The sequence below is a fragment of the Musca domestica genome, unplaced genomic scaffold (assembly GCF_030504385.1).
Source record: "Musca domestica strain aabys unplaced genomic scaffold, Musca_domestica.polishedcontigs.V.1.1 10, whole genome shotgun sequence".
In the NCBI taxonomy this organism is placed as follows: Eukaryota; Metazoa; Arthropoda; class Insecta; order Diptera; family Muscidae; genus Musca; species Musca domestica.
The window spans coordinates 18306070-18594427 of record NW_026712115.1 but is presented as its reverse complement, the minus strand read 5'-3'; positions in this window follow the sequence as shown (position 1 = coordinate 18594427).

The window sequence follows — 288358 nt, the reverse complement described above, 5'->3', positions numbered from 1 at the left end:
AGGTCTGCGATGGAAATATTTGGGCCAACTTTCAAGGACTTCTTTATTCCTGTTTTTTAATAACACTCAACTGAAAGATATAGAACTTTTGCGTAATTTTTATACCCACCACCATGAATCACTCTAGCTTCCGAACGAAATAAAGTAAGTTGATAAAAATTTACTTAAATTTGTATTATGTCTGCGGGACTTTTGGTATTGAAAATGGGCCATGTAGGTCCACCTCTTCGTATAGCCCCCATATAACGGTACCTCCCGATATGCGGTATTTTGATAATTTTAGTGAAATTATTTACCGGAAATGTTACAAATTTCGCATTTGTAGTTGGTATTGGCTACTACAAACTATGACAGAAAATTGTCTGTGCAGGTCCACGTCTTCGTATAGCCCCCATATAACGGTTCCTTCCGATATAGGGTATTTTGATGATTTTTGAAGAGACAGAAAATTGTGACAGAAAATTTTATATGTAGGTTCACAGTTTATAACCCCCATGGTACCTCCCTCTATTCGGTATTGTGATGAGTTTAGCAAATTTATAAACAGATTTTTTTTCAAGTTTCGCATTTAAGTATTGTAATGACTTATGACAAAAATTGCCTATGGAAGTCCACGTCGTCGTATAAAAGCTATCGGCTGCTTTCGGCATTTTTAAGATTTTAACAGAATTTTTAACGGTTTTATTTTTTTGAAAATTGCCAAATTTGTACCAACTGGTGGAAAGTATTCAGCAGCGTTTTTACTTATTTTTATTAATAATGCTAGTGGTGAGGCTCAAGAAATTGTCTCGAAGTTTCCTTTGACTCATCGGAGTTTCGAAACAGAGTGAAATGGATTGTATTCCACTTATAATAATCCACGGTTGCTTTTCTACATTTAAAATAATTGGTCGAGGTTTCCGTGTTGAAGCAGGGATTTACTTCACGACTTGAATCTATAAAAAGCGTGATAAATAGTTGTCTTCCGACAATGACAATTTTGTATGCTTCAAAGGATAATTGGGATTCTATGGTGATATTTACATGTTTGCAAAAATTGGCTCATGGTATCAAGATCTGAAAACTAAACAGTCTATTTTATCTTAGAAAGAATTAGATGCATTTTTAATGGAGAGAATAAGAACTTTTCTGTGCTTGCATGGATCGCAAACAAGTCGCCTTTTAGCTTCTTCTCCCGCAAGCAATTCTATTAGGAACAGTTATGTTGATAATTGTGAATAATGGTGTTTCTTTTCTTGTCATGGTGTTGATAGATATGGCATCTTAATCGGAATTCAATTCTGTATGACTTTAGAAAAAATTAAATCTTTCCGCTATTCTACATATTCCGTAGAGCTTCGTAGTCATTATTATACTTGTCATATTGTGACAAGATTTAGATTCTATATTAAGAAATCTCCCAAAAATGTCAGTCACTTCGTATCTGGGGTCATATTTGCATATTGTTTTGTCTGATTCACTATTCGGTGAATCTCGTAGAGTAGATATTTTGATAAGAGCAAATTTGTACCCTGAATTTTTTAAAAATCATACTTTTCATTGAAATCTATCTACTTTTTATTCTTACATTCTTGTTATATCCTTTAACTTTGCTGATATATTTTGAAATTGAGACAGACACCTCCTTTTGTATGTGCGTTAACAAAATATGGATATTCTTCTGAATATTCTTCCTTCAAGAAGTAAATCTATTAACACGGAAATAAATATGGCAGATAAAATTGATTTGATCGAGATTCTGGGATTTGAGAATCAATAGTGATCACTACTGGACAAAATATATAAATGAACAAGTAAAAAAACATTAAGTTCGGCCGGGCCAAACTTTTAATGCCCTCCACCTTAGGGTAAAAGGAACATTAGAAGAAATGTGGCAAAAACCATTAAAATTTTATGCTGATTATGAATATATATACTTTATGGGGTCTAAAACGAATATTTAGGGATGTTACTAACGGAATGACAAAGTTAATATATAGGGTATAAAAACAGTTGGTGTGAAAACTATGTAGAGGTGCTTCTTACAAAAAAGACATGTTAGCATACAAAACAAGTAAGAAATACCCTCCACCATTTGGTACAAATTTGGCAATTTCCAAAAAAAAAAACCGTTAAAAATTCTGTTAAAATCTTAAAATTACCGAATGCTTATTACAATATTTAAATGCGAAACTTGAAGAAAAATCTGTTTATAATGTAGCTAAAATCGTCAAAATACCGAATATGGGGGGTACCGTTATATGGGGGCTATACGAAGACGTGGACCTGCACAGACAATTTTCTGGCATGAGCTAAAGTATCCATTACGAACTTCACATGCGAAATTTGAAACAATCTCTGTAAATAATGTCGCTAAAATCATTAAAATACCGAATATCGGGGGGTACCGTTATATGGGGGCTATATGAAGACGTGGACCTACATGGCTCATTTTTTGACTTTGCATGAAGTATCCATTACGAACTTCAAATACCAAATTTGAAACGATTCCGGTAAACAATGTCGTTAAAATCATCAAAATACCGAATATCGGGGGGTACCGTTATATGGGGGCTATATGAAGACGTGGACCTGCACAGATAATTTTCTGTCTTAGGCTGTAGTATCCATTACGAAATTCAAATACCAAAATTGAAATAATTCCGGTGAATAATGTCGCTAAAATCATCAAAATGCCGAATATCGGGAGGTACCGTTATATGGGGGCTGTATGATAACTTGGACCTACATGGCCCATTTACGAACTTAACCTGCCTACTGAGAAAATATACATGTGTGCAAAATTTTAGCCTTCTATCTCAATTTGTTCGAAAGATAGCGTGATTACAACAGACAGACGGACAGACAAACAGACAGACAGACGGACAGACAGACAGACGGACATGGCTAAATCGTCTAAGAATTTTACGCTGATCAAGAATATATATACTTTGTTGGATCTGACATGAATATTTCGAGGAGTTACAATCGGAATGACAAAATTAATATACCCTCCATTGTATGGTGGAGGGTATAAAAACACAAATGCACAGCAATTTAACCATGGTAAAATTAAGAAGGTCATGCAATCATATGTTTAAAATGTTTTCAAAATTATTCATTTGACAACACAATGCCAAAAATATATTTATAAATCCATTTTGCATACACAAATCAGAGAGATTGGAACCTGCTTTCTTTGCATTGAAATTTGACGAAGTAAATTACAGACAAGTTAAAAAGCAGTAAGTTCAGCCGGGCCGAACTTTTAATACCCTCCACCATTTGCAACGAATTTGGAAATTTTCAAAAAATAAAATCCTTAAAAAATTCTGTTAAAATTTTAAAAATACCGAATATAGCCGTTATATTGGGGTCTATACGACGTGGACATACATATGCATTGTTTGTCATAAGCCATTGCCATATTCAAATTCGAAACTGGACCCGCAGAGACAATACCAAATTTTAAACAATTCCGGTTAATAATGTCGCTAAAATCATCAAAATACCGAACATAGCGAGGTGCCGTTATATGGGGCTATACGAAGACGTGGACCTGCACAGACAATTTTCAGTCTTAGGATGTAGTATCCATTTGGAACTTCAAATACCAAATTTGAAACAATTCCAGTGAATAATGTCGCTGAAATCATCAAAATACTGAATATAGGAAGGTACCGTTATATTGGGGCTATACGAAGACGTGGACCTGCAAAGACAATTTTCTGTCTTAGGGTGTAGTATCCATTTGGAACTTCAAATACCAGATTTGAAACAATTCCCGTGAATAATGTCGCTAAAATCATCAAAATACCGAATATCGGGAGGTACCGTTATATGAGGGCTATACGAAGACATAGACTTTCACAGACAATTTTCTATCTTAGGGTGTAGTATCCATTTGGAACTTCAAATACCAAATTTGAAACAATTCCGGTGAATAACGTCTCTAAAATCATCAAAATACCGAATATAGGGGGGTTACCGTTATATGGGAGCTATATGAAAACGTGGACCTACATGGCCCATTTACGAACTTAACCTGCCTACTGGAAAAATAAACATGTGTGCAAAATTTTAGCCATCTGTCTCAATTCATTCGAAAGATAGCATGATTACAACAGACAGACAGACAGACGAACAGACAGACAGACAGACGGACAGACAAACAGACGGACGGACATCGCTAAATCGACTTAGAATTTTACGCTGATCAATAATAGATATACTTTGTTGGGTCTGACATGAGTATTTCGAGGAGTTACAAACGGAATGACAAAGTTAATATACCCTCCATAGTATGGTGGAGGGTATAAAAATGAAAAGATGGGAATGTTTATTTGAAATGACTTTATTTCCTGATTTTACCATGAATCTAACATTTTCTGTAAAACAAAAATTTGGAATACAATTTAAATTGTAAGTGTATTCCATGTACGCTTTTAATGTTTTATGGTTGCAATGAGAAGAGCCACGGCTCTGGACGTCCTAAAATCACTTTGGTTGCCCGAAGGTGATTCTAACTGGCAATGGACTATAACTCACAAGCCGGCTATTACATTGTTTCCTTCTGTACACCCACATCGATGATCGAAAGTCAGCATAAAATACTTCCCGAAGATGATTGCACTGAATACCGGCATCGAATATCGTCACTGGGATCAACATTGCCTCTGCAATTAACAAGTCATCCTAATATTTCCCTTCCAATTAGTATTTAACATTACTGCGCCCAACGGTATGTCCCTACGACTTTGAGAGACTAACAAACTCTCTCCATCACCAGTACAGTAGAACTAGCAGCCGAATCAGTCTACGAGGAATGAAAATTGAAGAAATAATGAGAAAGAAACCGGTAAAATGGAGAAAAGTAGATTACCATTAGAAAATTTAGATTAATATCAAAACAGGGAGTGAAATACTTATTTCCCTTATATAATTCAAAGAATGTTAGTGACAACAAGTAAAAAAGCTGTAAGTTCGGCCGGGCCGAACTTTTAATACCCTCCACCATTTGGTACAAATTTGGCAATTTCCAAAAAAAAAACAGTTAAAAATTCTGTTAAAATCTTAAAATTACCGAATGCTTATTACAATATTTAAATGCGAAACTTGAAGAAAAATCTGTTTATAATGTAGCTAAAATCGTCAAAATACCGAATATGGGGGGTACCGTTATATGGGGGCTATATGAAGACGTGGACCTACATGGCTCATTTTTTGACTTTGCATGAAGTATCCATTACGAACTTCAAATACCAAATTTGAAACGATTCCGGTAAACAATGTCGTTAAAATCATCAAAATACCGAATATCGGGGGGTACCGTTATATGGGGGCTATATGAAGACGTGGACCTGCACAGATAATTTTCTGTCTTAGGCTGTAGTATCCATTACGAAATTCAAATACCAAAATTGAAATAATTCCGGTGAATAATGTCGCTAAAATCATGAAAATGCCGAATATCGGGAGGTACCGTTATATGGGGGCTGTATGATAACTTGGACCTACATGGCCCATTTACGAACTTAACCTGCCTACTGGAAAAATAAACATGTGTGCAAGATTTTAGCCTTCTATCTCAATTTGTTCGAAAGATAGCGTGATTACAACAGACAGACAAACAGACGGACAGACAGACAGACGGACATTGCTAAATCGACTTAGAATTTTACGCTGATCAAGAATATATATACTTTGTTGGGTCTGACATGAGTATTTCGAGGAGTTACAAACGGAATGACAAAGTTAATATACCCTCCATAGTATGGTGGAGGGTATAAAAACAGAGGGAAACATATTAGTCTTCCGTTTATCAAGGTTCCAAAATGTGTATAAGGATATATTTAAGGCAGATCCACGCAAACATGCATGTTTTTTGCATTAATATATCACGTGTTCAAAGAGGACTTTCTTGCAGTCAAGAGTCGCTCTCGATTTAATGGCACTTTATAGCGTTGAGGACCGGCATATTTATTTACTGGACCTGTCATGCTACTGCAAATGTTTTAACCGTTTTCATTGCAAGAATCTCAAACTGCAAAACGCTGCAATTGTCATTAAACTTTCATGAACGAAGAAAAATCCAACTTTACTCCGAAGTTTTCCACAGAGCTTTCAAAATATGAAGCTGTAATCGATCCAGGTCAATAGAGCGGCGCCGCTGCACCTGCTTTGGCTTCTGGTGATTAACGAAATACTTGGGAGTTTTGGCCAGCTTCGAATAAAGACAGTCGCACACGCGGATGATGAGCTGAGCTGAGTTCTTCCAACAATTTTTCATCTAGTACATTTGTTCTGGGGGACAAAAAGACAAAACTTATACTTTTCACAAAGAAACGGAAAACAGACCTAAATACCTCAAAATGATGAATATCAAGGAGCGCAATAATAAGGACCTCCCTCAGTGCACTCTATTTATGCATGGAATAACTATGGGCTTAGACATGTGGTCTAAGTACACTGGATGTATGTCACAGTGGTCTTACCTGTTCTGACATATGGGTGCCTCGTCTGGCATGCGATTGAGCCAGAACATTCATGTCTAAATTAATAACATGCAAGATCAGTCTCCAACCTCTCTTGGATGTGCTGCAAACCTTCCAGCCATTGGATATTTTAACTTATTTCCAAGCAGCAAGCTCTTCAGGTTATTGCCATGCACAAATTAAAATAAGTTGAAATATATTGGATGAAGGTAATAGAATAAGTTTTTACGTGACCGCCTTGTTCGACCTCAAATGCACATATGTCATTCTATTTGATTGGAAGTCTGGGCTGGTTGCTAACCTCCTCTCCAAGATGAAATGAGGCATCTTTGCAGACGTATTCCGCCCTAACCCAATCATTACACGTTCATGAAAGTTTAATGACAATTGCAGCGTTTTGCAGTTTGAGATTCTTGCAATGAAAACGGTTAAAACATTTGCAGTAGCATGACAGGTCCAGTAAATAAATATGCCGGTCCTCAACGCTATAAAGTGCCATTAAATCGAGAGCGACTCTTGACTGCAAGAAAATCCTCTTTGAACACGTGATATATTAATGCAAAAAACATGCATGTTTGCGTGGATCTGCCTTAAATATGTCCTTATACACATTTTGGAACCTTGATAAACGGAAGACTAATATGTTTCCCTCTGTTTTTATACCCTCCACCATACTCTGGAGGGTACATTAACTTTGTCATTCCGTTTGTAACTCCTCGAAATACTCATGTCAGACCCAACAAAGTATATATATTATTGATCAGCGTAAATTTCTAAGTCGATTTAGCGATGTCCGTCCGTCTGTTTGTCTGTCCGTCTGTCTGTCTGTCTGTTCGTCTGTCTGTCTGTTGTAATCATGCTATCTTTCGAATGAATTGAGATAGATGGCTAAAATTTTGCACACATGTTTATTTTTCCAGTAGGCAGGTTAAGTTCGTAAATGGGCCATGTAGGTCCACGTTTTCATATAGCTCCCATATAACGGTAACCCCCCTATATTCGGTATTTTGATGATTTTAGCGACGTTATTCACCGGAATTGTTACAAATTTGGTATTTGAAGTTCCAAATGGATACTACACCCTAAGACAGAAAATTGTCTTTGCAGGTCCACGTCTTCGGTACCTTCCTATATTCAGTATTTTGATGATTTCAGCGACATTATTCACCGGAATTGTTTCAAATTTGGTATTTGAAGTTCCAAATGGATACTACACCCTAAGACTGAAAATTGTCTGTGCAGCTCCACGTCTTCGTATAGCCCCATATAACGGCACCTCGCTATGTTCGGTATTTTGATGATTTTAGCGACATTATTAACCGGAATTGTTTAAAATTTGGTATTGTCGGTGCGGGTCCAGTTTCGAATTTGAATATGGCAATGGCTTATGACAAACAATGCATATGTATGCCCACGTCGTATAGACCCCAATATAACGGCTATATTCGGTATTTTTAAAATTTTAACAGAATTTTTATGGATTTTATTTTTTGAAAATTTCCAAATTCGTTGCAAATGGTGGAGGGTATTAAAAGTTCGGCCCGGCCGAACTTACTGCTTTTTAACTTGTCTGTAATTTACTTCGTAAAATTTCAATGCAAAGAAAGCAGGTTCCAATCTCTGATTTGTGTATGCAAAATGGATTTATAAATATATTTTTGGCATTGTGTTGTCAAATGAATAATTTTGAAAACATTTTAAACATATGATTGCATGACCTTCTTAATTTTACCATGGTTAAATTGCTGTGCATTTGTGTTTTTATACCCTCCACCATACAATGGAGGGTATATTAATTTTGTCATTCCGATTGTAACTCCTCGAAATATTCATGTCAGATCCAACAAAGTATATATATTCTTGATCAGCGTAAAATTCTAAGACGATTTAGCCATGTCCGTCTGTCTGTCTGTCCGTCTGTCCGTCTGTCTGTCTGTCCGTCTGTCTGTTGTAATCACGCTATCTTTCGAACAAATTGAGATAGAAGGCTAAAATTTTGCACACATGTATATTTTCTCAGTAGGCAGGTTAAGTTCGTAAATGGGCCATGTAGGTCCAAGTTATCATACAGCCCCCATATAACGGTACCTCCCGATATTCCGCATTTTGATGATTTTAGCGACATTATTCACCGGAATTATTTCAATTTTGGTATTTGAATTTCGTAATGGATACTACAGCCTAAGACAGAAAATTATCTGTGCAGGTCCACGTCTTCATATAGCCCCCATATAACGGTACCCCCCGATATTCGGTATTTTGATGATTTTAACGACATTGTTTACCGGAATCGTTTCAAATTTGGTATTTGAAGTTCGTAATGGATACTTCATGCAAAGTCAAAAAATGAGCCATGTAGGTCCACGTCTTCATATAGCCCCCATATAACGGTACCCCCCGATATTCGGTATTTTAATGATTTTAGCGACATTATTTACAGAGATTGTTTCAAATTTCGCATGTGAAGTTCGTAATGGATACTTTAGCTCATGCCAGAAAATTGTCTGTGCAGGTCCACGTCTTCGTATAGCCCCCATATAACGGTACCCCCCATATTCGGTATTTTGACGATTTTAGCTACATTATAAACAGATTTTTCTTCAAGTTTCGCATTTAAATATTGTAATAAGCATTCGATAATTTTAAGATTTTAACAGAATTTTTAACGGTTTTTTTTTTGGAAATTGCCAAATTTGTACAAAATAGTGGAGGGTATTTCTTACTTGTTTTGTATGCTAACATGTCTCTTTTGTAAGAAGCACCTCTACATAGTTTTCACACCAACTGTTTTTATACCCTCCACCTTGGAAAGGAGGGTATATTAACTTTGTCATTCCGTTTGTAACATCCCTAAATATTCGTTTTAGACCCCATAAAGTATATATATTCATAATCAGCATAAAATTCTAAGTCGATTTAACGATGTCCGTCTGTCTGTCTGTCTGTCCGTCTGTCTGTCTGTCTGTTGAAATCACGATACAGCCCACATTATTTGACGTAGAGCTCCAAAATTTAGCACAGCTATTTGCATTGTGTCTAGGATGGTTGGTATTGAAAATGAGATATATCGGTCCACGTTCTGGTATAGTCCCCATATAACGGTACCTCCAGATATTTAGTATTTTAGTTTTTTTTGCCACATTTTTTCACCGATTTGTCTAAAAATTGGTATTTGTGGGTCATAATGGTTTCCAGCTCCGGGGGCGGAACATTGCATGTATAGGTCCACGTTGTGGTATAGCCCCCATATAAATGTACCTCCAGATATTTAGTATTTTAGTTTTTTTTTTGACACATTTTTTCACCGATTTGTCTAAAAATTGGTATTTGTGGGTCATAATGGTTTCCAGCTCCGGTGGCGGAACATTGCATGTATGGGTCCATAATTTGGTATAGTCCCCATATAACGGTACCTCCCGATATTCGGTATTTTGATGATTTATGCCACATTTTTTCACGGATTTGTCCTAAAATTGGTATTTGTTGGTCATAATGGGTTCCAGCTCCGGTGGCGAAACATTGTAATTATAGGTCCACGTTTTGGTATAGCCCCCATATAGCGGTACCTCCCGATATTCGGTAATTTGATGATTTTTGCCACATTTTTTCAGGGATTTTTTCGAAAATTGGTATTTGTTGGTCATAATTGGTTCCAGCTTCGGTGGCGAAACATTGCATGCATGGGTCCATGATTTGATATAGCCCCCATATAACGGTACCTCCCGACATTCGGTATTTTGATGGTTTTTGCCACATTTTTTCACTGATTTGTCTAAAAATTGGTATTTGTGGGTCATAATGGGTTCCAGCTCCGGTGGCGAAACATTGTAATTATAGGTCCACGTTTTGGTATAGCCCCCATATAACGGTACCTCCCCATAATCGGCATTTTAATGGTTTTTGCCACATTTCTTCTAATGTTTCTTTTACCCTAAGGTGGAGGGCATTAAAAGTTTGGCCCGGCCGAACTTAATGTTTTTTTACTTGTTCATTTATATATTTTGTCCAGAAGTGATCACTATTGATTCTCAAATCCCAGAATCTCGATCAAATCAATTTTATCTGCCATATTTATTTCCGTGTTAATAGATTTACTTCTTGAAGGAAGAATATTCAGAAGAATATCCATATTTTGTTAACGCACATACAAAAGGAGGTGTCTGTCTCAATTTCAAAATATATCAGCAAAGTTAAAGGATATAACAAGAATGTAAGAAAAAAAAGTAGATAGATTTCAATGAAAAGTATGATTTTTAAAAAATTCAGGGTACAAATTTGCTCTTATCAAAATATCTACTGGACGAGATTCACCGAATAGTGAATCAGACAAAACAATGTGCAAATATGACCCCAGATACGAAGTGACTGACATTTTTGGGAGATTTCTTGATATAGAATCTAAATCTTGTCACAATATGACAAGTATAATAATGACTACGAAGCTCTACGGGATATGCAGAATTGCGGAAAGATTTAATTTTTTCTAAAGTCATACAGAATTGAATTCCGATTAAGATGCCATATCTATCAACACCATGACAAGAAAAGAAACACCATTATTCACAATTTTCAACATAACTGTTCCCAATAGAATTGCTTGCGGGAGAAGAAGCTAAAAGGCGACTTGTTTGCGATTCATGCAAGCACAGAAAAGTTCTTATTCTCTCCATTAAAAATGCATCTAATTCTTTCTAAGATAAAATAGACTGTTTAGTTTTCACATCTTGCTACCATGAGGCAATTTTTGCAAACATGTAAATATCACCATAGAATCCCAATTATCCTTTGAAGCAAACAAAATTTGTTTATAAATTTGCTAAACTCATCACAATACCGAATAGAGGGAGGTACCATGGGGGTTATAAACTATGAACCTGCATATAAAATTTTCTGTCACAATTTTCTGTCTCTTCAAAAATCATCAAAATACCCTATATCGGAAGGAACCGTTATATGGGGGCTATACGAAGACGTGGACCTGCACAGACAATTTTCTGTCATAGTTTGTAGTAGCCATTACCAACTACAAATGCGAAATTTGTAACATTTCCGGTAAATAATTTCACTAAAATTATCAAAATACCGCATATCGGGAGGTACCGTTATATGGGGGCTATACGAAGAGGTGGACCTACATGGCCCATTTTCAATACCAAAAGTCCTGCAGACATAATACAAATTTAAGTAAATTTTTATCAACTTACTTTATTTCGGAAGCTAGAGTGATTCATGGTGGTGGGTATAAAAATTACACAAAAGTTCGATATCTTTCAGTTGAGTGTTATTAAAAAACAGGAATAAAGAAGTCCTTGAAAGTTGGCCCAAATATTTCCATCGCAGACCTTAATATACCAAAGATTTTTTGCCATACTGAGAAAGTTATCTGCTTTCAGAGGGCCAACAACAAAGCTTTTGTCTATTCAACGATTCGCAAAATCCAAAATGGCAAACTAGATGCCTGGATTCCCACATCCCGAGAAGAGTAGGCCTATGTGTTTAACGGTAGCATCACACGAAAAGTTTTCGGAGAGAATATTTTTGAGGTGCTCAGTTATGGAATCTACTGCACTGCTATTTAAACAACAATATTGGTATTGCCGGTGCGCAATAAATATTGTCTAGTCGATACCTTGTATTTTCTACACATTCGTTGTTACAGTATGCAACGAATAATGTAGAAACAAACCGAAACCAAATCGCCATCTCCAAATAGCATAGTAGATTGACAAACAAACGTAACAAAATCAACAAGTTTATGTTTATAACATTCCAAATGTTTTACAATTACACTTTAAATCACTCTGGTATTTAAACAACAATATTTGTATTGCCGATGTGCAATAAATATTCTCTAGTCGATACCTTATAATTTCTACACATTCGTTGTAACCGTATGCAACGAATAATGTAGAAAAAAACGAAACCAAATCGTCATCACCAAATAGCATAACAGATTGACAAAATTGTCTAAACTCTCTAGTTATCTTCAAAATTTCACGTAGCAAAATCAGTAAGCTTATGTTTATGATATCCCAAATGTTTTGCAATTACGTCGAAACCTTCAACATATTAAACAAGGAATTACGGCAAGAAACCTACAATTATTTTTCTTACAAAGAAAAATTACTATAACAAAAACAAGTTTGCAGTAGTAACGAACAAATTGTAAAATTAGGCAAAATGCTGCCGAAAGTTGCGATTAAAAAAAAAAAAATAAGTGTAAAAGTAGCAAATTTCGGCCCGGCCGAACTTTCAATACGCTATACCATTTGGAAGAAACTTGCAAAATGTAAAATGAAAGAAGTTTAAACACGCCACTCTACTTTAAAAAAAAACGGACGTCTTGCGATACTACAAAAACGTTGACCTCTACATCAAATTATCTGCCGGAAAAGATGGTGCCTATTACAAACCTAAAACGCCATGTTTTAAATAATTCCTGTGAAAAGAAAATACCAAATATTTCGACGTTGTATAGGTACTACTTCAAGCCTTGGACAGTTCTGTGTAAGGAAGCTAATTCGCCAACCCATAAATCTTGCGGTACATTTATCCGTTTCTAAATAATCGCAATGAAATACTGCCAGTATTCTATTCTACTGCCTTCTAAAAGGTGTGCGTATTACAAGAAAAAAATTGTTTTTCTTAATAGATTTGTAAAATACCAGAAGGTTATGCGAACTTCGCAACGGGTAGAGTTCCCAACCTTTATTAAAAAGGTAAGCTTTGCTATAGGTTTGGAGAGAAATGTTGGTAGGTGAGTTTTTTATTTCCTGGAGTTAGGTTTGTAGAAGCAAAGAAATAACGAGTTCGAAGTTCGGGGAAAAATTGTGAGAACTATGAGCCTTTTGTTGTTGTGGTTTGAATGTGTGATGTAAATGATGTATGAATGTGTGATGTGATGTAAAAAGGCACAAGACAGAGTTCACTGATTAAAGAATGCGGATCATTAAAAGGTTTCCGCCATGTATTTTATATATGTATGTGTTCTCAGCATGTAAACGTAAAAGTTTTGATTGCAGGTCAACATAGGAGAGTTTGTTAGACGTCCATTTGATCGCATGATTCCTTCATATCGATGAATAGGTTTAAAGTCAAAAGAGGACTGTTAGAATGCAACTTTTGTTTTTGTGCCAGTAACTTTTAGATGGCAAATTGAGGGGATAAAATAGGTCTTAATAGGGTTTTGTTTCAATACGGTGTCAGCAACATGTAATATTTTGTGCAAAAATTTGATCGTATGTCCTCTAAAAGGAACTCACTGCACTCTCTTTATACAGGGAATAACTATGGGCTTAGACATGTGGTCTAAGTACACCTTCATATCTAAATTAATAACATGCAAGATCAGTCTCCAACCTCTTTTGGATGTGCTGCAAAGCTTCCAGCCATTGGATATTTTAACTTAATTCCAAGCAGCAAGCTCTTTAGGTTATTGCCATGCACAATTTCTAATAAGTTGAAATATATTGGATGAAGGTAATAGAATAAGTTTTTACGTGGCCGCCTTGTTCGACCTTAAATGCACATATGTCATTCTATTTGATTGGAAGTCTGGGCTGGTTGCAAACCTCCTCTCCAAGATGAAATGAGGCGTCTTTGCTGACGTATTCCGCCCTAACCCAATCATTACACGTTCATAAAAGTTTAATGACAATTGCAGCGTTTTGCAATTTGAGATTCTTGCAATGAAGATGGTTAAAACATTTGCAGTAGCATGAAAGGTCCAGTAAATAAATATGCCAGTCCTCAACGCTTTCAAGTAAAGTGCCATTAAATCGAGAGCGACTCTTGACTGCAAGAAAGTCCTCTTTGAACACGTGATATATTAATGCAAAAAACAGGCATGTTTGCGTGGATCTGCCTTATATAAATCCTTATACACAATTTGGAACCTCATTATTTCTTTTCAATTTTCGTTCCTCGTAGACTGGTTCGGCTGCTAGTTCTACTGTACTGGTGATGGAGAGAGTTAGTTAGTCTCTCAAAGCGGTAGGGACATACCGTTGGGCGCTGTAATGTTATGATCAAATACTATTGGGCAGGGAAATATTTGGATGACTTGTTAATTGCAAAGGCAATGTTGATCCCAGTGACGATATTCGATGCCGGTATTCAGTGCAATCATCGTCGGGAAGTATTTTATGCTGACTTTCGATCATCGATGTGGGTGTACAGAATGAAACAATGCAATTGCCGGCTTGTGAATTATAGTCCGTTGTCAGTTAGAATCACCTTCGGGCAACCAAAGTGATTTTAGGACGTCCAGAGCCGTGGAACCATAAAACATTAAAAGCGTCCTTGGAAAACAATTACAATTTAAATTGTATTCCAAATTTTTGTTTCACAGAAAATGTTAGATTCACGGTAAAATCAGGAAATAAAGTCATTTCAAATAAACATTCCCATCTTTTCATTTTCTGTAATTTACTTTGTCAAATTTCAATGCAAAGAAAACAGGTTCCAATCTCTGATTTGTGTATGCGAACTGGATTTACAAATACATTTTTGATATTGTGTCAAATGAATAATTTTGAAAACATTTTAAACATATGATTGAATTGCCTTCTTAAATTTACCATGCTTAAATTGCTCTACATTTGTGTTGTTGTATGCTAACATATCTCTTTTGTAAGAAGCACCTCTACATAGTTTTCACACCAACTGTTTTTCATTTATGTATTTTGTCCAGTAGGGATCACTATTGATTCTCAAATCCCAGAATCTCGATCAAATCAATTTTATCTGCCATATTTATTTCCGTGTTAATAAATTTACTTCTTGAAGGAAGAATATTCAGAAAATTATCCATATTTTGTTAACGCACATACAAAATTATGTGTCTGTCTCAATTTCAAAACATATCAGCAAAGTTAAAGGATGTAACAAGAATATAAGAAAAATAAGTAGATAGATTTCAATGAAAAGTATAAAACTTAACAAAACAATGTGCAAATATGACCCCAGATACGAAGTGACTGAAATTTTTGGGAGATTTCTTGATATAGAATCTATATCCAACTGTTTAGTTTTCACATCTTGCTCCCATAGGGCGTGAATGGCCTCAGACAATTTCTGCAAACATGTAAATATCACCATAGAATCCTAATTATCCTTTGAAGCATACTGTATAATTAAAATTATCCTAAAATATGGAATGTGTTCTTTTTTATTAGAATTTGCTCATCACTTGCGCAAATGCAACTTTGTGTTTTCGCACAAAGTGAGTGATGTCAAATTCTAACGAATGACCAAGGTTTTTCCTCCACTTTGCAACATCTAGCGTACTCGCTGCTTTTTTCTTCCTTACTTTTTTTTACTTACTTGGCTTTGGATATTCGTCCGCAACAAACCACCACCAATTGTAATAAAGGTAAAAATATTGTTTTTCCGAAAAATATTTGAATAAGTTGTTTAAATTATATTTATTAGGAAAACTAAAACCTTTTGTTTTTCTTTATTTTATTTTTATTTTATTGCCTACGCAAACATTGGTCCTTCGAGCCGGATCAGAAAGAATTGTTGCCTAAAAACAACAACAACTATTAGTTCATTTTTTTCTAATAAAGGCTGACTCCGTCAACACATCAAACAACTAAACGCTGTCCATCATCTCCACACTCATCATCCCTCATCTTCATATTATTGATACAATTTTAAGGTGAGTACCGTCAATATAAAAATGAGCATCCGCGAGTTTTTCTTTTTGTATTATTTAAGAAGAGAATATTCCAGTGTTTTACACTTTATCTACGTCCGTCTTACAGCACCGCGGCGCATTGTATTTGTTGTTATTCTCTTCAAGAATAACTACAAAAATAAGAAAAAAAAAATAGAAAAAAAAAATTGAAAAAAACACACTAACAAATATACGGGCTTACCATCAACACTGCTTGCTTGGATATCGTTGATCGTTTGATACTAGCACACATACATACATATCTTGTTAATATACGAGGTCCCCTCTGTAAGTTAATATACGTAGGGTGTGTGGAAAGTTTGTATTAAAAGTTCAATAATTTATATTGTTATAATTTTTAGATTTTTTTTTGTAAAGCGGTAATCATTTTGAAGTTGATTAGTAGGGTCAACTACATTACACCCTACATTCGTCCCGAAAAGCGATTTCGAAAATTTTTGGCGTATATATTAAAATCAAATATACAATTTTTATTTAATTTTTTCTAATTATATTTTGATTTGTTTATAAATTTTGTTGTTGTTGGACTGTAGAGTGAATTCCGTCAAAATTTAGGTATTTTTGAGATTTTTAATTTTTTTTCCGTCAAAATTGAGGTATTTTTGAGATTTTTAATTTTTTTTCTTGAATTTCTGAATTCTTGGGTGTTTACCAAAACATTAAACAAAATCTGGTACTCTGAAAAAATTGTGCCTGTTCTGTAATATACTGGGAAAACATATTTTTTATATTCGACAGAGTTTTGCGAGTTTATTGTATTTTTACATACAATAAGATAAACCGTGGTTGTTTTTAGTACGGTTTTGTATATTCCGATTTTTTGCAATTTGTCTCTTCTTTAATTTTCACATAATACTAAAAGCTTAAAGTTGATAATTATAACGAAATTTTTTCCATAGTTTTTCTTTTTTTTTTGATTTCTTTAAAAAAAGAAACTAATTTTTGACAATTCCATTTCTTTATTCTTTTACTCGGAGCGTTTTTATTGATTGTTATCATGTCGCTTACTCCGTTAGATTTTTTCATCAGAGCTGGAGATTCGCTTATTAAGTTTGAAGCCAATTTCATGTCTCTTCGAGAAGAAGACTTTGCCCTAAAATAGTTCACTCGTTGCGTTTGTGCCCGGAGTTTTTAAAATTATCAATTGAGAATCGTTATTCTGTACTACCACACGCTTTTGCATCGTGAAAGGTCAAATTTCGAAACATCAGTAAGACACACGACTCCGTCCCAGACCCCTGCCAATGTGTCTTCCACAAGATCATCATCAGAACTTAATCCCAATATTCCGACAACTTCATCGGGAATTGCAAGTAGACAGGTTGCTAGGGACAGCAATTATACATATTATACATCATGGTGTCACATATCCAGCTCGCGCCTTAATTGATCCAGCTTTTGAGGCATCATTCATTACTGAAAAAAAATCAGGGTCAACTAGGGATTTCGACCAATTCCACTCTTACTACGATCTCAGGTGTCAATCAGACTTTAACCACTACGTCGAGAAAAGTGTGTTCAATAAATATTGGTTTACCAATCAATGATTCCCTAAAATTGCAATTTACTGCATTGGTAGTCTCCAATATCTCCGATAAGCTGCCATCATTTTCAGTAAGTTCAGACTTCATGTCCCGTCTACCCGATATTCGTCTGGCAGATACACAGTTATTCGACTGTAGATCAGTAGATATGCTGATAGGTGCAGACCTTTATCCCAAAATTATATTACCGGGTACGCATATCAATATCTTAGGTACTTTTGTTGGACAAAATACCATATTTGGTGGATAGTTACAGTCAGTGTACATTTTACGACCGTAGCCTATTCGGACGCAGAAGATGTAGACAAAACTCTCCTTCGGTTTTGGGAAATAGAGGAACCACCAAAGCGGACTATTCTGTGCCCTTCCGATAAGTTTTGTGAAGATAACTACAAATCTACGACCGTCCGGGACTCTGAAGGCAGGTATATTGTCACCCTGCCTGTTAAGCCAGAATATGTAAATCAGACTGCTTTGGGATATTCGCGAACAAATTGTTTCAAACAATTTCTTCGTAACGAGGCTTAACTTTTACGAAAGCCACATATCAAAAAAGTTTACGATGGGAGGGTAAATGAATATTTAAACTTAGATCATATGAATCCAGTTACGACTCCGTCAGCAAGCACGAATGTTTGCTACTTGCCTCATCATCCTGTAATAAATCCTGAGAAACCAACTACAAAGTTTATGGTGGTTTTCAATGCCTCAAGTAAAACTTCAAGTGGTAAAAGTCTTAACGACATTTTGTATGTGGGTCCTACTTTACAGTTAGACCTAGTCCTGCTTATATTAAGCTGGAGGTTATTTAAGTACGTGTTTAATTGTGATATAACACAGTTGTATCGCCAAATTAGGGTTACTTCCAAACACACCCCTCTCCAAAGAATAGTTTGTAGGGATTCGCACGATCAACCTGTTCAAGATTATGAGCTACAGACAGTTACTTTCGGTGCAAATTGTGCTCCATATTTGGCTATACACACATTGTTGCAATTAACTGCTGATACAGAAAAAGAATTTCCTTTAGCTGCGCATATATTTAGAAGGTGTATGTATGTCGATGACGTCCTAGCAGGTTATCACGATTTATCCCTTGCTCAAAAGTCACGTGATGAATCGTTAGCTAAATTTGAATTGAGAAAATGGACATCGAATAATAGCACGATCTAAGAAAATTTGCCAGTTGTATGACACCCAACTTCTTACCTTTGTAGAAGCCAGTAGCTGTAAGCCATTAGGAATTCGATGGAATGCACAAACCAATTTATTCTTTTTCAATGCAGACCCCCTTGTTCAAAAACCTAGTTATACTAAACGAGAAGTGTTATCCTGTATTGCTTAACTTTTTGACCCTGTTGGATGGTTGGGTCCCGTGATAATAGCAGCCAAAATCATAATGCAGCGAATATGCGAATCTGCGACGGCAAGTGAATGGCTAAAGTTTGTTAGAACATATAAGGATATCAATTCCATCCAAATTCCTCGTTGGGTTCGGTATGCCCCAGACTGTCAGGTACAGCTTCACGTTTTTTTCTGATGCCTCAGTAGAGGCATATGCGGGGGTAATATACATACGTATTGTCGCTCCGAATGGGAACGTTTTCACTGATTTGTTTTCTTGTAAGACCAAGGTGGCTCCCCTTAAGTCGATTTCTTTGCCAAGGTAGGAACTCTGTGGGGCAGTTTTAGTGTCCGAGCTTTTAAAATCTATCAATGATATATACTGTTGGACCGATTCCACGATTGTCCTCTCCTGGCTTAAAAAATCTCCTTCAACGTGGACTACATTTGTGGCTAATAGGGTGTGCAGAATACATGAGAACATACGTGAGGGAACATGGTACCACGTTCGGAAGATAATCCAGCGGATTTAGGTAGTCGAGGGCTTTCGCCTGCTGAGTTGGCGATGTCTCAAATTTGGTGGCGTGGTCCTAGATGGCTTAGCGTAGACAGCTCCCATTGGAATCTTTCAGATTTATCCACCCTTGATACCGATTTAGAGATGCGCGCCGTTAAGAGCCATGTAACATTTTTCTCTAACTATACGGATATTTTCACTAAACACGGCGATACGTGTAGTTGGATATGTTTTTCGGTTTTTCTATAAAACACACCCTCTGCATAAAGGCAAGCATAGTTTTGAAGAGAGAACCCTGTCATGTTCTGAAATCAATAGGGTTAAATCACGTTTGGCGTTGTTATCCCAAAAGGTACATTATGCGGAAGAATATAATTGTTTACTTAATAATTCTAAAAGTTCAATCTTGTCGTTAAATCTCTTTTTAGATGAGGTTGGAATTATGAGGTTAAATTGTCGTTTAGTAAGATCCCCTACTCTTTCCTATTCCGAACGACATCCCATCTTGCTGCCGTATCACTGCAAATTTACTCATTTGCTAGTAAATGACGTTCACATAAGGTCCATTCATGGACAAAATCAGCTAATGTTGCGAATTATTCGTAGTGAATATTGGATTCATCGGCTAACGACTTTACTTCGAACTATAATAAGTAGATGTAAACGTAGCTCATTGTATAAAAATCGAGCTTGTACTCAAATTATGGCAGCTCTCCCCCCTTAGAGGACAAGCTTTACCAGGCCAATTGCTACGACCGGTGTAAACTTTGCTGGTCCAATTGAGATCTAATCCTATACTGGTAGGTGCTGTAAGATAACCAAAGTTTTTGTATGCGTTTTCGTACGCTTTTATACAAAAGCTTCAGATTTGTCTACGACAACTTTCCTAGCTGCCTTCTACAGATTTATTTCGCGTAGAGGCTGTCCTAAAACTATGTTTTGTGATAACGGCAACAATTTCGTTGGAGCTTCTAGGAAATTGGAGAAAGATTTAAAAGTTATGTTGGAAGAAAGTCGTGAGCGTGTATGTTCCAAATTGCAATGCCAAGAGGTTTCATGGAATTTCATTGCTGCTGGGGCCCCACATATGGGCGGTCTGTGGGAGGCGGCCGTGAAGAGTTTCAAATTACATTTTAGTAAATATGCTAATAACGCTAAATATACGTTCGAGGAATTATCGACTCTTCTATCGAGAATTGAAGCATGTTTAAATTCTCGACCACTTTGCCCTATGAACGATAGTCCACATTCACAAGTGGCACTTACTCCAGGTCATTTTTTAATAGGCGCTCCGATTCTTGCTCCTCCGGAGCCATTGATAAACGAATCTCCCCTGCATATCGTGAATCGATTTAGAAAAATGAAAGCTTTAACTCAACAATTCTGCCTCCGGTGGAAGGAAGAGTATTTAAAAAATTTACATAAACGTTGCAAATGGAAATTTCCGGAACGCGATATACAGACGGAGTATTTAGTGGTTATTCGTAATGAACAACTACCTCCTACATCGTGGAAACTCGGTCGGGTAATTGACGTTTTTCCGGACGTTGACGGCCACAATCGCGTGGCAGATATTCGCACAGAAAACGGTGTTGTAAGACGACCAATAGTAAAGTTGGTCATTCTGGTCAACCAATAGTTTTTCTCTCCCTTTTTCGCAGAATGGAAAACATGAGCAAGATTGCCGCTACCCACCCCAATATTGAGGACGAACTTTTAATGTCTGATGAGGAGAGGGACCTCCAAAACCAAATGGCTCCTGAAGCTAGCTTGGATACAAAGCCAATTAATAGCGATCAAATGGAGGCCACTCCTATCTGGGAGACTGCACAAAGCCCTCCTGTAGAAAATAGTGCCCTTCTGGCAAATCGAGCCGAAGATACGGAAGCAGCTCCTATCCGGGAGATTGCACTTAAGCCTTCCGTTGAGGTTATTAATTCCGCATCCGCGGTTCAGAATAGGTCGATACCGTCGACCGCTCCGGCATGAAAAAACTCAGGTTCGAGTAGTAGCAATCAACGATGTGCGTTTTGCAATCAGGGCCATTAAATTCGGGACTGCCGTAAGTTCCATAGACTGTTCCATGCAGCGAAGGTTCGAGTCATTGTGTCGAAGCGTTTATGCTCGAATTGTCTTACTGGGAACCACTTTTATAGAAATTGCCCAAGTCCTAGAAGATGTCAAATATGTCAACGGGATCACCATACCCTTATGCATCCTACCAACAATTCCCCAAATCCTGATCTTAGAAATCCAAACGGCAGACAAATTGTTCCTCATTTTTCCGTTCCCAATTCTTCCTCTGAAATGTCTCCCTTCCTTCCCTTTGACAATCCTATCCCCTTGTCCGTTCCTTTGTTTTCTTTTCAACCTACTGTAACATTAGCGCCCACCATTATATTAAATCTTCAATTGGGCAGTAGAAAAATTCCTGTCCGAGCTCTGTTAGATTCTTGCTCGGGGCATAGTAGAATTTGTCATTCTCTTGTGCAGAAACTACAATTGGGTATGGTGCCAATGGGACAGGGAATGTTTTCGCAAATTAAGGTAGAGTCCATGTATGAACGGGCTCAAAACGTAATGCTGTTTGCTCAGGTGATGCTATTACACCACATCGTAAAGCCTTCAGCGTCCGCACCGGAGAGCATTACGCGGGGCTGCAAGTGGCGGATCCGGAGTTTTATAGAGCGGGGCATATAGGTATTGTTCTTGGATCCGATGTTTACCCAAAAATTATAAAGTCTCAAACTTGCTCGAACCCGGCTTTTTCATGGGCCCAGCTTGCCATTTTTGGTCGTGTTATTATGGGCCCTTGAGTATGTTGTCGTAGTTTTAACTTTAAGTCGTATTGGGTCATCCTGACCCAGCTTTAGATGACAACTTTTCGTTGCCTGTGGCTCTCCGAGCCAATAGTATTAAGATAAAATGGATTTATAACGTACGCTCACTATTGACGGTTCTACCCTTGAATTTATTTTACACAGATAAAAATAGCTTATAAGTAGTTCATAAGTTGCAACATCGCTGGATGTTCCAAGGCAGCCGGCAAATATATAATTAAAATTATCCTAAAATATGGAATGTGTTCTTTCTTAGAATTTGCTCATCACTTGCGCTAATGCAACTTTGTGTTTTCGCACAAAGTGAGTGATGTCAAATTCTAACGAATGACTAAGGTTTCTCCGCCACTTTGCAACACCTTACTTACTTGGCTTTGGATATTCGTCCGCAACAAACCACCACCAATTGTTAAATTATATTTATTAGGAAAACTAAAAGCTTTTGTTTTTCTTTATTTTATTGCCTACGCAAACACATACAAAATTGTCATTGTCGGAAGACAACTATTTATCACGCTTTTTATAGATTCAAGCCCTGAAGCATTTTAAATGGGTGTAGAAAAGCAACCATGGATTATTATAAGTGGAATACAATCCATTTCACGCTGTTTCGAAACTCCGATGAGTCAAAGGAAACTTCGAGACAATTTCTCGAGCCTCACCGCTAGCATTATTAATAAAAAAGCCTCGACCAGTTGGTACAAATTTGGCAATTTTCAAAAAAATAAAACCTTTAAAAATTCTATTAAAATCTTAAAAATACCGCAATTAGCCCTATATTAGGTTTTATACGACGACGTGTACTTGCATAGGCAACTTTTGTCATAAGTCATTACAATATTCAAATGCGAAACTTGAAAAAAATCTGTTTATAAATTAGCTAAACTCATCACAATACCGGATATAGGGAGGTACCATGGGGGTTATCAAATGTGCACAGTAAATTTTCTGTCACAATTTTCTGACAATTTTCTGTCACTTCAAATACCAAATTTGAAATAGTTCCGGTAAATAATGTCTCTAAACTCATCAAAATACCCAATATCAGAAGGAACCGTTATATGGGGGCTATACGAAGACGTGGACCTGCACAGACAATTTTCTGTCATAGGTTGTAGTAGCCATTACGAACTACAAATGCGAAATTTGTAACATTTCCGGTAAATAATGTCGCTAAAATTATCAAAATACCGCATATCGGGAGGTACCGTTATATGGGGGCTTTACGAAGATGTGGACCTACATGGCCCATTTTCAATACCAAAGGTCCTGCAGTCATAATGGAAATTTAAGTAAATTTTTATCAACTTACTTTATTTCGTTCGGAAGCTACAGTGATTCATGGTGGTGGGTAAAAAAATTACACATACGTTCGATATCTTTCAGTTGAGTGTTATTAAAAACAGGAATAAAGCAGACCTTGAAAGTTGGCCCAAATATTTCCATCGCAGACCTTAATATACCAAAGATTTTTTGCCATACTGAGAAAGTTATCTGCTTTCAGAGGACCAACAACAAAGCTTTTGTCTATTCTACGATTAGCAAAATCCAAAATCGCAAACTAGATGAGTGAGAGAAGAGTGAGCCTATGTGTTTAACGGTAGCATCACACGAACAGTTTTCGGGCAGAATATTTTTGAGGTGCTCAGTTATAGAATCTACTACACTGCTATTTAAACAACACTCTGGTATTTAAAGAACAATATTTGTATTGCAGATGCGCAATAAATATTCTCTAGTCGATACCTTATACTTTCTACACATTCGTTGTAACCGTATGCAACGAATAATGTAGAAAAAAACGAACCAAATCGTCATCTCCAAATAGCATAACAGATTGACAAATTTGTCTAAACTCTCTAGCTATCTTCAAAATTTCACGTAGCAAAATTTGCAAGCTTATGTTTATGATATCCCAAATGTTTTGCAATTACGTCGAAACCTTCAACATATTCAACAAGGAAATACGGCAAGAAACATACAATTATTTTTCTTACAAAGAAAAGTTACTATAACAAAAACAAGATTCCAGTAGTAACGAACAACTTGTAAAATTAGGCAAAGTTCTGCCGAAAGTTGCGTTTTAGAAAAAAACAAACAAAAGCAAAAGCAGCAAATTTCGGCCCGGCCGAACTTTCAATACGCTATACCATTTGGAAGGAACTTGCAAGATGTAAAATAAAAGAAGTTTAAAAACGCCACTATACTTTGAAAAAAACGGACATCTTGTGATACTACAAAAACGTTGACCTCTACATCAAATTATCTGCCAGAAAAGATGGTGCCTATTACAAACCTAAAACTCCATGTTTTAAATAATTCCTGTGAAAAGAAAATACGAAATATCTTGGCGTTATATATGTACTAGTTCAGGCCATACTGGGAACACAAACTGCAAATTTGTAGCCAATTCGCCGGGCCATAAATCTGGCGCTACATTTATCTTTAAATAAACTAATTTATTTATTTGCAACTAAATGCAAATGAATCGCCCTGCATTATTCGGATGTAAGATGCACAAGAACTCAAAATGTCCAAAAATATTCTTAATATTCTCCCCTGCACTGATTTAATTGTAATTTACCATAAAATATATGATCATAGGTTTCAGTACTAATTTACAGATTGGGCACTGTGTAATATTGTAGTGGAGAGAGACTATGTACTAAAACGGATACGACACTAAAGAAAATTACGTAAATGATAATTGGTCGAAAAGAAGAAACGACAAAGCCACAGAATGTAATGTATGTAAAATCGACAAATGATTTCTTATTAAAAAGATGTTGGTACGATACCCAATAATATAAGTTATCGCTGGTGTGCGTATTACAGCAAAAAGTGTTTGTTCTAAATGGATTTCAATAAAGTGTTAGCTTAAGAAGGTTATGAGAACTTCGCAAGGGGTAGAGTTCCCAAGTTCTAAAAAAGGGAAGTTTTGTTTTAGGTGTGGAGTGAAATTTTGGTTACTGAGTTTTATATTTCCTGGAGTTAGGTTTGCACAAACAAAGAAATTACCAATTGGAAGTTCAGAAACAATTGTGAGAACTACCGGCCTTTTGTTCTTGTGATGTTAAATGTGTGATGTAAATTAAAATTAAAATATTTAAAACAAAAAATTTTGAACTCTAAGTGTAATATTTTTATTGAACCAAAGTTGTTTGACTTGATTTATGTCAAATGTAAAGCAATAACATAACCAACAAACTTTATATACATAAATCTAGCTCAAGTTAGCTCAAGTAAAAAAACCAACATAGTTTAACATTGATTGTTGAACAATTTGTCCACCCGTGGCCAGAGCTGGTCGATGGCACCGGCGAATGTGTAGCCTGTCTTTTTTTTGTCATGATTTGTGGTATATTGGCCATTTCGATAGAGGTCCCAATCAATCAATATAAATATCTGCGCCCAGTTCGAGTTCTATAGCTGAATTACTCCTCGGAAATTGATCGGCTAGGGAATCCGATCAAAGCCATATCATATGGTTTACGTGGGAGGTCATTGGTGAGCATAGCACACACTTCCCGTTGCCATTTGAAGCGTGGTATTCTTGCTGCAACCACAATTTTGACGAATAGAGTATCACAAAATAAGAAGTTGAGAAGATTTAACTCAGCATCTTGGCTAACTGAATTACGAGATACATTTGCGTTGATGCTTCCACGACAAGTGTGTCACATTTCAGACTGATTTGGCACTGTGGGTTTTATGTGAATTGTCGGAATAAATACCTTGGACCAAGCAAATGGCACACTTTGTTTTTTAACCAATTTTAAGTCGCTTTCAAGTCGATTAGAACACGTTGGTTCGGTGGGTTTCTAGCGGTTGAGGTATTTTTGTTGGTTGGTTGGAAGACTTCGATCGATGAGTTTCTTTTTGTTGCTTCTTTTGTTCTTAATCCTTTGGCGAAGTGGAGCAATTTATTATGTCTTTGATTGCAGATTTGACAATTTACAGTAGTTGGCTAACTTGCTCGGGTGTGAGAGCAGGCCAAACAGTTTAAACAGTAAAAATTTTCGCAAACTGCTTCAAATCGCTCATCCGGCCCAAGCCTAAGAAATGTGGGCAAGTTTTAATGGGGTGATCTTGTTTAGAAAGTTAGTCCGAGATTAGAGGGATTAATATAGTTATTGGGAGTCATTTGAGGTTTAAAGATACTGATTTTTTGATATGCCCCTGGATGATAATTATAATAATAGTGATGAACCGATTACGAAGTGTCCAGGAAAGATCACTTGAATCATCATTCGCAGAGCAACGATGTCTATTCGAGACAGAATGGTAGAGAGCTCCTTAAAGGTGAATTTTATGTTGGGGACCATCTTTTAAGGATGCCTTTTAAAGGATTTCACACCGACCTCTCATAGTCTACCCATGTGAGGAGCGCCTGATGGTATAAAGTTCCATTATAGGTTTTGATGGGTATGTTGATAATTGAGGCCACTTTTCAGAAGTCTGAAGTATAAAGTTCTAACTTTAATGAGTATCTCTGCTGCACTTGTTAAGTTGGTTCCATTATCAGAAAATATGTTTGCAGGACATGAAAAATGCAGCTAAGAAAGCTTAAGCTGAGAACTCACTAGTCACATCTAGAAATACGGCTTTCGTAGAAAAGCACACAAATATTCATGCGAAACCCTTTGTAGATAAGCAGACTCGCCCTGTTAAAAAGTTCCGGCAAAATCAACTCCAATATATTCCAGGTAATAATGACATAATGTGATATTGCGTATTTGTTTTTTTTTTATAGAGGGTACTTTATATCACTACTATTGTTATAAGAGGTTTAAGTCTGAAAATCCAGTGCTCTGATTAGGGATTTCCGGCATGTAATTTATATATGTGTGTGCTCAGCAAGTAAACGTAAAAGTTTTGATTGCTGTGGCAACAAAATTGGGTGTCTTTTATTGCATAGAAGAGTTTGTTAGACGTCCTTTTGATCGCATGATTCCTTTATATCGATGAAAAGATTTAAAGTTAAAAGAAGACTGTTAGAATGCAACTTTTGTTTTTGTGCCAGTAACTTGTAATCTTCAGATTGATTCTTTATCTCCCATAAAATCTTGAGAAGACACTTCAGATATAATTTCAGAATGTAGATGAGCTTGCAAAAATAGAGCTACATATGGGGATACAATAGGCTCTTGTTTTAATACGGCGTCTTCAACATGCTAGAATTTGTCGAAAAAATTTGTCATTTTCGAAGCCGTGGGGGTGCATGTCGCATATTGTATTATTGGAGATCTTTGAATGAGCATTCTCCAATTCGCATGACTGGAACTTGATGTTCCGACTTTATCCGTCAGACATACTATTGCCAAGGACGTTGCTTCAAGTGCATGGTGGTTTACAAATCTAGGCGAAATCATCGATTGTTGAATAAGTCCAATAGAGAATGTCATGTCATATCAAATTTAGACTTGGAATTACTGAGGAGGTCAATTGGGCTAATATCGCAGCTCTACACAGTTCCAGTCTCGGGAGTGAGAGCCTTTTTTTAGTGACAATAAGTAAACGAGTATATACTTAATTTTTGTTTCTAGTGTAATAAAAACTCCGTTGGGATGATGGAATTATTGAGAGAACTTCCCTTTTGAGAATGCAGATCTTATTTTGATGTCCGGTCGAGGAAATGGGAAGGAATAGCTAGGTATATTCGGTTTAATACACAAAGTTTTCGTTACCAGGTTTTCAGAAAGATGTAGACAATAATCTGACAGTAGTTTTTCTTTTGGTAGACAACTAACGATACGGAGTAATTTCATGTCAATTTCATGAGATCAAATCCAGCAGTGGATAGTGCACTGCAAATTCCATTTCTTGATGCCTTTTCCCTTTCGATCGTATTTCCTCCTGCTAATATATCGTCAACATACATGTTATTTAGTAACACTTACACGATGTGTTCTTTGCTAGTTGAATTAACGCCCTAAATGTAAAAAACGGGGCGAAACTGACACCAAAGGACATTGTCAGAATTTAAAGCCTTCAATTGAATTGATGATCGAAACCAGATCCATTGATATCGTGCTTTCAAAGGATTCACTAAGATCTGACGGTACATTTTCGTGATGTCAGCGTTATAAAGAAATTTGTAAAATCTGCCATTGTAGTGTGTGAATAATGAGGATCGATCGATTGGATCGTTCCACTGGTCCTCCCAAAATCTAATGAGGAAGATTATCTAACACCACTGTATTAAATAATAAGACATTTTGTAGTGTGCCTGAGTGTATAAAAGTGTATGAGGGTGTTCTAGGATGAAACAGTTGGCTACACGCATTGTTTACACCGGCCTTATTGCTCGCCTTTTCGGGGGGGATCTTGCCACTGTTCATCAACCTTTTTAGCAAACTACAAGCTTTAAATATTTTTATGCGTGCATATCAGATGTAACAAGTTAACTGAGCGACATTAGAAACGAAGGAGAAGAAATCATATACCCATAGTCATAGAAAGAGTAATTAAAGAACAATACATTTTTCTCGCAGCTGGTTTAGCACATGCAAAGGTGTCAATTACATGTATGCCCTCCCTACCTGTTTACCATCAATCCCAAAGACCAACCAAAATAGCAATAGTAAACCCATTTCAGTATCCTACCTAACTACTCCGAACTCCTTACAAATCAAACTTTAAAGATTCATTTACTTCATGATAACAAAATCCACATTTTTATTCAAAATAATTTCCATTTTAGATCTATAAATTATCAACTAAAATAGTACCAACAATGGTCCTGTTCTATGACCGGAAGAAAATAATAACATATAATGTAATATTTAACCGCAACAAATTCATTAACGAATGGTTTGTAAATATAACGATATGAAAATAATACTATTCTTAACTAAATCGAAATTATAATATTTGCAAACTATAAAGGCTTAATAGAAAATCTTAGACTAATATAAATAGGCATAACAATTTCAATTAAAAAAAATCTTCAACATTTAATTTTAATGGCGCCATGGTGTTCTGTACATGAAATTAATTAAAAACCCTTTTAATAATCGTTTTAATGAGGGTAACTATAAAAAATCGGAATTTGCGGAAGGGAAAAAATATCTTTAAATAAATCAGACTAGCAACTTGAAAAAAAGAAAGTAATATTCATGTGTGAATGTGCGATCATGATAATGATCATTTGATCAGCTGATGGTACATTGACCTCTTAAAACAAAGAGACAGCCATTTCAGTGAAATATATATATCGGTATATAATAATGAAATCATATTAAATGTAAATAAATTATATAATAATGATTCTGGTTGTGTAGGCTAGTAAAAGAACATAATTAATAAGAATGTTTTAATCATTTAGTAAAAACCAAACGAACTTTTAGTTAAACAATTGACGACTGTAAAAAAATAGTACTTCTCAAACTTTAATTTTCCATTAACAGAGAACATACGATTTACAGCATGCATTCTGTTATTACAGCCATTAACATTGCCTCTATCAACCAGTATCATAGCAGTCGTGTAAATGTACAGAGGAATCAAACAAACACAAATAGCAGCAGTATATCACCTAAATACTGGTTTAGTTCTTCTCTAAATACTGGTCTAGTTAAAAGTTGCAAAATACTTTAAAGAATTTAAAATATTTCATTAAAATTTCTGGCAACTTAACAACAATAGCAAATTCAGAGAGTAATAACGGGACACTCGCTTACTCTCAAAAGTACATGAACCATTTGTGTCTGTTTATCATGGATATAAGAGATTGACCACTTACTTGTTTTATTGGCGCTGCTCCCACGTTGAAAGGCCTTTCGAGGGGGGGGTGAATGGCTAAAATATCCACAGCAAGCTCCAACCAATCAAAATTTCACACCAAATTATAATCTCATGCAAATTTACACCATTTATCAATGTTTTACATCATTAAATATGATCTTAGACCGATATTGTTTACTTTTCAATTATTTTACTATAATATCTGCACTATAGGATAATGATCGTTATCAACTTTTGCTCTTTTTTTTTTTTTTTTTTAGTTGTCTCTAGGTCTGAACTTTTCTATGCAACCACGATCAATAAAAATAATAAAGACAATTTTTTCTCTCACACCAGGTAGCCAATAAAATTTACACACATGTATAGATATGAAACTAAGTCCGGACTTTTTTTTTAGTAAATATTAAATTGAATAGTAATTATAGATTTTACGCCTTATTTTGGGTACGCGTTATTAAATTTAATATGAACAATTTTCTTTAAAGATTCGCATGCCCTGTGCCTTGAATATTAAACTTGCTTTTATCAAATTTTTTCTTGGCCTTCGACTACCAGCGACCGCTTTACACGAGTTCTGCAAAACACTGATCACTGCTAGCGCACTGTGGCTCCTCATGAGTGCAGAAACAGGTAGGCAAAGAGGCGCAGTGATGTTGACTTAGGGACAAGAGCATTCTAGAAACGCATGTAACAAGAAGTAACAATCGAAAATTAGCACTCGTATATTGCAAAGGTTTTAGGTAAATGATGGGGACTTACCAACACAGTTAGAGAAAAGATCATTTGGAAATGGCAAGAATTAAAACTCCAAAGTCATCAATGATGTATTCAAACTAGGCAAGCAGCAAAAAGCAAAGAAACAAATTCTTGCAACCCAGGAAGAGTGGTGACAGTGGATAAGGAGAAAAAATTTAACACTCCAGAGAAAACCACAACTTCTTATATTTTCGTTAAGCAATGTCAACTTTGATTTTTAATAATCTCATTGAGACCAATCGAAGGATATAACCTTTTTCACCAAAATCCACAATTTTAAGTTTGAAATCTGAGAAAGATGTGTGACGTTGATGCAAACAGTTGCTAGGTTATAACAAAATGACCAGCATGTATACTTCTTAACCTCCTTTTGTAACCTCGCCTATTTTGCTGTACATGGCTGAATTTCCAATACCATCTTAAAATTTTAAAGAAAAATGGCTTCCTTATGAAAATATATACAATTGAACTACACTACACCATCTACCAACTTTGTGCGCATGTGTGAGCAACCCGAGAAAAAAAAGAGAAAGGTAGTGAACGGAATTATGCCTTTCACTTCAACCTGTTAGAGCGGGGAAATTTTAACAGGTTAGATAAATTTTCTGGCGATGTAAATAGGAGTTAAGCCTGTAATCACGCAGAATAGATCGGACTGTATTTATGTATAATTTATATCTTCCACATGAGCTACAACCAAAACCAACGATCCCAACCATTAGGGGTGGATTATTTAATCATATAAAAACAAAATAGAAAAAAATAAATTGACCTGTTCTGGGAGACGAACCTGGGCCGTCATGTTTGTTAGCCGACAACACCTACTCTGGGCTACGAAGAGTGTTGAGATTTGGATGGCTAGACGAACACGTAAACCAACTACACTATGCGGTGAAGTGTGGTTATGCTGGCTAGAGTTCGATTCTATAATTAGAATCTCTCACAAAGAAAAGTAATAAAACCTGTTAAGAATCGATGTAACATGACATGTTAGTTTACACTCAAACATATGTTAAAATTCAACAGATCTGTCCAAACCAAGGTTTTGGGGGTGTTAAAATTAAACAATCAAATGAATAAATGTATTTACAGGTGCCCCTACATATACCCCCCTCCAAGATCAGACTTACTAGACCAAAAGGGATATTAAGGCTGATACCACCTGGAAATACATTTTATTGTCTTATATCCTTAGCATGATAAATGCCAACCAATTTACCTTGGAGATCCTCCAACTCGTAATAACAATTGCCAATTTTGCGTCGGACTCTGCTTTTAATAAAAGTTGGTGCTAATTTCGCGTTATAACCCTTTTCAAAATTACTTTGACTAAAATTCCGCCTGTACACTTCTTGCCCTACACAATACGACACCTGCCTTGATCTTAAATTATACTGTTTCTCATTCCGTTCTTGCTGTTTTCGCATAACTTCAGCAGCCTTTGATCTTACAATGTCGAAGGTATCTTGCCTGTTGAAATTCATCGACCTATCTTCCAAGACACCCAATTTTCTTAGAAGTTGATATGTTGACGCATTGGTAACCATGTGCTGGCCAAAGGTCATAAAATATGGAGAAGTTCCGACAGCAACATGCACAGATGAGCGCAAAGCACAAGCAATATGACTTAACTTCTCATCCCAGTCTTTCTGATCAGGTTTTACGTATGCTTTAATCGCGGCAATAACTGATCTGTTTACCCTTTCAGAAGCATTTGCCTGTGGCGAATGAACTGCGGTGAAAACGTGCGATATCTTATAAAAATCCAGTAAATCATTGAATTTCTTTGCTTTGAATTGGGTACCATTATCGGATATTAAGCTTTCGGGAACCCCAAATACGTGAAAAAGATCTTCTTCCAAATACTTTGTTATTGCATCGGCTGTGAACTTCTTTACTGGTTTAAGGAAGACAAATTTGGAAAAATGGTCCAGGACTATAAATATTCCTATGTTCCCTGATCTGGATCTAGGATAAGGGCCAATAAAATCGACATAGAGGCGTTGGAAAAGTCGATGAGTGGCACCCGTGTCACCAAGTGGAGGTCTCATCACCACATTTGGATGCTTCGTGCTTTTGCAGACTTCGCATGAGTTAATATAACGTTTCACATCGTTAACCAAATTAGGCCAAAACAGATACCTACGAATTTTCTCCAAAGTCTTATTGATGCCACTATGAGCCGACAATGGGTCATCATGGTATTTCCAAAGGACTTCAGGAACCATGTCCTTAGGAATCCATAGCTTCCATGCTAAATCATCTGCCACAGGGTCACCTACCGCATGTTCTGATCTTCTATAGACATATCCATCAATCACTTTCAAGTCAGGAGTTGAACTAACGTTATCTTCTACTCTTTTTACTAAGTTTTTATATTCCTCCGAAGAGAAATGTTCGGATTGTAAGTCAACAAAAACGCCATGTTCGTCCACCACTTCTGACAGACATCCTATTGTGGACAAGTCCTCTGTGTTGGTACGCGAAAGTGCATCCGGAACTATGTTCTGCGACCCCTTTCTGTGCTCTATTCTGAACCGAAACCCTTGAAGTTTTAGAGCCCATCTAGCTAGCCGTGTGCTTAAGTCAGACTGGGACATGAGCCATCTAAGTGAAGCGTGATCGGTAATCACCGTGAACTCATGTCCCTCGACATAAGCTCTGAATTTTTTTATGCAAAGCATTGCTGCTAAGCATTCTTGTTCGGTGACGCTGTAATTCCTTTGGGCTTGGTTGAGTTTCTTAGACATAAATGCAATCGGAAACTCGTCGCCCTCCGGACTTTTTTGCACCAGGACTCCTCCTATTCCTGTCTTACTTGCATCACAATGTATAAAAAACGGTTGTGTGAAATCCGGACTATGCAAGACAGGGGCTGAGCTGAGGATGGACTTTAAATCTTCAAAGGCTTTCTGAGTCTCATCAGACCATTTGAACTTTCGGCTGGTTTTTAACAAATCTGTCAATGGGGTAGAAATAGCAGCATAATTCCGGATGAACTTCCGATACCAACCACACAAACCAAGGAATCTACGAACCTGTTTCACCGACCTTGGTATAGGGAACTCGGTAATTGCCGAAATTTTGTCAGGATCAGTTTGTATCGTTCCATTCCCCACTACGTGTCCTAAATAACGCACTTCGGTCATACAAAACTTGCTTTTTTCCACATTTATCGTAAGTCCAGCCCTTCTGAGACACTTAGCTACTTCCAACAACACCTCCATATGTCTTTCAAACGTTGGCGATACCACTAGCAAATCATCCAGGTAGACCAAAACCTCAGACCTGAGAGACGCCGGAACCACCCTGTCCATTAATCTGCACATCGTTTGGGTTGCATTACATAGCCCAAAAGGCATGACTTTGAAGTGGTAGAGCGGTCTTCCTGGAACTGTGAAGGCGGTCTTACCCTTCGATGATTCGTCTAGCGGTATCTGCCAAAAAGCGTCCTTTAAATCGAGACTAGAGATGAATTCTGCCTTAGGCAAACGACTTAATATTCCATCAATATGCGGAAGTGGGTATGCGTCCCCTTCCGTTACGGAGTTTAATTTCCTACTGTCTAGGCATAAACGGTTTTTACCCGGTTTCCGGTGTAACACCACGGGAGATGACCAAGGGCTTGTTGATTCTTCGATGACCCCCATGTTCAACATACGATCAAGCTCCTCGTAGATAAGTTTCTCGATCGCTGGAGAGACTGGAAAATGTCGTTGTTTTATCGGAATAGCATTCCCGGTGTTTATGGTATGACATATAAGATTTGTTTTACCCAGTCCCTCCTTCGCGAACGAAGGAAACTTCTCTATAACTCCTTGGAGCTGATACTTTTGTTCCATGTTCAACTGTTTTTGGATCAACGGGTTATTGTTCGGTACTGACAATTCTAAGTACGCGATATCTGGCAAAAGAGATGGCGGTAGGAGATTGAACATCTTCCAGAAATCAATTCCCAAAATCAAATCTTGAGAGAGATTGGGTACAATATATATAGTTATGGGGTGACTATTACCTCTAAAGATAATATCGGTAGTGAAGACACCAGCAATGGTTTGTGGTTTACCATCGGCTGTTTTTATAATAGTACTTAATTTTTTATAGGGGCTTGAAGAACCAAGAAACTCAACTGCGGCTTGAGAGCCGAAACATGTTACCGAGGCCCCAGTGTCTAAAAGACCCCTCATAGTCTTTCCTATCAACTCGACTTCGGCATAAGGACGTATGTCACCTGGCCTTTCCAGGATTGAGATATTAAACTTTTTCTTTAATGCTTTTACATCCTTCCAAAATTCTCTAATTCTCTTAGAAGACCGAGTGATTTTGGGTTCGTCATTGAAGATGCGATTTCTAACTTGAATATAATTCTTTAGACGGGTATGTAAGGGTAATATTGGGTGAGGACCTTTGCGATGTGATGCATTTGGAATTAATTCGATATTCTTGATAGGTTTGTCCAGATCTGTCAAATTATTATTAAGAAAATCTGGATATAAATCATAATGTTGTTTTGTGTTGGAAACACGTTTGGAGTCATTATGTGTAGGCCTAGTGATTTTCAGTTTGTCTGTGATGATTGCTGGCAAGTTGTGGGTTTGGGTACACTCTTCGGTGCACTGCTCTGGTAGTTTTTTGAAACTGACTTACACTTGCCACAATTCGGCTTATACACCTGGGGAGTACCGCAGCCATAGCAGAAAACCGTACGGTCTGCCAAGCATTCTTGGTATCTATGCCCAGACCTTCTGCAATTCCAGCAAATAGCCGAAATTTCAGATACTTCTTCATACTGAGGTAAATTTTGATCCATACCTTCAGTCACCTCTAGTTCCGCAGCACGTCTGGAGAAATGATTATTTCTATTACCCGAAACTCCATGCCGACGACCTATATCCTGAAGGAAAAACTCTCTTCGACGACATACCTCTCTTAATTGACCCACAGATTTGATAGTCATATTCAAAATTTCATGTTGAATATCTGGCAGCAAGTTTCTGCGCAATATTTCAACGAGGGTTTTATCATCAAGGGGCGTGGCAAGACGGTCAACTAACTCAATGACCGAATCGTAAAACAGGTCAAATGGTTCATTTGGTTTCTGTTTTCTGTCGCGTATTAACTCTCTAAAATCAATGTCGGTTCTGGAGTCCCGGTACTGTCGACGCAAAGCTTGACAAAGATCAGTCCAGTGAACAGCACGCACAGTACGGTGGAATCTCCAGAACCAATCACTTGCTTTTCCCTCAAAGAGAGCACTCGCACTACGGCAAAGAGTGTCAAAATCCCCATTTAAGGTCTGTCTGGTCAAAGCTTCTACTCGGTAAATAAAGTTGTCAACAGGCAAACTGTTGGAACTCCCATTAAACTTTAATTTCCAGTTTGCAATTATCTGGCTAACTTTGTCTGGACGGGCAGCCAAGTCATTACTTGACATTGGAAAGCTAACCCTAGATCTGTTCAAAGAGTTACCTTCATTGTTTACTTGGTTAAACCCATTAGCACCCTGATCGTCATTTGCAGATGGCAATCCAAGTAGTTGTTCAAGGGTTCTTTGTTCAACATCATATACATGTTGCATACCTTGACTATTTCTGGTTACAACAGGGGATGAGGCATTGCTAACCTGAGGCACATTATTAATGTTGAGACGTGTCAAACTTGCCTGAACACTTTTTTCAACCATAGAAGATATTTGAGCAGAGAGAGTTTGAACAATTACAGCTTGTTGACTATTCATAAGAGAGGACATGATATCCCGAACGCTATCCACGGTAAGGTTTGGTTGGGGGCTTGTGGTTGCAGTTGTAGTCGCACCATTAGAAACATTTGAATTACCGGGTATGTCCTGTCGGACCGAATCTTCAGTTCTGTTGGCATCATAATTCCTTGCTTTAGACGACGATCTGGTTATAATTGATGTTGTAGATTTTTGTGAATTTGAAGGATTAGTAGCCTTACTATCCTTTAAAATCTTTATACCACATACGGGACAATCGGAATGTGTTTTTACATAGTTATTTATACATATTCTGTGAAACGAGTGTCTGCAAACCGTCTCAAATAAACCCGAAGGTTCCTGTATAGGAGAACTGCATATTTTGCAGATAGGTGCGTTCTGAACATCAGCTGCTCCCACAGCTGATAAATTTTCAGAGCTTCTCTCAAGAGGCATTATTCAAATTACAATAACAACAGGAAAAATTTAAATAAAAAAAAGTTATGTCAAAAACTTGGAAAATTATAAAAGAAAAAGTTCGACTTGTTCGGTGTTCGGGAAAGGTAGGATAAAAACTTAAAGCACAGCAAGCGATAAGAAAAATGAAGAAAAAAATTAAAAAAAACAAGGCAAGGTAAGGAAAAAAAAAAAAAGGAGACCATGGATATACTTTCACTATGGTTATAAACATCATCTATAATATTTATAAAATCCAAATAGTGAAAAAAATAGAAATGAAAGTTTTTATATAATCATCAAGGACGAAGCCAGTGCTAGAAGAGTATCCAGGACTGTGTTCATTCGACCTGAAAATTTTTAAAACAACTCCCACCAGACAACAAGGATAGCGCAGGAAAACGTCGATCTTGGTTTTATGTAACCAGCATTTCCGCATTCAAAACATAAAAACTCCAAAGATTCCGTTATCCTAATAGTAAGGGAAACAAAGAAAACACAATGAAGGAAAAGGACAGATGATGAAAGGCTAGATGAAAGAGTATACAAATAAAATCTGGAGCTAAGTGGAAATGCATTGTTTCGTAGAAAAGCTACCCTTTTCCAAATTTAAAGTTAAATTTCTTCCACTCGTGCCCCACGTTGGGCGCCAAAAACTGTAGTGTGCCTGAGTGTATAAAAGTGTATGAGGGTGTTCTAGGATGAAACAGTTGGCTACACGCATTGTTTACACCGGCCTTATTGCTCGCCTTTTCGGGGGGGATCTTGCCACTGTTCATCAACCTTTTTAGCAAACTACAAGCTTTAAATATTTTTATGCGTGCATATCAGATGTAACAAGTTAACTGAGCGACATTAGAAACGAAGGAGAAGAAATCATATACCCATAGTCATAGAAAGAGTAATTAAAGAACAATACATTTTTCTCGCAGCTGGTTTAGCACATGCAAAGGTGTCAATTACATGTATGCCCTCCCTACCTGTTTACCATCAATCCCAAAGACCAACCAAAATAGCAATAGTAAACCCATTTCAGTATCCTACCTAACTACTCCGAACTCCTTACAAATCAAACTTTAAAGATTCATTTACTTCATGATAACAAAATCCACATTTTTATTCAAAATAATTTCCATTTTAGATCTATAAATTATCAACTAAAATAGTACCAACAATGGTCCTGTTCTATGACCGGAAGAAAATAATAACATATAATGTAATATTTAACCGCAACAAATTCATTAACGAATGGTTTGTAAATATAACGATATGAAAATAATACTATTCTTAACTAAATCGAAATTATAATATTTGCAAACTATAAAGGCTTAATAGAAAATCTTAGACTAATATAAATAGGCATAACAATTTCAATTAAAAAAAATCTTCAACATTTAATTTTAATGGCGCCATGGTGTTCTGTACATGAAATTAATTAAAAACCCTTTTAATAATCGTTTTAATGAGGGTAACTATAAAAAATCGGAATTTGCGGAAGGGAAAAAATATCTTTAAATAAATCAGACTAGCAACTTGAAAAAAAGAAAGTAATATTCATGTGTGAATGTGCGATCATGATAATGATCATTTGATCAGCTGATGGTACATTGACCTCTTAAAACAAAGAGACAGCCATTTCAGTGAAATATATATATCGGTATATAATAATGAAATCATATTAAATGTAAATAAATTATATAATAATGATTCTGGTTGTGTAGGCTAGTAAAAGAACATAATTAATAAGAATGTTTTAATCATTTAGTAAAAACCAAACGAACTTTTAGTTAAACAATTGACGACTGTAAAAAAATAGTACTTCTCAAACTTTAATTTTCCATTAACAGAGAACATACGATTTACAGCATGCATTCTGTTATTACAGCCATTAACATTGCCTCTATCAACCAGTATCATAGCAGTCGTGTAAATGTACAGAGGAATCAAACAAACACAAATAGCAGCAGTATATCACCTAAATACTGGTTTAGTTCTTCTCTAAATACTGGTCTAGTTAAAAGTTGCAAAATACTTTAAAGAATTTAAAATATTTCATTAAAATTTCTGGCAACTTAACAACAATAGCAAATTCAGAGAGTAATAACGGGACACTCGCTTACTCTCAAAAGTACATGAACCATTTGTGTCTGTTTATCATGGATATAAGAGATTGACCACTTACTTGTTTTATTGGCGCTGCTCCCACGTTGAAAGGCCTTTCGAGGGGGGGGTGAATGGCTAAAATATCCACAGCAAGCTCCAACCAATCAAAATTTCACACCAAATTATAATCTCATGCAAATTTACACCATTTATCAATGTTTTACATCATTAAATATGATCTTAGACCGATATTGTTTACTTTTCAATTATTTTACTATAATATCTGCACTATAGGATAATGATCGTTATCAACTTTTGCTCTTTTTTTTTTTTTTTTTTAGTTGTCTCTAGGTCTGAACTTTTCTATGCAACCACGATCAATAAAAATAATAAAGACAATTTTTTCTCTCACACCAGGTAGCCAATAAAATTTACACACATGTATAGATATGAAACTAAGTCCGGACTTTTTTTTAGTAAATATTAAATTGAATAGTAATTATAGATTTTACGCCTTATTTTGGGTACGCGTTATTAAATTTAATATGAACAATTTTCTTTAAAGATTCGCATGCCCTGTGCCTTGAATATTAAACTTGCTTTTATCAAATTTTTTCTTGGCCTTCGACTACCAGCGACCGCTTTACACGAGTTCTGCAAAACACTGATCACTGCTAGCGCACTGTGGCTCCTCATGAGTGCAGAAACAGGTAGGCAAAGAGGCGCAGTGATGTTGACTTAGGGACAAGAGCATTCTAGAAACGCATGTAACAAGAAGTAACAATCGAAAATTAGCACTCGTATATTGCAAAGGTTTTAGGTAAATGATGGGGACTTACCAACACAGTTAGAGAAAAGATCATTTGGAAATGGCAAGAATTAAAACTCCAAAGTCATCAATGATGTATTCAAACTAGGCAAGCAGCAAAAAGCAAAGAAACAAATTCTTGCAACCCAGGAAGAGTGGTGACAGTGGATAAGGAGAAAAAATTTAACACTCCAGAGAAAACCACAACTTCTTATATTTTCGTTAAGCAATGTCAACTTTGATTTTTAATAATCTCATTGAGACCAATCGAAGGATATAACCTTTTTCACCAAAATCCACAATTTTAAGTTTGAAATCTGAGAAAGATGTGTGACGTTGATGCAAACAGTTGCTAGGTTATAACAAAATGACCAGCATGTATACTTCTTAACCTCCTTTTGTAACCTCGCCTATTTTGCTGTACATGGCTGAATTTCCAATACCATCTTAAAATTTTAAAGAAAAATGGCTTCCTTATGAAAATATATACAATTGAACTACACTACACCATCTACCAACTTTGTGCGCATGTGTGAGCAACCCGAGAAAAAAAAGAGAAAGGTAGTGAACGGAATTATGCCTTTCACTTCAACCTGTTAGAGCGGGGAAATTTTAACAGGTTAGATAAATTTTCTGGCGATGTAAATAGGAGTTAAGCCTGTAATCACGCAGAATAGATCGGACTGTATTTATGTATAATTTATATCTTCCACATGAGCTACAACCAAAACCAACGATCCCAACCATTAGGGGTGGATTATTTAATCATATAAAAACAAAATAGAAAAAAATAAATTGACCTGTTCTGGGAGACGAACCTGGGCCGTCATGTTTGTTAGCCGACAACACCTACTCTGGGCTACGAAGAGTGTTGAGATTTGGATGGCTAGACGAACACGTAAACCAACTACACTATGCGGTGAAGTGTGGTTATGCTGGCTAGAGTTCGATTCTATAATTAGAATCTCTCACAAAGAAAAGTAATAAAACCTGTTAAGAATCGATGTAACATGACATGTTAGTTTACACTCAAACATATGTTAAAATTCAACAGATCTGTCCAAACCAAGGTTTTGGGGGTGTTAAAATTAAACAATCAAATGAATAAATGTATTTACAGGTGCCCCTACAATTTCTAGTCGATTGGTTCGATCGTTCTACTGGTCCTTCCACAATCTATCATAACACTGTTTTTTGGGTTAACAAAGAACATTGTTAGCGCTTTGGAACCGGTAAATCGGATACGGTTAGGCTGATGTCGAGGCCAATTTGTAAGGCAATTGGTCTACTTTTATTGAACTGAGAATCAGCAATCGAATGATCGCAGTTATCAATTTCCAGCTTACGAGGTGGTAAACTAAAATACAAGGTTTACAAAACAGTCGGCCATACGTTCACTTTAAAGTCAGTATCCAGCCGCGAGCAAATTGTGAAAAACAAGCTTGGTTTCCATAATTGCTGGGTCGAGTCCTGAAACGAGCATCAAATCGCTGGCCGTTTGATTCAACTTCACCTAAGGCTGTGAAACAAAGTCTCTTCCAATTTTGTAGAATTATATTCTCGTCGCGAAGAACAAGTAAAGTAGTGTGATTCGAATTAGTACAAATGTGGACTGTATTGTTATAGTAAGTGCCTTAGCACGTCGTGCATCAAGCTATGATTCGGGGTTGATAAGTGTTTCACTTCTCCTATTTTAACGTGTATAAGTACGGCAGTTAAATCTGAAGTCTTTGAGATTTTTTCTATGTGAATGCGGTCAGTAGTAGTTCTTTCTAGGAACATGGGACAGTTTCTTAACAAATGAAGTTCTTTACAGTGTTGACAGTTGCTCTCTATTATTGAATAAGATCAATGTTGTTTATTCGAAGCGAAGTTATCCATTGGATTTTCAATATTCAACATTAGTTTAGAAAAAATATTTGTTTTGTAGGTGCAGACTGAATATTTCCTACTAATTCGAGTGTTTTAATATTTTTTGTTAGACAATTGTTGATCTTAATTATAATAGCGGATGAAAGATCTCCAAAAATCGAGCAGCTCTTATAACTACCATGAAAAATGTCTGTGTAGCAGGGCGGAAGTTTGATTGAGTAATGTACAGGACTTTCCATCACAGTTTTTTTTTTTCGGTAGACTTAATTGTAATGATGACTATTTTAGCGATAATGATGACTATTAACAGCGTCTTAGAATGATTTAGATGAACTCGCAACGCTTCCAGCGCATGAACATTGTCCTCGGCTATGCTCCCGACTTGTAACTCGTTAGAGAATTTGATAATAAGATTCGTGTTTGTAGCTATAGTTAAAGCGCATCAAAAATTTTAGAATAATATTGAGACTTTCAACATGAAGTTTTCTAAGTATGACAATGTTCGTATGCCCCGATAAGTATGAGTTCTAAGACGGCATCCAATAGTCATATCACGATAGTTACACAAATGTTTGAAATATCTAAAAACGGCAAAGCTTCAAAATAGAAAGGTCGAAAAAACCAAATTCCCTAAATTTCACCACTTACGCCTCATTCGTTGTACAAAAATGCAAATAATTTCAAACGTAGAAAATATGTCCAAAATCTATGGAAATGATCCATTTATTCCATAGCTCCAATCGCAAAGATATCAAAAGGGTCAAAGTTTTTATTGAACGAAAGAGTCCCAAAGCGAAGTTAAAGTTCACACAATGTAGTTAGAAATGTTAATAAAAGCAAAGATGTTCAAAGAATACGAAATAGGTCAAAAACTAGGAAATCTTGTGATTATCCATTTCCCCAAAAAAGTAAGGTCGGTTAGATCTGGGAACTCAGATGTTAAAACGCAAAACATTGAGATTGTACAAAATACTTTGTACATACTTTTGAGTGCGGTTGAGGCGCTGGGAAATTCTAACAATTAACAAGTTAAAAAGCACTAAGTTCCGGCCAGGCCGAACTTTTAATACCCTCCACCATTTGCAACGAATTTGGAAATTTTTAAAAAAATAAAAGTCCTTAAAAAAGTCTGTTAAAATTTTAAAAATACCGAATATAGCCGTTTTATTCGGGTCTATACGACGTAGACATACGTAGGCATTGTTTGTCATAAGCCATTACCATATTCAAATTCGAAACTTGAAATAAACGGTGAATAATGTAGCTAAAATCATCAAAATACGGTATATAAGGAGTTGCCGTTAAATTGGAGCTGTGCAAAGACCTGGACCAGCATAGACAGTTTTCTGTCTATTACGAACTTCAAATACCACATTTCAAACAATTTCGGTTGGTATTGTACCAAAAATCGTCAAAATACCGAATATGTGGAGGTACTGATATATGGGGCCTATACGAAGACCTGGACCCGCACAGACAATTTTCTGTCACAGACTGTAGTATGAATTACGAACTTCAAATACTAATTTTCAAACAATTCCGGTGAATAATGTCGCTAAAATCATCAAAATACCGAATATAGGGAGGTACTGATATACGGGGCCTATACGAAGACCTGGACCCGCACAGACAATTTTCTGTCTTAGGGTGTAGTATCCATTTTGAGCTTCAAGTACCAAATTTGAAACAATTCCCGTGAATAATGTCGTTAAAATCACCAAAATACCGAATATAGGGAGGTACTGATATACGGGGCCTATACGAAGACCTGGACCCGCACAGACAATTTTATGGCACAGACTGTAGTTCCTATAACGAACTTCAAATACCAAATTTGAAACAATTCGCGTGAATAATGTCGTTAAAATCATCAAAATACCGAATATAGGGAGGTACCGTTATATGGGGTCTATATTAAAACGTGGACCTACATGGCCCATTTACGAACTTAACCTGCCGACTGGAAAAATGAATATGTGTGCAAAATTTTAGCCATCTATCTCAATTCATTCGAAAGATAGCGTGATTACAACATACAGACAGACGGACAGACAGACAGACAGACAGACAGACGGACAGACAGACGGACATCGCTAAATCGACTTAGAATTTTACGCTGATCAAGAATATATATACTTTGTTGGGTCTGACATGAGTATTTCGAGGAGTTACAAACGGAATGACAAAGTTAATATACCCTCCATAGTATGGTGGAGGGTATAAAAATGAATATTCCAAAATATCAGTTTCCCAGCTGCGATAAAATATAACATGTGTAGAATTCAGTGATCTTGTGCGCTGTCGCATATGATAATGTGTAAAATAATAAAGGACATGACCCACACACACAGATATCGATGCGCCAGTTGGTAGCCAAGACCAACTGAATGAAGGGACAAGCAGCCATGTAATAAAATAGATAAGAACTATTGCGTGGCTGCGACTAAGTTAAGTTAGATTAGTTTCATTAGTACGTAAGGAACATATGTTTTCGAACCGTCAGATTCTGTCCTTCCTTTCTCACTTTTTCATTGGTCATTCGAGCCTTCACTTTTTACAGTGAAAAGAACAAGCGACCTTTAAGAAATTGTAGGAGTTTTCCCCCGCCAGTGGTATGAGACTCTCTACAAAAAAGTAACTATTCTTCAAAAAAGAGGAGAATTGCTACAAACATGTCCGTTGAGGCATTTTAAATGTAAGACCATAGGGGCACATAGGGTCTTACATTTAAAATAACCGAAGGGACTATTTTGAATAAAAGTCATAGGTGCAACATAAAATTAAACAAGTAAAAAAGCTGTAAGTTCGGCCGGGCCGAACTTTTAATACCCTCCACCATTTGGTACAAATTTGGCAATTTCCAAAAAAAAAAACCGTTAAAAATTCTGTTAAAATCTTAATATTACCGAATGCTTATTACAATATTTAAATGCGAAACTTGAAGAAAAATCTGTTTATAATGTACCCAAAATCGTCAAAATGCCGAATATGGGGGCTATACGAAGACGTGGACCTGCACAGACAATTTTCTGGCATGAGCTAAAGTATCCATTACGAACTTCACATGCGAAATTTGAAACAATCCCTGTAAATAATGTCGCTAAAATCATTAAAATACCGAATATCGGGGGTACCGTTATATGGGGGCTATATGAAGACGTGGACCTACATGGCTCATTTTTTGACTTTGCATGAAGTATCCATTACGAACTTCAAATACCAAATTTGAAACGATTCCGGTAAACAATGTCAAAATCATCAAAATACCGAATATCGGGGGGTACCGTTATATGGGGGCTATATGAAGACGTGGACCAGCACAGATAATTTTCTGTCTTAGGCTGTAGTATCCATTACGAAATTCAAATACCAAAATTGAAATAATTCCGGTGAATAATGTCGCTAAAATCATCAAAATGCCGAATATCGGGAGGTACCGTTATATGGGGGCTGTATGATAACTTGGACCTACATGGCCCATTTACGAACTTAACCTGCCTACTTGAAAAATAAACATGTGTGCAAAATTTTAGCCTTCTATCTCAATTTGTTCAAAAGATAGCGTGATTACAACAGTCAGACAGACAGACGGACAGACAGACGGACATGGCTAAATCGTCTTAGAATTTTACGCTGATCAAGAGTATATATACTTTGTTGGGTCTGACATGAATATTTCGAGGAGTTACAAACGGAATGACAAAATTAATATACCCTCCATAGTATGGTGGAGGGTATAAAAACCATAGGGGCAAAATAAATCAAAAGAAAAGCCATAGGGGCAAAAATTATTAAAAAGAAAAGCCATAGGAGCAAAAATTATTCAAAAGAAAAGCAATAGGGGCAAAAATTAAAAAAGCCATAGGGGCAAAAACAAAAGTGGAAAGCCAAAGGGGCAAAAATAAAAACCAAGGGGGCACAAATTAAAAAGCTATAGGGGTAAAAAATAAAAAAGGAATCTAAAAGGCAAAATATCCCAAAACAAACCCTTTTGAAAAGAGGACAACAATATTCCCAGAATAAAAATATGTTCCCGCCGGCAAGTCCTCACTCGGAGGAAAGTAAGAGCTAATGGAATGGAACATATGCAAAGAGTGTTGCTGAACAATAAGAATTGGAGAAGCCACTGGAAGCAAGGTTTACAACGATGGACGAGTAATACTAAGACGTGGATGAAACCGTCTTTAGAAATGGGGTCATTTTCTGGAGCCTATTACTTAGTATTATCTATATATATCTAAATATGTTTATATATAAATACTTTTTATTTCAAATTGTTCATCACTCATTCTTTAACGTAATAATATAGTCCACTTAATATATATTTTAAAAATAATTGGAACAGCATTCGAACCGTCAGGTTCTATCTTTCCTTTCTCACTTTTTCAGAGATGGTTGGAATTTTGCCTCGTAATATGAATGAATGGCGTACTTGCGTCTTTAATACTTGATTTTTTGTTGTTGGACTCTATTTGGTCACTTAGTATTGAAGGTCGCTGTTGATGAGGGTTTGAATGATGTTAATCGTCTGTTGTTCCGTTAGCAATAACCGTCACTTTTTCCTATTTTAATTATGTTCAATCTCCTTTTAAAGTTTTTGGTAAAGGTCGAACATTTTTCAAATTAAATATGCACACTAGTACATAGTCTTTATTAGATTATTTTGATATTTTGCTTTGTTGTTCTTAGATTGCGTTCATGTTTTTCAGGTCTAACGTTTTACTAACACTCCTTCATTTCTAATTAATTTTTTATGGCACATTATTTAGATATACGCGATTTGGCTCGCGAGGTCGTATGATCATCCAAGGTGTTGATGTCGTTACATATATTTTGTTGGTTTTGTTGTTGTTTTACATTGCTTAATATTTGTGAACCACATTTTGTTCAATAAAAAGTTACACTTTGATTTCGCTGAGTTTAATTTTTAATATTTTAGTTCTAATATTTTTGACATGTCTTATTTTATGTTCGTAAAATTTAAGTTTTATGCAACTTCACTCGTTGAAAAGGTCGCGAATTCCTCTGCTTGTCCGCCTTTTTGGATCACCAAAACAGAATGACATAATATTGTTTCTTGGATTATTTCAAGGGCAACAACACAGAATTAAAAAAGTGTAATGGAAACATAAGTGTCTACGTTGGATGTAAGGAATGATGTTCTGTTGTTGTTCTATGTAGTGAGAGAAATATAACAAACAAAGAGAGGGTGATACAACGAGGTGAAGGTGCATATCAAGAATTTAAAGAAAAAAGGAAATTCATACATTGCCAAATTTTAGTAAAAATAATGTTTATTTATCTAATAGTTACCTCTGAATGTTTTTTGTGATTTGTGCTAAATCTTTCATCACTACTGTATGTTGTCAAGCCAACAGTGAGTAAATGATAGTCTTTCCTCCTAATCCAAGAAACCTGTAAATGTCACAAACAAAAATATATCAGAATAATGTTTTATCGATAAGTTTATTTGTTTTCATAATATGAGCTTCTCCATTTATTAAAATTAAAATCTACAGCCCCGTAAAGTACTTGACTGATATTGAGAGTCGATCGTGTTCGGAATTATGGCCGTATGATTTCGATTGAGTTCGGAATGATGGCCATAATTTCGTACTGGGAATTTTCGCAGACGATATCGTATAAAGTATATCGTAAATTCGTATGCTATGAGCTGATAATGTAGAAAGGCTCAATCACAGGAAGGAATTTTTACATATGTTATGCCAAATTTTCGTATATATATATATAATAGGAAAAACAACAAACAGAAAATAACATTGAAAGAAGATTTAGTTTTGATGTTGACAAAGACCAACCAGTCAAAAAAAATTACGCCATTTGTGAAATTAGTTATGTCAAGGTAAATAAAACCAAGTTCAATACAGAAAAGGATGGAGTCTAATGAAAAAAATCACTCATGAAACATCCGTTTAAAGATTAAAATAAGTCTCTGGAAATGAAGCATAAAGTCCCTGGAAATGAAGAGTAAATAAAGCAAATTGAATTACAAATAAAGAACTAATAAAAAATATTAAAAATATAAATATATTGATTTTTTATTACATAAGGTACAACAAAGCTGCCTGCTAAACACAATTTTTTGTATCGGTGTCTCTATTCCGTCAGAACATACATACAGTTGGTTTACATATGTGCGTGTATTGTATTGAAGAAAAAAAGAAATGGTTTGCAATTATTTCAAATACAGTTACCACATAAATGCAAATATCCACGTTAACGGCCAAAAAAGGTGTATCATTTTGGGATAAAACAATATTGTGCAAAATCGCAATTTTCAGTTCATGTTTTGTGGGTTTTCCTCACTATAATAATTTTACATAAAAAATTAAAATAACAAAGCCAATTGATGTATGTTTAAAAGTATTTTTGACACAATAAGACTCCAATACAGAGTTGCATTTTCTATGAAATTGAGCATCCTTTCTGGTTGAGCACAGTGTGGACCGGTTAAAGCAATTTGCTGTTAGTGGGGGTGGTATACATTACGAACTTAGGATATCGAATCTGATACAGTTCCGGTACAGGATGTAAAATACATGTTAGCCAAATTAAAATGTTATTAACCTACTTCATTTCCTTCTGAAGCTAGTGATTTCCACAGACGGGCAGACAGACAGTAAGACGTGGATAAATCTGAGACTGATCAAAAATGTATGTACTTGATGGGTTCTATAAATGATAATATATTATGAACAGCAAGTCAAAATGCGTAAAGTTCGGTCGGGTCGAAATTTTATTACTATCCACCATGAAACAATGAAACCCTTTAAAAATAAAGTTATATTGATTGAATATTGGGTTCACAAAAGTATTCATAATTCCGTAAAATCGATGGTAACGGTTTCCCACTACAGTAGTTGTTACCTATTGCGAGCTTTAAATACCAAATTTGAAAAAAATGTTAAAAATTTACAGCTTAATGAATGATAAAAGAAATTACGAATCTATTACAGCAATCTTCTGTTATTGAAGACAGATTTTGTTGATTTTAGCGAATTGTTTTAAATTTGGTATTTGTAATGAACAGAAATTTTGTAATATAACAGAAATTAGCGTCACCATATTATCCACATCATTATATGGCTCGATATGACGATAACTTTCTAAAATGGTATTTTAATCATTAGATTTAGAAGATATTGGGGAGAATATTTGCAGGCAAAAACAACGGGAACTGTTGAGGATTGGTAGTTGTTTCTCCGTCTTACATTCTCAGTATTAGCGTCACTGGCAATATAAAGTCACTTACACTGGCGTTTGAATGTTACCATAAATTTTGAACTTGAAGTGAATTCGTATATTATGTAAAGCGGCACAAATCTTAATGAAGTTTGCTATTTTTAGTCAAAATATCTACTCAATTTATCATGTGCAATTCTTCCCAAAATGCTTTCATTATTCCAATCGTTTTTGCTACACATCGAGCCTGCGAATGGATACCATTACAATGAAATTCCCACTCCGATTCCAGAGGATAACCCGAATCACCTATAAAATAAATGCTAATTGTTAAATTTATAAATAATAAACATACCTTCAGGCAGTTACCACCCATTCTCTTTAACTCGACTTTTCTCTTACGGACAAGTCAGGGACGGCACAACCATTTTTTGAATTAATGGCTAAAACACTATATTGTTTGTCAGATACCGAAATTAATAGAAATTTAATAAAAGTTCATCAACGCAGTCGCTAACAATAGAAAGCAATTATAATAATGGACATTTTTAATGTATGTAAAAACCTCCTGGAATATTTATTGGGCTTTGACTTACACCAATTGACAACGTCGAACTCGCAGGTGAAAGGAGAATATCATTGGTTCTGGCAACTCAGGGTTTCGTAACTCTTTTTCAAAGATCTTCCTTGACATTGCCTCTCACTTATTCAAATATGTTCGAAACATGTAATTTCCCCTTTTTATTTAACTTTTAAATTCAATATTTGTTATAAGCGGTAAGATTTCGTTTAAAAACTCAATTTTGATTTTTAAATTAGTTCTTGTGAATTTGTGAATAGTAACAAATTTAAACTATTTTTTGGTCTTTAAGTATGATTTTATTTCAGATTTCGTTAGTAATTTTCTAATTCAATTCACAATATCAAATTTAAGGAGTAAACAACATTAAATTCGGCCGGGCCAAACATTTCATACCCTCCACCTTAAGGTAAAGGAAACATTAGAAGAAATGTGGCAAAAACCATTAAAATGCCGAATATCGGGAGAATCCGTTATATGGGGGCTATACCAAATCGTGGACCTACACATGCAATATTTCGCCAAAGGAGCTAGAACCCATTATGACCTACAAATAACAATTTTTAGACAAATCCGTAAAAAATTTGGCAACAATCATCAAATTACCGAATATCGGGTGGTACCATTATATGTGAGCTATACCAAAACGTGGACCTATAATTACAATGACTCGCCACACGAACTGGGACCCATTATGATCTACAACTATGAATTTTCAGAGAAATTCTTGACCGTTATATGAGGACTATACCAAATCATGGACCCATACATGTAATGTTTTGCTACACGCACAGGGACCCGTTATGACTTACAAATACCATTCAGGAGAGTCCTCTGACAAATAGTGGTTTCAATTAAGCTTGGTCCAGCCAATCGCTACGAAAATAACCGAATTCTTGTAAACGACTTAAAGTCTTATTCAATCTACTGGGTCCGCTTAAAATTTAAAGTGCTCATTAAAGAGGCACATTAATTCTTGCATTTCTGTTCTGAAGACCTACGATATTGATGCTGGAATGCCATTTTCGTTAGTTTTGCTTCAACCATCTGCCTTATTCCATTCTTACTCTTCTGGGTATTCGATCGCGGACAAATACAGTACTGATTCGAATTCAAATCTCAGTCCCCATTTCACTTCTTTTACTAATTCCGAAATACCTCCCACCAGCAGCAAGTTGGGACTCTGCAAAATTATTAGTCTTCCAATCCCTAAGGGAACGAATTGTTCATGATAGTGTGGCATATTCGGATCGTGCGCTCTTTGATTCTGGTTCAGAAGCAATTTTTGTTTCAGAACGTGTGTTTAATACAATTGAACTGCACGGCAAGGGCACTTGTGCCCTAATTTCAGGTATGAACAATTAAAATTCTGTCATTGTATGTAAACAGTACACGTTTGTTCTTTCTTCGCAATTAGATCACAATTTGGAATTATTAATTGCTGTTTTTTCTCTCCCAAGCTTTAAGGAAATCTACAAAGTAATTCTATTTTGACTTCTTGGTTCTAACCCTAACTGCTACAAGAGCTCAATAGCGGGTTAGTTCTCAATAGCATTCTTCAAACTGGTCCAATCTGCAATGTAACTTAGCCATGCTAATCTTGATTTTTAGAGTATTTTGTTTGGTTTTCTATGTTGAATTGAGAGCTTGCATGCAGAAGCAGTTCATTTAGTTCATGCTAAGTTTCAGCCCAGTTGAGGAAGTTCAAGTCCAGTTGAGGAAATTCAAGAATTTTAATTACAGACAGCGACATTTAGTGCCTATTCAGAAACTTATCTGGCGATTCGAGAATTACATCAGTTAGCTGATGAAAGAGTTTCCTAGAGCCATTTCCTTCGCAAATTCATGACATTACGGAGTTCTCGCTGAGGCACACTATATGTTTCCGTTTCCGATTGGTTGCAATTCCGGTCTGATTTTCCGTCCATTAATAAAATTCGAGTTCAGCGATGGATATATTTTACTCTTAACAGCATTATTTAATTTCATGGCTTCTGTGACGCGTTGGAAAGCCCTTTTGCAGCAGCCTTGTACATTCGCATATCCTCTGCAGCATCTGTTTCGACGCACCTTCTATATACTAAGTCGAAAGTAGCTTCATTAAAAACTACAACTCGGCCCATCACGAAATATCGTAATATCCGCCAAAAATTAATACTTTCATTCTTCCATTCTATTTCTGAAATCTAATCCATAACATTGCGTCATATTCGATCCTTTTACGTCAAGTAGAACAACATGTGGCACAAATCGCCACCCCATGCCCGTTCAATTATTATTATATTCGGTATTTTTATGATTTTAGCGACATTATCCACCAGAGTTCGACTTAGAATTTTATGCTGATCATGTCTTTATAAGCATATTGGGATATACGTCAAATATTTAGAGGTAGTAAAAACGGATTGCTCAATTTAATATATCCCTGACCATGGAGAAGGGTATAAAAAACCGATGTAAGATATTTATCATATTTTCCACAGTGAAATTTGTTAAATACTCTTATAAGGAATAAACCCATTTTGGACACGTGTTTATAGCACCAAATCTTAAAATCCCCTCAGTATAAATTTATATAAGATAATTGACAAGACTTAAATTGTTGACCAATGATCGCAAAATACTAGCTATGATACCATATGATTTTAATTTATTTATTTTCGTGGCTTAATATGTCACATTATTTTTTTATATGTGTGTATTCTTCTTAATAATAAAATAATTGTTCGGTAGTGCGATTCTCAAACTAAATTTTTGAATTACCGACGAAAGTCGATAAAATTAATTATTTTATAATTTCGGTTGTTAGGGTTTTACTGTAAACATTCAAAAACTAGGCATCATTGTTATTGTTAAACATACACACACTACCCTCAGCTACACTCTTTCTCACTCACTCAGTCTCCTTCAGTCATTCAGACAAGTCAGTCACAAAGCAAATTGAATTACAAATAAAGAACTAATAAAAATATTAAAAAAATATATATATTGGTTTTTTATTACATAAGGTAGAACAAATCTGCCTGCTAAACACAATTTTTTGTATCGGTGCCTCTATTCCGTCAGAACATACATACAGTTGGTTTACATATGTGCGTGTATTGTATTGAAGAAAAAAAGAAATGGTTTGCAATTATTTCAAATACAGTTATCACATTAATGCAAAAATCCACGTTAACGGCCAAAAAAGGTGTATTATTTTGGGATAAAACAATATTGTGCAAAATCTCAATTTTCCGTTAATGTTTTGTGGGTTTTCCTCACTATGAAAATTTTACATAAAAATTTAAAATAACAAAGCCAATTGATGTATGTTTAAAAGTATTTTTGACACAATAAGACTCCAATACAGAGTTGCATTTTCTATGAAATTGAGCATCCTTTCTGGTTGAGCAATGTGTGGACCGGTTAAAGCAATTTGCTGTTAGTGGGGGTGGTATACATTACGAACTTAGGATATCGAATCTGATACAGTTAAATACATGTTAGCCAAATTTTATTAACCTACTTCATTTCCTTCTGAAGCTAGTTGATGGGTTCTATAAATGATAATATATTATGAATAGCAAGACAAATTGCGTAAAGTTCGATCGGGTCGAAATTTTATTACTATCCACCACGAAACAATGAAACCCTTTAAAAATAAAGTTATATTGATTGAATATTGGGTTCACAAAAGTATTCATAATTCCGTAAAATCGATGGTAACGGTTTCCCACTACAGTAATACAATACCAAATTTGAAAAAAATTTTAAAAATGTGAATAAAATACCAAATTTACAGCTTAATGAATGATAAAAGAAATTACGAATCTATTACAGCAATCTTCTGTCATTGAAGACAGATTTTGTTGATTTTAGCGAAGTAATTCACCGGAATTGTTTTAAATTTGGTATTTGTAATGAACAGAAATTTTGTAATATAACAGAAATTAGCGTCACCATATTATCCACATCATTATATGGCTCGATATGACGATAACTTTCTAAAATGGTATTTTAATCATTGGATTTAGAAGATATTGGGGAGAATATTTGCAGGCAAAAACAACGGGAACTGTTGAGGATTGGTAGTTGTTTCTCCGTCTTACATTCTCAGTATTAGCGTCACTGGCAATATAAAGTCACTTACACTGGCGTTTGAATGTTACCATAAATTTTGAACTTGAAGTGAATTCGTATATTATGTAAAGCGGCACAAATCTTAATGAAGTTTGCTATTTTTAGTCAAAATATCTACTCAATTCCCAAAATGCTTTCATTATTCCAATCGTTTTTGCTACACATCGAGCCTGCGAATGGAAATTCCCATTCCGATTCCAGAGGATAACCCGAATCACCTATAAAATAAATGCTAATTGTTAAATTTATAAATAATAAACACACCTTCAGGAAGTTACCACCCATTCTCTTTAACTCGACTTTTCTCCTACGGACAAGTCAGGGACGGCACTATATTGTTGGTCAGATACCGAAATTAATAGAAATTTAATAAAAGTTTATCAACACAGTCGCTAACAAAAGAAAGCAATTATAATAATGGACATTTTTAATGTATGTAAAAACCTCCTAGAATATTTGTTGGGCTTTGACTTACACCAATTGTCAATGTCGAACTCGCAGGTGAAAGGAGAATATCATTGCTTCTGGCAACTCAGGGTTTCGTAACTCTTTTTCAAAGATCTTCCTTGACATTGCCTCTCACTTATTCAAATATGTTCGAAACATGTAATTTCCCCTTTTTATTTAACTTTTAAATTCAATATTTGTTATAAGCGGTAAGATTTCGTTTAAAAACTCAATTTTGATTTTTAAATTAGTTTTTGTGAATTTATGAATAGTAACAAATTTAAACTGTTTTTTGGTCTTTAAGTATGATTTCATTTCAGATTTCGTTGGTAATTTTCTAATTCAATTCACAATATCAAATTTAAGAAGTAAACAACATTAAATTCAGCCGGGCCAAACTTTTAATACCCTCCACCTTAGGGTAAAGGAAACATTAGAAGAAATATGGCAAAAACCATTAAAATGCCGAATATCGGGAGAAACCGTTATATGGGGGCTATACCAAATCGTGGACCTACACATGCAATATTTCGCCAAAGAAGCTAGAACCCATTATGACCAACAAATACCAATTTTCAGACAAATCCGTAAAAAAATGTGGCAACAATCATCAAATTACCGAATATCGGGTGGTACCATTATATGTGAGCTATACCAAAACGTGGACCTATAATTACAATGACTCGCCACACGAACTGGGACCCATTATGATCTACAACTATAAATTTTCAGAGAAATATTGGGAGGTACCGTTATATGGGGACTATACCAAATCATGGACCCATACATGTAATGTTTTGCTACACGCACAGGGACCCGTTATGACCTACAAATACCAATTTTCAGACAGATCCGTGAAAAAATGTGGCATAAACCATCGAAAGACCGAATATCGGGAGGTACCGTTATATGGGGACTATACCAGAACGTGGACCGATATATCTCATTTTCAATACCAACCATACAAATTGCTCTGCTAAATTTTGGCGCTCTACGTCAAATAATGTGGGCTGTATCGTGATTTCAACAGACAGACGAATAGATAGATTGACGGATAACGTAAAATCGACTTAGAATTTTATGCTGATTATGATTCCTGATTCGATTCCTTTATCTAGCCGCCATGATCGTGGTTTCTTCTTCTTCTATTCTTTTAATATATGTTCACATTGAGGAAATACCGTTTATATGGACGAAAATCACGTCCGAATACGAAACGAATATTCGAGATTGTGAGACCGAGAGCAATGAAGACGAAGAGCTGGGTGACGAAGATACGAGTTCTGAACTAGAAACGATTTGTGCTAAGTATACGACAACTAAAAAATTATTTAACTTTATCCACAAGACCAAAGACGAAGTAATATAGATCATTCAGGAGAGTCCTCTGGCAAATAGTGGTTTCAATCAAGTTCTGAAGACCTACGATATTGATGCTGGGATGCCATTTCCATTAGTTTTGCTTCAACCATCTGCCTTATTCCATTCTTACTCTTCTGGGCATTCGATCGCGGACAAATACAGTATACTACAGTGTTCATTCCCGAGATGCGCAAAGTGATAAAGCTTGAAAATTACGGCAAAGTCTCAACTTCTTTTTAAAAACACATTCCGTAATAAATTGTCCTACAAACAGAACTGGCATATATACAATGAGCACAGATAAACTTTTTCTACTTTCTTCTTCAGCAGGACTGATTCGAATTCAAATCTCAGTCCCCATTTCACTTCTTTTACTAATTCCGAAATACCGCCCACCAGCAGCAAGTTGGGACTCTGCAAAATTATTAGTCTTCCAATCCTCAGGGGAACGAATTGTTCATGATAGTGTGGCATATTCGGATCGTGCGCTCTTTGATTCTGGTTCAGAAGCAATTTTTGTTTCAGAACGTTTGTTTAATACAATTGAACTGCACTGCAAGGGCACTTGTGCCCTAATTTCAGGTATGAACAATTAAAATTCTGCCATTGTATGTAAACAGTACACGTTTGTTCTTTCTTCGCAATTAGATCACAATTTGGAATTATTAATTGCTGTTTTTTCTCTCCCAAGCTTTAAGGAAATCTACAAAGTAATTCTATTTTGACTTCTTGGTTCTAACCCTAACTGCTACAAGAGCTCAATAGCGGGTTAGTTCTCAATAGCATTCTTCAAACTGGTCCAATCTGCAATGTAACTTAGCCATGCTAATCTTGATTTTTAGAGTATTTTGTTTGGTTTTCTATGTTGAATTGAGAGCTTGCATGCAGAAGCAGTTCATTTAGTTCATCTAGATCATGCTAAGTTTCAGCCCAGTTAAGGAAGTTCAAGTCCAGTTGAGGAAATTCAAGAATTTTAATTACATACAGCGACATTTAGTGCCTATTCAGAAACTTATCTGGCGATTCGAGAATTACATCAGTTAGCTGATGAAAGAGTTTCCTAGAGTCATTTCCTTCGCAAATTCATGACATTACGGAGTTCTCGCTGAGGCACACTATATGTTTCCGTTTCCGATTGGTTGCAATTCCGGTCTGATTTTCCGTCCATTAATAAAATTCGAGTTCAGCGATGGATATATTTTACTCTTAACAGCATTATTTAATTTCATGGCTTCTGTGACGCGTTGGAAAGCCCTTTTGCAGCAGCCTTGTACATTCGCATATCCTCTGCAGCATCTGTTTCGACGCACCTTCTATATACCAAGTCGAAAGGAGTTTCATTAAAAACTACAACTCGGCCCATCACGAAATATCGTAATATCCACCAAAAATTAATACTTTCATTCTTCCATTCTATTTCTGAAATCTAATCGATAACATTCCGTCATATTCGGTCCTTTTACGTCAAGTAGAACAACATGTGGCACAAATCGCCACCCCATGCCCGGTCAATTATTATTATATTCGGTATTTTTATGATTTTAGCGACATTATCCACCGGAGTTCGACTTAGAATTTTATGCTGATCATGTCTTTATAAGCATATTGGGATATACGTCAAATATTTAGAGGTAGTAAAAACGGATTGCTCAATTTAATATACCCCTGACCATGGAGAAGGGTATAAAAAACCGATGTAAGATATTTATCATATTTTCCACAGTGGAATTTGTTAAATACTCTTATAAGGAATAAACCCATTTTGGAAACGTGTTTATAGCACCAAATCTTAAAATCCCCTCAGTATAAATTTATATACGAAAATTGACAAGACTTAAATTGTTGACCAATGATCGCAAAATACTAGCTATGATACCATATGATTTTAATTAATTTATTTTTTTATATGTGTGTATTCTTCTTAATAATAAAATAATTGTTCGGTAGTGCGATTCTCAAACTAAATTTTTGAATTACCGATGAAAGTCGATAAAATTAAATTTTTTATAATTTCGGTTGTTAGGGTTTTACTATAAATATTCAAAAACTAGGCATCATTGTTATTGTTAAACATACACACACACTACCCTCAGCTACACTCTTTCTCACTCACTCAGTCTCCTTCAGTCATTCAGACAAGTCAGTCACAAAGCAAATTGAATTACAAATAAAGAACTAATAAAAAATATTAAAAAAATATATATATTGGTTTTTTATTACATAAGGTAGAACAAATCTGCCTGCTAAACACAATTTTTTGTATCGGTGCCTCTATTCCGTCAGAACATACATACAGTTGGTTTACATATGTGCGTGTATTGTATTGAAGAAAAAAAGAAATGGTTTGCAATTATTTCAAATACAGTTATCATATTAATGCAAATATCCACGTTAACAGCCAAAAAAGGTGTATTATTTTGGGATAAAACAATATTGTGCAAAATCTCAATTTTCCGTTAATGTTTTGTGGGTTTTCCTCACTATGAAAATTTTACATAAAAAATTAAAATAACAAAGCCAATTGATGTATGTTTAAAAGTATTTTTGACACAATAAGACTCCAATACAGAGTTGCATTTTCTATGAAATTGAGCATCCTTTCTGGTTGAGCAATGTGTGGACCGGTTAAAGCAATTTGCTGTTAGTGGGGGTGGTATACATTACGAACTTAGGATATCGAATCTGATACAGTTAAATACATGTTAGCCAAATTTTATTAACCTACTTCCTTTTCTTTCTGAAGCTAGTGATTTACTTGATGGGTTCTATAAATGATAATATATTATGAATAGCAAGACAAAATGCGTAAGGTTCGATCAGGTCGAAATTTTATTACTATCCACCATGAAACAATGAAACCCTTTAAAAATAAAGTTATATTGATTGAATATTGGGTTCACAAAAGTATTCATAATTCCGTAAAATCGATGGTAACGGTTTCCCACTACAGTAATACAATACCAAATTTGAAAAAAATTTTAAAAATGTGAATAAAATACCAAATTTACAGCTCAATGAATGATAAAAGAAATTACGAATCTATTACAGCAATCTTCTGTCATTGAAGACAGATTTTGTTGATTTTAGCGAAGTAATTCACCGGAATTGTTTTAAATTTGGTATTTGTAATGAACAGAAATTTTGTAATATAACAGAAATTAGCGTCACCATATTATCCACATCATTATATGGCTCGATATGACGATAACTTTCTAAAATGGTATTTTAATCATTGGATTTAGAAGATATTGGGGAGAATATTTGCAGGCAAAAACAACGGGAACTGTTGAGGATTGGTAGTTGTTTCTCCGTCTTACATTCTCAGTATTAGCGTCACTGGCAATATAAAGTCACTTACACTGGCGTTTGAATGTTACCATAAATTTTGAACTTGAAGTGAATTCGTATATTATGTAAAGCGGTACAAATCTTAATGAAGTTTGCTATTTTTAGTCAAAATATCTACTCAATTTATCATGTGCAATTCTTCCCAAAATGCTTTCATTATTCCAATCGTTTTTGCTACACATCGAGCCTGCGAATGGAAATTCCCATTCCGATTCCAGAGGATAACCCGAATCACCTATAAAATAAATGCTAATTGTTAAATTTATAAATAATAAACATACCTTCAGGAAGTTACCACCCATTCTCTTTAACTCTACTTTTCTCCTACGGACAAGTCAGAGGCGGCACTATATTGTTGGTCAGATACCGAAATTAATAGAAATTTAATAAAAGTTCATCAACACAGTCGCTAACAAAAGAAAGCAATTATAATAATGGACATTTTTAATGTATGTAAAAACCTCCTAGAATATTTGTTGGGCTTTGACTTACACCAATTGTCAATGTCGAACTCGCAGGTGAAAGGAGAATATCATTGCTTCTGGCAACTCAGGGTTTCGTAGCTCTTTTTCAAAGATCTTCCTTGACATTGCCTCTCACTTATTCAAATATGTTCGAAACATGTAATTTCCCCTTTTTATTTAACTTTTAAATTCAATATTTGTTATAAGCGGTAAGATTTCGTTTAAAAACTCAATTTTGATTTTTAAATTAGTTCTTGTGAATTTGTGAATAGTAACAAATTTAAACTGTTTTTTGGTCTTTAAGTATGATTTCATTTCAGATTTCGTTAGTAATTTTCTAATTCAATTCACAATATCAAATTTAAGAAGTAAACAACATTAAATTCGGCCGGGCCAAACTTTTAATACCCTCCACCTTAGGGTAAAGGAAACATTAGAAGAAATATGGCAAAAACCATTAAAATGCCGAATATCGGGAGAAACCGTTATATGGGGGCTATACCAAATCGTGGACCTACACATGCAATATTTCGCCAAAGGAGCTAGAACCCATTATGACCAACAAATACCAATTTTCAGACAAATCCGTAAAAAAATGTGGCAACAATCATCAAATTACCGAATATCGGGAGGTACCATTATATGTGAGCTATACCAAAACGTGGACCTATAATTACAATGACTCGCCACACGAACTGGGACCCATTATGATCTACAACTATAAATTTTCAGAGAAATATTGGGAGGTACCGTTATATGGGGACTATACCAAATCATGGACCCATACATGTAATGTTTTGCTACACGCACAGGGACCCGTTATGACTTACAAATACCAATTTTCAGACAAATCCGTGAAAAAATGTGGCATAAACCATCGAAAGACCGAATATCGGGAGGTACCGTTATATGGGGACTATACCAGAACGTGGACCGATATATCTCATTTTCAATACCAACCATACAAATTGCTCTGCTAAATTTTGGCGCTCTACGTCAAATAATGTAGGCTGTATCGTGATTTCAACAGACAGACGAATAGATAGACTGACGGATAACGTTAAATCGACTTAGAATTTTATGCTGATTATGATTCCTGATTCGATTCCTTCATCTAGCCGCCATGATCGTGGTTTTTTCTTCTTCTATTCTTTTAATATATGTTCACATTGAGGAAATACCGTTTATATGGACGAAAATCACGTCCGAATACAAAACGAATATTCGAGATTGTGAGACCGAGAGCAGTGAAGACGAAGAGCTGGGTGACGAAGATACGAATTCTGAACTAGAAACGATTTGTGCTAAGTATACGACAACTAAAAAATTATTTAACTTTATCCACAAGACCAAAGACGAAGTAATATAGATCATTCAGGAGAGTCCTCTGGCAAATAGTGGTTTCAATCAAGTTCTGAAGACCTACGATATTGATGCTGGGATGCCATTTCCATTAGTTTTGCTTCAACCATCTGCCTTATTCCATTCTTACTCTTCTGGGCATTCGATCGCGGACAAATACAGTATACTACAGTGTTCATTCCCGAGATGCGCAAAGTGATAAAGCTTGAAAATTACGGCAAAGTCTCAACTTCTTTTTAAAAACACATTCCGTAATAAATTGTCCTACAAACAGAACTGGCATATATACAATGAGCACAGATAAACTTTTTCTACTTTCTTCTTCAGCAGGACTGATTCGAATTCAAATCTCAGTCCCCATTTCACTTCTTTTACTAATTCCGAAATACCGCCCACCAGCAGCAAGTTGGGACTCTGCAAAATTATTAGTCTTCCAATCCTCAGGGGAACGAATTGTTCATGATAGTGTGGCATATTCGGATCGTGCGCTCTTTGATTCTGGTTCAGAAGCAATTTTTGTTTCAGAACGTTTGTTTAATACAATTGAACTGCACTGCAAGGGCACTTGTGCCCTAATTTCAGGTATGAACAATTAAAATTCTGCCATTGTATGTAAACAGTACACGTTTGTTCTTTCTTCGCAATTAGATCACAATTTGGAATTATTAATTGCTGTTTTTTCTCTCCCAAGCTTTAAGGAAATCTACAAAGTAATTCTATTTTGACTTCTTGGTTCTAACCCTAACTGCTACAAGAGCTCAATAGCGGGTTAGTTCTCAATAGCATTCTTCAAACTGGTCCAATCTGCAATGTAACTTAGCCATGCTAATCTTGATTTTTAGAGTATTTTGTTTGGTTTTCTATGTTGAATTGAGAGCTTGCATGCAGAAGCAGTTCATTTAGTTCATGCTAAGTTTCAGCCCAGTTGAGGAAGTTCAAGTTCAGTTGAGGAAATTCAAGAATTTTAATTACATACAGCGACATTTAGTGCCTATTCAGAAACTTATCTGGCGATTCGAGAATTACATCAGTTAGCTGATGAAAGAGTTTCCTAGAGCCATTTCCTTCGCAAATTCATGACATTACGGAGTTCTCGCTGAGGCACACTATATGTTTCCGTTTTCCGATTGGTCCATTAATAAAATTCGAGTTCAGCGATGGATATATTTTACTCTTACCAGCATTATTTAATTTCATGGCTTCTGTGACGCGTTGGAAAGCCCTTTTGCAGCAGCCTTGTACATTCGCATATCCTCTGCAGCATCTGTTTCGACGCACCTTCTATATACCAAGTCGAAAGGAGCTTCATTAAAAACTACAACTCGGCCCATCACGAAATTGCTTAATATCCGCCAAAAATTAATACTTTCATTCTTCCATTTTATTTCTGAAATCTAATCCATAACATTCCGTCATATTCGGTCCTTTTACGTCAAGTAGAACAACATGTGGCACAAATCGCCACCCCATGCCCGGTCAATTATTATTATATTCGGTATTTTTATGATTTTAGCGACATTATCCACCGGAGTTCGACTTAGAATTTTATGCTGATCATGTCTTTATAAGCATATTGGGATATACGTCAAATATTTAGAGGTAGTAAAAACGGATTGCTCAATTTAATATATCCCTGACCATGGAGAAGGGTATAAAAAACCGATGTAAGATATTTATCATATTTTCCACAGTGAAATTTGTTAAATACTCTTATAACAATAAACCCATTTTGGACACGTGTTTATAGCACCAAATCTTAAAATCCCCTCAGTATAAATTTATATAAGAAAATTGACAAGACTTAAATTGTTGACCAATGATCACAAAATACTAGCTATGATACCATATGATTTTAATTAATTTATTTTTTTATATGTGTGTATTCTTCTTAATAATAAAATAATTGTTCGGTAGTGCGATTCTCAAACTAAATTTTTGAATTACCGACGAAAGTCGATAAAATTAAATTTTTTATAATTTCGGTTGTTAGGGTTTTACTGTAAACATTCAAAAACTAGGCATCATTGTTATTGTTAAACATACACACACACTACCCTCAGCTACACTCTTTCTCACTCACTCAGTCTCCTTCAGTCATTCAGACAAGTCAGTCACTGCACAGCATAATTGTATTACACTCCAAGTAGTTACGCGCTACATAATATTTGTAACGTATTTTAGTTGCAGAAATAACCAGAATAAATCTTGCTTAAGTTTGTTAATTTATGAACAAGCCTTTTATTAAAAACGTAAAAGCGCAACTAAATCTTTTACACAGTGTAAGAGTACAATATCGGTAATTATCGATATATTCTGTTAAATTTTATTGCTTCTTGTACATATATTTGACAATCTGAAATACATTTATTAATCTATAAAAGTAGCAGGCTTACTTACTAAGTCCTTGCCATGATAAGGAGGCTATGACACGGTGAACATCGTCACCTCCACAGTCGCGATTTTTTTATGGAGAAATAAACAACCAAATCGTTGTGAAAGAAACATTGACACCGGACATGGTAGGATATTATTTATAATGTGGGTGGGAACAACTCAATGTTGAATTACCGCGACGTGGTATACGAGAGTATATAAAGACAGAACGGACAGTTGTCTGCCCTCCTTGAAAAGGCCAAGATCCAGAGGTTCAGGGAAGAAAGTGTTCCTTTTCCTCCCTCTGATGAGGAATTAGACGTTAAAGTCATATCCCTATCACAAAGAGTCGAATCGCACCAAAAAACCACATAGAATATTCCTTCTAGCATTGAAGCGTTGATATGCAATCGGTACCAATAAGATTAACAGTGGAAGGTGATCTTGCGGCTAATGCACCTACCACTACTGTCAAAGTTTTCTCTTGAGAATGCACTCTTCACGCTCCTTTCTGTCCTCGGGAAAAAGACTGATCGGCCTGTGGCAAACCCTCTGATAAGGGTCCTGTGGGTGTCAGCAACGTTCTGGCTGATCGAAAGACAGCTTCCACTGTCGTAAGAGCGACGGTAACAATGAGGACCCATAAAGAACGCACGAGGCACAAAGCAAACGCTTTCTGATCTCGGGAAAATGTCGGTCTGTGAGCATACTTTCTGATGAGGTTCCCGTGCATGTCAGCCACATTTCGGCTGATGGAAAAACAACTTCCACTGTATATACCTAAACTTCCACTGTATATACCTAAACTTCCACTGTATATACCATATATATGTCACTTGATTTTCGGTGTTTTAGAGGTACGAGCTGTAGTTCTGTGTCGCAATGTCAAATGCTATATTAAATGCTATTAATATACCTGAATTTTACTTTGTAATTTATATTTTAGACAAACAGCTAATGTTAACTTTCTTTCAGAGAATGTTTGTAGTAGGAATTCAATATAGTAAAAGCTCTACATAACGGTAAGTCAAAATTGCCAACATTTCCTCTGGATGTGGCCTGATAATTAGAGGATGATAATGATTCCAGAGTTTATTTTTATTAATTCAAGGTAGGCATGGTTGGTGCCGAACACAAAAAAATAGAGTTTTTATTTTTACTCCAAGCTTGAAAATTTGAAAAATCGATTGGAGCTTCCCATTACTTTTGGAGGGTTGAGACGTTGCATTAAGGTATTTATCGGTGTTAGTGGTCAGGTATCAACAGATACGTGAGGGCAAACTGCGCCATTGCAGTATGAAGAAAGAAGCATCAGCCACTAAGTATCATGCAGAATAATCTGCAAAACTGCCAAACTTCATCTATTCCACATAATGGCTGAAGTTTACATCAACTAGTGTAGGAACCTTATATTTATAAAAATAAGGTGACTGCGCTGGGGAATGGACATATATCGAAGAGGAAGGATTACGGCGTTAAAAATAGAGACGATCTCCGGGGGTCTTAATTTTCATCCTCCTATATCTGCGTTCAACAAAGACACCAGTGTCATAAAGTAGGTTCATATTTGATTTTATTTCCAAATATAAACTCAAAATATGTAGCAATTACAATGAGGCGACTTTCAGAACAAGGGCAGGTAGGAGGTCTTCTCACCTATACTAACAGGAATGAATCGCTCATAGTGCCTAATCGGAAGATAAAATTCCAGATCTCTGTATATTGTATTGTAAGACCTAACAGAAACCCTAGCCTGAATGCCAGCAACTTCTTTAACAAATGCAGCGTATTCCAGGCAGAAATCTTTGCTAACAAAAAAAATAACAATATATCTGCTGGAAAAAGTGAACTGAATGATACAGTGATAATATGCATAAATCCATTATACCATTATAATTTATGGCAGTTTTACGTTGTGGAAATGTACTGGAAAACCTAACTATTTCATTAAGCATTGTGGAGTTTCAGGTCATTGGTAAAACCACCATTGTGTCTCTTCTTCCGAGCGATGTCTAAAGATTTCTGTCATAGGTTGAACCTTCAGGTTCAGGACCTTCAAATACGAAATTAAAAACATCGTTAAATAATGTCGCTACTATCATCAAAATACCGAAAAAAGCGGAGGTACTGTTATATGGGGCTATACGAAAACGTAGACCGACATGACCTATTTACGAACTTAACCTGCCTTCAGACAGACATCGCTAAATCGACATAGACTTTTACGCTAATCAAGAATATATACGCTTTACATAAGTATTTCGAGGAGTTGCAAACGACTTCTAACTTTGTCATTAATATATCCTCTATAGTACGGTTTTAATTTAATTTTATTAAAATTGTAATAGATCACCATTTTTTGCACAAATTACCTATTTGATTACTACTTGGAAGACAAATGTCCCTTATGACAAGACTACTGGTATCCTCAACGTTTTCCAGGGTTTATTTCTTTAAATTTTTGGAGAAACGTGGGTAAAAAAGAATGTGTGTTGTTATCACTACACCTAACTTTTCCTACAAAAATATTTTTCCCTTTTACCAAAATTGCACATAATAAGATTGTTGAATTTCTGGTTGTAATTTTTATCCCAATGTTTTCTAAATAAAAACAACATTGGGAAACACCATATTTCCAGAGACATGGTTTTGTTATCAGTTATCTTATTTATGGAATTAAGGAATCTTAGGTCAACAATTTTGTATTCCTACGACATGGGCTTTGTCTAAGTCCTAGTTAATGATTATTAACTTATTAAAAAATCAAATTTGCATTTCCTATTGTGGAAGTTCCAGCCATTACGACAACATATGAATATAAAATATGTTCATAACAATGTCGAACGAAACTGAATCCGAAAAAATTAAATTATGTACAGAATAAGTAACCAAAGGCTTTTTTCATGGGGGCCGTCCATGTGATACTCTACAACACTATAATATATTGTTTGTATAATTTCACTTTGAAGATATTCGTCGAGGCGAGAATTTCATGTGTTTGTCATATCTGTAATTTTTTTTCGAAATACATATATAGTCCCTAAGCCAAATATGTATAAATGTGTATACATATTAAAATAGCATTGATCTAATAAGTATTCATTAAGAGCAAGAGCTTTTACAACGTCCACGATTAGAGTCCACGAATTCTTGCTTGTTTGCTGTGTTAGCTAGAGAACCTTTCCTACAAACAAGCAAACGAAGAATGAACAATTCTTATACGCTCAGCAGAGAGCGTTCAGTCACAAAAACGACCATTCTAAAAGCAAACTTGACGAAGAAATGCTCATCAGCTTGTCCGTTGTATTTGTATTCTAATTAGACTAATTAGTCATTCAAGTATGGCAATGCAAGAAAGCAAATAATATAGTTACTTTACGTTAAGATATGCGTTACAAATGTATTAATTCAAATATAATTATACTTAAAACGAATGTTCTGCAACATACTCCCCCTTTGACGTGCGGGATCTCGTCTCGAGTAGCGCGTCAACATCTTCAACTTCAGAATCATTGGAACTTCTTGAGCCTGTCTTTCTTTCACATCGGATAAATTGGCTTTGGAGTAACAGCTGAGTTGGTACCCTTATACATAGTCAAGGCTGAAGCATGATATGTACCAAGCGGTATATTCAAATTATCGGGTGATGAAACTTCATACGTTGATGAACCAATTTTGCCGGTAAGGACCATCACGATTGGGTACAAACTTTTAAGTAAGGTTCTTTGATGTGCTGCTCACAACGTGAGTGTTAACGAAAACTTCCATACCAACATCGAAATCTGGCTGAGGCCTTCTTTTCTGGTCAACATAGGCTTTGTTCTTGCATTGAAACTTCAATTCTTTTTATTTGGCATCTTTAAGGAGTTTTACGATTGTTTTCAAATACGAAAATATCTCTGGGACAAAGTTTCCTGATTCGACGATAGATCCGACGTCATGTTGTACATTATCTAAAGGTTAGAAAGGATTGCGTGTAACCAGTGCTTTGGCATTTCGACGAATTCATGGCAAAAAAAAATGGCTAGTAAACAATGGTGCCACTCATCATGGTGCTCTGGAACAATAATTGCTAAGTGGCATTTTAGATCTCGGTTCTTACGTTCGACATCTGTATCTGAATCTGTAGTCCCATCTGAATCTGTAGTCCCCATCTGACAAGACGTCCCGTTGGCGAATTAATGCTTAAAAGCTACTTCAATGGTTGATGATCCGTCAGGAGTCTTAATTCCCCACCATCAATGTAGCCTCGGAAATTATTACAAGCCTAAACCATGGCTTAGGTTTCTCTTTCGGTGGTAGAGTTATTACGCTCAGCACTATTCAAAAGTCGACTACCATATTCGATCGGATGCCCGATCAACCCACCCCCTGGAGTAAAACTGCTCCCAGAGCGTATGCACTAGCATCTGATTGTATAGCAAATCACATATTATATATCGCTTGTCTTAAAATTGAAGGGGTCGTCAAAGCCTTTTCCAATGAATCAAAAGCATGTTGTTCAGTTTCTCCCCACTTCCACTCAGTTATTTTCTTGGTTAAATTGGTCAACAGTCTTGCAATCTCGGCATATCCGTTGATAGATCTGCTGTAACATGTTTGAATGAAGGATATCAGTTCCTTAACATTTTTAGGGTCTTTGCGCTCCACAATCGCCTGTATCTTTCCAGGATCGACTCCTATGCCCTCAGGCGTTAAAATATGTCCAAGGAATTTCACGCTTGAGCAACAAAATTTACATTACTGGTTATTCACCCGAAGATTGAATAAATTCAATCTCTCCAAGACTAATCTGAGGTCATCTAAATGAAAATATTGATTGAAAGTATCGGAGTAGATGATGATATCGTCTAAATAAGCTAGGATGCATATGTTCGGAAGTCCAACTTTAAATCGGTTATTCAGCCGTTGGAAGGTGGCTGAGCCACTTACACCTGGTAATAGCCACTATAAAATCGTCATATACCTGGTGTTTTTGCGGCGTGAAGTAAATCTTCAATGCGAGGTAGTGGATATCTTTCTGGTATAGTTATGGCATTAAGTTTTCTATAGTCCACACAAACCCGAACCGAGTCATTACTTTTAGGAACCATAACCACAGGCGAGGCCCAGGCGGAGTTACATTCCTCTATTATGTCATTTTCCAACATGGTCTCAATTTCTCGCTTTAACTCGCATATTTTCGCAACAGACAAGGCTGTGAGAAAATAGGTTCATGCGTACCTGTATCTATTTTGTAAACAGCATATGGTGTAGGTAGGTAGGTTTAGCAGCAAAAACTTCTTTCCACCAATAACGTTTTAATTTCTTGTTTCTCGTTCTCACTAAGATTTACGCTGTCGGAGCTCTTTATAATCTTGTACTCGAAGAAATAAAGTACAAACATCGATTCGATATCTTCCTGGTTCGAATTTGAGGTACTTGGGAATAATGAATTCTGCTTGGTTCTTTCTGGAGTAACCACGTCTAGCGGTATATCATCTCTGAATATAGACTGAATAGAATGAGGTGAATAATCATTTTGATGGTAATCTGGGCCATACGATTCAAACTCAGACACGAAATTTTGGCAAACTCTCTTTGGAGTGATGAATTTGGACTCAACATGTTCAATTACAACGCCCGTTGCTTTACGCTTGGTTTGCGAATTTACCACTGTAATCGTTTCCACCAAATTCAATTCCAATGGCCATTCTTCATTAGTTTTTTCCTCTGAAAAGATCAAAAATTTGATGTCAAACATTCTGCCGTCTATGCCAATTTCACATGTCGTCGTAAAGAACTTTCGCATTCAACCATCGGCCAGCACAGTTTTGCAATCTACTGTTTCAAACTTGCAACCTCTTAACTACATAATGCGCTTCAAATTGGAACTTGCGATGCTTGATTCGGCTCCAGTGTCGAAATAAGCCTGACCAGGCACACCAAAAAGCTTTAGATTGACAATAGGAATATCTTGGCCAACACACATGCCAAGGAAATTGGAACCAACCACCATAGAAGACGTAGTTTTAACCTTCTTACTGCAATTAGGACAATTAGAACGAACGTAGCCTGGAGCGTTGCATCCATAACAGGCAATCTTAGGCTTGATCAATGCTAACTCTGCTTCAGATGTTGCCTTGCAACCTCATTTTGCTTCTTATAACAGTTTTCCACTGTGTGCCCCTTCTTACGACAACGTAAACAAAGTTTCGGACCCCTTGAGGACTACTTCCATTACCACCAGTGTTCACCTCGCGTTCACGTATCATATTTTCTGATTCTATTGCATCAGCAAGCAATTCTTCAAAATTCTTTATTTTATGCCGGAAAACTCAGGTTCATCCGGAATTTTATCCAATTGAGAAAAGAGCGATCTCTTTTTGCAAATAAAAGCATCAGTCGGCCAAGAACTTTAAAAATATGCCAAAAACATCAGGTCGTTATTCGGGCCACTCAGTTGGGCGTCAATTTGTAGCAGTGCCTCCACGAATGGGTGCTAATTTGTAGTGGTAGCTACGTTGGACGACAGTTTTGTAGTGGATTATTTTATCGTGGGCTCCAAATAAAGGGAAATCAATTAGCCTTCCGAATGATAACTCCTTAATTGGTAAAGTTTAATGATTACAAAAGTTGTTTTATTTGGAAAATACTGGTTAACTGCCAAACAGTACCAACGAAGAAGGAAAACATACATACTTGCATACATTTATTTAAAAAACTCACAAACAATCGTGCATGCGCAACGGCAATCATCGCTGCCACGTATATACAAGACATTGTTCTATGTGTTAAATAATAATTACAACAAGACATGGGAGAGAAACAACAATAACTGATGCAGGTGCAAATAACACTGCCACACACATACATCACTATTGCTTGCCTCTAATGGCCAACACCAAAACAGCATAGCACAGAGAAACGGCCGCATACAGCAACCACGTATTATCTTGTACTTGTTGTTTTTGTATTTAGCAATAACTATAACAAGAACAAAGCAACATAGCAAAGGGGACGGTTGCGAATAGCTCCCACGTATTCCCTTGTTCTTGTTGATTTGGTACAAATAATAGAAACACAATATAACATCAAGAAAACGGCCACGAATTCTTGCTTGCTTGCTGTGTTAGCTAGAGAACCTTTCTTACGGACCTGCAAACGGAGAATGAACAATTCTTGTCGATGGCGCTTCTTTTATACGCTCAGCAGAGAGCTTTCAAACATAAAATAGAACGATCATTCTAAAAGTACAACTTGACGAAGAATTTCTCATCAGCTTGTTCGTTGTATTTATATCCTCAGCCATATGTCTACAGAGGGTATATATCATTTAATACGGCTCATCGAAATAACGGTTTTAGACCTTAAGTCTCTTTGGACCAAATTCGTTTCAGGACAATTCGAGTCGATCTATCGATGTTCGTACGTCCGCCTGTCTGACTTGTTGGTGCGCACGATAACTCTCGAAGTGAGCATCCGATTTGATCCTAAGTTTGTACATCGTAATATTATTATGAAACTTAGATCAAGTTCGAATATTGAGAAAATCGGTCCACTTCTTCTGGTACCTCCCACATAAAATGTCAAAATTTTCGAACAAAATAATTTATTGCACAGAAAGGGAAAGGATAATCAGTTATTGCTCCAACTTTGCGAATCCTAATATTTTCATCAGTGTTAGGTCAGGTATGAAAATACACAATATCGGTCCACTTCATCAAGTACCTTCCTCACAAAGGTCAAAACTTTGAATAATTACAACTGTTATAAAATTTGATTTAAGAGTTCGGTTGTCTTCAATTTTCACACATCGCAATAATTTTATTGCTTCTGGTACCTACCCCACAAAGGATTGAATTTAAAAAAAAAAACATTTCATCTATTCCTTCTGGTACCTCCCCTACAAAGGGGTCAAATTTTTGAATAACCAATACGTTTGAAAAATCCAAAATCAGCATCAGGTTCTCTGTTCTAATCTGTTGTAAAGATGGGATATATTGGTCCACTCATTCTGGTACCTCCCCCACAAAGGATCAATGAAAGCGAAATAAGCATCCAACTCTTCTAAAATTTCACAAATACAAACCTTTTTTCTAATACAATATCTGTTGTGCAGATGATATAACCTGGCACATCGCAATATTTATATCGTATTAAGTTAGGTCCGATACGAAATGGCCAACATTGGCCCATTCTTTCGGAACCTACTCTATAAGGGGTTAAACATTTGAATAATTATAACAGAAGTCAAAATATTTTTTAATAATCGTACATTGGCGGGGGGTATACATCTGTCGGCAAAACCGACAGGTACTCTTTAACTTGTTTTATATACTAATTAGTCATTCAAGTATGGCAGTGCAAGAAAACAAATAATATGGTTACATTACATTAATATATGAGTTACAAATATATGAATTCAAATATAATTATACTTAAAAACAATGTTGCGCTACAAACGTTTGTTTATTAGTGTAGAACGATGGTAATGGTTACCACGTGGTAAGGCAGGGAATACATATGTTTCGAAAAGAGCCACCAATCCTCACCAGTTCCTTTGTATTTTGTCTGGGATATTTTTGGTTCCTCTTCTATTGAGCGATTATAACAACTCAGCATTTTAATGTGAATAAATCGTTTGTGTCTCGTACCATTGCTCGTTACAGTGACAATGGTAGCGTACCCCGATGACAAGGAAGTGGACGGAAGAAAACAGCAACATCAGCAGAAATGTTTCGAAAAGTAAAGAAGCGACTTGATCGAGACCCGCGTCGCTGTGGCAGAAAAATGGCTCGTTAGCTAAACATATTGCAATATTCCATTCAGCATATATTGAAAAATGAGTCATTCAAATTCAAAAAAGTGCAAGAACTTACACCGCAACAGAAAGAAAATACACTCAAAAGACTAAAGAGTTTCTTCGCTTGGCCGAAAGTGGTGAACTGCCGAATTTGGTTTTCTCCGATGAGAAAACATTCGTTGTCCAACAGTTTGTAAACAAACAAAATGATCGTGTTTACTTGCCAAGGAGGTCAGCTGAAAATGTGTGTGTGCCATAACAGCCGATGGTCGCTCTCCGTTCGTATTATTCGACCGTGGCATCAGAAAATAATGCCGAATATTGTCGCGAAAATATTCTGGGGGGTGTATTAAGGCCTTGGGCACGCAAACATTTTAGCCACAGACCTTGGACATTCCAACAAGACTTAGCAACATCGCACTCAAAACGCACCACCCAAGAATGGTTGCACAATGAGGTTCCTCGCTTCATTTCCAGCGCATAATGGCCCTCACAATCTCCGGATACCAAACCGTTGTGTCTGGAGTATTTTGGAAAGCAAGGTTAGCACTAAGAGAGTAATAAAACATCAAGTTCGGCCGGGCCAAACTTTTAATACCCTCCACCTTAGGTAAAAGAAACATTAGAGCTTATATACTAATTTTTAGACATATTTATGGGAAAATATACCAAAAATCATTAAAATACCGAACATCTGGAAATACGGCTATATGGGACTATACAAAAACGTGGACCTATACATACAATGTTTTGCCACACGAACTAGGACCATTATTATCTACAAATACCAATTTTTTAACAAATCAGTGAAAAAATGTGGCAAAAACCATCAAAATACCGAATATCGGGAGGAACCGTTATATGGGGGCTATACCAACACCTGGACCCATGCATTCTACGTTTCGCCACCGGAGCTGGAACCTATTACGAACAGCAGATTCGAATTTTTAGACAAATCCGTGAAAAAATGTGGCAAAAATAATCAAAATACCGAATATCGGGAGGTATCTTTATATGGGGGTTATAGCAAAGCGTGGACCTATACGTGCAATGTAGCGCCACACGAACTAGGACCCGTGAAACCGTTACCGTTACCGTTATATTGGGACTATATCAAAACGTGGACCGATATATCTCATTTTCAATATTGCTCTGCTGTGTGGGCTGTATCGTGATTTCAACAGACAGACAGACATCGTTAAATCGAATTAGAATTTTATGCCGATTATGAATATATATACATTATGGGGTCTACGACGAATATTTAAGGATATTACATTAAGGATATATAAGGTACCTCCCAATATATATATATATATAATATATATATATATATATATATATATATATATATATATATATATATATATATATATATATATATATATATATATATATATATATATATATATATATATATATATATATATATATATATATATATATATATATATATTCATAATCAGCATAAAATTCTAAGTCGATTTAACGATGTCCGTCTGTCCAGACACAACGGTTTCGTATCCGGAGATTGTGAGGGCCATTATGCGCTGGAAATGAAGCGTGGAACCTCATTGTGCAACCATTCTTGGGTGGTGCGTGCTGAGTGCGATGTTGCTAAGTCTTGTTGGAATGTCCAAGGTCTATGGCTAAAATGTTTGCGTGCCCAAGGCTTTAATACACCCTTCAGAATATTTTTGCGATAATATTCGGCATTTTTTTCTGATGCCACGGTCGAATAATACGAACGGAGAGCGACCATCGGCTGTTATGGCGGCCCACACCATCACACATTTTCATCTGACCTCCTTGGCAAGTAAACACGATCATTTTGTTTGTTTACAAACTGTTGGACAACGAATGTTTTCTCATCGGAGAAAACCAAATTCGGCAGTTCACCACTTTCGGCCAAGCGAAGAAACTCTTTAGTCTTTTGAGTGTATTTTCTTTCTGTTGCGGTGTAAGTTCTTGCACTTTTTTGAATTTGAATGACTCATTTTTCAATATATGCTGAATGGAATATTGCAATATGTTTAGCTAACGAGCCATTTTTCTGCCACAGCGACGCGGGTCTCGATCAAGTCGCTTCTTTACTTTTCGAAACATTTCTGCTGATGTTGCTGTTTTCTTCCGTCCACTTCCTTGTCATCGGGGTACGCTACCATTGTCACTGTAACGAGCAATGGTACGAGACACAAACGATTTATTCACATTAAAATGCTGAGTTGTTATAATCGCTCAATAGAAGAGGAACCAAAAATATCCCAGACAAAATACAAAGGAACTGGTGAGGATTGGTGGCTCTTTTCGAAACATATGTATTCCCTGCCTTACCACGTGGTAACCATTACCATCGTTCTACACTAATAAACAAACGTTTGTAGCGCAACATTGTTTTTAAGTATAATTATATTTGAATTCATATATTTGTAACTCATATTTTAATGTAACGTAACCATATTATTTGTTTTCTTGCACTGCCATACTTGAATGACTAATTAGTATATAAAACAAGTTAAAGAGTACCTGTCGGTTTTGCCGACAGATGTATACCCCCAGCCAATGTACGATTATTAAAAAATATTTTGACTTCTGTTATAATTATTCAAATGTTTAACCCCTTATAGAGTAGGTTCCGAAAGAATGGGCCAATGTTGGCCATTTCGTATCGGACCTAACTTAATACGATATAAATATTGCGATGTGCCAGGTTTGGACTTTATTGGTAACTTCCTTCAGTTTACATGACTTATATGATAATTTTTAGAAAATGTTAACCTACGTGAGCTACCACATATAGTCGATTGAAGCATTCCATTTTCATGCTTCATCTACTACTACTACATATAAAATAGTAGATAAAAGAAAATCGAACATTTATATCCAAATTATGGAAAATCATAAACACCATATTCAGCTCAGGTTTCTGGCAAATTATATCTATATTTAGATATAGCAAGTTGTAAAGAATCGCTGACTTGTTTCGCAAGTTATGTCAAATAAAATTATTGAAAATTGTGACCCTTTGTGAATGATGTACCAGAAGGGTTTCACAGATATATATCATCTGCACAACAGATATTGTATTAGATTAAAGGATTGTATTTGTGAAATTTGAGAAGAGTTGGATGCTTATTTCGCTTTCATTTAACCTTTGTGGGGGAGGTACCAGAATGAGTGGACCAATATATCCCATCTTTACAACAGATTAGAACAGAGAACCTGATGCTGATTTTGGATTTTTCAAACGTATTGGTTATTCAAAACTTTGACCCCTTTGTAGGGGAGGTACCAGAAGGAATAGATGGAGTGTTTTTTTTTTTTTTTTTTGTTTGAAAAATTCGATCCTTTGTGGGGTAGGTAACAGAAGCAATAAAATTATTGCGATGTGTGAAAATTGAAATTGTGAAAAGACAATCGGACTCTTAAATCAAATTTTATAACAGTTGTAATTATTCAAAGTTTTGACCTTTGTGAGGATATAAATAGAACGAACAAGCTGATGGGAAATTCTGCGTCAAGTTGTATGCAAATATATTATGTATTTAAGTAAAATGTTATCAACCTACTTCATTTCGTTCAGAAGCTAGATTTATATATATATATATATATATATATATATATATATATATATATATATATTTATATATATATATATTTATATTTATATATTGGGGGTCTAAAATGTATAGTTCGCGGTGTTACTAACGGAATGACAAACTAAATATACCTTCCAGGGTATATGGTGGAGGGTATAAAAATTAAAAAATAGTATCATCACTAATTGATAAATTAGTTCATGTATTAGAGCTTTGGGATGCAGAATTCTAGGTTAACGTCATGTTATCTGCGGTGACATGATTTATTGTTTGAATATTTGCATCTAAAGTTTAACGAGATATTATTGATGATGTAGGATTCCTTAGTAGAGTTTCTGTTTATGTTTAATTTTGTGTGATGGTTTTTCATACGATATGAACATCTATGCGCACTGAAGCAGTTATTACGAATTTAACTGTCTGACTGACACACATGTTATTGAATCTCGAACAATTTTTGAGTATGTGATTTTTATTTCACATTACACATCTACATTATTAAAAGCGGGTGAAGCTGCTATATTTCTAAGACAATCTGTTGCGGAGCAGCGAAAATGAAAAAGGAAAATAAAACACAAAATATTAGAATTTTTAAATAATAAAAATTGGCTGTTTTATTAAATATTATATTAGTCGAAAAACTAATATAACTTTACCTTTTTACAATGGGTGTTGTGAAACGATGTTGATTGGACGAAGATCCGAAAAACAAGTAAGTTAAAAAGTAGCGAGCAAGCCTAGATGTCACAAGAGAGGCGCGAATTGATCATCTTTGCTCGTTACAATTTGTCATCACTAACTTTGAACGAAAGTTCAAAGTTGAATAAAATGGTATTTGACAAATTGAAGAAAAAGAGCAAAGGGTTGCATTTTTAAAGAAATTAAATTGAAGTTAAATATTACCGCCACCCTTGAAACATCTAGCGATGTTACAACAAAACAAATCTAAACTTATAATAAATTGGAAATACAATTATAATAAATAAGAGGCGTAACCGTCAATTTTGAGCATAAAATTCATTTTATTATTATTATTTTTTTCTTAATTTTTTCAAAAAACAATTGATGGTCGTAGAACCATCGAGACAATTGAAGATTGTCTCCAAAAATCAGCTTGACCATAGAGACAGATGTTGGCTGATCATCTCTGGCGATCCTACAGTGGACAAGTACCCGATATCACCCAACCAAAAATGGTTAATTGAGCCCAGGGGAACCCTGGACTCGAATAAGTCTGTGACTTTATTACCTGCGGGTATACATCAGGCCCAAGAATGAGCCCCACGTGAGCGGACTTATGGAATTCGGGATCTGCCAATTGCATCCCGGCATAATGGTCCTTGAAATAGTCGGGGGCTGATTGCGACGGCGTGACCACATGCCTCAAGGACATACTTTTGAGCTGAAGCTTACTAGCCAGCGTTGAGCATATACGGCTATGTCCAGCACAGGGGTCCAACAGTGCTCTGACTGGTACTTTTCTATCCGGAAGGATAATATTAACCACCATTGTCGGCCCCAGCCTAACAATAGGCTGAATGGACTGTTTAGTCGGAACAACAAAGCACGACGGCTTGGACGAGACCGGACAAGGAGGAGCGGACAATCTCGGTTTAGAGGACTTCTTTGGAACGGACTTTTTCGAAGTGGGTATATGCGACGAGGTGGATGGACGAGACGTGGAATCTTTTTTACCCGAAGGTCGGACATTTCCCTTGGATAGGGGCTTTTTGCCGAGGTGAAGAAGTGTATGGTGGTCACCTTTACACTTCTGACAACGATGTGGACTCAAACATTTTCGGAGGGTATGTGACCTGCCTAAACAATTGGAGCAGAAATGCTCCTGAACCACAAATCGAATCCTTTTTTCGCAGGTCAATTTAAGAAATTCGGGACATTCCCGAAGGACGTGCCTCTGTGTGCACAAAACACATTTAGGTCCCTGTTGTCGAATGGATCTGGCCACTGTGCATTTGCCTTGAGGAGTTTCGGCGGAAGTGGAAGTTTTATTCTCCCGTAGAGGAGCAACCACTCCGCCTGTAGTAGCCACATCTGTCGATTGAGGTTCGTGTACGACGGGTGCAAGCTCCCGTAGAGGAGACGCCGTACCGACGGTCCAGGCAGAGCCTTGGGGAGATGCAGACCTCGCTGGTGCAATCTCCCGTAGAGGAGCAGCGGTGTCTGCACCTGCGGTCGAAAGACCACTGGTTGAGCCCAGGAGCACCTGAGGGGTATCTCCTGCCGTTTGGGACGAAGATCCCGGATTAGGTGTAAGCTCTGCGGTGCTATTCTCCCGTAGAGGAGACGCAGGAGCTTTTAGATCGGCCGTAGAGCCGTTTGATTTGGCTGGCAGTGCCGGTGCAGGTTCCCGTAGGGGAGCGGCAGCATTGCTGACCCCGCGTATGTCGGAGTATTGGGAGCCCAGAGGAATAATGGCATCCTCGACACCTCTCTCTTCATCCGACATTGGGATGTCCTCATCATAATAAGGAAGGGAAGCGGCCATCTGACTCAAATTTTCCATCTGTGAAAAAAGTGGAGATGGCATGGTAGAGAGGTGAACATTTTAATCGTCGTCGGTCAAAATGACCAGCTTAACTACAGGTCGTCTTACGATACCGTTTTCCGTTTTTATATCAGCGACGCGAACGTGACCGTCGATTCCCGGATAAACTTGGACAACGCGACCTAATTTCCACGCTGTGGGAGGTAAATGTTCCTGTCGAAGGACTACTAAATCGTCCGGTTGAATATCGCGTTGCGGAAATTTCCACTTGTAACGATGGTGGAGGCTCTTTAAATATTCTTCTTTCCACCGAAGGCAGAATTGTTGTGAGAGCGCTTTTAATTTTCTATACCGGTTAACGATATCCAATGGAGATTCATTTATTATGGGCTCCGGAGGAGCGAGTATCGGAGATCCTATAAGGAAATGCCCAGGTGTAAGGGCTACCGTAGTGTCAAGACTATCATTCATGGGACAGAGCGGACGAGAATTTAAGCATGCCTCAATTCTTGTTAACAATGTAGAAAACTCTTCAAACGTATATTTGAAATTTTTAGCCATTTTCCTAAAATGAGTTTTAAAGCTTTTAACCGCAGCTTCCCAAAGTCCACCCATATGTGGAGCTCCAGCTGGGTTAAATCTCCATGAAAGCTCTTGATAGGAAAACTTTGATCGGAGTTTATCGCGAATTTCATTTAATGCTTGCTTAAATTCCCGTTCTATCTCTCGAGATGCACCAACGAAGTTAGTGCCGTTGTCCGAGAAGATAGTCTTTGGACATCCACGACGAGATATAAATCTATTAAATGCAGCCAGGAAGGTAGTGGTAGATAAATTCGAGGCTAGCTCTAAATGTATTGCTTTCGTAGAAAAGCACACGAAGACACAGACATACCCCTTTGTAATTTTACAACATCTACCTGTAAAGGATTTAATGTCGAATGGGCCAGCGAAATCGATACCTGTAGAGGTGAAAGGCCTAACCAAAACCGTTCTTTCTGGAGGCAGAGATGCCATAATTTGGGTACAAGTACGCTTCTTTGCTAAAACGCACAATTTGCAATGCCTTATGGTTGACCTAATCAGTGAAGTAGCGCGAGGAATCCAGTACTCCATGCGGAGCATACGGAGCATTAATTGGTTTCCTCCATGAAGCGAATCTACATGAATTTGTTCCAACAACAGTCTTGCGAATTTACTATGATAAGGTAAGAGAATAGGATGCCGTTCAGAATAGGAGAGAGTCGGAGACTGCGATAGGCGTCCATTCAATCTCATTACCACTTCTTTGTCCAGAAATGGATTTAGAGATAAAATAGCACTTTTAGGATTAAGTGGTCGTTTATGAAGTAAGGCATAATATTCCTCTGAATAGTATGCCTTTTGAGCAAGCATAGCAAGACGTAATTTTACGGCTAGGATCTCTGAATTGTTAGGAGCGGAACTCTCATAATGATGTTTACCTCTATGAAAAGAATGCGTATTGTGGAAAAATCGAAAGATATATGCAATGGCGCGAAATGCTCTACCTATGGAAGAAAATCTATTTAAAACATCATCATAGTCTTTGATAAATGTGACATGACTTTTAACAGGGCGAAGTTCGACCTCAGTGTCAACAGAAACATTTTGAATTTCCCAGTTAGAACTATTAAGGCTTAGCCAATGAGGACCGTGCCACCAAATTTGAGAAGAGGCCAACTCCGAAGGAGAAAGCCCCCTGCTACCTAAATCAGCAGGATTGTCTTCAGATCGAACATGAAACCATTTATTTTGCCCAACATTCTCTTGAATGCGACATACCCTATTGGCAACGAAAGTAGACCATGTAGATGGAGTTTTTTGAAGCCAAGAAAGGACGATCGTAGAATCGGTCCAACAAAAGATATGTCAATTTCACTCAAAATACCCTTGACAAGTTCTGATGCTAATACAGCACCGCATAATCCTAAACGAGGTAGGGAAATGGACTTAAGCGGAGCTACTTTTGTTTTGCAAGTCAGCAAATTTGTGAAAATTTTCCCATTTGAAGCAACGACACGAATGAACGCTACCCCCGCGTATGCCTTTTCCGAGGCATCGGAAAAGACATGAAGTTCGACATGACAAAGAGGTGAATATTGGACCCAACGAGGAATGGATATGGAATTAACACCCTGATAAGAAATCACAAATTTTTCCCATTCGCGTTCTGTCGAAGACGGAAGCGAATCGTCCCAACCAATTTTGTCTAGCCAAATACGCTGCATGATGTTTTTTGCTACAACAATTACTGGTCCTAACCATCCTACTGGATCGAAGAGCCTGGCGATGGTTGACAAAACTTCCCGTTTAGTATATTTGGACCGGTGTTCCAGAGGGTTAACACTGAAATAGAAATGGTCCAACTGTTCATTCCAGCGAATGCCCAGCGGTTTTGAACTACTAGCTTCCACGAAAGTGAGAAGCTTAGCATCATATAGGTGATCTAAGGGAAGACAATCTAAAATTTCTCGATTATTGGCTGTCCATTTACGAAGTTCAAACTTCACCACCAATGAGTTGGTCTCTTGATTTTTGCGCTGTCTCCAAATCGTGATAACCGGCCAAGACGTCATCTACATACATGCACTTCCGAAGGATATGTGCAGCTAGCGGAAATTCATTTTCTGTATCATCGGCCAATTGAAGTAAAATCCGAATCGCAAGATAAGGAGCACAGTTTACTCCGAAGGTTACCGTTTGAAGTTCAAAGTCTTGAACCGTTTTGTTGGGAGAATCCCGAAATAAAATTCGTTGGAGAGGTGTATGAGCAGAATCGACCCGAATTTGCCTGTACATTTGCGTTATGTCGCAATTGAATACAAATTGGAAAAGTCTCCATCTTAGAATAAGAAGAACTAGGTCCAACTGAAGAGTTGGACCGACATAGAGAATATCGTTAAGACTATTCCCGTTGGAAGTCTTGTTCGAGGCATTGAAAACCACTCGCAATTTTGTTGTTTGTTTATCCGGATTAATAACCGGATGGTGAGGAAGATAGCAAACTGTAGAGCTTGCTGACGAAGTTGAAACCCGTCTCATGTGGTCTAATCCTAAATATTCCCGGACCACCCCATCGTAAAAAAGAGAAAACAAACACGTAAATTGTTTTAATTTGCTGTTTTCTTAGGAGTGAAGCCTCATTTCGAAAGAATTGTCGTAAGCAATTGGTCCTAGAATGACCAAGTTGGCCTTCGAATTCAGGAATGATAGGAAGTGTGACAATATATCTGCCTTCTGAGTCCCGTCGAGTCGTCTTTTTGAAATTTTCCTCACAGAATTTGTCCGAAGGAGACAAGATAGCGCGTTTTGGAGGTTCTTCCAATTCCCAGAATCGAAGAAGAGTCTTGTTAAGATCTTCTTCCGGAAAGTTGATAGTGGTTGTTAAAACCGTAATTGTAGAATTGGGAATGGGACCAGCAATGATCCAGCCGAAAACAGTTCTCTGTGCCATTAAAGAACCTAAGATGTTCGATTGAATTCCCTGTAAAAGGATTCTAGGATATAAATCAGCGCCTAGTAGAAGGTCAACTGGTCTAGAATCGCAGAAGTTTCTATCTGCCAAACGAATATTTGGCAAACTTGAAATTATGTCACCACCTATTGAAATGGAGGGTAAATTACCAGAAATAGCGGGAACCACTAGAGCTGGGATTTCAAAGAAAATGGATGAGTCGATAGGAGAACCTATGCATAATGAGCACAATTTTCTGGATGTAGTGGAAACACTTTGATTAACGCCAGAAATCGTAGCTTGGGTCGACGTAGTAGAAATACCAAGACGACGTTGCAAATTTTCAGTGATGAAAGACGCTTCAGAAGCTGGGTCGATTAGGGCACGAGCAGGGTATGTGATGCCTTGGTGAATTAGATTCACCATTGCAGTACCCAAAACCACATTTTTGTTTTGCGAAATATGATACACTTGCCGTTTGACAGAGTGGGATATACCTGACGAAGTCGAGGGAATATTTTGATTCGCATTGATGGATTGGTTAGAAGTTGTTGGCGACGGAGTCGCTGCTGGTGTAGAATTTGCGTGATTTGACATCTCACGATGTAAAAGTGTGTGATGTCGCTTATTGCATTTCCCACAATTGTGTTTACTTACACATTTTTTAACTTCATGACCAACCGTCAGACAGTTCAGACAACAATTGAAGCGTTTGAGCACTGAAAAACGACCTTCTATGGATAATTTTTTGAACTCTGGACAAAAACGCAATGGATGAACCAATTTAGGACAGAGAACGCAAGATTTAAATGAAGAAGCGCTTGAAGACACAGAAAGTACGGACTTTGTTAGGTGAGTCCGCACTTTTTTCTCATCCTTTTTTGACGAGTCAATGCCACGAATGTCTCGGAGACAAGTAAGGGTCTGGATCCTTTCCGTAAGAAAACGATCCAAATCCTTCCAATCAGACAAAGTCGACTTGTCTTTGACCGTCTGCTCCCAAAGCGAGACCGTGTGCTTAGGCAATCTTTGAATGCATATGAAGACTAATATGGGATCCCAGTCGTTCGTAGAAACGTCATAGATCGCCATAGCCGAAATGCATCCATTGATTGCTCGTTGTAGATTTTTCAAACCAGCACTGGACTCATTATCGAGAACTGGAAGATCAAAGAGCAATTTCAATTGGTTGTTAACCAAGATTCGGACATTGTCATATGTCTCCTTTAAGGCCTGCCACGCTAAAGCGAAATTTTTGTGTGTCAGCAGAAACTTTGAAATGATGTCTTTGGCTTCTCCACTGTTTTCTTGAGTAAATAACACAATTTTTCAATGTTACTTAGTTGACTGTTGTTGATGTATACCGCAGAGAAAAGATCCCTAAAGGTAGGCCAGGAAAAGAAATCGCCGTTGAAAACATGTATATCGCATGGCGGTAGATTCAGACTATGCATTACATTGTCATTTGAAGCGAAAACTTCAACTGACGGTTCTGTATGGCGCGAAACACCAGACAGAGGTAACATTTCTGAATGAGGAGGAGAAACAACTCTTGGAGTGCTAGTTACATGTAAAACATGTGAATTCGAGCGATGAGACTGCTGGGTACTATTCAAACTTTGGACCAACGAAGGATTAGAATTTTTTTGTAAGGTACGTAATTGGTCCAATTTACGATTTATTGAAGCAATGACGTTTACATATGCCCTATACGCAACGTCATATTTACTTTCTGCAGATGTGATGTCTTCGCTTTCAGCACCTTCAGAAGTTTGTAGATATGTAAGACATTGGTCAAACATTTCCTTCACTTTACTCCACAATTCCCTTGCCTCAGCGGCCTGAACATCAAGGGAATATATGTCCAACTCTTACTCTCGAAGAGAAGTAAAGTTGGTTTCAAATTTTACCAGAGCATCAGTTGCTCTGATAAAGAAATCAAGTGGAGATAGTGGCATTTTGAATTAGAAAGCTGTATGAATCCAGCCAAAGACAAAAAGAAATGAATTTAAAAATCGCAAATCTGAAAATACAAACTTAAAATTGTTAAAACTCAACGAAAATTGAGTGAAATTGTTCAAATTTATATTGAAACAGCACGAAAATGCTTTTATCTGTTAGTGAATGCTAACAAATACAACACCCAACTAGATAAAGAAACTTTTTTTTTAAATTTAAAAAAAAAGTGATGAGAAAATGTAAATAAATTTTCTCGGTAATGAAAATCGAAAAGATGTATCGAATAATACACTCTTGTTTTTATGAGTATTAAAAAAAATACCAAAAACTTGAAGAAGTATTTGCAAATTTGACAAACTTTGTTTCGTTAGGCGTTTCAGTGTATCGAAAAATACAGAGAATTTGATTTGTGTATCGAAATATACACAACAAAATTATTTCCGAAAAGAAATAATTTAAATCCAAAACAAATGGCCAAAAAATTGCAAAAAATCAATAAAAAAAGTAATTTTGTACAATATTTATTACTGACTGTAGGGTGCACGGACTGTAAGATGCACGCTACAGTTCAAAACAATAATTATTTTTTTCCAAAAAGGGCAAAAAATTCAAATAAATATTTAAAAAATTAAAAATATTTAATTTATATTTTTATACTATATAATAATAACAAAATTATTATTAAATATCGAAACGACCGAATATAGGGTGCATCCAATAACGAAATAGTTAATTTCCAACAGAACCGTTAAAACTTTTAAGAAAAAATTAAAATTTTTGAAAAAATATATTTTTTAATTTTGCCCCGAACAGACCTAATAAACAATTTTCACTTTTTGCAATGAACACACCTATTACTGTCACTGATCACTGCTTATGTATTGCACTTTTTATTTAGTTTTCTTCACTAAGAGCGCGTATATTAAGAGTGTAATATTCTTGAAGAGAATTATTACACGAATTAACAAACCGGCACTGTTGGAAATATATGAACAAAACGAATTGCCGACGGACGGACACTTGTAAAAACGACCGTAGTTAAGCACTTTGTTCGTTGTTTTTGTAGTTTAATTTCTATTTCAAAACGAAACACTCGCGGTTTATGCTCACTAAATATACGGTACGTACCTTTTTAGTGATGTATTTGTTTTAAAAATATAAATGAAGGGATGGATAAAGCTGCGAGTGTTTGATGGATGGATGTAGGCACTGGTTGTTGACGAAGTCAAACCTTTGCAAATAAAAAACACAGAGACAGGTTAGTTTTTTTTTTTTTTTGTTGCTGGAAGCACGTATCTCGGCTCGAAGAGACCAAAAATGTTGCGGAGCAGCGAAAATGAAAAAGGAAAATAAAACACAAAATATTAGAATTTTTAAATAATAAAAATTGGCGGTTTTATTAAATATTATATTAGTCGAAAAACTAATATAACTTTACCTTTTTACAATGGGTGTTGTGAAACGATGTTGATTGGACGAAGATCCGAAAAACAAGTAAGTTAAAAAGTAGCGAGCAAGCCTAGATGTCACAAGAGAGGCGCGAATTGATCATCTTTGCTCGTTACAATTTGTCATCACTAACTTTGAACGAAAGTTCAAAGTTGAATAAAATGGTATTTGACAAATTGAAGAAAAAGAGCAAAGGGTTGCATTTTTAAAGAAATTAAATTGAAGTTAAACACAATCTATTCTTTCTAGGACACGATGTCTGTATTTTAGGAAATCCTCCATTTGTGACCATTTAGGTAGCTCTGAATGTGATTCGAGCGATAATTCTCAAAGGGTCTAGATTTCAACATCCTATAAATGGCCGTAAACATATCTCGGAATGTAGGCCATTCTTCATAACTTCCTTAGAAGTCTTGGGTGTCACATGGGGGAACTTTAATACTAATATCCGACACCTCAAATTCGGTATTCAAACTTTTAAACAGAGTAGAGTTTGTCATGTCGCCTCTAGAGTCATTACAACTTTTAGTTTTTCTATTTTTAAATATTTCCAATAAATTGGCTTTTTCGTTTGATAATTTTCTCTGGCGGACTAAAACATATCTCTAGCTTTCAATTTGCAATCTTTGTCGCCTTCGGTAAAATATACACTTTCAAATGCACTGCGTACATTGTGCCAATCTTCATCCATTTATTCTAATTTTGTTTCTATTAAAGAATCCGACAGCTGGTTTTCTGCAATGCTTCCTATTACAATGAAGATTTGCATGATGTTTTCGATATCGTATTTAAATTTTGCATACATTTTAGAAACCATTTTGTGATATTAATTTATATTAGTTATGTAATTTATTATATTCGTTTTTATATAATTGTGATATTTATTGATATTTTAAAATTCACTTCAACTATCAATTTATTTATAAATTTAAAAATAAATGAATAAATAAATAAAATAAATTTTTAAATATATTTGTAGTGTACATATCCTTTTCTCAATTAACGTTCATTTTTCAATCTATAAGAGAAATATTGTTATTATTAACTATTAGATTTATGTATATAGTTGTAGATTTATATGCTTTTTAATTTAGTTTTATTTTTATTTATTTGATCCTATTAATGTTATTGTTAGTTTTAATCATCAATTTGTTTTGTTTTATATTCAATGTATGTACTATGCTTTATGCGTTACGTTACTCGTCGTACAGTAGTCGAACAAGGGCAGCTGAAAGATCGGTCAAAATCTGTTCTGACAAAATTTGTTCTGACAAAAACTGTTCTGACAAAAGCCTGTTTTATTTGTTGTAACTCACGAATGTAATCAAATCAGCCGATTCTTGTTTGTTTGTTTGTTTTTTACTTGTTATACCTACTTTAATTAAAAAACCTATTGAAGGACGACAACAACACTTAATAAATATTTTTCAAAAAAGGCTGCTGCAAGTTTGTATATTTTAGTATCTAAAAAAAATTTCCTATTTTCTTTATTTACATTGTAGCAGTATATCTTGATATCCGGCAAGTAGTTTATACGCGTATCAATTTCAACCGCATGTAGCTGCATCGCCCAATTTATTGATTTTGAATTTCTTAGTTGCTTCTTCCCACCAAATAGACTACAAATTCACAGGCGTACGTCCAGCTCTTTGAATGCTAGGTTTTAATTCTAGTCACAATTAAAGAACACAATAATATAAAATAAATTTGAACTAGCTTACATGTAGTATAATCCAAAAACTGGCTTAATCCCTTTATTGCTGTTTTTTTTTTTATAAAAACAACGTTTGTTTATTAGTGGAGAACGATGGTAATGTTTACCATGGAGAAGGCAGGGAATACCTAGGTTTCGGGAATACCTAGGTTCCTTACCCCATGGTAAACATTACCATCGTTCTCCACTAATAAGAATACTAATACTTCCAACAACAAAATGCTATGGTATCCCAAACAAACACGCCAACACTGTTCTATTAATAGACAAGGCACGGTCGACGAAGGGGTTTTTGTTGTAACAGACAAAAACCAACTTACATGGTTATACTACTACCATAGCATTTTGTTGTTGGAAGTATTAGTATTCTTATTAGTGGAGAACGATGGTAATGTTTGCCATGAGGTAAGGAACCTAGGTATTCCCTGCCTTTCTCCATGGTAAACATTACCATCGTTCTCCACTAATAAACAAACGTTGTTTTTATAAAAAACAACAATAAATGAATTAAGCCAGGTTTTGGATTATACTATATGTAAGCTAGTTCAATTTTATTTTATATTATTGTGTTCTTTAATTGTGACTAGGATTAAAATCTAGCATTCAAAGAGCTGGACGTACATTGAGCCTGTGAATTTGTAGTATATTTAGTGGGAAGAAGCAACTAAGAAATTCAAAATCAATAAATTGGGCGATACAGCTACATGCGGTTGAAATTTAAACGCGTTTAAAATACTTGCCGGATATCAAGATATACTGCTACAATGTAAATAAAGAAAATAGGAGATTTTTTTAGATACTAAAGTATACAAACTTGCAGCAGCCTTTTTTGAAAAATATTTATTAAGTGTTGTTGCGTCCTTTTTTTTAAACAATATACTATTGAACTGTTATTCAATAGGTTTTTTAATTAAAGTAAGTATACCAAGTAAACAAGATAAACCGCAGTAAATTCGGCCGGGCCGCACTTTTAATACCCTCCACCATTTGCCACGAATTTGGAAATTTTCAAAAATAAAATCCTTAAAAAATTCTGTTAAAATTTTAAAAATACCGAATATAGCCGTTATACTGGGGTCTATACGACGTGGACATACATATGCATTGTTTGTCATATGCCATTGCCATATTCAAATTCGAAACTGGACCCGCACCGACAATACCAAATTTTAAACAATTCCGGTTAATAATGTCGCTAAAATCATCAAAATGCCGAACATAGCGAGGTGCCGTTATATGGGGCTATACGAAGACGTGGACCTGCACAGACAATTTTCAGTCTTAGGGTGTAGTATCCATTTGGAACTTCAAATACCAAATTTGAAACAATTCCAGTGAATAATGTCGCTGAAATCATCAAAATACTGAATATAGGAAGGTACCGTTATATTGGGGCTATACGAAGACGTGGACCTGCAAAGACAATTTTCTGTCTTAGGGTGTAGTATCCATTTGGAACTTCAAATACCAAATTTGTAACAATTCCGGTGAATAACGTCGCTAAACTCATCAAAATACCGAATATAGGGGGGTTACCGTTATATGGGAGCTATATGAAAACGTGGACCTACATGGCCCATTTACGAACTTAACCTGCCTACTGGAAAAATAAACATGTGTGCAAAATTTTAGCCATCTGTCTCAATTCATTCGAAAGATAGCATGATTACAACAGACAGACAGACGAACAGACAGACAGACAGACGGACAGACAAACAGACGGACGGACATCGCTATATCGACTTAGAATTTTACGCTGATCAATAATATATATACTTTGTTGGGTCTGACATGAGTATTTCGAGGAGTTACAAACGGAATGACAAAGTTAATATACCCTCCATAGTATGGTGGAGGGTATAAAAATGAAAAGATGGGAATGTTTATTTGAAATGACTTTATTTCCTGATTTTACCATGAATCTAACATTTTCTGTAAAACAAAAATTTGGAATAAAATTTAAATTGTAAGTGTATTCCAAGTACGCTTTTAATGTTTTATGGTTGCAATGAGAAGAGCCACGGCTCTGGACGTCCTAAAATCACTTTGGTTGCCCGAAGGTGATTCTAACTGGCAATGGACTATAACTCACAAGCCGGCTATTACATTGTTTCCTTCTGCACACCCACATCGATGATCGAAAGTCAGCATAAAATACTTCCCGAAGATGATTGCACTGAATACCGGCATCGAATATCGTCACTGGAATCAACATTGCCTCTGCAATTAACAAGTCATCCTAATATTTCCCTTCCAATTAGTATTTAACATTACTGCGCCCACGGGAATGTCCCTACGACTTTGAGAGACTAACAAACTCTCTCCATCACCAGTACAGTAGAACTAGCAGCCGAATCAGTCTACGAGGAATGAAAATTGAAGAAATAATGAGAAAGAAACCGGTAAAATGGAGAAAAGTAGATTACCATTAGAAAATTTAGATTAATATCAAAACAGGGAGTGAAATACTTATTTCCCTTATATAATTCAAAGAATGTTAGTGACAACAAGTAAAAAAGCTGTAAGTTCGGCCGGGCCGAACTTTTAATACCCTCCACCATTTGGTACAAATTTGGCAATTTCCAAAAAAAAAACCGTTAAAAATTCTGTTAAAATCTTAAAATTACCGAATGCTTATTACAATATTTAAATGCGAAACTTGAAGAAAAATCTGTTTATAATGTAGCTAAAATCGTCAAAATACCGAATATGGGGGGTACCGTTATATGGGGGCTATATGAAGACATGGACCTACATGGCTCATTTTTTGACTTTGCATGAAGTATCCATTACGAACTTCAAATACCAAATTTGAAACGATTCCGGTAAACAATGTCGTTAAAATCATCAAAATACCGAATATCGGGGGGTACCGTTATATGGGGGCTATATGAAGACGTGGACCTGCACAGATAATTTTCTGTCTTAGGCTGTAGTATCCATTACGAAATTCAAATACCAAAATTGAAATAATTCCGGTGAATAATGTCGCTAAAATCATCAAAATGCCGAATATCGGGAGGTACCGTTATATGGGGGCTGTATGATAACTTGGACCTACATGGCCCATTTACGAACTTAACCTGCCTACTGGAAAAATAAACATGTGTGCAAGATTTTAGCCTTCTATCTCAATTTGTTCGAAAGATAGCGTGATTACAACAGACAGACAAACAGACGGACAGACAGACAGAGGGACATCGCTAAATCGACTTAGAATTTTACGCTGATCAAGAATATATATACTTTGTTGGGTCTGACATGAGTATTTCGAGGAGATACAAACGGAATGACAAAGTTAATATACCATAGTATGGTGGAGGATATAAGAAACAAACAAACAAACAAGAATCGGCTGATTTGCAATTCATGTTTACGTTTTTAATTTGGCGTCTTTGCTTTTGTTCTTGTTGCCAAATAATCAACAGTTACTTTGAAGAGAAAAACTTTTTTTGTATGTGTATTTGTTGTTGTTTAACACAATTTAAATCAACACATATTCTAACACATACAAAATACCATTTTCACTTTAATGCAACATTTTTGTTGTATTTGTTTTGATTACATTCGTGAGTTACAACAAATAAAACAGGCTTTTGTCAGAACAGATTTTGTCAGAACAGATTTTGACCGATCTGTCAGCTGCCCTTGTTCGACTATTGTACGACGAGTAACGTAACGCATAAAGTATAGTACATACATTGAATATAAAACAAAACAAATAGATGATTAAAACTAACAATAACATTAATAGGATCAAATAAATAAAAATAAAACTAAATTAAACAAGTCAAAAAGTAGTAAGTTCGGCAGGGCCGAACTTTGAATACCCTCCACCATTTGGAACGAATTTGGAAATTTTCAGAAAATAAAATCATTACAACATTCTGTTAAAATTTTAGAAATACCAAATATAGGCATTATATTGAGGTGTATACGATGTAGGCCTACATAGGCATTGTTTGTCATAAGCTATTACCATATTCAAATTCGTAACTTGAAATAAACGGTGAATAATGTTGCTAAAATCATCAAAATATCATATATAGGGAGGTACCGTTATATCGGAGCTGTACGAAGGCCTGGATCTGCACAGACAATTTTCTGTCACAGGCTGTAGCATCCATTACGAACTTCAAATACCACACCTCAAACAATTTCGGTGGGTATTGTACCTAAAATCGTCAAAATACCGAATATAGGGATGTACTGTTATATGAGCCCTATACGAAGACCTGAACCAGCACAGACAATTTTCTGTCACAGGCTGTAGCATCCATTACGAACTTCAAATACCACACCTCAAACAATTTCGGTGGGTATTGTACCTAAAATCGTCAAAATACCGAATATAGGGATGTACTGTTATATGAGCCCTATACGAAGACCTGAACCAGCACAGACAATTTTCTGTCACAGGCTGTAGCATCCATTACGAACTTCAAATACCACACCTCAAACAATTTCGGTGGGTATTGTACCTAAAATCGTCAAAATACCGAATATAGGGATGTACTGTTATATGAGCCCTATACGAAGACCTGAACCAGCATAGATAATTTTCTGTCTTAGGAAGTAGTATTCAATTCGAACTTCAAATACCAAATTTGAAACAATTCCGGTGAATAATGTCGCAACAATCATCAAAATACCGAATATAGGGGGGGGTACCGTTATATAGGGGCTATACGAAGATGTGGACCTGCACAGACAATTTTCTGTCTTAGGGTGAAGTATCCAAATCGAACTTCAAATACCAAATTTGAAACAATTCCGGTGAATAATGTCGCTAAATTCATTAAAATACCGAATATCGGGAGGTACCGTTATATGGAGGCTATATGAAGACGTGGACTTGCACAGATAATTTTCTGTCTTAGGGTGTAGTATCTATTTCGAACATTAAATACCAAATTTGAAACAATTCCGGTGAATAATGTCGTTAAAATCATTAAAATACCGAAAATCGGGAGGTACCGTTATATGGGGGCTATATGAAAACGTGAACCTACAGGGCCCATTTACGAACTTAACCTGCCTACTGGAATACTAAACATGTGTGCAAAATTTTAGCCATCTATCTCAATTCATTCGAAAGATAGCGTGATTACAACAGACAGACAGACGGACAGACAGACAGACGGACATGGCTAAAACATCTTAGAATTTTACGCTGATCAAGAATATATATACTTTCTTGGGTCTGACATGAGTATTTCGAGGAGTTACAAACGGAATGACAAAGTTAATATACCCTCCATAGAATGGTGGAGGGTATAAAAAGCATATAAATCTACAACTATATACATAAATCTAATAGTTAATAATAACAATATTTCTCTTATAGATTGAAAAATAAACGTTAATTGAGAAAAGGATATGTACACTACAAACATATTTAAAAATTTATTTTATTTATTTATTCATTTATTTCTAAATTTATAAATAAATTGATAGTTGAAGTGAATTTTAAAATATCAATAAATATCACAATTATATAAAAACTAATATAATAAATTACATAACTAATATAAATTAATATCACAAAATGGTTTCTAAAATGTATGCAAAATTTAAATACGATATCGAAAATATCATGCAAATCTTCATTGTAATAGGAAGCATTGCAGAAAACCAGCTGTCGGATTCTTTAATAGAAACAAAATTAGAATAAATGGATGAAGATTGGCACAATGTACGCAGTGCATTTGAAAGTGTATATTTTACCGAAGGCGACAAAGATTGCAAATTGAAAGCTAGAGATATGTTTTAGTCCGCCAGAGACAATTATCAAACGAAAAAGCCAATTTATTGGAAATATTTAAAAATAGAAAAACTAAAAGTAGTAATGACTCTAGAGGCGACATGACAAACTCTACTCTGTTTAAAAGTTTGAATACCGAATTTGAGGTGTCGGATATTAGTATTAAAGTTCCCCCATGTGACATCCAAGACTTCTAAGGAAGTTATGAAGAATGGCCTACATTCCGAGATATGTTTACGGCCATTTATAGGAACAATCCTAGACTTACACTAACGCAAAAACCTTATTATCGCTGGTAGAATAGTATATCAGTACCCATTATCTGATCAGGATTTTTCGTTGACATGGGAAGCTTTATCAGTGCGTTACAAAAACATTAGGATACAATTGAAGCTTTTATTCAATCTTTCGACGGCAAAAACTGAAACCTGTAACGAGATCAAGAGAATTCAATATACAGTTAGAGACTGCCTAGCTATATTAAAGGCTCATAAGGTAGAAGTTAACCAATCGGATGCAATGTTAATATATTTGTGTTCAACAAAGCTTCCTGTTGAAATCTAGACCCTTTGGGAATTATCGCTCGAATCACATTTAGAGCTACCTAAATGGTCACAAATGGAGGATTTCCTAAAAAAAAAGAAATCGTGTCCTAGAAAGAATAGATTGTCTTAGACATATAGCATATTCACCTGCTTTTAATAATGTAGATGTGTAATGTGAAAAAAAAAATCACATACTCAAAAATTGTTCGAGATTCAATAACATGTGTGTCAGTCAGAGAGTTAAATTCGTAATAACTGCTTCAGTGCGCATAGATGTTTATATCGTATGAAAAAACATCACACAAAATTAAACATAAACAGAAACTCTACTAAGGAATTTTACATCATCAATAATATCTCGTTAAACTTTAGATGCAAATATTCAAACAATAAATCATGTCAGCGCAGATAACATGACGTTAACCTCGAATTCTGCATCCCAAAGCTCTAAAACATAAACTAATATATCAATTAGTGATGATACTGTTTTGTTACCAACTGCGCTTGTGAAAATCAATTGCAATGATAAAATGTTAACATCAAGAGCTTTATTAGATGCTAGATCTAAACTGTATTTTATAACAAGCAAAATGGTAAATAGATTTTTGGAGTGGAAAAAGTGAAACTAATTTCAATATTAGCGGAATAAATGGTGCAGTAGTTACACAAACTAATAAAATGTGCAACATTACTTTATGTGGAAATGAAAACAATATTGTAGATTTACACGCTTAAGTCATTGAAAACATAACAAAAAGGAATCTTACTGCATCTATTCCCAAGTCAAAGCTAAATGAAATCCGCTATCTAAAACTTGCAGATCTTTTTTTCCATAAAATGAGATTGATATGTTAATAGACAGTGATATATTACCGTCTATCATGTTAAATGGAACCAAAACAAATGTTTTTCAAAATTCTATATAAGGATGGTATACCTATGATCCTATAATTTACTGAAATAGAAATAGGAAACAATAAAATGTTTAAGAAAAAATGTAAAAGAATAGTACCACCCCAACAATGAAGTCATCCATCCATTCTTTTGGGTCTGTATAGTTTTTTTGTATTGTTGTGCGGCACGTTGTTTGTCATCTGCATGTTGTCTTATTAAGTTAAAATCTCTATCATCTTCGTTCATAATATTTTCTCTAATTTGATTTGGAATTTTGCCTTTTTGATTTACACCAAATAACATTACGCTTGGATGCTCGTTAATCATTCTGTGGCAGGAATTGTTTAACGCAAACTCTACTGTTTCTAATGTTTTTACCACGTAATATCAGTTTCTGTGTCTACGAGTTTAGCAATCATTGGACCTAAACTTCTGTTAATCCGTTCTACTTGACCGTTTGCTTGTGGGGATAAGGTTGCTATTTTAATGTGCTGTATGTTATTGTCTTCTAGAAACGTCTTGAAGTCATTGGAAGTAAAACAAGACCCTCTGTCAGAAACAATATCGGAAGTATTCTTGTAATGCATTTATGACTTCTTTAGTGGCGGCAGTTTTAGTAGGGTATAGCATGACAAACTTGGAACAAGCATCAATAACAACAAATATATGTTTTTTAGAGTTGTCTCTATCTACGAGTCCATAATTATCCACGTGTATAATTTCAAAAGGTTTTGTTGGTTTCGGAATGTTGTGTAGAAATTCTTCTACAGGTCCACTTTTAGGAGAAAAAACTGTGCATTTCAAGCAATTTTGGACGTTATTAATGTGGGGAAACCAGTAGGTCTTATTAATCAGCTCTATAACTTTGTTAATTCCGATGTGTCCCATTTCATCGTGGTACTTAAAGAGGATATGGGATTCCATTTGTACGTCTAAAGTAGGAACAAAGACCAAGAAAACTTTGTACGGACCTTACTTTTGGTGGAACAGGGAAATTTTGTATTGCCTCTAAGCCTTTGTCATCAGCACGGATTCCTTAATGATCAATAGTATTATCAAAGTACTTAATTTCGCTTTGCATAAACTCGCACTTGTCTAAACGAAGCTCTAATTTGTTTTGTAACGATCTCAACATAACTTTTTTTAACAATTTTAATTGTTGTTGGAAGTCAATCGTCGCAATCATTATATCATCTAAATATATTAATACGTTTCCCGTTCTAATTAGGTCTTTGAAAAAACTGTTTATAAAAATTGGATAAACTGATGGGGCTTTTTAACACAAAAGGCATACGTACGAACTCACAGTGTGCTAGAGGCGTTATGAACGATGTATATTTAATGGAATCATCACTCATAAAAACGTGATGGAAACCATTTTTTAGATCAAATTTAGTGAACACTTTTTTATTTGCTAAACTTTATGTTGTAACCCTTTCATAATTCCTTTTGATTCTGTAAGTATAAATTTTTTTCCAACTTCAATTTGTCCGCAATTTGTTTTGATGTACTTACTATCAGTTTGTTATCTGACTTTAATTTGTGTCAGTTCTGTTGGTGGGGTTCTGTATCAATTTCAAAACCGAACAACAGTAATTTGCTATTAGTCTGTTCCAAAAAATCCCTTCTCAACAATACTGAGTACTTCATAGAATGTTTATTTTCCACAATAATTATAAGTTGAAAACATTTATTTGATAATTTCAGAAACAACAAGTAAAAAAGCTGTAAGTTCGGCAGGGCCGAACTTTTAATACCCTCCACCATTTGGTACAAATTTGGCAATTTCCAAAAAAAAAAAACCATTAAAAATTCTGTTAAAATCTTAAAAATACCGAATGTTTATACGACGACGTGGGCCTGCATAGGCAACTTTTGTCATAAATTATTACAATATTTAAATGCGGTACCTCCAGATATTCGGTATTTTGATGATTTTAGCGACATTATTCACCGGAATTATTTCAATTTTGGTATTTGAAGTTCGTAATGGATACTACAGCCTAAGACAGAAAATTATCTGTGCAGGTCCACGTGTTCATAAAGCCCCCATATAACGGTACCCCCCGATATTCGGTATTATGACGATTTTAGCGACATTGTTTACCGGAATCGTTTCAAATTTGGTATTTGAAGTTCGTAATGGATACTTCATCTAAAGTCAAAAAATGAGCCATATAGGTCCACGTCTTCATATAGCCCCATAAAACGGTACCCCCCATATTCGGTATTTTAATGATTTTAGCGACATTATTTACAGGGATTGTTTCAAATTTCGCATGTGAAGTTCGTAATGGATACTTCAGCACATGCCAGAAAATTGTCTGTGCAGGTCCACGTCTTCGTATAGCCCCCATATAACGGTACCCCCATATTCGGTATTTTGACCATTTTAGCTACATTTTAAACAGATTTTTTTTCAAGTTTTGCATTTAAATATTGTAATAATTTATGACAAAAGTCAGACACTGTGTGGTCGCTGCCACCACAAGCATAATATGTTCCAGACTGTCATCTTGGTTTACCGCAGTCAGCTGCATAATGGCCAAGGCTGTTACAATTATAACAGCGGACATCTAACTTGGTGGTTGAAGTGGTGCGGTCACTGTGACGCGACTAAGGCAACGGTATAGCTGCCAATGCTTTGCACATCTCCGTCACACTTTTGTATTGCTGTAACATTGTTTGTCGTCGAAGCTGAACGTTTGGTATGCCCGCGATGACATATTTTAATAATTCGTCTTCCTCTAATTTTAGTTTGCTCGCCAAACGGGCTTCAACGTTGCAGTAGTCATTGAATTGTTCGTCAGACTTCTAAAGTTGACGTTCAAATCTTTTTACGCAACTCCAACTTGTTTTCGATGGAACCGAAAACTTGCAGTCACTGTTTCTGTTTCCCACTAGCTTCTTCGCAAACAGAGCACGTAAAATTTCGTCGGTCAACTTGTACATTTGCTGCAAATCTCTCAGGTGCGTTACCCAAAACTCTGCGTGTGTGGCTAACATCATCAAAATACCGAATATCGGGGGGTACAGTTATATGGGGGATATACGATATCGTGGACGTATATAGACAATTCTTTTTGAGGGGGTAAAATGCCTATAAGGGACCCCTATTGTGGAATTTCAGAAAATTCCATTGAAACGTGTGGATAAAATCATCAAAATACCAAATATCGGGGGTAGCGATATGTGGGGGCTATACGATATCGTGGACCTATATAGATAATTCTCTGCTGAGGTATAAAGTACCCACAAGGAACTCCTTGTGTGGATTTTCAGACAATTCCATTGAAAAATGTGGCTAACATCATCAAAATACCGAACATCGGGGGTACCGTTATATGGTGGATATACGACAGTCTGGATCTATGTAGACAAAACTATGTCAGTGGGTAAAGTACTCACAAAGAATTGTTTGTGTATAATTTCAGATAGCTAAAATCATCAAAATACTAAATATCGGGGGTACCGTTATATGGGGGATATACGATACCGTGGACCTATATAGATAATTCTCTTTATGGGATAAAATGCTCACAAGAACCTCCTTTTGCGGATTTTCAGACTGTTTCATTGAAAAATGTGGCTAAAATCATCAAAATACCGAATATCGGGGGCTACCGTTATATGGGACCTATATAGATAATTCGCTTTCAGGGCGTAAAGTGCTTAGAAGGGACTCCTTGTGTGGAATTTCAGACAATTCCATTGCAAAATGTGGCTAAAATCATCAAAATACCGAATATTGGGGGACGGACAGGGCTAAATCGTCTTAGAGTTTTACGCTGAAGAATATACATACTTTGTTATGCCCAAAATGATTATTTCGATTAGTTACTTAATACACTCTCCATACTATGTATGGTGAAGGGTATAAAAATGAATAAAGATATATACTAAAATTGTTCACTAGAGGTGAATGATAATAAATTACAGTAAATGATTTTTTACGACATTTAAATAAGTCACTAGAGGTGGTTACAAAGGCGATCAATTCTCAAAAGTGATCAATTGAAAAACATTGAGAAAAGTCGAACTTCCACTAGGAGTGGTAATTTGTCACTAAAGGTAACTCAAAAAGAAATTTTGAAATAACAAAAAAAAAAAAAAAAAAAAAAAACATGAAGATTAATAGCAATTCTAATGCCCTATTGAGTACGGTACACATTTTTTGCTTTTGAGCATTTCTCTCCAGAAACAAGTTGATCAAATTCAAAAGAGGATTGTTTTTTTCCTTTTTTAGCGAAAAACACTTTTGAGTCCACACACCAGTGCAAGTGCGATTTCCTTATATTTGGCTGAAAAACCACAAGTGGCTATCGTCCGAGAATTCCAGCATTTAAATGTGAATAAATCGAAAATATCTCAAAATTCCATTCGGAAAATATAAAGGGTAAAGTCGTTGAAATTCCAAAAAGTGCAACAGAAAGAAAATGCCTCAAAAGAGTTTCGTTGCTTCGCTTGGCCGAAAGTGGTAAACTTTCGCTGTCTAACAGTTTTTAAACAAATAAAATGATCGTGTTTACTTGCCAAAGAGGACAACTGAAATTGTGCACCTTCGGTTGGCAACCAGAACTCAAGCGCCGGTCATGGTGACGGTGTGGGCCGCCATAACAGCCGGTGGTCACTATCCGCTCGTATTAATCGACCGTGGAATCAGAATAAATGCCGAATATTATCGCGAAAATATTCTGGAGGGTGTATTAAAGCCATGGGCACGTAAACATTTTGGACACAGAGCTTGGACATTCCAACAGGACTCAGCACGCGCCACCCAACAATGGTTACAAAAATTCCAACGCACAATGACCACCAAAATCTCCGCATACCAATCCTTTGGACTATTTTGTCTGAAGTATTTTGGAAAGCAAGGTTAGCACTAACAATTACAAAAGTACCGATCACCACAAACAAATACCTAAACTTTTCAAAAAAACAAAAAAAAAAAAAATAAAAAACACAAAGTGAGTGAGCCCTTATATGTGGTCCATACCAAAAAGGAACCCCATTTAGACAACTCTATACTACAAGGATTGTTATCTATTGCAAGTCTTAAATGCCAAATAAAAAAACAGTAGCTAACAAGGATTATCCAAATACCGAATATTAGTGGGTATATACAAACACACAATGTTAATATATACATACAATGTTCCGTCATCGGACCTGGAACCTTCTATGATCTATATATACCAATTTTTAGACAAATAAAATTCATGTAAAAATCATGAAATTAACGAATAACGTGAGGTACTGTTATATGCAGGCTGTACGAAAATTAGATCCCATTATGACCTATATATGAAAATTTTTAGACAAAATACCGAATATTGGGAGTTAGCGTTGTATGGGGGTAACACGGAAATGTAGACCAATACATACAACATTCCGCCTAAAACCCGCTCTGACCTACATAGACCAATCTTTAGACAAATCCGTGGAAAAATGTTGCGAAAATAATCAAAATACCGAATGCCGGGAGGTACCGTTATATGGCGGCTATACGAAAGCGTGGACCTATATATACAATGTTCCGCCACAGGATATAGAAGCTATACCAAAATGTGGGCCTATACATACAATGTTTTGTCACAGCTAGAACCCGTTGCACCCTACAAATACAAATTTTTAAACAATCTCGTGAAAAACTGTGACAAAAATCACCGAAATACCGAATATGGGGAGGTACCGTTATATGGGAGCTATACCATACTTACAATGAGCTAGAACCAATTATGACCTACATATACCAATTTTAAGACACAATACAAATTGTTAACCATTAAAGGAAATAAACAAAGAAACCCAACTTGAAAAAAACGTTAAGTTTTGGAGAGGATCCATTAAAGGATTTTTCGTCTTTGTCAAAACTTTATCTTATATACGCTTATGCCTTACAATTTTGGCGGACATTCATGCGGAAAAACTAGATGTCATTCTGCAACTCCAAAAATTCTATTTATTTAATACCAAGCTGGTTTCGAATATCGTCCAGCAGTTCTTTGCTAACTTTGAACCCCTTCCTTCATTGTCTTAATTAAAAATTCATTTTTTCCCGTGTGCCACACATGAGCGACATTTGGGACACTATATTTAAATCTTTTTGTAACACACTTGTTAAATTCAATAGTCTATATAGGTACACGTTTTACTATAGCACCCTTATAACGGTACCTTCGGTTCTTCGGTATTTTGGTGATTAAGGCCACATTTTTACAAATTTGTTTGATTGTTTGTTCAAATTTGTTTTTATACCCTACACCACATAGTAGTAAGGACATTACATCTTTCAGCATTTGTTTGTAACATGCAGTTCGTCCGTCCGTCCATGTATTTTTGTTAACATATCCGATTCAGACGAAATTTCGCAAGCAACATTCGACCAAGGCCAAACCCTACTGAAACTGGTGAAAATCCGATCAGATTTAGTTATAGATCCCATATATCTTCAACCGATTTCTGGTTAATTGTGCACCAAATGGCTTATATGAGTCCAAAGGTCCTGTATTTTGCTACATCCCACCGAATTCAGTCAAGAAGCAAGTAAATCAAAATCGGTCCAGAAAAAGCCTTAGCTCCCATCTCTTTTGCCAGATATCAGATAACTCTCTGAAATAATTGTATCAAATTTTGTCAATATCGGTATATATATATATATATATATATATCATCAAAATACCAAATATGGGGGGTACCGATATGTGGGGGCTATACGATATCGTGAACCTATATAGATAATTCTCTGCTGAGGTATAAAGTACCCACAAGGAACTCCTTGTGTGGATTTTCAGACAATTCCATTGAAAAATGTGGCTAACATCATCAAAATACCGAACATCGGGGGTACCGTTATATGGTGGATATACGACAGTCTGGATTTATGTAGACAAAACTATGTCAGTGGGTAAAGTACTCACAAAGAATTGTTTGTGTAGAATTTCAGATAGCTAAAATCATCAAAATACTAAATATCGGGGGTACCGTTATATGGGGGATATACGATACCGTGGACCTATATAGATAATTCTCTTTATGGGATAAAATGCTCACAAGAACCTCCTTTTGCGGATTTTCAGACTGTTTCATTGAAAAATGTGGCTAAAATCATCAAAATACCGAATATTGGGGGCTACCGTTATATGGGACCTATATAGATAATTCGCTTTCAGGGCGTAAAGTGCTTAGAAGGGACTCCTTGTGAGGAATTTCAGACAATTCCATTGCAAAATGTGGCTAAAATCATCAAAATACCGAATATTGGGGGACGGACAGGGCTAAATCGTCTTAGAGTTTTACGCTGAAGAATATATATACTTTGTTATGCCCAAAATGATTATTTCGATTAGTTACTTAATACACTCTCCATACTATGTATGGTGAAGGGTATAAAAATGAATAAAGATATATACTTAAATTGTTCACTAGAGGTGAATGATAATAAATTACAGTAAATGATTTTTTACGACATTTAAATAAGTCACTAGAGGTGGTTACAAAGGCGATCAATTCTCAAAAGTGATCAATTGAAAAACATTGAGAAAAGTCGAACTTCCACTAGTAGTGGTAATTTGTCACTAAAGGTAACTCAAAAAGAAATTATGAAATAACAAAAAAAAAAAAAAAAACATGAAGATTAATAGCATTTCTAATGCCCTATTGAGTACGGTACACATTTTTTGCTTTTGAGCATTTCTCTCCAGAAACAAGTTGATCAAATTCAAAAGAGGATGTTTTTTTTTCCTTTTTCAACCGAAAAACACTTTTGAGTCCACACACCAGTGCAAGTGCGATTTCCTTATATTTGGCTGAAAAACCACAAGTGGCTATCGTCCGAGAATTCCAGCATTTAAATGTGAATAAATCGAAAATATCTCAAAATTCCATTCGGAAAATATAAAGGGTAAAGCCGTTGAAATTCCAAAAAGTGCAACAGAAAGAAAATGCCTCAAAAGAGTTTCGTTGCTTCGCTAGGCCGAAAGTGGTAAACTTTCGCTGTCTAACAGTTTTTAAACAAATAAAATGATCGTGTTTACTTGCCAAAGAGGACAACTGAAATTGTGCACCTTCGGTTGGCAACCAGAACTCAAGCGCCGGTCATGGTGACGGTGTGGGCCGCCATAACAGACGGTGGTCACTCTCCGCTCGTATTAATCGACCGTGGAATCAGAATAAATGCCGAATATTATCGCGAAAATATTCTGGAGGGTGTATTAAAGCCATGGGCACGTAAATATTTTGGACACAGAGCTTGGACATTCCAACAGGACTCAGCACGCGCCACCCAACAATGGTTAAAAAAATTCCAACGCACAATGACCACCAAAATCTCCGCATACCAATCCTTTGGACTATTTTGTCTGAAGTATTTTGGAATGCAAGGTTTGCACTAACAATTACAAAAGTACCGATCACCACAAACAAATACCTAAACTTTTCAAAAAAACAAAAAAAAAAATAAAAAACACAAAGTGAGTGAGCCCTTATATGTGGTCCATACCAAAAAGGAACCCCATTTAGACAACTCTATACTACAAGGATTGTTATCTATTGCAAGTCTTAAATGCCAAATAAAAAAAAACAGTAGCTAACAAGGATTATCCAAATACCGAATATTAGTGGGTATATACAAACACACAATGTTAATATATACATACAATGTTCCGTCATCGGACCTGGAACCTTCTATGATCTATATATACCAATTTTTAGACAAATAAAATTCATGTAAAAATCATGAAATTAACGAATAACGTGAGGTACTGTTATATGCAGGCTGTACGAAAATTAGATCCCATTATGACCTATATATGACAATTTTTAGACAAAATACCGAATATTGGGAGTTAGCGTTGTATGGGGGTAACACGGAAATGTAGACCAATACATACAACATTCCGCCTAAAACCCGCTCTGACCTACATAGACCAATCTTTAGACAAATCCGTGGAAAAATGTTGCGAAAATAATCAAAATACCGAATGCCGGGAGGTACCGTTATATGACGGCTATACGAAAGCGTGGATCTATATATACAATGTTCCGCCACAGGATATAGAAGCTATACCAAAATGTCACAGCTAGAACCCGTTGCACCCTACAAATACAAATTTTTAAACAATCTCGTGAAAAACTGTGACAAAAATCACCGAAATACCGAATATGGGGAGGTACCGTTATATGGGAGCTATACCAAACTTACAATGAGCTAGAACCAATTATGACCTACATATACCAATTTTAAGACACAATACAAATTGTTAACCATTAAAGGAAATAAACAAAGAAACCCAGTTTGAAAAAACCGTTAAGTTTTGGAGAGGATCCATTAAAGGATTTTTCGTCTTTGTCAAAACTTTATCTTATATACGCTTATGCCTTACAATTTTGGCGGACATTCATGCGGAAAAACTAGATGTCATTCTGCAACTCCAAAAATTCTATTTATTTAATACCAAGCTGGTTTCGAATATCGTCCAGCAGTTCTTTGCTAACTTTGAACCACTTCCTTCATTGTCTTAATTAAAAATTCATTTTTTCCCGTGTGCCACACATGAGCGACATTTGGGACACTATATTTAAATCTTTTTGTAACACACTTGTTAAATTCAATAGTCTATATAGGTACACGTTTTACTATAGCACCCTTATAACGGTACCTTCGGTTCTTCGGTATTTTGGTGATTAAGGCCACATTTTTACAAATTTGTTTGATTGTTTGTTCAAATTTGTTTTTATACCCTACACCACATAGTAGTAAGGACATTACATCTTTCAGCATTTGTTTGTAACATGCAGTTCGTCCGTCCGTCCATGTATTTTTGTTAACATATCCGATTCAGACGATTTTTTTTGCATTGATTTGAATTAACTTCTAAGTAAATGAATTAAGTGAAAAGAAAGGCCGAAAGAAAATATCTTTTTGAAAACTAAAACTATAGTTTATATTAAATATCCAATTAAAGTGAAGGTAATTTTTTTATTAAAAAAATACTTGAAACATCTGAATTAATTTTTAAGTGAAGGAAACAGATAAAAATATTTTTTTTAAACTAAATCATAGTTTTTATTGAAAGAATATACTTGGAGCATTTGAATTAATTTTTAAGTGAAAGAAACAGATAAAAATATTTCTTTTTTTTAGAAACTAAATCATAGTTTTTATTGAAAAAATATACTTGAAACATTTGAATTAATTTTTAAATGAATGAAACAGATAAAAATATTTTTTTAAAACTAAATTTTTGAAATATTTGAAGCTATTTTTCTATCATAATGTCAAATCCGGCCGCAAATTTAATTAGACCCCCGGTCATTAATATTTCTAACACGGAAGAACAGAACAGACAAATGCAGGAAACGATCGCCCGGATCTGTGCCGAACAGTGTCAATTGCTATTAGGCAATTTCTTAGTCCTAGTGCAGACATTTCTGGCACAGATCAAATAATCGAGGCACATTATGGGAATGACCTTTCTGACCTGGACAAGGTCCCAGACGTAGTCCGAAGTTTGCGGGAATTTTCGGGAAATGCGACAGAATACAGTTCATGGAAAAAAGTGTAGACAGGATAATGAAACTTTATGAGTCTAAAAAAGGTTCTCCTAAATACTATGCAATTCTGAATGTGGTTAGAAATAAAATTTTAGGGAACGCTGATGCAGCGCTCGAATCTTATAATACCCCCTTTAAGTGGGACTCCATTTCTAAATGTTTAACCCTACATTATGCCGATAAAGGGGTCTTAAAGGGCAAATGTCTATTCACCTAGGTATGAAGGAACCAAGATATCTTCCACAAGCCCATCAACTTTGTTTAAAAATGGAAAAGCAAATAGTTAGAGCTGATTTTGCTAATCGTGGGCAGAAAATCAACAAATCCAAATTTTTACCACCGCGAATTCAACACCGTCCGAATGTCTCTCCCAATTTTTATCCTCAGCCAGCTCACATACCCAATGTTCACCAGAATCCCCAACAGTTTAATAACAGTTTTCATCAAAGGAATTATTATAACCGAATGCCGCAAGGTTAACATTTTGGTAATAATTTTTTTTCAACCCCAAGACCAACCGCTCCAAAACCGCAACCCCGTCCAGAACCCATGGATGTGCTGCCATCTATACGTACTAGATCTGTAAATTACATTAACAGACCCACCAATAATAACCAATTTTCGGGGAAAAGACCATAAGCATACTATAAATCTTCCGAAAATTCAACGTAATTTTCATTTAAACACGGAAGAATCTCAAGATGAGATTGAAGAAAACGAATCTGAGCGACAAAGCTATGAAGATCAAGAACAACTCACAACCGTTTGACGACTACCTTGATAATCAGTATGATATTCAAGAAAACAATGAGCATTCATTGTCTGAAGAATTTTCTGAAATTCATTTTTTAGATTAAGGAAATCGTCTCTACCTTATTTCGAAAGTAGGGCCATTACAGGAAAAATTTTAAGAATTTTAATTGACATAAGAATAAAAATTAAATGATAGTGGATAACAGAATCAAAATACGAATAAAACAGCTCTCATCACAATCAGTGAATACTATTAATATCACGAACGATCACATGACTGACGAACAAAGAATGCAACTCGATAATTTAGTTCAGAAACATAGAAACTTTTTCAGTAATCCCAATGAAAAATTAACGTACACCACATCCGTTGTTGGTGAAATTCAGACAAAAGAAGAAACCCCGATTTATTCCAGATATTATTATTATCCCATGCATCTCAAAGACGAGGTAGAATCGCAAATCACAGAACTTTTGGATCACGGGATAATACGACCTTCACGGTCAGCCTACAACTCTCCTTAACGATGTTACTATCCTGGACAAATATCCGATACCCAATATTAATGAGGTTTTGCCTCAGTTGTCAAAATGTAAATGGTTCTCAGTAATAGACTTAAAAAGTGGATTGGGAAAATTTGTTTCGTCTACATAGACGACATCATCATCTTCTCGAAGGACGACAAATCTCGTTTCGAGAACTTGAACACAACTAGACAAGTGCGAATTCTTTAAACGAGAAGTTGAATTTTTGGGTTTTATTGTTTCTGATTGCGGAATAAAAGCAAATCCAAGCAGGGTAGAAGCCATAAACAATTACCCCATTCCTAAAACGTTAAAGGATCTAAGATCTTTTCTTGGAATGTCCAATTTTTACAGAAGATTCATTTGGGATTATGCTAAGATTTCAAAGCCCCTGACACTGCTTCTGCGAGGGGAGAATGGCAGAGCCTCAAAATTCGCTTCATGTAAAATTAAAATAAATCTTACTGAAGAAGCAATTGATGCATTTCATAAATTGAAAAACGCTCTCATGTCGGAAGACGTTTTGTTAGCGTATCCTGACTTTAATAAAGAATTTCACCTTACCATTGACGCCTCTAGCTACGCTCTTGGCGCAGTACTGTCTCAAGATGACAGACCTATCATTTTTTTGTCTCGTACCCTTCAAAAAGCTGAAGAGCACTATGCGACTAATGAAAAGGAAATGCTCGCAATTGTTTGGGCTTTGAAGGAACCTTGGAATTACTTATATGATTCATCCAAAATGAAAATTTTCACAGACCACCTACCACTTACATATTCATTGAATAATAAAAATTCAAATTATAAATTGAAAAGATGGAAAGCCTTCCTTGAAGATTTCAAATATGAACTTAAATACAAACCTGGAAAAACTAACGTCGTCGCTGACGCTTTATCCAGACATCCAAAAGTTTCAAAAGATTGTCCTAAGAAGGATAGCGATCATTGTACTAAAAATCTCGATCAAAATCATTCACAGGTAAACTCTATTACTTCTACACAACATAGTGACGCACAATTTAATTCAATTTACCGACGTACCGATAAACGCCTCTAAAAATCAGATTATCTTGTCGTCTGAAGGTGAACACCCTTCTTACAACTTTGAAATTGTTTTTCAAACAATCCATCGACATAGAATAAACAAACCAAATATCACAACAGATAATCTCACTGAAATTTTAAAAAAGTATTTGCACCCATCAGTTACGAACTGCATTAAAACAACAGATCATATTCTTGGAAAACTGCAGGAAGTATTTCGTAAAAACTTCTCACGGTATAAAGTAAAATACTCTAGAAAAATAGTAACTGACCTCAAGACCATCGACGAACAAGAAGAAGTAATTATAAATGAACATATCAGAGCACACCGAAACAGCGTGGAAAACAGGATTCAAATATTGTTACAATATTACTTTCCAGAAATGCACTCAAAAATCAAAAAGGTGGTCAAGACTTGCAAAATCTGCAAGGAAAATAAGTATGATAGACACCCGAATAAAATTGAATTGGGAGAAACGCCAATACCACAGTTTCCAGGAGAGATCGTTCATATTGACATATATTTAACGGAAAAGAAACCAATACTTACTGCTATAGATAAATTTTCGAAGTACGCCCAAGTAAAGTTACTCAATTCCAGAGCGGCAGTTGACATTAAAGAGCCACTCAGAGAAATGCTTTTATCTTTCGGTATGCCAAAGATAATTGTAATTGATAACGAAAAACCTTTAACTCAAATGCGATCATTTTTATGCTCGAAAATCAATATAATGTCAAGGTATTTAAAACTCCACCCTATAGCAGTAGCGTGAACGGACAGATTGAAAGATTTCACTCAACCTTGTTAGAGAAAATGCGTTGTTTGAAATCCGAAAACACACATACCAGATTTTCAGAGCTTTTACGCAAGTCAATTTATAAGTATAATAACTCCATTTATTCCACAATCAATAGGAAACCGGTTGAAGCCTTTTTTGGCAGGAGAATATGTACTGACTCCAAAGACATACAGAAGGAACGACAGGAAATTTTACATAAACTTACACAGAAACAGGCCGAGAATTTGAACTACCATAATAAAAAAAGACTCCACCAAAGACCTACGAACCAGGACAGAACATTTTTGTAAAAGAAAATAAAAGGCTAGGGACTAAGTTGAGCAAGACTTACAGAGAAGAGACAGTAAAAGAAAACAAAACATCTACCATCCTAACAGTATCCGGGAAAATTGTTAACAAAAACAACATTCGTAACTGACTTTTTATTTTTTTGATATCAGGACAGTCTTCACATCGACCATCGGTGACGTACAAATATTCGACTACACTAATTCACAAATTGTGACACTGGACGCAGGAATGACAAAATTACAAACCGGAACTTTTAAATTGATTCACGTCATTGATATCGACAAATATCAATCACTAATTGATTGTATGAAAACGACAGTATATAGGAATGTCAGCAGACATTATCTCCGACCTTTCATTATCTATGAATTAATAGAATTACAAGCCTATTTGGACAGACTCAAACCTAGAACCAAAAGGTCTTTGAATTTCATAGGAACAACATGAAAATGGATCGCGGGAAACCCCGATCATGATGACTTTGAGATACTCAAGAAAAAATCTGACGAATTACTTGCCAATAACGATAAACAGATTGTTGTAAATAAATTATCTCTGGAAAAAATAAATAAATAAATAGCAACTACTAACAAAATTTTAAAAGAGGAAAATTTCAATGAAACGCTCGAAGACAAAATGATTGAAACATTGAAAATGAGAATTGATCTCATAAAAACAGAGATTGTAAATGTTCGGTATGCCATACATTGGGCTAAAGTCGGAGTGGTTAACTCATTTATTCTGTCTTCAGATGAAGTGAATATTGTAATAGATATAATAAATAATGAACTAATTCCGTTTGTGAATGTAGAGAAAGTTTTTGAATTTTCCGAGATAAAGATTGCTTCAAATAGAAATTCAATTGTTTACATTATTAGTATTCCTACTACAGAAAACGACTAATAAAACCAGTCAAATTCGGCCAACTAGTTAACAGAATAAAATTCGAAAATGTTATAATTTGTAATAAAATAATTTTCGGTATCTTAAAAAATTGTAAATCCTATAATAATATCACTATTTGTAAGAGAACAGAATTCGAAAAAATTTATGATAACACTTGCTTGGAAAATTTAATAAATAGCAAAGAATCTAACTGCAGTGTCGTTGATAACAGAAATATTCCCACAATAGAGGAAATAACACCAGGAATAATTATTTTAAATCAATTCAATGGAACAGTTCAAGTTAACCAGGAACCTAGAAACCTCTCTGGCACTTATGTGTTAAAATTTTACAACTCCACAATCAAAATATTGGATAAAACTTATAATTTCTTTGAAACAACACATCTACAACCCTTACCCGCAATTCTTCAGCCTAGATTATCCAAACCAAACATCGAAGAAACCATATCTTTGGAAATGGTAAAAGAACTTCAAGTTATAAACACAAAATCCATAGAGCAGCTAACATCAAACCATAAGTGGGGATTTTCAATCAACATTGGTTTGTCTTCAATAGCTATTGTGATTGTTGCGTTTATAATTCTACAAAAATTGCATGCTCCCAGAAAAAGAAAAATGTCATTTCTGCACCCATAATAAAAACAAATTCCGCAACGCACGCATCTCTGCCTGAACTGTCTGAAATAAGATCAGCTGGGGTTAATAGAATCTCTAATATCTCATATTTTTAACCGAACGAGGACGCTCGGCATTTAAGGGAAGGTGTTAACCCATAATTCTTGAACACACACGCCACTGTTGTTAACTCATCATTATCGTTGCACACGCCACTGTGTCAACGAACTAACGTCATATGACAACACCATCCACAAAATATGAAGGTAAAAACAAAATAAAATGTGAAAGACTCTTTAGAATACCTACCATACAAACTTGTTAATGTAAGCATAATTATAAGACCACTGTATGACCATTTTTTTAATAAAGAAATCAGTTTATTAATGAGACTCGACAAAGCTGGTTTGCTTATATAACAAATCGCTTAATATATTCATCTATAAACCAGTACTTAAAATTTTGGCAATATCGGTTTAGATTTTGATAAAGCTGCCATATATATCTTTATCCGATTCCAGAGCGGCAGTTGACGTTAAAGAGCCACTCAGAGAAATGCTTTTATCTTTCGGTATGCCAAAGATAATTGTAATTGATAACGAAAAACCTTTAACTCAAATGCGATCATTTTTATGCTCGAAAATCAATATAATGTCAAGGTATTTAAAACTCCACCCTATAGCAGTAGCGTGAACGGACAGATTGAAAGATTTCACTCAACCTTGTTAGAGAAAATGCGTTGTTTGAAATCCGAAAACACACATACCAGATTTTCAGAGCTTTTACACAAGTCAATTTATAAGTATAATAACTCCATTTATTCCACAATCAATAGGAAACCGGTTGAAGCCTTTTTTGGCAGGAGAATATGTACTGACTCCAAAGACATACAGAAGGAACGACAGGAAATTTTACATAAACTTACACAGAAACAGGCCGAGAATTTGAACTACCATAATAAAAAAAGACTCCACCAAAGACCTACGAACCAGGACAGAACATTTTTGTAAAAGAAAATAAAAGGCTAGGGACTAAGTTGAGCAAGACTTACAGAGAAGAGACAGTAAAAGAAAACAAAACATCTACCATCCTAACAGTATCCGGGAAAATTGTTAACAAAAACAACATTCGTAACTGACTTTTTATTTTTTTGATATCAGGACAGTCTTCACATCGACCATCGGTGACGTACAAATATTCGACTACACTAATTCACAAATTGTGACACTGGACGCAGGAATGACAAAATTACAAACCGGAACTTTTAAATTGATTCACGTCATTGATATCGACAAATATCAATCACTAATTGATTGTATGAAAACGACAGTATATAGGAATGTCAGCAGACATTATCTCCGACCTTTCATTATCTATGAATTAATAGAATTACAAGCCTATTTGGACAGACTCAAACCTAGAACCAAAAGGTCTTTGAATTTCATAGGAACAACATGAAAATGGATCGCGTGAAACCCCGATCATGATGACTTTGAGACACTCAAGAAAAAATCTGACGAATTACTTGCCAATAACGATAAACAGATTGTTGTAAATAAATTATCTCTGGAAAAAATAAATAAATAAATAGCAACTACTAACAAAATTTTAAAAGAGGAAAATTTCAATGAAACGCTCGAAGACAAAATGATTGAAACATTGAAAATGAGAATTGATCTCATAAAAACAGAGATTGTAAATGTTCGGTATGCCATACATTGGGCTAAAGTCGGAGTGGTTAACTCATTTATTCTGTCTTCAGATGAAGTGAATATTGTAATAGATATAATAAATAATGAACTAATTCCGTTTGTGAATGTAGAGAAAGTTTTTGAATTTGCCGAGATAAAGATTGCTTCAAATAGAAATTCAATTGTTTACATTATTAGTATTCCTACTACAGAAAACGACTAATAAAACCAGTCAAATTCGGCCAACTAGTTAACAGAATAAAATTCGAAAATGTTATAATTTGTAATAAAATAATTTTCGGTATCTTAAAAAATTGTAAATCCTATAATAATATCACTATTTGTAAGAGAACAGAATTCGAAAAAATTTATGATAACACTTGCTTGGAAAATTTAATAAATAGCAAAGAATCTAACTGCAGTGTCGTTGATAACAGAAATATTCCCACAATAGAGGAAATAACACCAGGAATAATTATTTTAAATCAATTCAATGGAACAGTTCAAGTTAACCAGGAACCTAGAAACCTCTCTGGCACTTATGTGTTAAAATTTTACAACTCCACAATCAAAATATTGGATAAAACTTATAATTTCTTTGAAACAACACATCTACAACCCTTACCCGCAATTCTTCAGCCTAGATTATCCAAACCAAACATCGAAGAAACCATATCTTTGGAAATGGTAAAAGAACTTCAAGTTATAAACACAAAATCCATAGAGCAGCTAACATCAAACCATAAGTGGGGATTTTCAATCAACATTGGTTTGTCTTCAATAGCTATTGTGATTGTTGCGTTTATAATTCTACAAAAATTGCATGCTCCCAGAAAAAGAAAAATGTCATTTCTGCACCCATAATAAAAACAAATTCCGCAACGCACGCATCTCTGCCTGAACTGTCTGAAATAAGATCAGCTGGGGTTAATAGAATCTCTAATATCTCATATTTTTAACCGAACGAGGACGCTCGGCATTTAAGGGAAGGTGTTAACCCATAATTCTTGAACACACACGCCACTGTTGTTAACTCATCATTATCGTTGCACACGCCACTGTGTCAACGAACTAACGTCATATGACAACACCATCCACAAAATATGAAGGTAAAAACAAAATAAAATGTGAAAGACTCTTTAGAATACCTACCATACAAACTTGTTAATGTAAGCATAATTATAAGACCACTGTATGACCATTTTTTTAATAAAGAAATCAGTTTATTAATGAGACTCGACAAAGCTGGTTTGCTTATATAACAAATCGCTTAATATATTCATCTATAAACCAGTACTTAAAATTTTGGCAATATCGGTTTAGATTTTGATAAAGCTGCCATATATATCTTTATCCGATTCCAGAGCGGCAGTTGACGTTAAAGAGCCACTCAGAGAAATGCTTTTATCTTTCGGTATGCCAAAGATAATTGTAATTGATAACGAAAAACCTTTAACTCAAATGCGATCATTTTTATGCTCGAAAATCAATATAATGTCAAGGTATTTAAAACTCCACCCTATAGCAGTAGCGTGAACGGACAGATTGAAAGATTTCACTCAACCTTGTTAGAGAAAATGCGTTGTTTGAAATCCGAAAACACACATACCAGATTTTCAGAGCTTTTACACAAGTCAATTTATAAGTATAATAACTCCATTTATTCCACAATCAATAGGAAACCGGTTGAAGCCTTTTTTGGCAGGAGAATATGTACTGACTCCAAAGACATACAGAAGGAACGACAGGAAATTTTACATAAACTTACACAGAAACAGGTCGAGAATTTGAACTACCATAATAAAAAAAGACTCCACCAAAGACCTACGAACCAGGACAGAACATTTTTGTAAAAGAAAATAAAAGGCTAGGGACTAAGTTGAGCAAGACTTACAGAGAAGAGACAGTAAAAGAAAACAAAACATCTACCATCCTAACAGTATCCGGGAAAATTGTTAACAAAAACAACATTCGTAACTGACTTTTTATTTTTTTGATATCAGGACAGTCTTCACATCGACCATCGGTGACGTACAAATATTCGACTACACTAATTCACAAATTGTGACACTGGACGCAGGAATGACAAAATTACAAACCGGAACTTTTAAATTGATTCACGTCATTGATATCGACAAATATCAATCACTAATTGATTGTATGAAAACGACAGTATATAGGAATGTCAGCAGACATTATCTCCGACCTTTCATTATCTATGAATTAATAGAATTACAAGCCTATTTGGACAGACTCAAACCTAGAACCAAAAGGTCTTTGAATTTCATAGGAACAACATGAAAATGGATCGCGGGAAACCCCGATCATGATGACTTTGAGACACTCAAGAAAAAATCTGACGAATTACTTGCCAATAACGATAAACAGATTGTTGTAAATAAATTATCTCTGGAAAAAATAAATAAATAAATAGCAACTACTAACAAAATTTTAAAAGAGGAAAATTTCAATGAAACGCTCGAAGACAAAATGATTGAAACATTGAAAATGAGAATTGATCTCATAAAAACAGAGATTGTAAATGTTCGGTATGCCATACATTGGGCTAAAGTCGGAGTGGTTAACTCATTTATTCTGTCTTCAGATGAAGTGAATATTGTAATAGATATAATAAATAATGAACTAATTCCGTTTGTGAATGTAGAGAAAGTTTTTGAATTTGCCGAGATAAAGATTGCTTCAAATAGAAATTCAATTGTTTACATTATTAGTATTCCTACTACAGAAAACGACTAATAAAACCAGTCAAATTCGGCCAACTAGTTAACAGAATAAAATTCGAAAATGTTATAATTTGTAATAAAATAATTTTCGGTATCTTAAAAAATTGTAAATCCTATAATAATATCACTATTTGTAAGAGAACAGAATTCGAAAAAATTTATGATAACACTTGCTTGGAAAATTTAATAAATAGCAAAGAATCTAACTGCAGTGTCGTTGATAACAGAAATATTCCCACAATAGAGGAAATAACACCAGGAATAATTATTTTAAATCAATTCAATGGAACAGTTCAAGTTAACCAGGAACCTAGAAACCTCTCTGGCACTTATGTGTTAAAATTTTACAACTCCACAATCAAAATATTGGATAAAACTTATAATTTCTTTGAAACAACACATCTACAACCCTTACCCGCAATTCTTCAGCCTAGATTATCCAAACCAAACATCGAAGAAACCATATCTTTGGAAATGGTAAAAGAACTTCAAGTTATAAACACAAAATCCATAGAGCAGCTAACATCAAACCATAAGTGGGGATTTTCAATCAACATTGGTTTGTCTTCAATAGCTATTGTGATTGTTGCGTTTATAATTCTACAAAAATTGCATGCTCCCAGAAAAAGAAAAATGTCATTTCTGCACCCATAATAAAAACAAATTCCGCAACGCACGCATCTCTGCCTGAACTGTCTGAAATAAGATCAGCTGGGGTTAATAGAATCTCTAATATCTCATATTTTTAACCGAACGAGGACGCTCGGCATTTATGGGAAGGTGTTAACCCATAATTCTTGAACACACACGCCACTGTTGTTAACTCATCATTATCGTTGCACACGCCACTGTGTCAACGAACTAACGTCATATGACAACACCATCCACAAAATATGAAGGTAAAAACAAAATAAAATGTGAAAGACTCTTTAGAATACCTACCATACAAACTTGTTAATGTAAGCATAATTATAAGACCACTGTATGACCATTTTTTTAATAAAGAAATCAGTTTATTAATGAGACTCGACAAAGCTGGTTTGCTTATATAACAAATCGCTTAATATATTCATCTATAAACCAGTACTTAAAATTTTGGCAATATCGGTTTAGATTTTGATAAAGCTGCCATATATATCTTTATCCGAGATCAGGTTTATTGTGTACCAAATGGCTAATATCAGCCCAAATTAACTGAATTTTGACATTTACGACTGAATTCATCTATAAACCAGTACTTCACATTTTTTGTAAGTCGGTTCAAATATAGCTATAGGTCCCATATGTATGTTTTATCCGATTTGCGTCTTAAATTCACTGACAAGCGTAATATGCATTCCACAACAATGATCTTTGGTACAAGATATCAGATACAGCTCTCAAATAATTTTATCAATTTTTGTCAAGAACGGTTCAGATTTGGATATAGCTCCCATATATATCCTCAACTGATTTTGGCATATCCATCCGAATTTAGTCTAGAAGACAGTACATTAAATTTGGTGAAGAGCCGTTCAGATATAGCTATAGCTCCAATATATATGTTTCATCTTGTTTGATTTTAAAGTCCCTCACGTTCGTAATATACATTCGATAACATCGCAGAAATACCTCTGCCAAATTTTATCAAGATCGGTTCAGATTTGGGTATAGGTCCCATATAAAGCTAATATCAGCCCAAATGGAGTTTCCATTTTGTGCAACTAGGCTCCGATATATATTTTTTATATAATCCTTCTCCAAGTGATATCATGCACTTTATAGCAACTAACTGTTCTAAAGCCAAATGTTGATAGGTGGTATGATCTACTTCAAATAAATTCGTTTGTTACGGGAGCTCTACTAAATATGTAAAGTGGCATAGTATATAGTAGTATAGTAGTCCCCTCTTCTTCTGTTTAAATATGACTGCCTACATTTAAAACAGTCAGAAACAGGACTGGAGCGCTACACGAATGAACAACACAATCTCATTGTCAATTTTTTTACGAAAATGGTGAAAGCACATATAACATTTTATTTTTTACTTAATTTTTTGTTGTTGCAAGATAATCAAGCTTAATACCACTAATTTTCTTTTTATAAAAACAACGCTTGTTTATTAGTGGATAAAGTTGGCAATGTTTACCAGGGGGTAAGGCAGGGAATACCTATGTTTCGGAAAGAGCCACCAATCCCCATCAGTCCCCTTGTTTTCTGTCTAGTATATTGGGGTTCTAGGAGTTTATTTAAAAATAACTGTTTACCCAATTGAGGAGATCGTTAGCTGAATAGAAAAATAATAAAATATTTTTGAATTAAACTAAAATTCTTCTGGGAAATCTTTTAAACTTTACCCCCTGGTAAACATTGCCTTCTTTCTTTACTAGTAAACAAACGTTTTTCTTTTTTTATTCAAAATTATACATTTGAGAACAACTCAAACAAAACAAATCAGATTTGGAAAATTTTTTTCAATAAAGCTATTTTGAATTTTTCATCGTTTTTTGGGAGTGAATTGAACTGAACAAAGAACACAAATTAGCTTGCAGCGAAGACTCCAACAGTCTCCTCCTGAAAAAAACGAGCGATAAGGAATGTTATTCCAAGACTGAAACTTTCAGATTTCAGTAAGGTGAACTAAGGTACCATTGCAGGATCTTCCAATCGCTGCGGTTCAACAACTTTTGAAATTGTAAACGCGAACCTGTAGTAGTACCGATGCCAGCGACTTTTCCGTTTTTCCCAATTTTAAATGGTTTCGGAAAATTTCCACACAACATTTTCTTTCTAAAAACAGTCCCACTGCTATTACAAACACCAGTTTAATTGATAAGTTTCTATACATTTTTAAACTTCGTATATCTTGTATCTTCCTTTATATCTAACAAACTTAATTTTTGTATGGCTGATATTATGTGTCTTATTGATTCGGAAAATCGGTACGGCCGTTTACTTGAAATCTTGGTGGAGTTTTATGTTATTATATATAAGAGCATATGTAATGTACAAGTTAACACAGTCTCTGTCGTCTCATCCTTATATCCCAGACGGAATGGTTGTTTACTAATATCCAGCAGAATGCAATGCAATACTCCACACGAGTAGCAACATCAGCATTCTGACTTCCAATATAATGAAACTCAACACCACACACGAGGCGCAGTGTCAGCGGTTGACATAAATTTAGTTTTTATAAAATGTCTTCGTAGATTAAGTTATTCAGTTTTACAAATAAACTCGAATCAACCAAACGTTCATTCGTTAATTGGCGCCCAACAAGGGAAAACATATGAATTAAAGAATTCTTGCTGGCTTACGGGAAAAATAAAAAACCAAAGTGCTAAGTGTATTAACAAAAAATATTTTTGTCATCTTACGGGACAAAGTAAAAATTGCAAACAGATTAATAACATTATATTTTTGTAGCCTCACACGACAAAAAATAAATACAATCAAAAAATACTTTCGTCATCTTACTAGACAAAGTAATAATTGCAAAAAAAAAAACAAAAAAAATTAAAAATGCAAAGCACAAAAAGCTAAATAAATAAAACATTTTTATCACCGTACGGAACATAACAGGACAAAACAAAAACATACAAGAACTGAGTTTTTTTGACACTCACCGTAAAAAGTGCTGAGCAAAAAAGGACAAATTATTAATAAAATAAATATTTTCGCATTACAATACTTTAAAAATATTCCAAGTTACCAGAGCTTCGAAATAGCCTGGGAAGCGAAATAAAAAGGCAAACAAAAGGAAAAGAAAATTCATCAGAAAAGGAAAAGAAAAGTCACTTCAGAATAGCCTGGGCAGCGAGAAGAAGAAACCAAGGAAACCAGCAAGTCTATCAACCGAACTGCCAGCCTGTCAACGCATTCAGTCAAATACTTAGCTGTAAAATTTATTTAAAATATTACGTTGTAAGTAGAGTGATAAGTTCAATGTAAATTTCAGTTTATTTTGACTAAAAACTAAGTGTGTGCTTGTGAAGGTGACTGAAGATTTCTTTTTTTTCGAAAATTAATGAGTATTGTGGACAAAGAAGTGGACTTATTGATCGAAGGAATAAAAAACATTTCAGTGGTCAGGGAATCTGTAAGAATGTTGGCAGCAGAGCAAATAAGGACTCTGGTGGACTCTGCCATTCAGGCAGCTTTAGCTGTCCAAAGACAGACTTTTGGGAACCAATTGAAACTGCTTGAAAACAGGTTAAATGAAATCGTAGTTTCAACACCAGAGGTTGAAACTTTAAAGAAATATCCATTGTGCCGGGAGTACAATGCGATGAATCATTAGACATTGTAAAATCGTTACCGGACTTTGAGGGCAAGCATGAAACTTACGTTTCATGGCGTCAGGCGGCTCAAAAAGCCTACGAATTTTTTGGGATGATGGCAGCTCGAGGCACTATCAGGCCGTAGCTATCATATAAAATAAAATAAAAGGACCAGCAGATATGATCTTGTCTTCCTTCAATACACTTCTAAACTTCAAGACAATTATTGCCCGTCTCAATTTTACATAAACGTTCGAGTTAGCTCATGAACAAGAATTATCAACAATCCGGCAAGGAAATCTTACACTTCTGGAATATTATGATGAAGTTAAGAAGAAACTTACCTCATTGACTAACAAAACATCGATGACCTACGACAATAGAATTGCCGCTTCACTTAATGAAAAATATAGAATATATGCACTTCGATTATTCATATCAGGTACGAAGAAGGAGTTAAGTAATGTACTGTTCTCGGCTCGACCGACGGCTCTACCTTCCGCATTAGCCAGGAAGTGGAATCTAATAGGGAGAGGTATCTGTTTGCGTCTAATTTCGCCAGATCTCGCGACGGTAAGGGAAGCTTAAGGAATGATCAAGCGACAACTGGATCTTCCTTGGCTGAACCACGAAAAGGCGTAGGTCTGACAACAAAAATCACTTTCACAGAGTCCTGTTGAACCTATGACAAAATATAGAAATCATTAGAGTACGTTCCATCTCCAAGTGGTCAAGGATCAAAGAGACCAAATAGTGGTATATCAAAATTTACTGGGGTGAATCACAAGAGAGTCTATCTTCTGATCAACAATGATCAAAAGCCAGACCAAGACTATCAAACTTTTGCAGACAATGAAGCAAGTGGCATTGATGTTGACGAAGCGGACGAATTTGATCAGATAAGTTTTTTAGAGGTAGTTCAGGTAGAGGTAGTGCTACTGTTCATAGAAAGGACTTTAGCGGGTTAGAGAATAAGATTCTTAATAGACACGGGGGCTTCTAAAAATTACATTAAACCTATAAAATGTTTAAAACATGTGGGTCCGGTAGATAATCAGTTCGAAATTAATTCACGGTTTCACTACGATTGACAAAAACGTGTGGTTAACGTATTTTACACCCATAGCATTTTCTTTATTCTTCCTTCACTGTCAACATTCGACGGGATAATTGGCCTAGACCTGCCCACGCATATTAGACACGGGGGCTTCTAAAAATTACATTAAACCTATAAAATGTTTAAAACATGTGGGTCCGGTAGATAATCAGTTCGAAATTAATTCACGGTTTCACTACGATTGACAAAAATGTGTGGTTAACGTATTTTACACCCATAGCATTTTCTTTATTCTTCCTTCACTGTCAACATTCGACGGGATAATTGGCCTAGACCTGCCTACGCATATTAGTGCTACATTGCTACATTTAACAATAAAGAAACAAAAACTAATTTCGGAATAAAAAAAACTTCAATTCCTAAGATGCGCAACTGTAAATTTCACAAAAATTGAGGACATTCGGGTACCTCAAGGGATATCGAAGAAATTTAAGGAAATTATGCAAAATTTGTCGGAAGTTTTTACAAGCCCCGACGAGACACTTCTATACAATACGAATATCGTGGCCACAATTCGTACTACTACGATTGATCCCACGTATTCCAAGCTCTACCCATACCCAAGGGGTGTGGCGAATTTTGTAAATTCTGAAATAAAGGAATTGTTAAAAAATGGAATAATAAGGCCTCTTAGGTCTCCATGCAATAATCCTATATGGGTTGTTGAAAAGAAGGGAAAAGATAAGCAAGGAAACATAAAAAAATTTCTCGTCATTGACTACAGAAAACTGAATAGTACGGCAGTCCATGATAAATATCCGATTCCAGAGATAAGAGTAATACTAGCAAACCTTGGCAAAGCAGGGTTCTTTACAACTCTAGACCTCAAATCCGGGTTGAATCAAATTACCCTATCAGAACAAGATAGAGAGAAAAATTCATTTTCGGTGGCAAACGGGAAATTCTTTGTAGACATCCCTATGACCTGAAAAATGCTTCTAGCATTTTCGGTGGCAAACGGGAAATACGAACTTTGTAGACATCTCTTTGACATGAAAAATGCTTCTAGCATTTTTCAAAGAGCTTTTGATGATGTTTTGAGAAAACAAATCGGAAAGAAATGTTATGTTTATGTGGTCGATGTTATATCCAACATGAGAGAAATCTCATGTCTCACTTTTTTAAGGAAAGTGTTGAATATCATGGCTTCACCGTTTCTAGGAATGGCATCAAAACGTGCCCAGAAAAAGTGGAGGCGATTCGCAATTACGAGCAGCCCACTATACTCTATAATATCAGGTCAATTCTAGATCTGACAGGTTATTACATATGTTTTTTTAAGGATTTTGCTTCAATAGCAAAACCTCTGTATGACATTTTGAAAGGGGAGAATGTGAAAGTTAGCGCCTCTCAAACAAGGAAAATTAAGATTAATTTGGATGAAAATCAACTGCAAGCTTTCCAAAATTTGAAAGAAACTTTTGCCTCCGAAGATGTCTTACTGTTATAACCTGACTTTAAAAAGCCATTGTATTTGACAAAAGATGCATCGGCATTTGGACTAGGGTCATTATCGTCTCAAAGTGGTGGACCTATAACAATGATTTCCAGATCATTTACCAAAAGGGAGCTAAATGATGCGACTAATGAGCGTGAATTATTAGCTATTGTTTTCCTATAAGAAAATTGAATAATTATCTTTATGGTGTAAGAAACTTGAACATCTTTATGGACCACATACCCCTTACGTTTGCGGTCTCAGACAAAAACACAAACGCCAAGATCAAACGTTAGATGGCCTTTGCTGATGAACATAACGTCAAAATTTTCCACAAACCTGGAAAAGAAAATTACGTCAGATGTATCGATAGTACCCAGTGAGATATATTTGGCTCATACAATGACGCAACTGACAAATCCGTCAACTGTTTCAAGAACCAGATTATACTCCACGAGGCGAACTTTCCTCAAACCAGAAAGTTCATCATTTATTCGGAGAAAGTCCGTCATATTATTGACTTCACTGACAAGGACACTCTAGTTAATGATGTAAAATTAGTAGTCAGCCCAAATGTTGTAAACGCCATTCATCGCGATCTATCTTGCGTGCATTCAGCACGAATTGATAAGTCTTTTTCCAGGAACCAAATTTTGTTTAATATATTTTTGTGTCGTGCACATAGCGCAGCAACGGAAAACGTTAAACATATTCTCTCAGACTATTACTTACCAAACATGGTTAGGATAGCAACCGAAGTTGTGGCAAACTGTATGCGCCAAAGCCAAATACATTAGGCATCCCAGGAAACAGGTGATATGTTCAACACTGTTAACCTACTATGATCGTGAGATGCTGCATATTGATATATATTTTTTTTTTCGTTCGGTCCCAACGCCACTCTTACCCGCCCCTGCCGACCGAGGGGGCCACCTCCCAATACGTAGGGAGCGCGTACACCCCATAGTCCGCACCATGGAGGGTTAGTATTGTAGGGAAACACCAGCTACAGTAAAACATCAGCCGGTTTTAGTAAAAGGATTAGTATTACAAATCACACACAACGAGCAAAAATACAAATCTGGCAGCTCCTAATACTATAATTACAAATTAAGTATTGATATTTTTATTGCATGCAAAGGTTCAGATAGTGATAAATTGTTATAGAGGTTGTTATAAATTTCACATAAAGATCTAAGGGGGTTGCTTAGTTCGTAGTTAGATCTCGCCAAGGAAAGATTTAGCGGTATATAATTACGAGTTATTCTAGACGGAACATTAAACTTTATTTCACTAATTAAAAATTGTGAATCAATTTGACCACGCAAAAGTCGTATTAAAAATATTGCTCTAAGCATTAAACGCCTTCTTTCTAACGATGGAAGGTCTATAAGTTTTAATCGATTTTCATAGGGGGGAGTGCTTCAGACGGATTCCAGGGCAGACCTTTGAGAGCGAATATAATGAATTGTTTTTGAACTGCTTCTATTGAATTAGAGAAACATTTATAAAATGGACTCCACAACACGCAACCATACTCTAATGTAGGTCTAACTAGACTAGTAAACAAGCGTTTAGTTACGTAAGGGTCTTCAAACTCTTTAGACCAGCGCTTAATGAAACCTAGAAGAGACTTTGCTTTATTAACGCTAGATTCAATGTGTAAGTTAAAACGAAGTTTATTGTCCAAAATAACACCAAGATCAATAAATGAGTCTACATTCTCCAATTTGTATGAACCTACGAAGTAATCAAATTGAATATGTCTAGATCTGAATAATGATAATTTTTTGCATTCTTTAAGATTTAGTGACATGCCATTTATACCACACCAATTTACAATGGAATGTAGATCATGTTGTAAGTGTAATGAGCTATTGAGAGAATCTAGATTAATGAACAGCTTAACATCATCTGCAAACATTAGAATTTTGGAAAACCTTACAACTGACGGAAGATCATTGAGATAGAGAACGAATAGTAATGGTCCTAAATGGCTTCCCTGGGGAACACCAGAATGGACTAGAATATTTTTTGAGATGGTATTTGTGAAAGACACCTTTTGAGTACGGTTTTCAAGGTATGATGAAATCCAGTCTAACAATAATGTAGGGAAACCCATTAAATCAAGTTTGTGGAGTAATAAACTATGTACGACAGTGTCAAAAGCTTTACTAAAATCGGTATAAATTGCATCAGTTTGAAATTTATTAGCAAAACCATTATGAACATAGCATGTTAATTCCGTAAGATTAGTTAAAGTTGACCTACCTCTGATGAAACCGTGTTGACACGGTGAAAAAATTGGAGCCAGAAAGTGTGTTAGCCTACGCGAAGCCAAAAATTCAAAAAGTTTAGGTATTGCGCTAAGCTTAGCAATGCCTCTATAATTTTCAATATTGCAACGACTACCAGTTTTATGGAGAGGAATTATATAACTAGATCTCCAAAAATAAGGAAAGTAGCCTAAAGATAAAGAGTAAATAAATAATTTCGTAAGTGGTATGTATAATTCAATTGCACATAATTTAAGAACGTTTGCCGGTACTGCGTCTGGACCTGGGGAGATCGAATTTTTTAAAGTTTTTAAACCATTTAAAACCTCTTCTTCCGTAAGCAAAATTTGGGGCAAAAAATTCAGTCTATTAATGTTAAAGCTGTAATTGCTAGTGGATGTAAATGTTGAATAGCTATTCTGAAAAAAATCTGCGAACATGTTTGCAATATCAGAATCATCGGTAGCCTCTGTGCTGCCGAATTTCATACAGCTAGGGAATTCATGGACTTTTCTTTTAGAATTCACGAAATTATAGAAGTTTTTTGGGTTGCGTTGAAAACTATTTCTAATTCTTTGTAGATATGCCGAATAACATTTTAAATTTTCAGTATTATACTTATTTCGAGCTTTGGAGTAATTGGAGTAGTTTAAGGATGAGTTAAATTTTTTAAATTTCTTAAAAAGTTTACTTTTGTTATTACGTAAACGTCTTAAATATGGAGTAAACCATGGCGAGCCTCCATTTGGCGCGTAATTTGAACTAGGGACTGTTAGTTTAAAGGCTTCATTTAAGATATTATAAAAATCGGAAATACAATAATCAATATCACCTTCGAGACGCCATATTGTATTGGAAAGAGTAGTACGTAACAAATCAATGTTAATTTTGGAAAAGTTAAAGGATATTTTTTTATTGAGTGGTTTGGATGTTATTTGAGTTTTAAGATCAAGAGTTATATTGAGGGTTGGGTGATAATTATCCTCCGGTTCGACAAACGGTGCACATCTACATAATGAAAGGTTAACGGTTGTGGAGAATACTAAATCTAAAATTCTATTCTTGACATTAAAAACATTATTTATTTGGAAAAGTCCTTGGTCAAATATAGCTTCCCAGAATTCGTCCATTCTACTAGCTGAGCCTGCAGACGATACAGGAATATAGTCTATGGAATTTTGTTTAGGGATCCACGATATACTTGGTAAGTTGAAATCACCAAGACAAATAAGATCAAAATTTGCTGACTTTAAACATGAAACATCCTTCAGAAGATTTGAGTGCTTAATGTATATTTCAAAGTCTGAATTTGGAGGAATATAGGAACAAGTTAAAGCAATAAATTTACCACGATATAATAGTTTGATACATATAAATTCTATATTAAGATCTTCAGTGACAACTATTTCAGACGTAATGGAATTATGTACAGCTATTAGAACTCCTCCACCGGTTCTATTTACTCTATCATTTCTATAAACTTCAAATTGGTCAGAAAAGATTTCTGTGTCGTAGATTTCAGGTTTAAGCCAAGTTTCAGTAAATATAAAGACTTTAAAATCAGAACCAAAAGATTTTAAATAAGTTTGACGAAGTTTTGAGTTAAGACCTCTGACATTTTGGTATAACATTTGTAACGAATCAGATTCTATTAGTTTTTTGAAGCTTGCATAGCGTTAGAAGTACGGACAGGATTAAGTGCGTTACGCTTTTCTCTGAATACAAACAAAAACAGTCACAATTTGTTTTAATTATTTTTTAAAATACCGTATTTAAACACTGAACTTCACAATGCACGTATAATTTCGATTATATTAGTAAGAACTGATAGTATTTCACTGCACAAAAAGAACAATAAATAATAATATATCTAAAATTATTTGAACACTATTTTGACACAAATAAAACACAACTAAACACAACAAGAGTTGCCAGACTTTGTTTTCCACTGATATAAAATACTTTCTAACTGTGTGGATAAATTTTCAAAGTTCGCTATAGTACAGACTATACCTTCACGAACCATAGCTGACCTAGAAGGTCCAATATTACAATTGATGAATTTCCTTCCTCATACGAAGAATGTCTACTGCGACATGAACCTTCATTAAAATCCGAGACAATCGGATCCCTATTACGAGACCAATTTGGTGCCAATATTTCCTACGCACCCCCACTTCATAGTACTTCAAATGGGCCGAACCATACACTCAGTGACAAACCAAAGACCGATGGATATAATTCACTGTTCATCGGAAGATGGTAAAAAGAAGGTAAAAGAAAGATTAACTAACGCTCAACTGACATCGCTAGAAAGAAAAAACACCTCTCGACAGAACAGATAATTTAATGTTGGAGACAGAGTGATGGTAAGGAACAATAAACTGTTAGGTAATAAACTAATTTGTTGAAGCAGATCTAGAAACAACTGTCATAATAAAAGGGAGGATAGTCTCCAAGGACCATTTAAGTATTGATATTTTTATTGCATGCAAAGGTTCAGATAGTGATAAATTGTTATAGAGGTTGTTATAAATTTCACATAAAGATCTAAGGGGGTTGCTTAGTTCGTAGTTAGATCTCGCCAAGGAAAGATTTAGCGGTATATAATTACGAGTTATTCTAGACGGAACATTAAACTTTATTTCACTAATTAAAAATTGTGAATCAATTTGACCACGCAAAAGTCGTATTAAAAATATTGCTCTAAGCATTAAACGCCTTCTTTCTAACGATGGAAGGTCTATAAGTTTTAATCGATTTTCATAGGGGGGGGAGTGTTTCAGACAGATTCCAGGGCAGACCTTTGAGAGCGAATATAATGAATTGTTTTTGAACTGCTTCTATTGAATTAGAGTAACATTTATAAAATGGACTCCACAACACGCAACCATACTCTAATGTAGGTCTAACTAGACTAGTAAACAAGCGTTTAGTTACGTAAGGGTCTTCAAACTCTTTAGACCAGCGCTTAATGAAACCTAGAAGAGACTTTGCTTTATTAACGCTAGATTCAATGTGTAAGTTAAAATGAAGTTTATTGTCCAAAGTAACACCAAGATCAATAAATGAGTCCACATTCTCCAATTTGTATGAACCTACGAAGTAATCAGATTGAATATGTCTAGATCTGAATAATGATAATTTTTTGCATTCTTTAAGATTTAGTGACATGCCATTTATACCACACCAATTTACAATGGAATGTAGATCATGTTGTAAGTGTAATGAGCTATTGAGAGAATCTAGATTAATGAACAGCTTAACATCATCTGCAAACATTAGAATTTTGGAAAACCTTACAACTGACGGAAGATCATTGAGATATAGAACGAATAGTAATGGTCCTAAATGGCTTCCCTGGGGAACACCAGAATGGACTAGAATATTTTTTGAGATGGTATTTGTGAAAGACACCTTTTGAGTACGGTTTTCAAGGTATGATGAAATCCAGTCTAACAATAATGTAGGGAAACCCATTAAATCAAGTTTGTGGAGTAATAAACTATGTACGACAGTGTCAAAAGCTTTACTAAAATCGGTATAAATTGCATCAGTTTGAAATTTATTAGCAAAACCATTATGAACATAGCATGTTAATTCCGTAAGATTAGTTAAAGTTGACCTACCTCTGATGAAACCGTGTTGACACGGTGAAAAAATTGGAGCCAGAAAGTGTGTTAGCCTACGCGAAGCCAAAAATTCAAAAAGTTTAGGTATTGCGCTAAGCTTAGCAATGCCTCTATAATTTTCAATATTGCAACGACTACCAGTTTTATGGAGAGGAATTATATAACTAGATCTCCAGAAATAAGGAAAGTAGCCTAAAGATAAAGAGTAATTAAATAATTTCGTAAGTGGTATGTATAATTCAATTGCACATAATTTAAGAACGTTTGCCGGTACTCCGTCTGGACCTGGGGAGATCGAATTTTTTAAAGTTTTTAAACCATTTAAAACCTCTTCTTCCGTAAGCAAAATTTGGGGCAAAAAATTCAGTCTATTAATGTTAAAGCTGTAATTGCTAGTGGATGTAAATGTTGAATAGCTATTCTGAAAAAAATCTGCGAACATGTTTGCAATATCAGAATCATCGGTAGCCTCTGTGCTGCCGAATTTCATACAGCTAGGGAATTCATGGACTTTTCTTTTAGAATTCACGAAATTATAGAAGTTTTTTGGGTTGCGTTGAAAACTATTTCTAATTCTTTGTAGATATGCCGAATAACATTTTAAATTTTCAGCATTATACTTATTTCGAGCTTTGGAGTAATTAGAGTAGTTTAAGGATGAGTTAAATTTTTTAAATTTCTTAAAAAGTTTACTTTTGTTATTACGTAAACGTCTTAAATATGGAGTAAACCATGGCGAGCCTCCATTTGGCGCGTAATTTGAACTAGGGACTGTTAGTTTAAAGGCTTCATTTAAGATATTATAAAAATCGGAAATACAATAATCAATATCACCTTCGAGACGCCATATTGTATTGGAAAGAGTAGTACGTAACAAATCAATGTTAATTTTGGAAAAGTTAAAGGATATTTTTTATTGAGTGGTTTGGATGTTATTTGAGTTTTAAGATCAAGAGTTATATTGAGGGTTGGGTGATTATTATCCTCCGGTTCGACAAACGGTGCACATCTACATAATGAAAGGTTAACGGTTGTGGAGAATACTAAATCTAAAATTCTATTCTTGACATTAAAAACATTATTTATTTGGAAAAGTCCTTGGTCAAATATAGCTTCCCAGAATTCGTCCATTCTACTAGCTGAGCCTGCAGACGATACAGGAATATAGTCTATGGAATTTTGTTTAGGGATCCACGATATACTTGGTAAGTTGAAATCACCAAGACAAATAAGATCAAAATTTGCTGACTTTAAACATGAAACATCCTTCAGAAGATTTGAGTGCTTAATGTATATTTCAAAGTCTGAATTTGGAGGAATGTAGGAACAAGTTAAAGCAATAAATTTACCACGATATAATAGTTTGATACATATAAATTCTATATTAAGATCTTCAGTGACAACTATTTCAGACGTAATGGAATTATGTACAGCTATTAGAACTCCTCCACCGGTTCTATTTACTCTATCATTTCTATAAACTTCAAATTGGTCAGAAAAGATTTCTGTGTCGTAGATTTCAGGTTTAAGCCAAGTTTCAGTAAATATAAAGACTTTAAAATCAGAACCAAAAGATTTTAAATAAGTTTGACGAAGTTTTGAGTTAAGGCCTCTGACATTTTGGTATAACATTTGTAACGAATCAGATTCTATTATTTTTATGAAGCTTGCATAGCGTTAGAAGTACGGACAGGATTAAGTGCGTTACGCTTTTCTCTGAATACAAACAAAAACAGTCACAATTTGTTTTAATTATTTTTTAAAATACCGTATTTAAACACTGAACTTCACAATGCACGTATAATTTCGATTATATTAGTAAGAACTGATAGTATTTCACTGCACAAAAAGAACAATAAATAATAATATATCTAAAATTATTTGAACACTATTTTGACACAAATAAAACACAACTAAACACAACAAGAGTTGCCAGACTTTGTTTTCCACTGATATAAAATACTTTCTAACTGTGTGGATAAATTTTCAAAGTTCGCTATAGTACAGACTATACCTTCACGAACCATAGCTGACCTAGAAGGTCCAATATTACAATTGATGAATTTGCTTCCTCATACGAAGAATGTCTACTGCGACATGAACCTTCATTAAAATCCGAGACAATCGGATCCATATTACGAGACCAATTTGGTGCCAATATTTCCTACGCACCCCCACTTCATAGTACTTCAAATGGGCCGAACCATACACTCAGTGACAAACCAAAGACCGATGGATATAATTCACTGTTCATCGGAAGATGGTAAAAAGAAGGTAAAAGAAAGATTAACTAACGCTCAACTGACATCGCTAGAAAGAAAAAACACCTCTCGACAGAACAGATAATTTAATGTTGGAGACAGAGTGATGGTAAGGAACAATAAACGGTTAGGTAATAAACTAATTTGTTGAAGCAGATCTAGAAACAACTGTCATAATAAAAGGGAGGATAGTCTCCAAGGACCATTTAAGATGAAACGAACACGCCCTTACTACCATTTTTGAATAAATTACTTCTTCCAGCTGATTTTGACAATGATACTATCCAACCGGCCTACTTGAGGCATACAACGAACTTAACATTGTATTCTGAGATCGCAGATGGAACTGAAAGACTTACCAAACACTTTTCTTTATCACACATGGTTAAACTACTAAATTCCAATGCAATGTGGATAAGAAACGTTTTCACAATTTTAGAAGTTCACCACAGACATGCAAGGAACATCAATGTGATTTGAACAACTCTTAAATAATTGCTGGAACACCTGACTTTGATGACTTCGAGGGACTTAAACAAAAAGAAATCAAAAACGCTATGAAGATACAAATATTAAGAAACACAAAAACTCAGGACCAAATTAATAAATTGACAGAAACAGTCAACAAAATTATTTCAATGACAAATCCTTAATGAGCCACCACGAATCACTTGTATGAGACCCTACTTTAAAGAAATCGAACAATAATTAGCGAAATCGAGTCATTAATATTGTCAGTCACCTTGGCAAAGATAGGAATAATTAACCCCATGCTTTTAGACACTGAAGAGTTGAAAGATTTTATGGAAATAGATAATATAAATGTAACTATTACAGATTTGTTGGAAGTATCTATTGTTAAAGTCCTTTTAGACAGTAAGCTATTACATTTTATTTTTTAAGTACCCTAAGCCTAGTTTAGAATGTAAGAAAATCATTATTTTCCCTGTTCAACACAATGGAACAACACTACACCCCGCTGAAAACAATGTTGCAGATTGCGGAACACAAACGTTGGTAATTGGAAATTGTATCGCTACTCTAACATCATCATTTTGTCAAGAACTATCGGAAACAACATGCGCTCGACAGCTTTATTCAGGCGTCCAAGCCCATTGCAGCACACGACCCAGTCACCTTGAACCTTTGGTAATTATTGATGATGCTGTCATTATTTTTAACGAGAACACAGCGGTAATCAACAACACCCAGGATTCTACAACCACAGTTTGCGGCACATTTCTAATTACCTCCATTTACAGAAATCAGAAAGGTATTATAATGAAAAAATCTGCGACAGCCTCAATATCGATTCTCAATATCACGGGTCATCAAGGCATACTAAGTCTTCCTTATCTGCAAATATTAAGCATAGAAAATGTACAGTTTATCAACGACGTAAATTCAAAGACACTGATGGGTCCTGCAATTTCGGGGCTAGCAAATTCAATCTTAATTTTTGGTCTTTTCATTGTTCTAAATTTGCGCCAGAAACGAGTGGTACAGAACATCGATATTGAAGCTGTCATCGAGAGCTACAAGAGGTCCGAGGACGGCTCTCACTCAAGTGTGGGAGGAGTAAACACAGTCTCCGACGTCTCATCCTAATATCCCAGACGGAATGTTGCTTTCTAATATCCAACAGAATGCAATGCAATACTCCACACGAGTAGCAACATCAGCATTCAGACTTCCAACATAATGAAACTCAACACCACACACGAGGCGCAGTGTCAGCGGTTGCTATAATAATTTTAGTTTTTATAAAATGTCTTCTTAGATTAAGTTATTCAGTTTTACAAATAAACTCGAATCAACCAAACGTATATTCGTTAATTTACACACATACACTTAATCAAAACAATTGCTGCATTAGCCTTAAAAATTTATGTACATTTATTATAAAAGTTTTCTTTATCGTTGTGAACATTATACTAAACAATATTGAAATTACAAGGTAACGCTAAAGTAGACTTTCGGTGTATATATATATATATATATATATATATATATATATATATATATATATATATATAAAGGGTGATTTTTTTGAGGTTAGGATTTTCATGCATTAGTATTTGACAGATCACGTGGGATTTCAGACATGGTGTCAAAGAGAAAGATGCTCAGTATGCTTTGACATTTCATTATGAATAGACTTACTAACGAGCAACGCTTGCAAATCATTGAATTTTATTACCAAAATCAGTGTTCGGTTCGAAATGTGTTTTGCGCTTTACGTCCGATTTATGGTCTACATAATCGACCAAGTGAGCAAACAATTAATGCGATTGTGACCAAGTTTCGCACTCAGTTTACTTTATTGGACATTAAACCAACCACACGAATGCGTACAGAAGAGAATATTGCGTCTGTTTCTGAGAGTGTTGCTGAAGACCGTGAAATGTCGATTCGTCGCCGTTCGCAGCAATTGGGTTTGTGTTATTCGACCACATGGAAGATTTTACGCAAAGATCTTGGTGTAAAACCGTATAAAATACAGCTCGTGCAAGAACTGAAGCCGAACGATCTGCCACAACGTCGAATTTTCAGTGAATGGGCCCTAGAAAAGTTGGCAGAAAATCCGCTTTTTTATCGACAAAATTTGTTCAGCGATGAGGCTCATTTCTGGTTGAATGGCTACGTAAATGAGCAAAATTGCCGCATTTGGAGTGAAGAGCAACCAGAAGCTGTTCAAGAACTGCCCATGCATCCCGAAAAATGCACTGTTTGGTGTGGTTTGTACGCTGGTGGAATCATTGGACCGTATTTTTTCAAAGATGCTGTTGGACGCAACGTTACGGTGAATGGCGATCGCTATCGTTCGATGCTAACAAACTTTTTGTTGCCAAAAATGGAAGAACTGAACTTGGTTGAAATGTGGTTTCAACAAGATGGCGCTACATGCCACACAGCTCGCGATTCTATGGCCATTTTGAGGGAAAACTTCGGAGAACAATTCATCTCAAGAAATGGACCGGTAAGTTGGCCACCAAGATCATTCGATTTGACGCCTTTAGACTATTTTTTGTGGGGCTACGTCAAGTCTAAAGTCAACAGAAATAAGCCAGCAACTATTCCAGCTTTGGAAGACAACATTTCCGAAGAAATTCGGGCTATTCCGGCCGAAATGCTCGAAAAAGTTGCCAAAAATTGGACTTTCCGAATGGACCACCTAAGACGCAGCCGCGGTCAACATTTAAATGAAATTATCTTCAAAAAGTAAATGTCATGGGCCAATCTAACGTTTCAAATAAAGAACTGATGAGATTTTGCAAATTTTATGCGTTTTTTTTTTTAAAGTTATCAAGCTCTATATATATATATATATATATATATATATATATATATATATATATATTTTATATATATATATTTGAATGGTGAGCGCTACGAAGTAATGATCAACGACTTCTGTGTGCTGCAACTGGATGAACTGGTATTGGAAAACATGTGCCACGTGCCACAATCGCTATACTGAAGGATGCATTTTCCAGGCGCATAATCTCCCGTTTTGACCATTTGCAATGGCCAGCAAGATCGCCTGACTTGACCGCTCCAGATTTTTCTATGGAGTTTTTTATGTCAACAAGCCTCAGACTCTTCCAGGCAATGTCCGTCTAGAATATGAGGACCTATCGCCGGAAGATTAGGCCAAAGTGATGGAAAATGCCAGAGGCTCAAATGAAAATAAACTTTGGTGGCTGCTTTTTACATGACATCATATTATAAAAAACAAGTTAAAAAGCAGTTGAATACCCTCCATCATTTGGAACGAATTTGGAAATTTTCATAAAATAAAATCTTTAAATATTCTGTTTAAATTTTAAAAATACCGAACATAGCCGTTTTATTGGAGTCTATACGACGTGGACCTACATAGGCATTGTTTGTTATAAGCCATTACCATATTCAAATTCGAAAACTTGAAATAAACAGTGAATAATGTAGCTAAAATCATCAAAATATCGTATATAGAGATGTATTGTTACATCGTAGCTGTGCGAAGACCTGGACCAGCATAGATAATTTCTTGTCTTAGGCTGTAGCATCCATTACGAAGTTCATATACGACATCTCAAACAATTTCAGTGGGTATCGTACCTAAACTCGTCAAAATACCGAATATAGGGAGGTACTGATATATGGAACTTGGACCTGCATAGACAATTTTCTGTTACATACTGTAGATCACATTACGAATTTTAAATACGTAATTTGAAACATTTCCGGTGAACAATTACGATAAAATCATCAAAATACCGACTATTGGGAGGGACCGTTATATGGGGGACTGTACAAATTTAAGTGAGGGAGGAGTTTATACAGTCTAATGGACATCATATTATAAAAACAAGTTAAAAAGCAGTTGAATACCCTCCATCATTTGGAACGAATTTGGAAATTTTCATAAAATAAAATCTATAAATATTCTGTTTAAATTTTAAAAATACCGAACATAGCCGTTTTATTGGAGTCTATACGACGTGGACCTACATAGGCATTGTTTGTTATAAGCCATTACCATATTCAAATTCGAAAACTTGAAATAAACAATGAATAATGTAGCTAAAATCATCAACATATCGTATATAGGGATGTATTGTTACATCGGAACTGTGCGAAGACCTGGACCAGCATAGATAATTTCTTGTCTTAGGCTATAGCATCCATTACGAAGTTCATATACGACATCTCAAACAATTTCAGTGGGTATCGTACCTAAACTCGTCAAAATACCGAATATGGGGAGGTACTGATATATGGAACCTGGACCTGCATAGACAATTTTCTGTCACATACTGTAGATCACATTACGAATTCTAAATACGTAATTTGAAACATTTCCGGTGAACAATTACGATAAAATCATCAAAATACCGACTATTGGGGGGTACCGTTGTATGGGGGTTATACGAAGACCTGGGCCTGCACAGACAATTTTCTGTCATAGGCTGTAGTATCCATCACGAACTTCGAATAATAAATTTGAAACGATTCCGGTGAATAATGTCGCTAAGATCATCAAAATACCGAATATATGGAGGCACGGTTATATGGGGGCTATATGAAGACGTGGAGCTGCATAGGCAATTTTCTGTCACAGACTGTAGTTCCCATTACGAACTCTAAATACGTAATTTGAAACTACTACAGTGAATAATGACGCTAAAATCATCAAAATACCGAATATAGGGAGGTACCGTTATATAGGGGCTATACGGAGACGTGACCCTGCACAATAAATTTTATGTCTTTGGCTGTAATATCCCTTTGGAACTTCAAATATTAAATTTGAAACAATTCCGGTGAATAATGTCGCTAAAATCATCAAAATACCGAATATAGGGAGGTACCGTTATATGGGAGCTATATGAAGACGTGGACCTGCACAGATAATTTTCTGCCTTAGGCTGTAGTATCCCTCTCGAACTTCGAATAATAAATTTGAAACGATTCCGGTGAATAATGTCGCTAAGATCATCAAAATACCGAATATATGGAGGCACGGTTATATGGGGGCTATATGAAGACGTGGAGCTGCATAGGCAATTTTCTGTCACAGACTGTAGTTCCCATTACGAACTCTAAATACGTAATTTGAAACTACTACAGTGAATAATGACGCTAAAATCATCAAAATACCGAATATCGGGAGGTACCGTTATATGGGGGCTATATGAAAACGTAGACCTACATAGCCCATTTACGAACTTAGCCTGCCTACTGGCAAAATAAACATGTGTTCAAAATTGTAGGCTTCTATCTCAATTCGTACGAAAGATAGCGTGATTACAACAGACAGGCAGACGGACAGAGAGACAGACGAGCATGGCTAAATAAATCTCCCAGACGGAATGTTGCTTTCTAATATCCAACAGAATGCAATGCAATACTCCACACGAGTAGCAACATCAGCATTCTGACTTCCAACATAATGAAACTCAACACCACACACGAGGCGCAGTGTCAGCGGTTGCTATAATAATTTTAGTTTTTATAAAATGTCTTCTTAGATTAAGTTATTCAGTTTTACAAATAAACTCGAATCAACCAAACGTATATTCGTTAATTTACACACATACACTTAATCAAAACAATTGCTGCATTAGCCTTAAAAATTTATGTACATTTATTATAAAAGTTTTCTGTACATTTATTATAAAAGTTTTCTTTATCGTTGTGAACATTATACTAAACAATATTGAAATTACAAGTAGACTTTCGGTGTATATATATACATATATATATATATATATATATATATATATATATATATATATATATATATATATATATATATATATATATATATATATATATATATATATATATATATATATATATATGTATATATATACACCGAAAGTCTACTTGTAATTTCAATATTGTTTAGTATAATGTTCACAACGATAAAGAAAACTATTATAATAAATGTACAGAAAACTTTTATAATAAATGTACATAAATTTTTAAGGCTAATGCAGCAATTGTTTTGATTAAGTGTATGTGTGTAAATTAACGAATATACGTTTGGTTGATTCGAGTTTATTTGTAAAACTGAATAACTTAATCTAAGAAGACATTTTATAAAAACTAAAATTATTATAGCAACCGCTGACACTGCGCCTCGTGTGTGGTGTTGAGTTTCATTATGTTGGAAGTCAGAATGCTGATGTTGCTACTCGTGTGGAGTATTGCATTGCATTCTGTTGGATATTAGAAAGCAACATTCCGTCTGGGAGATTTATTTAGCCATGCTCGTCTGTCTCTCTGTCCGTCTGCCTGTCTGTTGTAATCACGCTATCTTTCGTACGAATTGAGATAGAAGCCTACAATTTTGAACACATGTTTATTTTGCCAGTAGGCAGGCTAAGTTCGTAAATGGGCTATGTAGGTCTACGTTTTCATATAGCCCCCATATAACGGTACCTCCCGATATTCGGTATTTTGATGATTTTAGCGTCATTATTCACTGTAGTAGTTTCAAATTACGTATTTAGAGTTCGTAATGGGAACTACAGTCTGTGACAGAAAATTGCCTATGCAGCTCCACGTCTTCATATAGCCCCCATATAACCGTGCCTCCATATATTCGGTATTTTGATGATCTTAGCGACATTATTCACCGGAATCGTTTCAAATTTATTATTCGAAGTTCGAGAGGGATACTACAGCCTAAGGCAGAAAATTATCTGTGCAGGTCCACGTCTTCATATAGCTCCCATATAACGGTACCTCCCTATATTCGGTATTTTGATGATTTTAGCGACATTATTCACCGGAATTGTTTCAAATTTAATATTTGAAGTTCCAAAGGGATATTACAGCCAAAGACATAAAATTTATTGTGCAGGGTCACGTCTCCGTATAGCCCCTATATAACGGTACCTCCCTATATTCGGTATTTTGATGATTTTAGCGTCATTATTCACTGTAGTAGTTTCAAATTACGTATTTAGAGTTCGTAATGGGAACTACAGTCTGTGACAGAAAATTGCCTATGCAGCTCCACGTCTTCATATAGCCCCCATATAACCGTGCCTCCATATATTCGGTATTTTGATGATCTTAGCGACATTATTCACCGGAATCGTTTCAAATTTATTATTCGAAGTTCGTGATGGATACTACAGCCTATGACAGAAAATTGTCTGTGCAGGCCCAGGTCTTCGTATAACCCCCATACAACGGTACCCCCCAATAGTCGGTATTTTGATGATTTTATCGTAATTGTTCACCGGAAATGTTTCAAATTACGTATTTAGAATTCGTAATGTGATCTACAGTATGTGACAGAAAATTGTCTATGCAGGTCCAGGTTCCATATATCAGTACCTCCCCATATTCGGTATTTTGACGAGTTTAGGTACGATACCCACTGAAATTGTTTGAGATGTCGTATATGAACTTCGTAATGGATGCTATAGCCTAAGACAAGAAATTATCTATGCTGGTCCAGGTCTTCGCACAGTTCCGATGTAACAATACATCCCTATATACGATATGTTGATGATTTTAGCTACATTATTCATTGTTTATTTCAAGTTTTCGAATTTGAATATGGTAATGGCTTATAACAAACAATGCCTATGTAGGTCCACGTCGTATAGACTCCAATAAAACGGCTACGTTCGGTATTTTTAAAATTTAAACAGAATATTTATAGATTTTATTTTATGAAAATTTCCAAATTCGTTCCAAATGATGGAGGGTATTCAACTGCTTTTTAACTTGTTTTTTATAATATGATGTCCATTAGACTGTATAAACTCCTCCCTCACTTAAATTTGTACAGTCCCCCATATAACGGTCCCTCCCAATAGTCGGTATTTTGATGATTTTATCGTAATTGTTCACCGGAAATGTTTCAAATTACGTATTTAAAATTCGTAATGTGATCTACAGTATGTAACAGAAAATTGTCTATGCAGGTCCAAGTTCCATATATCAGTACCTCCCTATATTCGGTATTTTGACGAGTTTAGGTACGATACCCACTGAAATTGTTTGAGATGTCGTATATGAACTTCGTAATGGATGCTACAGCCTAAGACAAGAAATTATCTATGCTGGTCCAGGTCTTCGCACAGCTACGATGTAACAATACATCTCTATATACGATATTTTGATGATTTTAGCTACATTATTCACTGTTTATTTCAAGTTTTCGAATTTGAATATGGTAATGGCTTATAACAAACAATGCCTATGTAGGTCCACGTCGTATAGACTCCAATAAAACGGCTATGTTCGGTATTTTTAAAATTTAAACAGAATATTTAAAGATTTTATTTTATGAAAATTTCCAAATTCGTTCCAAATGATGGAGGGTATTCAACTGCTTTTTAACTTGTTTTTTATAATATGATGTCATGTAAAAAGCAGCCACCAAAGTTTATTTTCATTTGAGCCTCTGGCATTTTCCATCACTTTGGCCTAATCTTCCGGCGATAGGTCCTCATATTCTAGACGGACATTGCCTGGAAGAGTCTGAGGCTTGTTGACATAAAAAACTCCATAGAAAAATCTGGAGCGGTCAAGTCAGGCGATCTTGCTGGCCATTGCAAATGGTCAAAACGGGAGATTATGCGCCTGGAAAATGCATCCTTCAGTATAGCGATTGTGGCACGTGGCACATGTTTTCCAATACCAGTTCATCCAGTTGCAGCACACAGAAGTCGTTGATCATTACTTCGTAGCGCTCACCATTCACAGTAACCGTTTGTGCCGTAATGTCTTCGAAAAAAAATCCAGCGAAAACAGCACACCAAACAGTGACTTTGGGTTAAAGGCTCAGAGATCCTAGGCTACAGCAGAAATATTCTTTGCAGAACGGATACTTCGGGGTCTGCCACGTCTGGCAGTATTATTTGGATAAATGTTTAAGTGTTTTACCAGAAAACGTTTCAGTATTTGCCAAATTCACGTTGTGTCAAAGTCACCGACCGATTTTTGGTCACATAAAAAGTCACCAATATTCCGCGCTCTGGGGCAGTGTAGCGTAACATTGTTTATTAACTTGGACAACACACGTCTTTCATTCTATAGCGGTCTCATTAGAGCAAAATATTATTATCGTAGAAACCTTTAGCGTAAATCTGAAAAGTATTAAAAAGCTTCATAAGGAAAAGTAAAAAAGATATTCTTTCTCAGAACAGTGTTGGCTTGTTTGTTCGGGATACCGTAGTATTTTGTTGTTGCAAAATGGTCAGGCTTTATCCCTTTATTGTTGTTTTTTATTTATTTATTTATTTTTTGTAGCAGACAGAACCAACTTGCATGGTTATGCTACTTCGTTCAGATTGAACGAAAGCATAACAAGTGGAGAAAGATGTAAATGTTTATAAGTGCGGTTGTAAGATTTAGAAGACTTTCCAAAAGAATTTTAGTTTTATTTAATTCTTTGGTTCCTCTTCTATTGAGCTTACGATCTCGTCACTTGGATAAAAAATGTTTTTGTCATAGAAGTTATTTTTAAAATAACTTCTGGGGAGAATATCCCAGACAAAAAACAAGGGAACTGATGAGGATTGGTGGCTCTTTCCGAAACCTAGGTATTCCCTGCCTTACCCCCTGGTAAACATTAAAATCGTTCTCCACTAATAAACAAACGTTGTTTTTATAAAAAAAAAACACCAGTAAACAAATTATAAGAAACACATTCTATAAAAAGTAATCGAGTGCAACCAATCAAAGCAGACGTGGACGTAGCAGTATACGCTGTTACTTACACTTAACGTCAGTCACAACCAACGTAGATGACATTGATATTATAATATGAGCAGGCACAACGAATGTTCATGAATATAATAAAGTCGAAACTCATTGGGAAGGCAAGGAGAGCAATGAGAATTCATCGATCTAATGCAGCAATTGTTTTGATTAAGTGTATGTGTGTAAATTAACGAATATACGTTTGGTTGATTCGAGTTTATTTGTAAAACTGAATAACTTAATCTAAGAAGACATTTTATAAAAACTAAAATTATTATAGCAACCGCTGACACTGCGCCTCGTGTGTGGTGTTGAGTTTCATTATGTTGGAAGTCAGAATGCTGATGTTGCTACTCGTGTGGAGTATTGCATTGCATTCTGTTGGATATTAGAAAGCAACATTCCGTCTGGGAGATTTATTTAGCCATGCTCGTCTGTCTCTCTGTCCGTCTGCCTGTCTGTTGTAATCACGCTATCTTTCGTACGAATTGAGATAGAAGCCTACAATTTTGAACACATGTTTATTTTGCCAGTAGGCAGGCTAAGTTCGTAAATGGGCTATGTAGGTCTACGTTTTCATATAGCCCCCATATAACGGTACCTCCCGATATTCGGTATTTTGATGATTTTAGCGTCATTATTCACTGTAGTAGTTTCAAATTACGTATTTAGAGTTCGTAATGGGAACTACAGTCTGTGACAGAAAATTGCCTATGCAGCTCCACGTCTTCATATAGCCCCCATATAACCGTGCCTCCATATATTCGGTATTTTGATGATCTTAGCGACATTATTCACCGGAATCGTTTCAAATTTATTATTCGAAGTTCGAGAGGGATACTACAGCCTAAGGCAGAAAATTATCTGTGCAGGTCCACGTCTTCATATAGCTCCCATATAACGGTACCTCCCTATATTCGGTATTTTGATGATTTTAGCGACATTATTCACCGGAATTGTTTCAAATTTAATATTTGAAGTTCCAAAGGGATATTACAGCCAAAGACATAAAATTTATTGTGCAGGGTCACGTCTCCGTATAGCCCCTATATAACGGTACCTCCCTATATTCGGTATTTTGATGATTTTAGCGTCATTATTCACTGTAGTAGTTTCAAATTACGTATTTAGAGTTCGTAATGGGAACTACAGTCTGTGACAGAAAATTGCCTATGCAGCTCCACTTCAGCTGAACTTCGTAATGGATGCTATAGCCTAAGACAAGAAATTATCTATGCTGGTCCAGGTCTTCGCACAGTTCCGATGTAACAATACATCCCTATATACGATATGTTGATGATTTTAGCTACATTATTCATTGTTTATTTCAAGTTTTCGAATTTGAATATGGTAATAGCTTATAACAAACAATGCCTATGTAGGTCCACGTCGTATAGACTCCAATAAAACGGCTATGTTCGGTATTTTTAAAATTTAAACAGAATATTTATAGATTTTATTTTATGAAAATTTCCAAATTCGTTCCAAATGATGGAGGGTATTCAACTGCTTTTTAACTTGTTTTTTATAATATGATGTCCATTAGACTGTATAAACTCCTCCCTCACTTAAATTTGTACAGTCCCCCATATAACGGTCCCTCCCAATAGTCGGTATTTTGATGATTTTATCGTAATTGTTCACCGGAAATGTTTCAAATTACGTATTTAAAATTCGTAATGTGATCTACAGTATGTAACAGAAAATTGTCTATGCAGGTCCAGGTTCCATATATCAGTACCTCCCTATATTCGGTATTTTGACGAGTTTAGGTACGATACCCACTGAAATTGTTTGAGATGTCGTATATGAACTTCGTAATGGATGCTACAGCCTAAGACAAGAAATTATCTATGCTGGTCCAGGTCTTCGCACAGCTACGATGTAACAATACATCTCTATATACGATATTTTGATGATTTTAGCTACATTATTCACTGTTTATTTCAAGTTTTCGAATTTGAATATGGTAATGGCTTATAACAAACAATGCCTATGTAGGTCCACGTCGTATAGACTCCAATAAAACGGCTATGTTCGGTATTTTTAAAATTTAAACAGAATATTTAAAGATTTTATTTTATGAAAATTTCCAAATTCGTTCCAAATGATGGAGGGTATTCAACTGCTTTTTAACTTGTTTTTTATAATATGATGTCATGTAAAAAGCAGCCACCAAAGTTTATTTTCATTTGAGCCTCTGGCATTTTCCATCACTTTGGCCTAATCTTCCGGCGATAGGTCCTCATATTCTAGACGGACATTGCCTGGAAGAGTCTGAGGCTTGTTGACATAAAAAACTCCATAGAAAAATCTGGAGCGGTCAAGTCAGGCGATCTTGCTGGCCATTGCAAATGGTCAAAACGGGAGATTATGCGCCTGGAAAATGCATCCTTCAGTATAGCGATTGTGGCACGTGGCACATGTTTTCCAATACCAGTTCATCCAGTTGCAGCACACAGAAGTCGTTGATCATTACTTCATAGCGCTCACCATTCACAGTAACCGTTTGTGCCGTAATGTCTTCGAAAAAAAATCCAGCGAAAACAGCACACCAAACAGTGACTTTGGGTTAAAGGCTCAGAGATCCTAGGCTACAGCAGAAATATTCTTTGCAGAACGGATACTTCGGGGTCTGCCACGTCTGGCAGTATTATTTGGATAAATGTTTAAGTGTTTTACCAGAAAACGTTTCAGTATTTGCCAAATTCACGTTGTGTCAAAGTCACCGACCGATTTTTGGTCACATAAAAAGTCACCAATATTCCGCGCTCTGGGGCAGTGTAGCGTAACATTGTTTATTAACTTGGACAACACACGTCTTTCATTCTATAGCGGTCTCATTAGAGCAAAATATTATTATCGTAGAAACCTTTAGCGTAAATCTGAAAAGTATTAAAAAGCTTCATAAGGAAAAGTAAAAAAGATATTCTTTCTCAGAACAGTGTTGGCTTGTTTGTTCGGGATACCGTAGTATTTTGTTGTTGCAAAATGGTCAGGCTTTATCCCTTTATTGTTGTTTTTTATTTATTTATTTATTTTTTGTAGCAGACAGAACCAACTTGCATGGTTATGCTACTTCGTTCAGATTGAACGAAAGCATAACAAGTGGAGAAAGATGTAAATGTTTATAAGTGCGGTTGTAAGATTTAGAAGACTTTCCAAAAGAATTTTAGTTTTATTTAATTCTTTGGTTCCTCTTCTATTGAGCTTACGATCTCGTCACTTGGATAAAAAATGTTTTTGTCATAGAAGTTATTTTTAAAATAACTTCTGGGGAGAATATCCCAGACAAAAAACAAGGGAACTGATGAGGATTGGTGGCTCTTTCCGAAACCTAGGTATTCCCTGCCTTACCCCCTGGTAAACATTAAAATCGTTCTCCACTAATAAACAAACGTTGTTTTTATAAAAAAAAAAACACCAGTAAACAAATTATAAGAAACACATTCTATAAAAAGTAATCGAGTGCAACCAATCAAAGCAGACGTGGACGTAGCAGTATACGCTGTTACTTACACTTAACGTCAGTCACAACCAACGTAGATGACATTGATATTATAATATGAGCAGGCACAACGAATGTTCATGAATATAATAAAGTCGAAACTCATTGGGAAGGCAAGGAGAGCAATGAGAATTCATCGATCCGCGGAATGGACTGAGATACGAGCTATGTTGAACACAAATTATGGTGGATTTTTTACCATAGGTAAACTTAATGGAGAATTAAGAGGGGCTCAATTCAGAGAGACGGTAATCTATTTCTATAATTACAATTAATACTCCAAACACCTCAACATTGAAAAAGATTTGGTCACCTAATTTATAATTATTATTATAGCAAGGAAAAGGAATGAATAACTGTAATGTATTCAATGACTTTGATTGCTTCTGGCAACTCAGGTTTTCCTGGTTCTTTTACAAAGATTTTCCTTAGCCGCACTTCGCCGCTCACTTATTCATCTTGCGCGAAACATTTCATTTCACATTTCACGGATTTTTCCTTTTCTTATTTTACTTTTACTTATTTTACTTCATCGGTCAGAATTCCTCCTTTGTACTGAATTTCCAATAAAGAAAAATTCAATCATATTTGTTAGACACAAACCTAATACCTATATTGTTTTATTTCTTCCTTTATTTTCTCATTCAATTCGAAACCCATCTGCGAGAAATATCCCGACGAGTCCCTGTTATTTTGGCACGGACATTGATCCAACTTTTTTTCAATCCTGGGCTGGATTCTTGTTCTATGAAAATATGAAATGAAAAATATTTCCTTTATAAAATTTTTTATTTGACATTTCTTTCCTTTATAAAAGTTTTCATTTCACATTTTCATAAAACAAGAATATAGGCCCTGGTGTTATAGGATATTTCAAACAACATTTTACAATCTCTCATATTCATACAGGTAACACGGACAAAGAACGTTTTCATAGTAGCCAGAACGAAAACATTAGCATTTTAACAAGAAAAAAGGACCTAAGTTCGACCGGACCGAACTTTTAATATCCTCCACCACTCGAAAGGAACTTGAAAAATTCCGTAAAACACCGTTTAAATAAAAACCGTTTTGTGGGAGCTATACGAAGACGAGGACCTGTATAAATATTTTTTAAACAACTCCGGTAAATAATGTTGCTAATATCATTAAAATACCGAATAAAGGGTTATTCGGAAGGAAGATCCGCCGGAATTCTCTATATCTTGCGTTGAGGAAAATTAAGAAAAAACTAGGGTCCTAATAGAGACATATTTTCATATTCCCCCCACACAGCAATGTTGCTGTAGTTTTTGCTGGTAAATAATATGGTCGCTAATACTGTAATACTGATCATATCATTGGATTGCTAGAGTCGTGTGATATTCCATTAGACTGTATAAACTCCTCCCTCACTTAAATTTGGACAGTCCCCCATATAACGGTACCTCCCAATAGTCGGTATTTTGATGATTTTATCGTAATTGTTCACCGGAAATGTTTCAAATTACGTATTTAGAATTCGTAATGTGATCTACAGTATGTAACAGAAAATTGTCTAGCAGGTCCAGGTTCCATATATCAGTACCTCCCTATATTCGGTATTTTGACGAGTTTAGGTACGATACCCACTGAAATTGTTTGAGATGTCGTATATGAACTTCGTAATGGATGCTATAGCCTAAGACAAGAAATTATCTATGCTGGTCCAGGTCTTCGCACAGCTCCGATGTAACAATACATCCCTATATACGATATTTTGATGATTTTAGCTACATTATTCACTGTTTATTTCAAGTTTTCGAATTTGAATATGGTAATGGCTTATAACAAACAATGCCTATATAGGTCCACGTCGTATAGACTCCAATAAAACGGCTATGTTCGGTATTTTTAAAATTTAAACAGAATATTTAAAGATTTTATTTTATGAAAATTTCCAAATTCGTTCCAAATGGTGGAGGGTATTCAACTGCTTTTTAACTTGTTTTTTATAATATGATGTCATGTAAAAAGCAGCCACCAAAGTTTATTTTCATTTGAGCCTCTGGCATTTTCCATCACTTTGGCCTAATCTTCCGGCGATAGGTCCTCATATTCTAGACGGACATTGCCTGGAAGAGTCTGAGGCTTGTTGACATAAAAAACTCCATAGAAAAATCTGGAGCGGTCAAATCAGGCGATCTTGCTGGCCATTGCAAATGGACAAAACGGAAGATTATGCGCCTTTAAAATGCATCCTTCAGTATAGCGATTGTGGCACGTGGCACATGTTTTCCAATCCCAGTTCATCCAGTTGCAGCACACAGAAGTCGTTGATCATTACTTCGTAGCGCTCACCATTCACAGTAACCGTTTGTGCCGTAATGTCTTCGAAAAAAATCCAGCGAAAACAGCACACCATACAGTGACTTTGGGTTAAAGGCTCAGAGATCCTAGGCTACAGCAGAAATATTCTTTGCAGAACGGATACTTCGGGGTCTGCCACGTCTGGCAGTATTATTTGTTTCGCCGGTCTCTAAGAGGCGAGTGGATAAATGTTTAAGTGTTTTACCAGGATTTTTGGTCACATAAAAAGTCACCAATATTCCGCGCTCTGGGGCAGTGTAGCGTAACATTGTTTATTAACTTGGACAACACACGTCTTTCATTCTATAGCGGTCTCATTAGAGCAAAATATTATTATCGTAGAAACCTTTAACGTAAATCTGAAAAGTATTAAAAAGCTTCATAAGGAAAAGTAAAAAAGTTATTCTTTCTCAGAACAGTGTTGGCTTGTTTGTTCGGGATACCGTAGTATTTTGTTGTTGCAAAATGGTCAGGCTTTATCCCTTTATTGTTGTTTTTCATTATTATTATTTTTTTTTTTTTTGTAACAGACGAAACCAACTTACATGGTTATGCTACTTCGTTCAGGTTGAACGAAAGCATAACAAGTGGAGAAAGATGTAAATGTTTATAAGTGCGGTTGTAAGATTTAGAAGACTTTCCAAAAGAATTTTAGTTTTATTTAATTCTTTGGTTCCTCTTCTATTGAGCTTACGACCTCGTCACTTGGGTAAAAAATGTTTTTGTCATAGAAGTTATTTTTAAAATAACTTCTAGGGAGAATATCCCAGACAAAAAACAAGGGAACTGATGAGGATTGGTGGCTCTTTCCAAAACCTAGGTATTCCCTGCCTTACCCCCTGGTAAACATTACCATCGTTTTCCACTAATAAACAAACGTTGTCTTTATAAAAAAAAAAACAACAATAAACAAATTATAAGAAACACATTCTATAAAAAGTAATCGAGTGCAACCAATCAAAGCAGACGTGGACGTAGCAGTATACACTGTTACTTACACTTAACGTCAGTCACAACCAACGTAGATGACATTGATATTATAATATGAGCAGGCACAACGAATGTTCATGAATATAGTAAAGTCGAAACTCATTGGGAAGGTAAGGAGAGCAATGAGAATTCATCGATCCGCGGAATGGACTGAGATAAGGGCTATGTTGAACACAAATTATGGTGGATTTTTTACCATAGGTAAACTTAATGGAGAATTAAGAGGGGCTTAATTCAGAGAGACGGTAATCTATTTCTATAATTACAATTAATACTCCAAACACATCAACAGTGAAAAAGATTTGGTCACCTAATTTATAATTATTTTTATAGTAAGGAAAAAGGAATGAATAACTGTAGTGTATTCAATGACTTTGATTGCTTCTGGCAACTCAGGTTTTCCTGGTTCTTTTACAAAGATTTTCCTTAGCCGCACTTCGCCGCTCACTTATTCATCTTGCGCGAAACATTTCATTTCACATTTCACGGATTTTTCCTTTTCTTATTTTACTTTTACTTATTTTACTTCATCGGTCAGAATTCCTCCTTTGTACTGAATTTCCAATAAAGAAAAATTCAATCATATTTGTTCAACACAAACCTAATACCTATATTGTTTTATTTCTTCCTTTATTTTCTCATTCAATTCGAAACCCATCTGCGAGAAATATCCCGACGAGTCCCTGTTATTTTGGCACGGACATTGATCCAACTTTTTTTCAATCCTGGGCTGGATTCTTGTTCTATGAAAATATGAAATGAAAAATATTTCCTTTATAAAATTTTTTATTTGACATTTCTTTCCTTTATAAAAGTTTTCATTTCACATTTTCATAAAACAAGAATATAGGCCCTGGTGTTATAGGATATTTCAAACAACATTTTACAATCTCTCATATTCATACAGGTAACACGGACAAAAACGTTTTCATAGTAGCCAGAACGAAAACATTAGCATTTTAACAAGAAAAAAGGACCTAAGTTCGACCGGACCGAACTTTTAATATCCTCCACCACTCGAAAGGAACTTGAAAAATTCCGTAAAACACCGTTTAAATAAAAACCGTTTTATGGGAGCTATACGAAGACGAGGACCAGTATAAATATTTTTTAAACAACTCCGGTAAATAATGTTAAATGTTAATGTTAAAATACCGAATAAAGGGTTATTCGGAAGGTAGATCCGCCGGACTTCTCTATATCTTGCGTAGAGGAAAATTAAGAAAAAACTAGGGTCCTAATAGAGACATATTTTCATATTCCCCCCACACAGCAATGTTGCTGTAGTTTTTGCTGGTAAATAATATGGTCGCTAATACTGTAATACTGATCATATCATTGGATTGCTAGAGTCGTGTGATATTCCATTAGACTGTATAAACTCCTCCCTCACTTAAATTTGGACAGTACTCGGGCCTTTGGTAATAATCAATGGTTTGGTTTCAGCAAATTGTAATATTGATTCATTGTGTTAGATGGGGTGTAGAATTATTTTCTCACATACTAATTTAGGCTTAGGATATTTAATTAGAAAATATAACATTTCATTATACAGTAAGACCTTAACTAAAGATGCTTCCTACAAATCTGTAACAATAGTATAGCCAAACATATTCGTAAAATTTCTTTCAAATCATTCGAATCGAAAATTACAGGATTAATTATGCCTACTTTAAAAAGATTGATTGATAGCATAAGTGTTTCGATTTCCAGTTTTATAATTATATATCTAGCAAGTAGCGTTTCGTATATGTAACCTGTATGAATATTTTTGGGTTTTGAATTTTTAATAATTTTATTGACAACATCTGTTAATTTGTTTATTTGATCCTGTGTTTTACTATTGGTCAAAATCTGTTTATTACCGAATTTATAAGTTTCCCCATTAAAAAAAATCGGTTCTCCAAAGTCGTTAAAATCAGGAGTCCCCGCGACTATTTTTAGAACCGTTCCCAGTACGTTAATACTACTTGCATGTCTGTGGTGAACATATAGTGATTCTAGAAGGGAGCGTAGTCGCTTGATATCGGACTCGAGTATCTTCATCATAGGTAATTAAGAAAAAGGGTCCGTAAATTTGTCGTTGTCGTATTAAATGTATTTTTTATGTTGAATAATATATGAATATAATAATATTGTTACGTTCTTGGATTTTACTTAATCCCGGGTAGACGTTGTTTTATTTCCCAATACAGCTCGTACCAAATAAAACGCGGGTTCTTTCGGATTACGATTATTACAATGATTTTATTTGTACTTTACTTTACTCGACGGTTTCAATTCGCGATCTCATTCACAACTGACTAACTGTGAATGAGATCGCGAATTGAAACCGTCGAGTAAAGTAAAGTACAAATAAAATCATTGTAATAATCGTAATCCGAAAGAACCCGCGTTTTATTTGGTACGAGCTGTATTGGGAAATAAAACAACGTCTACCCGGGCCTTTCCATTTCCCCTATTTATATGAGCCTCGCCTGTCGCTACAGAAGTTTCTAGACGATCTGGTAACGCCTAGATTACGAACAATCTACCAATGCAACGAACACATACAAACTTACATTGAGTGAACAATAACAACAACACATACACAGGCGAGGGGGTAACAAAGAAAGAGGAATTAAGCGATCATCAATGATGACGTTTAACAAGAATTGTACGTCAGCAACAAAATAGAAAATGAAAGAGGAAATGGAAGGATGTAGAAAAATCTATACAGTAGTTGTTGTTGTGAAGTTATTCAAATAAACTGCGTAGTAGAAATTTACGTTACAGTTCAAATTCTTAAATTAACGGAATTCATCTAAATTAACTTAAATCTAAAGTTATATTCGTAACATTGCCCCCCGCTTAAGCCTGTTCGTCCCGAATAGGCACAGTTCCCGTTCCGTAGGGGGTCAGCCGCTCCAAATGTACAACTTTCATCTTCGACCTGGGACTGTCGCTCCTCTGGATGCGATAAACGACGTCATTTATTTTCGTGACAATCTTGTAGGGTCCTTCCCAGTGCGTTTGTAATTTGGGGCATAGTCCTTTCTTTCGTTGTGGGTTGAACAATAGTACCAGTTGCCCTTCTTGAAACCCATCGGTATTTGCCACTCGATCGTACCTTGCCTTCATGCGGTTGCTAACCATTTTTATTCGATGTCGGACTGCATCGTGGACTTTACTAAAAGAGTTTTGACTGTCTTCATCTTGGTTCACATCGTCGTTTGGGGTAGCACCGAATATCAAATCGCCAGGTAGCTTTAATTCATTTCCGAACAGAACTTTGGCTGGGGTCCGGGATGTGGAATCATGAGTGGACGATCTATGAGCCAGTAAAAACTTGGGAATATGCTCATCCCAGTCTCGTTGGCCACTGTCCACCACTTTCCGTAGATGTTCTTCCAGGGTGCGATTGAATCTTTCCACCATGCCATCTGATTGTGGATGTAGGGGCGTCGTTCTGGTTTTCTTGATTCCGTAGGAGTCACATATTTCCTTGAAGATCGCTGATTCAAAATTCCTCCCTTGATCGGAATGAACCTCAGATGGAACACCATAGCGACAAATCCAATTTCTGCTGAACACATCCACAATTGTCCTGGCTTCTTGATTTGGGATAGCATAAACCTCTGGCCATTTACTGAAGTAATCCATGACCACTAAGACATACCGGTTCCCAGAGTCGCTTGTTGGGAACGGTCCAGCTACATCCATTGCGATTCTTTCAAAAGGGGCTCCTGAATTATACTGCTGCATGTAGCCTCGACTCTTCCGTGTTGGACCTTTAGCTCTTATGCACCTTTCACAATTGGCGATCCAGTCGGCAATGGATTTTTGACAGCCGACCCAGTAGAATCTCTGCTTTACCTTTTCAGCGGTTTTTGCTATGCCAAGATGTCCTCCACTTGGCCCATCGTGAAACTCCGACAAGACATCTCTTATTTTGGAGTGTGGGACGACGATCAAGTTCCGGTGAGATTTACCGTCCTCACTTTCCCATTTGCGATATAGGCAACCATCTATTATAAGTAGACTGTCCCACTGGGCCCAATAGGATTTTAAAAGAGGGCTTTCGGAGGTAATTTCTTTGCGACTAGGTCGTTTGCCCGTTTCTATGGCCGAAATTACTTTGCCCAGAATGGGATCTCTTCGTTGTTCCGTCGGCCAATCTTCACCCGACTCAAATTGCAATAGTCGGACATCAACGATATTCTCTTTATTCTCAGCCTTTGAGCAGTGCTTGCATTCTACTTTGCATGGCCGACGAGACAGGGCATCAGCATTACCGTGTTTTCCGCCTTTTCTGTGCTCGATTCTGAAGTCATAACTCTGGAGCCTCTCGATCCAACGGGCTAGTTGACCTTCCGGATTCTTAAACTGCAGCAACCATTGGAGAGCAGCGTCGGTCCTCAGCAGGAAATGCTGGCCATATAGGTATTTGTGGAAGTGTTTAACGCACTCAAGGACAGCAAGCAGCTCTCTCCTCGTCACACAGTAATTCCTCTCAGGTTTCGACAATGTCCGGCTGTAGTACCCGATGACTTTTTCCTGTCCGTCGATTTCCTGGGAAAGGACGCCACCGATGCCGCACGCACTTGCGTCTGTGTCCAGGACAAACTTGCCGCCAGGTATAGGGTATGCCAAAACGGGGGCTCTGCATAGCATGTCTTTGAGCTTTCTGAATGCCTCCTCCTGGTCGTTGCCCCACTGAAACCTCTGGCCTTTTTGCGTCAAACGGTGTAGACAGGCGGCGATGTTGGCAAAATTTTGGACAAATCGACGGTAGTATGTGCAGAGACCCAGAAAGCTTCGCAGCTCATGGAGATTTCGGGGCTGCGGCCAATCTCTGACGGCTTGAATTTTCTCCTTATCCGTCGATATGCCCTCCGGCGTCACGTGGTGCCCCAGGAACTTCACCTCTCGTTGGAAGAGACTGCACTTCTTTGGGTTCAGCTTGAGGCCTGAAGACGAAAGCTGCTGTAGAACATCCTTTAAGTTCTTGATGTGTTCGTCGAAGTTGCGTCCCATGACTATGATGTTTTAACACACGCTCCATCAGCCTTTCAAATGTAGCCGTCCGAATGGCATGACATTGAACTGCCAGAGACCCCCATTTACGCCAAACGCTGTTTTCTCCTTATCTTTCTCGGCGATCTCTACTTGCCAGTACCCACTCTGCAGGTCGAGGGTGGAGAACCATGACGTCACGGCTAATGTGTCCAATGTGTCGTCGATTCTTGGGAGCGGATAGCTGTCTTTCTTGGTGACATCATTCAACTTTCTGTAGTCCACACAAAATCGGGTGCTTCCGTCTTTCTTCTTGACCAAGACCACTAGGGAGCACCATGGACTTGACGATGGTTCTATTACACCACTCTTTTCCATTTCACTTATCAGCTTCTGAACCTCGTCTCTTTTTGCCAGGGGAACACTTCTTGGAGGCTGTTTAATGGGTCTCGCGTCTGCTGTATTGATTTCATGCTTCACCACTGATGTTCTTCCTTGGTGCTCTTTTGTCAACGCAAAGGTAGAGGCATATTTCCATAATAGCTGCTTAGCCTTGTTCCTCTCGGAAGGTGATAATTGGTGTGTCCACGTTTTAATGTAGCCGTCGAGGTGCTTCTTCTCCATGGCAGCTGGCTTTTCGGTGCTAGTTTCCAAATTAACTACAGCTTCAGCTGGTGTGCATTGTCCAACATCGGAAAATTGGCAAATTTGCTCTTGCTTGTTTGACAGGTTCAAAACTCTAACAGGAATTAATCCGCCCTTGTTGCTTTTCACCAGGGCATTCGCTATTAGGATGTTACTGTTTCTGTTTTCTGCTGGTTCCACCACCCACAACTTCTCGGCTCCACAATCTCCATTCATTGGTACCCATATTATTGCTTCGGCACAGGGCGGTATTATCTCTGGATGGTCCGTGGTCAGACGTCTAATGGGTGTACTTTCATCGTAGCCCACGTTTAACGGAATTTCGACGTTAGACCAGGTCATAACACGTTCTTTCATATCCAGATTGATACCAAAGGCAATCATAAAATCTGCGCCTATTATCACTTCGTCTACGATATCGGCAACTATAAACTCGTAATTCTCCGATTTATTGGCAATAGTTAGTCTCAGGGTAATCTTGCCGTGTACTGCCGCGGGCTCCCCCGTTGCTGTGCGCAGTCTGACTCCATTAAGTTGCGTTATTTTTCACTTTACCAGATCTGATCTTACGATGGACTTTGATGCGCCAGTATCTAACGTCAGAACTCGCTTATCACCATTGATGTACCCAGTTGTTGTTAGGTTGTGACTTTCCTGTTGTACTATTGCTATGGAGATTGTGGGGCCATCGTCGATGGGAGCCAGTTCATGCCCCGCTGGACTGGCTCGATTTAGTTTAACTGTGACTCATTGGTGGACTGTTGGGCCATTCTTCTACCATCTTTCGTTGGAGGTGGTGACGATGACCTGGATCGTTTGCGCTTAGCTCTGCATTCGCGCGCAATATGACCTGCTTTATCGCAGTTGTAGCATCTAACCCTGGGCTTAGTCATCCCAACTAACTTTGTCTCTTCTATTACCCGCCTCATGGCGTCTTCGATCGAGTTAACGAGAGATTTGGGTTCGCAACCTTCGGTCTCCAGTTGGCGAATCTTGTGGGTCTGGGGCTTAACAACTATTCTTGCCGTCTCTTGGGCAAGGGCAAACGACACAGTTTCGGAAAATGATGCTTTTGGTGACGCATATGTTGCATACTTAATCTCAGGGTCACGTATGCCATTCACAAAGGTTTCGATTTTCATACGGTCCAGCAATGGGTGATCCTCTCCTGGATACGTCATTAGCACCAAACGTTCCACCTCAGCTGCAAAGTCTTGTAACGTCTCGTTTGCCCTCTGTACTCTTCCCCTTAATTCCATAAGGTAGATGTTTCGTTTATGTTCGCCACCGTACTTACGTTCCAGTGCAGCAATAACATCTTCATAGTTGTTTCTAGAAGCGACAGGAATACTCTGTATAACATCAGCAGCACTGCCCTTCAATGCCAGAAGTAGTGCAACCGCTTTGTCGCTGTCGTTCCACGAATTTCTAGAAGCCACTGTCTCGAACTGTAACTTGAAAACATTGAATGACGTAGAGCCGTCGAATACAGGAGGTTTGATTTTTAGTGTGTTATCAGGAACTCGCACCGGACCACCTTTGATTTCCAGTTCCGAAATTTTCTTCTCCAGATTTGTAACCCTATGGTCGTGGGACAGAAATTTCTCGTCAACCGACTGCACTTTCTTATCCAACTCTTTAATTTGGACCTCCACGGTTTCCATTCTCCTTCCAATAACTTCTGTAATGTACTCGAGTTTCTCGTTCGTTATTCTCGAATTTTCTTCGAACCTTCTGAAATTTTCCTCAAACATTTTGGCTAGCATTTCTCTGAAATCGTCACCCCTGGCAGCTACTGACGAGACTTCCCCACCGTTGGATTCGCCCATTTCCGATAAATCCACTTCATCCTTACTTTCAAACTCATATGTACCGATGTTCATACCACGGCGCTCGAACTCATCCAACAGACGTTTTTGTAGTTCAGCCTTGTTGCCAGTAGAGGACAATTCCAATTTATTAAGTTCCTTCTTCAAGTCTTCCACTCGTAGATCCTTAAACTTCGTCGTAGTATTATCGTAATCTCACTTCCGACACCAATTGTTACGTTCTTGGATTTTACTTAATCCCGGGTAGACGTTGTTTTATTTCCCAATACAGCTCGTACCAAATAAAACGCGGGTTCTTTCGGATTACGATTATTACAATGATTTTATTTGCACTTTACTTTACTCGACGGTTTCAATTCGCGATCTCATTCACAACTGACTAACTGCCTTTCCATTTCCCCTATTTATATGAGCCTCGCCTGTCGCTACAGAAGTTTCTAGACGATCTGGTAACGCCTAGATTACGAACAATCTACCAATGCAACGAACACATACAAACTTACATTGAGTGAACAATAACAACAACACATACACAGGCGAGGGGGTAACAAAGAAAGAGGAATTAAGCGATCATCAATGATGACGTTTAACAAGAATTGTACGTCAGCAACAAAATAGAAAATGAAAGAGGAAATGGAAGGATGTAGAAAAATCTATACAGTAGTTGTTGTTGTGAAGTTATTCAAATAAACTGCGTAGTAGAAATTTACGTTACAATTCAAATTCTTAAATTAACGGAATTCATCTAAATTAACTTAAATCTAAAGTTATATTCGTAACAATATGTTGAATAGTTGGATAATTGGGCGTTTTAAGTCCACTATTGTGCGAGATGGAATTTGTTGCATTAACGAAAATTTTGAGAATTTATCGATGCACTTTAGGAAAAATTTTTTATCCGTTGAAAATATATCGATATGAAATTTCTCTTATGTGAGATGGTACTGAAGTTATTCCAATCTCATGTTTCATAGGATGCCTGTCGTATTTTGACCTTGAATAGATTCTATTTTCTATTTTCACTACTTTCGAAAAATAATGATCAGAAAGTATCTGTTTAATATTTTCTTGGGCTGCTTATGCGCATGGTTATACTCGATTATAACAATATCCCTTTGGTCATTCTTGTCAAAAATATATTGAACTAATTTTTTACAGTACCAAAATTTAGTGTAAAGGAAAATATTTAAAAAGTTCATCTTCAATACAAGCTAAAGTTGGAAGGTCGCAACGTAATCCACATATGGATTAATTACATACTTAGCTTCATTTGGCAATGTGTCCCTGTCTGTAAAGTCAATCAAATGGCGAGTTTTCTCGATAAAAATAATGAAATTCCTCTTAAGAACGAAATTTGCTTCTCGGAGAACGATTTGATGTCTAAAACAAGTTAAAAAGCAGTAAGTTCGGCCGGGCCGAACTTTGAATGTGGTGGGTATATTAGAACAATTTTAGAAATTTAAAAAAAAATAAAAACCGTTAAAAATTCTGGTAAAATGTAAAAATGCCGAATATGGCCGTTATATTAGAGTTTATACGACGTGGCCCTACATTGCTGTCATAACCCATTGCCCTTTTCAATTTCGAAACTTGAATTAACGGTAAAAAATTTAACTAACAACATGAAAACGCCGTACATAGGGAGGTACCGTTATATCGAAGCTATACGAAGACCTGGATTTGCATAGACAATTTTCTGTTATAGCCTGTAGCATCCTGTAGAACGAAATTTGCTTCTCGGAGAACGATTTGATGTCTAAAACAAGTTAAAAAGCAGTAAGTTCGGCCGGGCCGAACTTTGAATGTGGTGGGTATATTAGAACAATTTTAGAAATTTAAAAAAAAAAATAAAAACCGTTAAAAATTCTGGTAAAATGTAAAAATGCCGAATATGGCCGTTATATTAGAGTTTATACGACGTGGCCCTACATTGCTGTCATAACCCATTGCCCTTTTCAATTTCGAAACTTGAATTAACGGTAAAAAATTTAACTAACAACATGAAAACGCCGTACATAGGGAGGTACCGTTATATCGAAGCTATACGAAGACCTGGATTTGCATAGACAATTTTCTGTTATAGCCTGTAGCATCCTGTACGAATTTCAAATAGGACATCTCCAACAATTTCGGTGAGTATTGTACCTAAAATCCTCAAAATACCGAATATAGGGAGGCAGTTATATGTGGGGCAAATATAAAGTCCTGTACCTGCATAAACAACTTTCTGTAATAGTCTGAAGTATCCATTACGAACTTCAAATACCAAATTTGAAACAATTCTTGCTTAATATCGGGCGGAGCAATTTTCTGTTTTAGGCTGTTGTACCCCTTTGGGACTTCAAATACCAAATTTGAAACAATTCCGGTGATTAATGTCGCTAAAATCATCAAAATACCGAATATCGGGAGGTACCGTTGTATGGGGGCTATGTAAAAACGTGGACCTACATGACCCATTTACGATCTTAACCTGCCTTCAGGCAAAATAAGTATGTCTGAGAAAGTTTAGCACTATATCTCTATTCGTTCGAAAGATAGCGTGATTACAACAGACAGACAGACAGACGGACATCGCTAAATCGACATAGGCCGTTTATTACATCTTTACGATAGATAAAAATTGATGTTGTCGGACACATAAATCGTTTTTCGTTATAACAAGTCTCATTTAAATAAAAACTGTCCGATAAGCAAATGGCCAGACCATCTTCCCTTTATCTTTTAACGTAAAGTTTACTGAATTCATGTTGCCTTATTTTATATTGATAATATGACAATAACAGCAACATATATTTAAAAAAAGAAATGGATAACGCAAATCATTTATTTTATATTGAAGAACTGTATTGTTTCTTTACAATTCTTCTAAAATGGATATCGTTATATTTGCATGACCGTATCCAAAAGATTTCTTTTGATAATAATCTCTCTAAAAATATTACAGTATTTTCTGGTGTTCCACAGAGAAGCCATTAAGGTCTACTACTTTTTAGACTTTAGGACTTATATTCTCTTGCAATTTGGTGCAGTATCAATGGAATGTTATTAAGCTTAAAAATATTTAAAAAATTGTATTTGCATAGATCTCAGCATATGAACTACAACTATTTCATAGGTTCTTACAAATTGGATTATGTGGACTCGTTTCCTGATCATGGTGTCATATTCTATATGGCTGCGTACTTTGGAGTCCTTAATATAAAATATATTCAAAAAAGATATATTCTGTACAGGTTTAATTTCTTTTGTTTGCTCTGAGAAGTTTCGGATGGAATTCAAATGAACTTCTCCCACCTTATGAGAATCGGCTTAAACTTATCGATCTTCCTACACTAGATGTATTTTTATTATCAAACTTTTGCGTGGTCAAATTGATTCTGAGTTTTTAACTTGTGAAATTAAGTTCAATATCCCCTAGCGAAATACACGTTATTGCACACCACTTAAACTAACATTAGAAAAATTTAACTATGAATTAAATATTCCTCTCCGAAGCTTATGTGCTGATTATAATAAACTATGTAACACGATTTCTTTGTGTGAACCCTTGCTAGCCATAAAAAACTCTCCCTTAGTTCTTATTTTGTAAAATAGTTGCCAGCCCTATTTTCTGTGATTTAGCATTTGTATTGTTTAGTTGTACTGTAGTTTAGTTTAGATACTTTAATTCTTTTTAATTGTTAAACCGGCTGATGCTCTAATGTAGCAGGTTTCCCAAGTCTACTAACCCCCGGACTATGGGGTGTACGTGCTCCCTACGTTAATTGCTTTATTATTTCCTCCACCATACTATGGAGGGTATATTAACTTCCGTTTGTAACTCCTCGAAATACCCATGTAAGACCCAACAAAGTATATATATTCCTGATCTGCGTAAAATTCTATAGCCCATTCTTATATCTTCCATTTATAGTCGACTTTTGTTATCTCTTACTTTAGGAAAAGTGAAGGATAAAGTTCACATTATCGGATTCTCATTATTACATCTTTCCTTTAAAGTATATGCATTTCTTACAGAGATATGGCAGCCTTTTTGTAAAAGTAACTTGTAGTCACAGCATTTTTTATACCCTCCACCATACATAGTATGGAGGGTATACTAAGTTCGTCATTCCATTTGTAACTTATCGAAATAATCAACAAAGTATATATGTATATTCTTGATCAGCGTAAAATTCTGAGACGATTTAGATCTGTTCGTCCGCCCGTCCGTCCGTCTGTTGTAATCACGCTACAGCCTCTTTTGTCTGCACGCAGGTCAAGTTCGAAGATGGGCTATATCGTTCCACGATATCGTATATCCCCCATATAACGGTACCCCCGATATTCGGTATTTTGATAACTTTACCCACATTTTTCAACGGAATTGTTTGAAAATCCACACAAGGAGTTCCTTGTGGGTACTTTATACCTCGGCAGAGAGATATCTACATAGGTCCAGATATCGTATAGCCCCCATATAACGGTACCCCCCGGTATTCGGTATTTTGATGATCCACAAAAGGAGTCCCTTGTTAGTATTTTACCCCCTGAGAAAAAATTTTCTATATAGGTTCACGATATCGAATATCCCCTATATAATGGTACCCCCCGATATTCGGTAGTTTGATGATTTTACCCACATTTTTCAACGGAATTGTCTGAAAATCCACACAAGTAGTTCATTGCGGGTACTTTATACCTTGGCAGAGAATTTTCTATATAGGTCCACGATATCGTATAGCCCCCATATAACGGTACCCCCGATATTTTGATGATTTTACCCACATTTTTCAACGGAATGGTCCGAAATTGTACACAAGGGGTTCTTTGTGAGCACTTTACCCACCGACAGAGAATTTTCTACATAGGTTAACTATATCGTGTATAACCCATATAACGGTACCCCGTTTTGATGATTTTTTCCCACATTTCTGAAAATCCACACAAGGGGTTCCTTGTGAGTACTTTACACCTAGACGTTGATTTGTCTTAATAGGTCCACAATATCATATATCCCCCCATATATCGGGGGGATAGGTATTTTAAAGATATATTAGATATTTTAAAGATTTTTAAAAGAATTTTTAATGGATATTATTTTTTTTGAAAATTTTCTAATTCGTTCCAAATGGTGGAGGTTATACAAAGTTCGCCCCATCCGAACTTACTGCTTTTTTACTTGTTTCACAATGGCATCTTCATTTCAGGTTGAAAATAATTTATTTCACGAAATTAATAATTTATTTCACAGGCCATAGAATTTTACGCAGATCAGGAATATATATACTTTGTTGGGCCTTACATGGGTATTTCGAGGAGTTACAAACGGAAGTTAATATACCCTCCATAGTATGGTGGTGGAAATAATACAGCAATTAACGTAGGGAGCACGTACACCCCATAGTCCGGATTATAGGGGGTTAGTAGACTTGGGAAACCTGCTACATTAGAACATCAGCCAGTTTAACAATTAAAAAGAATTAAAGTATCTAAACTAAACTACAGTAAAACTAAACAATACAAATGCTAAATCACAGAAAATAGGGCTGGCAACTATTTTACAAAATAAGAACTAAGGGAGAGTTTTTTATGGCTAGCAAGGGTTCACACAAAGAAATCGTGTTATATAGTTTATTATAATCAGCACATAAGCTTCGGAGAGGAATATTTAATTCATAGTTAAATTTTTCTAATGTCAGTTTAAGTGGTGTGCAATAACGTGTATTTCGCTAGGGGATATTGAAATTAATTTCACAAGTTAAAAACTCAGAATCAATTTGACCACGGAAAAGTTTGATGATAAAAATACATCTTGTGTAGGAAGATCAATAAGTTTAAGCCGATTCTCATAAGGTGGGAGTAGTTCATTTGAATTCCATGTGAAACCTCTCAGAGCAAACAAAAGAAATTAAACCTTTACAGAATATATCTTTTTTGAATATATTTTATATTAAGGACTCCAAAGTACGCAGCCATATTCTATATATGACACCATGATCAAGAAACGAGTCCACATAATCCAATTTGTAAGAACCTATGAAATAGTTGTAGTTCATATGCTGAGATCTATGCAAATACAATTTTTAAATATTTTTAAACTTAATAACATTCCATTGATACTGCACCAAATTGCAAGAGAATATAAGTCCTAAAGTCCAAAAAGTAGTAGACCTTAATGGCTTCTCTGTGGAACACCAGAAAATACTGTAATATTTTTAGAGAGATTATTATCAAAAGAAATCTTTTGGATACGGTCATGCAAATATAACGATATCCATTTTAGAAGAATTGTAAAGAAACCCATTAAGTCAAATTTATATATTAACAAATTATACACCCCCGTATCGAAAGCTTTACTGAAATCAGTATATAATGTCAGTTTGGAGATTATTTGAGAATCCAGTGTGACATTAGAGACCAGTTCTAATAAATTTGTCAAAGTTGATCTCCCTTTTACAAAACCATGCTGGTGTGGTGATACTAAACATGTAACGAAATTTTGCAGTACCCATATAATTTTCAATAACACATCTACTGTCAGCTTTAAGCAGTGGAATAATAAAGCTTGAACGCCAAATGAAAGGAAATTAACCTAGGGTTAGTGAAGTATTAAAAATTCTTGTCAGAGGAAGATATAGTTCATGTGCACATGCTTTTAAAATGAAAGACGGTACACCATCTGGAACCGGTGAGTGGGAACATTATGAAAGTAAACCACCCAACACTTCATCTGATGTGAGAATAATACGAGAAAACTGATTAAGTTTATTAATACTATAATAGTATCGTACACTCTTAGTGGAATGCCTGGAATACGTACTTTGAAAAAAAAAATCTGCAAACATGTCTGCTTTTTCATTAGGATCACATGATTCTCTACTACCGAATTGCATACTACTAGGAAATTCACGGACTTTTCTTTTTGTATTAACGAATTTATAAAAGTTCTTAGGATTTTTATAGAGGCTGTTTCTCATCTTGACCAGGTATTCAGAGTAACATTTAGAATTTTCAGTGTTGTATAAATTTCTAGCTTGTGTATAATTAGTAAAGTTTATGGTAGAACTGATTTTTTTTTAAATTTTTTACATTATTAAGGCTGAATAAATAAGATAAATATCAATGTCTGAATTTGGAGGAATATATGAACAAGTTATAATTAAATTACAATTTAGATATTTTAATTTAACACAAACAAATTCAATCTTAGCGTGTTCTGTAACCAAAATATACTCTGAGGCAATGGAATTATGAACGACAGTGAAAACTCCTCCGCCAATTTTATTTAATATGTCTTTTCTGTAAAGTTGGTACTGATCAGATAAAATCTCAGTGTCACGAATTTGTGGTTTTAACCATGTTTCCGTGAATACCATAATTTTGAAACCACAGTCAAAGGATTTTAAATAAATATTTCTAAGTATAATGTTAAGACCTCTCACGTTTTGATAAGTTGGTTTTTTGACAATGGTATAACAGAAAGATTAACCGGTAATTTAACGGGGTTTGTTCTTTCCCTAAATACAAATTCCGTTACCAACAATCCATCCGGCTAGAACGTTCTATTAACTATTAAATTAACTAAGCAGGAGTAATGATTTTAAATGATGAAATATTGCGAGGTTGGGACATGCTAAATTTAAAATTCTTTATGCCATTATCAGGTAAATTTGGAATTTTTGTTTTTATGTAAGACCGAATGTTATCAACTAAAGTATCGGGATGCAATCGGGACACAAATATAGTTTTACGCGGCGCTGATTAGAACGCTGGAGGCTTGGTTAGAACGAAAGGCTTATTAGATTCTGCAGTAACAGAAGCTTCCTTAAACGGTTCTGCCGAACGTGGAGAAAATAACGTTTGCTTATTGGTATTATCGGTAGAAATTACAGGAATATTATTAGCTATTGTACTGGGCGAGTTAACAACAATTGCAGGCGCATTTCCTGTAACAATTTCAATAGTTTTATCATCAATAGACGGTGGGATGTCCGAGCCAAAAAATTTGGCAGCGTTGCGTGACTGAGCCACAGCTGGTGAATTTAAACGGATGAAATCATCACCAGGTACAAAAACTGAGGATTTCTTTCGTTTCGGAGATCCATCTAGGAATTGAAAATTATTAAACTTTTTTTTCGAAATACTAAAGCTTTAAAAATGCTTAGCCGAAAACCTTCTTCAAAGCTGCTAATTCAAATTTAGACTCTTTGAAATGAGTCTAAAAGTTAATATGTAAGGCCTACAATACATGCCCAACGTAAACCATATTTTTCGCGATCAGATCAGAACATCAAAATGGCGGCCATTAAGACCTGCACATTTTCAATGCTCAAGCTTATCGCATAGCCAACATGTTACTAAACGTTCTTTAAAATTAGTAATTCTGCAATATTTATTCGAGTACTCCATATTAATTCTAAAGGAAACAGTGTGTTAAGGAAATAGTGTAGTAATTAATTTACAGTAACAACCTAAAAGTATGCTTAGGAAATTTAATATGTACAGAACAGCGAAAGGGAATCAGGCACAAACGTCAAAGTCAAAAGAAATAACACTACATTGTAAATAACAAACACAGAAAAGAATATTAAAACACCTAATGATCAACGCGCACAAAATTTAATTTAGTAAAATAGTATAAAAACACTTTATTTTACAAAAACTTCACACTTTTGCAAACTATTGAAAATTATATATTTAAAAAATCACAGTTTACAACTTCTAAAAGTACAAAAACTTCGAAAATTTAATTATATTTTAATTTTTTTGACGACACACGGAAAAAACCACTTCCATGCGAACAGAGTTGCCAGACTAAATTTTTGAGTAAATATCTTTTTCTAAGATATTCAAGGGTTGGGACTCAAAATTGTTCCCAGTGACAGAGACTCTAATGTAAGAGTGTGTCGTGAAAGAGCCACGTAATTCTCCAAAATTATTTACCCATTGATGAGGCATCCGTTGTTCGGTCAAATGGTTTTAAAAGGAGTACCACTTCTTCTGAAGCAAATATTTCTTTTAACTTTTGAAACGCCCGGAGTTGCTCCTCATTGAGATTTAATTTCACTCCTTTTGATTGGAAAGCACTAATCTTACCGTTAGAGGGTTAGCAATATACGCGAAATCTTTAATAAAATATGTTTAATAATAATACTAAAAACGACATTATTTTAAAGAGTGTGGAAGATATTTCATAATTTAGGATGGCGTCCATTTTTTCTGGGTTCGTTTTGATGCCACTTCTAGACACAAAACAGCCGAGGTATTCGACATTTTGCCGAAAACAATTTCCCGAGAACCCAAACGGGTTTTTTGTAGGGTGACCTAGAATGTCTTATTATGCCATTTTTCAGAAGTTCTTTAACTTCATTATTAACAAAATCTGCTACACTCATGGGATATGGGCATAGCTTTGTATAAACAGGATTTTCCGTAAAAGTGATTCATTGGTTCTTGCAAATACGCGCAAATATTTTATTAAAAATTCTCAACTTCTCAACCTGTTTAAAATTTAAATTTGCGCATTTAAAAAATTGGATCTTTTCGATGCCAGCTGTAGTTTTTAGTTCATTTTTTCGAAATTCAAAGTTGCATCCGTCTGTGTTAACAGATCGAACCCAATGATACCATCAAACGTGGAGAGTGATGGTAAGATAAAAAATGGATTATATACATCAAAAAATATATATTCATGGTACATTTATCCTTAATTGCCATGAAGCCATGAATAGACTTCACCATGAACGGTGTATCCACGGGAATAATACCCTTTAAATCTTTCGTAGGTTCTTATATAATTCTTCGAAGCACCTGTATCAATAAGCTATTTTATGGCTTTCCCAGCTTTGTTTCATTCTATGAATGGTTGCAGGGAGCTGTTACTAAAAACATATCTGGTGAAACTCAAACTTCTCATCGATATCGTCTGCTCAGATTCATCTTGAGCAATACGATTTTGATCATTGACGACGGCTTGAATTTTGTTGATTGTGCGAACTTTGCAGATTCGTCTACCTTCATGGCTTCTACTGAATAATCTTCATTCTTGTGGAAACGACATTGATTTCGTGGACGATGTGGATTCTTATTTTGGACGTGTGATGAATATACTTCACCTTTTATGTTTATCCTTATTTTCGCGTGATTTTGCAAAGTTGAGACAAAAACGCAACTTTCCCGGTTTGACTCAAACTCTTGGGCTAATGTCAAGTAATATCGGGACAAAGTGAAGAAAATAATACATTGCTTAAGTCTTTTTATGGAGCCGGAGATAAAAACACGTAACGACCTATATTTTTCATTCATAGAATATGCTAGAACACTTTCGTATGACAGAGTGGTCTTATTTGTAAGTAAAGTTAATTCTTAAGAACCTCATCCAAGAATTCTAATTGCATCATATCACCTTGATAAAGGGTGGACAGCTCTGGTTCATTTAAATAAACTAAACTTTATCCAAATATGTAAAATCTAAACGGACAATAATGGCTTTAAAGTTCAAAACTGTATTAAATGATGAAAATGCCATGTCGGCTTGAGTTTTTATTTTGTTCCGAATAATAGCCACCGCCTGGCCTAGAGCTACCAACGTGATGATCAAATTCATTCATTCATTCATAGGCTGTATGGACAGCATGACGCCATGAATCGTACGATTCATGTTTGCCTTCGAAATCCGTTAAGGATTTCACGACGTCCAAGGTCTTTTCACATCGAATCTGTGAGTCGATTTCAATTTCAAAATAAGATACCAGTTCAGAAGTCGTTGAAGATACTTTTTCAAATTTAATATTAATATCAAAAATTTGTTTTTCCAAATTGTTTTTTTTTAACTTTTAAAGCTGTCGAAATGGCAGAATGGAATTTATTAAATGAATTAACTAAGTTTTAAATTTTCCGGTCTATCGCTTGTACTCATTGATTGACATAAACATAAACATTGACATAAACAAAACATTTCACAGTATTACAACAACAGACAATTATGACAAAAAGAGCATCTCGTCTTAATTTTACATACCTGCACTAACGTTTTCCATAATTACACATTTTAATTTTTTTAAATATTTTTAAATCGCAAGCACTTGAACTTTTACCGCCAGTTGTAGCAAAACAAAGTGACTTTCAAACAGCTGACTTTAAAAGCTCGTCAGCAAAAAAGGGTTGTCACCCGCATTGATATTAAATATATTTTTTTTTCTAATATGGGTATCTACATTTAGGAAATCAGTTAATTTTCAAAATATGAAACCAAAAAAAAATGACTTTATGCCAAAAAAATCATGCTTTTTACCCACAGTGCACTGCTTAGTAGTTCAAATACCACATTTGATATGTCGGATATTTGTATTAAAGTTCCACCTTGTGACACTCAAGACTTCTATGGAAGTTATGAAGAATGGCCTACATTTCGAGACATGTTTACTGCCATTTATGGAAACCATCCCAGGCTTACTTTATCATTTGCGTAATAAATCAAAGTGTGAAGCTGGTAGAATTGTGGATGGGTACCCCTTACCTGATCAGAATTTTTCGTTAGCATGGGAAGCTTATCTGTGCGATTCGAAAACGTGAGGGTGCTAGTAGACAATCAATTGAAGATTTTGTTTAATCTTTCGGCAGCAAAGACTGAGTCCAGTAACGAAGTCAAGAGAATTCAATCTACAGTTAGCGACTGTCTAGCAATATTAAAAGCTCATAAGGTAGAAGTGAACCAATGGGACCCTATTTTGATATATATGTGTTCAACAAAGCTTCCTGTGGAAACTTTGATAATAATAATAAATTCTTCACTGGAGATGGATGATTGATAATAAATTTCTATAAATGGCTTTTTATGATATATAAATAAGTCACTAGAGGAGACTGAATACAAAACAATGCAAAACACGTAAAATAATATTCTTGGAATTCTTCTATTCCTTCAAAGAATTTTTTTTTACAATTAAATCATATTTTGGCCGCCAGAGTATTTTTATTAAAACAAGTGTTTCATTTACCTACACCACCAGTATCTAATTAGCAACACGTAAGTATCGTCTGCATACTTGTTGTGTTGTCTAGTATTCACACATATTGTTGTTCGTCCTTGTACAACAAATACTTTCGGCTCTAAATCTATTCTGTAGATTTAGAACCCGTACAAGTCCATACACCAGTATCGGAACTTGTACATGTTTTTTTAATGTTAGCTTTTCTCAGTGTACAGTTATTTTTTAATATTTTTATAAAATATCAGTCCACGACTGAATTGAAATGGAATTTTATATCTTGTATTTATATTTCTTTTTCTTTCTTTTTGCAACGCAAACATTGGTCCAATCAAGCCGTATTATTTTCATCGAAAATTAACCCGTCTCTTTTTTCTCCTTTTACAAAGACATCAACATCGACTTTGTCGAGGACAACAACAAACAACACAAAAGATCAACGATCACCAAAGTTTATTTTATTTATTTATCTAAATAAATTTATATCAGCAACACAGGTATGTACACATCTTTATTTTACAAATAATAAGTGCAGTACAGTGATTCCGTGTTGTGATAAATACTTAAAAAGCCGTCGGTCGTTTTGCTACGCGCCTTAGCGTCCGTCCATTTGCCGTCGGAAAATTGCAATCAAAATCAAAAATAATATCAATATTAAATGTCAAGTTCGTAACTCTCGTTTTTTGTTTTCAACAAAAAAAAAAAAAAAAAAAAAAAAAAAAAACACCCACAATCACAGAGTTTTTTTCGTTTTAATTTCATTTGATCGTGTTTTCGCGCATTTCATCTATTTATTTTGCAAACAGATTTAAATTTTGCAAACAGATTTAAAATTTATAAGATTCACGTGGTAGCGGCGCTACTTGATCACCTACAAAAAAATTGGAATAGACTTGAGAAATTGCTGAAAAATATTCCCGCATACAGAGAAATTTCGCTTTTTGAAATATTAGGTAATGATGATATAAATGGAGGAATATCAAAGACTGATATTATTTTGAAAGAAATTCGGAAAGTTTCCTCTGAAGATATATATGACAATATACCGAAAAATGCTAAGAAACAGGTAATATACATATAAAAATAGAATTAATAATTTTTTCAAAATTTCATTTTTAGAAATTGCAGTCAGGAAATATGCGGAGTATAATTGCTTCATTTATAACTGAAACATCTGATTCATTTGCTTTAAATCCGTTAGAAAAGGAAATAAAGGATTATTTTGCTTCATTTCATGATGGGGAAAGCGAAGCTTTTACTTGGTGGCAAAAACATGAAAATGTAAGATAATTTTATATCCAACTACTAAAGGTTTTTGACATTCAAATATTTTTGCATTGGAAAATGTTTAACATTTGATATGTGATAAAATGTTCAGTTAAATTAATTTTTTTTTGCAGGAATTTCCCAATGTTGCGAAATTAGCAACATCAATTTTATGCATACCATCCACTAGCGCATCATCCGAAGAAGCTTTTTCAAGTGCTGGCTCTTCAATAACAGCGAAAGGATCAAATTCAAGCCCTATTACAATAAATAAGGTGCTCTTCGTTCATGACAATTATGAACTATTTAAAAGCTTACTGTAAAAAACAAATAATTCTTTTAAAAAATATATGAAATATATTAGTTTATTCCAAATACCTGTATGTATATATTTTTTTATGAGTCTTAAAGGTAAATCTACACTATCAACATAAAATTTTTCTATCTAGAGAATTAAAAAAAATAATAAAAAACATCGGCTCACAGAATATATGTAGACGCATCGACACAGCTGCTGGGACAATGAACTGTCAAACCAATTTTGGAATTAAAAATGTTGAATGAAAAATAATTAAAATTTTTAAAAATTGTTGAAAAATTCGAATTATAATAACCTTTGAATGACGTCCTATAAGAAAACATAAAAATCTACTTATTTTTACAAAATTCATTAAAAATTTTTGACATATCAATTTTCCCAAGCGTTGATGCATCTACCTATATTCTTCTACCATGGTTGAATCCTTCGGATATGAACTAAAATTAAATTTAAATTTTTCGACACTATGCATCCTATATTCGGTCTTATTTATTAAAATATTATTATTTTTATATAAATATAATATAACATATTGTATATTTAATCAAAAATTATTTATTTTTTTTCATTGTTGTCCGCTACTGATGCAACGTGCATCTTACAGTCCGTGGACCCTACAGTCGGATTTATTGACATCTTAAATCTTTTATCGAATTTTTGATTTTTATTAAACATTTTTGATATTTTTTCGTTGGCAATTGTATCATCGATACTTTTCTATATTTTGCAGGTATGCTACGATACACTGTAAACATTTTACGAAAATTGGAATACACTGAGAGAACTTTTGAGTTAATATTTAATTATTTTCTTAAAATCTCTATATATTTGTGGTTTAATCACGTTAAACTTAAATATTTTTGCCGTATCTACGATACTTTGTTACGATTAGTCAACGACTAATTATAAAATCAGCATATTTCTAAGAAAACAAATTAATTTTCTTGAAGCATCACGTGCTTAAAAGTACTATTCGACATTACGTGTCAATTTATAGAAATTAAAGCATATAGTGCAATTTTTTTATATATTTATATTTCTGCTGTATTTTTGGTAAATCTTTTTAAAGATTTTCGTAGTACAAATTGTTTTTTCAACCATTCTTTGACAATTCTTGATGTTTTGCTACTTTTCCTGCAGTTTTCTAAAACAAAATACAGTTTTCCACGAAAACTTTAGATATTTTTCTATTTCTTTCTGAATTACGTTAATTTATTTGAAATAAATAGACACTCACACCTCTAGATTTGTTCATCCGAGCTACTGATGCTTTGTTTAAATTTAATGCGAACTTCAGTTCCCAACGGGACGACGAGCTCGATGTCTATATTTTAGAATTACATGGAGCTGAGGTCAGAACGTTTTGGGAAAAGGTGAAAACCGTTTTTGACCAACAGAAAGTTAGATGAACTTCGGGCTCCGCCTAAGTCATCAATGGCGACATCGTCTCCTCAGGGTAGCGTACGTAATAGGACTAAATCTCGTTCCGAGATGAACACAGTCAATCAGCCTACTCCTCGTTCCGAAGATAGAGTTTGGAGGCTTGCCTCATTCCCCAATATCTTATAACTCATCACTCACATCCTTTGGTGGTGATAATTCTATTCATAGGTTGAATTTGCCGCCTTATGACATAGAAATATTTAATGGCGACTTTTTATCCTGGCCTACATTTAGAGACTTATTCTCGGTAGTGTATATTAACAATACTGGCATTATCATTATTTGAACAAGACCAGTGGCGTCGCCCATGATATATTGGCTAAGTTTTCACTTACCTACAAAAACTTTGGTCTTGCGTGGAAAGCTCTAGAACAAACGTATGACAATCCACGTATTTTGGTGAACCACCAACTTAAGCTTTTATTTGGCCTGCCAGTATTAGACAGTGAGACAAGTTTAGGTTTTAAGAAATACCAAAGAAGCATAAATGGGTGTATTTCGGCCATGTTAAATTATGACGTGTCAACTGAAGCCTGGGACGTATTCTAATGTTCATATGTCTTCAAAGGCTCCCCAAAAATAGCGTCACACTTTGGGCAGATTTGTCTTCCTGGGCAGATTAGGATAAATTTCTTACAGAACGCATCCAATCTCTTACCTGTCTTCGTGACATTAGAGGCATTGACAACGTCAAACCTCAAAGTAGTAAAAAAGTTCGTTCACATTTCACGAATGCATTTCACATTGAACGTCTATGTCATTATTTGAACAAGACCAGTGGCAACGCCCATGATATAGTGGCTAAGTTTTCACTTACCTACAAAAACTTTGGTCTTGCGTGGAAAGCTCTAGAACAAACGTATGACAATCCACGTATTTTGGTGAACCACCAACTTAAGCTTTTATTTGGCCTGCCAGTATTAGACAGTGAGACAAGTTTAGGTTTTAAGAAATTGCAAAGAGGCATAAATGGGTGTATTTCGGCCATGTTAAATTATGACGTGTCAACTGAAGCCTGGGACGTATTCCAATGTTCATATGTCTTCAAAGGCTCCCCAAAAATAGCGTCACACTTTGGGAACAAAGTGTCAAAAATAAATCGGCTCTGTTTTCCTGGGAAGATTATGATAAATTTCTTACAGAAAGCATTCAAACTCTTACCTGTATTCGTGACATTAGAGGCATTGACAACGTCAAACCTCAAAGTAGTAAAAAGTTCGTTCACATTTCACGAATGCTGGCACGAACCGATCCCCTATTTTTACACCACGTAATTCACCTTCGTCATCTAGGCCATACCGAGCACCCTCCAATAAAACATGCATTTTATGTCTACGACAAATGCCAGAATTTCTAAAACTTTCATTTCCTGTAAAAATTAACACTATTAGGCGACATAATTGTTGTTTAAATTGTCTGTATCCTAAACATTTACTCAACCACTGAAGTAGTCCATACAATTGTAATATATGTAATAAAAGACATCACACTCTATTACATAGAGATAATTCCACGCCTTCGACTGCAAAAAATTCTGAAGTCAGGAACGTAGCTTTGTCCAATCAACCCTTCACTTCTTCAGGTCTAACTTTCAGCTCTTCTAATAGACAGGTATTTCATACCGTTGAAAGTTGAAATGTCCTATTAGGCACGGCAATGGTGCACATCGTTCACCAGTGTACCACGTATCCTGCCACAGCATTGATTGACCCTGCTTCAGAAGCTTCTTTTATTACAGATCGCTTACAGCACATACTGGGCATTGCCTCCTCTACAACTGTTGCTACCTTCTATTCCTTCAAAGATTTTTTTTACAATAAAATTATATTTAGACCGCCAGAGTCTTTTTATTAAAACAAGTGTTTCATTTACCTACAACACCAGTATCTAATTAGCAACACGTAAGTATCGTCTATCTATCAGTCCACGACTGAATTGAAATGGAATTTTATATCTTGTATTTATATTTCTTTTTGCAACGCAAACATTGGTTTTCATCGAAAACTAACCCGTCTCTTTTTTCTCCTTTTACAAAGGCATCAACATCGACTTCATCGTATATTAGAATCCCTAATAGCACAAAACACGGTCTTTGGTTGGATCATTACTGGTTATATTCCCCCTCAACAGCTATCCGTCTTTTCCGTTAAAGTTAGTGTATCTGACGAAGAAACCCTTAATAAGATTCTTCTTCGCTTTTGGGAACTGGGGAAAGTTCCTAAACGTCCACTTTTGTCGCCATCCGACCAGTTTTGTGAGGCAAATTATAAATTTACCATCCGTCGGGATTCAGAGGGCAGGTACGTGGACAGAGTTAGTTGGACAGGCAGACTTAGGATTTTCCCGAAATAATTGTTTACATTTTTTTTTCGAAATGAAGCATCTCTTCTCCGAAAGCCACAAATCAAAGCAGTGTAGGACAAAGCGGTCCATGAGGATTGAGATTTGGACCATATGATGCATCTGCTACATCACGCAGATGCATCTTCAAATTCGTGTCGATCCGGCACATATTCCACTACAGAGAATACTCTTCCGGGATCCTCCTCAAAAACCTGTTCAGGATTTTGAGTTGCAGACGGTGACATTCATCGTAAACTGCACCCCCTATTTAGGCTTACGGACGCTTTTACAGTTAGCTAACGATACTGACGATAAATATCCTCTCGCTGCACACACACTACGTAGGTGCATGTACGTCGACGACGTGCTAACAGGATATCATGACTAGCGTACATCTTTAAATTCTTGCGATCAATTATCTTTCGTCCGTTATATTTGAGTTGAGGAAGTGGACAGCAAATGACCGTGCTATTGTGCAAAATTTAATAGACGCCAAAGTTCTTTCCTTTGGGGAAGCTAGCAGCTCCAAGCCGTTAGGTATACGTTGGAATGCTCAGCTTGATTTGTTTTACTTTAGTGTAAATGCTCTCCCCACAAAAACCCACTGCAAAACTAAGGTAGCCCACCTAAAGGCAATTTCCTTACCACTGTTGGAACTTTGACGAGCCGCTTTGGCCTCCAAATTATTGAAAAATATTATAGATGAAATTGACATTTCATTTCAAAATTTATTTTTTGGCGGATTCTACGATCGCCCTCTCTTGGCTCAACAAAAGTCCATCTACGTGGACAACATTTGTTGCCAACCGTGTTAGCAAAATTCAGGAGATAACAGACGTAGGTAATTGGTATCACGTGCGCTTTGAAGATAATCCCGCTGATTTAGGCAGCCGGGAGGTTTCGCCTTTTCGCCACATTGGCTACGCCAAAATAGTTCTCATTGGAATTTATCCAATTTTTCTCTGCTTGGCACCGAAATTGAAATGCGTACTGTCAAGACTGATGCCTCTTTCTTCAATAATTATTGTGACCCCTTAGAAAATTTCTCTTACTTAGATAGGGCTCTTCGAGTTCTCTCCTATGTTTTTAGATTTTCCACCGGACTCATCTTGCTCATAGAGGTCGATACATTTACAATGAGAAGGCCCTTACCAGTTCAGAGATAAAAGCGGTTAGATTACGTCTGGCTATTTTATCTCAAAAAGTCCACTTTCATCTGCAAAGTCTTTGTCAGATAAGGTTCCCTTACACAGAAAGGCATCCCATTATTCTGCCTCACCAAAGTCGTTTCACACTCTTGCTATTTCAATTCATACATGTTCTTTCCATCCACGGTGGAAATCAACTGATGTTACGCAACATTAGAAATGAATATTGGGCCACACGACTCGCATCACTTATTAAAACCACCATTAATAATGTAAAACATATTTTTTGGACAAAAAACGGTCTTGCTCTCAGATAATGGAGAGCAGACCATTATCTAGACCACTCACCACTACCGGTGTTGATTTTGCAGGTCCCTTTGATCTTAAATCATTTACACGCCATTTTGCAAAAATCACTAAAGGCTATGTCTGTGTTTTTGTCTGCTTTTCTCCGAAAGCAATACATCTTGGGGCAGCTTCTGATTTGTTTACGGCAACATTTTTAGCAGCGTTTCATCGCTTTATTTCCAGACGTGGTTGTCCAAAAACCATTTTTCTAATAATGGCACCAACTTCGTTGGATCTTCTAGGAAAATCGAAAATAACTTTAAAATAGTTCTCCGTAAAAGTCGTACTAACTTGTGTGCCGCACTGCAGTATCAGGGACTTTATTCCCGCTGGTGCCCCCATATGGGTGGTCTATGGGAGGCCGCCGTAAAAAGTTTAAAGTTGCATTTACGTAAGCAAGCTAAGAACTTCAAATTTACGTTTGAAGAACTTTCTACGATTCTTTCCAGAATCGAAGCTTGCTTAAATTCACGTCCTTTAGTCTCATAAATGGGGTTGAACTAATAGTAGCACTAACACCAGGGCATCTCCCCAATCCTTGATCCTCCGGAGCCAGTAATTGACGAAGTGCCTTTGCATCTGGCAAATCGGTTTCGGAAACTTAAAGCTCTCACTCATCAACTCTGCCTACGGTGGAAGGATGAGTATTTGAAGAGCTTGCACAAAAGATACAAATGGATGTTTCCGCAATGCGATCTCCAAAAAGGCGAATTAGTCGCAATTAGACATGAAAATCTTCCTCCCACTTCGTGGAAATTAGGACGGACCCGGGTTCTGATGGTCGAGTACGAGTCGCAGATATCCCTACGGGAAATGACATTATCCGACGGCCAATTATAAAATTAATTGCGCTATCTTAATTGTCATAGTCCATGTTTTGGATTCGTATTTGTAACCTCTTTATTATTTCGCAAAAGAAAAAAAATATAATTGATGGCCGCGAACGCATCGCGAATTCTCGGGCATGACATGGCCAAGTAATATTTGTTTTGCACCTCCATCGGAGGAAACAAAAAATCCGCCTACGGCGATCCCTGAAGATCCTTCAGGAGAAACAGTGGTCTCGCCACACCCTTCGGCATCCTGTAGAAACAACTGGGACTCGAACAAGGCATGTGTTCACTGCGGCGGCAAGCATCATCTACGGGCCTGTAAGGAGCTCAATGTGGTGCGCATTGAAAGAAGGTTGCGAAAAGTCGCCCTGCATAAATGCTGCGATAGACAGTTATATGCCAACGCATTCTTTTCGAGATTGACACAGTCGGCTTTGTTGCAAAATCTGCAACCAGCAACACCACACATTGCTCCACCAACTTTCTTCCATCAATCGGACTCCGTCCAGCGCTGCCCAGCCAAGTACTTCCAAGCACTAATTTCTCTTTCGGAGACTGTGTCCGCGGGTCTAAAAGAAAAATTTTCTGGCCTGCAGTTAGCCGATCCTCGGGCCTATGGTTCTATGACCTGAAATTAACCAAAAATAATGAAGCCTCAGACCTATTCGAGTCCTGGTTTCCCATGGGCCCAGCTCACCATTTTTGGCTGGGTAATATCGGGCCCATGTAATATTTAAAAGAAGTGAGGGGCAATCTTCAATTGCCTTTGGCTCTACGAGCCGTCGTCACTAGACTCTATGAGTCATTTGATACAAACAAAAGTTGATAGATCTGACTCTACGAGCCAATTACGATCTCTGCTCTACGAGCAAAAACTTTGTATTATAAAATGTTTTTGAAAAAAAAAATAAATAAAAATAAAAGAAACAAGTAAAAAAGCTGTAAGTTCGGCCGGGCCGAACTTTTAATACCCTCCACAATTTGGTACAAATTTGGCAATTTCCAAAAAAAAAAAAACCGTTAAAAATTCTGTTAAAATCTTAAAATTACCGAATGCTTATTACAATATTTAAATGCGAAACTTGAAGAAAAATATGTTTATAATGTAGCTAAAATCGTCAAAATACCGAATATGGGGGTTACCGTTATATGGGGGCTATACGAAGACGTGGACCTGCACAGACAATTTTCTGGCATGAGCTAAAGTATCCATTACGAACTTCACATGCGAAATTTGAAACAATCCCTGTAAATAATGTCGCTAAAATCGTTAAAATACCGAATATCGGGGGGTACCGTTATATGGGGGCTATATGAAGACGTGGACCTACATGGCTCATTTTTTGACTTTGCATGAAGTATCCATTACGAACTTCAAATACCAAATTTGAAACGATTCCGGTAAACAATGTCGTTAAAATCATCAAAATACCGAATATCGGGGGGTACCGTTATATGGGGGCTATATGAAGACGTGGACCTGCACAGATAATTTTCTGTCTTAGGCTGTAGTATCCATTACGAAATTCAAATACCAAAATTGAAATAATCCCGGTGAATAATGTCGCTAAAATCATCAAAATGCCGAATATCGGGAGGTACCGTTATATGGGGGCTTTATGATAACTTGGACCTACATGGCCCATTTACGAACTTAACCTGCCTACTGAGAAAATATACATGGGTGCAAAATTTTAGCCTTCTATCTCAATTTGTTCGAAAGATAGCGTGATTACAACAGACAGACAGACAGACGGACATCGCTAAATCGTCTTAGAATTTTACGCTGATCAAGAATATATATACTTTGTTGGGTCTGACATGAATATTTCGAGGAGTTACAAACGGAATGACAAAATTAATATACCCTCCATAGTATGGTGGAGGGTATAATAATATACCCTCCATAGTATGGTGGAGGGTATAAAAATGAATAATTTAATTGTATATATTATTCTTAATTTTGCAACATAGCAGGTGTTGCAACGCGAGCGGCAATGTACAGTTTCAAAGCATTTTTTCTAATGTATATGATTTAAATTCCCCCACGGGCCCTTTCTTATCCCTTCGTTACATTTTGTCCAATACTCATTTATACTTCTTTTTTTATTTCGTAGACAAAGACAATTGTAGTAACAAAATGTAACGAGTATATTTACAAACCCCGCTTTGCGGGCTTTGAAGTTTTAATAGTTTTATTGACAACATCTGTTAATTTGTTTATTTGATCCTGTGTTTAACTGTTTATCGAAATCTGTTTATTAACCGAATTTATAAGTTCCTCCTGTCAAAATTTCAATTTTCCAAAGTTGTCAAAATCAGAAGTCCTCGCGATTATTTTTAGAGCCGTTCCCAGTATGTTAATACAACTTGCATGACTGGGGAACATATAGTGATTCTAGAAGGGAATGTATTTGCTTGATATCTGATATCGGACTTGAGTATCTTAACCATATTGATTAAGGAAAATGATCCGTAAATTTTCCAGTCTCCTCCGCTATTTCTGAATATATCGTATCCTTCATTGTATTTCGTAGGTAGACGTAGTCCTGCCAAATTATAACGTCCCCATCTTCAATTGGTATGTAGTCGGAACCAGATTTTAATGAAGGTTGGTTGTAAAGGAAAATATTTAAAAAGTTCATCTTCAATACAAGCTAAAGTTGGCAGGTCGCAATGTAATCCACATATGGATTAATTACATACTTAACTTTATTTGGTAATGTGTCCCTGTCTGTAAAGTCAATCAAATGGCGAGTTTTCTCAGCAAAATAATGAAATTCCTCTTAAGAAGGAAATTTGTTTCTCGGAGAAGGATTTGATTTCTAAAACAATTAATTGGCTTGTTAAAAGACCCAATAGTGCATGTCAAAGATATTTCGCTATGTACAGTGGCGAGATCTTGTTCTCAGTGGACACAGGCTCTACATTAAGAGTATGGATATTATGTCGTGAAAGAGTATCTGCCACATAATTCTTCTTTCCAGGCTTATGAATAATTTTGGCATTATGTTCGTCAACAAATGCAGTCCACCATTATATTTTAGCATTCTGATTTCTATCTAAAACTGAGAATGTGAGTGAGGTGATTTGTGTAAATATTTAAATTTCGTACTCCGTATAAATAGTTCGTTAATTTTTGAAGATCCAAACAATAGCTAGTAGTTACCGCTTATTAGTGGAATAGTTTAGTTCTTTACCTTTACCCAATGATGAGGCATCCGTTGTTCGGTCAAATGGTTTTAAAAGGAGTTCCACTTCTTCTGAAGCAAGTATTTCTTTTATCTTTTCAAACGTCCGGAGTTGTTCCTCAGTTATATTTATTTTTTCTCCTTTTGATTGGGAAGCACCAGGGTTTAAAAGCCATCACCTAATGAAAATAGCCTTAGCTTTTCAGGGCTACTGCTATTAAACATTTGAAGTCACAGCTAAAATTGCACATGATCAGCTATTTGGCTTTGACGAAAGCTATTTAGCTCGTTGTTGACATGCTAGCTATTTTTGATTTGGCCTAGCGGTCAATTAGGCAACAAATTCTGCACACGAAAAAAGCAATAGCTCTGTTTTCGGCTGCTGCTATTTTCTTTTTGCAGAGTGATAATATATTTTTAGATTTGTGTCTTGTCAACGAACAAATCATTAAAACACGTACATATACAATAATAGCGATTTATACGTGATGGTAAATTAATTTTTTCCCTTTGTAAATGACATAGTAATTTGTACCTAGGGTAATATCGAATATAGTAAACATTTTAACCACATTTACTATGAAGTAGATTGCATTTTTTCAAATGCAATTCAGTTCAGTAAATATATTTATTATTAATAAATAGAATAAAAATAAATAAAAAGTGTAGTTCATTTTTATTAAGTACAAATATTATATTGTAGGATTTTACTTAAACCCTCATCAGAAAAAATGTCAAGCTCTAATATAGCTTCATGCAAAAACTGTAAATTCAACTCCACCAACAATATAATCTGCTTCAACACACAAATGAAACAATATTTTAGTTGATTTGATCACGTTTCGTCCATTGTCAGTTGTAATTGATACAATTTGTTGCAAGTTCAGAAGCAAATTTTTGGAAGTACTTGAGTGTGCTTCTTTCAGTTCAACCATTCCAAGCATTCTAGTTTCAATTTTGTCATTTTCTACAAATTGTGCAGATACGCCAAAAATATTTCTAAACAATCTTGTGGCACTGTCCATTTTTAAAGAGATTAACTTCAAACATTCTCTGGATATTTCTGATATTATATATTTCGCCACTTTTGACAAAGTCTTTTTGCACTTTTCGGCATTTAGAGAAAATTTTTGGCCACTCTCATTCTCAATTGCTTTACATCATCGGTCACTAAACCTATGTGCATTTTTAACAGCTGTTTTTTGCTTTTATCGCACATAATTTTTTTGGGTTTGAAAGTTGGAGTTTTCAGAAAATATTACTTTATGAACTTTTTCCAAAAGAATCTTAAGATTATAATTTTACTGCACTTATAATGTTTTTACACATCTTGCAAAATACCCTGTCACCATCTTTTATAAAATATTTAATATTTTCTTTAGACATTTTAATTTATTTTTCCCCAACAATATGTGTACTTTCCCGAATTATGTTTTCTCTAACTTACTCACTCTTCCATTTGTCATTCCGTCCTTTTCTTTCACTATGTTGTCAACTCATTGAGCTCAAAAATCGTCTTGTTATTATTTTATAAATTTATTTTGTGAGTTTGTTAGCAAATCGAGATTTACTTAAAAATCCAGATTCTTTTCTAATATTGTTGAATAATTTTACATAAAATTGATGTAAATCTTAATTCAAAGGCTTTAACAATTTTTGCTAATTGTCTATATATGAAACTATCAAATGTTAAAAAGCGCGTTTTTATCGCATTTCATTCGATGTGACATTGTAACAAGCAACACTGAACTCAAAAATTAATATTTGTTTTTTGTTGGCTAAAAACCGAGCTAAGCAGCAGCAGTCGTGGAAAAATGTGCCAAAAATCATCAAAATACCGAATATCGAAGAAATGCGGCAAAAACCATTATATTGGGAGGTACCGTTATATGGGGACTATACCAAAACGTTGACATATAATTCCAATGATACGCTACGAACTGGTACCCATTATGACCTACAACTACCAACTACCAGAAATTCGTGACAAAATGTGCCAAAAATCATCAAAATACAGAATATCGGGAGGTACCGTTATATGGGGATTATACCAAAACGTGGACCTATACATACATATGATGTTTCGCCACACGAACTTGGTCCCATCATGATCTACAAATACCAATTTTTAGACAAATCCGTGAATAAATAATTAAAACACCGAATATGGGGAGGTACCGTTATATGGGGACTATACCAAAACGTGGATCGAAATATCTCATTTTTAATACCAACCATCATAGACACAATACAAATGGCTCTGCTAAATTTTGCGCTCTCCGTCAAATAATATGGGCTATATCGTGATTTCAACAGACAGACATCGTTAAATCGACTTAGAATTTTATGCTGATTATGAATATATATACTTTAAGAGGTCTACGACGAATATTTAAGGATATTTCAAACGGAATGACAAAGTTAATATACCCTCCTTTGCAAGATGGAAGGTATAAAAACGACCTTATATTAAAGAGTGTAGAAAGGATTTCACAATTGAGGATGGCGTCCACTTTTTCTGGGTTCGTTTTGATGCCACTTCTAGACACAAAACAGACGAGGTTTCGAAATTTTGCTGAAAACAATTTCCCGGGAACCCAAGAGGGTTTGTTGTAGAAAGTCTTATTATCCTATTTTTCAGAATTTCCTTAACTTCATTATTAACAAAATCTCCTACACACAAGGTATATGGGCATAGCAGGATTTTCCGTATTTGTACGAATAGTAGCTACATTATTCGTATTATATGAAAGTAATTCTTTGGGGTTTGCAAAAAACGTCCAAATATATATTTTTTTAAATTTTCTCAAATTTTTCTTCGATGACTTGAAGTACTTATATGTCCATACCCACTGAAAATTTACACTTGCGCATTTAAGAAATTGGACCTTTTCGATGCCAGCTATAGTTTTTAGTTATTTTTTCGGAATTCAAAATTGCGCCCGTCTGTGTTAACAGATCGAGGCCAATGATAGAGGTGATGGTAAGATAAAAAGTGGATTATATTCATAAAAAAATATATATCCATGGTACAATTACCCTTAATTGCCGCGAAGCCGTGAATAGATGAATGGTGTATCCACGGGAATAATACCTTTTAAACCTCAGCGCGATCTGGCAACTCTTGTCGTGTATAGTTGTGTTTTATTTTTGTCAAAATAGTGATAAAATAATTTTATATATATTATTACTTATTGTTATTCTTGTGCAGTGAAATACTAACAGTTGTTTATTAATATAATCGTAATTATTCGTGCATTGTGAAGTACAGTGATTAAATACGGTATTTTACAAAATAAATAAAACAAATTGTCACTGTGTTTGCACCTTCTCATCTTTTTGTTTTACTTTCTGCCTTGCTCTTGTTTTGTTTCCCAATCCTAAATTCTAATATTTACCTTTACGATCTAAAGCATGCTTTGAGTTATTAAAATAATTTTTTGAAGTTTTGCATAATGGCATGTTTATACAAAAATTGTAAAATTACTAATGACAATTACTTGTTGGCTATGTGATGCTCACATTAAATGTGTGGGTTTTACAGGTAGACAATTTGATGTAATAACCGATAGAAAAAATGGACTTCACTGGGCGTGCATAAATTGTAGGTCCTTGGAGGTTGATTTTAACCGTCTATTTAAGGAGTCTAAAGTCGAAATTGCAAATATGAAGAAATATTTTGAATCTCTTTACTCTCGCTTAAGCTATTTTGAAAACATGTATAATAAATTTGAGCATCGCCCAAAAGAAAAAAATCTTCAGCTATTATTTCTGGTAATAACTTTATATCGCTAAATTCTTAACTCAAAACTTCGTCAAACTTATTTAAAATCTTTTGGTTCTGATTTTGAAGTCTTTATATTCACTGAAACTTGGCTTAAAACTGAAATCTACGACACGGAAATCTTTTATGACTGATTTGAAGTCTATAGAAATGTAAGAGTAAATAGAACCCGTGGAGGTGTTCTAATAGCTGTACATAATTCCATTACGTCTGAAATAGTTGTCACTGAAGATCTTAATATAAAATTTATATGTCTCAAACTATTATATCGTGGTAAATATATTGTTTTAACCTGTTCCTACATACCTCGAAATTCAGACTTTGAATATACATTAAGCACGCAAAGCTTCTAAAAGATGTTTCATGTTAAAAGTCAGCAAATTTTGATCTTATTTGTCTTTGTGGTTTCAACTTACCAAGTATATCGTGGATCCCTAAAGAAAATTCCCCAGATTATATTCCTGTATAGTCTGCAGGCTCAGCTAGTAGAATGGACGAATTCTGGGAAGCTGTATTTGGCCAAGGACTTTTCCAAATAGATAATGTTTGTAATGTCAAGAATAGAATTTTAGATTTAATGTTCTCCACAACCGTTAACCTTTCATTTAGTAGATGTGCACCGTTGGTCGAACCGGAGGATAATTATCACCCAACCCTCAATTTAACTCTTGATCTTAAAACTCAAATAACTTCCAAACCACCCATTAAAAAAATTAATTAAATAATTAACATAGATATGTTACGTACTACTCTTTCTAATACAATTTGGCCTCTTCAAGGTGATATTGATTATTGCAATTCCGACTTATAAAATATGTTAAATGATGCCTTTAAAATGGATGCAAAATGGAGGCTCGCTATGGTTTATTCCATATTTAAGACGTTTACCTAATAACAAAAGTACTATTTTTAAGAAATTAAAAAATTTAACTCATCCATAAACTACTCCAATTACTCCAAAGCTCGAAATAAGTAAATTATTGAACATTTGTATTCGGCATATCTACAAAGAATTAAAAATAGTTTTCAACGCAACACGAAAAACTTCTATAATTTCGTGAATTCTAAAAGAAAAGTTCATGAATTCCCTAGCTGTATGAAATTCGGCAGCATAGAGGCTACCGATGATTCTGACAAGTTCGATGATTTTTTTTCAGAATAGCTATTCAACATATGCACCCACAAGCTATTACATCTTTAACATTAATATACTTAAATTTTTGTCCCAAATTTTGCTTACGGAAGAAGAGGTTTTAAAACTTTAAAAAGTTCGATCTCCTCAGGTCCAGACGGAGTTCCGGCAAACGTTCTTAAGTTATGTGGAATTGAATTATACATACCACTTACAAATTTATTTAATTACTTCTTCCTCTCCATAAAACTGGTAGTTGTTACAATATTCAAAATTATAGGGGTATTGCTAAGCTTAGCGCAATACCTAAACTTTTTGAATTTTTGGTTTCGCGTATGTTAACACACTTTGTGGCTCCAATTTTTTCACCGTGTCAACACGATTTCATCAGAGGTATGTTAACTTTGACTAATCTTATGGAATTGACGTGCTATGTTAATAATGGTTTTGCTAATAAATTTCAAACTGATGTAATTTATACCGATTTTAGTAAAGCTTTTTTCACTGTCGTACTTAGTTTATTACTCCACAAGCTCGATATAATGGGTGTCCCTACATTATTGCAAGACTGGAATTCACCATACCTTGAAAACCGTACTCAAAAGGTGTCTTTCATAAATACCATTTCAAAGAATATTCTAGTCCATTCTGGTGTTCCCCAGGAAGCCACTTAGGGCCATTAATTTACGTTATCTATCTCAATGATATTCCGTCAGTTGTAAGGTTTTCCAAAGTTCTAATGTTGCAGATGATGCTAAGCTATTTATTAATCTCGATTCTCTCAATAGCTCATTACACTTACAACATGATCTACATTCCATCGTAAATTGGTGTGGTATAAATGGCATGTCACTAGATCTTAAAAAAAGGAAAAAAATTAGTATTATTAAGATCTAGACATATTCTATCTGATTACTTCGTAGGTTTATTGATCTTGGTGTTATTTTGGACAATAAACTTCGTTTTAACTTACACATTGAATCTAGCGTTAATAAAGCAAAGTCTCTTCTAGGTTTCATTAAGCGCTGGTCTAAAGAGTTTGAAGACCCTTACGTAACTAAACATTTGTTTACTAGTCTAGTTCGACCTATATTAGAGTATGGTTGCGTGCATTTTATAAATGTTACTCTAATTCGATAGAAACAGTTCCAAAACAATTCATTATATTCGCTCCCAAAGGTCTGCCCTGGAATCCGTCTGAAGCACTCCCCCCCTATGAAAATCGATTAAAACTTATAGATCTTCCATCGTTAGAAAGAAAGCGTTTAATGGTTAGAGCAATGTTTTTAATACGACTTTTGCGTGGTCAAATTGATTCACAATTTTTAATTAGCAAAATAAAGTTTAATGTTCCGTCTAGAATAATGTTCCGTCTAGAATACCGCTAAATCTTTCCTTGGCGAGATCTAACTACGAACTAAGCAACCCCCTTAGATCTTTATGTGATATATATAACAACCTCTGTAATAATTGTCCACTATATCACTATCACATGCAATAAAAATATAAATTCTTAATTTGTAATAATACACGGAGAGAAAAAATTGCCTCTCTAACATATGTTGCAGGAAACATATATATGTTTGCTACAGTCTCAAACATATAATATGTTCGGGTACTACAAGTAAATATATGCTTAGATGCAAGTGTATGTACATGCTTGGATGCAGGCAAAGCTATGCGTGGACAGAAGTATATATATGTTTGGATGTAAGCATGTATATACTTAAATACAAACACATATATGATTGATCCCTTTATTGTTGTTTTTATGAAAACAAAGTTTTTTTTAGTGGGATATTCTCCCCAAAAGTTATTTTAAAAATAACTTCTATGACAAAAAAAAACTTTTTTTACCCAAGCGACGAGATCGTAAGCTCAATATAAGAGGAACCACAGAATTAAATAAAAAAAATTTTTTTAGAAAATCTTCTAAATCTTACAACCGCACTTGTAAACATTTGCATCATTCTCCACGCAACAGGATCAACAAATAACAACACACAAGTGTTAAGCCGCTCAGCAAAAACAAAGTTTTCACCCCCCTTTTAGTCGCTTTTGCGTCTTCTGCTGCACTATACAAACAGCCCTTTGTTATAAAATATGTGAGAGCGCTATTGTTACGCTCTGTGTCAAAAAATGTTCTCTCACCCGTTAAATTTTAATTGTTTGGGTTCAAACATATTTTTTATGTTAGAACATATTTTTTGTTCTAACATAAAAAATATGTTTGAACCCAAACAATTAAAATTTAAATATGTTACAAAATGTTGCAAACACATATATATTTCGTCTCAAGTTTGCATCCAAATATATATTTGTTTGCAAGCAGCCCTGAATATATACATACTACGATTCAAACATATTTCGAAAGTGTATTTTTCTGCGTATAGAAATAAGTTATAACAGCCAGATTTGTATTTTTGCTAGTTGTTGTGTGCTTTGTAATACTAATCCTTTTCCTAATACCGGCTGATGTTTTACTGTAGCTGGTGTTTCCCTTCAATACTAACCCTCCATGGTGCGGACTATGAGGTGTACGCGCTTCCTACGTATTTCGAGGTGGCCCCCTTGGTCGGCGTTGGCGATCGAACGAAAAAAAAACCTTTTATAGGTTTTTATATAATTCTTCGAAGCACCTGTATCAATAAGCTATTTTAGGGTTTTCCCTGCTACGTTTCATTCTATGAATGTTTGCAGGGAGCTGTTACTAAAAGTGTATCTTGCAAACTCAAACTGCTCATCGATTACGATATCGTCTGCCTCGGTCTCCCCCACCTGATGGTAGTCTTGATCATACTCGGACTCATCTATGAGAAAAAAAGATTTGTCCTCTTAAGCTTTGGCCCAGTATATATTGCAAATTTGATCATTTTTCAAATGATTGTTGTAGGATTCGATTTTGATCAATTGCTTCTAGGGTATACCATCGACGACTGCTTGAATTTTGTTGATTGTGTGAACCTTGCAGATTCCTCTACCTTCATGGGTTCTACTGAATATTATTCATTCTTTTTGAAATGACCTGGACTTCCTTTCTTATTCTGGACGTGTGATGAATGTACTTCACCATTTATGTCTATCCTTATTTTCGCGTGATTTTGCAAAGTTGAGACAAAAACGCACCTTTCCCGGTTTGACTCAAACTCTTGGGCTAATGTTAAGTAATATCGGGACGAAATGCAGAAAATAATACATTGCTTAAGACTTTTTTGGTGCCGGAGATGAAAACGCATATTTTTCATTCATAGAATTTGCTACAACATTTTCGTATGACAGTGTGGTCTTATTTGTAAGTAAAGTTACTGCTACTACTTACTTCATCAAGAATTCTAATTGCATCATATCACCCTGATCTCTGGTTCATTTAAATAAACTTGACATTTATCCAGGGTCTATTCACATCGAATCTTTGGGTCAATTTCAATATCGCCGTCCATCCCATAACCATCTTGGGCGCCAATTAAGATGTTCACGTATGTATGTTTTATTAGAATATTCTTTACACATTAAATTCACTTGCGTTGCCTTTATTAAAATGTTCCTAGTATATTGAGTTAACTAATTTTCAATAGAACAGTGTTGGCTTGTTTGTTCGGGATACCATAGTATGTTGTTGTTGCAAAATGGTCAGGCTTAATCCCTTTATTGTTGTTTTTATAAAAACAACGTTTGTTTATTAGTGGATAACGATGGTAATATTAACCAGGAGGTAAGACGGGGAATACCTAGGTTTCGGAAAGAGCGGAAAGATTGTCAGGCTTAGTGACCATCTTGCAACAACAAAATACTATGGTATCCCGAACAAAAAAACCAACACTGTTATTTTAATAGACATGGCACGGTCGGTCGACAAAGGGGTTTTTATTGTCGGCCGAACTTTAAATAAAGTCCACCATTTGGGACGAATTAGGAAATTTTCAAAAAAAATAAATAAATAAAAGAGATAAATAAATAAATAAAAACCAATTCTATTAAAGTCTTAAAAATTCCAAATATCAAAAAAAATGTGGCTAAAACAATCATAATACCAAATACTGGGGGTACCGTTATATGGGGCCGACATAGTGGACCGATATAGCCCATCGTCGAACTTGACCTGGCTGCAGACAAAAGACAGAACTGTGCACAATATTAGCATCATATCGGAATTTCTTTTGGCTGTAGCATGATTACAACAGGCGCACGTCTTTGAATTTTACGCTGATCAAGAATATAGATACTTTGTTGGGTCTAAAATGATTATTTCGATGAGTTACAAATGGAATGACGAACTTAATATACCCTACATACTATGTATGGCGGAGGGTATAAAAACAAAATAATCATGTAAAAAAGCTATAAGTTCGGAAAGGCTGAACTTTGAATACCTTCCACCACTTGGAACGAATTTGCCAATTTCAAAAAAAAAATAATAAATAAATAAATAAACTCCGCTTAATAATTCTGTCAAGATCTTAAAAATACCGAATGTAGCATAGGCAACCTTTGTCATAATGTATTACAATATTCACATGCGAAACTTTCTCCACGCAACAGCATCAACAAATAACAACACACAGTGTTAAGCCGCTCAGCAAAAACAAAGTTTTCACCCCCCTTTTCGTCGCTTTTGCGTCTTCTGCTGCACTATACAAACAGCCCTTTGTTATAAAATATGTGAGAGCGCTATTGTTACGCTCTGTGTCACAAAAATGTTCTCTCACCCGTTAAAAAATATGTCCTAACATAAAAAATATGTTTGAACCCAAACAATTAAAATTTAAATATGTTACAAAATGTTGCAAACACATATATATTTCGTCTCAAGTTTGCATCCAAATATATATTTGTTTGCAAGCAGCCCTGAATATATACATACTTCGATCCAAACATATTTCAAAAGTGTATTTTTCTGCGTATAGAAATAAGTTATAACAGCCAGATTTGTATTTTTGCTAGTTGTTGTGTGCTTTGTAATACTAATCCTTTTCCTAATACCGGCTGATGTTTTACTGTAGCTGGTGTTTCCCTTCAATACTAACCCTCCATGGTGCGGACTATGAGGTGTACGCGCTTCCTACGTATTTCGAGGTGGCCCCCTCGGTCGGCGTTGGCGATCGAACGAAAAAAAAAACCTTTTATAGGTTTTTATATAATTCTTCGAAGCACTGTATCAATAAGCTATTTTAGGTTTTCCCTGCTACGTTTCATTCTATGAATGTTTGCAGGGAGCTGTTACTAAAAGTGTATCTTGCAAACTCAAACTGCTCATCGATTACGATATCGTCTGCCTCGGTCTCCCCCACCTGATGGTAGTCTTGATCATACTCGGACTCATCTATGAGAAAAAAAGATTTGTCCTCTGAAGCGTTGGCCCAGTATATATTGCAAATTTGATTATTTTTCAAATGATTGTTGTAGGATTCGATTTTGATCAATTGCTTCTAGGGTATACCATTGACGACTGCTTGAATTTTGTTGATTGTGTGAACCTTGCAGATTCCTCTACCTTCATGGGTTCTACTGAATAATATTCATTCTTTTTGAAATGACCTGGACTTCCTTTCTTATTCTGGACGTGTGATGAATGTACTTCACCATTTATGTCTATCCTTATTTTCGCGTGATTTTGCAAAGTTGAGACAAAAACGCACCTTTCCCGGTTTGACTCAAACTCTTGGGCTAATGTTAAGTAATATCGGGACGAAATGCAGAAAATAATACATTGCTTAAGACTTTTTTGGTGCCGGAGATGAAAACGCATATTTTTCATTCATAGAATTTGCTACAACATTTTCGTATGACAGTGTGGTCTTATTTGTAAGTAAAGTTACTGCTACTACTTACTTCATCAAGAATTCTAATTGCATCATATCACCCTGATCTCTGGTTCATTTAAATAAACTTGACATTTATCCAGGGTCTATTCACATCGAATCTTTGGGTCAATTTCAATATCGCCGTCCATCACATAACCATCTTGGGCGCCAATTAAGATGTTCACGTATGTATGTTTTATTAGAATATTCTTTACACATTAAATTCACTTGCGTTGCCTTTATTAAAATGTTCCTAGTATATTGAGTTAACTAATTTTTAATAGAACAGTGTTGGCTTGTTTGTTCGGGATACCATAGTATGTTGTTGTTGCAAAATGGTCAGGCTTAATCCCTTTATTGTTGTTTTTATAAAAACAACGTTTGTTTATTAGTGGATAACGATGGTAATATTAACCAGGAGGTAAGACGGGGAATACCTAGGTTTCGGAAAGAGCGGAAAGATTGTCAGGCTTAGTGACCATCTTGCAACAACAAAATACTATGGTATCCCGAACAAAAAAACCAACACTGTTATTTTAATAGACATGGCACGGTCGGTCGACAAAGGGGTTTTTATTGTCGGCCGAACTTTAAATAAAGTCCACCATTTGGGACGAATTAGGAAATTTTCAAAAAAAATAAATAAATAAAAGAGATAAATAAATAAATAAAAACCAATTCTATTAAAGTCTTAAAAATTCCAAATATCAAAAAAAATGTGGCTAAAACAATCATAATACCAAATACTGGGGGTACCGTTATATGGGGCCGACATAGTGGACCGATATAGCCCATCGTCGAACTTGACCTGGCTGCAGACAAAAGACAGAACTGTGCACAATATTAGCATCATATCGGAATTTCTTTTGGCTGTAGCATGATTACAACAGGCGCACGTCTTTGAATTTTACGCTGATCAAGAATATAGATACTTTGTTGGGTCTAAAATGATTATTTCGATGAGTTACAAATGGAATGACGAACTTAATATACCCTACATACTATGTATGGCGGAGGGTATAAAAACAAAATAATCATGTAAAAAAGCTATAAGTTCGGAAAGGCTGAACTTTGAATACCTTCCACCACTTGGAACGAATTTGCCAATTTCAAAAAAAAAATAATAAATAAATAAATAAACTCCGCTTAATAATTCTGTCAAGATCTTAAAAATACCGAATGTAGCATAGGCAACCTTTGTCATAATGTATTACAATATTCACATGCGAAACTTTCTCCACGCAACAGCATCAACAAATAACAACACACAGTGTTAAGCCGCTCAGCAAAAACAAAGTTTTCACCCCCCTTTTCGTCGCTTTTGCGTCTTCTGCTGCACTATACAAACAGCCCTTTGTTATAAAATATGTGAGAGCGCTATTGTTACGCTCTGTGTCACAAAAATGTTCTCTCACCCGTTAAAAAATATGTCCTAACATAAAAAATATGTTTGAACCCAAACAATTAAAATTTAAATATGTTACAAAATGTTGCAAACACATATATATTTCGTCTCAAGTTTGCATCCAAATATATATTTGTTTGCAAGCAGCCCTGAATATATACATACTTCGATCCAAACATATTTCAAAAGTGTATTTTTCTGCGTATAGAAATAAGTTATAACAGCCAGATTTGTATTTTTGCTAGTTGTTGTGTGCTTTGTAATACTAATCCTTTTCCTAATACCGGCTGATGTTTTACTGTAGCTGGTGTTTCCCTTCAATACTAACCCTCCATGGTGCGGACTATGAGGTGTACGCGCTTCCTACGTATTTCGAGGTGGCCCCCTCGGTCGGCGTTGGCGATCGAACGAAAAAAAAAACCTTTTATAGGTTTTTATATAATTCTTCGAAGCACTGTATCAATAAGCTATTTTAGGTTTTCCCTGCTACGTTTCATTCTATGAATGTTTGCAGGGAGCTGTTACTAAAAGTGTATCTTGCAAACTCAAACTGCTCATCGATTACGATATCGTCTGCCTCGGTCTCCCCCACCTGATGGTAGTCTTGATCATACTCGGACTCATCTATGAGAAAAAAAGATTTGTCCTCTGAAGCGTTGGCCCAGTATATATTGCAAATTTGATTATTTTTCAAATGATTGTTGTAGGATTCGATTTTGATCAATTGCTTCTAGGGTATACCATTGACGACTGCTTGAATTTTGTTGATTGTGTGAACCTTGCAGATTCCTCTACCTTCATGGGTTCTACTGAATAATATTCATTCTTTTTGAAATGACCTGGACTTCCTTTCTTATTCTGGACGTGTGATGAATGTACTTCACCATTTATGTCTATCCTTATTTTCGCGTGATTTTGCAAAGTTGAGACAAAAACGCACCTTTCCCGGTTTGACTCAAACTCTTGGGCTAATGTGAAGTAATATCGGGACGAAATGCAGAAAATAATACATTGCTTAAGACTTTTTTGGTGCCGGAGATGAAAACGCATATTTTTCATTCATAGAATTTGCTACAACATTTTCGTATGACAGTGTGGTCTTATTTGTAAGTAAAGTTACTGCTACTACTTACTTCATCAAGAATTCTAATTGCATCATATCACCCTGATAAAGGGTGGACAGCTCTGGTTCATTTAAATAAACTTGACATTTATCCAGGGTCCATTCACATCGAATCTTTGGGTCAATTTCAATATCGCCATCCATCACATAACCATATTGGGCGCCAATTAAGATGTTCACGTATGTATGTTTTATTAGAATATTCTTTACACATTAAATTCACTTGCGTTGCCTTTATTAAAATGTTCCTAGTATATTGAGTTAACTAATTTTTAATAGAACAGTGTTGGCTTGTTTGTTCGGGATACCATAGTATGTTGTTGTTGCAAAATGGTCAGGCTTAATCCCTTTATTGTTGTTTTTATAAAAACAACGTTTGTTTATTAGTGGATAACGATGGTAATATTAACCAGGAGGTAAGACGGGGAATACCTAGGTTTCGGAAAGAGCGGAAAGATTGTCAGGCTTAACAACAACAAAATACTATGGTATCCCGAACAAAAAAACCAACACTGTTATTTTAATAGACATGGCACGGTCGGTCGACAAAGGGGTTTTTATTGTCGGCCGGGCCGAACTTTGAATGAAGTCCACCATTTGGGACGATTTAGGAAATTTTCAAAAAAAAAAAAAATAAAATAGATAAATAAATAAATAAAAACCAATTCTATTAAAGTCTTAAAAATTCCAAATATCAAAAAAAATGTGGCTAAAACAATCATAATACCAAATATTGGGGGTACCGTTATATGGGGCCGACATAGTGGACCGATATAGCCCATCGTCGAACTTGACCTGGCTGCAGACAAAAGACAGAACTGTGCACAATATTAGCTTCATATCGGAATTTGTTTTGGCTGTAGCATGATTACAACAGGCGCACGTCTTTGAATTTTACGCTGATCAAGAATATAGATACTTTGTTGGGTCTAAAATGATTATTTCGATGAGTTACAAATGGAATGACGAACTTAATATACCCTACATACTATGTATGGCGGAGGGTATAAAAACAAAATAAACATGTAAAAAAGCTATAAGTTCGGAAGGGCTGAACTTTGAATACCTTCCACCACTTGGAACGAATTTGCCAATTTCAAAAAAAAAAAGATAAATAAATAAATAAATAAATAAATAAACTCCGCTTAATAATTCTGTCAAGATCTTAAAAATACCGAATGTAGCATAGGCAACCTTTGCCATAATGTATTACAATATTCACATGCGAAACTTTCTCCACGTAACAGCATCAACAAATAACAACACACAAGTGTTAAGCCGCTCAGCAAAAACAAAGTTTTCACCCCCCTTTTCGTCGCTTTTGCGTCTTCTGCTGCACTATACAAACAGCCCTTTGTTATAAAATATGTGAGAGCGCTATTGTTACGCTCTGTGTCACAAAAATGTTCTCTCACCCGTTAAAAAATATGTTCTAACATAAAAAATATGTTTGAACCCAAACAATTAAAATTTAAATATGTTACAAAATGTTGCAAACACATATATATTTCGTCTCAAGTTTGCATCCAAATATATATTTGTTTGCAAGCAGCCCCGAATATATACATACTTCGATCCAAACATATTTCGAAAGTGTATTTTTCTGCGTATAGAAATAAGTTATAACAGCCAGATTTGTATTTTTGCTAGTTGTTGTGCTAGTTGTTCCTAATACCGGCTGATGTTTTACTGTAGCTGGTGTTTCCCTTCAATACTAACCCTCCATGGTGCGGACTATGAGGTGTACGCGCTTCCTACGTATTTCGAGGTGGCCCCCTCGGTCGGCGTTGGCGATCGAACGAAAAAAAAACCTTTTATAGGTTTTTATATAATTCTTCGAAGCACCTGTATCAATAAGCTATTTTAGGTTTTCCCTGCTACGTTTCATTCTATGAATGTTTGCAGGGAGCTGTTACTAAAAGTGTATCTTGCAAACTCAAACTGCTCATCGATTACGATATCGTCTGCCTCGGTCTCCCCCACCTGATGGTAGTCTTGATCATACTCGGACTCATCTATGAGAAAAAAAGATTTGTCCTCTGAAGCTTTGGCCCAGTATATATTGCAAATTTGATTATTTTTCAAATGATTGTTGTAGGATTCGATTTTGATCAATTGCTTCTAGGGTATACCATTGACGACTGCTTGAATTTTGTTGATTGTGTGAACCTTGCAGATTCCTCTACCTTCATGGGTTCTACTGAATAATATTCATTCTTTTTGAAATGACCTGGACTTCCTTTCTTATTCTGGACGTGTGATGAATGTACTTCACCATTTATGTCTATCCTTATTTTCGCGTGATTTTGCAAAGTTGAGACAAAAACGCACCTTTCCCGGTTTGACTCAAACTCTTGGGCTAATGTGAAGTAATATCGGGACGAAATGCAGAAAATAATACATTGCTTAAGACTTTTTTGGTGCCGGAGATGAAAACGCATATTTTTCATTCATAGAATTTGCTACAACATTTTCGTATGACAGTGTGGTCTTATTTGTAAGTAAAGTTACTGCTACTACTTACTTCATCAAGAATTCTAATTGCATCATATCACCCTGATAAAGGGTGGACAGCTCTGGTTCATTTAAATAAACTTGACATTTATCCAGGGTCCATTCACATCGAATCTTTGGGTCAATTTCAATATCGCCATCCATCCCATAACCATCTTGGGCGCCAATTAAGATGTTCACGTATGTATGTTTTATTAGAATATTCTTTACACATTAAATTCACTTGCGTTGCCTTTATTAAAATGTTCCTAGTATATTGAGTTAACTAATTTTTAATAGAACAGTGTTGGCTTGTTTGTTCGGGATACCATAGTATGTTGTTGTTGCAAAATGGTCAGGCTTAATCCCTTTATTGTTGTTTTTATAAAAACAACGTTTGTTTATTAGTGGATAACGATGGTAATATTAACCAGGAGGTAAGACGGGGAATACCTAGGTTTCGGAAAGAGCGGAAAGATTGTCAGGCTTAGTGACCATCTTGCAACAACAAAATACTATGGTATCCCGAACAAAAAAACCAACACTGTTATTTTAATAGACATGGCACGGTCGGTCGACAAAGGGGTTTTTATTGTCGGCCGGGCCGAACTTTGAATAAAGTCCACCATTTGGGACGATTTAGGAAATTTTCAAAAAAAAAAAATAAAAGAGATAAATAAATAAATAAAAACCAATTCTATTAAAGTCTTAAAAATTCCAAATATCAAAAAAATGTGGCTAAAACAATCATAATACCAAATATTGGGGGTACCGTTATATGGGGCCGACATAGTGGACCGATATAGCCCATCGTCGAACTTGACCTGGCTGCAGACAAAAGACAGAACTGTGCACAATATTAGCTTCATATCGGAATTTGTTTTGGCTGTAGCATGATTACAACAGGCGCACGTCTTTGAATTTTACGCTGATCAAGAATATAGATACTTTGTTGGGTCTAAAATGATTATTTCGATGAGTTACAAATGGAATGACGAACTTAATATACCCTACATACTATGTATGGCGGAGGGTATAAAAACAAAATAAACATGTAAAAAAGCTATAAGTTCGGAAGGGCTGAACTTTGAATACCTTCCACCACTTGGAACGAATTTGCCAATTTCAAAAAAAAAAAAAAAATAAATAAATAAATAAACTCCGCTTAATAATTCTGTCAAGATCTTAAAAATACCGAATGTAGCATAGGCAACCTTTGCCATAATGTATTACAATATTCACATGCGAAACTTGAAAAAAGAAATCGGTGATACTGAATGTAGGGAGGAAACATTATATGGGGGCTATACCACAACGTGTACCTGCATATACTATTTTCTGTCATAGGCTGTTGTATCCATTACGCACACCTAATACCAAATTTGAAACAATTCCGGTGGAAAATGTTGATAAAATCATCAAAATACAGGATATTGGGATGTGCCTTTATATGGTTGCTATACGAAGACGTGAACCTATACAGAGAATTTTCTGTCTTAGTCTGTAGCATCCATTACAAACATCAAATGTCAAATTTCAAACTAAAGATGTCGGAAATAGCATCAACTTTTAAAATAAGTTCGAATTGGTCACCTTTGTCTCGAATTATGGCCTTCAAACGGCCAATAAAAACGTCACACGCTGCCCGAATGTTGTTTTGCGGTATTTTGGTCCGTTCCCGGCGAAGCGCTTCCTTGAGGTAATTGACACTTTGGTATTTTAAGTGCCAACCTTGCTTTCGAAAATACTCCAGACAAGATAGTCCAACGGATAGGTTTCCTGAGATTTTGATGGCCATTGTGCGCTGAAAATGAAGCGAGGAACCTCACCAAGGCTTTAATACAACCTTCAGAATATTTTCGCGATAATATTCATCATGTATTCCGATGCTACGGTCAATTAATATGTTTCCTTATCGGAGAAAACAAAATTCGTCAATTCACCACTTTCGCCAAAGCGAAGCAACTCTTTAGCTCTTTTGAGGCATTTTCTTTCTGTTGCACTTTTTTGAATTTCAATGGCTTTACCCCGAGCTCATTTTTCAATATTTGCCGAATGGAATATTGCGATATATTCAGCTCACGAGCCATTTTTCGGCCACTGCGATGCGGGTTTCGATCAAGTCGCTTCATTACTCTTCGAACCATTTCTGCTGATGTTGCTGTTTTCTTCCGTTCACTTCGTTGAAGTCGAGCTACGCTACCAGTATCACGGTAAAGAGCGATGGTACGAGACACAAAAGATTTATTCACATTTAAATGCTGGAGTGCTCTAACGATAGCCACTTGTGGTTTTCCAGACAAATAATAAGAAATCATACTATCACGCTTGAATTCCATCACGAATAACTTTTTTTTTGGAAATTTCTCATAAAAATGCTTTTGTACGCTTGTAAACAATATAATGGGCTGTCAGTGGAATACTTGTAATAGTTGTCGGATAAGTGACTTAGAAATGACAGCGGTCTGAAGTTGTTGTTTTTCATCTCAGCCTGTATGAGTTTCATATTGTAATGATACGGAAACATAAATAAAGTTACAAAGTTATTGAAGAAAATCCATTAAATACAGAACAATTTTAAGTTATCGTAGCTGCAATTGTGTTAAAAGATGTAAAATATAACACACTAATGAAACTATTAATAAACACCACTGGATTGAAAATAATCACACTGTAATTGATAAAACAATATATGAACAAGTAAAAAAGCAGTAAGTTCGGCCGGGCCGAACTTTGAATACCCTCCACCATTTGGAACGAATTAGAAAATTTTCAAAAAAATAAAATCCAATAAAAACTTTTTTAATATCTTTAAAATATCTAATATAGAAAGGTGTCGATATATGGGGGGATATTACGATATTGTGGACCTATAAAGACAAATCTATGTCTGCGTGTAAAGTACTCACAAGGAACTCCATGTATGGATTTTCAGATAATTCCATTGGAAAAAGTGGCTAAAATTATCAAAATACCGAATATAGGGGAGTACCGTTATATGGGGGATATACGATATTGTGGACCTATATAGACAATTCCGTTTCAGGGGTAAAGTGTTCACAAAGAACTCCGTGTGTGGTTTTTCAGACGATACGATTGGAAAATGTGGGTCAAATCATAAAATACCGAATATCGGGAGGTACCTTTATATGGGGGATATACGATATCGTAGACCTGTATAGACAATTCTCTCTCAGGGGGTTAGGTACTCACAAGGAACTACTTGTGCCAATTCCATTGAAAAGCGTGGCTAACATCATCAAAATACCGAATATCGGGGGTACAGTTATATGGGGGATATACGATATCGTGGACCTATATAGACAATTCTTTTTGAGGAGGTAAAATGCCCACAAGGGACTCCTTTTGTGGAATTTCAGACAATTCCATTGAAAAATGTGGCTACAATCATCAAAATACCGAATATCGGGGGTACCGTTACATGGGGGCTATACGATATTGTGGACCTAAATAGATAATTCTCTGCCGAGGTATAAAGTACCCACAAGGAACTCTTTGTGTGGAATTTCAGACAATTCCGTTGAAAAATGTGGGTAAAATAATTAAAATACCGAATATCGGGGGGTACCGTTATATGGGGGCTATACGATATTTTGGACCTATATAGATAATTCTCTGCCGAGGTATAAAGTACCCACAAGGAACTCCTTCTGTGGAATTTCAGACAATTCCGTTGAAAAATGTGGGTAAAATCATCGAAATACCGAATATCGGGGGGTACCGTTACATGGGGGCTATACGATATCGTGGACCTGTATGGACAATTCTCTGCCGAGGTATAAAGTACCCAAAAGGAACTCCCTGTGTGGATTTTTAGACAATTCCGTTGAAAATGTGGGTAAAATCATCAAAATACCGAATATCGGGGGATACCGTTATATGGAGGATGTATGATATCGTGGACCTGTATAGACAATTCTCTCTCAGGGGTAAATTACTCGCAAGGAACCACTTGTGTGGATTTTAAGACAATTCCATTGAAAAATGTGGCTAACATCATCAAAATACCGAATATCGGGGGTACCGTTATATGGGGGCTATACGATATCGTGGACCGATATAGCCCATCTTCGAACTTGACCTGCCTGCAGACAAAAGAGAGATCTGTGCAAAATTTAAACTTCCTATCTTAATTCGTTTAGACTGTAGCGTGATTACAACAGACGGACAGACGGACGGACAGGGCTAAATCGTCTTAGAATTTTACGCTGATCAAGAATATATATACTTTGTTGGGTCTAAAATGATTATTTCGATGAGTTACAAACGGAATGACGAACTTAATATACCCTCCATACCTTTTTTGATGGAGGGTATAAAAAGAAATCACAAAAATTATATACAATGGTTTCATATCTTTGTTTTACTGCGTTCGATGAATTCGCCAAATACGCAGCAATGGAAGAATTAACAGATAAAACTGCATACCAATCCGCAAAATGCATGATAAAGGGCAAGATCACAAACTATATGCTTAAACAACATGCATACGTTGAAGAACGTTCAGTGGAAATGCATTACATGAGGTTGTACACCACATCGAGAGCACCTTCGATACGAAGATATATACACTGGCAGTATGCATTGATATCGAAACCGCTTTCAACAACGTCAGCACAGATACACTCATCCAGTCCGTGGTCAATTTCCGGGTCGACCTAGATAAACAATATGCTAAGCAATAGATGGATAAGTTATGGGCTATATGATGTTAGCATAAAGGAAAAATATGGTCAAGGAATTTCACAGGGAGGGATTTTGTCACCCCGAGTCGACTCTGAAACTTACATACAAATGGGCCAAACCGAGGTATTAACGTTAACCCAGAAAAAAATGACATATGTATTTTCACTAGGAAAATAAAACTGAGGCACTTCGATGAACCGGTCTTCCTGAACAAGTCAATCAATATTTCCAATAGGTTAGGTTGAAAAGAGGGGCGAAGCAATTCGTTGTGCTAGACTAAGGGTTTTTTTTTGAAGAAGACGTGCATTTTACAGTTCGTTATATTTGAAATTCAGTTGCCTTTATGAAATTTCTTAACTGTGTTATGTTTGTAGTGTGCATTGGTGTGATATGAAGAAAATATTTAAAATTTGCATCAAATGAATTCCTGAGGCTTAGCATACATATTTCCTCAGCCTTATTGCTCGCCGTTTGGGGTGGGATCTTGCCAAAATTCATTTGTATGTTCTGCCAACTACCAGTTAAATTTTTTTATGTATGCTCAAAAAGAAAAAAAAACAATAAGCCAAATATAGAATTTAGAAGAAATTCATTACTAAAGAAAGACCAGTATAAACAAGGATCTGTTGTCCTGAAAGTATAGAGAAAGAATTGCTTACGTTCACCATATATCGATTAAATGCCATGTTAAGATGATATGACATGGACAGCCCACCCATCCTGTTTACTAACTTAATCCAAGAAGGAAAACCCTCACACAACATCATAGTAAACCCACAATCAGTCACCCTATTTAACTCAGCCGAACCCTTTTTGTAAAATCAAACTCGAAAAAATTATCTACTCCATATTAATATGAACAATAATTTTATTAAAATAAGAAAATTCCATTTGTTTATAATTCAGAAAAAAAAATTAACTATACCTAATAGGAATGAAATACAGCGTTAAATTAGCTATCTCAAAATATAAATTTACACTAAACATTTTGCAAAAGCTAGATATGTACAAGTATTAATATAAAGAAGAAAATTATTGCCAAGAATTTTTTTATATCGAAATCGAAGACTATTTTTCATTAAATATAAAGCAATCAATTAAATAAATAATAAAAATTTATAAATATAAACAAAAAAAAATTAATAACAATTATAACATGCAATGAGAATCTGAATCAGAGTAGTTGGTGAAACAATCAATGTTAGCAAAAAAATATGTTAACACACAAAACGAAATGTACATCGGTTTGTGTGTTTCTTTTTTTTCTTTTGTACTTTTTAACTTCTGTTAGGTCGTTCAACCCGACCAACAGCAAAATGTTAAGCACTGTTAATATCAATGATCTTTTACAGATTTCTTTTGTACTTGTTTGAATATAATTACTTTGAATTTTACTAAACCAAATATAAAAATTATGTAAAATGGGACTAATTGTATGGATATGCTGTAATATTTACTTATTAATTAAAATTATGGCAAAATAAAACCAACTGGTTGTAATGGTAAAAGTTTGAAAAGCAGTGCTTCTCAAACTTTGACACTGAATGTAATTAGTTAACAGCAGAACTGATGCGTTAACATTGGTTGCTACCAGTACAGAAAATATGAATGACAGGAAATGGAAAATTGAACGAGCAACAGGAAAATCCTTTAAATATTCACCAGTAATTAATTTAATGAGTTTCAATAAATTAATTACGATCAAAACAATATTAAATATTATTAAATAAAGAAACTTTAATGTTAATATTTTCTGGAGAGGAATAACGGTGCGCTCTCAGTAAGTGGTTACCTTGCTTTGCTTGTTCAATTTTAACATGTTTCTCACTTACTTGGATTGTGACAGAATTCCCTCGTTGAAAGGCCTTTCGATGGGGTGATCAGCAAACTCCAATTCAGAGAATATAGTAAGAGTAGAGTATGTACCAGAATAGATTGGCATCCATGTAACTTTATATTTATACTAACACAATTCTTATATTGGTTTGTTTTATATTGTGCTTCTTTTAAAATCTTTTTACTATTTTAATCAATTTTTTTATGTTTGACGGTCAATTTCAACATTTTTTCTCAACACATAATCTTTTCTGTTATTTATATTGTTTCACTACCGTCTGTTTCAGATCTCACACTGCCTGATAGAACCAACAACAATTATTTTAACATTAACCTTGACAATAATTGAGAGAACAAATATATAAAAGCACATGCAAATTATTTTAATATTTATATATCGTAAGTTTTGGATGTTCTTCCACACAACGGATTCAGGCAAATGATTTGTTTTTTTTCGTTTAATATTATTAACTCTTTTACTGGCACTGAGTGATTTCTTTATATAAAGTACGTCGATCACAATACCACTTCACCAACTACATGAATAGCACTGAGTAAGGCGATGGTAGAAGTTCTCACTAGACTGTCGATCCATAATGCGAAAATTCATGGAATTGGAGAATAAGGTGTTCTAAAGATAAGGAGGAGGGGACACAAGGGTAGGAATTAGAAAACACATAGAAATGATGACACAATGAACACTGAACCTTACCCGTGATTAAAGAAGGCAAATAGTATGGCATTGCCAGGAATAGTTCTGGGTGAAAAAGACAATTCCTCAATATTCTTGAAGCAAAAAAAATCAACCAGGACGAAATTTATCCTCCTCAGGTATAGAACGCCTCCTTCTGGCACAAAATTAAGGAAATTTGCACAGATGGGTAAAAAAAAGCCGCCAAAGAATTTCTATTGTGCAACCAAAATTAATAGTTGGATCAACTCCTCACAATGGCTCCAAAAGGCTTGTGCTTAGGTGCGTGGTTGGAAGAAACTGCGCAAGATGTCTTCCTAATTACCCTATTTTGTAACCTCGGATGATACGCTGCTACAAAATGCCAAAACTAATACCAGTAAAAAATTCCAAAATTAAATATGTCTACTTTCTATGTATGTATATATTCCCCACAACAACGAAAATATCCTCTATGATCCTCGTATGTGTGCTTGAGTGAGATTAGAAAAACAAGCGAGTAGAAAATCCTAAATTTTCTAGTAGCTCTGAAGGGGAAATTATAGCATCAACTTAACGAGTAGAACGAAAAAAATACTATGTTGCTGCTAGCTAGAAAATAGACTTTTGCCTTCAAACGCTTATTCACATGTAAATCAAGATAAAATTAAACTAAATACAATTTGAGTTTCGAATATGATGAGACAAAGAAAATAAATAAATAAGAAATAAAAAAAAATAGATAAAAAACAACAGCCCCAACCAGGAATAGAACTCAAGTCTCCGGAACCATACGCCGACACACTACCCTCATGCCACCGATAGCATACAAGCAGTGATATGTAAACAACATCAAGCGGACAGTGCCCAACATGCAAATCGTCGATGTAAAGATAACATAGCTAAGTCACTACAAATAAAGAAGAAGAAGACCTCATAAAGAAAAATCTATAAATAAATAAAAGACACTGCAGAAGCAACCGAACTAGCAATGTTAACTTACATTTAATGAAACATTTGAAATAAATCAGCCCTGTCCAATCTTCTGTTTAGTGAGTGCCAATAATAAACATAAGTGAAGTACATTTCTAAATTTACATACATGCGCCACTACAAATACCCCCCGCCAAAATCAGGCTTAAGGGCCTAAATGGACATTAAGACTGATCCCGCATGTATCCTTTATTCATTGACGCATATCCTTAGCATGATACGTCCCGATCAGTTTGCCTTGGAGATCCTCCAACTCATAATAGCAGGTGCCAATTTTTCTTCGAACCCTACATTTAATAAAGGTTGGAGCTAATTTAGCATTGTACCCTTTTTCAAAATTGCTTTGGCTGAAGTTTCTTCGATAGACTTCCTGGCCAACATTATACGAAACCACCCTTGCCCTCAAATTGTACTGCCTCTCGTTACGCTCCTGTTGTTTCCTCATTACCTCAGCTGCCTTAGACCTTACTATATCAAATGTATCATGCCGATTGAAATTCATGGATCTGTCCTCCAGAGAATTAAGGTTCCGCAATAATTTATAGGTCGACGCATTGGTCACCATGTGCTGACCAAATGCCATAAAATACGGAGAAGTTCCAATAGACGTATGAAGAGTTGATCTTAGGGCACATGCTATGTGGCTTAAATTCACATCCCAGTCCGTCTGGTTAGGTTTCACATATGCCTTAATGGCCGAGATGACAGATCTATTTACCCTCTCTGAAGCATTTGCCTGTGGCGAATGCACAGCAGTATATATATGAGAAATTTTATAGAAATCCAAAAGTTCATTAAACTTTTTAGCTTTAAATTGAGTTCCATTGTCGGATACTATACTTTCGGGAACACCAAAGGTATGAAATAAGTCTTGCTCCATGTACTTAATAACTACATCCGCTGTAAATTTCCGCACAGGGTGAAGAAATGCAAATTTCGAAAAGTGGTCAAGTACTATGAATATGCCAATGTTTCCCAATTTCGACCTAGGGTAGGGTCCTATAAAATCAATGTAGAGTCTTTGAAAAAATCTATGGGTTACACCAGTATCTCCCATAGGAGGCTTCATTGTTACATTGGGATATTTAGTGCTCTTACACACATCGCAGGCATTGATATAGTTCTTCACATCTGAAACCAAATTTGGCCAAAAATAATACCTTCGGATCCGCTCTAAGGTTTTATGTATGCCGCTATGGGAGGACAGGGGGTTGTCGTGGTGTTTCTCCAAAACCTCGGAAACCATACTAGGAGGAATCCACAACTTCCACGCCAAATCATCTAGCACAGGATCGCCAACAGCATGGACCGTTCTCCTGTACAGAAAACCATCAATAATTTTTAAATCAGGAGTTGCATTAATATTCTTTTTAACCTTATTCAGGAGCTCCTTATACTCTTCGGAGGAGAAATGCGGGGATTTTAAATCTACAAATACACCACGACCATTATCGATCTCAGACACAAATAAGATTCCCGACAGATCATCCGTGTTGGCACGCGAAAGCGCATCAGGAACTATATTCTGCGACCCTTTCCTATGTTCAATTCTAAACCGATACCCTTGAAGTTTTAAGGCCCACCTAGCCAGCCTGGTGCTTAAGTCAGATTGGGACATGAGCCACTTAAGAGAAGCGTGGTCAGTTATGACCGTGAACTCATGTCCCTCGACATAAGCTCTGAACTTTTTAATGCATAGCATTGCTGCTAAGCATTCTTGTTCGGTGACACTATAGTTGCGTTGGGCTTGGTTGAGTTTCTTAGACATAAATGCTATTGGAAACTCATCACCCTCCGCATTCTTTTGCACCAAAACTCCTCCTATACCTGTCTTGCTTGCATCACAGTGTATAAAGAACGGCTGTGAGAAGTCAGGACTATGCAACACAGGGGCTGTGCTTAGAATGGACTTTAATTCTTCGAAGGCATTTTGGGCCTCAGGGGACCAACGAAATTTCCGATTATTTTTCAAAAGATCTGTCAAAGGGCTAGAAGTTGCAGCATAGTTCCTAATGAACTTCCGGTACCAACCAGACATACCTAAAAATCGCCGGATTTGCTTGACGGATCTGGGTATTGGGAAGTCGGTTATAGCCGAAATTTTATCAGGGTCTGTACGGATTGTGCCCTCACCAACGACATGTCCTAAATATCGAACCTCTTTTCTACAGAACTTGCTTTTCTCGACATTAATGGTTAAACCTGCCATCCGGAGACACCTCGCCACTTCCTTAAGTACCTCAATATGTCTTTCCAAGGTGGGAGATACTACTAAGAGATCATCCAGGTAGACCAAAACCTCAGTCCTGAGAGACGCTGGTATCACTTTATCCATGAGTCTACACATGGTTTGTGGGGCGTTACATAACCCAAATGGCATGACTTTAAACTGATACAAAGGTCTCCCAGGAACTGTGAATGCAGTCTTACCTTTCGATGATTCATCTAGCGGTATCTGCCAAAATGCATCCTTAAGATCAAGACTTGTTATGTACTCTGCCTTAGGCAGACGGCTCAATATACCTTCTATATGAGGTAGCGGATAGGCGTCACCTTCAGTAACGGCGTTAAGTTTCCTGCTGTCTAGACATAAGCGATTTTTACCTGGCTTCCTATGCAAAACAATAGGCGAAGACCAGGGACTTGAGGATTCCTCTATCACACCCATAGATATCATACGATCAAGCTCTTCGTATATCAGTTTCTCAATCGCCGGAGAGACGGGGAAATGTCGCTGTTTTATAGGTGTTGCATCACCTGTATTTATCGAATGCGAAATTAAATTCGTTTTCCCCAGACCCTCTTTCGCGAATGATGGAAACTGACCTATGACTATTTGAAGCTGATATTTCTGTTCCATCGTTAGTTGCTTCTGATCTGAGGAGATACAACCTTCAATTAGTTGGAGTTCAAAATTGCAGATATCGGATGAAAGTACAGAAGGAAGCAGGCCATACAATTTCCAAAAATCCATACCTAAAATCAAATTTTGAGACAAGCTCGGGACTACATAGATTGTTATTGGCAAACTCTTTCCTCTAAAAACTACATCAGTCGTAAAGACACCAACAATATTTTGTGGTTTTCCATCGGCAGTTTTTACGGTGGTATTCAATTTCTTGTATGGATGATTTGATGATAGAAAATCAACAGCAGCCTGTGACCCTAGACACGTTACCGAAGCTCCTGTATCCAACAGACCCATCATAACTTTGCCTAATATTTGTACCTCCGCATAGGGTCGAACATCTCCCGGACTTTCCAGAATAGAAACGATGAAATTGGTTTTCATTGACTTAACAGACTTCCAAAAGTTTTTCATTCTTCTGCTCGAACGGGTAATTTTTGGTTCCTCATTAAAAATTCTCTGTCTGGTTTTCATATAATTCTCTAATCTGACATGGAGTGGTATAATGGGACGAGGTTCAAATCGGACGGATGACGGATTTGGATGTAACGAGATCTCCTTTCGAATATCTTGGCTTGAAAGATTTAAGTCTTTGGAGGGACTATCACAATGACCAGTGACACGCTTTAATAATTTTATGCATTTTGGGAAGACTGTTGAGGTATCATTTGTTTCCGTGCACTTCTCAGTGCCGGAGCTATGAAGTTTTTTGATTCAGCACATATTTTGCAGTTGGGTTTATAAATTTGAGGAGTGCCACATCCGTAGCAAAACACTGTGCGTTCGGCTAAGCATTCCTGATACCTATGCCCAGGTTTCCTGCAGTTCCAACATACAAGAGAAATTTCAGAAATTTCTTCCACTTCTAAAAGATCATTATCATCGGACCCCGTCAACTCCACTTCAGCCGCCCTCTTGGGAACACAATTATTCCTAGAACCCGAAAAACCCTGCCTTCGTCCAACATCCTGAAGAAAAAATTCTCTCCTACGGCATATTTCTCTTAATTGGCTTACCGAACTAATAGTCATGTTAAGAATTTCATGTTGTATATCGGGCTGTAAATTTCTTCGCAAAATCTCTACCAGAGTCTTATCATCCAGAGGCCTATCCAGTCTGTCAACTAAATCAATCACTGACTCATAAAAATTGTCAAACGGTTCGTTGGGTTTTTGTTTCCGATCCCTATAATCAATGTCTGTCCTTGAGTCGCGATATTGCTCTCTCAGGGCTTTGCAAAGATCGGTCCAATGAACCTCACGAACAGTACGGTGAAAGCGCCAATACCAATCGCTTGCTTTCCCTTCGAACAATGCGCTAGCGCTGCGACACAAAATCTCAAAATCGCCACAAAGTGTTTGCTTGGTCAGAGCTTCCACTCTATATATAAAACTGTCAACTGGCAAACTCGCTGAAGCACCACTAAACTTTATTCTCCAATTCGCAATGATCTGACTGACTTTATCAGGACGATTCGCTAAATCAGAATTTGAATTTGGAAAGCTAATACGTGACCTGTTTATAGAATTGCCATTAGGACTTTCATTTACCAAACCATTGTTTATCTGATTGCTATTCGCAGGAGGCAACCCTAACAACTGCTCTAGAGTCCTTTGCTCCACATCATACACATTGGGAATGGGTGCATTGTTTCGATTTACCACCGGAGAAGAGGCAGTAGCAACCTGGGGAACATTACTAATATTTAATCGAGCTAAGCTCGCTTCTACACTCTTTTTGACCAAAGAAGTTATCTGATTTGAAATTGACTCCAAAATCTGAGTTTGCTGATTGCTAACGACCGACGTTACCATATCTCTGACACTTTCAATTGTTAAAACCGGGGGCGAAGAGGATGTACTAGCAGAAGGATTTGAATCTGAATTCGTTTCCTCAGTTCGGTTAGCGTCAAAATTCTTTGCCTTTGATGAAGACCTGGTTTTAATTGAAGTAGATGATTTTTGAGAAACAGCCTGAGTTGGTGGTTTAGGATCACTAATTATTTTGGAACCACATACCGGACAATCCGCATGGGTCTTGATATAATTGGTAATGCAGATCTTATGAAACGAATGTCGACAAATGGTTTCAGATAATGCAGATGGATTCAAGATAGGAGACTTACAAATCTTACAAATCAATGCATCTGTAACACTCGCGGCTCCAGCCGTAGACAAATCATCGGAGCTTCTGTCAAGAGGCATAACGATTTAATAACTGATTTTTTCCAAAATATACTAAAACAATATTACAAAAAAAAATACAAAAAAAAATATTTCACCACAAGGTATGTTTGAAACTATAAATAACAAGTTCGATTTTAACTGGGGAACGGAAAATTAATATAGAGTGAGGAATTATAATAATTATCAAAAGTATGGAAAACGTAACAAGTTGTAAGCAGAAGAAATATTAAAGAAAAAGTAGTGGACCACAGATAAAGATAGAACATTACGATGGTTAAAAATCTCATCAATAAAATTTAATAATTCCGATCGCAAAAAAAAGAACAGCAGCAAAGTCCATTTGTTTTTAAAGATTGAAGTCAGACTCAAACATCAGTCCAAGAACTAAATTCATTCAACCTCCTAACAAAGGAATCGACTACCGGAAGACAAGAGATAGATAACCCAATTCCTGGTAATATAAGTTAGCCATAATGCCTTCAACTCATAAAAATTCCATCGAAATTTGGTTATCCAACAAGAAAAATGGAAGTATATATAAAAATAATAGAAAACTAAATGAAAACAGGACTCGAGTGAAAAGAAACTACGATATTAATATATCAAGATGATTAATCAGTTTTTAAAGAAAATATTTTTATCTCACTCGGGCCCCACGTTGGGCGCCAAAAACTGTAGTGTGCATTGGTGTGATATGAAGAAAATATTTAAAATTTGCATCAAATGAATTCCTGAGGCTTAGCATACATATTTCCTCAGCCTTATTGCTCGCCGTTTGGGGTGGGATCTTGCCAAAATTCATTTGTATGTTCTGCCAACTACCAGTTAAATTTTTTTATGTATGCTCAAAAAGAAAAAAAAACAATAAGCCAAATATAGAATTTAGAAGAAATTCATTACTAAAGAAATACCAGTATAAACAAGGATCTGTTGTCCTGAAAGTATAGAGAAAGAATTGCTTACGTTCACCATATATCGATTAAATGCCATGTTAAGATGATATTACATGGACAGCCCACCCATCCTGTTTACTAACTTAATCCAAGAAGGAAAACCCTCACACAACATCATAGTAAACCCACAATCGGTCACCCTATTTAACTCAGCCGAACCCTTTTTGTAAAATCAAACTCGAAAAAATTATCTACTCCATATTAATATGAACAATAATTTTATTAAAATAAGAAAATTCCATTTGTTTATAATTCAGAAAAAAAAATTAACTATACCTAACAGGAATGAAATACAGCGTTAAATTAGCTATCTCTAAATATAAATTTACACTAAACATTTTGCAAAAGCTAGATATGTACAAGTATTAATATAAAGAAGAAAATTATTGCCAAGAATTTTTTTATATCGAAATCAAAGACTATTTTTCATTAAATATAAAGCAATCAATTAAATAAATAATAAAAATTTATAAATATAAACAAAAAAAAATTAATAACAATTATAACATGCAATGAGAATCTGAATCAGAGTAGTTGGTGAAACAATCAATGTTAGCAAAAAAATATGTTAACACACAAAACGAAATGTACATCGGTTTGTGTGTTTCTTTTTTTTCTTTTGTACTTTTTAACTTCTGTTAGGTCGTTCAACCCGACCAACAGCAAAATGTTAAGCACTGTTAATATCAATGATCTTTTACAGATTTCTTTTGTACTTGTTTGAATATAATTACTTTGAATTTTACTAAACCAAATATAAAAATTATGTAAAATGGGACTAATTGTATGGATATGCTGTAATATTTACTTATTAATTAAAATTATGGCAAAATAAAACCAACTGGTTGTAATGGTAAAAGTTTGAAAAGCAGTGCTTCTCAAACTTTGACACTGAATGTAATTAGTTAACAGCAGAACTGATGCGTTAACATTGGTTGCTATGTTAACACCAGCATATCCACACAACCAGTACAGAAAATATGAATGACAGGAAATGGAAAATTGAACGAGCAACAGGAAAATCCTTTAAATATTCACCAGTAATTAATTTAATGAGTTTCAATAAATTAATTACGATCAAAACAATATTAAATATTATTAAATAAAGAAACTTTAATGTTAATATTTTCTGGAGAGGAATAACGGTGCGCTCTCAATAAGTGGTTACCTTGCTTTGCTTGTTCAATTTTAACATGTTTCTCACTTACTTGGTTTGTGACAGAATTCCCTCGTTGAAAGGCCTTTCGATGGGGTGATCAGCAAACTCCAATTCAGAGAATATAGTAAGAGTAGAGTATGTACCAGAATAGATTGGCATCCATGTAACTTTATATTTATACTAACACAATTCTTATATTGGTTTGTTTTATATTGTGCTTCTTTTAAAATCTTTTTACTATTTTAATCAATTTTTTTATGTTTGACGGTCAATTTCAACATTTTTTCTCAACACATAATCTTTTCTGTTATTTATATTGTTTCACTACCGTCTGTTTCAGATCTCACACTGCCTGATAGAACCAACAACAATTATTTTAACATTAACCTTGACAATAATTGAGAGAACAAATATATAAAAGCACATGCAAATTATTTTAATATTTATATATCGTAAGTTTTGGATGTTCTTCCACACAACGGATTCAGGCAAATGATTTGTTTTTTTTTTTTCGTTTAATATTATTAACTCTTTTACTGGCACTGAGTGATTTCTTTATATAAAGTACGTCCACTTCACCAACTACATGAATAGCACTGAGTAAGGCGATGGTAGAAGTTCTCACTAGACTGTCGATCCATAATGCGAAAATTCATGGAATTGGAGAATAAGGTGTTCTAAAGATAAGGAGGAGGGGACACAAGAGTAGGAATTAGAAAACACATAGAAATGATGACACAATGAACACTGAACCTTACCCGTGATTAAAGAAGGCAAATAGTATGGCATTGCCAGGAATAGTTCTGGGTGAAAAAGACAATTCCTCAATATTCTTGAAGCAAAAAAAAATCAACCAGGACGAAATTTATCCTCCTCAGGTATAGAACGCCTCCTTCTGGCACAAAATTAAGGAAATTTGCACAGATGGGTAAAAAAAAGCCGCCAAAGAATTTCTATTGTGCAACCAAAACCAATAGTTGGATCAACTCCTCACAATGGCTCCAAAAGGCTTGTGCTTAGGTGCGTGGTTGGAAGAAACTGCGCAAGATGTCTTCCTAATTACCCTATTTTGTAACCTCGGATGATACGCTGCTACAAAATGCCAAAACTAATACCAGTAAAAAATTCCAAAATTAAATATGTCTACTTTCTATATATGTATATATTCCCCACAACAACGAAAATATCCTCTATGATCCTCGTATGTGTGCTTGAGTGAGATTAGAAAAACAAGCGAGTAGAAAATCCTAAATTTTCTAGTAGCTCTGAAGGGGAAATTATAACATCAACTTAACGAGTAGAACGAAAAAAATACTATGTTGCTGCTAGCTAGAAAATAGACTTTTGCCTTCAAACGCTTATTCACATGTAAATCAAGATAAAATTAAACTAAATACAATTTGAGTTTCGAATATGATGAGACAAAGAAAATAAATAAATAAGAAATAAAAAAAAATAGATAAAAAACAACAGCCCCAACCAGGAATAGAACTCAAGTCTCCGGAACCATACGCCGACACACTACCCTCATGCCACCGATAGCATACAAGCAGTGATATGTAAACAACATCAAACGGACAGTGCCCAACATGCAAATCGTCGCTGTAAAGATAACATAGCTAAGTCACTACAAATAAAGAAGAAGAAGACCTCATAAAGAAAAATCTATAAATAAATAAAAGACACTGCAGAAGCAACCGAACTAGCAATGTTAACTTACATTTAATGAAACATTTGAAATAAATCAGCCCTGTCCAACCTTCTGTTTAGTGAGTGCCAATAATAAACATAAGTGAAGTACATTTCTAAATTTACATACATGCGCCACTACATGTTATTTACAAAGGTCTGATTAAGGTCTGGTATGGAGTCGTTCCCTAAGAATTCTTCGTTTTTATCTCATCGGGATCGACCCATAAAATTTTTGGGGTTTTCCCTACACCTTCATTGTTCTAGACGTGACGCATTTAGCGGCACTGGATTGTCTACATTGGATTGGAATTAGCAACAATAAAGCTAATTCCCTCCCTGTTTTGGCGAGAGAGTTTGCTTTCTCGTTACACCTTACTCCCGTATGACCTGGTACCCATATAATGTGTACTGAGCCGTGTTGAGAGTAGTTGTTGATTGAATTTATACATTCCAAAACAGTTTTTGAAGTTACTTTTTTGGATGTTATAGCCCTTATAGCTGTCTTGCTCCCCGTTAGGACGTTTACAGTAGCCGGTCTCGTGTTGGCATTAAGCCAGTTCAGACGCTCTGCAATCGCCCGGACCTACGCTGGCAGGATCGTATTGTAATCGGGCAAGCGGACTTTGGTGGTTGTATCCTCGATAAAAAGTCCCAGTCCCGCTCTCTCCCCTAGCACTGAGCCGTCTGTATAACAACAGTTACCAGTCGGCGTTTGTGGTAAGAACCCGACGATCCAAGAGTCTCTGGTAGGGATTAATGTTTCACATGAGGCAGCTACAAAAGTTTCAGATATTCGGTCCGATACAAAATTTTCTGTAGGTTGTCCCGTTGTTACCTGTAAAAATGTTTGACGGTATGTAACGTGGTCTTTGTTTATCCACTAGTCCGTAGCCCTGAGCTTTAAGCCCGCTACGGCCGCTTCATACCGTATCCGAATATCTATTGGGTGCACAAATAGAATTGTCTCTAATGCACTAGTTGGTGTTGTCCTCGTTGCGCCCCAGATGCTTAAGCAGCATATTCGTTGGACTTTCTATAGTATTTTAATGTTGCATTTTTTATCCATAGCTGTACACCAGACTACCGATGCGTATGTTAGAACAGGTCTAATTACGCTTTTGAATAGCCAGTGTGTCATCTTTGGATTGAAACCCCATTTAGAGCCTATAGCCCTTTCACACGTTGCCCAACATCTATGAGCTTTGTTTTAAGTTTCCTATCTAGAATCACAACCAGATATTTTACCTTATTGTAAATTTTGTTTGTCTTGTTCAAGAAGACCGGTTCAACAACATGACCCAGTTTTCTTTTCCTAGTTAATAGACATATCTCAGTTTTTGCGGGTTAACGATAAAACCTCTCGGTCTGTCCCAGTTGTATGCAAGTTTCAAAGCCGACTAAGCCCTTCTGCACAACAAGTTATGGTTCTTTCCCCTCAGAAGTATTATAACGTCGTCTGCATAATATACTAGTTCAAAACCCTCATTAGCTAAAGACCTCAAAAGACTGTTAATGGTGCTAAGCCATTATATCTTTCCCTGTGGAGTTCCTTCACCAACTTTGTCCCTTATGTTAACGTCATATAGCCCAAAGCTTATCCATCTATTCCTTAGAATGTGGTTTATCCAGTCCCTTAGGGCTCGGTCGACCTAAAAATTATCTAAGGATTGGATGAGTGTATCTGTGCTGATGTTGTTGAATGGACCTTCGATGTCAATGCATACTGCTAGTGAATACATCTTCTTACAGAAGTTGCTCTCGATGTGGTGTACAACCTCATGTAATGCGGTTTCCACCTTACGTCCTTTAACGTATGCATGCTGTTTGTATTTAAGCATATCGTTTGCAATTGTGCTCTTAATCATGGTGTTGATTGTACGTTCCATGGTTTTGAGTAAGAACGATGTTAGACTTATCGTTCGAAAAAACTTGGGTATTGCGTAGTTTGCTTCACAGGTTTCGTTATAAAAGCTAACCTCGATTCCTGCCAGGCTTTAGGAGAATACGCTAACTTTAAGTTGGACAAAATAGGGTCCACTTCCTTTTGGAGCGAAGCCATTAAGACCATAACTGGTCCCGCTGCCTTAAACGGTTTGAAACTTCTGATGGCTTCCTTTACAATCGATTCATCAATTTTAGGTGCTTCCTCAGTCGCAATTCTCCTATCTTCCGATATATACATATGTGTCGTGATGCTCGGCGGGAAGTGTGTACTCGTCAGAAACCCTAAGGTTTCTTCTATTGTTTCCATCTTGTTACCCATATCATCCACCATTGTCTCGGCTTGTGTTTGTGTTTTTAAAAGAAACTTTTTAGTTCATAGTTTACTCTTGTAACTTGTACATCACAATCTGTCCTAATGAAATAAACTGAATTAAATTAAAACTCCAGACTTTGAGTATACAATATTGGTGTCAGAAGTAGACAGGCACGATGAATCAGGAGCAGTAGAATGCAGTTTTTGCTTCATTGGCGGATGCAATTCGTACGACTGTGACGGAGGCTGTTCAAACATCGCGGCAGCAGACATCAGAAGACATAAATACAACAAGACCGCCACGGCCAATAAAAACGTCACACGCTGCCCGAATGCTGCTTTGCGGTATTTTGGTCCGTTCCCGGCGTAGCGCTTCCTTGAGGAAATTGACACTTTGGTATTTTAAGTGCCAACCTTGCTTTCGAAAATACTCCAGACAAAATAGTCCAACGGATAGGTTTCCTGAGATTTTGATGGCCATTGTGCGCTGAAAATGAAGCGAGGAACCTCACCAAGGCTTTAATACACCCTTCAGAATATTTTCGCGATAATATTTATCATGTATTCCGATGCTACGGTCAATTAATATGTTTCCTTATCGGAGAAAACAAAATTCGTCAATTCACCACTTTCGCCAAAGCGAAGCAACTCTTTAGCTCTTTTGAGGCATTTTCTTTCTGTTGCACTTTTTTGAATTTCAATGGCTTTACCCCGAGCTCATTTTTCAATATTTGCCGAATGGAATATTGCGATATATTCAGCTCACGAGCCATTTTTCGGCCACTGCGATGCGGGTTTCGATCAAGTCGCTTCATTACTCTTCGAACCATTTCTGCTGATGTTGCTGTTTTCTTCCGTTCACTTCGTTGACGTCGAGCTACGCTACCAGTATCACGGTAAAGAGCGATGGTACGAGACACAAAAGATTTATTCACATTTAAATGCTGGAGTGCTCTAGCCACTTGTGGTTTTCCAGACAAATAATAAGAAATCATACTATCACGCTTGAATTCCATCACGAATAACTTTTTTTTTGGAAATTTCTCATAAAAATGCTTTTGTACGCTTGTAAACAATATAATGAGGTGTCAGTGGAATACTTGTAACAGTTGTCGGATAAGTGACTTAGAAATGACAGCGGTCTGAAGTTGTTGTTTTTCATCTCAGCCTGTATGAGTTTCATATTGTAATGATACGGAAACATAAATAAAGTTACAAAGTTATTGAAGGAAATCCATTAAATACAGAACAATTTTAAGTTATCGTAGCTGCAATTGTGTTAAAAGATGTAAAATATAACACACTATTGAAACTATTAATAAACACCACTGGATTGAAAATAATCACACTGTAATTGATAAAACAATATATGAACAAGTAAAAAAGCAGTAAGTTCGGCCGGGCCGAACTTTGAATACCCTCCACCATTTGGAACAAATTAGAAAATTTTCAAAAAAATAAAATCCAATAAAAACTTTTTTAATATCTTTAAAATATCTAATATAGAAAGGTGCCGATATATGGGGGGATATTACGATATTGTGGACCTATAAAGACAAATCTATGTCTGCGTGTAAAGTACTCACAAGGAACTCCATGTATGGATTTTCAGATAATTCCATTGGAAAAAGTGGCTAAAATTATCAAAATACCGAATATAGGGGAGTACCGTTATATGGGGGATATACGATATTGTGGACCTATATAGACAATTCCGTTTCAGGGATAAAGTGCTCACAAAGAACTCCGTGTGTGGTTTTTCAGACAATACGATTGGAAAATGTGGGTAAAATCATAAAATACCGAATATCGGGAGGTACCGTTATATGGGGGATATACGATATCGTAGACCTGTATAGACAATTCTCTCTCAGGGGGTTAGGTACTCAGAAGGAACTACTTGTGTTGAACTTAAGCCAATTCCATTGAAAAGCGTGGCTAACATCATCAAAATACCGAATATCGGGGGTACAGTTATAGGGGGGATATACGATATCGTGGACCTATATAGACAATTCTTTTTGAGGAGGTAAAATGCCCACAAGGGACTCCTTTTGTGGAATTTCAGACAATTCCATTGAAAAATGTGGCTACAATCATCAAAATACCAAATATCGGGGGTACCGTTATATGGGGGCTATACGATATTGTGGACCTATATAGATAATTCTCTGCCGAGGTATAAAGTACCCACAAGGAACTCTTTGTGTGGAATTTCAGACAATTCCGTTGAAAAATGTGGGTAAAATCATTAAAATACCGAATATCGGGGGGTACCGTTATATGGGGGCTATACGATATTTTGGACCTATATAGATAATTCTCTGCCGAGGTATAAAGTACCCACAAGGAACTCCTTCTGTGGAATTTCAGACAATTCCGTTGAAAAATGTGGGTAAAATCATCAAAATACCGAATATCGGGGGGTACCGTTACATGGGGGCTATACGATATCGTGGACCTGTATGGATAATTCTCTGCCGACGTATAAAGTACCCAAAAGGAACTCCCTCTGTGGATTTTCAGACAATTCCCTTGAAAATGTGGGTAAAATCATCAAAATACCGAATATCGGGGGATACCGTTATATGGGGGATGTACGATATCGTGGACCTGTATAGACAATTCTCTCTCAGGGGGTTAGGTACTCACAAGGAACTACTTGTGCCAATTCCATTGAAAAGCGTGGCTAACATCATCAAAATACCGAATATCGGGCGTACAGTTATATGGGGGATATACGATATCGTGGACCTATATAGACAATTCTTTTTGAGGAGGTAAAATGCCCACAAGGGACTCCTTTTGTGGAATTTCAGACAATTCCATTGAAAAATGTGGCTACAATCATCAAAATACCGAATATCGGGGGTACCGTTACATGGGGGCTATACGATATTGTGGACCTATATAGATAATTCTCTGCCGAGGTATAAAGTACCCACAAGGAACTCTTTGTGTGGAATTTCAGACAATTCCGTTGAAAAATGTGGGTAAAATAATTAAAATACCGAATATCGGGGGGTACCGTTATATGGGGGCTATACGATATTTTGGACCTATATAGATAATTATCTGCCGAGGTATAAAGTACCCACAAGGAACTCCTTCTGTGGAATTTCAGACAATTCCGTTGAAAAATGTGGGTAAAATCATCAAAATACCGAATATCGGGGGGTACCGTTACATGGGGGCTATACGATATCGTGGACCTGTATGGACAATTCTCTGCCGAGGTATAAAGTACCCAAAAGGAACTCCCTGTGTGGATTTTCAGACAATTCCGTTGAAAATGTGGGTAAAATCATCAAAATACCGAATATCGGGGGATACCGTTATATGGAGGATGTATGATATCGTGGACCTGTATAGACAATTCTCTCTCAGGGGTAAATTACTCGCAAGGAACCACTTGTGTGGATTTTAAGACAATTCCATTGAAAAATGTGGCTAACATCATCAAAATACCGAATATCGGGGGTACCGTTATATGGGGGCTATACGATATCGTGGACCGATATAGCCCATCTTCGAACTTGACCTGCCTGCAGACAAAAGAGAGATCTGTGCAAAATTTAAACTTCCTATCTTAATTCGTTTAGACTGTAGCGTGATTACAACAGACGGACAGACGGACGGACAGGGATAAATCGTCTTAGAATTTTACGCTGATCAAGAATATATATACTTTGTTGGGTCTAAAATGATTATTTCGATGAGTTACAAACGGAATGACGAACTTAATATACCCTCCATACCTTTTTTGATGGAGGGTATAAAAAGAAATCACAAAAATTATATACAATGGTTTCATATCTTTGTTTTACTGCGTTCGATGAATTCGCCAAATACGCAGCAATGGAAGAATTAACAGATAAAACTGCATACCAATCCGCAAAATGCATGATAAAGGGCAAGATCACAAACTATATGCTTAAACAACATGCATACGTTGAAGAACGTTCAGTGGAAATGCATTACATGAGGTTGTACACCACATCGAGAGCACCTTCGATACGAAGATATATACACTGGCAGTATGCATTGATATCGAAACCGCTTTCAACAACGTCAGCACAGATACACTCATCCAATCCGTGGTCAATTTCCGGGTCGACCTAGATAAACAATATGCTAAGCAATAGATGGATAAGTTATGGGCTATATGATGTTAGCATAAAGGAAAAATATGGTCAAGGAATTTCACAGGGAGGGATTTTGTCACCCCGAGTCGACTCTGAAACTTACATACAAATGGGCCAGACCGAGGTATTAAAAATGACATATGTATTTTCACTAGGAAAATAAAACTGGGGCACTTCGATGAACCGGTCTTCCTGAACAAGTCAATCAATATTTCCAATAGGTTAGGTTGAAAAGAGGGGCGAAGCAATTCGTTGTGCTAGACTAAGGGCTTTTTTTTTGAAGAAGACGTGCATTTTACAGTTCGTTATATTTGAAATTCAGTTGCCTTTATGAAATTTCTTAACTGTGTTATATTATTTACAAAGGTCTGATTAAGGTCTGGTATGGAGTCGTTCCCTAAGAATTCTTCGTTTTTATCTCATCGGGATCGACCCATAAAATTTTTGGGGTTTTCCCTACACCTTCATTGTTCTAGACGTGACGCATTTAGCGGCACTGGATTGTCTACATTGGATTGGAATTAGCAACAATAAAGCTAATTCCCTCCCTGTTTTGGCGAGAGAGTTTGCTATCTCGTTACACCTTACTCCCGTATGACCTGGTACCCATATAATGTGTACTGAGCCGTGTTGAGAGTAGTTGTTGATTGAATTTATACATTCCAAAACAGTTTTTGAAGTTACTTTTTTGGATGTTATAGCCCTTATAGCTGTCTTGCTCCCCGTTAGGACGTTTACAGTAGCCGGTCTCGTGTTGGCATTAAGCCAGTTCAGACGCTCTGCAATCGCCCGGACCTACGCTGGCAGGATCGTATTGTAATCGGGCAAGCGGATTTTGGTGGTTGTATCCTCGATAAAAAGTCCCAGTCCCGCTCTCTCCCCTAGCACTGAGCCGTCTGTATAACAACAGTTACCAGTCGGCGTTTGTGGTAGGAACCCGACGATCCACGAGTCTCTGGTAGGGATTAATGTTTCACATGAGGCAGCTACAAAAGTTTCAGATATTCGGTCCGATACAAAATTTTCTGTAGGTTGTCCCGTTGTTACCTGTAAAAATGTTTGACGGTATGTAAAGTGGTCTTTGTTTATCCACTAGTCCGTAGCCCTGAGCCTTAAGCCCGCTACGGCCGCTTCATACCGTATCCGAATATCTATTGGGTGCACAAATAGAATTGTCTCTAATGCACTAGTTGGTGTTGTCCTCGTTGCGCCCCAGATGCTTAAGCAGCATATTCGTTGGACTTTCTATAGTATTTTAATGTTACATTTTTTATCCATAGCTGTACACCAGACTACCGATGCGTATGTTAGAACAGGTCTAATTACGCTTTTGAATAGCCAGTGTGTCATTTTTGGATTGAAACCCCATTTAGAGCCTATAGCCCTTTCACACGTTGCCCAACTTCTATGAGCTTTGTTTTAAGTTTCCTATCTAGAATCACAACCAGATATTTTACCTTATTGGAAATATTGTTTGTCTTGTTCAAGAAGACCGGTTCAACAACATGGCCCAGTTTTCTTTTCCTAGTTAATAGACATATCTCAGTTTTTGCGGGTTAACGATAAAACCTCTCTGTCTGTCCCAGTTGTATGCAAGTTTCAAAGCCGACTCAGCCCTTCTGCACAACAAGTTATGGTTCTTTCCCCTCAGAAGTATTATAACGTCGTCTGCATAATATACTAGTTCAAAACCCTCATTAGCTAAAGACCTCAAAAGACTGTTAATGGTGCTAACCCATTATATCTTTCCCTGTGGAGTTCCTTCACCAACTTTGTCCCTTATGTTAACGTCATATAGCCCAAAGCTTATCCATCTATTCCTTAGAATGTGGCTTATCCAGTCCCTTAGGGCTCGGTCGACCTAAAAATTATCTAAGGATTGGATGAGTGTATCTGTGCTGATGTTGTTGAATGGACCTTCGATGTCAATGCATACTGCTAGTGCATACATCTTCTTACAGAAGGTGCTCTCGATGTGGTGTACAACCTCATGTAATGCGGTTTCCACCTTACGTCCTTTAACGTATGCATGCTGTTTGTATTTAAGCATATCGTTTGCAATTGTGCTCTTAATCATGGTGTTGATTGTACGTTCCATGGTTTTGAGCAAGAACGATGTTAGACTTATCGTTCGAAAAAACTTGGGTATTGCGTAGTTTGCTTCACAGGTTTCGTTATAAAAGCTAACCTCGATTCCTGCCAGGCTTTAGGAGAATACGCTAACTTTAAGTTGGACAAAATAGGGTCCACTTCCTTTTGGAGCGAAGCCATTAAGACCATATCTGGTCCCGCTGCCTTAAACGGTTTGAAACTTCTGATGGCTTCCTTTACAATCGGTTCATCAATTTTAGGTGCTTCCTCAGTCGCAATTCTCCTATCTTCCGATATATACATATGTGTCGTGATGCTCGGCGGGAAGTGTGTACTCGTCAGAAACCCTAAGGTTTCTTCTATTGTTTCCATCTTGTTACCCATATCATCCACCATTGTCTCGGCTTGTGTTTGTGTTTTTAAAAGAAACTTTTTAGTTCATAGTTTACTCTTGTAACTTGTGCATCACAATCTGTCCTAATGAAATAAACTGAATTAAATTAAAACTCCAGACTTTGAGTATACAATATTGGTGTCAGAAGTAGACAGGCACGATGAATCAGGAGCAGTAGAATGCAGTTTTTGCTTCATTGGCGGATGCAATTCGTACGACTGTGACGGAGGCTGTTCAAACATCGCGGCAGCATTCTGTGACGTCAGAAGACATAAATACAACAAGACCGCCACGGCCAATAAAAACGTCACACGCTGCCTGAATGCTGCTTTGCGGTATTTTGGTCCGTTCCCGGCGTAGCGCTTCCTTGAGGTAATTGACACTCCAGACAAAATAGTCCAACTGATAGGTTTCCTGAGATTTTGATGGCCATTGTGCGCTGAAAATGAAGCGAGGAACCTCACCAAGGCTTTAATACACCATTCAGAATATTTTCGCGATAATATTCATCATGTATTCCGATGCTACGGTCAATTAATATGTTTCCTTATCGGAGAAAACAAAATTCGTCAATTCACCACTTTCGCCAAAGCGAAGCAACTCTTTAGCTCTTTTGAGGCATTTTCTTTCTGTTGCACTTTTTTGAATTTCAATGGCTTTACCCCGAGCTCATTTTTCAATATTTGCCGAATGGAATATTGCGATATATTCAGCTCACGAGCCATTTTTCGGCCACTGCGATGCGGGTTTCGATCAAGTCGCTTCATTACTCTTTGAACCATTTCTGCTGATGTTGCTGTTTTCTTCCGTTCACTTCGTTGAAGTCGAGCTACGCTACCAGTATCACGGTAAAGAGCGATGGTACGAGACACAAAAGATTTATTCACATTTAAATGCTGGAGTGCTCTAACGATAGCCACTTGTGGTTTTCCAGACAAATAATAAGAAATCATACTATCACGCTTGAATTCCATCACGAATAACTTTTTTTTTGGAAATTTCTCATAAAAATGCTTTTGTACGCTTGTAAACAATATAATGGGCTGTCAGTGGAATACTTGTAATAGTTGTCGGATAAGTGACTTAGAAATGACAGCGGTCTGAAGTTGTTGTTTTTCATCTCAGCCTGTATGAGTTTCATATTGTAATGATACGGAAACATAAATAAAGTTACAAAGTTATTGAAGAAAATCCATTAAATACAGAACAATTTTAAGTTATCGTAGCTGCAATTGTGTTAAAAGATGTAAAATATAACACACTAATGAAACTATTAATAAACACCACTGGATTGAAAATAATCACACTGTAATTGATAAAACAATATATGAACAAGTAAAAAAGCAGTAAGTTCGGCCGGGCCGAACTTTGAATACCCTCCACCATTTGGAACGAATTAGAAAATTTTCAAAAAAATAAAATCCAATAAAAACTTTTTTAATATCTTTAAAATATCTAATATAGAAAGGTGTCGATATATGGGGGGATATTACGATATTGTGGACCTATAAAGACAAATCTATGTCTGCGTGTAAAGTACTCACAAGGAACTCCATGTATGGATTTTCAGATAATTCCATTGGAAAAAGTGGCTAAAATTATCAAAATACCGAATATAGGGGAGTACCGTTATATGGGGGATATACGATATTGTGGACCTATATAGACAATTCCGTTTCAGGGGTAAAGTGTTCACAAAGAACTCCGTGTGTGGTTTTTCAGACGATACGATTGGAAAATATGGGTCAAATCATAAAATACCGAATATCGGGAGGTACCTTTATATGGGGGATATACGATATCGTAGACCTGTATAGACAATTCTCTCTCAGGGGGTTAGGTACTCACAAGGAACTACTTGTGCCAATTCCATTGAAAAGCGTGGCTAACATCATCAAAATACCGAATATCGGGGGTACAGTTATATGGGGGATATACGATATCGTGGACCTATATAGACAATTCTTTTTGAGGAGGTAAAATGCCCACAAGGGACTCCTTTTGTGGAATTTCAGACAATTCCATTGAAAAATGTGGCTACAATCATCAAAATACCGAATATCGGGGGTACCGTTACATGGGGGCTATACGATATTGTGGACCTATATAGATAATTCTCTGCCGAGGTATAAAGTACCCACAAGGAACTCTTTGTGTGGAATTTCAGACAATTCCGTTGAAAAATGTGGGTAAAATAATTAAAATACCGAATATCGGGGGGTACCGTTATATGGGGGCTATACGATATTTTGGACCTATATAGATAATTCTCTGCCGAGGTATAAAGTACCCACAAGGAACTCCTTCTGTGGAATTTCAGACAATTCCGTTGAAAAATGTGGGTAAAATCATCAAAATATCGAATATCGGGGGGTACCGTTACATGGGGGCTATACGATATCGTGGACCTGTATGGACAATTCTCTGCCGAGGTATAAAGTACCCAAAAGGAACTCCCTGTGTAGATTTTTAGACAATTCCGTTGAAAATGTGGGTAAAATCATCAAAATACCGAATATCGGGGGATACCGTTATATGGAGGATGTATGATATCGTGGACCTGTATAGACAATTCTCTCTCAGGGGTAAATTACTCGCAAGGAACCACTTGTGTGGATTTTAAGACAATTCCATTGAAAAATGTGGCTAACATCATCAAAATACCGAATATCGGGGGTACCGTTATATGGGGGCTATACGATATCGTGGACCGATATAGCCCATCTTCGAACTTGACCTGCCTGCAGACAAAAGAGAGATCTGTGCAAAATTTAAACTTCCTATCTTAATTCGTTTAGACTGTAGCGTGATTACAACAGACGGACAGACGGACGGACAGGGCTAAATCGTCTTAGAATTTTACGCTGATCAAGAATATATATACTTTGTTGGGTCTAAAATGATTATTTCGATGAGTTACAAACGGAATGACGAACTTAATATACCCTCCATTCCTTTTTTGATGGAGGGTATAAAAAGAAATCACAAAAATTATATACAATGGTTTCATATCTTTGTTTTACTGCGTTCGATGAATTCGCCAAATACGCAGCAATGGAAGAATTAACAGATAAAACTGCATACCAATCCGCAAAATGCATGATAAAGGGCAAGATCACAAACTATATGCTTAAACAACATGCATACGCTGAAGAACGTTCAGTGGAAATGTATTACATGAGGTTGTACACCACATCGAGAGCACCTTCGATACGAAGATATATACACTGGCAGTATGCATTGATATCGAAACCGCTTTCAACAACGTCAGCACAGATACACTCATCCAGTCCGTGGTCAATTTCCGGGTCGACCTAGATAAACAATATGCTAAGCAATAGATGGATAAGTAATGGGCTATATGATGTTAGCATAAAGGAAAAATATGGTCAAGGAATTTCACAGGGAGGGATTTTGTCACCCCGAGTCGACTCTGAAACTTACATACAAATGGGCCAGACCGAGGTATTAAAAATGACATATGTATTTTCACTAGGAAAATAAAACTGGGGCACTTCGATGAACCGGTCTTCCTGAACAAGTCAATCAATATTTCCAATAGGTTAGGTTGAAAAGAGGGGCGAAGCAATTCGTTGTGCTAGACTAAGGGTTTTTTTTTAAGAAGACGTGCATTTTACAGTTCGTTATATTTGAAATTCAGTTGCCTTTATGAAATTTCTTAACTGTGTTATATTATTTACAAAGGTCTGATTAAGGTCTGGTATGGAGTCGTTCCCTAAGAATTCTTCGTTTTTATCTCGTCGGGATCGACCCATAAAATTTTTGGGGTTTTCCCTACACCTTCATTGTTCTAGACGTGACGCATTTAGCGGCACTGGATTGTCTACATTGGATTGGAATTAGCAACAATAAAGCTAATTCCCTCCCTGTTTTGGCGAGAGAGTTTGCTATCTCGTTACACCTTACTCCCGTATGACCTGGTACCCATATAATGTGTACTGAGCCGTGTTGAGAGTAGTTGTTGATTGAATTTATACATTCCAAAACAGTTTTTGAAGTTACTTTTTTGGATGTTATAGCCCTTATAGCTGTCTTGCTCCCCGTTAGGACGTTTACAGTAGCCGGTCTCGTGTTGGCATTAAGCCAGTTCAGACGCTCTGCAATCGCCCGGACCTACGCTGGCAGGATCGTATTGTAATCGGGCAAGCGGATTTTGGTGGTTGTATCCTCGATAAAAAGTCCCAGTCCCGCTCTCTCCCCTAGCACTGAGCCGTCTGTATAACAACAGTTACCAGTCGGCGTTTGTGGTAGGAACCCGACGATCCACGAGTCTCTGGTAGGGATTAATGTTTCACATGAGGCAGCTACAAAAGTTTCAGATATTCGGTCCGATACAAAATTTTCTGTAGGTTGTCCCGTTGTTACCTGTAAAAATGTTTGACGGTATGTAAAGTGGTCTTTGTTTATCCACTAGTCCGTAGCCCTGAGCCTTAAGCCCGCTACGGCCGCTTCATACCGTATCCGAATATCTATTGGGTGCACAAATAGAATTGTCTCTAATGCACTAGTTGGTGTTGTCCTCGTTGCGCCCCAGATGCTTAAGCAGCATATTCGTTGGACTTTCTATAGTATTTTAATGTTACATTTTTTATCCATAGCTGTACACCAGACTACCGATGCGTATGTTAGAACAGGTCTAATTACGCTTTTGAATAGCCAGTGTGCCATCTTTGGATTGAAACCCCATTTAAAGCCTATAGCCCTTTCACACGTTGCCCAACATCTATGAGCTTTGTTTTAAGTTTCCTATCTAGAATCACAACCAGATATTTTACCTTATTGGAAATATTGTTTGTCTTGTTCAAGAAGACCGGTTCAACAACATGGCCCAGTTTTCTTTTCCTAGTTAATAGACATATCTCAGTTTTTGCGGGTTAACGATAAAACCTCTCGGTCTGTCCCAGTTGTATGCAAGTTTCAAAGCCGACTCAGCCCTTCTGCACAACAAGTTATGGTTCTTTCCCCTCAGAAGTATTATAACGTCGTCTGCATAATATACTAGTTCAAAACCCTCATTGGCTAAAGACCTTAAAAGACTTTTAATGGTGCTAACCCACAGGAGGGGTGAAATATCTTTCCCTGTGGAGTTCCTTGACCAACCTTGTGCCTTATGTCAACGTCATATAGCCCAAAGCTTATCCATATATTCCTTAGAATGTGGTTTATCCAGTCCCTTAGGGCTCGGTCGACCTAAAAATTATCTAAGGATTGGATGAGTGTATCTGTGCTGATGTTGTTGAATGGACCTTCGATGTCAATGCATACTGCTAGTGCATACATCTTCTTACCGAAGGTGCTCTCGATGTGGTGTACAACCTCATGTAATGCGGTTTCCACTGAACGCCCTTTAACGTATTTAAGCATATCGTTTGCAATTGTGCTCTTAATCATGGTGTCGATTGTACGTTCCATGGTTTTGAGTAAGAACGATGTTAGACTTATCGTTCGATAAGACTTGGGTATTGCGTAGTTTGCTTCACAGGTTTGGTTATAAAAGCTAACCTCGATTCCTGCCAGGCTTAAGGAGAATACGCTAACTTTAAGTTGGACAAAATAGGGTCCACTTCCATTTGGAGCGAAGCCGGGAAGACCATATCTGGTCCCGCTGCCTTAAACGGTTTGAAATTTCTGATGGCTTTCTTTACAATCGGTTCATCAATTTTAGGTGCTTCCTCAGTCGCAATTCTCCTATCTTCCGATATATCCATATGTGTCGTGATGCTCGGCGGGAAGTGTGTACTCATCAGAAACCCTAAGGTCTCTTCCATTGTTTCCATCTTGTTACCCATATCATCCACCATTGTCTCGGCTTGTGTGTGTGTTTTTGCAAGAAACTTTTTTACTTTGAAACATGATTCACGCTATCAACCTGTTCGCAGAAAAGCTTCCAAGAGTTTCATTTAGCTGTTCTTACTATTGTTGTATATTTAATATTGACATCACTTTTATTTTATCTGCCAGATGGCAACCCTATTTCACTGACATTCTCAATTCCGTATTCTTTAGTTTTTAGTTCATAGTTTACTCTTGTAACTTGTACATCACAATCTGTCCTAATGAAATAAACTGAATTAAATTAAAACTCCAGACTTTGAGTATACAATATTGGTGCCAGAAGTAGACAGGCACGATGAATCAGGAGCAGTAGAATGCAGTATTTGCTTCATTGGCGGATGCAATTCGTACGACTGTGACGGAGGCTGTTCAAATATCGCAGCCGCAGTCTGTGACGTCAGAAAACATAAATACAACAAGACCCCCACGGTTTGCAGTGAGCGAATACAAAACACAGATGGCTCAACGGTTAAAGACTATTTTGACTATTTTTTTTTGATTGAGCGTTGAAATTGAGCAAGATTGCTCAAGAGGATTATCATAATTATGCGCGCGTACATATGAGTGCTGAGCTAAATACGGCTCTCAAAATTCTAATTAGTCCTAAGAAACCAGATGAAATGAAATATGAAGAAATAAAAACAACATTGATACTTTTCGACGAGTGGAGAAATGTTCATGCAGAAAGTTTTAGATTTCGACAGATACGCCAAGATGTAGGAGAATCGTTGGCAAATTTTTCACTGCGCTTGAAGCAAGCTGCGGCTTCGTGTGACTATGGGGCATTCCTGGATAGGATGCTGATTGAGCCGATAATATTTGGAGTGGAATCCCGCAATATTTGTGACGAGGTTATTACTAAGCAACCAAAAAGTTTTGCGGAAGCATATGAGTGTGCCACGGCAAAGGAGTTAACTCAAGTATCAAGGGTTGTAGTAAATACAGGTGAGAATATTACTACAGAACTGACGTGCAAATTGGGATATATGCCTGTCAAGACGAAAAATGATGTGAAGCAGAAGTCGAATAAAACTACAGAGGTGAGATGTTATGGTTGCGGTGGCCGACACGCGCGGAAGGATTGTAACTTCAAGAACTCAAAGTGCTTTTCATGTGGCAAGGTAGGCCACATAAGTAAAGTGTGCAAGTCAAATACAAAGAAGCTAGTGGAGACGTTGTTGTCAGATAAGGGTGAGGAGGCATACGTCTCAGATGGCAATAGTCAGAACAAAAGGGCCATTCGATCTGAAAATGGTCACAATGAAGATAGACGGCGGAAGTGGATATGGAACTGGAATATTATTAGCTTGGAAAATGTAAAGAGCATACAGCAGTCACCAGTGTTAAAGAAAGCGGACCGGCGATTATCAAGTTATACGAGGCACAAGATCATGTGCATCGGACGTACCGTGGTGAATGTGTCTTTGGGCAGAACCAGTCGTTGGCAGTCGGCTGAACTTATATGTAGTTGATGGCGATTTTGACACATTATGTGGCCGTGAGTGGATCGCACATTTTGTTCGACAAATAAATTTTGCCGTATTGTTCCAAGACCCAATAGAAGCATCAACGGGGACGGAGTTGTCAGCAGCGGAAGGAGAGGAGATGGCATCTATAGCAGTAAAAACCCCATACTGTCTGAACATCAACGGCAACAGCTACAGCTCCTATTAGCCAATCATAAGGGTATATTCAGTGATGTAGTGGGTAAGTTCAAAGATCCTCCTATTAAAGTGCAATTAAAGCAAGATGCTACAATAAAATTTGCAAGACCCCGAGAAATTCCATTCGAAGTACGAAGAAATAGATGCTAAGATTGCGGCGGAATTTTACGAAATGGTAGAGTATTCAGAATGGGCATCTACTACACATGTAGTGATGAAGAAGAATGGAGGTATACGTATTACTGGTAACTACAAACCAACCGTAAATCCGCAAATTGTAATAGATGAACACCCAATTCCGAAAGCGGAGGATATTTTCAACAGGATGAAGGGCTCAACGGTGTTTGTCCATTTAGATATTACTGACGCGTATTGACACTTGGTCCTTGACGAGGAATTTGCCCATGTCCTGACGCTGAATACTCCAATACATGGACTAATACGTCCAACTGGAGCAGTTTATGGAGCCGCCAATATTCCGGCCATTTGGCAAAGAACGCTGGGAATGGCTATACATAATATTCCTAATATTCTTAATTTTTTCAACGATATTCTGGTGTTTGCAACAGATGTTGATGATCTGTTGAAAGTTCTTGAGACTGCATTGTGCAAGTTAAATGAATTTGGATTTAAGTTGTACGATCCAACATTGCCTATTCTACTTGCAACGGACGTCAGTAAAACGGGACTGGGAGCTGTTCTGTCGCATCGTGTTTCTAATGGACAGGAACGTCCAATTGCTTATGCGAGCCGCATCATGAACGCGACAGAGCAATGATATTCACAAATCGATGGCCATAGTGTGGGCCGTCCAAAAGTTTTTCAAGTACCTGAATGACCACAAACCGCTGGTACAAATCCTACATCCGAGTAAGTCGCTGCCTGTTTTATGCATATCCCGTATGGCAAACTACGCAGATTTCCGTTCTAATTTCGATTTTTAAGTGGTCCACAAAACCTCGAAAGAAAACAGTAATGCCGATTTTTTGTCTCGAGTAACTCCAGCCAACAGAGTGAACAAGCTCAGTTTTGATAAGGCCATAGGTAATGACCTTGATGAATGCGACAGTTTCGTGATTCGCCAAATCAATCAATTTGCGGTTACCGCTCAACGAATTGCACTGGAAACGAGAAACGATCCACATCTTGGTAAGATTACAAAGTTATTGGAAAGTGGATAGTGTTTGTAAAAAGCTTTTTACAAATCGCCTGAAATGAACTACAAAGTATCGTCAGGGTGTGTAATGTTTGAACACCGAAAATATATTACGAAATTATATTATAGACCTTAATCAGTCATGGGAAATAAAACAAAACAGTTAAGGAATTTCACCAAGGCAACTGAATTTCAAATATAACATAATGAATTTCACATATAAACTGGTCCTCTGTAACACAAAATACACATTTTAGCCCTCTATCTCAATTCGTTGGAAAGATTGCGCAATTACAGCACTACATCGACTTAGAATTTTACGCAGATCATATATAAATATATATAAATATCGTTCTGACAATATATATATATATATATATATATATATATATATAACCAAAATTAAGCTACTGTTGATATCTCCGCAAGTGCAAGTTTGATCATGATCAGCGTAAAATCCTAAGTCAATATAGCAGTTATAATGAAGAGGGAAATAATATATGTAGGATATGTAGGATTAACTTTGTAATACATTTTATTGTTTTGTGTAACATACAAGTTACTTTTTCTGGAATTTTTTACTGTTGTACCGGAAACTATATTATATTTTTAAATAGGCAAATTTATTATAATTTCCTTCATTGAATCCAATGTTATATTATGTGCTCTTAATTTGTCATCACTTAAAGTATCCTAAGTAAGTATATTCATTTTACACGCTAGGATTAAACCCTATCTTTATTCAATAGTTTGCTCTTATGATCGATCTGATACATCAATTAATATATGTTATTTGTCTTTCCCGTACTCTCCTTAGTTGATTATATTCCTGTTATATTTTTAATTAAAAGTTTCCAAACGTACAATTCTAAATCTGCGGGACGCACACATTTAAGGACGGAGGAGTTAACAACGGTACAGCCTAGCCATTCCGGTCCGGTATATATATATATATATATATATATATATATATATATATATATATATATATATATATATATATATATATATATATATATATATATATATATATATATATATATATATATATATATATATATATATATATATATATATATATATATATATATATATATATATATATACGGACCGGGAATGGCTGTACCGTTGTTAACTCCTCCGTCCTTAAATGTGTGCGTCCCGCAGATTTAGAATTCTACGTTTGGAAATTAAATTCGTTATAGATTTAATTTTTTTATATGTTGATACCAAAGCCATCCATTGCATATAGTCATGGAGGCAAAGATAATGACGTTAATGCTGATGGCACCATTGAATATTGTTCCAAACTGGTTCAACCGATTTATTTTGTTGAGGCTCACTTCATGGACGTATTTGATATCCAGCAGCAGGTCATCATGTGTTATATTTGCTAATGCTGGTGGAAGGGCTTGAACATTTGTGGTTGAAGTGCTGGAGTAAGTATGATTTTTAATAACTACTGACTCATTGGAGAGTTGCAAAAGATAGGTGCCATTCAAGAACTCAGTTTTGCCATTCGATTCCATTAACGCCTTGAAATTCGTCACGTATATAACATCATCACTATTTATTGAATGTAGTCTCTCTACTTGCCCATTCACCTCACTTCTTTGTACTGGCGTAAGATATAATTTGATACCTAATGATTTGATGAAGGTTTCTGTTAAAGGGCTTATGAAGCTGCGCTCGTTATCAGTAACAAGAATTTTTGGCACTGTAAAATAATGTAAAACTTTAATTAATTTTTTCCTCACATTTACCAATGATCTATCCTTAATACTAAAGAATTTGGCAAATTTTGTAAATTTATCAATACAGGTGATGAACTTTTGATTTCCATGATGTCCATGTGAAGAATTTCACATGGATATTTTGGATTTGGTGTTTCTTGACAATGTACCTGTGGGGGTCTCCTATCATATTTACACCTATTACAAACATCGAACCCGGCAACATACTTGCTCGCATATGTGGAAAGTAAAATTGTTCTAGAATTTGTTCTCCGTTTTCTCGGGGATTGCGGTATGATCTCCTTTGTTCAGTTTCTATTATTTGAAATTGATGCTCCTTTGAAGTAATGTCCGTAACGAATTTCTGCGTAATTCTTATTTTATATCTAGAGAAGTGATCAATATAAATTTCTTTTATAGCACCAAGAAGACCTTCTGGTGCTTTTATTCCATTAAGGATATTTGGGCGAAGTTTCTCCTTAAACAAGGTTACTAGTTTTTCCTTATGCCAATTTCTTGAAGAAATAAAGTGCCTATCCGCGATGTGGTTCTTCAATTGCCGTCATGTCCATCCCGATTCCTAGGATAATTTGAATTCTAAAGGCATTTATAGACACATCTACGTGGGGTATTAAGTCAGAAGCATCTTGTTCTGCACTATGAACTGTTGCCGCTGATGAAAGATTAGCGTCTTTTTGACCCTCTGAAGCCGTTAGGGTTTCATCCCCGTCTAAAGACATTCCTTCACTTGCTGTATACGTAGAAGAATGAAAGACATGATTTGAAATGGTTTTTAATCTAGAGAGGGCGTCAGCCACGTGGTTTGATTTACCAGGTTTATAAATCAACTCGTGGTTATATTCCTCTATACGTGCATTTAGTTTGGCATTAAAATTCCTATTTCCTAATGCAAACGTCAAAGGCTAATGGTCGGTATAGATCGTGATTTTCTTTGCACCATACAAGTAATTTCTGAGATTATCCAAGGCCCAGACAATAGCCAACATCTCTTTCTCGTTTGTGGCATAATTCTCTTCAGTTTTATTGAGCGAACGAGAAATATAGGCTATGGTTTTGTCCTTACCGATTTCACCTTGGGACAAAACAGCACCTAGAGCAGTATTAGAGGCATCTGTGGTCAGATTGAACGGTTTGTCAAAGTCTGGGAAAGTCAGAAGTTCAGCTGTGGTTAACATATTTTTTAGTTTTTCAAAAGATTTTAAGGACTCACCATTTAGGTTAATTGGTACCCTTCAAATTGTACGTATATTCTACAAATGATCTTTTATATTTTCACCAATTACAGTTATGTCGTCAATATAGACGAAACAAATTTTCCCTATGTACTCGCGAAGGACATCATTTATCATTCTCTGAAATATAGCCGGAGCGTTTTTTAAGCCAAAGGGCAATCTTACGTATTCAAATTTTCCATTTGCTGTTGAAAAAGCAGTTTTTGGGATATCTTTTGGTCTCATAGCTATCTGATGGAAGCCTGATGTAAGGTCTATTGTTGTAAAATATTTTGCTTTATCTAAACTAGCTAAAGTGGATGTGATATCTGGAATCGGGTCAGTATCTGAAATGGTAACAGCATTCAGGCGTTTGAAATCCACTACCATTCGATATTGTTTTTCCCCATTAGGTTTTGGTTTTTTAGGCACGACCCAGATTGGTGAATTGTATGGACTTTTAGAGGGTCTTATCATTTATTTGCCTTTCTACTCCCCTCTCATGCACACTGGGTAAGGATAGCTTTTCGTATAAATTGGCTCCTCCGTAATTGTTGTTTTGATTTCCGCTTGAACATTAGTAGATGCCAGTTCACTCCCATCCAAGGGACCAAAAAGTTCACCATATTTTTCCACCAGTTCCTCTATCGAAGACTTAACATTTCGTAAAGAATCTTCCTTTAGAATATAATTTGCCTCAGTCGAAACCTTTTCTTTCAGTGGAATTATTTTGTCCTTTTTTAAAGTTAAGACGTTATCCCTACGGTCTACCACCGCGCAAAGTTCTTTAAGGGTATCGTCCCCAATTATCCCATCAAATGTCTGTAGGTTTGGTAAAACATAAAAGGAAATGATTTTATCTAAGCCAATAAATTTGAAAAATATTCCTGTCACCTTGCGATCGATCGAAATTGTAGTGCAGTACTATTTCCTAATCTATATTCTATATAGGGTAGACTTGAGGGCCTTCCCCCATAAAATTTGCTTCCCTTACATTTCCTTTAGTAGAGTCATCTTCTAACCTATTCTCTGTCATTTAATGTACATCCGAACAAGTTTCTACGTTATAAAGTCTAGGCTGCTTGCTGTTTGTATTTGTTTCAAAAGCAGCTCTTTTACTCGCTGTTCTCGGATTGTTCATATAGTTGACACGTCGGGATTGTATTGTCCCATCCACTTCCATTGGTTCATGATATATGGCCGGATACCTTGGGGGTAAAACTGGCTTATTATAATTGGAGTACCCATTTGTCCGAAAATTAGAAGAGTTGTTATTGTGTTCCCAATTTCTAGGCAGAGAATGGCGATTTTGCCATCCTGTTCGCAGAGAGGATGATTTTGGAGGCCTGGAGGGCCCAGGACGATAAGTTGCTTCTGTGGAGATTGAATCATGAGACTTCGTTTTCGTATAAATTATGTTATTCCGCATTGTTAAATTTTGCAATTCCAAACAAGCGGAATATGCTACAAGAAGTGTACTTGGTCGCTGTATAATAATCATACGAGAAAGATCCGGCTTTAACCCGCGTACAAAAATGTCCAATGCTCTATTTCTGTAAGTTTCCACTAGGGCTTTGATCGTTTCTCCGCTGTAAGATTCCGTTTTTAGCGAAGGCTGGTGATTAACAGTTGCATAAAACTCATCCGTTGTTGAGGATCCTTGCGTCAGCTGATTGAGCTGATGTTCTAGGGTTTGGATATCCCTTTTATCAGCGTAGTGGAGGGAAAGTATCCTTTTTATTTCAACCCAATCACTGTCGAATATGTTATACGATAGGAGAGCCGTATCTGCAGCACCAATAATTTTTTGGCGGATGCTCTGTATAATTGCTCTATAAATCGGTTTATCCTTAACAATTTCGAAATGTTTTAATATAGTTTCCACCGAATGAACCCAGGAAACATACTGAGTAGGACTACCTTCAAATGTTCGTAATTCTTTTACGGTGTCCGGAAGGCGACTTATATCCTTCAGCTCAATTTCAGTTCTCGGCAGTTGAAGTGATCCCTTTTCCGCGACCACTGGGACTGCTGCTTTTTTATTCTGATGTATTTTCAATGATATTTTTTAATTTTTTCATATATCTGTATGTTTCAATTTTTTTGAAATACAAAATTTTTATTCTATTGTATTTTCATCGACAACATTTTTCATATATCTATATGTTTCAAGAAATTTTTTAAATATTTTTTTAATAATTTTTTATTCTGTTGTATTTTCAACGATAATTTATATTTTTTTATTTTTCATATATCTGTATATTTCAATTTTTCTAAATAATTTTTATTTTGTTGTATTTTCAACGATAATTTATTTTTTATTTTTCTTTGGGGCTGAGTCTTGGTCGCGCGAACAGGTCAATTGGAAGACCCTTTAATCCCTCACGGGAGATCCGTAGGCTTCCTTCTTGGTACACACTTTGATTAGAAAATGTTATCGCGTGTACCTACTAAGGTACGGGTGTCTCCACTTTCGCTCCGTTATCCTTCTGTGATGATTATGTCACCAGGAGTAACGGGTTGGCAAAGGAGGTACGTTTTTAAAGTATTTTATTTTATATAAAGGACACCACTATTTATGTGGGTCCCTGCTCGGGCGCCAGTTAGAGCCTTCCAATTGTGAACACTAAAAAAATTAATTTTTAACGGTGCCAATCACAATTTCTAATGTATTATTTTTATTATTAATAAGCACGAATCCAAAGCGAACGGATTCGTGCTTATTAATAATAAAAATAATACATTAGAAATTGTAATAAGCAATAATCCTTGTAATTGTGAATATTTAATGTTGAAAATATAATTATTCTGTTCTTATTTCGGTGCAGTGATTGGCACCGTTAAAAATTAATTTTTTTAGTGTTCTCAATTGGAAGGCTCTAACTGGCGCCCGAGCAGGGACCCACATAAATAGTGGTGTCCTTTATATAAAATAAAATACTTTAAAAACGTACCTCCTTTGCCAACCCGTTACTCCTGGTGACATAATCATCACAGAAGGATAACGGAGCGAAAGTGGAGACACCCGTACCTTAGTAGGTACACGCGATAACATTTTGTAATCAAAGTGTGTACCAAGAAGGAAGCCTACGGATCTCCCGTGAGGGATTAAAGGGTCTTCCAATTGACCTGTTCGCGCGACCAAGACTCAGCCCCAAAGAAAAATAAAAAATAAATTATCGTTAAAAATACAACAAAATAAAAATTATTTAGAAAAATTGAAATATACAGATATATGAAAAATAAAAAATATAAATTATCGTTGAAAATACAACAGAATAAAAAATTATTAAAAAAATATTTAAAAAATTTCTTGAAACATATAGATATATGAAAAATGTTATCGATGAAAATACAATAGAATAAACATTTTGTATTTCAAAAAAATTGAAACATACAGATATATGAAAAAATTAAAAAATATCATTGAAAATACATCAGAATAAACAAGTAAAAAAACATTAATTTCGGCCGGGCCAAACTTTTAATACGCTCCACCTTAGGGTAAAAGAAACATTAGAAGAAATGCGGCAAAAACCATAAAAATTCCGAATATCGGGAGGTACCGTTATATGGGGGCTACACCAAAAGGTGGACCTATAATTACAATGTTTTGCCACACGAACTAGAACCCATTATGACCCACAAATACCAATTTTTAGACAAATCAGTGAAAAAATGTGGCAACAACCATCAAAATACCGAATATCGGGAGGTACCGTTATATGGGGGCTATATCAAATCATGGACCCATGCATGCAATGTTTCGCCACAGAAGCTGGAACCCATTATGACCAACAAATACCAATTTTCAGACAAATCCGTGAAAAAATGTGGCAAAAATCATCCAATTACCGAATATCGGGAGGTACCGTTATAAGGGGGCTTTACCAAAACGTGGACATACACATGCAATGTTTTGCCACACGCTCAGGCACCCATTATGACCCACAAATACCAATTTTTAGACAAATCAGTGAACAAATGTGGCAAAAACCATCAAAATACCGAATATCGGGAGGTACCGTTATATGGGGGCTATACCAAATCATGGGCCCATACATGCAATGTTTCGCCACCGGAGCTGGAAACCATTATGACCCACATATACCAATTTTTAGACAAATCCGTGAAAAAATGTGGCAAAAAAAATAAAATACCGAATATCGGGAGGTACCTTTATATGGGGGCTATACCACAACGTGGACCTATACATGCAATGTTTTGCCACACGCTCAGGGACCCGTTATGACCTACAAATACCAATTTTCAGACAAATCCGTGAAAAAATGTGGCATAAATCATCAAAATACCGAATATCGGAAGGTACCGTTATATGGGGACTATACCAGAACGTGGACCGATATATCTCATTTTCAATACCAACCATCCTAGACACAATGCAAATAGCTCTGCTAAATTTTGGCCCTCTACGTCAAATAATGTGGGCTGTATCGTGATTTCAACAGACAGACAGACGGACAGACGGACAGACAGACAGACAGACGGACATCGTTAAATCGACTTAGAATTTTATGCTGATTATGAATATATATACTTTATGGGGTCTAAGACGAATATTTAAGGATGTTACAAACGGAATGACAAAGTTAATATACCCTCCTTTCCAAGGTGGAGGGTATAAAAAGCAGCAGTCCTAGTGGTCGCGGAAAAGGGATCACTTCAACTGCCGAGAACTGAAATTGAGCTGAAGGATATAAGTCGCCTTCCGGACACCGTAAAAGAATTACGAACATTTGAAGGTAGTCCTACTCAGTATGTTTCCTGGGTTCATTCGGTGGAAACTATATTAAAACATTTCGAAATTGTTAAGGATAAACCGATTTATAGAGCAATTATACAGAGCATCCGCCAAAAAATTATTGGTGCTGCAGATACGGCTCTCGTATCGTATAACATATTCGACAGTGATTGGATTGAAATAAAAAGGATACATTACCTCCACTACGCTGATAAAAGGGATATCCAAACCCTAGAACATCAGCTCAATCAGCTGACGCAAGGATCCTCAACAACGGATGGGTTTTATGCAACTGTTAATCACCAGCCTTCGCTCATCATCAACAAACTAAAAACGGAATCTTACAGCGGAGAAACGATCAAAGCCCTAGTGGAAACTTATAGAAATAGAGCATTGGACATTTTTGTACGCGGGTTAAAGCCGGATCTTTCTCGTATGATTATTATACAGCGACCAAGTACACTTCTTGTAGCATATTCCGCTTGTTTGGAATTGCAAAATTTAACAATGCGGAATAACATAATTTATACGAAAACGAAGTCTCATGATTCAATCTCCACAGAAGCAACTTATCGTCCTGGGCCCTCCAGGCCTCCAAAATCATCCTCTCTGCGAACAGGATGGCAAAATCGCCATTCTCTGCCTAGAAATTGGGAACACAATAACAACTCTTCTAATTTTCGGACAAATGGGTACTCCAATTATAATAAGCCAGTTTTACCCCCAAGGTATCCGGCCATACATCATGAACCAATGGAAGTGGATGGGACAATACAATCCCGACGTGTCAACTATATGAACAATCCGAGAACAGCGAGTAAAAGAGCTGCTTTTGAAACAAATACAAACAGCAAGCAGCCTAGACTTTATAACGTAGAAACTTGTTCGGATGTACATCAAATGACAGAGAATAGGTTAGAAGATGACTCTACTAAAGGAAATGTAAGGGAAGCAAATTTTATGGGGGAAGGCCCTCAAGTCTACCCTATATAGAATATAGATTAGGAAATAGTACTCCACTACAATTTCTAATAGATACGGGGTCTAACAAAAATTTTTGCAGTCCGCTATTGTCTAGTGGCAGTGTGCCTCTGGATAGCCCTATAGTAGTAAGATCAGTGTTGGGGGGGGGGGGGGGGGGTAATGTCACCATCGATCGCAAGGTGACAGGAATATTTTTCAAATTTATTGGCTTAAATAAAATCATTTCCTTTTATGTTTTACCAAACCTACAGACATTTGATGGGATAATTGGGGACGATACCCTTAAAGAACTTTGCGCGGTGGTAGACCGTAGGGATAACGTCTTAACTTTAAAAAAGGACAAAATAATTCCACTGAAAGGAAAGGTTTCGACTGAGGCAAATTATATTCTAAAGGAAGATTCTTTACGAAATGTTAAGTCTTCGATAGAGGAACTGGTGGAAAAATATGGTGAACTTTTTGGTCCCTTGGATGGGAGTGAACTGGCATCTACTAATGTTCAAGCGGAAATCAAAACAACAATTACGGAGGAGCCAATTTATACGAAAAGCTATCCTTACCCAGTGTGCATGAGAGGGGAGTAGAAAGGCAAATAAATGATAAGACCCTCTAAAAGTCCATACAATTCACCAATCTGGGTCGTGCCTAAAAAACCAAAACCTAATGGGGAAAAACAATATCGAATGGTAGTGGATTTCAAACGCCTGAATGCTGTTACCATTTCAGATACTGACCCGATTCCAGATATCACATCCACTTTAGCTAGTTTAGATATTTTACATCAATATTTTACAACAATAGACCTTACATCAGGCTTCCATCAGATAGCTATGAGACCAAAAGATATCCCAAAAACTGCTTTTTCAACAGCAAATGGAAAATTTGAATACGTAAGATTGCCCTTTGGCTTAAAAAACGCTCCGGCTATATTTCAGAGAATGATAAATGATGTCCTTCGCGAGTACATAGGGAAAATTTGTTTCGTCTATATTGACGACATAACTGTAATTGGTGAAAATATAAAAGATCATTTGTAGAATATACATACAATTAACCTAAATGATGAGTCCTTAAAATCTTTTGAAAAACTAAAAAATATGTTAACCACAGCTGAACTTCTGACTTTCCCAGACTTTGACAAACCGTTCAATCTGACCACAGATGCCTCTAATACTGCTCTAGGTGCTGTTTTGTCCCAAGGTGAAATCGGTAAGGACAAAACCATAGCCTATATTTCTCGTTCGCTCAATAAAACTGAAGAGAATTATGCCACAAACGAGAAAGAGATGTTGGATATTGTCTGGGCCTTGGATAATCTCAGAAATTACTTGTATGGTGCAAAGAAAATCACGATCTATACCGACCATTAGCCTTTGACGTTTGCATTAGGAAATAGGAATTTTAATGCCAAACTAAATGCACGTATAGAGGAATATAACCACGAGTTGATTTATAAACCTGGTAAATCAAACCACGTGGCTGATGCCCTCTCTAGATTAAAAACCATTTCAAATCATGTCTTTCATTCTTCTACGTATACAGCAAGTGAAGGAATGTCTTTAGACGGGGATGAAACCCTAACGGCTTAAGAGGGTCAAAAAGACGGTAATCTTTCATCAGCGGCAACAGTTCATAGTGCAGAACAAGATGCTTCTGACTTAATACCCCACGTAGATGTGTCTATAAACGCCTTTAGAAATCAAATTATCCTAGGAATCGGGATGGACATGACGGCAATTGAAGAACCACATCGCGGATAGGCACTTTATTTCTTCAAGAAATTGACATAAGGAAAAACTTGTAACCTTGTTTAAGGAGAAACTTCGCCCAAATATCCTTAATGGAATAAAAGCACCAGAAGGTCTTCTTGGTGCTATAAAAGAAATTTATATTGATCACTTCTCTAGATATAAAATAAGAATTACGCAGAAATTAGTTACGGACATTACTTCAAAGGAGCATCAATTTCAAATAATAGAAACTGAACAAAGGAGATCATACCGCAATCCCCGAGAAAACGGAGAACAAATTCTAGAACAATTTTACTTTCCACATATGCGCGCAAGTATGTTGCCGGGTTCGATGTTTGTAATAGGTGTAAATATGATGGGAGACCCCCATAGGTACATTGTCAAGAAACACCAAATCCAAAATTCTTCACATGGACATCATGAAAATCAAAAGTTCATCACCTGTATTGATAAATTTACAAAATTTGCCAAATTCTTTAGTATTAAGGATAGATCATTGGTAAATGTGAGGAAAAAATTAAAATTAGTTGTATTATATATATTTATATATATAATATATATATATATATATATATATATATATATATATATATATATATATATATATATATATATATATATATATATATATATATATATATATATATATATATATATATATATATATATATATATATAATTAGCAATATCGTATATAATATGAGCAAACTATTGGGATACTTTAAATGATGACAAGTAAAGAGCACACAATATTACATTGGATTCGATGAAGGAAATCATAATAAATTTGCCTATTTAAAACCAGTAAAGAAAGTCCAAAAGTCGGGCGGGGCCGATTTTATGATACCCTACACCACTTTGCTAATTTAGTTGAGCTCCACATAACAAGTAAAAGTTTTTATGGGAGAATTCAATCATACACCCTATGATTATAATTATAATTTAAAATTTAAAGGACTAAATACGCCGAAGCATTTGTATCTTTTAAATTCGGACTTGTATTGCCCATTTGGTGCAAAATTAATTCTAAATCAGATAAAGATATATATGGGAGCTAAATCCAAATCTGAACCGACCTCGATAAAATTTGGCAAAGATATTTCTGAGCTGCATTTGATATATTTCCCTGAATATCGTTGTTACGGAGTGCATATTACGGCTGTGGGTAACAAATACAACAAATCGGATGAACAATATATATGGGAGCTATAGCTATATCTGAACCGATCTTCACCAAAATTTTGCATACTACCTTCTAGACTCAATTCGGTCGTATGTGCCAAATTCCATCCCATTTGGGCAAATATTAGACGTTTGGTGCACAATAAAAAGTAAATCGGACGAAGTTATATATGGGAGTTATATCCAAATCTGAACCGATCTCGATAAAATTTAGCAAAGGTATTTCTGAGCTGCATTTGATATATTTTCTCAAATATTGTTGTTACAGAGTGCATATTACGGATGCGAGGACTAAAATAACAAATCGGATGAACAATATATATGGGAGCTTTAGCTATATCTGAACCGATTTCCATCAAATTTGGCATGCTTATTTTTAGGCCTAATTTGGTTGCATGTGCAAAATTCCATACTATTCGGGCTGATATTACACGTTTGGTGCACAATAAAAGGCAAATCGGACGAAGATATATATGGGAGCTATATCTAAATTTTTACCGATTATCTCCAATTTCAATAGGGTTCGTCCTTGGGCCAGACAAATGTTGTTTGGAAAATTTCATCTCAATCGGATAATAAATGCGACCTGCATTTTGTTCACAAAAATACATGGACAGACAGACGGACGGACGGACGGACAGACGGACTGACATGCATAAATCAACTCAGAAAGTGATTCTATGCAGATCATCAAAAGGAACTATGGGTCTATCTCGTTTCCTTTTGCCTGTTACAAACAAATGCACTACACCACCTTGTGGTGTAGAGTATAAATATAATATAGTTTCCGGTACAATAGTAAAAAATTCCAGAAAAAGTAATTTGTATGTTACACAAAACAACAAAATGTATTACAAAGTTAATAAAATAAAATATTTAAAAGAAGTGCAGGATAATTGTATATCGAATCTGTTTAATAATAAATTAATAAAATGTCATTATGTAAAAACACACAAATCTAAAAGTGCAGAAATTGGTTTGAAAATTCTAAATTATGGAAAGACGAATTAAATCGTAAACGATGTATGTGGTAAGTACACATTAAAATTATATGGAAATAATATAATGGGCAGTAACAATTGCAAAGGTTTAGACGGACAGAAGTTTTCGTCCGGAGGTGTAATAACCCTATATAAGTTGCCCCAACATTGAATATATACATGCATCATATTACAAACATCACACCATTTTTTTGAATCACAAAAATCAATAGCTCTAACAAAGAAGGAACTAATTTATTCTGTTGCGGGCTCATCGGAACAAAGGCGAATTATCAAGGAAACCTTCAGTATAAACCTGAAAAGTATTAAGAAGCTTCATATGGACAGATAAAAGGGAGGTTTTCCTTATAATTACATTTTAAAGCCTTAATTGATCGATCAGCGAACAAAACTCCAGCGTCTATAAGCACCCAGGGCAAAGTAATGCGAATTTTGGGTAAAGGTGTGAGTGAAGGTTTCAGGCACCCACCGTCCCCATTCATAATTCCCAACTTGTCCTTCAAACAATTAACTACTTTCCCTTCGTTCGTATTTTATGTACGTCAGATGTGTATGATAGTTGTATGATATCAGATATATATAAACATGCAACGTATGTATTCGTTGCATGTAAAAGCAGGCCAAAGTGGATGGATTTTTAAATCGATTCAGAGTTGAAAATACATCCTACATGTATTATTTCCCTCTGACTCCTCATTATAACTGCTATAAAGCTATAATACGCTTTCAAATTTTTAATAGCTGTACGGTCAATGGGTAGCTATGCAAATTATGCATAGTACAATGTTGACAATTTTTGAAGTAAACGATTTTTTAAATCAAAAATGTGGTAATGTGAGTAATTGTAAGTAAGTAATTGAAAAATAAATGCATGTGCAAACCAAATTATAAACGACATGTCAAACAACCACCAGTTTTAAGCACAAAAAAAATATTCGGTAGGCAGCAGAACAGAATTGTGGAGGAAGTTGTGATTCTTATTTTGTGGAATACATATTGTGGCATCTGCTTATGATTTTAGACAGTCTTTTAAAGATCGAAAAAATTAAAAAATAGTATATTGAAACAATACCTTCTCAAAAATATTTATGAAAGCTGCTAGCGGTAAAATAAGAGGAATACTTTACTTTCTTATAATTACATTTTTAAAACCTTAATTGATCGATCAGCGAACAAAACTCCAACGTCTTTGGGTAAAGCTGTGAGTGAAGTTTTCAGGCACCCACCGCCTCCATTCATAATTCCCAACTTGTCCTTCATACAATTAACTACTTTCCTTTCGTTCGTATTTTATGTACGTCAGATGTGTATGATATTTGTATGATATCAGATATATATGAACATGCAACGAATACATATGTAAAACCAGGCCAAAGTGGATGGATTTTTTAACAATTCAACAGAATTTTTTCTGAAAGCAAATACGACATTTGGTAATGTTATTTGGTACGAGAGTAATAAATGCCCCGGTCAAATTTGCTGGAAATCGATTCAGAGTTGAATATACATCCTACATATATTATTTCCCTCTGACTCCTCATTATAACTGCTATAAAGCTATAATACGCTTTCAAATTTTTAATAGCTGTACGGTCAATGGGTAGCTATACAAATTATGCACAGTGGTGTAGGGTATCATAAAGTCGGTCCGTCCGACTATTGATCATTCTTTACTGGTTAACCAAGGAAATTAATAATTGAAGTTTCACCGGGTATCCTACGTTAATTCATCCTTACAAAATCATATATTTTCATGCACATGCACATAGCCCCTTATTGTTGGAAAGGCAAATAATCCTTCAGCACTGCACGACTATTTTAGGCAAAAATAAATCATTCATACTTGAAATCTGACATATGATTACCTCAATCTTGTGTTTCTCGCCATAAATTCCTAGCAACGGAATTTCATTGTAGTCAAAATCTACGTTACTGTGGCTTACGGGTACCCACAACGGCTTTCCTATTTTCCTCAAAAATCATACCGATAGAATCCTAAAAACCTCACCTTACACAAAGCACAGGTCGTTAGAATCATTCATTGTTACGTAAAATCAATTAGAGATTACTTCTAATTCTTATCCTAAATGTATTTCATAACTAATATTACGCAGATAATCTGTAGACCAACACAAAGATATACAGCTATAGAGAATGGACAAAGTGCATGTTGCTGCTTAACATTACAGAAATATCACTGTAGAAAAGCTGCTATTGTGTGTCTCCGTGTCACCACTTTTGTTTAAAAATTATGAGATAATCACCACTCTGTCTACAAGTTTTATTTTTCACCAAATAAGAATAAGCATAAATAATGACAGTTGATAAGTCGAGCTTCTTCTTGTTTCTTTATTCTTTTAATTGTTGTGAAGTGTACAATGTTGACAATTTTTGAAGTAAAGGAATTTTCAAATGAAAAATGTGGTTATGTCAGTAATTGTAAGTAGGTAATTGAAAAATAAATGCACGTGCAAACCAAATTATAAACGACATGTCAAACAACCACCAGTTTTAAGCACAAAAAAAAAATATTCGGTAGGCAGCAGAACAGAATTGTGGAGGAAGTCGTGATTCTTATTTTGTGGAATACATATTGCGGCATTTGCTAATGATTTTAGACAGTCTTTTAAACATAGACAAAATTAAAAAAATAGTATATTGAAACAATATCTTCCCAAAAATATTTATGAAAGCTGCTAGCGGTAAAATAAGAGGAATACTTTACACATTTTTCAAAATTTTTTAAAAAATATTTATATATACAGATGTTCCATCAACTTTTAGTGAAGTAGAGGGTAAAACATTAAGAAACCCTTTTTAACGGTAAATAAAAAAAAATTATGTTCATGCTGACATGTCCTACTTATAAAATTCAGTATTGAAGAAAAAACTATAGTGACAATTCCATTATACACCCATTATCCTTTTTAATGTTTAATAGAATACGTTAAGATTTTCTTTGTTAAACATAAAATTGAATCAAAAATTTACAAGTATTTTCTTGAGGTAACTTCACAATAGAATTTAACTGGTTATGAAATTTACTAAATAGTTCCTCGAATGCAAATTAAATAATACAACAAAAAACTGTAAACTACTGACTCGCTGGCTTCAATGTCTCCATGTGGTCCCAAAAGAACCACAGGCTTACTATTGACAATGTCACTAGTGGCTTCCGAATTTCAAGATCATACGAAATGCCTATAGGAAAAAACATTAGTTGTCTGCACTTTGTCAGTAGTACTGGTGACAAAGTTTCCTATGCGTTGAATATTATTCCGAAATCTCCGAAAATGACGGAAAACAGTTGAAAAGGCATTAAATACGATAGACATTGTCTCAAAAATCTATTCAAGAGCATTTCCTTGCACAATGAATCTGTAAAAATCAGCGAAAACACTATAAAAATATCAGTTTAGTTAGATAATAATATAATGATATGTCACGATATGGTGACATAATATATTTTTCTACTACCAACGCCATCGACTGAAATATAGCAACAATGAAATGTCTCATCTTTATATATTACTAGTTGCACCGACCAAGTTGCTGGGTCATCGTTTTAGTTTGTAATAATTATTTTTCATTTTTCAATTATAGGATATTTCATTTTGAATAGTTTATACTTTGTTCAAAAATTAAAAAGGCACTATATCTAAGATAACTTAATGAGGTTTGGGCCCCATGTAGTAGTCCCTAACATAAAAAGTCAACATAGCTCTGTGTAATTAACTGCCTCATAAATGTATACTGCTCGTTTTAGTTATTGTTAAATTAATAAAAGCAATTTCCTTACCGGACCAGCATCTTTATGTCTCTCCTAATCATCCGAGTTTTTTTGGTTTGTCCTTTACGCTCTTCTCCTCCATACTATAAGGGTCTGTTCAGTTTTTTAAACCCCAAAATATACTTATATATATATTTCTGATCAGAATAAAATTCAAAGTCGACTAAGTTGTTTCTAAATTCAACGAACGAAATTTTTAATTAAATTTTAACATGAGTTCAAGATAGTGGCACCGACAATATACTATATATAGTACTGTTCTTTTGTTAGAGATTTTTCGAAATTAACTTTAAATGTTATAAGTGTTTATCTGACGTACATGAAAAGGAATTGGAAGTTTAGTGAATCGTAAAAGTACTATTGTGTAATGTTGGCCTGCAACCTGTTGATGTTTTTGTGTAGACATGTATGTGTATGTGGAAAATTGGGCCCTGCCTCAATTTGTTTGCCGGCGCTTACAAACGCCACTTGGCAGAAAAAGATGTTTTTTAAATTTTTCGAAGGCACAACTAGTTGCCAGCGATTTCCAGCTCAATAAAAAGAGCTTTTTGATTTTTTAATTTTACTAAAGTTTTAAAGCCGGTTTAGGCTCTTTCTAACTTCTGAACTTTATTTTCAATTTCATCGTCCTTATATATAAAACATAACGGTACTTAATCCTAGATTTTGTTTTCTTTATATATCCTTAAAAATAACAATAACAATCCTTAAAACTACAGCTGTTAATCAGCTGATCTACTTAGCCTAGTTACAGGTGATCAATACAAGGGTAGTTCACATGCATTAATTTATCGTAACATTACACCCTTACCCTAAAAAAAAATAATTTTTGCTTTAGTAAAAATTATTTTGCATTATTCTTTTTAATATAAATTAATTAAATATAACTCCATTTTTTAAAACATTATTGTGGTATTTCTTGAATTTACCATTTATATCTATTACAGTATTGACTCCATCAGTACTAATGACTTTATATGGGCCTAAATACGGTGATTGATTTTTTTTCTATTCATTAATCTTAATAAAACTAAATCATCTTTATTTACTTTTAGTGGATTAGAAGTTTCGGTTTTAGTAATTCTTTTAATTTTAGATTTTTCCAAATATTCCTTAGATTTATGGAGAGAAAACCTAAGCCTTTGCTTAATTTCATTTGAATATTCTTCAATATTGTAAAATTTCGATTCTTTTATAATTTCATCATTGGGTAAATATGGCAGATTTCCAAAAACTAACTCATAAGGAGAATAGTTAGTATCAACATGTGGTGTGGTATTGTATGCAAAGGCAAAATATGGAATCCAAATGTCCCAGTCTGCACTATTTGAAAAATTTAGTAGAAATTCATTAAGAACCATATGAGTTCTCTCTACCGAACCCAATGTTTCATGGTGATAAGGAGTGCTAAATATTTGTTTTATTTCCAATAAACGACATACCTCAGACATTAACTGATTAGAGAACTCTGTACCATTATCAGACTTTAGTATTTTAAAATTTCCATATATCAAAATAAACCTCTATACAAGAGTCTTTGCTACAGTCCTTGCATCTTTTGTTTCCATAGGACATGCTACTATGTATTTGGTTAAATCACATTGTATTGTTAGAATATATCTGTAACCATTTGATATTCTCAGTGGACCTACTGTATCTATTGATACTACCTCAAAACTAGTTCCCGGTGTATCTGTTAATGTCATTGTTTCTTTTGTGTGTGTAGTTTGTTTATTGATTCTACACTGTGGACAGTTTAAAACATATCCTTTTATCATTTTCGACATATTTTTCCAAATGTAACGCTGTTTGAGTTTTAAAGTTGTCTTTCTGACACCTAAATGTCCTCCATGCGTTGAATCATGATACTCTGATATTAATTTTAATTGTGTATTTTTGCAGTTAATCCTTTGAAGATCTCGGTATATAATTATTTGTAAATTTGTGTTTCGTTCTTTCTGTAATTTGTTCAGTAATGTTTTGAACTCTTCCATGGCAATGGATTTAAATATTTCATCATTTTTGTTCATTGCTAGCTCTTTTATTCCCTTTTTATTAGTTTTTGTTAACAGTTTCTCCAAAGACAAATCTATGTTCATTGGATTATCGCTGTAACTCACAGTTATTATGTCTTTTCCAATCTCAATTGCTGGTTTCTTCTTTTCTTTGAGTGGTGCAAACTTAAGTTTTCTTATATTTTTTATATCTGTGAGTGATGTACATTCCCAAATCAAAAGTTGATCAGGCTTTGGATGAGGGCTGTCATCATCTATAATTTTATTGTTTGAGTTTTTGTTGCTTAAAAGTTTTTGTTTGCTCCTGGTAATAGCAAGAATTTTATGGTCTCGTTCGGGTGTCGTGGGAATTAAAGCCTTCAAAGAATCGCTGTTGAGTTTTATTCTGGACAATGCGTCAGCATTTGTGTTCATCTTCCCTTTTTTATAAGCGATCTCAAAATCGTAATCACTGAGATCCATGCGAATCCTTGTCATCTTTGAGGATGGATTCCGATGTGAAAAAAGTTATACTAACGGTCTGTGGTCAGTAACAACAATAAACTTTCTTCCATACAAATATGGTCTAAAGAAATTAATTCCCCAGTGTATAGCAAGTAATTCTTTTTCGATAACTGGTTTCTTCAAATCGTGTGTCGAGAGTGTAGCGCTTTCGTAGCAAATAGGCAAGTCGTTTCCTATTTCTCCTTGGGATAACACTGCTCCCAACGCATAATTAGATGCGTCCGTTGTTAGCACGAAAGGCTTTGAAAAATCTGGATATTGTAATATTGGTGGTTTCAGTAAAAAATTTTTTAAAGTTTCAAAAGCTTTTTGGCACTCAGGTCTCCATTCAAATTTGCTGTTCTTTTTCAGAAGTGCATTCAAACTCCTTGCTTTGTCTGCAAAATTAGGTATAAATCGACGATAATAATTGCAAATTGCTACATATCTCCTCACTTCATCTGCGTTTGTAGGTACGGGATAGTTTTTTATCGCACTATCCTTGGCTGGATCAGTTCTTACACCTTTATCGGTTATGAGATGTCCCAGGTAAACCACTTCAGGTTGTAGAAAACTGCACTTCATAGCATTTAACTTTAAGTTAAATTTTCGCAATCTTTTAAAAACGTTGCACAAATTGTCGTTGTGATCTCTCAGTCCAGAGCCAAAAACGATTATGTCGTCCACATATAAAAATGCAGATGCGTCCAATCCACTGAGAGCTATTGTAAGCATTCTCTGAAAACTGTTTGACGATATCTTCAAACCAAAAGGCAAACGTTTAAATTGATAGTGACCATTCGTTGTTGAAAATGCCGTCACCGGGCGCGAATCCCTGTGTAAATTAATCTGATGGAAAGAACTCGCCATATCCAATGTGGAAAAATACTTTGCTCTTCCTAGTCGATCTAATATATCTTCAATTCTAGTTAACGGAAACTTATCATTCACAATTTTGTTATTCAGCTTACGGAAATCCACTACTAATCGCCATTTGTTCTTATCATCCTTTGACTTTTTTGGTACTACTAAAAGTGGTGAATTATATGGACTAACCGATGGTTCGATTACATCATCTCGTAGTAACTGATCGACTTGTTTATTTATTTCTTCCAACTGCGTCTGCGGAAGTCTATAATTTTTTATGTATACTGGTAAGGAATCTGTTATTTGTATTTTTTGAGTGTAAAAATTGTTCACACTTAACGGCTCCCCAGGCAAATGAAAAATATCTTGAAATTCTTCAAGAATTGTACGAATTGATTGTATAGCGTATGGATCATTTGTGCCGATGTCTAATCCATCAAGTAATGTCGAAAGCCTTTTATAATTTTTTTCTTTTGTAGCTTTAGAGTAATATATATGGTAATTTTTTAATGAGTTAAATTGACAATTCAGTTCTTTTAACTTTACGTCTTCATCAGTAGTATTTAACACCTTAACATGCACTTTACCATTAGCAGGAACTAAACAATTTGCTAGAAAGACTCCTTCAGATATTTCCTTATTGAGTATTATGCTATCCTCATCCACTTTCATATCAAGTGGTAATATCGTTTCCGATCTTGCAGGTATTAACAACTGTTTTTGCTGAACCGGCCTTGCATTCATTGGCACTACAATCTCTCTATTATTAATATTAAATGCTATGGTGTGTGTTTCAAAGTCTATTTTGCAGTAATATTTTGCTAAAATATCTCGACCAATAATTCCATCTGTATGTATGGGAAAATCATCTGCGACTACGTAAAAATCATGACACAATGTCTCTCCTTCAATTTCTAGCATAAGTTCTGAAGTCCCAATACATTGAATAGCTTCTTTAGTTATGCCAGTTAATCTTGCAGTATTTGTTTTGTTCACGTATGAAAATGTGTGTTTGCATATGGAGATATCAGCTCCGGTATCTATTAAGAGCGTTAAACGCTTTTCCTTAGAATTCAACGAAATAAAAGCGTTTGTCATCAAAGTTACATTGAATATCCTTAATTTTGGTAATCATTGGTAATCATTCACCGCATTGACCAATTCTTCTAATCTTCCTAATTTTTCTTCAACGTATTTTTTTGTAAAAATCTTATTTTTACTTTTCTTTAAATTCAATTTTAATTTTTCTAATTCATTAATGCATGCTTCTATCTCAATTTATATTATTTTGCACCTAATATTAATACTTAAAATAAATTGAACAGTGTAAACGATCCTTAATAAAAATTTCAAATTTAACGGTCGCTTAATATTGAACTAATGAGTACAGGGTTGCAAAAGTAGTATTTTTACAATGATGGTTACCAATTACTTTTAAACTAATTATTTATCAATCGGTTAACAATAATCATCATTTCATTTTGTTTTGATCGACATTTTGTAAATTCGTGGTGTAATCTTGTGTTTTTTTTTTTTTTTTGAAAATTAATAAAAATGTGAAATTTAAATATTTTATTGTGCTTTGTGTGTGAACTAAATTTCTAATTTATATTTTTATGATAAAATTTTACATTAATCGCATTTATTGTGTAAATTCTATGTTTTGCTCTTTTTAATTATTCCTGTGATGTTTCATCTGTTGTATTCTTCTTCTTCTTAAAAAGGAATAATGTTTGCATACCAAATAAAATAAAAAGAAATTTGGAAAAATTTTTATTTATGTAATTTTATTTTTCAATGTGGGTGTTTTGTGAACTTTTAGATCTCATTTGAGCTTCCACAGCATCTATTTGTAGCCAAATTTGTGTGGCTTTTTGCCAAGATGGTGGAGGATCTGCATTCACAGCTTCTTTGAGGGCTGCCAATTGTCGACGCAGGCGTACAATTCTGCCTCCTCTGCGGTGTTTAGGCTTTTCAGTAGGGGGAATCCGCGTCAGCTTTTCTTCTTTAATTTGCTGTTGGCGCTTGAAATATTCCTCCAGTGTCAACCTCTTAGGACCTTGGGGTAATGTGTCATGACAGGATTTGCTGCTCGATGCCGTGTTTGGCAGGATCGCCATGTAATGTTGGCCTGCAACCTGTTGATGTTTTTGTGTAGACATGTATGTGTATGTGGAAAATTGGGCCCTGCCTCAATTTGTTTGCCGGCGCTTACAAACGCCACTTGGCAGAAAAAGATGTTTTTTAAATTTTTCGAAGGCACAACTAGTTGCCAGCGATTTCCAGCTCAATAAAAAGAGCTTTTTGATTTTTTAATTTTACTAAAGTTTTAAAGCCGGTTTAGGCTCTTTCTAACTTCTGAACTTTATTTTCAATTTCATCGTCCTTATATATAAAACATAACGGTACTTAATCCTAGATTTTGTTTTTTTTTATATATCCTTAAAAATAACAATAACAATCCTTAAAACTACAGCTGTTAATCAGCTGATCTACTTAGCCTAGTTACAGGTGATCAGTACAAGGGTAGTTCACATGCATTAATTTATCGTAACATTACAATTGGTTATTATACCAAATGTTAAGAATAAGTCCATTTACATTTTACTAAATGACACCAAATTTATTAGTTCAGTAAATATTTAGTAGTTTTTAAAATTTTCGACTTTTCTGGAGGTTTTTATGGGTTTGAAAAGTAATATTCGAGATATTGTTGATTATTTCGTCAACCGTAGATATTTATTTGATGGCGAAGGAACTACCTACGCCCACTTTTTAAAATGAAAAAAAATATAAAATGCATGTTATGTGGGCGAAAAGATGTTTTACTTATTATCAACAATTTTTTCCAGTATCAAATGTTAGCAAAATATGTGTGCAATTAATGCCGAATGTAGGATGAATTTGTCAAAAATTGAAGCAACCTTTCTGCCAGTTACTATGATTTAAAACTATTATCGAAAATAATTGTTAAAATTATCTATTGCAATTTCACTAATTGTATTGTTTTACCACACTTTGCCAATCAACAACTGATATATAGTGGAGAAGAGGACAGCACAGATATTGCCTGAACAAATTTGCTCGAAAACCACTTAGAAAGTTGAGTTATTTAGCCATGTGGTAGTTCTAACACTCATTGTAGGTGATAATAACCATATCCCACAATTCCCGATTTTTTGAACTACGAATTTCGACACTATATACAGTACATTGCGATTCGTCTGCCTATTCGAAAGATTTAACCATTTAACAACGGTGTTACTAGCTCTTACAAACGGGTAAATGAAGCTATCGACAATATGTACGTAATATAAATAAAACAACGCCAATCCTGTTATTATAACATAAGATAAATGAGGCTTTTTGCTCAAAATATTCTATTCCAGAACTTGACTGATAGTAGGACAACATGGAAGCTAATTACCAAGGCGAAGATTGCTTATAATAAAATGAGAGAAAATGTAAAGAAACCATTCTCTGGGTATGTGAAATTGTTCCTATATCCTTAATGTTCATTCCCGAATTTATTTTTAGAGAGTCTACAAATTTCTACGATTTTAAAATAAGCAAGCAATCTGTGCCAATAGCTGATCGGAATCACTAAGAGAACAACTCGATTCAAAAATTCCTTCAAATTGTATTATTAAGGTGAGGGATACATTGCAATATATGACTAATGTAGGGTAAATTCTTCCGAAAAATACCAGCACCCTGTGATGATTTACTTATTAATAACAAATTTTTTTCAGTATCAAATGTTAGCAATATTTGTGTGCAATTAGTGCTGAATGTAGGATGAATTTGTCAAAAATTGAAACAACCTTTCCACCAGTTATTATGAATTAAAACTATTATCGAAAATAATTGTTAAAACTAACTATTGCAATTTCACTAATTGTATTGTTTTACCACACTTAGAGAGTAACTAAGTAACTACACATCAACCGTAAATCCGCAGATAGTAATAGACGAACACCCAATTCCGAAAGCGGAGGATATTTTCAACAGGATGAAGGGGTCAACGGTGTTTGCCCATTTGGATATTACATGTCCTGACGCTGAATACTCCAACACATGGACTGATACGTCCAACTCGAGCAGTATATGGAGCCGCCAACATTCCGGCCATTTGGCAAATAATGTTGGAAATGGCTATACATAGTATTCCTAATACTCTTAACTATTTCGACGATATTCAGGTGTTTGCAACAGATGCTGATGATCTGTTGAAAGTTCCTGAGACTGCATTGTGCAAGTTAAAGGAATTTGGATTTAAGTTAAACAAAGAGAAGTGCGTATTTGTGACGTCATCGATTGAATTTCTAGGTCACAAAATCGACGCCAAAGGAATTCATAAATCCAACAAACACATTGAAGCGATTATGCATGCGACAAACCAAGAACGTTGGAGGAGTTACAATAATTCATGGGAAAGCCGTCGTATTATTTAAATTTCATACCAAACCTGTCTACACTTGAGCGGCCACTTCGGAACGTTTTGAAAAAAGGAACTTTCTATTGGAATATAAATACAGATGCGGCATAAACCAAAATTAAGCAACTGTTGACATCTCCGTAAGTGCTGATCCCTTACGATACAACATTGCCTATTCTACTTGCAACGGACGTCAGTAAACCGGGACTGGGAGCTGTTCTGTCGCATCGTGTTTCTAATGGACAGGAACGTCCAATTGCTTATGCGAGCCGCACCATGAACGCGACAGAGCAACGATATTCACAAATCGATAAAGAGGCGCTGGCCATAGTCTGGGCCGTCCAAAAGTTTTTCAAGTACCTGTATTATCTCTGATTACTGACCACAAACCGCTGGTAAAAATACTACATCCGAGTAAGACACTGCCTGCTTTATGAATATCCCGTATGGCAAACTATGCCGAATTCCGTTCTAATTTTGATTTTGAGGTGGTCCACAAAACCTCGAAAGAAAACAGTAATGCCGATTTTTGGTCTCGAGTAACTCCAGTCAACAGAGTGAACAAGCTCAGTTTTGATAAGGCCATATGAAATAACCTTGATGAATTCGACAGTTTCGTGATTCGCCATAGCCCGGTCCTTCATTTACTGGCCGGGCATTGTCAAAGGCATTGAGAGCACTACGAGGGAATGCGAGAAATGTGCAAAGTATGCAAATGTCCCGAAGAAGTGCACAGATCATCATTATGAGTAACCAAAGGCTCCTTGGGATCGAGTGCACATAAATTATGCGGGTCCCTTTGAGGGAATGTTGTTACTCATAATAAGCGATGACTTCTCTAAATGGTTGAAGGTAAAGGTTACCAAGTCAATGACCGCAGCTGCGACGATTACATTGCTGAATGAAGTGTTTGCTACATACGGAGTACCATTAATATTAGTTTCCGATAGTGGAACGAATTTTTCTTCGGCTGAATTCAAGAATTTTATGCAAAGAATTGGCTTAAGTACCACCCAGGAACTAACGGCCAATCAGAGCGAAGTGTTCAAACGTGGAAGAATACATTAAAGGCTATGTGTACAACTAAAATTACATTGAAGGAAAATCTAACCGAATTCCTGAGACAGTACAGGAATGCAACGTATTTGACTACGGGTCAGTCCCCAGCACAGTTGTTCCTGGGACGTCAGTTACGAACACGTTTAGATCTAGTGCGCCCACAACTAGTAGTAAAGTAACAGCCAAACAGTTCATGAAGAGCAGCTATATCAGGGAATTGGAAAAGGATCAAAACGTGTACTTTCTGCCCGGAAAGATGAAGAGGACGTGGAGACAGCTTACTCAGGGATTGAGCTAGAACAAACCGAATAATTTTCAATTCCACCCGTCTAAATACATGGGTATGAGGACACCCAAGCTTCTTCGACATCTACTCCATTGCTAGGATTCTCGAAATCATCCGCATCATTATCTGCTACAAATATTGACGAACGGGAACAAGGATTGCGGCGATCAACAAGGGTCGAAGACCCAGGGCCCTATTCTCTCCTTAGAGGGGAATGATGTTGTATATGTAAACTCTATATTAACATCACTTTTATTTTCACTTCTACCATTCCTTTATTCTTTCTTCCTAGGATGATCACAATGGGGTCTGCCGACCCCAGTGTAACTGCGTATCCTGCATCATAACCTGACCATCGCAATAACACACATACAAAAAATGGTGTAACTTATCAATTGAGGACTGCTTTGCAAATTTTAATAAGATTCTTATTCGGCTTTAACGAAAGAAATTTTGAAAAATTTAAACTTGTTTTTTAATAGGGAATTCTTTGTGGTATTTTTCTGGAAAGACTTTTCGAATGGAAAATTTCATAATTCTTTGTGAAAACCTCAGACAATTCCAAAACAACGTGGAATTTTGAATAAAATCTCATGTTTTGATTTTGTTTCGAAGTAAGTTGGAAAACTCATTCTACATAATATATTCGCTCTATGCGTTGATTTAGGCTGTGAAAAATTTTACTACCCCATAGCCGTATCACATTGCGATCTTTGGAAATTCAAAGCGATATTTAAAAAATCAGAAAACCTCAATATCCTGAAAATCTATATCAACATGTAAGCATGAGTGGTCAAATTGTTGATTTGATTGGAGTTGCGTTTGATTATCGTTTTACATATGAGAACAGTGCTGAATGTCGATCCAATATTTCGGCGTTTGTATTATCCCAATCTGTTGATCAGAAAAATTAATATGCCACAGCAGGTAGAACCCATTATGAGCAGAGCAAATTGCCGGTTTTCATGGTTTCAGCATTGCTTTCAAATTATTTCTTTAGGGCATTTATGATGCATGAAAGACATCTTGCCTATCACCCATGGTATTACATTACCATGATATCACCACTTCTTTTCATACAGCTCAACGCATTACTTGAACAAATACTACTACATAAAGTATTGTAGATTCTTGCGAGTAATAATTTTAATAGTTCGAAATTGCGAGTTCTATGAAAAGGAGTGTTATTACTTATAAATCGCCAGTTAAGAAAGTAGTGAAAAAATCGAAAAATGGAACTTGGACTGATTCGATTTTATCTGAGTAGTATTTGTAAAAAACACTACAGAATGCATCCCTAATCTAATACTGGGAGAACTAAGCTTACAAACAATATTTTAGTGACATAAGGATCATTGAACTCTTTAGACCAGATTTTTATGAAACCTAATGAAGACTTGGCATACGAATCAACGTGGAAATGAAAACGTAGTTTAGGATCTAAGATAACACCGAGGCCAATAAAGATATTATCATTTACTAATTTGTATGATTCGAAAAAGTAGTTAGAATATATTGGCTAAGATTTAAACAAGGAATCTGCACTGCACCAATTCACAAAGGAATGTAAATCGTACTGAAAGAAAATCAAATCGACAAGGGATACAATGGTATACACTTCATACATTGGTATTTTAAAGAATTGAGTATGATCCGGGAGATACAGAAAAAAGTAAAGTACCCAAATGACTACACTCTGATACTCCAGAAGGAATATATATTTTTGTAAAAGGTATGATGAAATCTAGCCTAATAGTGTAGTCCGAAAACCCATAGAATCGAGTTCATATGGCAAAAGCTTACGCACAACGGTATCAAAGGCTCTATTAAAGTCTTTTTATACAATTTGACATCCGTTATGAAACTAAAAGTTCGAAAAGTTTAGGAATGGGACTTAACTTAGCAACGTCTGAGCAAACGTCTATTTATGAAGTGGAATAACGAAACTTGATCTCCAGAAGCTTGGAAAATAATCTATTTGCAAGGAGTAATTAAATATTTTCGTCAAAGGAAATTCCTGACGTTATAAGTAAGGGTGGAATACCGTCAGGACAAAGCAGCGCAATGTCGTCAAGCCCTTTTTGACTCTGTCTCAGTTAATATAATACAGATAAATTGATTTAATTTAGCAGTATGAATCTCGGAGTATAGGAAGACAATAAATTTAGAATTACAATATTGCCTGAAGATTTTCTATTACCGAGTTTGGAGGGAAATAACTGAGCTCCCGTTTTTTACCCTCCATCATAGTATGGAGGGCATATTAAGTTTGTCATTCCGTTTGTAACACCTCGAAATGTACATTTTAAACCCCACAAAATAAATATATTCTTGATCAGCATAAAATTCTATGTCGATTTATCGATTTCCGTCAGTCTGTGGAAATCACTCTAGCTTTCGAACAAATTGAAGTAGATTGATGAAATTTTGCTGAAATGTATGTTATGTCCGCAGGACTTGTGGTATTGAAAATGGGCCATGTAGGTCCTCGTTTTGGTATAGCCACCATGTAACGGTTCCTCCCGATATTTGGTATTTTGATGATTTTAGCGACACTGTTCACCGGAATTGTTTCAAATTTCGTATTTGAAGTTCGCAATGGATACTACAGCCTAAGAAAATTGTTTGTGCAGGTCCACGTCTTCGAATAGCACACATATAACGGTACCTCTCGATGTTCTGTATTTTGATAATTTTTTAGCGACATTATTCTCCGGAATTATTCCAAATTTGGTGTTCGAAATGAATACAGCCTTAGACAGAAAAGTGTCTGTGCAAGTCCACGTTTCGGTATAGCCCCCATATAACGGTATTTCCCGATATTCGGTATTTTGATGATTTTGCCGACATTATTCACCGGAATTGCTTCAAATTTGGCATTTGAAGTTCATAATGGATACTACAGCCTAAGACAGAAAATTGTCTTTGAAGGTCCACGTCTTCGTATAGCCCCCATATAATGGTATATTCGGTATTTTGATGATTTTATCTACATTATTACCGTTTTTTTTTTTTAATTTCGCCTTTGAATATTGTAATGGCTTATGACAAAAGTTGCCTATGCATGTCCATGTCTCCGTATAGACCCTAATATAAAATCTACATTCGGAATTTTTAAGATTTTAGCAGAATTTTTAACGGATTTTATTGTTTTTGAGAATTGCCAAATTCGTTCCAAATGGTGGAAGGTATTCCAAGTTCGGCCCGGTTGAACTTACAGCTTTTTTACTTGTTTATTTCACAAATTTTAAGAAACTCGTAGGTTAGTGTAATAAATTCTGCCGCATTTGGATTAAATTCTGAGAATAAAATATAGAGTTTTCCGAATAATATCTATTTCTTGCCATGGTATATTTTGAGTAATTTGCAGCAGTGTTAGATATTTTGAAATTTTTAAAAAGTCTACATTTAATGTAACATAAACGCTTTACGCAGATGTAAATCAGGGCCTTGATCAACCAATCGTTTTGCCACTGGAGCTATTTAAAGCGAAATTGAGATGTTCATTAAATTTAGAAACACATGAATCAATGTGGCCAAATTTATAAATGCGCTCGTCGAGCTAAAGGCAGTAGAGGACTACCTTAATTCAAAAAAAAATATTCCTCGTCCAAAATGGCGCGGGCAAGCTCTTTGGCGAGTGACCCAAGAAAATCACATTGGGCATGGACCAGATACTATCCAACCGAAGATGGTTAGTTGGGACCATGGGAACCCTTGACTGCTATATGTCTGTGCCTTCATCACTTTGGGGTACACTTCTGCCCCCAGCACCAGAACAATACGAGCCGCTTTAAAGAATTGAGGATCGGCCAGTCATACCTTCATAATGGTTTGCTATTTCTTCCGATGCGGACTCGGATGGTGAAACTATGTGTCTCAACTCCGTGACCCTGGCAGACACCAACAGCTTTTGGGAATCATTGTAGGACGATGCTAATGTGCATTGTACAAAGCGATCGGGATCTAGGGGGATGGTTTGTAACCGCAACGACTGGACCAGCGTTAAACAGATTCGGCTATTGCCAGCGCATGGGTCCAGAAGTGCTCGGACAGGGACTCGCCGTGAATTTAGGACCAACTGAGCAATTATAGTTGGACCAAGTGTTACAATCGGTTGAATTGCTAAATTTTGAGTAGGATTCACAGGAGTCAGTGATGCGGACGGACAATATGAGGCAGACGGACGCTTAAACTTTTTTGCAGACGGACGAGGTGTATTGCTCTGTGAAGGGAGGGTGTTAGATGGACATAAGAGTGTGTGGTGTCTGCCCCTGCAATTTCGGCAAGCACAATCCTTCTTGCAGTGACGAAGGCAGTGGCCGGAGTCCAGGCATTTTGAACAATGCTGCAGTCTTACTACGGTCCTGGCATACTTTGAAAGGCGTTGCATTGCCGCAAGTGGTGCCTTTGATAGCACTTTCGACACCGGAGTTTCGAGGAACCTTTAGAGCCTACAGTAGATTTCGGCGTCGCCACTGGGTCGTTGCCTGAGGAGCGTCCATCAGAACCAGCCTGTGCAATCTCCTGTGGAGGAGTGGCTGGCTCGGAAGACCTCCCTGCCATGGAAGAGGAAGTAGTAGGAGCTGCCTCCGTCGGAGGAGCGGCATCTTCAATTTTGGTACCAGTGCCATCTAATGGTGTCGGATCCAAATCAGTTAGTGGGACCATCACAATGTCTTCGACATCTCTTTCTTCGTCAGACATGGGGACGTCATTCTCATAGTCGGGGAGTGAAGTGGCTACCATCTTGTTTAAATTTTCCATTCTGTGAAAAATAGAGATGGAGCGACAGCGAAAGAGTAAACAATATATTATTTGGTCAAAACGACTGGCTTAACCACGGGTTTTCATGTCAGCAACTCGAACGCGAGAATCTGTGCCTGGGAAAACGTTAACAACGCGACCTAATTTCCATGCAGTTGGTGGCAATTGTTCATGTCGAATCACGACTAAATCGTCCGTCTGGATATCACGCTGCAGAAATTTCCATTTATACCGTTTATGGAGACTTTTTAAATACTCTTCCTTCCACCGTAGTCAGTATTTATGTGTAAGAGCTTCAATTTTTCTATACCGGTTGACAATACCTAAGGGAGATTCATTTATTAACGGTTCTGGAGGAGCTAGAATTGGAGACCCTATTAAAAATGACCTGGTGTGAGAGCAAAGACATTATCGGGACTATCATTCATCGGACAAAGTGGTCGAGGGTTTAAACAAGCTTCAATTTGGGATAAAACTGTTGAAAATTCTTCATGTGTATATTTGAGATTCTTAGCGTGTTTTCGAAAATGTTTAAAACTTTTCACTGCAGCTTCCCAAAGACCTCCCCTATTTGGGGCCCCGCTGGGATGAAACTACAAGAAAGTTCTTGATATTGATATGCAGAACATATCCTGTCGCGACTTGCTTGAATTACTGATTTCATATCACGCTCTAATGCTCTGGATGCGCCAACAAAATTAGTACCATTGTCAGAGAAAATAGTCCTAGGACATCCGCGTCGCGAAATGAACCTATGAAATGCTGCTAAAAATGTTGTCGTTGACAAATCTGATGTTGCTTCTAGGTGTATTGCTTTTGTAGAAAAGCAGACAAAAACACAAACATAACCTTTTGTTACTTTACAACATCGACCAGAAAAGGACTTAAGATCAATTGGACCAGCAAAATCTACACCTGTAGTGGTAAATGGTCGAGCTATGGTCGTTCTCTCTGGAGGGAGAGCAGCCATAATTTGTGTGCAAGATTGTTTCTTTTCCAATATGCAAGGTTTACAATGACTAACGACAGTGCGAATAAGTGAAGTCAATCGTGGAATCCAATACTCACTGCGTATTAGTCGTAATAATAATTGAATTCCACCATGAATAGAAACAGCGTGAAGTTTTTCAACTAAAAGACGAGAATAGCGACATTTATAAGGTAATAGAATAGGGTGTCGCTCGGAATAAGAGAGAGTAGGCGAACGAACTAATAGCCCATTATGTCTCATAAGACCTGCTTCATCCAAAAATGGACTTAATGTCAAAATTGAACTTTTCGATTCTAATGGTCTACCATTGGATAAACAATTATACTCCTCGGCATAGTGTGCTTTTTGATACAAAATTATAAGACGTATTTTTACATTGTTAAGCTCAGTAATCGTTGGTGAGTTTTCGTGAAATGTGTGTTTATTGAGGTTCGGGCGTATCTTATAGTAATATCTAAAAACGAACGATATTATTCTAAAAGCCTTATCTAAAGATGAAAACCGGTACAAAATATCGGCATAATTTTCAAAGTAAGAGAAATGCGCCTTTACAGAACGCATTTCCAAATCTGTCTCAAGAACCGACAAATCACGAAACCTTCACTAAGAGCTATCTAAACGGAGCCATTGTGGTCCGTGCCACCAGATTGGGGAGGAAGCCAATTCAGCGGGTGTAAGTCCGCGACTTCCCAAATCGACGGGGTTGTCTTCTGAGCGCACATGGTACCAGATATTTTGACCAACATTTTCTTGTATTTTAGACACCCTATTAGCAACAAAAGTGGACCAAGTCGATGGAATTTTCTTCAACCATGAACAGACAATCGTAGAATCAGTCCAAAAGCAAATTTTTTGAAAATCTATATCTATCTCAGAGGTAATGGCCTTAAAGAGTTCTGATGCCAAAACCGCACCACACAATTCTAAACGTGGTAGCGAGATCGACTTATTAGGAGCGACTTTCGACTTACATGAAAGCAAATGTGTAAAAATGTCACCATTAGAAGCTAATATACGAATATATACCACCCCCGTATATGCCTTTTCAGAGGCATCTGAGAAAATATGAAGCTCAGCTGAACAATCAGGGGCATACTTTATCCAACGAGGGACTTGAATCGAATTGACGTCCTGGTACGTCTCAACAAACTTTTTCCAATCACGTAGTGTAGTGGATGGATGAGAATCATCCCAATCTATTCGATCTCACCATATACGTTGCATTATAATTTTTGCAATTATTAAAACAGGACCTATCCACCCAATAGGATCAAACAATTTAGCAATGGTGGAGAGTACTTCCCGTTTGGTATAAATCAGTTTTTTAATAAGAGGCTTAACATTGAAGTAGAAAACGCATTCGATCGAATTCCTAGTGGTTTAGAACTACTAGTTTCGACGAAATCAAGGAGCTTAGTCCATTTCCGCAAGTCAAATTTAGCTGATTTTAATTCACAAATCAACTGATCCCTAGAGTGCCACGCTGTTTCCAAGTCATGGTATCCTGTTAGAACATCGTCGACATACATGCACTTCCGTAGGACATGTGCTGCAAGTGGAAACTGCTCTTCAGTGTCATCTGCTAACTGCAATAACGTACGAATGGTAAGGTATGGAGCGCAATTAACTCCAAAAGTTACCGTTTGTAACTCAAAGTCTTGAATAGAATTCGTTGAGAGACGTATGAAGTGGATCTAATAGAATTTGACACATTTGGTAATGTCGCAATTGAAGACATATTTAAAGAACCTCAGTATGAGGAAGACAAGATCTTGTTGAACTGTCGGACCGACGTACAAAATGTCATTGAGGCTATTCCCATTTGATGTTTTATTTGACGCATTGAAGACTATTCTTAATTTTGAAGTTTGCTTTTCTAAATTTATAACTGGATGATGAGGCAAGTAGCAAAATGTAGAATCTCCAGAAGGAATGGGTACTGGTCTCATATGACCTAAATCTAAATATTCTTTTAATACATCAGCATAAAGTTTCTTAATATTAGGCCTTTTTAAAAGAGAAGCCTCATTACGAATAAATTGTCGTAAACAATTTTTTCTAGAATGCCCAAGGTCAGGTTTGACGTGAAATTCATGTTTGATAGGGAGAGTGACAATGTATCTGCCATTGGAGTCCTTCTAGTCGTGCGTCTATAATTAACTTCACAATATTTGTCAGCCGGGGATTAGATTCCCAAAATCTAAGAAGCGTCTTATTAAGAGCCTCTTCTTCAGAATATTCTACATTGGTAGAGAAAACCCTTATGTTGTTGGGGGAAAGGGGACCAGTAATGATCCAGCCGAGCACAGTGTTTTGCGCAATTAATGAGCCTAGAATATTAGATTGCAAACCAACCAGCAGAAGTTTGGGATATACGTCTGCACCTGGAAACATATCAACAGGTCTGCAGTCAAATAATTGAGAATCTGCTAAATGTAAATGGGATAGACGAGATGAAATATCACTATTAACAACAAATGATGGAAGATTTCCTGAAATGGTAGGAACCACTAACGCCGTTATCTCCATAAAAAGTGACCTATCTATACATGAACTAAGGCCGAACGAACATAATTTGTTGGACTTTGTGGACACTGTTTGATTCACCCCTGATATAGTAGCATGGGCGGATGATGTACAAAGACCTATACGTTTTTGCAACCTTTCAGTAATAAAGCATGCCTCGGAGGCTGGATCAACCAGTGCACGAGCTGGATACGTAGTACCCTGGTGAACTATATTCACCATTGCTGTGCCCAAAAGAACTGTTCTATTTTGCGAAGTATGAAATACCTTTCGATTCACTGAACTTGATGATTGGCCAGACGAAGTGGATGGTAGGTTTGGATTGTGATTGACAGCTTCTGGAAGATTACTTGTGGAAGAGGGGCCTGAGGAGCCATTGGAAGAAGGCGGTACATTATTGACTGAAATGCCAGTTGTGGGAGTTTCACGATGTAGTAGAGTGTGATGTCTTTTCTTACACTTAAAACAACTATATGTGCTACTACAGTTTTTGACATCATGACCTCGGGAGAGGCAATTGAGGCAACAATGGAGACGTTTTACAATAGATAAACGATCAGCTAATGAACGATTTCTAAACTCAGGACATATTCTTAAATGGTGAAATTTGCATTGGACATAACAAGCAACATTTATCAGCAGATATTCGAGTGGAATAAGAAGAAAATGCAGGAAGTGGGTTGGCAGAATTTGTAAAATGTGATTTTACCTTCTTATTGTCACCCTTTTTTGACTCGCCTATACCTTTTAGATCACGAAGACAAGTTAAAGTTTTGATTCTTTCCGAAAGAAAGAGATCCAAATCCCTCCAAGCCGACAGAGCAGACTTGTCCTTTACATTTTGTGTCCATATGATAACAGTTTGTTTGGGAAGTCTTTGCAAGCAAAGAAATACTAATATGGGATCCCAGCCGTCGGTCGGAACATCATATAAAGCCATAGCGGAGACACAACTATTTATTCCACGCTGCAAATTTTGTAAACCTGAACTTGACTCGCGCTCAAGCACTGGAAGCTCGAAAAGAACTTTCAATTTATTATTCACTATAATACTCCCATTATCGTAGGTTTCCTTCAAAGCTTTATGTGTCAAGGGAAACTTAGAGACAATATCTCGAGCTTCTCTACTCGTCTTTTTGTGAAGGTGACACAGTTTTTCTATTTCGCTTAAACGAGAATTGTTTATGTAGACCGCTGAGAAGAAATCCCTGAAGGTTGGCCACGAAAGAAAATCGCCATTGAATACATCGATGTCGCACGGTGGTAAATTTAAGCTATGACTGGAACTATCTTGGAAAGAAATGTTTGAAATATCCTGAAAGTTCGTTGATCGATTTGAAACCTCGGATATTGAAACTACATCTTCAGATTGAGGGGAACTGACATGTGATGTTCGTGAGGGTGTGTTCACCTTAGGAGTTGTAGGTACAGTATTGGACCTATTTTTAATTTCATCAGCTTTCCTATTGATTGCCGACAACACTTGGACGAAAGCCTTGTAGGCGACATCATACTTGCTATCAGCTGATGTAATATCTTCGCTACAGGCATCGTCAGAAGTTTGTAAATAATTTAAGCATTTGTCAAACATTTCTTTAACCTTACTCCACAGTTCGCGTGCTTCATTTCCTTGAATTTCTAAAGAATAAATATCAAGATCATCGTCACGTAAGGAAGCGAAGTTAGCATCGAACTTGACAAGAGCATCGGTGGCTCTGATAAAGAAATCGAGGGGAGTTAGCACCATTTTGACAAATTAAAACCAAAAAGTAAATATAAAACCACAAAGTATAGAAAAAAATTTGAGATAATTTTAGAACAGAGTAAGAAAATAGCGAAAATAACTCCAATTCCTTTATAAATTTAACAATAAAACGTAATTCTCCAGAACCGAAGATGAAATGTGCAAAAAGTTGATACGTTGTATCGAAAAATTCACTTTTGCAAATAAATGCAGTAAAAATAGCTCACAATTCAAGAAAAGTATGAAAATCTCCCAAAAAAAATATTTTTATGCTAAAAATACACTGAAATTTCTCTCAGTGAATTATTTTAGACTCTATTTTTTTGTATTATCAAAATGAATGAAGAAAAATTGAATTTGTATGCAAATTTTCAAAGTATATAATTAAATTTTAGCAAAAAATCTTTTTTATTGCAAAATGGTAATTTTTATTTTAATAGTTTTAGTTGTAGGGTGCATGGACTGTAAATATCTGTAATTACAAATTTCATTACCATAAAACCGTCAATTACTTATCCCAAGTCGCAAAGACTTGTTTTTTTTTTTAACAAATGTGGTAATTTTTATATAATAATCGATAAATTTAATAAAAATAATCGATATTATCGACTGTAGGGTGTACAAAATTACGTTGACACCAAACGCATTAAATTTATTTTCAAAATCTATTAAAAATGTATTTTCTAAAAAAAATATTTATATTCGATTACCACTGGCTAAACGAACCTCGTATATTAACAGATGTTGTGTGTATGTGTGCGCGCAGCATCAACGCATCAAACAAACACTGCAGTGGTGGGTATATATTTTGTTTTTTTTTTATGACCACTCAACGCAAACGAATAGCCGTGATTATTGTTGGCGGGTTTTTTCTTACTTTCTTTTGTTTTAATTTATTTTTCTTGCAAGCACACTAACATATTATTTCAATATTATTAGAGAACAAAAATCACCACTGTTCACAGCACTGTTTTGATGCACTTTGTTGGTATCTTTTATTTTTTCTTTCTTCTATTTTCGTTTAACGAAAATACGAATATTATCTCAAACTGAGCGACACACAACAACAACACTACGCGAGCACTGTTCAAACGACCGTAGGTTAAGCTTTATATTTCGATATTTTGCTCTTTTTTTATTTTTTAAACAAAACACTAGAATGCACTGTACGTACCTTTTTGTTATTATTAAAATGTATTGAAGATGGAGGGTTACTTCTTGAAGGGTGATGCGAGAAGAGGAGAATTCCTTATTAATTGATTTTGTCGCAATGGACCAATGTTTGCGTAGCAAATTGAATAAAACCCCAAACCAAAAAATAGATAAGAATAACAAAACGATTTTTTAGAAAAATGTTCCAATAGAAATATTGGCAATTTATTAAATAATATTGTTGTAAACAATATTTACCTTTTTTAAAAATATGGGGCTAGATGCTGTGTGGATGTATTCCAAGAAGAAGAATAACGAGAAAGCCAAGGGGTCGCAAAGCGGCGCATAAGCCAAAATCGTTACTCGTTAGAATTTGACAGCACATAAATGAATATTACAAAGTTGAATATTACAAAGTTGCACAAAATAGTATGAATCGAATTCTAACGAGCGAAAAAACTTAAATTAATTAACGAAAATAATTTACTTTAAACAACTACTATAGCAGGTGGATTGGGAATAACTTTGGCAAATGTCGTAGATGAGTTTATATTCACTTCAGTACGAGAACCAAATTCTGTGCAGGAGCATTCGGATGTGAGTCACTACTACATTGAATAAAATTCTCAGAACGGAGGTTAACCACAGTAGGAGAATTTAAATTTATCAAGTTATCATGACCTGAATTAGTTCTACGGATATTTTTTGCAGGAGAAACATATAAAACTTTAAAGTTATTAACCATTTTTTCAATTTTTTCGAAATAAAGTTTTAGTATTTCAGCTTTAGTGTCCTTGAAAAGGCGATAGAAATTTATCTCTAAATCTCTACGATCCCAACAGGACCAGTCTGCTCAGAAATATTTTGTATTCAAATGGCATGCAATTCGGAATTTTCAATTTCTTCCAACTCAAACGTAATTTGTCACTTCAAAATGTTTTTTGGTGACCAAAAAAAGTTGTATTCTATCAGAAAATCTTTTTGAAAAAAACTGAAAATACTATTACATAGAATATATTTCTGTTGAAAGTGTATGCCAAAAATTTATTGTATCTTTATGAAAAAAATTAGAGATTTTAATTTATATTTTGATTAACTTCCTTAACTTAAACTGACTGGCATCAGCAACAATACTCCCATTTTGCACCAGACGATGGAAGAAGTGATTGACAGCTTGACAGAACTAGACCTTGGACGTGAAGAGATGGGAAGTATTCCACAGGGAGGAGAAGGAAGATGCAACTCTACTTGTGATTGGTGTTGACGACCTCTCCATGGCCAGTCTGATAAAGACTAAAGGCATTGCGATCAGATTCAAGGTCAATATCGGCCTAGGTGAGAAAGCCAAAAGCCACAGCGAGTAAGACACAGGGAGTCGAAAAAGACATCAGTCACTCTCAAGAAAAATAAGGTCTCTGGACTAAACCAAATTTACTACCAACTGTTATATGCCAACGCAGGGTCTCGACCGAGAACTTGTATAATGTCATAACAAATATGTGGTTTTTTCTCCAAAAAATTATATTTTTTCTCTAGAATTGTCAACATCGGAGGCAACAGTACTGAAGTAGGGAAATGGCTACATATACCTAGGATCAGTATACCTTCCAGTCGACTTGCCGACACTACCACCTACGTCGGAACTGCAGGAGCTGTCGTGCAAAGCAAAACAAACATGTAACGAAGTACTAATAGTTTGCGATGCTGATTCACAAGATGCTCACGATGCTAGTACTAACACTAAAAAAGAGGCCAAGCCCTTCTAGATTATCTATTTTGGAGCAAATCCAAAACTGACTAAATTAAGATTAGGAGACTTTGAAAAGAAAGACTAGGGCAAGCATATATGTAATAGACAGGGATGTCAATAAGTTAACGTAGACCTTAGTAAAGTCATTCGTAGAATGGTGCACCCTTCGACAGGGAAAATCTGCCACCGACGAAAAACCTGGTAGAAAGAGGAAATCCGTATCAAAAGAAAAGAGGTCCGATGACTTTACAATAGAGCTCAACGTAAAGAATACCACAAAATAGTTAAAACAAATCGCAACTCCTGGAAGCTTTTCTACGAGCAAGTTGACAAAAATTACTAAATTAACAAGTAAAAAACATTAAGTTCGGCCGGGCCAAACTTTTAATACCCTCCACCTTAGGGTAAAAGAAACAATAGAAGAAATGTGGAAAAAACATTAAAATGCCGAATATCGGGATGTACCGTTATATGGGGGCTACACCAAAACGTGGACCTATAATTACAATGCTTCGCTACACAAACTAGGACCCATTATGACCCACAAATACCAATTTTTAGACAAATCAGTGAAAAAATGTTGCAAAAACCATCAAAAACCGAATATCGGGATGTACCGTTATATGGGGGCTATATCAAATCATGGACCCATGCATGCAATGTTTCGCCACCGAAGCTGGAACCCATTATGACCAACAAATACCAATGTGGCAAAAAATGTGGCAAAAATCATCAAATTACCGAATATCGGGAGGTACCGTTATATGGGGGCTATACCAAAACGTGGACCTATAATTACAATGTTTCGCTACACGAACTAGGACCCATTATGACCCACAAATACCAATTTTTAGATAAATCAGTGAAAAAAGGTTGCAAAAATCATCAATATACCGAATATCGGGAGGTACCGTTATATGGGGGCTGTACCAAAACATGGACCCTTACATGCAATGTTTCGCCACCGGAGCTGGAACCCATTATGACACACAAATACCAATTTTTAGACAAATCCGTGAAAAAATGTGGCAAAAAAACTAAAATACCGAATATCGGGAGGTACCTGTATATGGGGGCTATACCACAACGTGGACCTATACATGCAACGTTTTGCCACACGCTCAGGGACCCGTTATGACCTACAAATACCAATTTCCAGACAAATCCGTGAAAAAATGTGGCATAAATCATCAAAATACCGAATATCAGGAGGTACCGTTATATGGGGACTATACCAGAACGTGGACCGATATATCTTATTTTCAATACCAACCATCCTAGACACAGTGCAAATAGCTCTGCTAAATTTTGACGCTCTACGTCAAATAATGTGGGCTGTATCGTGATTTCAACAGACAGACAGACGGACAGACAGACAGACGGACATCGTTAAATCGACTTAGAATTTTATGCTGATTATGAATATACATACTTTATGGGGTATAAGACGAATATTTAAGGATGTTACAAACGGAATGACAAAGTTAATATACCCTCCTTTCCAAGGTGGAGGGTATAAGAATTTATTGCTTAAACCCATACTCAAGCCGATACAATGGTGTATGATATGTGTAATAAGATGGAAACATTAGAAGAAACCATAGGACTTTTAATGTCACAGACTTTTCGCCAAGCATCACGACACACGTAGATATATCGGAAGATAGGGGAAATGTGACTGAGAAGGCACTAAAAATTTTTGATTCGATGGTAAAGGAAAACTTCAAGCCGTATAAGCCGCGGGACCAGATATGGTCTTCCCGGCTTTGCTCTAAAATGAACTGGACTACATGCCCAACTTTGTTTGAATTTTCAACGCGTGCCTAAAATTTGCGTATCTTCTAAAAGCCTGGCTGGAGGCGAGGGTAGTTTTTATACCCAAACCTGATAAGCCATGTTACACAATACCAAAGTCTTATCGGCCGATAAGTCTAATATCGTTCTTACTCAAAACCATGGAACGCACCGTCTATACCGTGATTAAGGGCAAGATCAAAAACTATATGCTTAAACAACATGCATTGCATACATTGAAGAACGTTCAGTGGAAACCGCATTACATGAGGTTGTATACCACATCGAGAGCATCTTCGATAAAAAGATATATACACTGGCAGTACGCATTGATATCGAAGACGCTTTCAATAACGTCAGCACAGTTACACTTATCCAGTACTTAGACAATTTCTAGATTGACCGGGCCCTCAAGGAGTGGTGAGATATATATATATATATATATATATATATATATATATATATATATATATATCAATGCGTACTGCCCGTGTATATATCTTTTTATCGAAGATGCTCTCGATGTGGTATACAACCTCATGTAACGTTCCACTAAACGTTCTTCAATGTATGCAATGCATGTTGTTTAAGCATATAGTTTTTGATCTTGCCCTTAATCACGGTATAGACGGTGCGTTCCATGGTTTTGAGTAAGAATATATATACTGCCAGTGTATATATCTTTTTATCGAAGATGCTCTCGATGTGGTATACAACCTCATGTAATGCGGTTTCCACTGAACGTTCTTCAATGTATGCAATGCATGTTGTTTAAGCATATAGTTTTTGATCTTGCCCTTAATCACGGTATAGACGGTGCGTTCCATGGTTTTGAGTAAGAACGATATTAGACTTATCGGCCGATAAGACTTTGGTATTGTGTAACATGGCTTATCAGGTTTGGGTATAAAAACTACCCTCGCCTCCAGCCAGGCTTTTAGACGATACGCAAATTTTAGGCACGCGTTGAAAATTCAAACAAAGTTGGGCATGTAGTCCAGTTCATTTTAGAGCAAAGCCGGGAATACCATATCTGGTCCCGCGGCTTATACGGCTTGAAGTTTTCCTTTACCATCGAATCAAAAATTTTTAGTGCCTTCTCAGTCACATTTCCTCTATCTTCCGATATATCTACGTGTGTCGTGATGCTTGGCGAAAAGTCTGTGACATTAATTAGTTAATTTCTGTCAACTTGTTCGCAGAAAAGCTTCCAGGAGTTGCGATTTGTTTTAACTATTTTGTGGTATTCTTTACGTTGAGCTCTATTGTAAAGTCATCGGACCTCTTTTCTTTTGATACGGATTTCCTCTTTCTTCCAGGTTTTTCGTCGGTGGCAGATTTTCCCTGTCGAAGGGTGCACCATTCTACGAATGACTTTACTAAGGTCTACGTTAACATATTGACATCCCTGTCTATTACATATATGCTTGCCCTAGTCTTTCTTTTCAAAGTCTCCTAATCTTAATTCAGTCAGTTTTGGATTTGCTCCAAAATAGATAATCTAGAAGGGCTTGGCCTCTTTTTTAGTGTTAGTACTAGCATCGTGAGCATCTTGTGAATCAGCATCGCAAACTATTAGTACTTCGTTACATGTTTGTTTTGCCTTGCACGACAGCTCCTGCAGTTCCGACGTAGGTGGTAGTGTCGGCAAGTCGACCGGAAGGTATACTGATCCTAGGTATATGTAGCCATTTCCCTACTTCAGTACTGTTGCCTCCGATGTTGACAATTCTGGAGAAAAAATATAATTTTTTGGAGAAAAAACCACATATTTGTTATGACATTATACAAGTTCTCGGTCGAGACCCTGCGTTGGCATATAGCAGTTGGTAGTAAAAATGGTTAAGTCCAGAGACCTTATTTTTCTTGAGAGTGACTGATGTCTTTTTCGACTCCCTGTATCTTACTCGCTGTGGCTTTTGGCTTTCTCACCTAGGCCGATATTGACCTTGAATCTGATCGCAATGCCTTTAGTCTTTATCAGACTGGCCATGGAGAGGTCGTCAACACCAATCACAAGTAGAGTTGCATCTCCCTTCTCCTCCCTGTGGAATACTTCCCATCTCTTCACGTCCAAGGTCTAGTTCTGTCAAGCTGTCAATCACTTCTTCCATCGTCTGATGCAAAATGGGAGTATTGTTGCTGATGCCAGTCAGTTTAAGTTAAGGAAGTTAATCAAAATATAAATTAAAATCTCTAATTTTTTTCATAAAGATACAATAAATTTTTGGTATACACTTTCAACAGAAATATATTCTATGTAGTAGTATTTTCAGTTTTTAACAAAAAGATTTTCTGATAGAATACAATTTTTTTGGTCACCAAAAAACATTTTGAAGTGACAAATTACGTTTGAGTTGGAAGAAATTGAAAATTCCGAATTGCATGCCATTTGAATACAAAATATTTCTGAGCAGACTGGTCCTGTTGGGATCGTAGAGATTTAGAGATAAATTTCTATCGTCTTTTTAAGGACACTAAAGCTGAAATACTAAAACTTTATTTCGAAAAAATTGAAAAAATGGTTAATAACTTTAAAGTTTTATATGTTTCTCCTGCAAAAAAATATCCGTAGAACTAATTCAGGTCATGATAACTTGATAAATTTAAATTCTCCTACTGTGGTTAACCTCCGTTCTGAGAATTTTATTCAATGTAGTAGTGACTCACATCCGAATGCTCCTGCACAGAATTTGGTTCTCGTACTGAAGTGAATATAAACTCATCTACTACATTTGCCAAAGTTATTCCCAATCCACCTGCTATAGTAGTTGTTTAAAGTAAATTATTTTCGTTAATTAATTTAAGTTTTTTCGCTCGTTAGAATTCGATTCATACTATTTTGTGCAACTTTGTAATATTCAACTTTGTAATATTCAACTTTGTAATATTCAACTTTGTAATATTCAACTTTGTAATATTCATTCATGTGCTGTCAAATTCGATAACGATTTTGGCTTATGCGCCGCTTTGCTGTGGCTTTTGGCTTTCTCACCTAGGCCGATATTGACCTTGAATCTGATCGCAATGCCTTTAGTCTTTATCAGACTGGCCATGGAGAGGTCGTCAACACCATTCACAAGTAGAGTTGCATCTCCCTTCTCCTCCCTGTGGAATACTTCCCATCTCTTCACGTCCAAGGTCTAGTTCTGTCAAGCTGTCAATCACTTCTTCCATCGTCTGATGCAAAATGGGAGTATTGTTGCTGATGCCAGTCAGTTTAAGTTAAGGAAGTTAATCAAAATATAAATTAAAATCTCTAATTTTTTTCATAAAGATACAATAAATTTTTGGTATACACTTTCAACAGAAATATATTCTATGTAGTAGTATTTTCAGTTTTTAACAAAAAGATTTTCTGATAGAATACAATTTTTTTTGGTCACCAAAAAACATTTTGAAGTGACAAATTACGTTTGAGTTGGAAGAAATTGAAAATTCCGAATTGCATGCCATTTGAATACAAAATATTTCTGAGCAGACTGGTCCTGTTGGGATCGTAGAGATTTAGAGATAAATTTCTATCGTCTTTTTAAGGACACTAAAGCTGAAATACTAAAACTTTATTTCGAAAAAATTGAAAAAATGGTTAATAACTTTAAAGTTTTATATGTTTCTCCTGCAAAAAAATATCCGTAGAACTAATTCAGGTCATGATAACTTGATAAATTTAAATTCTCCTACTGTGGTTAACCTCCGTTCTGAGAATTTTATTCAATGTAGTAGTGACTCACATCCGAATGCTCCTGCACAGAATTTGGTTCTCGTACTGAAGTGAATATAAACTCATCTACTACATTTGCCAAAGTTATTCCCAATCCACCTGCTATAGTAGTTGTTTAAAGTAAATTATTTTCGTTAATTAATTTAAGTTTTTTCGCTCGTTAGAATTCGATTCATACTATTTTGTGCAACTTTGTAATATTCAACTTTGTAATATTCAACTTTGTAATATTCAACTTTGTAATATTCAACTTTGTAATATTCAACTTTGTAATATTCATTCATGTGCTGTCAAATTCGATAACGATTTTGGCTTATGCGCCGCTTTGCGACCCCTTGGCTTTCTCGTTATTTTTGTTCTTGGATTACATCCACACAGCATCTAGCCCCATATTTTTAAAAAAGGTAAATATTGTTTACAACAATATTATTTAATAAATTGCCAATATTTCTACTCGAACATTTTTCTAAAAAATCGTTTTTTTATTCTTATCTATTTTTTGGTTTGGGGTTTTTTTCAATTTGCTACGCAAACATTGGTCCATATATATATATATATATATATATATATATATATATATATATATATATCCATATATATATATATATATATATATATATATATATATATATATATATATATATATATATATATATATATATATATATATATATATATATATATGTCTGTCCAACGAATGAACTGCTTAAGGATTTGCGGTGCAATGAGAACAACACCAACCAGGGCCTTAGAGACAATTTTATATATACACCCAATAACATACATATGGGATATGAAGCCGTCACGGCCGTAACGCTCAATGCGACGGAGGTGTTTATAAATAAACTCCACGTAACATACTCTTTAATGCCAACATGAAAACCGCTACCGTAAGCTAAAAAAGCTATAACAATCAAAACAGTAAATTTAAAAACTCTATTAGAATATATACATTAAATCAACAACTATTCTCAGCACGGCTCAGTACACATTATATGGGTAACAGTTCATGGGGAAATTACAGGTAACGAGATATCCAACTCTCGAAGCGAATAATAACAGACAGGGACTTACCAGCAGTAAACTTGTACCCCTAAATGCGTCTCGTCGAAAATTAAAGATATGAGGAAAAAACGCAGGGAAAACCACAAATATCCTATGGCACAATCCAATCATATAAAAACGTAGAACGTTTTATTACTCAATAAGAAAGAGATCAGTGGGGAAACAGACATTCTTACGGGGCACTTGGGCCTACAAGATCATTTTAACAAGATAGGATGCGCAGATAATAGCTTATGCAGGGCATGTGGGGAGGATGGTAAAACGTTGTAGGATTTGCAAATATTAGATCCGAATTCTTAGGGAACGACTCCCCAGACCTTAATCAAATCATGGTAAATGATATAAAGCAGTTAAGAAATTTTGTTAAGGCAACGGAATTTCAACTATCATTGACTATAAATTGCCGTCTACTCTCAACAACTACTTAGGGTAGAGCGCACAACAGGCCTATACTGGCTTAAGTGTAATGTCGACTAGGACATGTGACAATTATTTCGCCCCTATTTTTTACGCAACCTAAACTAAATTCCGTATAAGAGGACTCTCCTGTACTACTATATTATCGGCTTTCAGTTCATGCAGACGAAAAGAAATGTACTGCTGTCATTAAAAAAAAAATTAAGAAATAATCTGTTGAATATTACCAGATATCACATAACCTTCCATGGGATTAAAGAAATAAATGCTTTCTGATAGTAATGCAATGCGACAAAAGGTTGTGGGAAAGAAATAATGATTACGCAGCGCAAGTGTCGTCGTTATAGCAGACTAAATTAGTTTAAGTAGTTTTGAGTCATAATTGTATTCTTAGAGTAGAATAAATTCAAAAGGGAGTCCTTAATAGGACAGCGGCCGCATTTTATTATAATGTGAAATTGTCTACTTAAAAGTAACGCAACAATGAAAAATAAAAAAAATAGATAAAAGTAGTAATCCTAAAATAAGAAAAAAATTGTGAAAATAAATAGGGAGTTTATGAAAAAAATGACTCTAAAATATAGAAAAAAATAAGTATTATTTTATTCTTAGATAAAATTATAAAGAAATGTTGTTAGAAAATATTAAGTGACTCCTAAATTAGGAAAAAGTTGTGAAAATTGAAAGAAATTTTATGAAAACAAAAAATATTGTATTGAAATATGAGAAACTAATATAAAAATGGAAATCTTAAAATGTTACAAGGATAGTTAGTTATGAAATTTAAAATTGTTGAGAAATAATAATTTCATGAAGTGAATGGAAATAATGAAATATTTCCAGCATATGTTTAGTAGGAAAAAAAATTACATAAGAAGAATACATAGATTGAAAATAAATATTGGTTGTTAATAAAAAAGGAAGTGAATTATAATTTATAAATACGCTGATTTATCTTTACTTAGCATTCAATTATTTAAAAAACTACGTTCATATATCTTCCATACATTTTTGCAACGATTTAATCATAGTATACTTCAAAATATGTAATTTTCTATCTGCAAAAAATAGTTTTTTTAATACCAAATTAATCTATTGGTTCACAAAAATTTCTGGAAATTCAATAGAATAATTGTCAGAGTGAGTCTCTCTTTCTTACTCTTCTTACTTAAATATTGCCAACATAAATAATAACAGTGGGATTTCAAGATTTTCGTCGGCGCAAAGGGACGAAACTAGAACGATAACATCTGAAATATTGAATGTAATCTCAAACAAAGACAGCTTAGATGAAGATTGCGAAAAATCCATAGAAACGAGGAGAAATCGAGGAACTAGAAAAAATTCCAGACATTGTAAAAACAATAAAGGACTTTTCGAAAAGCACGCAGAATTTGCATCCTAGCCGAAATCTGTAGAAAGAGTATACGATTTTTCAAAGAAGTCAAAGGCACAAGTAAATATTATTCCATATTACTCAACAGCAGAACTAAATTAGTAGGGAAAGAGGGTACATCTCTAGAATCATACAGAACACCTTCAGATTGATCTAAAATTAAGAAATTTCTCATGATGCATTACTCGGCTAGGAGAGTCATATTAATTGACTATTATCAAGCGGAATACCAACTTATATCATCAATTCTTGATAAAATTGCCTTTTGGATTTGGACGACCTTTGGAGACTTTCAAGTGTCACATATCAGTGGCATTGTAAAGCCGCCATTATCACCACGATATCCATATAGATGGTAACGGTATGGTGCAACCACAAACGCATAGAGTAATTATGAATCCTTTCATATGAGTCTTACAACAGGTGGATTATCGACCCAATCCTAAAAGTGGCATACAGGCATCTGTAAGGCAACCAAGTTTGTCCAGACCTGAAAAAATGGATATTGAGTGGTCTACTCAGACAAGACAAGTCAATTACGCAAACAAGTAACAGTTTAGACCTACAGTAAAGATACTAGCAGCAAGGAACGTCACTAAAACTGCAACGACACTTTAATTTGAATACAGAAAGTTATAATGAGCAAATGGTTGAGGCCGGAGAAAATATAAACGTACCCGACTACGAACAACAGGTAGTGGAATGAATATAATAATAAATAATTGGCCAGCTACTCTGATATTGTGATAAAGGAGAATGGAAATGATCTGTTGGATCAAGGACACAATGAGATGTACGCTTCTGACAATGCAATGGCTGACGAAGATACCAATGCTGATGAGATAGTGGAATTTATGAGTCGTAGGAATATTAAGATTGCAGCGGTGCAGGAAACCAAGCTGAATGAAAATTGCAGCCTACAACGTTGTTATGGTTACAAGGCATGAGGAAGGATCGCACCAGAAGTGGAGGTGAGGGATTAGTGTTCCTGTTATACCATTCTGTTCAGTACAGACCTATCTCGCTTGAGCTAGTCTCTAGTGACCCATACATGGAATGTATGGGGGTAGCAGTCAAGTGTGGAAATGCCGAGGTAGAGGTGCTTAATGTGTATATCCCGCCGATTAATAGCTGTGAACCGCGTTATTTGCCTGATATTAGTCCATTATTGGTAGGCAATAACCGCCTGGTACTAGGGAATTTTAATGCCCACCATGAGTTGTGGCATTCCGTCCTAGGTAATGGCCAGAGGGGATCAGCGCTGACAGAGCAGATTGACTGCTCCACATTCTGCACGGTTAACGAGGATGCCCCCACCCGAATAAGAGGAGAGTGTCACAGTTCCCCAGACTTACCCATAGTGTCACCCGGTCTGATAAATGACGTGACTTTCAACCCGTCATTTCTCTTGGCTCAGACCATCTCCCGATAATCGTCTCCATAAGCAGGTCGCCCGATTTCATAACCTCTGAACGCCGCACTTTCCTTAACCATGGAAAGCTCACTGGCCAGAGTTCAGAGAATTCACCAACAGCCGCTTCAGAGAACTGACCAACCCTTTTGATGTTCGGGTAGCAGAAAGGATTTTCCAAAACATCATCAAAGCTGCAGCCGCTCGCTATATATCTGCTGGTCGAATACCCGAGATAAGACCAAACTTCCCAGCAGAGGCAGCGGGATTAGCAAACGAGCGTGATGATCTCCGTCGTACCAACCCTACTGATCCTAGAATCAGTGATTTGACAGTGGAAGTCAACCGGTTGGTACAGGAGCATAAGAGGAAAAAGTGGCTAGACCATCTGAAGTGCTGTAGCATTGGAACCGTTATGAGTAAGCTGTGGGTAACGGTTAAGTCGCTTTCGAACCCTGCAAAAAAGGATGATAGGAACTCAGTCACTTTTAACGACGTAACGGTGACTGATCCGAAGAGGAGCGCGGAATATTTTAACCGAAAATTTGTCGAGCACCCCGAGAGCGATAGGGCGAAGCGGAGAACTACGTCCTATCAGATCTCTTCCCGCCGAGGAGGAACCACCACAGTTTACGATGGGTGATGTTGCAAATGTCATCCGTAACGCTAAGTCATCAAAAGCGTTGGACCCGGACGCTTGCCACCCACATAGTGCTCGAAACCTGGAAAATGGGTCGGGTGGTCCCGCTACGGAAGCCAGGCAAGGATGCCAGTAAAGGCGAATCGTACATGCCGATTTCGCTTTTGTCGCCAGTAGCTAAGACTCTTGAGGTTTTACTCCTCCCAGCATTAGAGGAAGCTATACAGTTGCCAACCATCAGCACGGATTCCGTCCACAACATAGTACCACAACAGCATTACACGCCATTTCCACGCATATTAGTAGAGGACTGAACCAGAACAGGCCGTGTGACAGAACAGTCTTGGTAGCCCTTGACCTATCAAAGGCATTTGATACGGTCAATCATGCCACACTGTTCGAGGACGTGCAGAGAACTACCCTCCGGCCAAGTTTGAAACGTTGGATAATCAACTATATGTGTGGACGCCAGTCGTACGTGGAATTCCGGAACAAGAAGTCCAAATCTTGTAGAGTGAAACAGGGAGTTCCCCAAGGTGGGGTGATATCTCCGAACTGTTTAACCTCTACCTTTCCGGAATTCCTCGCCCTCCAGACGGCATTGAGATCGTAACGTATGCGGATTGTACGATTTCGGGTCCAGTAGTCGACGACAAATGCGAAAGGCTGAACCCCTATCTCGCGGACTTCGCCGCATACTTCCACGCGAGGAATATGAAAATATCCGCCACGAAATCAACGGCCACACTCTTTACCACATGGTTTGAGGAGCACCCCGAGAACGATAGGGCGAAGCGGAGTACTACGTCCTATCAGATCTCTTCCCGCCGAGGAGGAACCACCACAGTTTACGATGGGTGATGTTGCAAATGTCATCCGTAACGCTAAGTCATCAAAAGCGTTGGACCCGGACGCTTGCCACCCACATAGTGCCCGAAACCTGGAAAATGGGTCGGGTGGTCCCGCTACGGAAGCCAGGCAAGGATGCCAGTAAAGGCGAATCGTACAGGCCGATTTCGCTTTTGTCGCCAGTAGCTAAGACTCTTGAGGTTTTACTCCTCCCAGCATTAGAGGAAGCTATACAGTTGCCAACCATCAGCACGGATTCCGTCCACAACATAGTACCACAACAGCATTACACGCCATTTCCACGCATATTAGTAGAGGACTGAACCAGAACAGGCCGTGTGACAGAACAGTGTTGGTAGCCCTTGACCCATCAAAGGCATTTGATACGGTCAATCATGCCACACTGTTCGAGGACGTGCAGAGAACTACCCTCCGGCCAAGTTTGAAACGTTGGATAATCAACTATATGTGCGGACGCCAGTCGTACGTGGAATTCCGGAACAAGAAGTCCAAATCCCGTAGAGTGAAACAGGGAGTTCCCCAAGGTGGGGTGATATCTCCGAACTGTTTAACCTCTACCTTTCCGGAATTCCTCGCCCTCCAGACGGCATTGAGATCGTAACGTATGCGGATTGTACGATTTCGGGTCCAGTGGTCGACGACAAATGCGAAAGGCTGAACCCCTATCTCGCGGACTTCGCCGCATACTTCCACGCGAGGAATATGAAAATATCCGCCACGAAATCAACGGCCACACTCTTTACCACATGGTTTGAGGAGATGAGAACACAGCTGAATGTTCACGTCGAGGGGAATCTAATACCGACCACGAACTACCCCAAGATTCTTGAGGTCACGTTCGACAGCATGTTCAAGTCGTCCGCTCAAGCCACAGCTATCTGCAACAAGGTGAAAAGTAGGAACAAGGTCCTCAAGGCGCTAGCCGGCAGCACTTGGGGAGCGGACAAAGAAACCTTGTTGACCTCTTATAACGCGATAGGTCGGTCTGTGGTCAGCTATGCGCGTGTGGTCTGCGAATTCTAGTGCTACTCATCCAGACCTGCCAGAACGCTGCCCTGAGAACTTCGACAAGGTGTCTCCTCATGACACCAGCGGACCATCTACATGAGGAGCCAAAAGTCCTTCCGTTACGTCAGTATAATCATATGCTTTCGTTGCGGTACCTGCTTGGGTGTTACCGTTAGAGTCATCCGAAACCATCATAAGGTGGATAAATCTCCCCCACCCAGGCGTGTCAGGAAGGAGATACATGATCTAGAGAGGGAGGTCCAGCGCTACAAGAGAGAACCTCTAGATCAAGAAGCCTATCAGGCAGGTCTGAGTGGCATTCACACCGATGCAGTCGCGGGTGCTATTAGCAGTTATAAAGTGAATGCCGTCCTCGGAGTCCACCCCCATCCATTGCAGCTGATGAACGTCAGCTGCCTAGACAAACCATGGTAGTTTTGGCGCAGTTACGTTCAGGATGGTGTAGTCGTCTCAATTCGTATTGGGCACGAATTGATGAAGATGTGCGTGACGCCTACCCGGCGTGCGATACAGGCCCGCACAATAGCCAAATTTCTAAACCTGGTGCTGGAACCAGATTAGCAGAACGCAAACACATGCATGTACTACTGCTACAACAACAACAACCAATGCTGGCTTGAAATTTTTGCAAAAATTTCACTGTTGTCATTCTTTAAATTAATTTCGAGGAAAGGAAGACATTACTGATGTTAATTCATACCTGAAGCTAGAAAAATTATATAAAACATATTTTAGTTATTAATTTCCGAACATGTAAAAACTTATTTGCTGCCAAAGCTGTAAAAGGAGAAAAGAGATCACGTGTATTTAGATATTTTTGGAAGAAAAGTACAGTCGTTACAATATTGCCTTTTGCTTGGTCTACAGACATTCGAAGGAATATAAGGAAATAACACAATGAGGGAACTATCAGCAGTTATTCATTCTAAGGATAACTATATCACATTAGATGCCTACAAGCCAGCATTTCTTGCAGGATGTAATTTAGAACTTTGCTTATCTCAATTGTCAGGAAAAGTGACATGTAGAAAAGCAGATATTATTAAGAAGCGCAAGAATTTATTTTCAGAGTCAGAAGAATGAAGTTTTATTAAATTTTCACCAAAAGCAATGGTCGAAGACTTTTTACGTTTTGGAGAATCATTTACTCACTCAAGGTTCCTAAAAAGCTTTTCAGAATTTTCAAGTATTGCGTAAACTGCGTTAAAGACTTTTTGAAAAGGCGATGGAAGTCAACTTCAAGAGACTTACGATTGAAGCACCCCAACGAATCTCACTTTTACGATGCACGTTTTAAGTTATCGAAATAATCACATAGCCAGTAGGTCAATACTCTCTCGTTTAGGTTAGTTATGTTACATTTATGAAGTTGTTCATTTTTTTTCCTTTATACTTAAATGTAAAATTATTAAAAGAAAAATGTTATAAATTTCAAGTATAAAAATATGTTAATTTTTGTTATCAAACTGCAATATTGATAACAATGAATGTAAACGTCATGACAAAGCAAAGATGAAGCAATAAGTAAGCACACTAAGCTAACCAAAAAATATTGTTGCTTATTTGCACTAGTAGAGTGACTCAAAAATTGACAAACATTCACGAAATTTCTAACACAAAATTGCTATTAATAATTGAATTTTTTTGAAGTGATAATAGCTATTGACAATGTTAAACACTCTTCTAAGCACAACAAAAGTTGCCAAATAAAAAAACATAATTGAAATTAAATTAATATAACTAGCTTGTAAGTTAAAATAATAGAAAACGACCTTTGAGGTATAGCAATTGTGGTACTTCTACTTATCCACGAAAACAAAATAATCAAGATGCAAAAACATCAATTCATGTAGATTTGAATTTTGACGATGTTTATTCGGTTAATAATTTCGACGTTTTCTCGATGTTAACTTAGATATTTAAATATTCATACGTCTTAGCTAAAATAACGAGGTATTGAATTGAAAAACATTGTATGGCATTAGAAACAGTAATTATTTTCTATCACAGGAAATCGGAATATATTATGTCCTCGAAAACCTAATTTTAATCTTTTCCCCTTTTCCGAAACTGTGGCTAAAATCGTTATAACTCTGAATAAAGGGAGACAGCTTTATATAGCAGCTATATGATAAACTCTAAATACTGAATTTCGAACTATTCCGTTAGAAATATCATCATAATACCGAATATGGTTAGGTATCGTTATATTCAGGCTATAGGAAAACATGGACCTATGTAGACAATGTTCTGCAGCAGAAAGTAGAAGCCATTATGAACTCCGAATGACGAATTTTCGATCTATATCGCCAGAATTAGCCACAGTTTCTGGCGAATTAACAGTCAAAATATTGACTAAGGGGAGATACAATTATATAGGGGCTATAGGAAAACGTTGACTGATACAGCTCATTTTTGAACTTGACCTGCCTTCAGATATATAACAACTCTATGCAATCCTATGCTCCCTATAGGATGCCGTTTGGACTCTAACGTGATTACCTTATCACTATTCCTGCAGTTTTCGAAGTATGAACCGAGGAGATGTCATATTAAACGAGAATTCATAGAGTAAACCGACGCAAAAAGAAGAGTTCTATGCCGAGTACGATCTCTTCCGGCCGAGATAGTCACACCACAATTTACGATTTGAGATGTTTTACATGTCATCAAAACATAGGGTAAGTGTGCCTAAGTTCGGAATGTCCCAATAGTCGGCACTTTTTATTTTTAAGCCCAAATAAATGAAACTATTATAACTAAATATATTTTGTTTACTTCAAATACATTATCAGCTATCTTTGTGTACAATTTTGTTAAGAAAAGATGATTTATTCTAATAAAAATTAAATTTTTGTCTGTGAAGGTCCTCAACAATCCATATTCTTAAGAAAAGTACAATAAAGACGTCGAATCAGTTTAACTAAACAAAAATATTATATTTTAATGAATTAATTTATTATTATTATTAATTATTCTTACAAAAAAAATTTTATGCCGACTGTTGGAACATGCCATACCGACAATTAGCAAGTGGTGCCGACTACTGGCAAAAAAGCATTGTTTTAATAAAACTACAAATTTATGAAATAATAATAAAAAGTTATTATAACTTTATTTATTATTGCAAAAACTATACAAAATTACGAATCTGAATAAATTAACTTTGTAATAATTGAGAAGTTCCACTCAGAATGGTGAGCGATTAAAAACGCGAAAATCCTAAAAGTGCCGACTATTGGTACACTTACCCTAGATGCACAAAATGAAGATTGAGCATGTGTGTGAGAGAGAAACAAAAATGCACGTAAAGAAATTTTTTGACTACAGCGGTTGATGTTTGGCCAGATTGCATAAGTTCAGCACAAACATGCAATTTCTTCATTGTCTTTTTAAGAATAGTTTTAATAAATACGCCTTCCGTGACTGGAATGATGAAGGCTTATATTGCTTAATATAACATTTTTTCCATTTCCTATTCCTTTTCTTATTACTATCTACCGCACCAATCAGCCATGTATTTAACTTTTTTAAAAATATATCCCTTTTTTTCCTCAAAAAGATGTTTTCTTTCATCTTCTCCTAAACAACTGATTGCATTGTGAACTTTATGAAAATTTTGTAACTCAAAACATAAAATAAGAGCTCATATTTTCCCAATACAAACTGTCATTTGTTTTCTCTAAATGTTAACGGCAAAACATTGCGCGCACCAACCAAGCATGTGTGCGTCCGGTGAAGTCTAATCAATGACTGAATTCGAAAGAATAAAAATACACACGAAAAGAGAACACCGTAAACGTTCTGTTTTGTGCATCTATGCACCAATAGTACATAGTCGTCCGAAGCGCTCCTGACGGTCTTGACTGAATTTCTATTATAATTTTAAAGCATCTAGGCGAACCAGAGGTAAGTATCTTACCAAATTCTCAACTTGACATTACCCACCCTAATAGTACCCTTATCATCAGCACGGTATTCCGGAAATTGCATCGCACGACAACAGCTTTACGCACCATTTACACACAAGTCAGCAGAGGACTTGGCCAGAATAGTCCGTGTCAAAGAACAGTTATGAGGCCCTTGATTTATCAAAAGCTTTTAATACATGTTCTACATCCTGCAAGAGTCTACTATGTTCGCAATTTTTCTTGATATCATAAAGGGAATTTCGGTTGTTGCAGTAAACATGTTTAAATTCGTGCAGTTCTGGAACAGACCACCAGTGGAACATGCCATACTATTTGAGGACATTGGGCACACAGAAATCCGATGTGTGGACGCCAGTCGTACGTGGAATTCAGAAACAAGAATTCTAATACCCGTTCCTCAAGGTAAGGTAATATCTCCGGAACTCTTTTACCTCTACCCTTCTGGCATTCCGCGACCTCCAGACGGCATAGAAATAATAAGGTATGCACATCATTGATGGCATTTGCGATCGGTTAAACGCTTAGTTTAGAACATTTCCGAAACAAAATCAACAGCCATACTTATCTCCACATGGACAGCGAAAATGAGGCTGGAACTGAATGTACAGGTCGATGGTGTCTTAAAGTGCAACGCAATAAAAACAAGTAAAAAACAGCTAAGTTCGGCCCGGTCGAACTTTTAATATACTCCACCATTTGGAAGAAATTTAAAACAGTAGTACCCATTACGAAATTTGAAACAGTTCCAGTTAATAACGTTGCTGAAATCATTATAATAAATATCGGGAGGTACCATTATATGCGGGATATACGACAACGCGAACCTGCGTACGAACATTTTTGCCATAGGCTATAGTACCCATTACTAACTTTAAATACGGATTTTTTACAATTCCCGTGAATAATGTCGCAAAAAATATGAAAATACCAAGTATCGGGAGGTACCGTCATATTGGGGCTATGCGAAGACGTGGACCTGCACACGAAACTACCCATTACAAACTTAAAATAAGAAATTCGAATAAATTCCGGTAAAAAATGTGGCTGAAATCATGAAAATACCGAATATCGGCAAGTACCGTTATATGGTGGCTATACGATTTCAGTGAATAATGTTGCTGAAATCAGTAAAATCAATCAGTAAGTAAAAGTTTATGCTTGCAGCTGCAAGTGTTCACTTTCAATACGAATATTTTCCCATTTATTGACACAATTTTATAGGTCGTTTTCTCAAAAGATTTCCTGCCAATAATTTCCAACTTCTAACAGATTACTATTTTCTTTATAATTTTATTAATTAACACTACTTATCTTCTGAAAATATACATTCTGAGATGATAATTGGGTCTACTCGCACACCCTGTTAGCCCAAATGAGCTGTAATTATGAAGTCTTAGTATTTAGAAGATCATGTTGCAAGGTATTTTGTATTGTCCACTTCATGGTGGATGGCTAAGAAGTTAAGGACAGCCAACAGCTCTTGTGTGTCGGCCATCACTTTGAAACGATATAAAATATTCTTTTGGCCCCAAACGGTAAATTCTACTTCGATTTAATTATATTCGTCGGTTGAAAAATTTGGCTAAAATCATCAAAATACCGAATACCGGGAGGTGCCGTTATATGGGGTACATACGATATCGTGGACCTATATAAACAATTCCCTTTCATGGGGTAATGTACTCACAAGTAACTCCTTTTGTAGATTTTAAGACAGTTCCATTGAAATATATGGCTGAAATCATCATGGGGCTATACGATATAGTGGACCTATATGGACAATTCTCTTCTAGGGGTTAAAGTAAGTCGGCTACTATCATCAAAATACAGAATATAGGGGGGTACCGTTATATGGGGGCTATACGAAGGCATGGACCTGCATACAAAAATTTTTGTCATAATCTTTAGTACCCATTAGGATCTTCCAGTATGAAATTTGAAAATAATAATTCTGGTATATAATGTCGCTAAAATAATGAAAATACCGAATATCGGGGGATACCGTTATATGTCCCTTTTTTCTTCTGTTTTGCTAAGCAGTTACTTCCCATTTTGCTAAGGTTTTGCATTTAGAAATGGCAATTTCAAATAGAGTAAAATAAACTTTGCAAAACTTCAATTTCTGTCGGTGTTATACATTTTGAAAACTGTCAAACATTCTAACAATTAAAATGTTTAAAATATAAGAAAAGTTACACAAACAAATATTTTATATTTCTATATCAAATACGAATAATGTGGAGAGAATATTTGTTTTCTTTAAAAATAAGATATCACAATTTTTTTTTAAAATTTAAATATTAAATATATTATTAAATTTAAAATAACCCACAGTTTACCAATTCGAAAACCTGAGGTCAAAACTTTCAAAGCGTTACCTTCAAAAGAGCTTAATTTTAAGTTAGTAAATAGCAATATATAAAGGTAGTTAATACTTACTACTCCATCTCCAATTTGATGCACCGTACATGGGATGAGGGCTGTAGCTCCGACTTGTGTAGTTACAACAGTTGAATTCTCAGTTCCAAAAAACATGCTGTCATTTGTAGTTTTAGATGGAGATGATTCTTCGGAAGGTACGGGTATAGTATGAGGATACAGCATATCTTTATCATTTAGTTTTGGCGTCCTCGAATAACGCAAATCTATGTTCGAGTGATAATAATTTTTTCTTTTATGTTTGCTATTTATAATATTGACGCTTGACATTGTACTTGTAATATCTTCGTTGTTTACTTGAGACTTCTGTTCCAATTGATATTCATCGGTTAAAACTGTTGTATTTAACATATTGAACATGGTATTACGATGAAATATTTTGTATTTTGTAGGATTGTGATCCGCTTTAATACATTTCACATTTTCTGCAGAAATATGGAACACAAAACCTGTTGAAGTAGAAAAAAAATATTTTATACCAGGAAATTTTTTCGGTATATATCAGGGATGTCAATATCAGTGCTTTTAGCACTAATCTAGTGCGTTTTGGATTTTTAAAACGCAAAATATATTTTTAAACGCTTTATTGAAAAAAACGTAGAATTAGTGCTTTTTTCAGATTTTTTTCTCTTTTTGAACAATCTGGAAGCGAAATAATAAAAACAATCGATTTGCATTGATAACAGGAAATAAAAATAAAATAATACGGATTATGCACAAGAGTAAGTGAAACAGCTATACAATGAAAATTCATTAATTTGAGACGTTAAAATTCCAAAAACAAAACTGGAAAGACATTTGACATTAGAAGTTTGCATCTTTAAGCCGCATATGCCAATGAGAATTTTTGGTAAGTAAGTTTTAAATACATATATTTGAAAATGAATACAATTTAATGTTAAAATGTTACAGATGTATAAATTTTCACAAAAATATAGAGATGCCTGGGAAAACGATCCCCAATTCAAAAAGTGGATTATGCTACGAAGGACGAAACGAGGGCTATGTGCTTGTTTTGCAAAACTGAAATATTGGCACGTTATTCGGATCATGTAAGGACAGCTGTGAGTAGTAGTGCGCGAAGCTAATGAAACCCAATATGCAAAGTGAAGGCTTTCGTTGTTTATTGCTGTACACTCTTCCTATAAGACCGTCAACCATTTGACATAGATCTGCGGAAACTAATTGCAATAGGTACGGATAACGCGGCGGTAATGACAGGTGTAAATAACGGCTTAATTAAACAAATTAAAGATAAATATAAATTACCAAATTTGTTTTTAGTCCGTTGCGTTTGTCATTCCCTACAACTGGCAGTATGTTCAGCCACTAAAAAGCATTTTCCTAATAATCTAGAATTTTTAATAAAGGAAAGCCATAACTGGTTTCCCATTCATCTATATGCAAGAAAGCATTTGAAAAATATTTAAGTTAATAAACAACAACTACAAAATCACTAGATGGCTCTCAATAGAAAGAGCTGTGAAGTGTATATTAAATATGTGGCTAGAACTGAAAACACATATTAATAGTTTAAACGATAACGGATATACTTCAAATTTATTAAAAGATATGTACAATGACGATAAAAATTACATATATTTAACATATTTGAGTAGCGTTTTATATGAAGTCCAAAGCGTAAATTTAACATTTGAAGCTGCCGATTTGTTTCGTTTTTTTGCAAAGTCTGACAAATAAAATAACAGTGACCGATAAAAGTTTTAACTTTTTGGAATATGATATAGACGACGTTTTGGATGAATTTTGTTATTTGGGGCATGGTTTTGAAAAGGCGTGTTCCAAACAAAATCTACATGAAAACATTAAAAAATATATTAAAAATATGTATACATTTTACAAAACATTTGGTATACGAAATTAGATGCAGAATTCCGAGTAATTGGAAATCACTTCAAAAAAATTTCCTTGTTTAACATTGAAGAATTTTTAAATAATCCAAATGTCCTTAGTCCATCTATTTGTCTTTGATACAGATAAAATATGTAATATATAGAACATGCCATTAAAAACATTAAACTAATAGAATGGATTAATCGTCATAAAACAAGATTTTTGGATTGTAGTTAGTAACTTTAGAGATGCTTTAGGAAATAATCCATTTAAAGACATATCCAACTTTGTATTACGTCTTTTAAGTATACCTTATTCGAACGCTAAAGTTGAAAGTATGAATTTTTATAAAATTAAAATAAGAAATAGCTTATCTTTAAACTCCATCAATTCGTTACCACTCATCAAATATGGCCTTAAACGAGAAAATTATAATATTCCACTATCAGTTTGTAAATGTATTTCATCTATGGAAACATGTAAAAAATCAAAATATTTTTTAAACACAGTTTTTTTGGCCAGATAATGAGAACAATTTATTTATTATAATGAGAACAATTTATTTATTTTTGTATTGTTTTCAAATAGTTGACACCCCTGGTATATATAGTGGAAGAAATTGTTATTTTAAAGCATTATTAGACGGAATAGAAGTTAGATATGCGCTATCGCTTTTATTGTCCATACGTAAATTTTCATTTTTATACGACTCGCACATATTTTTATTTCCCTTTTATGCATTATGATTTTATTGTATTTTATAAATACTATAATATTATCTGGATGATTTTTTTCTGAAAGTTTAATTTTATATATTTTTACACAACAAACAAACGATTTTGTACATATGCACGATGCGTGCAACTTCTACATACGAAAATTTTGATGTTACATATGTAAAAAACATTTCGCCATTTTTATAAGATTCGTACGTATTTTTTTTCCTTTTTATACATTATGATTTTATTGTATTTATAAATATTATAATATTTTATGGATGATTTTTTTCTGAAAGTTTATATTTATATATTTTCACAAAACAAACAAACGATACTTTTGATAAAATTGTATTTACCAATGAAAACATTTCTCGCTGTAATCGAAAATTTACGTACATATACACGATATGTTTAATTTCTACATACGGAAATTTTGACATCACACATGTAAAAAACATTTCGTCCGATAGAGCTCTTAGAAGTTCGCTCTGTTTTTAATAAGCATTATGATGACTATTTATATGAACCACGCCCGAGCATTTTCAGTTATGCGTCTTTAGGTAAAAGAAATAAGAAAAAGAAGCAGGTGTATACTCTTCGTTTCAAAAAATCTTACATTCTTGTTTTGTATTTTCTTTTAATTATCTCTTTCGCCAAGTCAATATGGAATCAAATCAATTGACTTTAGTGTAAACACATTTGAATTAAAAATTTTGTAAATATTTAAGGTGGTATTCACAAGCATAAATGGTGGAATAGAATGGTAGCCAATCGGGCCAATTATGGTCGTCGACGACGTCTCAGTATTAGGACGAGACGACAATAGCTCTATCTTGTTATTTTACAGCAGAAATTGTTTAGCAAAAAAAAAAAAAAAAAAAAAACAAGGCTAGAATGAGTCATAAAATTAAATTAATTCAATAAATTAACGAAATGATAAAAATAACCTATATGCCAGTGAAAATAAACTTGACCAAATAGAAATTAGATCAAAAAAATTTCGGTTGGGTGGACGGTAAATGTCTTACTTAAAGGAAGACAAAGAAAAACTTGACTTTTAATAGATGACGGTTCGGCGAAAAATTTATAAAGCGAATACCACTGTCTACCCCATTATATAAGAAAAACACATTCCAGACATCCATTAAAATCAATCGAAATTTGTACTTCCGCAATAATGAGATATACATTAAACTAAAAACAGAAACGACATTAAGATTGTATATATCTCATAATTTTTTTCATGGTATTTTGGGACACGGTGCGCTAAGAGAAAATAATTCAATAATTATTTATTAAATAAACAAGTAAAAAAAACATTAAGCTCAGCCGCGCCGAATTTTTAATACCCTCCACCTTAGGGTAATGGAAACACTAGAACCAATTATGACCCATAAATACCAATTTTTAGACATTTTCGTGGGAAAGTTTGGCAAAAATCATCAAAATACCGAATATCGGGAGGTACCGCTATATATGGCTATACAAAAGCGTGGACCTATATTATACAATATTTCGCCAACGGAACTAGAACTCATTATGACCAACAAATTCCAATTTTTAGACAAATCCATGATAAAATGTGACAAAAACCATCAAAATACCGAATATCGGAAGATATCGTTATATGGAGGCTATACCAAAGCGTGGACCTATACATACAACGTTTCGGCGCGCGAACTAAGACCCATTATGACCTACAACTACCAATTTTCAGACATATCCGTGAAAAAATGAGGCAAAAATCATCAAAATACCGAATATCGGGAGGTACCGTTATATGGGGACTATACCAAAGCGTGGACCTATACATACCATGTTTCGCCGCACGAACTGGGATCCATTATGACCTACAATTACCAATTTTCAGACAAATCCTTGAAAAAGTGTGGCAAAAATCATCAAAATACCGAATATCGGGATGTACCGTTAAATCGGGACTAAACCAAAACCAACCATCCTAGATACAATACAAATCATTCTGCTAAATTTTGACGCTCTACGTCAAATAATGTGGGCTGTACCGTGATTTCG